Source organism: Eretmochelys imbricata, chromosome 8, assembly GCF_965152235.1.
Source record: "Eretmochelys imbricata isolate rEreImb1 chromosome 8, rEreImb1.hap1, whole genome shotgun sequence".
Taxonomy (NCBI): Eukaryota; Metazoa; Chordata; order Testudines; family Cheloniidae; genus Eretmochelys; species Eretmochelys imbricata.
The window spans coordinates 83,269,006-83,512,798 of record NC_135579.1 but is presented as its reverse complement, the minus strand read 5'-3'; the positions used below and the strand labels follow the sequence as shown (position 1 = coordinate 83,512,798).

Genomic DNA, 243,793 nt, shown 5'->3' with positions numbered 1-243,793 from the left:
TCACTTCCACCCTGGATTACTGCGGTGTATTCTATCTGGACAATGATCTTGGGGTCTAGATGGAAACTGTATCTAATTCAACAAGCAGTGTCCTACTTTCCAGGAAGGGCAAACTACAGAAAGCAAATCACAACAGTACTCCACGCTCTACCCTGGATCCTTGCCTTATATAATTCTGCATTTCACGGTCCTAGTGTTTATCTTTAAAACATTCTATTAGCCTTCGTTAAACTGTCTCCATCATATCTGCTTCTCTATTCTGCTGCAGCATCTGTAATAATGTGGGATCTTGTAGTTTAGGGCTGAGCCCATTGCTTTCTCTCTCTCTAGCACCAGAAATTAGGATGAGTCAAAGTCTTGCTATATAGGGTAAGTCTATTGGGGATCGATTTATCGTGTCTCGTCTAGACGTGATAAATCGATCCCCGAATCGATGCCTGTACACCACAAATAGCAAAGCTGAAGTTGCATATCTTAGTTCGAACCCCCCGCCCCTTCCAGTGTAGCCCAGGCCTTAGGCCCAGTGTAAAGTTACCCAAAGTAGGCCTTCTCCCAGTAACAGAGCAGATCCTCCCCCTCCCCCAGACATTTTTCCTGGAACATAGCCCTGAAGATTGTTCCCTACTGTCTTAAACCTGGTAGGAACAAGAAGGCCACTCTTTATCCTACAGAAAAGGTTATCTTCAGTTTGGACATAGAGCTGAGATGCTATGGTAATGGTGCTTATTACACTATAAGCAAAGCATTTACAATAATCTGTTTTACCATAATAATGTCTGCTAAGATTATTCTGCTATGATACTTTAGCTGTAACATAGAGTCATGCATCTAACTTTGAGCTGTAAACTGAGCAACTTCACTTTATAAAACTGGATTTTTAAAGTTTGGGAAAAGGAGAATGAATATCATCTCTGTTCAGTGGGAGCCTTGGTTTAGTTGCTGGTTGATATTCTAGACACGCATATCAATTTCATGTAATTTTGGGGGGAAATAGTTTCTCTTATATAAAATATGCAAAAATATGAGTTGGTTTTGTAGTGAATTAATGCAGAATAAGATTCTAGGGGGAAGATTCTAAACTGGTATAAAGTGTCAGCTCCATTTAAGTCAATGGAGCAATAGAAGATTACACCAGTTGAGGTATCTCATTTCAAACTAGGCCTTATCCGGCTATATTTTAAAAGATTGGTTTTAGAAAGTTATAATCAGGGTTTAAGCAGGGCTCACATGATGAACAATAAACAGGGAGAATGCTCCTTTCCTGTGTCCTCTTCCCAGCTTTATTAAACTCAGTGTTTATTAAATATGTTAACAAGTACAACTGTGCTTTCCTGTCCTTAAGAGCCTTGACCATAAGTAATACATTTCCAAGTCTCAAAAGATCGTTTCCTACTTATAAAACAATCTTCTCTGTGGGTAGGTCATTAAAAGGAGACAGATGGTAAACATAAGACTAATGAAAATACTTGTTTATAGAGTTGCCAGCAAGACAGTAAGTGAGCCTATCAGAAAGAGGAGTTATTGAGGAATTAGATATATTTTTTTCAACCTAGCTTTCAATTCCTGTATCTGCAAAAAGTAGCAATTTATTTAGGGGTAGAGTAGCAGTGGACTATCTCCCCAAGTAGGTCTTCTCCATCTGTATCATCTATATGAGAATGTTCATTAGTCTATTGCTAAACATAAGTTTTCACAGTTTCAAACTAATATAAGTAAATTGCTTCAAAATAGGAAATAAGAACAGTTTTTATGTGCCTTAGGTCTTCCGCTAATGATAGACAACATATTTTAAAACAAAATCTAGAATAACTTTATTTCATGAAGGCTATGCAACAGCTTTTGTTCAGTTAAAGGGTGGTGTAACTCTTACATAAGTGGGGATACATTAAGTTTAAACAGACTTTTTGGCTTAAGAGGTGATAAGGAAGAATAAATGTTTTGCTGTCTTGTAACATCTTTCTGTATTTATTTTAATTTTGTCTGAATAGCAGTGATGTGTGTGTGTGTGTGAGAGAGAGAGAGGTGACACAATTATACCAGCTAAAGACATATCATATAGTTGATCATTTCCTGTCTCCTCCCCCCCATCTTAGAACCAGTAAGATAAGTAAATTGTGTTTTTTAAACAATCCTGCGCAGATTCAGATATTTTCGCATAGCAGCTGAACCAATAACATTGCCTAACCTGTTTCCTAGTTTTACATCTGTTACCGTCTTTGTGATATTCATCAAGCACCATAGTTAAGATTTCATTTTAGCCTATTGAGTAACAATCTTCTACATTATATGCAGACAAGCCATTCTAATAATAGGTTTTCCTCTGCTCTGCAGCTCTGGGGCCAGATCAGACCTGTCAATCACAGGATGGAGGTTTGGCTTCCCCTCCTGGGAAAACCCCTGGGAAAAACAGCTAGACTGTTTATACAGACTAAACATAGTCTAAGAACTTTGATTAACAGTATTAAAACATTAGACTAATATTTCCTGAGATACACCTTCACCCAGCTGAACTGAAATTTTACTTTAGATGTATATCAGTTAGAGAGGCAATGAGATGACAAGACTGACTAGTCCAAGAAGCAAAATAATCAGGTAATAAATTTATTTCTCCATCGTATTCAGGTTTGTCATTCCAACTATGGGAGTACTACAGAAGGGAAACTGTATGGGAGGGCTCCAGTAACCAAAAATATGTACAGAAAAGTTGGAAAAGTATTGTGATATCAAGGAAGCAAACTTTCCCTGAAAAGCTGAGATATGATTGTTATGCACAACCAAGTATACGATGAAGACACAGCACCCATTGATGCGGTAAAAATACACAAGGCCTATATACAGTTGGCCTCTGCCTCCCCAGAGAGTAAGCCTCGCTTCTGTTACAAACACTTGCTTTCACTGGGACACACTTTCTTCCAAAACTGGGATATGTAACTGAGACTTTTAGAAGCAGTAATAGTTCCCCCTAACCAAGGGAATTAGTGAAGGCACTAATAGCAAAATGCCCTCTAATTTAGAAGCAGCATATTCCAGAGACCATACTGGTTGATTCTTTCCTAGTGATAAGGCCATTCTGAAGGATCCTTCACCTAATATTTTTGCTCATGAGGGGTAGATTACTTATGTGTAGGTCCAAGCAAAGACATATAAAGGGCTTGATTATATAAACAGCATGCAGCAAGTTGGGGTGTAAATCTACCTCTGATTAGACTGTCGCACATGGAGTGTCTGCATGGAGTCTGTTGCTGAGCATGAAAAGTTCCGTAGTGCGCTTTGATCTGCCCCACTTGGAAATGGTGAGGAAGTAGCTCTGTTTCTTTCTTTCTGAAAGATCTTAGAGGGTAGTATCAGACAAATGCTCTCTCAGGCATCAAACAGTATTAAGTTCCGTCACTGTTTCTGTTCAAGGTATATAGGATGTTATAAGGAGTGCAGCCATGGGCTGAAATGTAGTTAGCGTGCAACAAATGTACTGCTCTATATCTCCATTTCTTCTGACATAGATGGTGGAGTATAATGACTTACCCAGCATCAAAAAATAATTGCAGTAATTGGATTAGAGCCATCTAGCTATGTGTGAAATTTAGATTAAGAGTAAAGTGATACTTATAGGATGGGGAAGCAACTAGAAGAAATGTCACTAGAGTTGCAACCCATCCGTTTTTTACCCAGACAGTCTGGTTTTTAGCTTCTTTGTCTGGGTGCCATTTAGGATTGTCAGGTGCATAGTTTACTACTACTACTGCTTCAAGGCACTTACTACTTCAAGGGCACTTTACACTGCCTTCATAGACCGGGTCCTTGAGACAATCCAGAGAGGGAAGGGGGTGGGGCCTCAGGCAAAGAGGTGGAGCAGAGGCGGGATAGGGGATGGGGCCTCAGAGTTTGGTTACCAGGAGTTAGAAAGGTGGCAACCTGAAATGGTACTCATATCAGTGTTCCCACTTACAGAAATATGCCTGACATTTTTCAGACTCACAATGTGGAGTCTTGTTGAATCTGCATTTGGATGGTCAAGTAGTAGTAGTTGCCAAAAGTGTTTTGCCAACATGTTTTCTTAGTAAGAAGATTGCAGACTTTCTGAATGTGGACCTCACTGTAGTCAGCCATGCCTTTGTCAATGTGAAGTTGAGGTGTTCAGCTAATTGTAGCTTCCCCACAAAATAGTCTTGAACATATGCAATGCCCAAATTTAAAAGCATTTTTAAAAATTCAAAGTCCTTAAATGGTGCTGATGGTGGTACATAAACGTGATGTACTACCTATGCTGAAATCTACATAGTAAGCAATTGCATTCTGTACTAGCTACAATTTCCAGATTATCTTAAGGGGAAGTCACATACAGAGTATATAACCAGTCCCATGTATTAAGGTGGTGGGGAGTATGTCAGCTGACAGAGAAGTAGTGCCCTGTACAAGGTCATCTTTGGAACCCTCTTCTTCTAGAGCCTAGATTTGGTGGCTTTCAGGGTCCACTGAAAGGTCCATCTGATTTCCAAAGATTTTGTAGGGCAAAGGAGAACAAAAGTTGAATAGGTGTGCCAATTTGTGAATGTTAAAAATGATTGTTTTAAGTTTCTGTTAAACGCATGCAGTAAAACTGATTTAGCTGTATTTATTTATCTTTCAAACATAAGACATGAATCTGCTAGTTCTGAGGCTGCCAAAATCAGAAACAAGGGTTGGGGGGCAGGAGTGTGATGTTTCCTTTCCCGACTTTTCCAGGTGGATCTTGATAGCCAAGGTTCTGTTTAACCAAACAGAACAGGCCAATGTTATCACAACAGGGTTGCCACTTGAGGACACTAAGAAAACAGCATGAGATATACCCTAAAAAAAATGTTCAAAGGGTAAACTGACACCTGCTAATGTTTGCAGGAATCCAGATACCACAAAAATGCTTGCAAGAAGCATCTAGAGCATTTCTAGACACAACAGAATTAAACATGCTATCACCAATTTACAGACAGGCCAAACGGAAACTACAGCTGGTTTGAGTACTTTTTGTGTTTTTATTCAACAGTTCAAATAACTCTAACAAACTCACGCACCTGCTTTTTATCAGTTCATGAGTAGGGTATTTGGTATTATTAATGTATCCACTTTCTTTTTGGAAGGCTGATAAAAAATACTTGTTTTGAGATTGGTTACATTTGGGCTTGTTAGAAGTCCTGATCCTGTGAGAGGATATGTACCCAAAACTCCTAATGAACTGAAGTTGGTGGAAAGTTTTTGTTTTTTTATAAACCACAGCAGAATCAGGAGCCTAATTACTCTCACACACTGTTATTTCTTGCTGTTGTAACTACTGTGGTCTAAAGACCATCCGTTAGCATATCAGAATTCCATATTAAAGATTCAAGTGCCTGTGTTCCTAACACCTTCTTCATTATTAAAAAAAAAAATTAAACATTTAAGTCTAGATTATTGTGGGAATTGGTCTGCTTCTTCTTCGAGTGCTTGTTCACGTCCATTCCACATTAGGCGTGCGCACGCCGCGTGCACGAGCATTGGAAACTTTTTCCCTTAGCGGCTCCCGTCGGGCCCCCCAAGTGGCGCCACTGCCCGCTGCATATATGCCCCCGCCGGCCCCACCCCCTCCAGTTCCTTCTTGCCGTCCGTGGTGGCGTTGGAACAACCTCTCTCTCTTTCATAGAAGAGCAGTCCCTTAGCCTTTAGAGTAGCTGTTATCAGTTCGTTTACATATAGATTGTGAACACTTAAGTGATTAGGTGCTTGGAGGCCTCCAGCACCGGCCCTGGGCCGCGCAGGGCATGCCTCAGGCCCATGGCTTCAAGTCCGGCGGTCATGGCCCACTCGACCAGGGCGCAGGCGACCTCCACGGCATTCCTGGCACAGGTCCCGATCCAGGAGATCTGCAGAGCAGCCACCTGGTCCTCGGTGCACACCTTCACAACCCACTATGTGGTCAACAAGCAGGCCAGAGAGGACGCAGCAGTTGGCAGAGTGGTCCTCCGAGCAGTTGTTCCGTGACTCCTACCCTCCTCCAGAGGTAAGCTTGTAATTCACCTAATGTGGAATGGACTTGAACAAGCACTCGAAGAAGAAAAAACGGTTACTTGCTTTCTCGTAACTGTTGTTCTTCAAGATGCGTTGTTCACGTCCATTCCACACCCAGCCTCCTACCCCTCTGTCGGAGTCGCCGGCAAGAAGGAACTGGAGGGGGTTGGGCCGGCGGGGGTATATATGCGGGGCACAGTGGCGCCACTTGGGGGGCCTGCTGGCCCGATGGGAGCCGCTAAGGGAAAAAGTTTCCGACGCTTGTGCACACAACACCTGCACACCTAATGTGGAATGGATGTGAACAACACATCTCGAAGAACAACAGTTACGAGAAAGAAAGTAACCGTTTTTTCTTGCTTTTCAGTCATTTCAGGCGTGAAATAGATTAGTCAGGTTGTCATTCTGCTTCCTTTTAATAGTATTGCAGTGTTTTGTTGCTTACAAATAGTGCAGAGAAATATTTACATTTATAAAACTATTTCCATTCATTATTTTCAGGTATTTTAAGTTAAAAAGCTAAAATATAGAATAAGCGTTTTAAAAAAGGTATATAACAAATTATAGCAGTTTCATGAAGAGAGACTTCGGCACCAATCCAGCAATGAGCTAAGCATAGGCAGTCCCCTGTGCTCACATGGAATTCATTGCAGGACTGAGGCCTTATTTTATAAGTCATTACATTGAAAAACAAGAGAAGATGCCTTTCACATGATCTAAGAAAACAGCTAACGTGTAATGAAAAAATCAAACTGTACCATGCAATGTTGAGTATTATGTGGCTTTAATCAAATAAACTTGATTTTCACAGGTGCTAGCCATAAGACCTAATGCTGCTTCAGGAAATAAAGTTTTTTCTTGTGAATTCCTTCCTTCTGGTTATAGCCTCAACAGTCTATTTGGTCGAACATACAAAGTTTTAAAACTGTACTAACACATTCCTAGAGATATCTTTAAGTTTTTGCTGGAAAGGTGGTATTATTTGAGAACTCTGTAGATGAGGCCACTGATACAGAAAATGAATACGTATGGAAGGTAGTCCTCAGAAGTAGCCAAGCATGAACAAAGCACAGTTGGCACACGCATAGAGTAGTTTCATGGAATGTGACAACACAATTATAGATAGGAGCACTTAATGGTAAAACACCAGTTGAGATGCTTGATGCGGGTTTGAATAAAACTGAGCAAGGCTTATTGACTTTTAACCTTTAGGAATGAGCTAATTGTGATTACATGTGGTAGAATAAACTACTTGGTTTGACCTCTAGATTAGGGAATACCACCATTTTTGGTCATGCCTTTTACTAGCATTGCACGTACACTATCTTTAGCATTAGATTGTTTTGCTTGCTCCTGAGGTTTTTATCTCTGCTTACGTTAACTAGTGTGGCTTTTCATACTCGTAAAGAGTGCACAGATGTCAGTTTGCATTTCAACACCAAAGCTTCATATATGGTCTGTTGCAAAGAAAAAAAAAACCCCTCTCACTGAAGAGCCACAATGGAACAAATCTGTCTCTTTGTGTGTTTTTTCTCATGTTGACAAGTACAGTTGCTGTGGTCAGCAATTACAGGTCTCAGTTATGTGCACACTATATAAAAATGCTACAATTTGTTAGTGTGGTGGTAGGATATAGTCTTTTATATCTAGGTCATTGACTTATCCAGCCCAGATTGATAAGTACTTTTCTTCATTACCAAACAGATGTAAAGTGTGCTCTGTGGAATAAAGGTAGTTTAATGGGTACTTGTTCATGTCCCTGAAACCATTACTAGAGTTGGTTTCAGGGACATGGTTAGCACTATCTGAAGAGAAGTCAGTAATTGAAAGGACACGGAGACAACCTTTCCTCCAAATACTATCTATACTTTTTCAGTGCACCTGCCAGAGAAGTTAGGCACCTTCCACATAACATCACTGTACTCCTTTCATTTTTGTGTGTGCCTGAGCCTCGCTGACTAGTCCAGAAATAACCATTCGGACTGTTTCATCTTTCCCATTGCGGAAAGATTGTGTGAAAAGCTGATCTGGTATCAGTTCTGGAGGTTTCTAGGTCAAGGACTGTACTGCTCTCGAGGGGTAGCAAATTCTACAGATGAAAAATACAGATGAAGGTGTTAACTTGGCAAGTCTTGGTCCTGGCCCCTGCGTGTTTCACTTCAGGAACCTCATTATTTTCATAATATACACTACTTAGCTGTATGCTACCAATGATAATTAAATTGTCAGAATAAGGGAGGTTAAGCACATTTTGTAATGTATTATCCTTATTTTTCATTTTGTTCACTTGAGCTAATTCACAATTTGAATGGAGTAACATATGAATATAGCATATAGTTTTAAGATTTGAAATGCTGTCGTCTTTAAAGTGTGTTTAGAGGTCTTAGCTCACAGAGCATGTACCAGGTAACTGAGTATCTTCCTAAGGTACTATGTCCCATCCTCATCACTGTACTATCTGAGCACCTCACTGTCTTTATCTTCACAACAGCCCCGGGAGATAGGGAGGTACTAATGTCTCCCTTTTACAGATGGGGAACTCAGACGCAAACAGACTGAGGCCCAAATCCTCAAAGTTAGTTAAGCACCCAACTTCCATTGAAATCAATAGTAGTTTGGTACTTAGGAACCTTTGAAAGATCTAGGTTGAAGTGACTTGTCCAGTGTCAAACAGTCAGGAAATCTGTGCCAGAGCAGGAAATTAAACCTGGGTGTCTCGAGTCCCAGGCTAGTGCCCTAACCATTGAATCATCCTTCTGTCCCATTAGTGATGGTAATATATACAATATATTAGGGCTGTCAAGTGATTAAACCAATTAACTGCACAATTAAACAAATTAACCGCTCGATTAAACAATAATTGAATACCATTATTTAAATATGTTTCGATGTTTTCTACATTTTTAAATATATTGAGTTCAATTACAACTCAGAATACAAAGTGTACAGTGCTCATTTTATATTAATTTTTATTACAAATATTTGCATGGTAAAAAACAAAAGAAATAGTATTTTTAAATTCATCTCATACAAGTACTGTAGTGCAATCTCTTTTTCGTGAAAGTGCAACTTACAAATGTAGAATTTTTTTTGTTACATAACTGCACTCAAAAACAAAATGTAAAACTTCAGCGCCTACAAGTCCACTTAGTCCTACTTCTTGTTCAGCCAATCACTAAGACAGACAAGTTTGTTAATTGAAAAATACTATTTCTTTTGTTTATAATTTTACAGAGCAAATATAATCAAAAACAATTTACACTGATTTCAATTACAACACAGAATACAACATATATGAAAATGTAGAAACATCCCAAATATTTAATAAATTTCAATTGGTGCGATTAAAACTGCAGTTAATCATGATTAATTTTTTGAGTTAATTGCGTCAGTTAACTGCGATTAATCGACAGCCCTAACAATTATTAAAACAAATAAACTATGACATATAAGTTAAATATCATGATAATTTATGTAGGTGAATCCATAAAAAATAAAAGTTCAAATAGTGAATTGTAGCCACTGCATTTTAGTACCATTGCATGCTCAGTACATGTTCATATATCTTCACTCAGGGGGGCCAAATTAAGTTGTGGTGCACCAAGCTTAAATGAGGACTAACTTTTTTTCTACAAAGATAGTAGAAATTTCAATTGAAGAGTGCTCTTCCTAAGCTGGTAATAAATCTGCAGCAATTTCTTACAGGTAAAAATAGAAACCCACATATCAAACGGGTCAGGTGCCAGATCACAGAACAACAAACCATGAATGACATTGTACAGAAGACTGAGGTATGTATCAAGTTTAATATAATCAAAGTTCTGTAGTAACTTACAAGTGATGCTGACAAAAGACAAGTATTGATGCTTTATTTCTAATTGGTAAGCAGCAAATGGGTAAGAGCATAATAAGTTCAAGGAAAAGAATGTACCTTGTATCTTAAGGTAACAGAGAAGCCTTTGAAAAGAACAGTTTGATTAAGGAAAGTAAGGTTATTATATTTGCTGGAATATGTTAAAGGGGTTCTTGCTATTATGCATTACATATTAGCTTTTCCTGAAAGGCTGGAAGTGGATATCTGAAGTGAGATTCACAAAATAGGAAACATAACGTTGTTGAAAATTCAGAAAAAATGGGGAAAGGGAAAGAGGAAGAGAACATAAGAATGGTCTGACCCAGAATGGCCAATGCTCCATCTATTCTAGTATCCTGTCTTCTGACAGTGGCTGGTGCCATATGCTTCAGAGGGAGTGAACAGAACAGGGGAATTTATTGAGTGATCCATCTCCTGTCATTTTGTCCCAGGTTCTAACACTCACAGGTTTAGGGATACCTAGAATATAGGGTTGCACCCCTCACCATCTTGGCTAATAGCCATTGATGGACCTGTCCTCCAGGAACATATCTAATTCTTTTTTGAACCCAGTTATACTTCTGGCCTTCACAACATCCAATGGCAATGAGTTCTACAGGTTGATTCTGCATTGTGTGAAGTACTTCCTTATGCTTTTTTTAAACCTGCTGCCTATTAATTGGATGATCCTTGGTTCATGTGTTATGTGAAGGGGTATACAACACTTCCTTATTCACTTTCCTACACCATTCATGATTCAAGATGAAGATTAAAATATTAAAATATCTGTAGAAAGCGTTGGGATTAAGTTACTCAAAAGATTTGTTTTAGCATTCTAGCTAGATAATTTAGTGATAAGAGTTAAAACAAGCATAACTAACATTGTGTGATGTACTCAAATGGGAAGCATATAAAATATGAAACAATGTTTTCAGTCAGTTTTTCAGCTGATTCAACCATACTATGTTGGCAGTAAAGTGTAAAAGGAGACAGAACACTCAAATATTTGTAAGATGTTGGTATAATGTACTAACTGGAGCCCGCAGAAGCATACAGATGAGGAAAGTGTTAGCACAGAAACCCCCATTAAAAATTCTTCAGCCATATATACAATAGGTCTCTGTTGGCCCAGGGAGCTTGGCTCCTCAGCTGTCATGTGTAGCCTCTGGATTGCTGGGTCATCCCCAATATTTAAGGAATTATTTTGATGATGTGCTTAAGTTTTTAAATGGAAGAATTATATTTTTTTCTTTTAAAATGCCACCATGTGTAAAGATTCAACAGGTATGGTATAAAACATCTGTTACATAAGAAACCAAAGATATATTAGACACTGTGATGCTAATACCCATGTCTTCATGTATACCTGAAATCTAAGTCCCAGTCTTGCTTCTAGAGGCAGAATCAAGTATATATTTCTGTTCTCAGAGTGAGTATACGTATTCTAATGCAACAATATAGAGATGTATATATCTTTTTAAAATTTCATGCGTGTTATAAGAGTACATTCTCAAAATTCAGGGCTTAACTACGTAGCCCTCCATTAAAATCAGTGGGATTCATACAGCTAAAGTCCAATAAAACTCAGTTTATTCCGTCATATTTATTACTGATTCATTCCTTTAAAAAATGGTAAAGTATAGCTAAAATGCTTGGCCGACAGTAGCCAGTGGCACAAAAATCATGATCACATATGTATTTTGTTTTAATAAATCTTACATTCTGTCTAATCCAATCTATCAAACAATTTCTCTCCATCTGTTTCAACTTTCTTTTCCTTATCTTTACTTCTTCTTTATCTTCACAAAGATTCTGCTTTCTTCATCTAAACCTGTCCAAAAATCCTATGTGCCCAAACTTCACAAGGGTGATGTAAAGGATAAATTTGAAGCTATGCAGAAAGCAAGGGAAGAAAGAAATCAAAGGAGGTCTAGAGATGAAAAGCAAAGAAGAAAAGAACAGTATGTTAGAGAGAGAGAATGGAACAGGAGAAAGCAGGAGGTTATTTTCTTTGCAAATATTTTTCATATTTTTTTAATATTCACTTGATCATAAGAATTTTAAAAATATTTTTGGAACTTTTCATTGTAATTCAAATAAGTGGTCTCAACATCTAGTAGATAAACTATTTTTGAACCCTTTATATGATAATATTGAAATTTTGTCTTCTAATGCTTAAAGACAGTTCAGTTCTAGTTTCTCTTTTTAATCAACTAGATGAAAGAACTACTTGCTTCTGATGAAGAAGAAGAAACAAAGTCTTCTAAAATAGAAAAAGCTTATGTTCCAAAGCTGACAGGTAAGAGACTCAGTTTAAAAGTCCATGTAATTTGACAGTTGAAGATTAGATCAAATTACTGAGTTTTGTATTTCACATTCATAGGAACTGTTAAAGGCAAGTTTGCAGAAATGGAGAAGCAGAGACAAGAAGAAGAAAGAAAAAGAATGGAGGAGGAAAGAAAGCGCAGAATTGAACAAGATATGATTGAGAAAAAGAAAATTCAGAGAGAACTGGCAAAAAAAGCCCAGGAGGTATATTTATCTTGTTCTGAATACTAAGTACATATCAAATAGTCAACATTGTTTATTTTGTATGATTTTTTTCTAAAAGTTCAGCAGGAGGATTTGGTCTTAGTTTCTTGAAAGTAGGTGAATGGACTGTCGTCTACGAGGGAGATGAGTGTGGTGGAGGAGTTTTTGGGGTGTGTGGAGGGTTATCACTCTTGTCAAACACTGAGCTTGAGTTATAGCTGAAGCCAGGCATTGATGAAAACAGAAAGTGGGAGAGGGAATGAACCAAACACAGATTTTGGTATCATATGCTTGGAAGTGATTCAAGGCTAACTTGACTAAGTAAATTTTAAAACATTTGTTGTTACATACACACATTTTAGACAAGAGATGCTGATTTATATTCAAGTTTATTACTGAAAATAGGTGTTTGTAAGAAGCACAGTTGTAGACAAATTGTCCACTAAAGACTACTTAAAAGTGATGTTTCAATCAGTATTTTATTCTTTTGTCATTGTACAGATCACTTGTGTTAGATATATAAATGAGTAGCTTCAATTCTTGCCAATGCCTACAAGCCTAATTTTATCTTTTTGATAAACTCTGAATTGGAGTGCGTCCCCTCCTTCTGTAGTTCTTTCACGGAAGCAATTACCTGTGTGAGTAAGAGTCTAAATGTCATAGTCCAGGACCATGAACAAATGGTTTGCTTAACCAAAAATACGAGCACTTAATCTTTTCCCTCCACACAGAAGAGGAAAGAGAACTCTTATTAGGGATAAATATCCAACAAAGGTTTAGCTAGTCATGTCCTACTGGGAGTAACATTACTAAGTTTTGAGCATTCTGCTGAAAGTTTAGCTCATAATCTCTTTCAGCACCTGTTCTAGAGTTTATTTACTTCGAAAGGTAGGAGTACAGTATGTAAATTTGTACTCAGGAAGGAAGTTATACTCATTTCAAACAATAAAAATATATAGAAACTAATGTCAAGAATATGAATATAGGAAAGAGGGCTTTCTCACTAGGCTAAGTCTCAAGGGAAGGACAAGGTCACTTTGATATGAAATTAGATGACATTTTCTTTAGCTTCTCTTGCACAATTATGGAATGCATGTGGAAACAAATCTTTATCTATGTGTATTTACTAGTTTATCACTAAGAAGCTAAATAAGATTATTATGCTATACCTAGGGTTTCAATTCTGTTTCCAGGATTACATTGCTAGTAAAGTAAGCCTTTATCTAGTAAGCCACAAGAACTGTTCCAACATTAATACTGCTGTAGGTTAAAACATGACATACTACCTAGGCATTAAAATGTAATGTCAGGTAAAACTCATATAGCTATCAAAAAGTATTCAGAATGGTATCCCTCTTTTCCCTCCCACCCCAAAGATACATAAAAACTTAAATGCAACATACATTTGCACAAGTTAATTTTCCATTTTATATTTGAAAATCTAAGGCAAAGAACAAAAGTAACATAATTATGTGAAATTCTCATTTAATAGATTGATGACATAAACAATACAGGAACTGAATCAGCAGCAGAGGTAATTGGACTTTTTTTTTTTTTTTCAAAGAAACATTCACCTAATTTTTTATTCACTGCTTTATTATTTTAATAGGGATTGGGTAAATAAACAATACACTTAATTTTTCATGGAAATTCTGTAACAAGGCTAAAAAAGCCTGAGAAAATGTCTTAGCCACAAAATATATTGCCATCTATCTATATGAGGCCAATTTATTCTAGCTTTAAAACAGGTTTAAAGGTAAATGACTTACCAACCATTAAAGTCAGAATAAAAAAATAACTAAGGCTTACATTTTCAAAGGGATTGTGTTGCTCATAGGACATGGGCCTCTAAATGCACTAGTGGCTTTAAAAAAGGCAAAGAGCTTTTAAGGTTAGATTTTCAATCTTGAAATTAAAGAGGGATAGTGTCAAGGTTTTTTTTTAATGTTACAGTACATTCAAGATTTTTAGATTTGTTTAAAAGAAAGAATGTTTATAATCGCTTTAGCAATGTTTTGGTTTACTTTTTGCACTTCAGCTTGGAAACTGTAGCTAGACTGGTTTGTTTGGTCAGTTTAACACACTGATTTATATGTGCTAGCACAATGTTGTTGTCTATGAGGTTCCAGCATTGTAAGAGGACGTTTAATTTTTAAAAAAGCTGGACACCAAAACCCCATTTTTCACTAAGGTGTCAAAACAAAGTGTAATCATCACACTTCTACTGAAGTTTTCTTTTTTAAAATAAAATCTAAATTTTGGGTTTAATTTACTAGACAGTCTCTCTTTAATAAAAAGAAAAGGAGTACTTGTGGCACCTTAGAGATTAACACATTTATTTGAGTATAAGGTGCCACAAGTACTCCTTTTCTTTTTGCGAATACAGTCTAACATGGCTGCTACTCTGAAATCTCTCTTTAATGGTGATATTTTGTGTAAATCCACATCATGGAAGATATTTTCGCACATGAATTTGTATTGGACAATAGCTCAAATCCACTTGAGACAGCAATAGATTCTATAAACAAAAGAAGCCTGTAAATGTTTGAGTTGTCAGTGTTGATCTAATCAGACATTTTGAAATGCTGCACAACTTCTGTCACTTAAAAAAATTACTAAGGACTCAGTCCTAGATATCATGGAGATTGAACATACAAATACACGTAATAGATCCCAGACTTCTGCCGAAGTAAAACTGAAGGGACTGGCAGTTACTTCACATGCTGTTTTTTAAATCACATATTTGTTTCTGGAGAAAGAGAGAGTGTGGAAGCAAATTCCTTATTAGCTTGTTTCCAAATGGAGCATAGCACCTTAAAACTTAGGTGCATTTACAATTATGTCAGCAAAATTTCAGCAGCTTTTTTCCAATCAGCCATGAATAGTTGTGGATAAGTTCAACTGTCAATGAAGATACTGTACAAGTTCGATGAACGCTTGCCACCAGTCGCATTTCAATTTAAAATAGAATTCTCTTGATGCTCTTCTGTTGTCAGAAGAAAACTAATGGCTGTCAGTAGTACTGAAAATGAGTTTTGCTCTGGTCCCTACTTTTAGTCTCAGTATAACTATATTGGCAATTTTGAGAAGCACAGGTAACAGTGGCAGCTGCATGTGGAAAGACGACTCCAAAAAGTCAATATTTATGGAAACAAATTTGTTATTAACAACAGGAAGGTGATGATTCGCTGCTGGTGACAGTAGTGCCTGTCAAACCTAACAAAACACCTGGAAAGATTAAAATAAATTTTGAAGACCCAGGAGATGAGAGAGAACAACAAGAAAAAAGAAAGCAAGAAGAAGAAAAGAGGATAAGATATGCAGAACAAAAACGATCCCTCAAGGAAGCCAAGTGTCTTTCATTTGTCATGGTAAACAAATCATGAGAAATACTTGGGAAACACACGTTTGATATTTAAACTGTATTTAACTTTCATTTTTATTATCTAGGATGAAGATGAAGGCAGTGAAACAAATGAACCTCTTTCTCCTGGGAAACTGAAATTAACATTTGAAGAACTGGAAAAACAAAGACAAGAAAATCAAAGAAAGCAAGCAGAGGAGGAGGCAAGACAACGTTTGGAAGAGGAAAAACGTGCTTTTGAAGAAGCTAGACAACAAATGGTAAATAGATGCATTATTCATTTCTGGTTATGGATGCTTGTTTGTGTAGAAAATACACTACATTCCTTCATGTATCTGGTTTTTTTTTTTACATCTGAATTGTTTCAAACTGTTAACCTCATGATGATTCTCAATTTTTAACAGTTGAGATGGAGACCTGACAGCATCATCAGTTTCAAAAATACTTTCTGCCCTAGATATTGTTCTAGATCAGTAGTTTTCAGACTTTTTTTCTGGCAACCCGGCTGAAGAAACTTGTTGATGCCCGCGACCCAACGGATGGGGTGTGGGAGAGGGCTCAGGGCTGGGGCAGGGGCTTGGGGTACAGGCTTACATCCGGTGGCTCCTGGTCAGCAGTGCAGCTGGGATACAGAGGCAGGCTTCCCACCTGTCCTGGCACCGCGAACCACGTTGCTCCCCAGAAGTGTCTAGAAGGTCCGGCTCCTAGGCAAAGACGCGCAAGCAGCTCCGTGTGGCTCTTGCCCTCAGGCACCACACCCCCTTCCCCCAGCTTCCATTGGCTGGGAACCGGCCAATGGGAGTGCAGAGCTGGTGCTCGGGGCAGGGGCAGCGCACAGAGCCCCTTGGCTCCCCTGTCTATGAGCCGGACCTGCTGGCCACTTCCGGGGTGCAGCGCAGTGTCAGAACAGGTAGGGACTGCCAGTTTTTACTGGCTGAGCAAATTGACCCAGTGCTTTGCATTCCACGACCCAGTACTGGCTCGCGACCCGAACTTCGAAAATCACTGTCCTAGATAGGGTTCAGAGTAGCAGCCGTGTTAGTCTGTATTCGCAAAAAGAAAAGGAGTACTTGTGGCACCTTAGGGTTAGTCTCTAAGGTGCCACAAGTACTCCTTGTCTTTGTTCTAGATAGTGATTCATTTAAGTCTTGGCATAGTTATTTAAACAAGCCACTGGTATTAGTGAAGCTTCTTTTTCTTAAAAGCATGCTATCAGTCATATTCATTCTTACAAAATGTAGCAGCATCATAGGATACTCCAGTTCCATGTGTCAGTATGTTTTAATGTTTTTGGAACTGAAGCAATTGTATAAAAGTATGAACAGATTTTATTCTGTTCTTAAAGTGACTCCAGTTCTTAGTTTTCAATTAATTAAATATTGATTGAATTTCAACTACTCCAGATGAATTTACCACATTTGTGGGTATCAGTATCCTTCTAGTGGTTTTCAGTCACATGGCTAAACATTATTTAACAAACTGGAAGTTATCCAAGTTTTGTCTAACTTCAGTGGTACTTTGAGCATTGCAATAACCAGTATTTTCACACATGAAAGGATTCCATGGCAATTGTCTGGAGCTATTTCTTATTCATCTCTTTTGTTTATCTACCATGTTTATATTCATCACTGAGGATCTCTCTTTGAAGTAGGAGAGAGAGGAGGAGGGGAAGGTTGGATCAGTCCTTTTCTTTATAGAGGGTTTAAATACTACATTCTAGATTAAGAGATTTAGCCTAACATGTTGTCAGAAATAGAAAAAAACAATCCTGTTCTCCCTCCCTCCAACTCCAGCCTGATATGTCTCCATAATATAGCCTTTGCCCTAAAGAGTTTTGTAAGCTAGGATGATCTAAGATTCAGTAGACCTCTGTATAAATTAGGTACTCTGTTCTACAGCAATAACAATTGTTTAATTAGAGTATTTGCATCAGGTACATTGGATAGTTTAGCTACATTTACCATTTTCTTAATAACTTGCAACAAAATGAGACCACCTTTAGAGAATTCTGTATTTAAAAATAGATTTTACTTCTGTGCACTCAGATGACTATTTATGCCATTGTTCTCCCACATAGAAGGTATGCACCAGTATTTGCACTTGTGAATGGGAATTTTATTTCAGTGCACCATGCAAGATTTTATTTCTAGGAATTTAATAGACTACACACTGTTGGTAACTAAAAAAAAAATTGATTATCGAGACTGTTCCTGGGCAGATTGTAACCATCTTGCACTTGATGTGGTGTTTTTATAGTAACAGTTTTAAAGATCCTGATTCAGCACAAAATTGTGGAAACACAGGCGCTCAGAAAATTGAAACCCTGGAAATTTCCAAAACAAAATTTTTGTAGCCCAGCATCAGAATGCCTCCGATCTTGAGTGTGGGTCTGGGGTCAAAATCCATATCTGATCTTGAATCCAAATTCTGTAGTTTAGGTCCATATCTGTTTTCCTGGTGCTTAACCTTTCCTCTTACTAACAACCCTGAACACCACAGCTCTCCAACATTATAGTGTATTCTTCGTTTAGAAAGCCACAGTGGTCATCCTAAACAATACTTTGTTCCACCCCCCTCACCCACATTTTGAAATACATAGTTTCAGTATAAAGGTGACATTTGCATTTTTTTTTTTTTTAAAAAAGCTCTTATGGTGTTTCCCTTTTTACACACCCAACTTTGGTTGGTTATAAATTACCATTTTCCTCCCAATCACTTGCCTTTGTTGGTTGTACCTTTGCAGAGTTTTCTAAAGGGGATAATTCAATTATTTCCTTCCATTTTGTCTCTTTCCATAGATATTCAGTAATTTAATCATTCTGAAAAGCTGATGTCCTATAATTTTCTCAACTCTGTGAGCAACAGCTCGATGCCATAATGCTTAGAATGTGCAGCAAACTCGAGCAGCGATGCCATCATAGCTCATGGATTCACTCTCTCCGTAGACATACAGCAGTTGAAGGAATATCCATTCTTTGTTGCAGTTTGCAAATCCCAGCCTTCTCTTTGCTGACAGTATCTAATGGAGAAGGGCAACAATGAAGATATTGAAGCACCTCATTTCAGTTCTTCAGAGATGTTTCATTTTCTGGAGGAGGAACAGAAGCACCATTGTCAATCTGGGTCAAAAATAAAATGATAATATAGTAGTAGTTTATTTATAAAAATTCACAGTCCGCTACTATATTATTTTGTAAAAAATCAGCACTGAGGGAAAGCACCTCACATGCAAATAGAGAGTCCAATGCATTTACATAATATTTCTACTACAAATGAAAGGTCTATTAATTTCACATATCTGCAAAGGAACCTGACAGCATAATTCAAGATTCAGAGAGATGTTTTATTACTCAGATTTTCAGGATTGTTACCCCCTTTGAGGCCTGTTTAGGTATGTCAAAATGATCCAGCCCTTAAAAGTATAAATCAAAGATGATTTTGGCTATTTAGTTCACCCCCTGCTTGTGTAATATTATTCTTGATTTATAAGCATGTAGTGTTAAACTATTCCTCAGAGAGAATTTGAAAAGTTATCCAGATTGTGCTTAAGTATCTAAAACTTTAAAGTATTCGGTGTGTGGGCTTTGAGATAGACTGCAGTTTTTACATTTCCTAGAGGGATCTTTTCTTTCTTCCCACTGGCCCAAAAAGAGTAAAAACATTTAATTTTTTTTTTCTAAAGGTAAACGAAGAGGAAGAAGATAAAGAAAATGAAAATTCTATTAAAGAATTCCGTCCTGGTAAACTCAAGCTCAGCTTTGAGGAGTTAGAAAGACAGAGGAGAGAGGAAGAAAAGAGGAAAGCAGAAGAAGAAGCCAGAAGACGCATAGAAGAGGAGAAAAGGGCATTTGCTGAAGCAAGGAAGAGTATGGTAAGACATTTTGCTTAGCGTTTAAGAGATTTTTCAGATCTGAATTCTGCCAGTAGGGTGCACTTCTGGAAATGGCATGAGATCATATCCACCTATTCAGTAGCATACATTTCAGCTGCTTCTTTAACCCAAATAGTTATCAGAGAATGGACCATCTGGGTAGTTAAACTCAAGTTAGTAAAATAATAAACTCGTAGCTGCCCTAGGAAACATTCCTAATCATTTAAAATTACATCAGAAGTTACTGCTTGTAACCAGTAAACAGTATTACGCTGTACTTGAAAACTTAAAAGAAAAACAAAGAATCACAAAGAAAAATTATTTTTTTTCCTGGGGAATTTCTCTCTTACATCCTCAGTTTATATTGCCATCTTCAAGACCACACACCAGTCATGATCCAACTGGCTGAAACAAATATGCTCCCTTGAAATCCATCAACGTCTCTCTTTAACTAGGAAAATTCACCAAGTTCTGCCCTCATTTATATCTATGGCACCTCACTGAACAACTTGGGACAGAACTTGGCTTCCATAATCTTTTTAGTATGATGATTCACAAGCCAGGAAACAAAACAAAAAACAAAATTAACGAATCGGGTTGAGGTTGCAAAGCTTGGAAGTTAGTTTAAGTTAAAAATGGGGGAGAAAAATGATCCAACTTTGATCTGGACAACATTGAGCAATCATAGATCCCCTGATTATTATTTTATTTTTATTATTTTAAAGAAATTACTCTAATGTAGAATGACACTCAGAAATGTCAAGTGTATTTAGTTTTCACTCAGGAAGCTTTCTTTATGCTACTCCTCTGGGGAGGGCAGTACAGGATGCTTTAAGTCACTTAAAAAAAAATTTTTTTTTGCAAACTAGACCACATTGGACTTGTATGCAGATAAAAATATCCAGAGTTATTGTAAAAGATTACAAAAATTGTAACCCAGAGCTTCAGAAGGGATATAAGCCTTCGTACTTCTTGGTATAAGCAGGGCCGGCTCTAGGCACCAGCAAAACAAGCAGGTGCTTGGTGCTGCACATTTCTAGGGGCGGCATTCCGGCGCCGGCCATGCTGCCCCTAGAAATGTGTCCCCGCCACCCCAGCTTGTCTCCGCTCCACCTCCGCCCGCTCCCCTGAGCGCACTGCCGCCGCTCCGCTTCTCCCTCCCAGGCTTGCTGTGCGCGGAACAGCTGTTTCACGTGACAAGCCTGGGAGGGAGGGAGGAGAAGCCGAGCGGCAGCGCACTCGGGGGAGGCAGCGGTGGTGGAGCAGAGGTGAGCTGGGGCAGGGAGCAGTTCCTCTACCCCCCCATTACTTCCTGCACTCCCCCCAACCCTCGCTCACCTCCACTCCGCCTGCTCCCCTGAACATGCTGCCTCTCCCTCGCCTGAGAGGGAGTGGGGAGAAGTGGAGCAGCGGCGTGTAAAGGGGGCAGGTGGAGCGGAGGTGAGCTAGGGCGGGGAGTTGCGGGTGGGGGGGGGAGAGCTGCAGGAAGAAATGGCGGGGGGGAAATGCGGCACGCCCGGGGGAGGAGGCGGAGCCGGGAATTTGGGGAAGGGGTTGGGAAGGGGCGGAGTTGAGACGGAGCCGGGGGTGGGGGGCACAAAAAAAAAGCGGGGGCGGCCAAAAATTTTTTTGCTTGGGGTGGCAAAAATCCTAGAGCTGGCCCTGTGTATAAGCAACCTCTGACTGAGATTAGGAACAAAGTTCTGTGTTAGTAGCATATTCTATAATAGCTTCATGTGGAGCATCTTACACCTTCTTCTGAAGCAATTGCTATTGGGCCATTGTGGGGAACAAGATACTGAAAGAGATGTAACATTGTCTGGTCCAGCATGGGAATTTCATGTTCTCAAATACAGCCTCAATGAGACAACTGTCAGACATCAACAATGCAAATCGTTTAATTCAAAATTCAAAGCAACATCTCAGTGAATTAGGCCATGCACATTAGCATTAACAACTTTGGCAAGTACCATGTTTTGTTAGATAGACCAGGGCCCTACATCATCATAAGACAACCAGAGGAAATGTTAGGAAAATCCTAGTTTAGAAACTGTATGTGGTACTACTGCTTCCGCGGTAATGTAGACAGGGCCTGTAATCGGTCTACAGCTCTAGGAAGGGACAAAAATGAGACGTTAAACCAGCAGGTACAACAGATGAACTATGAATAGGGCAACAATGCTGTCATGATTTTTAAGAAAAGTCAGGAGGTGGTGAAGAGGGCGGTTGCAGCCACTGCTTTGTAAAATCTCTTCTCTGTTGTAATACGAGCTAGAACAGAGCGTGTTGCGTTGCGAAGAAAACAGGGTGTCCGCCTACACTTCCTGCTTTTTACTCGCTCCAGCAATAGCAATGAGGTCATCAAAACTTCCTTCCCATGGGACAAGCAGGTGTCCCTATTACAGTACTATCAATATTACATGTTTGGCAGTAGGAGGAAGGATCTGAAAATTGCAATCTCCCTCTCTCTCAGTACCTCTCCCCCAAATATTTTTCTGATAGTTTAAAATTACCTTGGAAACTAGATGTTCCTTAAGGGTTTTTTTTCAGTATGAGTCTGAACAATTACAAAATAACAAAACCCCCTCACCATTAGTAAATTAAGTTTAATTCCATAAGATATAACATAAATGACATGACTGCATAGCAATAACCAGAGACATTTAAGAAGTTTAGGATCCTAAATTAACAGAATACATAGAAAGGCAAAGTTCCTAAAAATTATCTTACAAGAGAGTTGGAAAGTTATTTCCTCTCATCTTCCTGGCGTGAATTCAAGATTCCCCAAGAAGAGGAGATGACATTAAACAAACCTAAAGCAGCAGTGCAGGAGGGACATTGACTCCTTCTAGTGTTTAAAGTATTTGTGTAGTCATCAACTCTTTAGGAGAAACAGAAACTAAAAGTTAGGTCTTGATAGGTTAATCTGTCTTTTCCTAATAGGTTTCATACATTCTTCTGCAGATCTGTTCCACATTCTACCCTAACAGCTGGCTCCCATTCGTTTGCTCAGATGGAATTTCTCCTCCACCCCATATTATTGAAGCAATATTTTAGTTTAAAAAAAAAAAGCAGCTTTATTTTAAAGCTTTTGTCACCATCAAGTTAGTCACCGTCAGCCTGAAACATTCATCTTGGATCACTATCATTTTCTTTCAACTAAATTAGACTAGTAGAGGGATGCTCTATACAGAGGGATCAAACCAGGTTCTCCCTCACATATCAGTCACATTACAGGCCCAGTGATATTTACCTCCACCATACTGCACAGTATGGAGATTGCAAAATATAAATATTCCCCAGTTCCGTATTCACAGAAGAGGTAAGGATGGCAGTGGGCTCATGTAGCTATACAAACAGGACAGCTGGTATACTAAACACATTGGGCTGAAGTCAGACCTAGTGCAGTTCCACTTTTCATGTGGCTTTCACCAGGGATACAGTTGGCCCATTGTCTTCTTGTGAGTATGTGTGTCTCCATTAAATTGGCAATCAGGGTGCTTCTTCAGAGCTGCCGTTAGCACACTTCTCACTTCTACACATGCACAGTCCATTGACTGAATTCTCATCTGTGCAACTTCTGTTCATTTAGCTTCCCCGAGTCTTTCTGAAGTGGTGAAGAGATGAACTAATGCATTGCCAGCAAAAGGCTCCCACATTTCTTCTCCGGTTTAGATGTGGTTACCTTCTTTCAACGTGTAGATGTGCCATACAGTCATGTTTCATATACATTATCAAGTGAAATGATAGATACTTTGAGATTGTTTGTTTATTGCTTGGTCTTTGCCTCCACCTTGTGCAGATGCAATTCATCTCAACTGACATAAGCTTGCCCAATGCAAGACAATTGAAGAGCTGGGAGTGGCAGGAGCAGCTGAGTTGCTCATAGGGCAGTACAGTAACTCCTCGCTTAACTTTGTACTTATGCTCCTGAAAAATGCAACTTTAAGCAAAATGATGTTAAGCGAATCCAATTTCCCCATAAGAGTTAATGTAAATAGAGGGGGTTAGGTTCCAGGGAAGTTTTTTTTGCCAGACAGAAGACATACACACACACACACACACACACACACACACATATATACAGTATAAGTTTTAAACAAACAATCCTGTACACAGCAATGATGATTGTGAAGCCTGGTTGAGGTGGTGGAGTCAGAGGGTGGAAGAGGGTGAGATATTTCCCAGGGAATGCCTTACTGCTAAATGATGAACTAGCACTCAGCTGAGCCCTCAAGGGTTAACAAATTGTTGTTAATGTAGCCTCACACACTACAAGGCAGCACAAATGGTTGGAGAGGAGACAGCATGGCAGAGATAGACACACACCCTGTGTGTGAGAGAGGCGCATTGCCCCTTTAAGTACGACAACACCACTCTAAGTACGTTGCCTTTTTAAGTAGATCAGCAAGTTGAGACAGCAGCTGCTGCCAGCAAGCTCCCTCCATCCTGAGCCCTGTCATGTTTCTCCCCACCCCCCCAAGGAAATGGGGTCAGCTGGGGGCAGGAGCAGGGGGAAAGGGAACACCATGACATTAGCCCCCCTCTTCCCCACCCCCACCCTGTACAGCAAGCAGGAGGCTCCGGGGAGCAGCTCCAAGGCAGAGGGCAGGAGCAGCACATGGCAATGGGGGGAGGGGTAGCTGAACTGCCGGCAATTGATAGCCTGCTGGGCAGCTGCCACACAGGGAACTTAGGGGAGTGGGGAGCTGATGGGGGGGGCTGCCGGTCCACCCTGGTTCCAAGCCCCCACTAGCTCACTGCAACAGGCTGCTCTTCCTGCAAGCAGTGGATAAAGCAGGCAGCTGCCAAACGTTATAATGGAGCATTGCACAACTTTAAACGAGCATGTTCCCTAATTGATCAGCAACGTAACAATGAAACAATGTTAACTGGGACGACTTTAAGTGAGGAGTTTCTGTATTAGAGGATGTCTTTAACAGACAGCAACAGCAGATAAGGGAGGGGCAAGAAAAGTCCTGAAAGAGTCGCGGGTAAAATGAGGAGGTAGGGACAAAGTAGTGCAACAAGACAAAATAGGTATGATTCCTGCAACAGTTAAAAGTACCAGATTCTATAGTGATGAGAACCATATGAATATAGGCATGGCTGGAAAGATGACATAACAAAATAAGCAAAGAATGCACAAATCCATTTTTTAGTTTATGACGAGGCTGAAAGTTTCATTTTATAAAACAAAGATTTATGTTTCTGCTTGCTTTTAAACTTTTGATTTTGGTGGAGCTGGGTCTAAGACATTATTTGTGCTTACACACCTTAAGGAAGGAAAGGTATTGGAATCTTTAACAAAGTCATACAACTTTACACTCTTGTCCATTAGGCTTTGGAAGCAAATAGTGTTAAAAGCCACACAGATGTTCAGCTTTGTCTCTTTGGATGTCAACTCTAATCCCACTAATTCTCTAATCACCAGTCTTCCAGGATAGACAAAATTTTAATTTATAGTGTCAAAATATCAAGCAAATTTTCTTTTTGAACAGAAACCTTAACCTTTCATGCCATCCTAACATATAAAAAAGCTTTTAAAAAGGCCATGAGGTATTTTTTTCCCCCTGTGTATGTCACTAAGGAATTTGGAAGGGGTGAGGAAAGGAGCTAGAGGGGAAGGCAGAAAAGAAAATAGAGGATGAAGAGGTGAATTATAAAAGACCACCTGCACTGTTCAAAGTTACATGGGACAGGCTACCATAGTGTATGACCATTTTTATAAAATTGTGTCTAAGTTGTGTGTCACATCCCAAAACAGCTTATGAAACTGAATTAAATGTTTTATTACTTATTCCTTCAGATTTCTGAAGTGTAAACTTTAGTTACCCAGATCACAGAATAGGTGCCTATCTCAAATTAAACACAAAAAATAAGCAAAGGACTGTCCATAAAACTCTGTCCACCTCATCTTCCTCCCTCCTCGAAACAGCTTTGCTGCATGCTTGAAAGGTTAGAGAAGGGGTCGGCAACCTGCAGCATGTGTGCCAAAAGCGGCACGCAAGCCAATTTTTACTGGCATGCGGCTGCCGGCTGGGGTCCTGGCTGCCGCTCCCGCTCAGCCCGCTGCCGGCCTGGGTGAACGGAACCCCAGGCCGGCAGCAGGCTGAGCGGCGCTGGCAGCCGGGACCCTGGCTGGCAAGAGCCGGCAGATGGAACCCAGACCGGCGGCGGGCTGACGCCGCCGGTCTGGTGTTCTGTCCACTGGTGTAGGGTATTAAATTTATCCCTGTAGGAACGTGCTACTTGTGGAGCACCAGGACTGCCAGCCGTAAGTAGTACACGGTAAGTACCACATTCCTAAGGGGAGAAATTTAATACACTACACCCCAAACAGCTGGCCCACTTCCCGCCCCCTGACTGCCCCCCTCAGAACCCCTGATCCATCCAACCCCCCACCCCACTCCTTGTCCCCTGACCATCCCCTCCTGGGGCCCCCTGACTGCCCCCCTCAGAACCCTCCACCGATACAACCCCACCTGCTCCTTGTCTCCTGACCACCTCCTCCCAGGGCCCTCCCCCCCATCCGACCCCCTGGGACCCGCTCCCCCATCTAAGCCCTCCTGCTCCCTGTCCCCTGACAGCCCTGACCCCTATCCTGACCCCTGACAGGCCCCCCGGGACTCCCACACCTATCCCTGTTCCCCATCCCCTTATCATGCCACTCAGAGCATCAGGACCGGGAGCCGTAAGTAGCACACCGTAAGTAGCATGTTCCTATGGGGAGCAATTTAATATACTACACGCGTCCCCACTCAGCCTGCTGATGGTCTGGAGTTCTTAAAATATGTTCTCTCACCCCTTATAAAAAATTACACTACAATTAGCTTAAAAACTTGAAAACTTAAAAATGTTGTTTGTATACTACAGTAATCGTTACAAAATGTATAATGTTAATAAATACATAGGTTCGATGAAACAAAGTAGTTGTACTTACATGCCTGTGCTTAATTTGTGTTTTCGATGATTTACCTTGTAAAAATATCTCGCATGTCTCGCACTCCCCAGAAAGGGCACCCCACGTTAAGAACCACTGCACTATACTGATAAGATCGGCATTTTAATTTAATTTTAAATGAAGCTTCTTAAACATTTTAAAAACCTTATTTACTTTACATACAATAATAGTTTAGTTACATAATATAGACTTATAGAGAAAGACCTTCTAAAAACATTAAAATGTATTACTGGCACGCGAAATCTTAAATTAGAGTGAACAAATGAAGACTCGGCACATCACTTCTGAAAGGTTGCTGACTTCTGGATTAGAGTATCAGAGGGAATATTAAAGAACATAACACAAAAACGGCCATACTGGGTCAGACCAAAGGTCCATCTAGCCCAGTATCCTGTCTTCCTACAGTAGCCAATGCCAGGTGCCCCAGAGGGAGTAAACAGAACAGGTAATCATCGCGTGATCCATTCCCTGTCGCCCATTCCCAATTTCTGGCTGCACATAGAAATGTTCTGAAAATGTGGAAAGCACTGGATTTAAAGTAAAAGTATAATTCAGTTTATATGCAAAAAACCCCACAAACTGTTGTTTAAGAATGTTCTCCGTTCTTTATACGTTATTTGTGTACATGCCAGTATGTTAACATAGATTAAAGAAAACTGAATACAAATACACAAAATGTGCTTAGAAATGGAGAATATATATGGTTTGTACAGCATTGTTTATCTAAGAATGTAACTTTACATGATTATCACAGTACAGTGAAGATTATGCATGATTTATTCACCCTATTTTAACTGGGAAAATGAATTAGATGTTAAGCAATCTGTCTGATCAGTTAGAACTGAAGCTTTCCTGGCTCCCATTCCTTTGCTCCGATGGAATTTCTCTTTCACCCCATATTATTGAAGCAATATTTTAGTTAAAAAAAAGCTTTATTTTAAAGCTTAGGATACACTTGTTTTGCTTCAATAAGCTAAAAATTTTACTTCTGTGTTAAATTGATTAAAAGTAAGTGGGAAAGATAGGACACTAATACAAAACACAAATAAATCAATGTTGTCTAGTCTTCTACATTAAAGCATGTGTCATCTTACTTCACTGTGAATTAGAGATAGCAAAAGGTCCAAATATCACATCCTCAAATTTTGTATTCTAAATTTAGCACCAGTACACAAATTGTATCAAAAGTGGCAACAGATAATTATTTTCAATAGGTACTGGATGATGAGACCCCAGAGATGTTTAAAACAGTTTCTCAAGAATCTCTTACACCAGGTAAACTGGAAATTAATTTTGAGGAGTTACTGAGACAAAAAATGGAAGAAGGAAAGAGACGCACTGAAGAAGAGCGCAGGCAAAAGTTGGAAATGGAGAAGCAAGAATTTGAACAGCTCAGACAAGAAATGGGAGAGGTTTGTATTCTCGAAAATAATTGAATGAAAGGTCATACAGGGTTACCTCCCTGATAGCATATAATGAATGGATCATTGCTTAAAATTCTAAAATTTGAAGATTTTAGGTGTAGTTAGATTGGTACTTTAAAAAAAAAAAAGTGTTGCCTAGAAAAAAGGGAATGGAAAAAGGAAAACTAATTATCTAACACTTTAAAAAAATTGTTTTCCATTCGAAAACTTGTGTTCCCTTTTTAATTGCTTTGAATACAGGTTAATACACTTTGCCGTCCCGAACTGAGAACTTTAGCAACTTTAGACTTGTAAAGCAGTCTACTTCTACAGTAGCTTCTACAAGTTTCGCTATATCCTTTGCTGAAAAGCTGTTTTGTAACTTCTTTCAGTTATACTTGGAGAATCATATCTATAATCCTCCTACAGCTAATGTACAAAAAGATAATTATTTCCTCTTTCTAATGTTGCTCTTATGATTTTGCCCTATTTGGTTTTTTTCTTAAAGCTCCAGATCGTTGAGTGATGCAATTACATAAAAAAATCTGTTTCAATTGAAAAAGTTTTAGGCCTTGTGCTTGCAGAAAATAGCTTGCAAATGCAAACTGCAAATGCTAAGAAACTAGAAGGTAAATTAAAACAACCCACATATTATTTTTTAAAATCTCAATTATAAAATGAATCAAATGATTTTTGAATGCTTAGGGAGAGCAATAATTGGAGTTGGAAATACTGTCAAAACCTTCCAAAGTTAGCAAACGAGGAATATGCAGCTCATGCCTGGAGGATCCCAGGTGAGTAATAAGGGTTTTAGGATTTGAGATTTCCAAACATGTTTGGGATTGCATCTTAAACTAATTAGAGTGTACTATCAACACTGAAATGAGAGAAAAGAGGTAACAAGAAAAAACAAAGTGAGGGCAATGATTTAGTTCAGTCCAAAATTGTTGTTAAGATGTTATTGCTTATGGGGTTTTTTCTATTTAAAATATCCTTCCAGCATTTTTAAACTAGTCAGAATATCCAGTTTGCTTTTTACTATTAAGTTGTATGCAGTTTAAATTCATATAGTGTAACTTACCTGCACTGTGGTATCATGATTTTCTAAGAAATATTTAAAGCATTACTTAAATTTTTCCTTTTTCAAAAGCAGCTTTTTTTATTTTTGGAGAGTAGGTTTTGTTATGGCATATTGCATTCAGTCAGCATTGATTCTGTTAAGAATAAATTGGACTATTGGTGAAGAATAGCATAGGGTATTGGGCAGCATGATACGTAAGATTCTTACTGTCTACGTGGTCACCAGTTACAAGATCACTAATTACTAAAACTTGTTACGAGGACTGTCGATTAATCACAGTTAACTCACGTGATTAACTCAAAAAAGTAATCACAGTTTTAATTGCACTGTTAAACAACTGAATACCAATTGAAATGTATTAAACATTTTGGAGGTTTTTCTACATTTTCATATATATTGTATTCTGTGTTGTAATTGAAATCAAAGTGTATATTTTTATAATATTTACACTGTAAAAATGATAATAGTACTTTTCAATTCACCTCATACAAGTACTGTAGTGCAATCTCTGTCATGAAAATGCAACGTACAAATGTAGATTTTTTTTTTGTTAATTACATAACTGCACTCAAAAACAAAACTATGTAAAACTTTAGAGCCTGCAAGTCCACTCAGTCCTACTTCTTGGTCAGCCAATCGCTAAGACAAACAAGCTTGTTTACATTTACAGGAGATAATGCTGCCCTCTTCTTATTTACAATGTCACCTGAAAGTGAGAACAGGCTGTCAGAAGTCTTAAAAGAGCAAGACTCCGATGCAGAAACTACAGAACCCGAACCACCAAAAATGAAAATCAACCTTCTGCTGGTGACATCTGACTCAGACGATGAAAATAAACATGTGTCGGTCTGCACTGCTTTGGATTGTTATCGAGCAGAACCCGTCACCAGCATGGACGCATGTCCCCTGGAATGGTGGTTGAAGCATGAATGGACATATGAATCTTTAGCACATCTGGCAAGTAAATATCTTGCGATGCTGGCTACAACACTGCCATGAGAATGCCTGTTCTCACTTTCAGGTGACATTGTCAACAAAAAGCGGGCAGCATTGGCTCCTGCAAATGTAAACAAACTTGTCTGTCTGAGCGATTGGCTGAACAAGAAGTAGGACCAAGTGGACTTGTAGGCTCTAAAATTTTACATTGTTCTATTTCTGAATGCGGTTTTTTTGTACATAAATCTACATTTGTAAGTTCAACTTTCATGATAAAGAGATTGCACTACAGTACTTGTATGAGGTGAATTGAAAAATACTAGCTTTTTTTACAGTGCTTGTAATCAAAAATAAAAATAAAGTGAGCTCTGTACACTTTGTATTCTGTGTTGCAATTGAAATCAATATATTTGAAAATGTAAAAAACACCCAAAATATTTAAATAAATGGTATTCTATTGTTAACAGTGCAATTAATTGTGATTTAATTTTTTTAATCGCGCGACAGCTCTAGTTGTTATCCATGTTAACAGTTCATTGACCTGTGTGAAATAAGTTGGTGGTCTCACATTCCCAGTGGGCAAAGGTCTATGCCAAAAAAATACTAGATGCCAGTCTCACCAGAAACACAGACATGGAGACTGAACTATAATTTTACTCTTCGAAGAGTAAAGTACACTGGCAGAGTAGCATGAAGCGTCTTGCAGTGCCACTAGTGTTTTGTGAGAGAAGACTCTGCCTCCAGGACTATCTAGTGTTTATGCAATGCCAGATCAATAAAGCACCCTTCACATGGACTGACTTCACAGAACAGTAACTTGAGGGGACTGTATGAAGAGGCAAGAGCCTTTCAAACTAATAAAATTGGTTTAGAAGCAAATATAATTGGAGTATTTTTACCTTTTAAAAAAATATGTACCTGTCTTGTATGCCTGGCACTTCAAAAGAAATTAAAAGTGAAGGTCCCTGCACTGGGGAACTAGATCTACCACCATTATCATGGTTTCATTAGATTTAAGGAAAATGTAGTTAGTTACACGTGGCATTTTTTTGCACAAAAACAGTTTTCAAAATCAGGCACACTTATACTTGTTTTGTTATGTTGTAATTTCTTAACAGGAGGAGGAAGAGGCTGAAACCTTTGAATTAAGCAGGGAATATGAAGAACTAATAAAGTTAAAAAGAAGTGGTTCTATTCAGGCAAAGAACTTAAAAAGCAAGTTTGAAAAAATTGGAAAATTGTCTGAAGAAGAAATACAGAAAAAAATTGAAGAGGAGCGAGCTAGAAGAAGAGCAGTAGACCAGGAAATAAAAGAGAGGGAAACAGAAAAATTTCATGAGGCAAGTTATTTTCAGCGTCAACAATTGCTAAAAATGTTGTTACATTAGTTTAGCTGTTAAGACACTAATGACCTGTTCCTTCATCCTCAGTAAGCTGCATTCGAGGTGCAAGAGTGAACTTCTCCAAAGCATCTCATGACCCTAAAGTAAACAATGCTGCCCTTCCAGCAGAGTTCCCTCCATCTCCATAGTGATCCCCCCTACTCCCTCCTATGGCCATCTGAGGAGGTCCCTCCTGGCCAAACCTTAGGGAACCAGCAGCCTTGCTCTTCCCACCAACTTATTTTCTCTTATTTGCAAAGGTTTTAGTATGCATTTGCTCTTGGCTCCACACCCATTAACTCCCCACACCATCTCTCACCATCCACTTATACTTCTCAATCTGCAAACCGGCCATTTCTCTGGCAAATGGCTGATATGTGGAACATACATGTATTTAAACATTGTGACAGATTTTAATCACTTCTCTCTATGAAAGCTGTTTAAGATGGTTCCCTATTGTTTTTATTAAATCAGGTTTTTAATGTTATGGCTTCGGGAGGAGGAGGTCCCTGCCCAGGTTGCTCAGGGACTTAAGGGTTCACGTAATGGGTCCCTGCCTAGGTTTCTCAAGGTTCCTATTTGAGGAGCAGAGAGAGGGAGGGAGCCCTGTTGCCCAGGAGCAATCTTTTCCTTGAGGGGAGGTCATAGGAAGCAGGCTAGGCAGCTACTTTTTCACAAGGGGGAAGGTGGAGGAGGAATTAGCACTTTCCAATTCGTAACTTCCAACAGTCCAGGACCTGCTCCATGTCCTATTCTCCCTTCCCAGTCTGTGAATAATACAGTGGCCCAACTTCCTGAACCCTTTCTCTGCTAGGAAAAACAAACTTTGGCACCTGAGCTCTCTCCCTGATATACACTCCCATCCCCTCTGAGGGGCAGCAAGGAGATAGGAGGGGCAAAGAAGAGCATAACCCCGTAGCTGCCCGGAGGGTCCCTTCTCTTCCCCTCACCCCCTTAGCAGCCATTGTGAAATGTTGCTTGAGAATGTAGTGAAGTCAGGAGGTCTGAGTCTCACTTTCAGTCCCTCCACGCACTCTCCAGTACTGTCTTTTTCACACAGTCTCAAAGTCCTTCGAGTGCCTTTATGCCTCCCCCGCCCACACTTACCTTGATTAAATAACTGAACCCCTATTCATTTAACATAATGGGTACTGGAACTAGGCCCCAAGCTGTGTAGTTTCATAGATATTAAGGTCAGAAGGGACCATCATGATCATCTAGTCCGACCTCCTGCACAACGCAAGCCACAGAATCTCACCCATCCACTCCTGCGATAAACCTCTCACCTATGTCTGAGCTATTGAAGTCCTCAAATCATGGTTTAAAGACTTCAAGGTGCAGAGAATCCTCCAGCAAGTGATCCATGCCCCATGCTACAGTGGAAGGCACCCTCCCCCCCCCGGGCATCTTCCAATCTGCCCTGGAGGAAAATTCCTTCCTGACCCCAAATATGGCGATCAGCTGAACACTGAGCATATGGGCAAGACTCACCAGCCAGACACCCAGGAAAGAATTCTCTGTAGTAACTCAGATCCCACCCCATCTAACATCCCTTCACAGGCCATTGGGCCTATTTACCATCAATATTTAAAGATCAGTTCATTGCCAAAATCATGTTATCCCATCATACCATCTCCTCCATAAACGTATCGAGTTTAATCTTAAAGCCAGATAGGTCTTTTGCCCCCACTGCTTCCCTTGGAAGGCTATTCCAGAACTTCACTCCTCTGATGGTTAGAAACCTTCGTCTAATTTCAAGTCTAAACTTCCCGATGGACAGTTTATATCCATTTGGTCTTGTGTCCACATTGGTACTGAGCTTAAATAATTCCTCTCCAGCCCTGATATTTATCCCTCTGATATATTTATAGAGAGAAATCGTATCTTCCCTCAGCCTTCTTTTGGTAAGGCTAAACAAGCCAAGCTCTTTGAGTCTCCTTTCATAAGACAGGTTTTCCATTCCTCGGATCATCCTAGTAGCCCTTCTCTGTACCTGTTCCAGTTTGAATTCATCCTTCTTAAACATGGGAGAACAGAACTGCCCACAGTATTCCAGGTGAGGTCTCACCAGTGCCTTGTATAACAGTACTAACACCTTATCTCGACTGGAAATACCTCGCCTGATGCATCCCAAGATCGCATTACCTTTTTTCATGGCCGTATCACATTGGCGGCTCATAGTCATCCTGCGATCAACCAATACTCCTAGGTCCTTCTCCTCCGTTACTTCTAATTGATGCGTCCCCAGCTTATAACTAAAATTCTTGTTATTAATCCCTAAATGCATGACCTTACACTTCTCATTATTGAATTTCATCCTATTACTTTTACTCCAGTTTACAAGGTCATACAGATCCTCCTGTATGATATCCTGGTCCTTCTCTAAATTGGCAATACCTCCCAGCTTTGTATCATCCGCAGACTTTATTAGCACACTCCCACTTTTTGTGCTGAGGTCAATAATAAAAAGATTAAATAAGATTGGTCCCAAAACCGATCCCTGAGGAACTCCACTGGTAACCTCCCTCCAGCCTGACAGTTTACCTTTCAGTATGACCCGCTGTAGTCTCCCTTTTAACCAATTCCTTATCCACCTCTCAATTTTCATATTGATCCCCATTTTTTCCAATTTAACTAACAATTCCCCATGTGGCACCGTATCAAACGCCTTACTGAAATCTAGGTAAATTAGATCCACTGCGTTTCCTTTGTCTAAAAAATCTGTTACTTTCTCAAAGGAGGAGATCAGGTTGATTTGGCACAATCTACCTTTTGTAAAACCATGTTGTATTTTGTCCCATTTACCATTGACCTCAATGTCCTTAACTGCTTTCTCCTTCAAAATTTTTTCGAAGACCTTGCATACTACAGATGTCAAACTAACAGGCCTGTAGTTACCCAGATCACTTTCCCCCCCCTTTTTTTAAAAATAGGAACTATGTTAGCAATTCTCCAGTCATATGGTACAACCCGAGTTTACAGATTCATTAAAAATTCTTGCTAATGGGCTTGCAATTTCATGTGCCAATTCCTTTAATTTTCTTGGATGAAGATTATCTGGGCTGCCCAATTTAGTCCCATTAAGCTGTTGGAGTTTCGCTTCTACCTCAGATATGGTAATATCTACCTCCATATCCTCATTCCCATTTGTCATGCTACCATTATCCCTAAGATCCTCATTAGCCCTATTAAAGACTAAGGCAAAGTATTTGTTTAGATATTGGGCCATGCCTAGGTTATCCTTAACCTCCACTCCATCCTCAGTCTTTAGCGGTCCCACTTCTTCTTTCTTGGTTTTCTTCTGTATATGGCTATAGAACCTTTTACTATTGGTTTTAATTCCCTTTGCAAGGTCCAACTCTACTTGACTTTTAGCCTGTCTCACTTTATCCCTACATGTTCTGACCTCAATCAGGTAGCTTTCCTTGCTGATCCCTCCCATCTTCCACTCTCTGTATGCTTTCTGCTTTTTCTTAATCACCTCTCTGAGATGCTCACTCATCCAGCTTGGTCTATAACTCCTGCCTATGAATTTTTTCCCCTTTCTTGGGATGCACTTCCGCTAGCTTCTGCAGCTTTGACTTAAAGTAATCCCAGGCTTCCTCCGCCTTTAGATCCGTAAGTTCTTCAGTCCAATCCACTTCCCTAACTAATTTCCTTAATTTTTGAAAGTCAGCTGCTGCTAAGTTGTGGCATAAAATCACTTCAGCAGACTGTGGCTTTGGACACTGTCCATATTATGGTTCGATACTGTTAAAATTAAAATGTCTTTTAAATAACAAATCTTAAGAAATTATTCTAATGGTTTTCCTTCTCACCACATTCTATTTTGCCGTATCCCTTATTTTATTTTCCTTTCCCTTCTGTCTTTTCTTCAGGTATTTTTCCTTTTTAACCCTTGCTAAACAAGCTAATTTCCAGGTAGATAAGAAAAAACAATCCCCGAAGTTAAGAGAGGAGCTGACTTCTGGCAGATGCATCCTTTTTGATAGTAGACCTCCCCTGGACCCCCCAGAAATCCTCTTTACTATCATGTCCTGTCTTCCTCACCAGTTCCCAATTGCTTCCTGTTTGGGAACAGAGGTGGCAGCAGGGGAAAGTCATATTGGAGAGGAGGCTAGGATTGAATGGTCAGTATTCAAAGTGAATTCTGAGAAGGCCACAGGTTAAAAAAAGGAGCTAACGAGTTTTCAGTGTGAAGGGAGAGGTTTAGAAAAAGGAAACACTGAAGTATGGCACCTTAGTAGTGAAGGGACAGTTGTGTTCTTCGTGTTAGTGGTACAGTACAATTTACCCTATTTTTGCTTCCCTTTTCCTTAAAGGCTTCTTGCAGAAGGGAGAATTCCCCCCCCCCCCCCTTTTGGCATAGGGACTGCTGTAACAAATCGCTTGAGAGGAAAAAGAAAATCCCCACCAGTTTTCTAAAACAAGCAGGGTGGGCTTTTATTTATTTTTTAAATAGAAAAAGATGGTCAAAAGAAGCACAGGAAGCTTGGGAATAGTCAAGAAGGGTTTGGGGAGGCTTTACAGTTAAGCTCCACCCAGTAAATTGTCTCCCCTGCCCTTACCGAAACAAGAAATGACAAGTGCTTAAAGGGTCGTTGTAACCCCTGTTTTTCTATTTTGTCTATTACTTTCTTGCACTACAATTTCTTTGAACAGAGTACCACATATCTCTATGTAGGCCCAGGATAGCAGGCTGATGTATAGGATTTTACACGTATACCACAATCCTGACCACCACCACACTAATTATTGAGGGGAAACAGCAGAGCAATTCTTTGTTCACTTAGCTTATTTATGCAAAGCTTTTGGGGGGGGAGGGAGTGTGAAAGCAACATTGTTCTCATAGTTGGTCATCTTCTTTCTCAGCCTCCCTTCCAGAAAATTTGACCTTCATACACAAGAGCTAGTGTAATATTATATGGGGGATAGTGCCCAGAAGTCTCTTAATGAAGATTGGAACTTGTGCTGAGTGCTATACAAGGTATCTTGAAACTGACCCTTGTAGGAATACTCAGCTACTGTCAAGACTTTGTCTTGAAATAGTTCTCAGTGTAACATCCTGTGGAGATAAAGCAGAGTAGTTGTTGTTTGATGTACCTAGCTAAGGTAAATCCCAGGTGTGGCAAAGTATAGGATTGTATATAGGTAACAACTAGTGCCCTATATCTAGTAGAAGTTTACATTAAAATAAGTAGCTCAGGATAGGCATCTCACCATAAAGTTTTTTTTGCTTTTTTTTTGGCAGTGAAGACAACCTAGCCTTTAATTGTGTTTATAATAGGGAGCCTGGGTTTTAAATTAATTTAGCATGTTTTTAAGCATTATTGCTTCATTTCAATTTAAGGTTCATAATGGTAAAGCTATCTAGTGAATATCTAACCCCTAAATCCCAGTCTAGACCAGCGTTCAGATGCTGTTATACTTAAGAGGTTTTAACTGCTACAGCATTCTGGCTGGGTCATGCTGCCCCCAGGAACAAGCATAACATGAACCCTTCCTTCAGCTTTAAGCTAGCCTATTTACTGTTTATTGGTACAGTCTATTGTCAGTATTATGATTAAAAGTGAAGTTCTGAACTTTATTATTTTACTGAATTTTTTTATTCCTTAAACTGAAAAGGATGATGACATAGATGTGAAGCCTGCCAAGAAATCTGAGGCTCCATTCACCCATAAAGTAAACATGAAGGCTAGATTTGAGCAAATGGCAAAGGCAAGGGAAGAGGAGGAACAGAGAAGAATTGAGGAACAAAAACTACTACGTATGCAGTTTGAACAGAAGGAAATTGATGCTGCATTACAGAAGGTATGGAGGATTAAAAATACCCTCTCCAGAGATGTTCAAGAACCAAGGATTTTCTATTAATTTAATATTAGTGAAATGCATGTTTTAAGTGTTGGATTGTTTCGTTAGTAGCAACATTACCACAATCACAATCGTCTTGATACTGCAAAAATTTACAGAAACAGTTGAAATAATGAAATAGCTAGTAAAATTGCTTTTGGAATTTGCAGATATTCCTGTTTGACGGAATTAATCACAGTTAACTCAAGCAATTAACACAAAACAAATTAACTTAATTTAAAAATAATTAATCAGTCTGTTTTAATTGCACTGTTAAATAATAGAATACCAATTTACATTTATTATAATTTTGGATGTTTTTCTACATTTTCAAATATATTGATTTCAATTACAACAGTGTACAGTGCTCACTTTATATTATAGATTACAAATATTTGCACTGTAAAAAATAAAATAAATAGTATTTTTCAATGTGAGGTTCTCTCTATTGTGGAAGTGCCACTTACAAATGCGTAATTTTTTTTTTTTTTTTTAAACATAGCTGCTCTCAGTCCTACTTGTTCAGCCAATCGCTAAGACAAACAAATTTGTTTACCTTTATGGGAGATAATGTTGCCCACTACTTATTTATAATGTCACTTGAAAGTGTGAACAGACATTCGGTATGGCACTGTTGTAGCCAGCACTGCAAGGTACTTACGTGTCAGATGTGCTAAACATTCGTATGCCTCTTCATGCTTCGACTTGTAGAAAAACATCCACAAATATTTATAATTTAAATTGGTATTCTATTAACAGTGCAATTAAAACCGTGACTAACTGCAATTAATATTTTTAATACTTTAACACTCTAATACATACATAATGCTGTAGAGAAAGTAGATATGTTTTCCTTTAAACATTTGGCCAGTTCTCAAATAAGAAGGAAGCAACATACATTCTTATATTGTTCCCCAGATTCCACCTTTGCACCCCACCCCCATATTAAGCCGTCTTCCTTAACTTTCCCATTATGCCTTTCTTGTTCAGTATATAGATTGTAATATTGATGCATAATCCATTATTATCCAGTGTGCCTGCGTTGGAGTTGCCATCTCCTTTCCTCAAAATTTAATTTTTTCTAACTTTCATATGGCCAAAGGTTTACGAGGCATTGTCATAACATGAACAGTTCGCAGTGTTTGAAATTCTCTAAATCAATTTATTTTTAACACAGAAAAGGGAAGAGGAGGAGGAGGAAGAGGGAAGTATTATAAATGGTTCTACTTATGAAGATGAAGAGAACCAAGCTCGGTCAGGAGCTCCATGGTTCAAGAAACCCCTAAAGAATGTATCAGTTGTAGATAGTGAGCCAGTAAGATTTACTGTTAAAATTACGGGAGAGCCAATACCTGAAGTCACATGGTGGTTTGAAGGGGAAATGTTGCAGGACTCCGAGGACTATCAGTACATTGAAAGAGGAGAAACTTACTGCCTTTACTTACCAGAAACTTTCCCAGAAGATGAAGGAGAATATATGTGTAAAGCGGTCAATAGCAGAGGTACAGCAGCTAGCACCTGTATTCTCACCATTGAAAGTAAGAGTTAATGTTTTATCTTGTTTTGTTCGAGTGCCGAATTACTTTACACCCCTTTCCTGTTACAAAGTCTATTCCATTTTTCTTGACTCTCCTTTTCTTTTCTAGCTGACGACTACTAATGCTCTACTTTTGCTGGAAACTTCCTCTCAACTTTCTTACTGCATCCATCTCTTTTTCTGTGGTGGGGCCAATAAAAGGAAACTAGAAAATGTCATTCCTATATCAGATAGGGATATCCTTTGTACTGCATGAGTGTTCAAGTTCTGTTACAATGTGAAATTTGGTATCAGAGGCGTGTTACACTAAAACAAGGACTGGTATGAAAAAGCCCAACTATAGAAAAAACTGAATTGTACTTGTGTTCCTACCTTTGAAGGCCAATTATTCTGTAGTATAACAGTTAAATACACAATCTGGAAGTTCGAGAGGTAGGAATACATTCTGCATGAGCACTAAGTTTTTAGCTGCTTTATTTTGTCTCAGACTTAACAGGCAAAAGTGAATGTTTCTGGAATAAAAGTAATGTACTATTTTTAAACAATAAAAGGTTATGTAATGGTTTAAACTTTGTTTTGTTTCATGAAACATTTTCCTTTCAATCAGCTTTCATAAATACTTACATTCAATGTAGTAATGGGATGTGTAATTATTAGTGATTACAGGCTAATGTAAATTCATCACTAAAGTTTTGATAACTCTAAGACTACCACGACTTACTTTTGAAGGTTGTTTCCCCCCCACTACTTTACCATTACCCCTGCATCAAAATAGCATTTGGCATATCAAACTAAAATTTGTTGAAAGTACATTTGGGGATATATTGGAGAAAGTAGCTGCTGTACAAACCCCATTTTCATCCTCACCTGGTTGCAATTTTTGTTACTGCATCTTAGTGTATATGTTTGGTTTTGAAGTGAAAAGACGACTAAGCATTAATTCTTTTATGGGAAATCCACAAAACAAATGGATGTACGTGCCAGTGTCTCAAAACGGATTTTTGTTCAGATCAGCCTGTCCAACTTTTCATAGGACTTTTTTTTTAATACAAAGTACACATGCTTCAACTTTTTCTGAGGTTCAGCACTTATATTGAGGAATAAAATACAATAAGCTAGAGGCTGTACCCAAATGAATTCTCATGCAACCCTTTTGAAAGATGTTCTTAAAGAAAATAAAACAATGACTGTTTGAGGTTTTATTATAAGTTCTATATTCTGGTTGTTGGTTCTATTTGTTTGTATCAGCTGCATATTTTTTAAACTTTTTTTTTCTGGTTCTCAGTGAACAATTACAATTAGATATATCCTGACGGAATTATTTTGCTGATCAGTTGCATGACAGTCTTCTGAATATTACAATTAGAAGATAAACTGTCAAATACATCTTGCTTCATTTCACGTAGGTAGTGTTTCTTCACAAAATTATTAAACTATTAGTTTGTAGGCACCTACAGGATAACAGGTGATAAGTAATACCCAACATGAATGTCAAGAACACATCATGCCAAACCAACCTACTTCCTTCTTTGACAGGGTTTCTGGCCCAATGGATAAAGGGAGAAGCAGTAAATGTAAATTTCAATTTCAGTAAGGCTTTTTGACAGTCCCACATGACCTCCTCATAACCAAACTAGGCAAATGTGGTCTAGATGAAATTACTATAAGATGGATACACAACTGGTTGAAAGACAACTAACTCTGAGTACAATCAATGGTTTGCTGTCAAATTAGATGGACATATCCACTGGGATCCAGCAGGGGCAGGTCTTGGGTCTGATCACTATTCAATATTTTCATTAGTGACTTGGATAATGGAGCGGAGAGTATACGTATAAAAAGCCAAGTGCAAAGTAATATACGTGGAAATAAAAATCCAAATCTATAAATACAAAATGGCAAATAACTGGGCTAGGCAGTTGTATTCAATTTCTGATCCATTATAGCCTCCATATCCTTTTTATCAATACAAGTCAACAGTGTGATGCAGTTTCAAAAAAGGCAAATATCTGAGGTGTTTTAACTGGAGTATTGTATGAAAGACAGGTTTTCCCACTCTACTCAGCGCTGGTAAGGCCGCACATGGAACAGTGGCCCCAGTTTTGGGCATCATGCTTATTCCAAAGGACAGCAACAAAAGTAATACCAAGGTTTAAAATCAGATGACTGATGAGGAAAGATTTAAAAAAATGGGTATGTTTAGTTTTGAGAGAAGACAGTGATTAGCTGTTCTCCTTGTCACTTATGTATGGACAAGCTTAATCTGCTGCAATGGAGGTATCAGGAAAAATTTCTAACGATAAGTTCCGGAGTAAATCAAGGGAGGCTGTGGAATCCCCATTACTGGAAGTTTAAGAACAGGTTAAACCAGGGGTGGGCAAACAACAGCCCATGGGCTGGATCAGGCCTGGGGGATAGCCACCCCTCTGGCGCCGCGGGCCCCACACCGCTGCTGGAAGTGGCTGGCACCACATCCCTGTGGCCTCTGGAGTGGGTGGGGGGCAGAGGGCTCAGGAACAGGGAACCGTGGCCAACGGAAGCTTCGGGGGAGGTACCGCAGGCGAGGGCAGCATGCGGAGCCCTCTGCCCTGTCGCCAAGGGGCCGCAGGGACATGCTGTCGGCCGCTTCCAGGAGTGGCATGGGAGCACCACTGCCACCTTGGAGCTGCTCCAGGTAAGCGGCGCTGGGCCAGAGTCTGCTCCCCAACCCTCTGCCCCCCAAACCTCACCTGCTCCCACACCCCAACTCCCTGCCCCGGCCCTGCATTCAATTTCCCCAGATGTGGCCCTCGGGTCAAAAAGTTTGCCCACCCCTGGGTTAAACCAAAACCTGTCAGCAATGGTCTAGGTATACTTGGTCTGATCCTAGTTCAGGAGATGACAAGGACTAGTTTCCAGCCTTACATTTCAGTGTTTCTTGCATTAATTTATATCGTACTGTGAAAATAATCACAAATGTATGTATTTTCCATCTGACGCAGACATGTGAAAGTCAATATGAAGCCAGAAGGAAAGAGGGGGAAAGAAGACAAACATTATTTTGTACTATCCATCATTTTACATTTATTGAGAAAATCATAAAACCATACAAAAATGTTATACAGTTAATGTGTACCCATATTACATACAATGTCAATAATGCAAGCTCAAAACCACATTTTGTAAAGCATTCAATTTACCTCAAGTCCAAGCTGCATCTCCCTAAGACACTTCCCATCACAGTAGCCTTATAAAGCCAATCTTCTTTTTACACACGGGTAGTTTCTGTAGAGAACACTTTTCTCAGGACGAAAATGCATCTCACATGCATAAGAGAAATATGTGCATATACATGAGAGTTTTATAGGGTATTACTAGGGATGAGGGAACCCTGTCAACTGTATGCTTACTGGAAGGCCCAAATTTTGCCAATTTACAACATGCAAAGGAAACATAGAAAAGCTATTTCATGAGGGGGGAAAATAGTTTCTAGCATCCAATAAAACTTTTATGGAAGAAGATGAAATATTTCACGTAAGATAGGCTGTGCAGTGAATAATAATACAACCTGCCTGGACACCAAAACACACTATAATACTTCTAAATGAAGGTTATTCTTCCAGCTGACATTGTATTTCATGCCATGTCCTACAGTATAAAGGCTGAAGAAAGTGATCTGTAAATGCTTTTACTATATTAAACATTACACTTCCCCTACTTCCCTTTTAAAACTGCGGTACTCTCAACTTCCTATTTCATTTGCGAGGTTCTATCAAATCAAGATATATTTATTTAACGTCCCATTTTGGAAAGTTCAATTACTTTTCTACCAAACACAAAACAATCTTCGCTCAGAAATAAGATTCTAGTAATTTAATGATCTTCTGTCCTCTAAAAAGAAATACTGTTTGGAGACTGATTTAAATAATAACACTACACTTAGCATAAAATATGCCTATAAGTCCAGCAATAAGTGAGCTGAAAATCAATATGCCACAAACACTAAACTGAAGCCATTATGACTTTCACATTCCCTCATTAATCCAAATAACTGGCCTGTCTTTTCTATTTCCTCCCACTTCCTAAATTTACTCAATTTAAGATTTTAATTATTAAAATATTCACGTAACGGTGAAATAAAAAGCAGCATGTTTAAGGAAGTGAAACTGAAATCCCGCCCCAGACAATAAATTCTTAGGATTTAAAACCCACTAGGGTACATACCTAGTTCTCATGTGAAAAATAAATGTGAGTTACATATCAAACTACAAGTAAACAAAAATGAAGTGGCTTGAGGGAATTAAGTGCAACTATTAATTTCAGAAGGTAAATATATCTAAGCTTGACTGCTCAGAAGAATATAAATTAAAATATATAGTTTAATATTATTAGCCACATAGTTTTTAAAACTAAACAGATTATTGAACATTTATGGTCAAGCAAATAGCACTTTAAAGAATGAGAAGTGATCAGACAGAAAAATTATACCCTACACCATTATGTATGGGATACATGTTTTGCCAATTTTACCTTCTACATGGACCCCTTCTATGGTCCGTGCTCATCGGCTCACCAATGGCATACACTCAAAGGATTCCTCTTTATTGGTAGTAACTATCTCAGGACCTGATTTTATGAGCTATGATTTGGTGCTTGCAGCATCTTCAGCACTGTGTGTGAAAATGAAGGCAGTATTTTTGAATATTTTTCTTTGATATAGATATAAGCAGGACTTTTGAAAAAGGATCAGCACATTTTATATATTGAATAAACAAAAACTGATGAGATGCTGCTTTAACTAAAAAACTGTACCAGACCATTGAATAAAACAAACATTTTAAACTGGCAAAAGTATACAGCAATTCAGTTAAAGTATCAAAGAACAGAAAATACTGATTGCTATATAGATACTGAAAAGATGATTTGCCATACAGTTAACATTTCACTTGTGCACATGCTTTCTAGTAAGACATACTATTCTGCAAAACTTGTGTCAATTTTCCTACTATATCAGATGGATAAGCAAACTAGTTTATCTAAAAAATTCACTAATATTATGTTGTATAACTTCTTTAAAAAGTCAAGTTATCAGTTCCAGTGACAAGAGAAACACACAGTATTCTATTTAGCTTTTAGGGGTGGGGTGGGAATAATGACCTGCCAATTATAAAAACATTTGTGAAGGCTGTTGAAGTTTCTAACCAAGTATTTCCTGCATCTTGGGGGGAAAAAAGTTTTGTTTTCCTTTGTTAAATTGTTACAATTCAGCTATTTGAGGAAAAAGTAACAAAAAATGACTTATTCAGATTAAGTTTAATTATTGCAGCAATCCACTCATCTTTTCTAAAAAATAAAGATACATTTACCCAGAAATGTGAACGGTTGTTTAAACAACTGAGAGACTTTCCACTGAAATGGAACCATGAGTAACAGAATGCATTTGGGGAAATCAGCAGATTGCTTTTGAATACACAACCACAAAAATCTCACAGGGACAACATTAATGTACTGAAATATGTATTTATATACTTCCTTAGGTTGTGCTTACCTGTTGCTTTTTGCAGCAGAACCTAAGGTGGAAGGTCTGGGAAGGCACTGTGAAGTATAAATAATTGCACTGTTTGCAATTAATAAAGATTTTATACCTTAAATGAATCAAAATCAACAGCCTCCATTTTGTGAATGATAAAGAATCTAGTGAATTTAATTTTGTTCAGTTTAATTAGTAATAAATGCACCATTCTACTATAAGGTCATCTACAAAAGTATCATGCAAAATATCTTAACTATTAAACTTCATATCCTACACTAAAGATTGCAATATCTTCCTAGCTGTTTGTTTCAAACTACTACTAAAATTCCTAATCTAAAAAGGGGTAAGGTAGTTCCCTCCAGGTTCTACAAACACAATAAAATACATTGCTAATTATCTGAATAATAAAACTACTTCAAATTTCAAGCCTTAAGTTTTACTTCTCTATGCAGCCACCTTAAAAAAGTATTCTCAATGCAACAAATGGTGCTCCAAAAAGATAAGGCTAATTAATACAGGCTTATAAAATAGTTTAACATATACCTGCATCACTACATGTCTGCAAACTAACTTAAGACAAAACAACTTCTGTCTATCAAGCAGTTTCCAATCACTTTCATATTAACAAGATATGCACATTTTCATAAGCTAAATAATACAACCTTTGTCTCAGGAGCACTAGTGAAAAACGTTGTATTACTTAGATAACACAAGATTTTCTTTAGCTATTGCTGAACATTTCAAGAATACTTACCCATAAAGCTCACATATATATATGCACACCTATGTTTCTGAATTAAGAAGCAGTTATGATTTCCTAAGATATTAGCACTGTATTCCAACATAATATTCACACAAGTATGGCATTTGCATTATGTGGAACATTGACAAACGATACTGTTGCAGTTCATCAATTTGTCATTCTGATGTACTTACAGTGCAATGCTCCTTGAAGGAACAATCAAGGATGATACACAGCACAGTCCTCCTCACCCCTATAGAGCTAGTTCTATACTGGCTGGATCAAACCTGCACTTCAACAGACAATGGCAAGACAGACTGTATTGCATGTAGTCTAATATATGCAAAGAGCCAATAAATATGCAAACAGCAAACAATGAATTTCAACAGAATATCAGATTTTGAGTACGAGCAGTAATGTAACAAAAAAGTATATCAAATAATTTGATTCAACAACTGGTCTTGAGCATTTACACAACAGAACTTATCTGTACTGAATGAAGTTCTCTGTCAACCACTCCCCCCACCCCAAACAAAATATAAAGTTTCAATGTCAGATGCAATTCTGGTAACCACGTTCACCTTTCTACACTGATTTTTGAAATGAACTACTGCAAACTGAATGCTTAGAACATTTAATTATAAAAGCAAAAACCTTTTATAACTAATCTGAAAAATGTTTAAAATAGTTATGCTGAAACAGTCAAGTAAGTATCAAATTAAAAACAGAAAGGTTAACTTATAGCAGCTGTACAGGTCTGAAACAGTGGTCATGTATAAAAAGGGAAATTTCACTGTTAATGCAATGGAAGTATGCCAAAAGATCACCTTTTTAAACACATGCAGTTTTTAATCAAATAGAAAGAAAATAAAGGTATCAAGATTACTGGTGCTAGACAGCAAAATACAATAAATGAAAGATCCTCCATCTACAACTATTCTGAAAAGGGGAAAAACATGCCAATGACAGGTTTTTTAACTCATTCTAAGATTTCATGGGGGGAAAAAAAATCTCATTTGGGTACATATACCTTAATTCAGCATTACTAGTAAGTCCTAGAATTCTTTAAATACCCACATATCCAACTTACCGACACAGGAGGTTTCATATTATTTATTGTAAAGCACAAAACAGGCATTTTAAAAGTGAAAGTATACATTGAAAAAGTACATTTATATCACAAAGCATTGACCACATAATAATTGCAAATACATTTGCTGGAATGTGTACATCTACACTAATATACTAAAAACAAACCAATTTTCATTTCTACACAGAAATATTACCTCCTATCAGTAGTGATAGATATTTTGTACATTTTCAAAAACACTATTTTTAAACCAAACAAAATTAAGATCTTCATCAAGGCGTCTGCATCCATACATTTAACAAAGGTTTTTTCCCCCACACAATGAAGCAAATACTGTATTGTCCACTTCTTATTATTGGCCCTGTGCAGAAGAGATACATAAGAGATACACAAAAAGTTAAAGAAAATCCTTTAAATTGAGCTAACTCAGGAGTGAAGCCTTTAAGAAAGAAAAATTGGTTAATGTAAATGGTGGTGGCTTCTTGCATGGTTTTCTAAACCCTGAGGGAGAAAAATTTTTAATCAAAAGCACTGAGCGTTCTGAAGAGATAGAGAACTCAAGTTACCAGATAAAAGTCATTTACTAATTATTCTGAGTTATTTTGCTACAAAAAAAGGATGCACACTCCAAAGGTAACAAAACAGGAGACATGCAAAAAAAATATTTATAAAAACACAAAATAATTCATAGAATTTTATACCTGTGGTGCTGGAGGATGCTGTGGCATTCCCTGTGGACTTGTCTGGGCATAATATGCTGCTTGCTGTCTGTAGTATTCAGCCCATGCTGCACTATAATCAGGCTGACCTGGGGGGGCCCCAGCTGGAGCTGGAACTGCTTGACCTAAAATAAATTAGGACTACATAACTTTTTTGCTGTAACAAAGACAAAGAAGCTAAAAATAATCTCATTTCTAGCAAACATTACCTTGCTTCTTGTAATATTCCTCCCAAGCCTTTGAATAATCTTGTGGCTGCCCTTGTTGACCTGAAAAACCCCCCACATTTTAATGTAAAGACTCCCGTGTACACCAAAATTATACATATATACAAAGACAGAGGTATTCTGCCTCTCAGTGGATTTCAGGTCCAAATAAAAAAGTTAAAAATAGCATTAATGTAAATATTAAGCAATTTACACAATGCTATTCTTCCTGTTGATATTATAGAGCCACTTAACTCTGGGACACTACCATTTCAAATATGCTTAAATATCAACAACACAGATTTTACTACTTCTATGTGACTGAATTTGAGGACATCCTTTATAGAAAGCAGCATGCAGGAGTCAGGAAGTTTGCACATGAACACTCACATTTTGTCATTTATACCTTGTATGTTAATACTTTTAAAAGCAAAAAATAAAAAGGATTTCTGCTGAAACGTGTTCCAGAGCACACTTGTGTGTGTGTGTTTGGGGGGTGAGGAGGGGGGAAGAACAACACTTTCTTTTCCAAGCATGCCCACTTGGATTTACTTGAATTAAACAACTGACAGTATTTTCAGTTAAAATGCAGATCAGCAAGGGAGAGGAATTAAATAGTCAGATTACAAAAAGTGATCTTGTTGCACAGGCTGCATTTATTAACACACCAGCTGTTAATTCATTAAATTTAAAGTTAATTGATTTTCCACCCAAGCAAATTGAAATAAATCTCAAGATTTGTTTAACACTATTAGAGCTAAGCACTTCCATCAAAGAGCACATATTTTTATTAATATATTGCACAAAAGACGACAATCCCCAAGCTCCTCTTCCTTCCCTCTGACCTCCAAATTTCAAGCTCTCTAATTTATTCTCAACACACACAATAATCGGAGAATTATAATTAAGAACTATTGCCTCATTCAACAGTGCTCAAAGCTGTAAGCAGAAGGCAATAAGGTACATGGAATATGCCAATAGAACAAGTTCACTTTTTCCATCCAACAGGCAACAGTTATTACTGAAAAATCAAACCAATAACATTACTATTTGAAAGGAAGGTCAAGGATGCCCCTGACATCTTCCTCCTTCCAAGTCCTCTGAATTCAGAAACCCCTAACTCCTCCTATTATTACCACCACCTTTTTGCATGACAATGGGACATCCCAACTGACATTCAAGGGCCACAACACTCCAAAGGTTTCAGAGTAACAGCCGTGTTAGTCTGTATTCGCAAAAAGAAGATGAGTACTTGTGGCACCTTAGAGACTAACCAATTTATCTGAGCATAAGCTTTCGTGAGCTACGGCTCACTGAGAGCCAGCAATGCCCCTCTGCCATGTACACTGGTCAAACTGGACAGTCTCTACGTAAACGAATAAATGGACACAAATCAGATGTCAAGAATTATAACATTCATAAACCAGTTGGAGAACACTTCAATCTCTCTGGTCACGCAATCACAGACATGAAGGTCGCTATCTTAAAACAAAAAAACTTCAAATCCAGACTCCAGCGAGAAACTGCTGAATTGGAATTCATTTGCAAATTGGATACTATTAATTTAGGCTTAAATAGAGACTGGGAGTGGCTAAGTCATTATGCAAGGTAGCCTATTGCCCCTTGTTTCCCCCCCACAGACGTTCTGGTTAAACTTGGATTTATGCTGGAAATGGCCCACCTTGATTATCATACACATTGTAAGGAGAGCGGTCAATTTGGATGAGCTATTACCAGCAGGAGGGTGAGTTTGTGTGTGTGTGGGGAAGGAGGGGTGGGGGTGGGGTGAGAAAACCTGGATTTGTGCTGGAATTGGCCCACCTTGATTTTCATACACATTGTAAGGAGAGTGATCACTTTAGATAAGCTATTATCAGCAGGAGAGTGGGGTGGGAGGAGGTATTGTTTCATGGTCTCTGTGTATACAATGTCTTCTGCAGTTTCCACAGTATGCATCCGATGAAGTGAGCTGTAGCTCACGAAAGCTTATGCTCAGATAAATTGGTTAGTCTCTAAGGTGCCACAAGTACTCCTTTTCTTTTTGCAAATACAGACTAACACGGCTGCTACTCCGATACATTAAGATATATCTTAATTTTTATAATCTTGGCTAACAAGGTGTGTAAGGTTCCTAGATTTTTTTATTTTGGGAGACATGAAGGGAGAATAGAAAACTGCAAAAATAAAAAGAAGAAAACACTTTAGTTCCTGCAACTCAAACTGATCCCTGCTCACTGAGTGAAAAATTTTAAACAAACCTGGATCTTCTGAGGAAACAAATCAGCTAGAAACATAGTAAAATAAGAAACAAAGGATTTACAGGAAGTACCAGAGTGAAAGACATCCCTTCTGTTTTTTCTTTTGTTTATTCCAAACTTCTTCTGCAAATGCATTGGTGTACGCCCCATGCGAAGATTTCCAGTTCCTACATTTTGTAAATATGAGGTAGCCTATTCTATTGCATGCAGTAACTTTTTTCCAACTCTTCCCTTCACATCTCCAGAAGCCCAGTCTTCTATTCCTAAACATGGCTCACTTTATAAGACTCCTTACAGCTCCCTAGCGAACCCTTTCCATCCCCGTAGCTTGATCTCCTGACACAGCCTCTCTCCTATTAATAGCTCCCAGGAGGAGGGATTCACACCTCCCGATAACCAAAATTTCTCCCTGGCACAGCACTGGAGCAAAATCAGCCAGTGTTCAGTTTACATACACTTGGATATTAAAAGTTTTCCTAAGGGTTAGTGATTTTTGTCATTATCATATTAGTGAGGTAAAACCAGCACAGTCGATACCACTTAATCCTGTAAGAAAATTTAAAATTCTACTTTCTCTTGATCAAATTGTGTAGACAGAAGAGACGCTTTACCTTCTGTTCCTGATCAAGAAAACTTAAGTTATGACCCAAATGCAAATTTAAGAGCTGAAGTTATATAGTTTGTAACATGCCATTTGCATTTACCCTCCTCCAATATTGTGGTCAAATAGATACTTCTGGTGACTTCAACAAGAAATTTGCTTTCACATACCTACTTTCAATTATAGCTAGAGATTTTGTATTAGATACGGGTCAAAGAAAAAAGAAAGTTAAAGTATGGTGCTGAAATGTACAGAATTGTGTATTGGTACCATGCAAAGGCTTCCAATTTCTGAATTGTATAAATACAAGATAGAGCTGGCTATTGTATATAGTTATATCCCAAAGCACTTTCCAACTTCTTCCCTTCACATCTCCAGAAGCCCAACTGGAAAAGGAAAAATTTATTTTTATGGAGTGCAAAAACTCACACCAAAACCAGTATCGAATTTATTATCTGCTGACTTACTTTGTGGAAGAGGTCCAGAAAGGATCTGGGTTAGACTACTTTTCTGGCAAATAGAGACAGCTCAAGCTTACTCCATGGAATTACTCCTGGGAGAATTCTGTGCCACTGCACAATTTTGCAGAAATTAATGGTGGGTGTGCAGAATTTCCATCTGTCCCCCCACAGAAATAGGCTGTAGAGATGTTGGCCACCAGTAGGAGCCGCTGGACCTGGCAAAACCCAGCTTGCTCGCAAATAGAAGACAAGGCTAGGGGGAGGGAGAGGGAACTGGAGGGTTTCCAGGGTTTCCCCGGGCTCTAGGAGGGTAGGGTCTGTGAGTGTCTTGGGGGTGGGGGGAGAGGAAGAGAGAGAAGAGGAGGAGATGTGCACCTGCAGCTGGCCTTGGGGGAGGGGGAGGGTATGGGGTGTGAGTGTCTGGGCGGAGGTGGTGTGAGAGTGTCTGGGCCAGGGAAGGCCCCACAGCAGGGCTTTGGGGGGGGAAGAGGTATGAATGTCTGGGCCCCGTGGCTGTGCTGGGGGGGAGCGAGGGGAGGAGAAGAGAAGACGATGACAAAGAAGCAGGAACTGGGTTGTCGTAGGGGTTTCTCTCTCTACTCCTGGGGGAAATTTTGTTTGCAGAATTTTAAATTATTGTGTGCAGAATTTAATTTTTTGGCACAGAATTCCCACAGGAATAATGGAATTCTGGGGCTTCGCCACGTCCCTTCACTCAGGATGAGTCCTTCCACCTTCCAAAGCTGTACTGAAACACTAAATTCTAATTAGCATACTGAAACTTTTTACCAGTAATGCTTTATTAGATCATATTAACTATACATACACATGCACCTTGAAGAGGCCATTGTAGAAGCATATGAAAGACTTCTCAAAGAAGCCAGACTAAGAGGAGGAGGCAAAGTCCCAGAGAAGCAGTCAATTTTGTTATTCTTAACAATTACTTACCCACCAGTTAAACATCATAAGAAGGACAATACTGGGTCAGACCAAAGGTCCATCCAGCCCAGTATCTTGTCTATCGACAGTGGCCAATGCCAGGTGCCTCAGAGGGAGTGAACCTAACAGGTAATGATCAGTGATCTCTCTCCTACCATCCATCTCCATCCTCTGACAGAGGCTAGGGACACCATTCCTTAAACATCCTGGCTAATAGCCATTAATGGATTTAGCCTCCATGAATTTATCCAGTTCTCTTTTAAACCCTGTTATAGTCCTAGCCTTCACAACCTCCTCAGGGAAGGAGTTCCACAGGTTGACTGTGCACTGTGTAAAGAAGAACTTCCTTTTGTTTTAATAAACAAGTTTATTGTTAATTAATGCTGCCCATTAATTTCATTTGGTGGCCCCTAGTTCTTATATTATGGGAACAATAACTTTTCCTTATTCGCTTTCTCCACACCACTCATGATTTTATATCCCTCTATTACATCCCCCCTTAGTCTCCTCTTTTCCAAGCTGAAAAGTCCTAGCCTCATTAATCTCTCCTCATATGGACCCGTTCCAAACCCCTAATCATTTTAGATGCCCTTTTCTGAACCTTCTCTAATGCCAGTATATCTTTTTTTGAGATGAGGAGACCACATCTGTACGCAGTATTCAAGATGTGGGCGTACCATGGATTTACGTAAGGGCAATAAGATATTTTATCTTATTCTCTATCCCTTTTTTAATGATTCCTAACATCCTGTTTGCTTTTTTGACTGCCGCTGCACACTGCATGGACGACTTCAGAGAACTATCCACAATGACTCCAAGATCATTCTCCTGATTACCTGTAGCTAAATTAGCCCCCATCATATTGTATGTATAGTTGGGGTTATTTTTTCCAATGTGCATTACTTTATATTTATCCACTTTAAATTTCATTTGCCATTTTGTTGCCCAAACACTTAGTTTTGTGAGATCTTTTTGAAGTTCTTCACAGTCTGCTTTGGTCTTAACTATCTTGAGCAGTTCAGTATCATCTGCAAACTTTGCCACCTCACTGTTTACCCCTTTCTCCAGCTCATTTATGAGTAAGTTGAATAGGATTGGTCCTAGGACTTGACCCTTGGAGAACACCACTAGTTACTCCTATCCATTCTGAAAATTTACCATTTATTCCTACCCTTTGTTCCCTGTCTTTGAACCAGTTCTCAACCCATGAAAGGATCTTCCCTCTTATCCCATGACAACTTAATTTACATAAGATCCTTTGGTGAGGGACCTTGTCAAAGGCTTTCTGGAAATCTAAGTACACTATGTCCCCTGGATCCCCCTTGTCCACATGTTTGTTGACAACTTCAAAGAACTCTTAGTAATCTATTAGACAGGATTTCCCTTTACAGAAACCATATTGACTTTTGCCCAATTTATGTTCTTCTCTGTGTCTGACAATTTTATTCTTTACTATTGTTTCAGGTAATTTGCACGGTACTGACGTTAGACTTACCGGTCTGTAATTGCCAGGATCACCTCTAGAGCCCTTTTTAAATACTGACGTTACATTAGCTATCTTCCAGTCAGTGGGTACAGAAGCTGATTTAAAGGACAGGTTACAAACCATAGTTAATAGTTCCGCAATTTCACATTTGAGTTCTTTCAGAACTCTTGGGTGAATGCCATCTGGTCCCGGTGACTTGTTACTGTTAGGTTTCTCAATTAATTCCAAAACCTCCTCTAGCGATACTTCAATCTGTGACAATTCCTCAGATTTGTCACCTACAAAAGATGGCTCAGGTTTGGGAATCTCCCTAACATCCCCAGCCGTAAAGACTGAAGCAAAGAATTCATAGCTCAGTGGTTTGAGCACTGGCCTGCTAAACCCAGGGTTGTGAGTTCAATCCTTGAGGGGGCCATTTAGAGATTTGGGGCAAAAATTTGGGATTGGTCCTGCTTTGAGCAGGGGGTTGGACTAGATGACCTTCTGAGGTCCCTTCCAACCCTGATATTCCATGATTTAGTTTCTCTGCAATGACTTTATCGTCTTTAAGTACTCCTTTTGTATCTCGATTGTCCAGGGGCCCCACTAGCTGTTTAGCAGGCTTCCAGCTTCTGATGTACTTAAACATTGTGTTTATTACCTTCTGAGGTTTTGGGCTAACTGTTCTTCAAACTCCTTTTTGGCTTTTCTAATTACATTTTTACACTTAATTTGGCAGTGTTTATGCTCCTTTCTATTTACCTCACTACGATCTGACTTCCACTTTTTAAAAGATGCCTTTTTCATCTCTCACTGCTTCTTCTACATGGTTGTTAAGCCATGGTGGCTCTTTTTTAGTTTTTTAATAGTTTAGTTCTAGGCTGTAGTAGGCAATACGGAAGGAGAGGAATTCCTTCCTTAAGTATTAGTATGATACTTGGGGACCTCTGAACAATGCTTCTGAACAGGAATTAAGGTCAAGCATTTTATAAACATGTTAATGGGTGATCAATTGGAAAATTTTCTGATTCTTCTGTGGTGGCTGATGCTTCATCATCTGCCAAGATGTTACTGCAGAGCATGCTGAATGGGCTTTGATCCACTCAGACGGTTTATCTTTGGAACTCGCTGATGCAGAGTTTGACTATGAAAACTCTAGACATTTTCAGACCCTGGTACGGAAGGTAAAGGAAAGCAATGATTACACCCTGAACTAGAAGATTCTACGATGATAAAATTTAAGAGTGCGTCTCATACTCCTAATGTGCAATGCTCTTTAGGGTAAAACTAAAGTAATGAACTCCCTCGATGTATGGAAAAAAGTTCCTTTGTAATTACTGATTCTGGGAATTATTCTGGAATAGTAAGTGACTGTCTTTGTGGAAAAAATAATAAAGCTTGTGCCTTCTAAGAGCAGACACTCTTCTTGCTGACATAATTGCAACCCGGAATCATGATTCTGTAAAGAAAATGTATGGAATTTACATCTTGTGTCTCAGTGAATAGGTTGTGAAGACTGCAGATCCGTAGATCTGCAGGAAGAGAGGATGGGTCTGACTGCTGGTTTGGACAGATGTACTACCCTATGGAATCTTGAAATACCTGCTTAATATTTCAATGATCTGAGCTTATAACACTATTTAATGCTGAGACAAAAACGAAACAAGTGGGAGATTTCAGACCAAAGAAATCCAGAACTACAGTTTCTGATTTCCTAGGATCTCTTTCCAAGCACCTGAAAGAATTTTGTCCAAATTTGTGTGTAGGCAGAGAAGATGAAAGGCTAGAAGAGTTTATTACTTAGGATGAACATCCCATCCTATTTAGGACTTGATGATCAATGACCAAGCTGTCAGTTTCAGGTAGTCAAGATTGGGATTCTGCAGCAGGATCTGCAACAGAGCATCCTAATTGGTGAGAAATTGAAATAAGACCATTAGGATAACCCCAGTAGGTCCAATCTGTGTTAACAATGATTATGCCTTCATCTTTTTAATTGCTTCTCCTTACAGTGGAAGGGATGGGGCCTTGGAAGCACACAAAGAAACCATTTAGGCCCTCTGTGAACCAGAACATATCCTCAGTTAACCTTGGTCTGTTTCCCTTAACTCTCCATTCCAACTGGATGGAAATATAACTATATGAGGGATAGCTTGGCTCTCTGGATATTTGCTGGAATACTTCTTCATTCAACCCATTCTGGGTTGTCTACCTGAAGAAAACTTAGTCCACTTTTTGGTTTTATAGTATCCTTTTATTTTGATCTTGATTGAAATAGGAGAATTCGTGCTTAAGCATTTAGACTTGAGATTCTTTCCACTCCCTCATTGATTTATATACGTAACGATCATTGTGTTGCCCAACTGCCAGAACAGCCAACCTGATTTCTCATCCCTAGGAAGCTGGTGGTATGGAAAAGGCTGGCCTCTTGACTGAAGAAAAGGTTCTATCATCACATGGACTTCCTGTTTCTACCAGCAGAGGGACGATCACAGTGGATGGCATCCTCATTTTCCTCTGCGTCTTGTTTGAATGGTCCTGGAACTCCTGAAACTCACATGCAGTCTTGTATTTATTCATGTGACCAGAAGACCTGGGAGCCGCAGGTAAGGATGGACCGGTGTTTCTCCACAACGTAATGCGTTAGATCAGTGCCTTAATCTAGTCAAGCTTTTCCTATGTCAGGAACACACTGGCCCTCCTTGTATTTATCAACTTCTAAGCAACTATGTTGCCTAACAAGGGGTATATATGAGTTCCTACAGTCCAGAGTCTTGCTATCACCACTATTATTTTTGACAAAAATCTGGAGGCAGAGGATAGACCTAATTGCAATACTCTGCACTGGCAGTTTGGTAGGTGAAACTGATAAACTGCTGATAGCAGTTAAGCTTCTGTCAGGGTCCAGCAATATCAGGTCATATGCAGGAGATTCTGCTGCTATACTGGAAGAGTGCCCTGTATTTTAATCTTCAGCTACCTGTTCAGTTTCTTGATGTCTAGGATGATCTGGACTTCACCTGATCTATTGCTTAATATGAAAATAGAGCAGACCCTGAGGTATCTTTGGTCTTAAAAAGACAAGCTCTATTGCCCCAACTTGCAATAAATGTATTATTCAGTATGGATTGATGTTTGTTACTCTTCAAGGTTTGAGACAGAAAGAAAGAAGAATGTGGAGGAGACAACCCAAAAGTATTCTTGCTATGCTCTCTAGTACCCACTGTCTGAGTCATGAGTCTGAAGAGCACGATATTTTGCCTCCTAGCCCTGGGCAGAGGCAGACTTGCTTACAGACACATTGATGGTTTGGACTGAAAGGAGGAAAAGTGCCCATTTCCTGATCTGGCTTTCTCCCTGGCATTTCATGCCCAGGCTTTATTCTTGAAATAAGATGGTATCTTTGTTGTTCATAGGAAAAAAATAACTTCTGCCATTTTGACTTTGCTGGAGTGGGTAGCAAGTAATTTGGTTTGTCCAAACTGTCACCCACCAGCTTTTCAAGCTTCTCCTCAAAAAGGATTCCACTTGAGAATTTTGAGATGGTGAATTTGCAAAGTGTAATTATCTGCAGTCTTGTGTTTAAGATGGAGTTGGTGGGTGTTTGGCCATGGAGTCTGCAGCCATGGCCCTTGCTGCTAACCTCATGGAAATCATGGACCCATCACTATTTACCCATCACTATGAATACAATAGCTAAGAATAACTTTCTTCATAACAAACTTAAAACTTATTGTGGCTCTGGGGGGCGGCAGCAAGCATTTGCTCTCATGAAATATGTAATTACCAGAGTAGCTCCCAGGCCCTATGAAAGATAGCTTCTATCTTCCTGCCAGGAATTACTATACTGTTTACAACGGATGGTACCACTGCAACTATCGAGGTGGGAGCATTTGGGGTTTTGAAAGCTTACAGAGCATAATGTGTTGCGGACAGTCTCTTCCCCATGTCAGAGATCTCCCATTCCTCCCTTACAACCTCTTTGAAGAAAGAGAAGGGGAACTGCAAATTCTGACTTAATACTGAATAATATTTGCCCTTGGATATCAATTGTTCATCCTCCATTTTGGATGGATCTCAATGGGGAAATCACCTTTCTTGCCCATTACCTTGAACATGTCTGTGGAGAAATGACCTCTTCTGGTTCTCTAGCTCAGGGTTACAAAGGTTTAAAGTCAAGAGTACTCCTTTTATGAGATTAACTACAGCTGGAGCTAGAAGAGAAGGATAAGGATCTGGAATGCTTCCCAACTATTGAATTCCTCTTTGTTCTGCCCTTTTGGAATTCTTTGCCTTATCTTTCTCCCCCATCTGAGAACTGGTCCCTTTTTCAGGACTTACCCATGCTCTGGGCCCCTGTGCCCTTCATCATCTGATATGCACTTAGTAAGGAAATGAAGGGAAAGGTCCTTGAAGGAGCCTAGATCCTCCTTTGGAGGGAAACCAAGTTAGAATAAATACCAGATTTCTTGACAAGGACTGCAATTATCACTTTAAGAATGTGAGAAGAGACTTTCGAGCTTGTTGCCTTAGTCGTGGACTGGACCAATGGGGAAGGAGTTAATGGGAAAAATCCATGATCAGCAAGCATTGACCTGACTGTAGATTCACAGGCACTAAACAGGATCTGAATAGGACTGATTCACCCTTGAAGAGAAGTCTGAGTGGTTAAGGTAAAGAATGGAAAAGCCCAACCAAACGTTAAGAATCTGAGCCCATTTTTGGCAAAGTGCTTTTAGGCTGGGAGAATTGCCACAGAACTCCCCCTCCGGAGATGGAAGACCTCTTAAATGGTTCACCTGCTCCATTTGGTCACAACTGCATCATGCTCAGGAAAAGAAGAAATAGAGGTAAAGAAGACTGATGGGTGCTTTAATTTGGTGCACCATACCCCTAAAAACTGCCCCTGGATGAAGACTGAAAAGAAGAGAAATACTGCTCACTGCTACTCCAAGTCTGCCTTTTTAAACACAAGTATGATAATGGAAAAAGTGAGAAATCAAAGCTGCTATTATTTGCATGGCCAGAAGCAGGAATTCTGCAGTATGCCTAAGGATATGGCTGAGCCTCATGAACGAGATTATGTTCAAAATGGGAGAAGAGGTCATGACCCAGAAAAGTGAATTAGCACCTATTGGCAGGTCTGACACATCGGTGCCAAATTTTCCTTCTTTACTGAAGAAAGGAGAAATAAAGAAATGACTGACAACTGAACAGCAAAGTGAAACATGTATCCCTTCAAAGAACCACAAGTTTCACTTTTATTTATTTTAAAAAACTAGTCAAAGCTAAGAACAAGCACTAGCTGTAGGATTTAGTTTATAGCACTTAGCTGTTGCACAACTAATAACAGATTTAAAAAATATGACATGCCATATAAAACCTATAGAAATGGCATTCATTTGTAGCAAGCTTTGTTATAAAAAACTAGACTAAACAAAAGACAATAATAAAAATAAAAAGACATAACAGTGGTCATCTAAGAGCAAATGTTAAACAGATGAACTTCCAAACCAGGAAGATATACAACAACTTTATAAAACACACTTCAAATTTCCAGATTCCCAAAGGCAACATAAAAGAAAGAATGAACTCCAAATATCGAAGATTTTTTAAAAATTTGTATTTAAGTTGAAAAAGATTAAAAAAATAATGCTACTTTGCCACTCAATAATTAAATATGGGATGTTTCATATGTTACACAGTGTAGTTTCTTTGGAAATCATGTTTGCTTAAAAAAAACAAACCAAAAAAACACTTCTACATCTGTTCCTCAACGCCAGCTAGGGAGTAAAGGAATTTTAAGAAGAAATATACACTTTCCCTCCCCGAATGTGGAACACTGCCCATTGCTGACTGATAGCACAATGAAAAGATAACATTTTAATTACAGTAAGATTTCCTGGCACAATGTGCTCAATTACTACAATAGAAGAACCTAAGCCAATTGACTGTGGCATTAAACAGTTATATTTTTATTGCTAAAACTCTGCCAAATCAAACGTGAACACCGTTTTCCCCTTACAAAGATCTACTTTTTTAACAAACCAAAAATGAATAACATACCCATTTTTTTGTAGTACTCTTCCCAAGCTTTGGTGTAATCAACCTGCCCTGCTGGTGCTGGATTTGGTTGTTCTCCTGATTTATAGGAAGTAAAAATAAAATAATGCATGAATTTAGTTATATACTTAAACAAAATGTTTGTATACTAACATTTCCAAGCATCCAGCTATTAATTAATTTGAAACAAAAATTGGCTTAAATATTTACATATAATTTACTTATGAATGCAATTAATCTGCTACAACACACTATAAAAATAAGCTTATTTACTAGCTAATGCTAAAATAACAAAACTGTACATAATCATTAGTTCAAAACTTAATACTTTAAATTTCAAGAATTCAAGAAATCTCTAACACTCACATACTGTGCAAATGCCACTTGCAGTCTAAAATGTTTTAGACCAGGTGCACACACAAAGTTGTACAGATATAAATCACGGTGTGATTTTATACTGATTTAGTTAAACTGGTATGACTTTGTGCTTGGACTCCCATATTGGTTTAAACGAGACATATCAGTTGAGTTTGCACCTGTAAATTTAAAAAACTACTTGCTTACAAAAATCCGACATAAAAATACAGACGTGTCACAGCACACTATTATGGAAAAATTGCTTACTGTCTCATTTTATCTGTATGAAATTTTAGTTTGTATTAACTTCACTAGTGCTTTTTATGTAGCCTGTTGTAAAACCAGGCAAATATCTAGATGAGTTAATGTATCCCCTAGAAGGCCTCTGCATACCCCCAGGATATGGGTACCCCTGGTTGAGAACCACTATTTTAAAGTATCAGAAGGTTAGCCGTGTTAGTCTGGATCTGTAAAAGCGGCAAAGAGTCCTGTGGCACCTTATAGACGAAGTGGGTATCACCCACGAAACCTTATGCTCCAATACGTCTGTTAGTCTATAAGGTGCCACAGGACTCTTTGCCACCATTTTAAAGGTTATCCCTAACACTCATGAACCTGAAGCAAAGCTGCAAGTTTAAAGTTTTGGCACTAGAAGTAAGGTTTTTCCAACACAACAGGCTAATTTGCAATAAATTAGCCCTTGTATGGGAGAACCCAATCAACATTTACAGGATAAAAGTCTAGGTGGTCCACTATTTTCCTTCAATAATGAGCAGTTTTTCCTTGTAACAGATTGATCTGTGTACCTTGTCCATTAGTTTGGGTCGTAGGTGGTCCACCAGGAGGGGCTGCAGGTGGCGGCTGTGCTTGCTGCTGATAGTAGTGAGCATAATAAGCTGCCCATGCTGCTGAATTGGGGTCTGTTCCTGGTTTACCTGAGAAATAAACCATCACTCTCATATAGTGTAAGCAGTAGGCTTTGTAAAAAAAAATTCTTACAGATCAAGAATTTTTCTGGCATTCCTAATTTGTCTTCTGAGAAATTTTAATGAAATACTTAATTTTTACCGTAGCTATGTGTATATTGTAATTCATTTTAACCCATTAAGATCAACTGAATTTGGTTACACTAAAACACAAATACATTAAAAATGGAAGTTATGAAAAAATTTCTGAGCTAAGGTTATCACATTAACCAAGTCAACTTCATTGTCAAGATTTCGTATTACAGCACACAATCTGTCATGGGGGATGGCTGGGTGTTTAGTGTAGTAAATTACATATGTGCTACGAAGTGTACTTTTGTACAATATTGCTGACCTATGGGTGTTTTAGTAGCCTAACTATACAATTTACATTGCTAGAGGCGTGGTTCAGGAATTCAAAGATTTTAATTTTTTTGTATTTAAAATGTCCATGGCACTGTAACATGGACATTTTTTGTTTTGATCAACGTAACTCTGCAGAATTTCAACAAAAGTTTTCCCAATGTAATCTCACACTAACAGCATCATTTTGGGGGTAAGTATGGATATAGTGAGATGGTTTTAGCAAAGGAGTTTCATTCTTTTAAATAAGTTTTCAATTAACCTGTTTTCTCTGTTAAAAATTAAAGACAGTGTTAATCACTTGGACTATGCAACAAGTGTCCCAAGATCCTGAATGCCCATCCTTGCATAGCTATGAATATCAGGCAATTTTCCAGTTTTAGCTGTTAAAAGGTGTAAACCATGTTACCACTGTTATACCTACCTTCTACATATCTGATCATCTCTTTCCCTTCCATCCATTATTTTTAATTATAGCTAGAGTCTCAAATGTCTTTGCTTCCAGTCCTCTTGGTTCTCCCATTTATCCACATTCACCTTTTAGGAACAATTTACTCTTTCTGCTGAACCACATGAAGATAATTACACCACCAGTTTGCAAAAGAAGCTTTCAGGTACATCAAGGATTGGAAAACTTCATGTGGCTCAGCAGCAAATGTGGGTGTGTGTTCTTGAAGCTTATGGATACCTGTTTATGAACATGGGTGGCTAATCAACAGAGTTGGAGGCAAAAAAAATTACAACTGGGATTCTCAAGACAGAACTAAGCATATGGGAAAAGGATGATTGAAACTGCACCCATGGACAAAATCAGTGAGGGAGCGCCACAAACTGAACAGATGGAAAAAATTACATAGGTGCTCTGGAGAGAACTAATGGGGTAGAGCAGAGGAGAAAACAATAAAACATTACTAAAAGAAAATGAAAGCCAAATACTGAAAATGCACACAGCACTAAAACAGCATGTTCTAAATATAAGAATTTTAAAGTTAAGTATTTTAAAATACTGGGCCAGATCTCAGGGAGGAGATTTAAGACCCCCCACCCCCCAAAAAAACAAACAAACAAGCATCTCTGACCTGGCTGGTCCCAAGGAACAACTTAGAGTTAACGTTTTTTTTTTTTGGAGGGTGTGGTGAAAGGGATGCTGAAAGGGGGTAGTGTAGGAGCTGCTATGCCAGCCCTACCATCGAGGCATTCCCCCAGTACCAGGGGAATTCTTGTGTAGCCAGTTAGTTTGCTTTGTGGCTGCAGAACAGTGCAAAGCAAGGGACAGGATCTGGTCCACTGATTCCTACTTATTCTAAAATGCTGATACTATTATAGTCCAGTTCATCAATTACAAAATTTCAGTTTGATCCTATGATCTCTACGCTAGTACCAACCTAACACTTGAACCATCCTAATACCACTCCTAACTATACACTGAGTCACTCCTTGACTGAACACTGAATGTTTACTGAGAGAATACAAACACCAAGATCAAGGCTTGTCATTCTTTTGCTTCTGCACTCCCATGCAGTTCACACATTAATTTATTGAAAGTTTGAAGAATTGGGCTACCCATAGATGTAAACTGATTACAGTGCTCTCTAGCCCCATCAAAGGGGACTGTCACAGAGAAATTACTTTGAATAGCTCTGCTTTAAAGAACTGAAGATGGGGATATTTTTATATGAATTACTACATCTGTGCATCTCCAGTGCTGTTACAGATGTCAGAAAACTAGAATTTGAAGAATGCTTGACAAAGACCAGTAAAATGAAGAAAAAGAACTCTGCTCACAGCAGAGATGGCCAAAAGTTCTCCATCATTACAATTACTGGGCCAGGACTAGCGTTGGTCAGAAATGGACTCCCACCGCCAAAAATGTTGACTTCTGGTGAATAACTGAAAGCCCCCCCGCTTTTTTTTTTTTTTTTTTTTTTTTGGTTTAAAACAAAATTTCGATTTGGAAATGCTGTAGTGTAGTTTTTCATGGAATTTAAGTTTTAAAGAACCTCATGCCTCTATTATCTACAGACCAGGCTCCTGGTTAGACTGCATCTCCCAAAACTGCACCACAGTCTCCTGTTGATCCACACATCATAGGTGTCCTCAGCTGTAGCGTAGCCCAGAATCTACAGTCCAGAAAGGGAACGAGATAAACTACGACCTTGTCTACACTAGAATTTACTTCGGTATAACTTACGTCACTCAGCCCAACCTTAGCACCAGTTTAGACAGCGCTATGTTGGCAGGCGAGCTTCTCTTGCCAACTGCCCTTCATGGGAGGTGGAGAAATTAGGCCAACGGGAGAGCTATCCCGTCAGCTAAGAGCATCATCACCAGAACCACTGCAGCATCAGTGCAGCTACAATGTTGCACTGCTTCTAGTGTAGATGTAGCTTGAAACTCCCATAAAACAGCAGCATTTCAAATTGCAGCCAAAATTGAAAAATATTCCCATTTACTCGTGTTTGGTTTTTCAATTGAAAGCTGGCATTTTTCCACAGAATCAATTTTCTTTTCTAAAAAAAAATCCAATTTTCATTCAAAAGTGGTTTTGAGAGAAAAATTTTCAACTAGCACTAGCTGGGATTATTGATGAATCTTTTGTACAGCAGGAACAGAGCCTCAAGATCATACTTGTGCTCTGCCAAAATGTAAATATTCTGCAAACAACATGTGCCCAAGGTTTTAAAAAAGGCAATGCAAAACTGAAAATACTGCATCACTATCCTAAAATTTAAGATGTTTGCACTTGGAAGAGCAACCCTACAAAAAAATCACCAATTTCTCAATACAACAATGATAAATAGAGACTGTGATTATTTTCAAAGTTTCTTCAGGTGAAGATTTCTAAAAGAGGATGGACTTCAGAATAGATTATGAAAAAAATAATTAAGTACTGAGAATGAAATCCCAGAACCTGATGATCTGGAACAACTTTAATTAAATTAGAATTAATAGGGACTGAAAGTTCTGAAGAATACCCACCCCTCAAAACAGGGAAGAGAAACATGGGAAGTTTGGAGCAATTTAAGGGGCTTAATTTCATCTGGATCAACACTACTTACTCAGAAAAGATTTTGTTACAGCAGAAATAGTAAGAAACCATGTTCACTAATAAATTAGAAGGGACAATCGTCAAATGTAAAACCCCAAATCTATTTGTTAGAGAGGATCACAGAAGCATAATGTGTCAGAGGAATGCATCTGACATAGTGGTCTCTCTGAACAAAATGGGCACAAAGACAAAAATGAAAGTGAATTTAATGGGAAAAGAAAACTTCACTTCAACACTGTAAATAATTCTGATATTCAATGGACTAGGAAAACGGAAGTGAAATTGGGATGCATGCCCCCAATGTTATGCTTTCCTTAACAAGAAGAAAGCATAGTCCTGCTTTTCTGGCAACTGATTTTCCACAATTCACCACCAACACATGGTATATGTGGAAGTGCACATTCAAAGTGGGTATCAATGAAGTAGATTCCAAGGAGAAACAGCTTTTCAGATTTACTTGTATAAATAAAAAGAAAAAACACACTTTTAAAAGCAGGCCACGTACAATCATGCATTGAATGTGTGCCTGAACAAAACCTTTTATAAAAAGACTGAATTTCTTACCTGGATCTGGTGGATTTGGTGGCTGCCAGTGTGGATAGGCATTTCCCCACCCTTGTGGAGCATATGGGGCTGGAGGGCCACTGTAAAAGACAAAGAGCCACTTACAATGAAATCCAATTTGAGAATCACCTTTTGAAAAAAAATAAGATAACTGAAGTGTTACTTACTGAGGTGCGGGACCAGGAGGCCCTGGATTATAAGGAGCAGGATTATACGGTCCCATAGGATTGCCAGGACCTGGTGGTCCAGGAGGTCCATGTGGGCCAGGAACAACACCATGGGGCCCATGAGGAACAGGTGGACCCAAAGGATTTACTGGACCCTATAACAGGAAAGAAGTGGGCGGGGGAAGAGTGACCCCCATGTTTTCACACACCGGAAACACAAGTCTGAATTCCAATAGAAGCTCATCTAAAAGGTTTCACCCAGGTGTTCTCTAAACTTTTCCTTCCAAGCGCTGATTCATTAGGAGTTCTTTCCTAGCTAGCACTCCAATGCCTTCCTCCCATTGATTTGGTTCTCACGGACCACGCCATTACAACACCCACACTGTTTATGGACAACCTCTCCTAATAACCAACAACAGCGGGTTTAATGTATCAAGATATTCAAAAAATCAAAATACTTCATTCTGTTGACCACCAGAAAAGTCTTTATGTTCATGTACAACTGATGATTGAGAGACAGTAATTAGACAACCACTGGCTTAAACTTTACTAGTAGGATTAAAAAAAAGACAGAGGATATGAATGTTCTGAACGAAGATATGAAGATATAAAACAAGTCATTCTTCATTTCAACCAGAGAATTCATTTAGAAAAATTAAATGTGACAAGTTTTACTTTTAATCAAAGGATATTGTTTCAGTTCAATTCTCTGCAAAAAAAGAACATTACCAAACTATGCATGAACTATTCTGAGCATTGTATAAAAATCAATACAGGTTTTTTAGTCCAATTGCTCACTGTTTGCATACTTAGATACTTAATTACAAATTCCAGATGCACAAAAACTGTGAAAATAAAGTCAAGAAGAAATTATAACTATGTGCAGGCAAACAAAAATGATTTAAATAGAAAAAGCAGCAAGACTACATTATGAACCATGACTGAAACAAATCTACCTGAAGAGAGTAAGAGGAGTTTGTAAAGAAATAAGTTAGTGTTTAATGTAGCTTTTTAAAAAACTTAATAGTTTAGTGGACCAAAATTGGTCTCCTAGGCTGTCAAATTCTTCATTATCCACAGAACAAGAACAGCAAAAACTGCATTCTGTCTTCTTCCCATTTAATCCTTCACCTCTCAGACTACCATCAAGAGTGCAAATTAGGCTGTGATTATGTTTACATGTCTCATTTTACAATCAGATGCTGATTAACAACAACTTTTAGTTATTATCAACCCGTTAATAACATTTGAACAAGCAACCCAAAAGAGGGAAGAAATAGAAAACAGCCTCAGCCATTCAGTTCAACTTCCTGTATTATCTCAATTGTCCCTTGAAGCAATAAGGGATGAGTGTACCGGGGGCCTTTACAGCAAGTAAAAATGCCTTTTCGAATACTCACTCCAATCTTTTCTTCTATAAGTTGCCGAGCATAATCAATTTGTTGTGGTGTCCCGCGGATAGTAAACAACTTCATGTTAGGATCTGCATTTGGTGGAGGATTTCTCTGAAGTTCTATTCTAGCCCCAGATTGCTGACTTATGCTTTTGATAGTTTCACCACCTGTAATCAAAACATCCACCTTTGATGGCAAGACATTTAACTTACATACTAAATAAGATATAAGCAAAAGCCATCTACAAGGAAGTAAGTAAACTACTAAATTACAGAGTTGATAACCTATTCTTTTCAGTTACACATGGTATACAAAAAAATAAAATATTTCCTTGGGTCTGACATATTGTAAACAGTAGAGACCCAGCCAAAAACACACAAACCAAAAAGCAAACAAAACACCAGCCCCAAGGGAAGAGACTGCAAGACAATATCAGTATCTGAAAACCAGTTCAGTAAGAAAGTCATAGAATAGTGCTTTTCTTGCACATGCAGACATGTCACTTATTTAAACTGTAACAAAGTATTAGACAGGAAGATTTCTAAAATTATAAACAGATATATACACTTCACAGAAGTGTTCAATAAGATAAATTATGCATATAGAAATCAGTAAATTTTGTTATTAAGTAAAAATAACCAGAGGAAGGGAGAAAAGATTTTGTTGCCAGTTATGTAATACTAAGAACAAGATAAAATACAGGGAAAACAGAATGAACAAAAAGAAGGAACCTCAACTTCAATTTAAAAGGACACTTAATTTTAACTGACTAACGAAAAACCCGCCTTCCAAATAATGTGCTTTAAAATAAACAAAAACCAAAAAAACCCCCCACAATATTTTTTCCCCCGTCTGTTGAAGAGCACATACCTGAGCTCCTCCAGAGCAGTGCATGAATGGTGTCATCACGTTAGTATGAATGACAGAAAATACAACTGACCAACAGTGAAGTTAATTTTTGAACAAGTGCTACCAACTGTGCACAAGTAAACTAACTGAAAAGATAAGAACATTTCCCTCTCTAGTCTCCTTTATTTGCAGTAATTTCAAATGTTACTTATAACACTAATAGCTACACAGTTTTCAGATGGGAGATGCAAGCTTGTATCCATTTAAACCATGCACTAGTATTCCAAGTCAAAAGATGAACTACAACAGATCAATAATTTGTATTGTCTGAAAGACTCATTACAAATGAGTAAAAAAAGACAAGGGTAACAATCAAAGAGAATCTCTCATTTGACAGTGTAGTACATCTTAAGTTTTAATTAAAATATTTCAAAGCCTAGTATCTTCTATAAATTGTGGTATTTTGTAAAGGTAAAAAAATCTTAGTAATGAGACTTCATTTTATTAGATCTTTGCTGAAAAGTGCAGAGATTTCTTTTGTGACATAATTACAGTATGTGTGATAAGGAAAGTCTAAATTAAGATCATACTAAAGAACAATTACACGCACTTGCACCAATCGGAAAAAGGTAAGAGATAAACATTTCAGCCTTTAGTTTTAAAAACTTCAGACTTATTGTTATATTTAAATAATCTTAGCAATGTGCACATTACTATGGCTACCAGAAAAAAAACATTCTTTCCTAAAGAAAAAGGAAATTAGTGCTGCATTAATCAACATGGATACAATGTGATTACATTGTTAAACTAAATTGAAAAAAATCAATGCACTTTTTGCCAAGATTTCTGGTATAACTAACTACACAAAAATGTTAAGTACTATGATTTCTAGTTAGAATATATTTTAGTTTAAAATATATTGCCTTTTCCAATGATTAATCCAGTTTTTCCAGTGGGTACAATAAAATTAAATTCCTGTAATCCACCAGGTGGCCCCATGTTCCAGTTGCCTTGGCCTCTACCCCTTCCTCGACCACCAGGTCCTGGACCACCAGGATTACCAGCCTAATGGAGGGGAAAAGTAACAAGTTAGCACACACTATTAAAACTTACTGCCTCATTTACCGCAATTAATTCATTAGTGACAACAGATGACTCTAGAACGAAGCCCACTGCCAACTAACAAGTGTCAGATTAATACATTTAGAGGCTTTATTATTTGTATATACACACACACAAACAGTAACTTATACAGTTAACATTTAGTTTGATAAGGATTTTTCATTGAAGTGCTTTCAGTCATTTTATGTTCCTGCTTAATTTCAAGATTACCCCAAGTACTGACATACCACAGGAGTCCAGTGGTCTTCCTCAAAATCACTCTGAGGTGCAAGAGGAGGGAAGGAAGACCACCTGGCATCCAGTAGGTGGAAGTGAAGAGATGGGAGGGAAGGCAGTAGTGGCTGGATAAAGGGGACAGGGTTCAGAATGGTGAGGGGAAGAAGCACATTCCAGTTTCGTGTGTGCGCACATGCACATAAAGAAGTGGGTCACTGTGCTAGCCTACAGTGCCCTGGTCAGAAAAGTCTGTATAGGAAGCTTTTATGCTCCTGCATCTGATTTAGCACATAGTTGAAGCATATGCACTAAACATAGCTCCCCCTGAAGAATTAAGCAGAAGGTAATGCAGTTAAACACACAATTGCTGCTGTATTTTTTAAAGGATAACCACATACAGTACCCTGCATTTCTGCAGCTGAGAGAGGTATTCACAGACAGAAAACATAAAAATGTTGAAACCACTCCTTTTGTCCCAACCACTTTTTTTAAAAAAAGTTAAAGCTTTAAAAAAATAGTGTGGGAGGGCAAAAAACAGGGATTTCACAGGGAAATGGAGAGTTCCTCACAATACAGCAACACACAATTGCCTGCCTACAGATATAAAGGTGGGACCATTAGCCAATGATTAGATAAAGGGATAGTAAGGTAGTGCACTTGACAACTGTCAACTGAATAAAAGTAGTTCTAGAATAGCCAGGACAAGACATTGCTAAGGGCTTTAAACTGAACTGAAAAAAAAAATAACCACCTCATTGACTGCAAACAAGAACTGCGAACAAGTATGTTTTATAGTCCATGGTCAGTTTTCCACACAGACCCAACCAAATACTACCATTAAGTAAGGTTATTAAAATGGACAGATGGCTAAAATGTGGGTTTTTCCTAACTCAAGCTGAAATTTTATTTTTTGCACAAATATAAATATTAGCTAACCTGGACACTTCGAAGAAGGTCTGTAATAATTTCTGCAGCATGTTGACATCTGTCCGGAGGTCCTGTAATTTGGGCTATTCTATCTGGAGTTGTTCCATCATCTGGAATAAGAATGTAATATTTAAATCAAGCCATGTTTTACTTAAAAATAAAGCTAAATTGATCAACATTTACACTCACACCACTCACCTGGCTTAAACTGGATTCTAACACCAGCATCATTCTGTATCTTTTTGATCATCTCTCCATTTCTTCCAATTACAATACCAACAGCAAATCGTGGTATTGGGACCTTAAGAGAATACATCATCAATATCTTGAAACAACAAATATTCCAACCAAAAGCCACAATAAAAAGGTATACTGGAAAACTGAACTGGTCACCAACCATACCACCTCAGCCTGCAATCCTGTCAAATCTAAGCAACTACAGAATCATGATCCTAGCTAGTAAATGGATAGGATGGCCAAAAAAAGGGGAAATAAATTCTAGACACCACAGGTTGTGATAGAGGCATCACTTCAGCAGATAGTGGTTTTCTCCCAGTCAGTGCCTGAACAAGGTGTTAGGGGGCCTAGGATACTGGTGTCATTGAACGATATCTCCAACAGGAACCCTCACCACTCACGGTCATTTACAATGCCATGACTTTTACAATAAAACCCCTCCAAAGCAACAGAAACTGCTGTACTTTATTGATGGCACAAGATGGCTGCTGCATTCCACAAAGAGGTGGTAGTATTTCAGTGGTGAGCAAGTGATACCTATGTGCCATAACCACTTTGGGATAGAGTTAAGAGCTTTTAACATTATTAAACACTCTCAAAGTACATAGTGAACAATAGATTTTCAACCATACGTACATCTATCCCTTCATTTCCTCCTATTCTTGACCCATATTCATTGCGCGCCTCTCTAAAGCCACCTTGATCACGAATCAGCTCCAACACCATTTCCTTGGCTTGCTAAAGAAGAAAAAAATGAATTTTAGATTCTATAATTTTAAAACTGTTTTGTATACATAAAAAAGATAAAGCTGGAAACAAACTCCTTACTTGAACTTTGTAAGGGTCTCCTGTAATCCTAAGAGGTTTGTCTGCACCAGTGTTCTGTGGCCCATCTTGAATCATGACCATTTTGACTCCTGCTCGTTCCTATTTGACAATATAAAATTGAATTTCCATGCAATTCCAAATTCTGACCTCTCTCTCTCTCTTTCACACATACACCCACGTTTAAAACTTACCTGAAGTTGCTTAATGGTCTCTCCACCTTTTCCAATAACTAATCCTGCCTTACTAGCTGGAATCATAATTTCTTGGACAGCATTTCCTGGTCCATCACCATGATGAAAGCCAGGTGTAGGTCTTCCCTTTTCAACTATCTGATCAAGCAGTCTCTTTGCAGACCTGTGAGGACAGACGGACACACACACTGTTACTGCTAAATGTATTACGAACTGCGCATTGTTCCAGTTGGAAAAAATCATTTCACGCAGCCATTTCAAAAAGTTTCTTCATTAAAATTTTGACAGACATTTATATATGTTGATATCCATAAGAGCTGTATTTATCAAATGCTACAGGATGCCTTCCCAGTCTAGCTTCTCTTAACATCTTTATGTGAGACTCCATGAAGATGAGCTCAGTGTGAACATGTGAATGTGATCGATTCACATCCTATTAAGAGTTCTAAAAAGAAGAGTAAACAACTGTACTGGTTTAGACACCCAATTATATAATGTGAAATAAGAATGTGAACTTGTGCCCAAATATCCAAGTCCCTGAAACTGTACTGACGAGACCTGTTACCAGTCACTTTCTTCAGCTTTATGGCACTGAGCAGATATTGTGGCCGATGCTTTTCTACTTTCCTCTTCTGTGTTGTCTGTCGGTAGAGTCTGCTAAAAAGTCTTTCATTATCTTGTATTTAGGCCCACCTGTTTTTCTTACTTGTTTACTAGTTGTCCTAGCAAAACTCTACATGATATTAAGCTTCTTCCTTTAATATCTCAATTTTTAATTTAATTTGGACTATTGCTGAAGATGTTTCCTCCTTCCTCAGCATTAAAACAAGTTCTCAAACTATCAGATATGGTGTGGCTGATAACCTTCTTTTAGCAAATTTCAAGAAGTTCCACCAGACTTCTACGTAGTTACCCTTTTTCCTTCTCCCCTGTAGCACTCTGATTTACCTTTTCTAGCACCAGAATTTTGCACACTTTTCAATACCAGACAGTAGGGTCTTCCACCACCACGCTACAATAATTCTAGTTGCAGTTAGGGGATAAGTTTTTAGTTCCTTATGGCTTTTATAAGATGCTGAGTTTTAAGGACAATTTAATAAAAGCACCCAGGGGTTATTGGACAACCTATCATCTTCCTTATGAAATCTCTAAGGGCTTTCCAAAAATGTCTTAATTTTTTGGCACATTCGTCATACACGGAGAAATCCTCCTACATTCTCATTTGCCGGTCCTTGTTCCATAAATTTGTTTCCAATTTAAAGTTTTCAATGTTTATCAATATCACTTCCATTTTTCTAGTACAAGAAGAAACATTCCAACAATACCAACAAATTACAAAGATAAACATTACTAAAAAACTGCCTTAAATATATACAGTAGACCCGCAGAGTTTTGAACACCAGAGTTACAAACTGACCAGTCAACCACACATCTCGTTTGGAACCAGAAGTACACAATCAGGCAACAGCAGAGGCCAAAAAAAAAAAGCAGCAAATATAGTACAGTACTGTGTTAAACGTAAATTACTAAAAAATAAAGGGAAAGCAGCATTTTTCTTCTGCATAGTGAAGTTTCCAAGCTATATTACGTTATTGTTCAGCTGGAAACTTTCAAACATTTCAAAGTTACAATCTCCATTTCTGAGGTGTTCGTAACTCCGAGGTTCCACTGTGTACCATGAACTAGCTAAATAGGAAACAAACAATGTAACAATCGAACATAAAAAATAAACTGAAAATTTCTACTTTTCCCTTTAGAAGTCATTTGGGAATCAGTTTATTTAGAAACTGAGGACAATTATTGCCTCACCACCTTACTATCGCCAAAGACAGTCACTAAAACTAAATTTCACAACAGAAGTCTGAAATTCTAAACTCCTACTTATTAAGATAACCTACAGGCAAGAGTCAAAGGCCTGACCAAACAAAGAGGTCCTGCACTGTGATCTGAAGCTCAGGCTTTTGTACCGTTGAAAAGATCAGGTTCCCTGCATCTTCCATTGAGAGTGGCCTACCGCCAGTCTTGTAATGTTTAACCTTAATAACAGACACCTAGAGTGACCTAGAACAGAAATTCTCAACCTTTTTCTTTCTGAATCCCACAAACAAGCGCTAAAAACTCCATGGCCTACATACACCACAACTGATTTTTGCATATAAAAGTGAGGGCCGTAGCTAGGGGGATAGTAAGCGAGGCAATTGCCTGGGGACCCATGCCACAGGATCCCTGCACAGCTACACTGCTCAGGCTTCAGCTTCAGCCATGAATGGCAGGGCTCAAGTAACCAGGCTTCAGACCATGCAGTGGAGCTTTGGCTGTCTGCCCTGGGCCCCAGTGAATCTTAACGCTGACCCTGCTTGGCACCCCTCCAAAATCTACTCGCGGCCCCTGGGGACCCCGGACCCCTGGTTGAGAACCACTATCCCAGAGGAACTCAACTACTGGGATGTAGGGAGAGGGGCATTCTTTCAGCTATCTTGGTTTCAAACTGTTTAGGGATTTACAGATTAATATTTACTATAAATTTACCATAAATCTACAGTTTTATTACATAGAAAAAAATGTATTCCCTGTCCCAAACTGCTTAAAATCCAAATTAAGATCACTACAAAACAGAAGGAGACTATTAGCAGACAGAGTAAGGAGTAGGAAGATTTTAGAAATGTTGCAGAGAGAAATACTGGCTTAAGGAGAGGAGGAAGGAGCTGAAATGGAAATAAAGAGAGGATGGTGTAACTGTTGACAATTAAAGAAAGAAGTAGTCAGGGACATCTAGGAACAGATATCCAGAGAAGCAGTTGGGAATAGTCTGAACCAGGGGTTCTCAAACTGGGGGTCGGGACCCCCTCAGGAGCTTGTGAGGTTATTACATACAGGGTCGCGAGCTGTCAACCTCCACCCCAAACCCCGCTTGCCTCCAGCATTTAAAATGGTGTTAAATATATTTAAAAAGTGTGTTTAGCTTATTAGGGGGTTTCAGAGTAACAGCCGTGTTAGTCTGTAATCGCAAAAAGAAAAGGAGTACTTGTGGCACCTTAGAGACTAACCAATTTATTTGAGCATGAGCTTTCGTGAGCTACAGCTCACTTCATCAGATGCATACCGTGGAAACTGCAGCAGACTTTATATATACACAGAGAATATGAAACAATACCTCCTCCCACCCCACTGTCCTGCTGGTAATAGCTTATCTAAAGTAATCATCAGGTTAGGCCATTTCCAGCACAAATCCAGGTTTTCTCACCCTCCACCCCCCCACACAAATTCACTCTCCTGCTGGTGATAGCCCATCCAAAGTGACAACTCTTTACACATTGTGCATGATAATCAAGTTAGGCCATTTCCTGCACAAATCCAGGTTCTCTCACTCCCTCACCCCCCTCCAAAAACCCACCCCCATACACACACAAACTCACTCTCCTGCTGGTAATAGCTCATCCAAACTGACCACTCTCCAAGTTTAAATCCAAGTTAAACCAGAACATCTGGGGGGGGGGGGGGGGGGGCGGGGTAGGAAAAAACAAGAGGAAATAGGCTACCTTGTATAATGACTTAGCCACTCCCAGTCTCTATTTAAGCCTAAATTAATAGTATCCAATTTGCAAATGAATTCCAATTCAGCAGTTTCTCGCTGGAGTCTGGATTTGAAGTTTTTTTGTTTTAAGATAGCGACCTTCATGTCTGTGATTGCGTGACCAGAGAGACTGAAGTGTTCTCCGACTGGTTTATGAATGTTATAATTCTTGACATCTGATTTGTGTCCATTTATTCTTTTACGTAGAGACTGTCCAGTTTGACATGTCCCTCTGCCATGTACATTGGTCAAACTGGACAGTCTCTACGTAAAAGAATAAATGGACACAAATCAGATGTCAAGAATTATAACATTCATAAACCAGTCGGAGAACACTTCAATCTCTCTGGTCACGCAATCACAGACATGAAGGTCGCTATCTTAAAACAAAAAAACTTCAAATCCAGACTCCAGCGAGAAACTGCTGAATTGGAATTCATTTGCAAATTGGATACTATTAATTTAGGCTTAAATAGAGACTGGGAGTGGCTAAGTCATTATGCAAGGTAGCCTATTTCCCCTTGTTTTTTCCTACCTCCCCCAGACGTTCTGGTTAAACTTGGATTTAAACTTGGAGAGTGGTCAGTTTGGATGAGCTATTGCCAGCAGGAGAGTGAGTTTGTGTGTGTATGGGGGTGGGTTTTTGGAGGGGGGTGAGGGAGTGAGAGAACCTGGATTTGTGCAGGAAATGGCCTAACTTGATTATCATGCACAATGTGTAAAGAGTTGTCACTTTGGATGGGCTATCACCAGCAGGAGAGTGAATTTGTGGGGGGGGGGGGTGGAGGGTGAGAAAACCTGGATTTGTGCTGGAAATGGCCTAACCTGATGATTACTTTAGATAAGCTATTACTAGCAGGACAGTGGGGTGGGAGGAGGTATTGTTTCATATTCTCTGTGTATATATAAAGTCTGCTGCAGTTTCCACGGTATGCATCTGATGAAGTGAGCTGTAGCTCACGAAAGCTCATGCTCAAATAAATTGGTTAGTCTCTAAGGTGCCACAAGTACTCCTTTTCTTATTAGTGGGTGCCGCACGCAGAGGCTTGCTGTGTCAAAGGGGTCACCTCTAAAAAAAAGTTTGAGACCCACTGGTCTGAACACAAGGGGAGAGAAATCAGATCAATCAATCAATGTTGAGATGCTCCGGGGCATGAGACGGGGGAAGGGCCCTTTCCCAGAAGGCTGGAAGGAGGAGACTCAAACAGAGCCTCCTATGAGCCCCAGCTCTGGGGCATTGTGCCATCACACACAGGGAGGGAAAGGTCTCATTGTCTGTGTCCAAACAGGAAATAAGGTTCCACCTCACCTCACCTCCTCCCACTTGGGTATGCTTCCCTCCCAGTCCTTCTGAACAGCAGCAGACAGGCAGCTGGGGATGGTGGAACAAGGGGAAGGGGTTCAAAAAATGTCCAAGCTGCAGCTCGTGGGCCATATGTCTAACATCTTCACAACAGGTACTTCCTCAGACATTTCAACATTACTTCTACTCTCTAATATTTTTAAATCAATTATTTTCCCAGCAAGGTCCTTATAATGTAAGGACTTTAGAAGAGCACAGACTGCATTATCTGGGTTTGATAAGGATGCCCAGATTTCACAATGGTTACACAGCAGGCTGCAACTCTTCTCCACAGGCCTAAGCATACTCTCCTGTTGAGTGTAACAAGAGGCAACTCTGCATAACTAAAGCCTACTGAGTCCTGTGGGAGGAAAAGGTAATTGTTCCTCTATTGCTGCAAGAAGCACTAATGAATACACCCAATAACAGGTCAAATAAATATTTTTATAATATTTTAGTTTACCAACAACCATCGTTTAAAGAGTCAGGTAATTCCGATTCAAATTTACATTAAAAAAACAAACAAAAAAAACCCCAAAGATCTGAAAATGGATATTTAGGAATATGCTTTCATCCCCAGGTTCTGTGCAAAAAAATCCAAAGAGGAAAACAAACCTGTCCCCAAACCTGGCTCTTTCTGATTCCCAGCACTCTTTCAGAAGCTGCAGGAACCAAAAATCAGCTCTTCAGTTCTCAACAACCCATGCTAATGTTAGGGAAAAAGAGTTTCCCTCCCGTCTAGGGTTGGGAGGGTAGCCTTCCCTGTATTAGCTAAACAAACACAGAGTTAGGACTCTAAGATAAAATGAGGCACTTTAATGCTAGCAAGTACAACAGCTGAAGGGCTCACCAATTCCTACACAGAGGAATATGGCAAAGCCCAGTCACTAACACTGCTATTTACAAAACTATTTTTTAAAAATCCATCACCTCATCTTAGGTTCTAGGTTCTGTGCATTATAGCTCAGCTTGATGAATCCAGTAAACCATAATTTAAAACTTCTCTCTCTCTTTAAATACTATAACTATCAAAAAAACATTTAAACTCTGGTGAAATTCTTTGCATGTCATAATTGACAAAACCTCTTATCCAATTAATTTCAAATTTCATAGACTGTGGCCAAGATAAACAGACTGTCAAACTTCAGGAAGGTATTTCCCTTTGTATGTTAAATTTTACACAAATACCAAAATAAAGCTTGTAAAAAATTCAGTTGTAATTCTAAATTTGGATAGGTAGCTGCTGCCCCATATTGATAACAACGGCTGCAGATGTCATTTAACAAGATCAGCATGGATCCTTTTTAGGTGGATGGACAACAGTAAGTCTGTTTTTAACCCCAGTCTAAACCACATTTGTCCAGATCAAAGATAAAGTTAGGACTGAAATTGCTACAATACCTCTCTGAAACATCTGCCCCCAAATTATGGTCACAGTAGATAACTGGCAAGAATATTCACATTAAGAGATAGCTTCCTGAAGAGCGAACCCGCCACAGTTACTGAAAAATGGATGGATTTCCAAAGAGCAATACCAACTGCCATCAACTGACCCCAGATCTCCCAGCAGGCCTTACCAAAAATGTAAGAGCACAGGGGGCTAGCACACAGGCACTGGGACAAAAATCCATTCCATCTAACATCTCCTCAAACAAAACCAGAGTAAATTAGACTCAGAGGCAACAGTCTCCCACATTGACACTGCCTTTACAGTGCTGGACAAATAAGCCTGGATACACATTGACTTTTCAATTAAATTGAAAGAAAACCGCTCAACACTAACAGCTAGGGCTGGCCACATCAACTAGACCAGTGGTTCTCACACTTTTTTTACTGCAGACCACTTGAAAATTGCTGAGGGTCTCGGTGAACCACTTAATGATCTTTCCAAATGTTGTTTGTACCGTTAGTTAACTATTATAAAGCTCTTTGGATAAAAGCGCTATATAAAAAAACCTTAACAGTAATTAACGTGTTTTTTTTCTTCTACAAATAAAAACACACAACTCATATTTTAGTACCAGCAGTCTTACCTTTCTAATGCGATGGAGGTGCCCTCTCTCCCCCGCTGCCACAGCCCCCAAGCTGGGAATTGGAAGGAGGGGGATCTCTCCCCGGCAGCTGCAGCCTGAGGCTAGGGAAAGTCGTCTCTTTCTCTGGCCGCCACAGTCCTGCACATCCCAAATCCCCTCCCACCACCACCTTCGTCTCACTCCACTTCCCCCTCCCACCTACTCCTCCAAAGGCCACCACCTCACCTTGTATGTGCATCTTCTCCAGGGTCCAGGCATCTAATTAGTGGAACTACACCTGCGCAGCTCCACTAATTAGGTGGGTGGCCCTTCATTCTCATGTGCAGCCAGCCAGGCGCACACTTTAGAGGGGAACTATCCGGGGACCACCTGAATGGAGTCTGTGGACCACAGTTCGAGAATCTCGGCACTAGACTTTCCAGCATTCAACTAGAATATACTCTGCTGCTGATATGCCAGACAAAGTGTAATTTCACAGCTTAACCCACCACAGCACAGGATGGTGAAAATTCTCTCTGCTGATGCAAGTCTTCTATCAATAGGTACAGGTCATCTAAACCAGTGGTTCTCAAAGCCGGTCCGCCGCTTGTTCAGGGAAAGCCCCTGGCGGGCCGGACCGGTTTGTTTACCTGCCGCGTCAGCAGGTTCGGCCGATCGCGGCTCCCACTGGCTGTGGTTCGCCGCTCCAGGCCAACAGGGGCTGTGGGAAGGGACGTACTGGCCATCCTTCCCACAGCCCCCATTGGCCTGGAATGGCGAACCGCAGCCAGTGGTAGCTGCGATTGGCCGAACCTGCCGACGCAGCGGGTAAATAAACCGGTCAGGCTGGCCAGGGGCTTTCCCTGAACAAGCAGTGGACTGGCTTTGAGAACCACTGATCTAAACCATAAAGACATGTAAGGATTCAGACTAGGCAGCATCTAAACATCTCTGTCTCAGCTAAAAGCTTACGTCTTGTGTACTGGAAAGCCTTGATTTACCAAGTACCACCATGATTACTCCCACGGCTACTATATAATAGAACCACGTTTATCTTCATGCCATTGGGCCTTCTTTTAAAATCCTAAATGTTTTGACTGTACAACAACATACCCATGACTGTGCCTTGAGTAACTTCAAAGAAGAGAAACTAGGGTTGTGAGCTGTCGCTCACGAAAGCTTATGCTCAAATAAATCTGTTAGTGTCTAAGGTGCCACAAGTTCTCCTTTTCTTTTTAGGGTTTCTACTATTACTCCTCAATGGAGAAATTTCCACACCCACCTGATTCCAGTTCCTTCTTTATCAATTTTGTCTTCTGACTAATAAGTGCTTATTCTATCCAGCCAGAGTGAATCTAATCTTGTAACATTTTGTTGTGATCAGCTGGTCTGCTAAGAAACTATTCCTGAGCAGGCCAATTTGAGGAAAGGCATAAGACCCTTTCAAAGTTAAAAAAAAAAAAAAAGCATATGTTCTAGGCTCCCTCCCCCCCCCTTTTTACGTATGTTCAATAAATGCTAATGTCTTTTTGCTTAGTGACATATAGTAAACTAAATTACTTTGCAACAGATCAAATTCAAATTACTGTTAACATTATGGCAGTAAGAAAAATAGTAAGGGAACTCAATTTATGACTGTCCTACTAATCAACCAAGCCCTACTAATCATCCAAAACACACTTCAATATTAATTTCATCCAGCAAATTACATACCAACATAAAATCAAATGAAATGGACACCACCACTCTGACCCCCCACTTTGTACCCATGCTGAAACTAATGTACAGTTTCATAATAGAATGATTTCATAGTAGAATAATTACTAGCCAAAATTGGTCCAGTTGCATTGTTCTGTCAGATCTTGATAATATAAAGATCACATGTTTCATCCTTGATTTAATAATATCCTTAGGGTCTGATCCATCAGCATAGATCTGATTGCAAGAAAAGGGAGTTACTTCATTTTAACAGTTGAATGGTTATATTTGGGCTCAGCAGAATTCAATTCTTATTTTTAAGCATTTCTCTAGATGATCTATTTAAATTTTCAGAGTTGTGGGAAATTATCCCATCCCCCCAAGACAACAGGGGGTCAGTATAGTTACTTAATGAGAGTAAACGCTCAGATTCAAAAAATTAAAGCTTTATAACTGTTCAAACACAAACTGTCAATAGCACATGACAGAGTATGCAAATGAAATATCCTTAAATTCTCTCAAGCATTTTTCTTTTTTTGCCTATCTGTAAATTTTAATCATCAATGGAAACACTGTCAGATTCTGTGTGCTGTACAATCAATGTTTACCAATAAAAACTGAATCCTTCCAAGCCTAGTTATTGTCACCTCACTGTATAGGAGTCATATGATATATTTCAAAATATTTTTAGATCTAAAAATATTAGACAATGTACTTACTGAACAGACTCGGGTGTTCCAGTTAACATGCAAGATCTATCAGGCAGGCCACCGCTATCTATAAAGTTTGTAAAATGAAACAGATTTAACAATTCTGTTTAACTTGCAAGGAATCAGTAGCTAAGTAAATAGAAAAGTGTGCTGTGAGAAGTTTTAACAGCTCACTAAACCCATAAAATCATGGTCTCAAGATTTAGGACTGTTTTGCACTTCAATGACTTGTACCTATTCCCAGTTGTTAAAGGTGAGAGTAAATTTAGTTGAAAAACCAGTGATCAGTGTTCCGTGTTCCAAACTTGTTACCACTAAATGTATATACCTCAAAAGGAAATAATTACCAGGAGCAATCTGTATTTTGCATCCAGATTCTTGCTGTATGCGTGAAATCTGTTCTCCTCCTCTGCCAATTACTTGAGGGATAAAAACAAAGGATGTTACTAGCAATAGCAACATTTGTTAAGCCCTCCATTATATTGCATATTATATTTATATTACTTACTGAATCCAACCATTCCATCTGGAACTTTGTACTCCTCTGTCATTACAGACCTAAAAAAAGACAAAATACAACAGAAGATAACGTATGTTGATACACTGGCTTAGAATTTAGAGAATATTTTTCATCTGTATAGAAAGACTGGCTACCTTCCCCCCCATCACACCAAGGAGGAGAAACATACTGTAACATTTTGGGGAAATGCCTTTCTTTGGGTGCATCTACTTAATCTACCATATCTAGTGACTTGAACGGGGGCCAAGCGAATGCATTTTTACTTCAGAAGTTTTGCCCATTTTAACCTGAAATCCTTCAGGTTAAACAGAAATTAAAAGCCAAAATGACAATCTGTAAACACAGAATACCAAACAGTAATATTAGAAGGCAAAAATGACATTCCTAACTAACATAGTATAAATTTAGATACTAGATTTAGGTACTTCATAATAGATCAATTATTTCTGCTAAAAATCTGTTTGGCATGAAAAAGACCAGTATATTCCATGATTATTAAAACATTGCTATTTATGTAGCATTCGAAGTATGTTACAGATATACGAAAATATAGGCCATTTCCAGATCAAAACAGAAAAATGTACATCAAGAATTAAAAGGGCATGTGGGCAGGTTGGTTAGTTTTGTGGTTTTGGTTTTTTTGAGGCAGCAGAGCGAATAAGCAAGATGAGAAGAATGCAGCATAAGTTATTGATCAGATATGTTTGACATAAATTTTGTTAACTCCAGTATTTTTCCCCTTAAGAAATCTTTCCCTTTTGCTTTTAAAATAATCTTTTCCTTCAGACCAGATGCCTGACCCTATGGACCACACCTCTCACATATGACATATCAAGTCCCCATACAGTTCTAGATATGGGATAGGACACTAATCCTATTACATACATTTCAAATATTTAGCTTATGCCTGTTGTGGCTAAATTCTAACAAGCATCACTTAACAATTGTGTTTCATTATTATGTTCAAACGTTGTCTTTTTGGAAGAAAAGTTTTGAAGTTGTTGCCTGGAAATGCATCAATACTAAAAAGCAACTGTAAACAAAATGTTAATTATGGCTCCTACCTTTGTTGCTGATGCATCGGGGGTAGCTGAGTTCCAAAAGCTACAAAAAAAAAAGTATTTTTAAAGTTAAATTCACAAATAAAGGCAAAATTCTCTCACAATTACGCCAAACATTTCCCACTAACAAACTATCTGTAGCTACTTCTGACAAAACTGGGTTTTTAAAAAAGTTGCCAAGAAGTAGTATAAAAGTATAGCTGAAAAAGACAAACTGATTCTCAGCTCTGTTGCTAGTACATAATATTCCACAACTATCAAGCTGCTCAAAAACAAGCCTATTTTACTTAAAGAAACTTGAGACATACAGCTCAAGTCACCGTGATCTCACTGGTCCAACATTACCTACCAGAATACTGCATCATACCCTTGCTCTGAAAATGTACACTTGTTTAGGTTTTATTCACAATGAAATAAAAATTACTTACAGTCATTCTGAGGAGCAACTTTCTTAGCATCTGGTTGATCTGCAAAATTAAGATTTTTTTTATTTTTTGCCAAGAAACAAGAATCTTTTAAACTAGTGGCTGTCCCATAGTGCGAATCGTAACTTTTCCAGTGTACTTTTTAGTCAATGAATTTGTTTTTGTTTTGGTAATTTCAGGGAATAGATCTGAATAAAAAAGAAACCTTATAAGCATTCAGCACTTGGTTAGTATACTTGAAAAGAAGTTAAGTATTTCCATTTGTCTATTCAGTGGTTTAAGAAAAGCACAGTTTTAGAAACATATTGTAGATTGGATATCCATAAACAGTCAATGAAACTTTGCTAAGACAAGCAACGACATTTAACTATGCTCCTAATAACTGGCTTCTCAAGCTAATGATGCTTCTACAGTAAGAACTGAAGAAAAAAGTCCACCAAAATCAGTATGAAAATAAACAATGGCTTAAAAAAAATCTGACAAGTGACCACAAATCTACACAGAATATCAAAATTGAAGAAGCAACAATAATCCCACTGCAATGCAATCTGAGTCTGAACTGTGGTATGAAATTCCTATCCAAATATCAAGCATTTCACAGCATAAAACTTCAAAAAAAAAAAAAAAAAAAGAAAAAAGAAAAAAGAAAAAAAAAAGATTCAAAGCAACTCTATCACTACCATCCAAAATCCTTTTTGTACAAGTAAGCGAAATGAAAGGTATAGACAACCTATATCTGAAAAGACTACTTCAGATGTTTCCTTCCCCACCCCAAATTCAAAGTTATGCGATGAACCATCATAATTTATGTGTAGCAAAAAGTCAGACACATAATCCAAGAAATATTTGTGTCATCCATTTCAAAAGATCCACTAGTTTATTTCACGTTTACATACTAAACACAGGTAATAAATAAAAATTCCTGCCTTTAAAAGGAGAGGGCATTCCCTCCCAGTGTGTTGTACTGCTCGGACTTGTCCAAGAGCCATCTACACATAAAATAAAAAGAATACATTACATACATCATCTGAAGCATCATTAGCTCATTTTTTGTATATTAAAAACCTCACTATTAATAGAAAAACACTTTAATAAAGAACACAAGAACTCCTGGTCTAAAGCCTTAGTTACATTCTGTAAACTGAGTCACAATCCTCTTAAAGGAAAAAAAAAGTCACAACTCATATAGACCTAACGAAGTATTTTCAACACCTCCAAGTTCAGAAGTTTCTCTCCATAATTTAGTCAGGATTAGGTGTGTATATTAAACATATCAAACCCTGTTAAGTTCACACTAGTTGTGTAGTAAAAATCAGAAGACACGCAACACAATTCAGTAGCAAACTTTTCTGCAACGTAAAGCAAGTCAAAAAGTGGAAACCGCAACAAAAGTAGAGGAAATATTACAGCATGATCTTATCAGGGTTCATGCGTGCTGTATGCTGAAGTTAGTAAAAGATTTAGCCAAGTCTAATAAGTAGAATTTTTATTTTCCTGTCTTTTTTTTTTTTTTTTTTTTAAAGTCCTATGCCTTTACAATGAAATGCATTAAAAGTAGTTTACCAGATGCTGTACCTTCAATAATAAATCAGATGTCAAACAAGCACAGGTTTGAAAGGTGACCACCTTCAACACCTTAACAGTGAATAAAAGATTTCAGCAATGTGCCTGAATAAAGGTATCTTCAAAATTATTTATATTTCACCTACCTTACACATGGGTTCTCCTCTTAAAATTTACAGCATCATGTCAGTACAAGAGGTTAGGTAATGGTCTAAGAACTGATTTACACAAACTTCAGATTTAAGACCGAAATAGCACCACTGATTCCTAAACAAAAATCCATATTAAAACCAAATTGGAAAAGCGTGTGGTGTTCTTTAAAGAGATCACATGTCGGTACAATATGGATCTATACTATTGTTTCTGTGGAAAATTTATGACGTTTTTAACACCGCTGCCATGAAAAAAAATGAATTAAGGTAGTATACACATTTACTGACATCATACCTCCATCCTCAAGAGGTCTTTTTTGTCCTCCATAACCATAATCATTTGAATTCATTGATGTCCCTCCATCACCTCCAATTTTCGCTGCAATCTAGATAAAAGAAAAAATAATGAAAACAAACATGAGATGTTTTTGATCTACAAGGTAAAAAGTATCAGTCCTGGTTTGCCCTAGTTTTGCTGGAGGACCTAGTGAAGCTTTAAAAAATATATTAAAAACAATATATATCTTAAAGACAAAAAAAGTCCCTCTCTTTGCATATCATCTTTGAGCACTCTTGATCAAATGATCATTTTGCTTTAAGAAGGGCATTTAAAAAGCATTTTGCATTGTTACAGATTTCTCTTTAATAAAAGGAAGCTGTTGTACTCATGAGGTTACACCCATGGAGGAAGTAGAAGAGACTGCTGCATGTAGAAATGGCAGCACCATGTATTTTCCCACAAAGTCTTTGAGATTTTACATCTCATTAAAACAGGTTGAGTTGCCTAACAGAGAACCCAACTCCTAGCAAGATCACCTTAAATCTCATTAAGTGCATTATCTGACTTTTCCTTTATAAATACTGTGTAAAGTTACATCTTGCTTGTTACCAAATGAAGTCTTATGTGCAGCCAACAACTGAAAAAACGACAAATGTGCAAATCAAGCTAAAAGTAAAACTAAAGGACGTAAGAGTACTCAACGGAAACTTGTAGTTTTAGCTCACGACCCACGAACCCAACACTTCCAAACTAGTTTGCGCAGGTTACCAGGATACTAGAGCGCCTCAGGCAACATAATAAATGGAACTGAAACTGAGCCTTTTAGAACACGAGGGGGGATCCTCGCCGAAAACCTGCGACGAGCAGCTCCTTCTCCCTCGCCTCCCCAACCACCGCAGGGCGGTGACCCAGGGCTGCGCGCTGCCTGGGATAAGGCGTTTTCAATAACTCGCTGTGATTTCACTATTTGCATCCCCGCAAACGGCTCAGGAGAAGGCCGGGAAAAGTCCTCTCCCTTCACGCAGCTTGCGGGAACAGGGGGAAGGTTATCGGGGATCGAGCAGGGGTAGGGGACCCGCCGCATCCCATTGTGTGGTGAAGGGGCAAGAGCGCTGCGGGAGCTCCCCACTGCGTGTGCTGGGGAGGCAGAGGAAACCCTCCTCACTGCATACATAGGACGGTGAATGAGGAACAAACAAATAACACCGCCATCAACGTGCGCGGAAAACGAGGCCCCTGAAAGGGAAGCGGACCCAGCCGTGCGCCAGCCCCCTCCCCAGAACAAACCCCTGAAGCCGCCCGATACGCTTCAAAGGATTTGCGTAGGACCCACCCTATTTGTCCCAGAATAGGTAGAGGGGAGATTCCGGCGCTGAGGATCAGAGGAGGCCCTATCGGGGGCCGCTTCCAGGCCCCCGAGCCTGAGGGTCGGAGCTACCGATGGGCTGGTGCCCACATTACACACCTGCCTAGCCCGCTGCAGTGCGTCTTTAAAGGCATCGTTGACTCCCCCACCTCCACCTCCTCCTCCTCCGGGCGCGCCCGAAGCAGGAGGGGGCACCGTGGAATAATCCGCCATAGCCGCTCCGCCGCCGCTTCCTGCCCTACTCGCTGCCTGCCAAGAAAGAAAGAAAATGGCGGCGGGCGGGAGCCTTTCACATTCCTGCGCGGCATCGTGCTCGGGGGAGGGGGGGGCATGGAAGGAGAGGAAACCTCGCGAGACCTCTAGAAGGGAGGGGTGGGATTTCGTGGAGGCTCATGTGGAAAAAGAGGAAATCTCGTGAGACTTCATTCTCACAGTATATGTGTGGGGTCGAGTTAGACCTCCAGAGATGTCCTTCAGGGCCATGGAGGGGGAAATCTTCAGAGGCGGGGATATAAGGCTCGCGATAGTTCCTTCCTGGAACGGGATTTAAGAGGCCCCATTGCGTTACGATGGGGGGGGGGGGGTTGATTTCACGCGATGACTTTTATCGGTTCGGGATTTGGGAGATAGCAGAAAGGACACAGGTGGATCTCGCGAGCTTTAAAGGTTAATTTTCAGCGCTTAGGGCTACAGCCTCCGCTGGAGCGCGGTGGCTGCTGGGAGCTCGGTTGGCTCGCGACCTGCTAACGCTGACCGAGACTTCTGCGGCTTCCAGTGAGTCGGGGAGGGTGAGCGGGGCGAGGCTGAGCGGTTACTGCCGTTCGCAGGCCGCTGGGGTCTGACCGCCGCCACCCCTTGGGCGCTTGCCCCATGCTGAGGGAGCTCGTTGCCTCCAGGGCACAGTCCGCCCCCCCACCCCGAGTTCCATCGGGGGGCGCAGAGCTCCTTGCGCGGCTCTGGGGCTGCCCCCGGGGCATGCTGGGGTGGTGCCCCTGGGGAGGAGAAGTTTCACTTGCCAGGTGACTGCCGCCGCAAGCGGATGCAGCGAAGCCGGTCAGCCCGCTGGGCGTGGGGCTTGCAGCGCTGCGGGGGGTGTTGTGGCGGGGGCGGCGGCTTGTAAACTGGCGTTGCTGTTGAGCGCGGTGACGGAGCAAATATCACCCCCGTGTAACGCGCTCAGGCTACCTCGAACGAGCGCTTCATTGCGACGGGAGGAGGGATGGGGCCGGAGGCCTGCGGGGCCGCGCCGCAGCGAGGGTTGAGGAAACTGGCAGCGCCTCAAGAGACAGCCGCGGTGGTGGTTGTTCGCTGCAGCCTGGGGAGGTGAGCCTGCAGGATATGCAGAGCTATTCTGACCAGCTCAGGACCTCAGACGTCTTTGCTTGGCATGCCAGCCAAGGTGGGGGTGGAGGGGAGCAAAAGCCTACGTTGTTCTTCTGGGGTTTATGACTCTTTCTCTAGCGTGGCTTCTCTTTTCAGCTAAATGCAACCTGGCTTTTTAAGATGTACCACCACTGAATTCTTTGTGCCCCTTGCCTTGGCATTTAACTACTCTCATTCAGTCAGAACTATTTTTGATTTCTTTTTAGGATATTCCTTTTTCAGGATGGTGTGCTCTGTTGATTCTAGCATCTTCCTACTAGGCTTCAGCTCCTGCAGGAGATGGATCGTGGCTCCCGCTTCTTCTATGCCCTGGAGTAGAAGACGGGAGGTTAAGAAGCATGTCATCTGCCTTTTGGCAGCTGATGGTACCCCTCTCAGGGATCCAGTGGAGATGTGCGAGAGGGCCCAGGCCTTCTATGCTGGCCTTTTCTCCCAAGATCCTGCCAATGCTTGCCGAGTGCTTTGGGACAAACTCCCAACGGTCAGCATGGGCGATTGGGACCGGCTGGCGCTGCCTCTCACTCTGGCCAAGTTCTTGGAAGCCCTCTATCTCATGCCCACTAATAAATTTCTGGGCATGGACGGGCTGACTGTGGAGTTCTACCGCATGTTCTGGGACGTCCTTGTCCACCGTCTGGGCCAAGTGATTGGAGAGCAGGATCCTCCCCCTGTCATGCAGGTGCACAGTGCTAGCCTTGCTGCCAATGAAGGGGGACCTCTGCAATCTCCGGAACTGGCATCCCATCTTCCTTCTCGGCACAGACTACAAGGTCATAGCAAAGGCCATCTCACTGCGGTTGCAGTCTGTGCTGGCGGACCTGGTCCATCCTGACCAGACCTACACTGCCCCGGGCTGTACCATCTTTGATAATCTTTACCTGGTCCGGGATCTCTTAGAGCTTGGGTGTAGGGATGGTCTGTCGTTCACCCTCTTGTCCTTGGATCAGGAGAAGGTGTTCGACTGGATGGACCAAAGGTGTGTCCTGGGCGCTCTTTGGGCATTCAGCTTCAGGCCTCAGTTTGTAGGGTTTCTCCAGGTGCTGTATGCTTCTGTACAGTGTTTAATCAGACTCAGCTGGCTCTTGACGGCACCTGTGAGCTTCGGGCAAGGAGTCAGCTGTATACTCTGGCCATTGAGCCCGTCCCCCGTCTCCTTCGTAAGAGGTTGACGGGGTTGGTGCTGCATGAGCCGGAGGTGAGGCTGGTCCTGGCAGTGTATGCCAATGATGTGCTTCTCGTGGTCCAGGACCTGGACGACCTGGTGCAGGTGGAGGCTTGACAAGCTATTTATTCAGCAGCCTCCTCCGCCCAGGTCAGCTGGGTCAAGAGCTCTGTCTGGGTGGCAGGTGAGCTCCCTCCCTCCCACCCACACTTCAGGTCATCCGGTGGAGCATGGGTCCGCTGCTCTATCTTGGTATTTACCTTTCTGCCACACATCCATCTCCGCAGGAGAACTGGCAAGGTTTAGAGGGCAGGGTGGCTGCGGGGCTGAATAGGACTGCTCCAGTACCTCTCCCTCCAGGGGAGCGTGCTGGTGCTTAACCAATTGGTCCTGTCCATGCACTGGCACCGGCTCAACAACCTGTGCCCGCCACTGGGGTTCCTGGCCAATCTCCAGAGGTTGGGTCTGGAGGATTTTTTTGGCCAGGACTGCACTGGATCTCTGCAGGGGTTCTCTATCTTCCCCTGAAGGAGGGAGGACAGGGCCTGATGTGCATGCGCATACAGGTCCATGTCTTCCGCCTCCAGGCTCTGCAGAGACTCCTTTATAGTGCAAGCGGCTTGGCATGGAGCATATTGGCACGGAGTGTATTGGCACATGTATTCCTCTGCCGCCTGTGAGAGCTCTGATATGACCGGCAGCTCTTTTTTCTCCATCCAAGAGGTCTTCTGTGAGACCTCTCTGAGCTGCTGGTCTTCTACCAGGACTTTCTCTGGACCTGGAGGCTGGTTTCAGCAACCAGGTCCATGGCGGCTACCAAGGAGGTAGATCTTCTTATGGAGCCCCTGCTACACAATCTTCAGCTCTGTGTGCAGGTTGTGGAGTCCCCCTTGGTGTGCTAGAGGTTGGTCCTGGCGGTCCCAGCTTTGTTTTGGCAGCTGAGTTCCCTGAAGTGATAAAGAACATCTACAGTCCAACCAGCAGAATACGGGTAACTGTTAGAAGATAATACATACTGTTCATTTTAAAACCTTTGCTTAGTTATTCCTTCAGTATTTTTAATGTACAAGTAAAGAGATGAGGAAAAAGATATAATGGTGAGAGTGAACATTTTTGTGTGTGTGACGGATGGATAGATAGATATGAGAATTTTAGCATTACAAGCTCGATTTGAAGGTTGACTTTTGGGTGAAAAAAAATGCTGCTAATGTTCAAGACCTTTCCAGCTCGTAATTTTAAAACATACCAAATTCTTTGCCGGGTAATCAGTTTCAAGTTGCTTTATAGGGCTTTGGCGGGAGTTGAGATATGCCATCTTCTGCTGCCATAAATAGGTTTTTAGGTTTAAATGACCTATAGTGATTACTTCAGTAGCGCAATTTACCTAGAAAGTCAGGAAGTACAGGGTTTTTAATAATTCTAATTCTGAACTGCACAGACATTTGTGAACTGCTTACTGCACTTGTGAAAGAGGAAAATTCATGTATATGATTTCAAAGATTCTTGATAAAGATAAACGGGAGGGGACGAGATAGCAGAGAGGGGAAAAATGGAAGAACAAAAAGGGTTCTATTGTAGTGATCCCTCTTACAATGTTATAGTAAAAGTTTTGTCAGCATTTCTCTTACAAACTCCTTATCCTGCTATAGGATTTGACTTTGGGCTAAAACATAACTGACTTAATACATTTGGGTCCAATGCTACAAAATTTACAGATGTTTACAAAACTTCAGTGGGACTGCTAAGTTGAGGAATATGGGATGGATTTCATCCTTACAGCTTTTCTTTTGAATATATGTAAAATTTTTATATCTGTGCTTGGAAGGTTTAGATTTTTTTTATCAGTGAATGTCAGTAAATGTTTTACCATAAACACACAAACTAATTACAAGTATTTCCATAAATGATCAAAATTTAGACAGTCAAAATAAGAAAAATGCTGCTTGACAACTTGTTAATTTGACTGAGGATGTTTACTTTGTGTATATTAATGTGATGCGGACAATTTGTATTTTAATGGTTATAAACCTTTAAATTTTTGAATCTCAACATCTACGTGTTTATTCCCCCCCCCTCCACCTCCCTCTGTTCCTCAGACGTTCTTGTCAACTGCTGGAAATGGCCCACCTTGATTATCACTACAAAAGGTCCCCCCACCCCCCCAGCTCTTCTGCTGGTAATAGCTTACCTTAAGTGATCACTCTCTTGTTATAGTGTGTATGGTAACACCCATTGTTTCATGTTCTCTATGGATATAAATCTCCCCACTGTATTTTCCACTGAATGCATCCAATGAAGTGAGCTGTAGCTCACGAAAGCTTATGCTCAAATAAATTTGTTCGTCTGTAAGGTGCCACAAGTACTCCTTTTCTTTCAAAATCTACAGTTATTAAATAATTATCTGCCCTCCCCATTGTGACCTCCCCTGTAATTTCCCACACCTGTGAAAATTTAAATAAAAAAACCCTTTAAAAATAAACACCTATCAAAATCATAAAAAATAAGTCTGACAAGCTTAAATATATCTGTCTAGCCACTTTTTAAAAAAAAATTTGAAAAGTTTTACAAATACCTCACGTCCTTCTAAAGCACTGTTCCTTATGGTAATACAAATAATGGAGACTAGTGCGTTGCAGTCCTAGTCATAGATAAGACCCTATTGTACTATGCTCTGTACTGACTCAAAAAGATGGTCTCTGCCCCAAACAGCTTATTATCTGAGTATGAGATGATACAGTAGATACAGCCACACAGGACTGTAGGAGTACAGTGAAACAATATGGGTCAGTATGGTAAGTAGTGGTCTTAGCACACCCACAGCCTAACAGTTGTCAAGTTTTTTGTAGGCATCAAGGAAAAGAAGAGTTCTCAGGGGGGTAATTAGTTAGGCTTTTTTGTGGATGTTTGCAGCATGCAAAAATGCATGGAAGTGGTTGCTTTAAGGTGTTACAAGTGGGCCAGGGGAACTTGCAGTATTGGTGGATAGGAGGCAGGAGTTGACCACTTGATAGTAAATCAGAGAAGATAGGGTAGGGGTAGAGTGTGAAGGCCTTAAAAATAAAGACAAATAAGTTATACATGATGAGAGAGAGGAGGGAACCCGTGGTCCTTTATGGTCCTGACTTAGAACATTAAATGCATGCTGAGTGATTTGCTGAATTGGCCTTAATACTGAGCCCCTTCATTTAAAACAAACAGATTTAGGTGTCAGTTTTTCTTAGCTCGGAAGGGAGACTAGGCAAATGTATTTTCCTACTACCACCATACAGACTTGGTCTGAGGTAATCCCCTTCCCTGATACACAGGTGCTGACTTTCCAGTGTGCTGGGGGGACAGAGGGTACTCAACCCCCAACTCTTCCCCCAGGCACTGCTCCCACTCCACTCCTTACTCCAAGGCCCCACCCCTGCCCTGCTTCTTCCCTCCCCATAGCGCACCGCATCCTTGCTCCTATCTATCCTTCCCAAAGCCTCCTGCACACCACAAAACAGCTGTTTGCAGCAGGCCGGCGGAAGGGGAGGGATGGGGAAGCACTGATCAGTGGGGCCCACCGGCAGATGGCAAACACTGGGAGGGGGGAGCTGATGGGGGACTGAGCACTCCCCATTTTTTCCCTAGGGATGCTCCAGCCCCGGAGCAGCCATGGAGTTGGCACCTATGCACTGATACATACATACGTACACCCCTCATTAAGACCAAACTGTTACCTTTTCTCATGTGACAAGTAAGAGGCAAGAAAGACTATAGGCTACCTGTGCACCAGCTCAGCCCATCCTGAGGACAGTTGGTCCAGGGATGGAAGGATTTGTACCTTCTCCTCTGATTATCTATTTAGGTGGGGCTCATAAATTAAAAATATATAAATATATTCTATAATTTCTTTTTATCCAGCCATTGCTTGCTGTTTGTCAGAGGTCAGTTAAAAAGAACTGGTATATAAGGGTAAACCTGTACTATGTATGTAACTTTGGCAGCAGTGGGAAAGGGAGCAATAGGAAGGAAAGGATATGAGATGAGTTGAGTTCTAAAAATCCCTAAATAAACATTGAAGCTAGTCAATATTCATAATAAAGGATTCAAAACTCAGTCACCAGCCTTTAAGAACATGATTATGGCAAGTTTAAACGAACTGGTAACTTGAAATATCGTATGGATTATGTGTGTTTATTGAGGAAATGTAATAAATAACATGACAAAACACTTGTGTATGTCTAAGAATATTTATTTTATCATGGTCCCTAGTTTTCGCCCTTCTCTATCCTCCTTTAGATTTTTTTATGATGCTATAAGTGGATAGCTCAATATTTACTGTAAGTGGCAACAAACATTTATTTATGGTAGCACCCAGAGCCTCCTTTTGTGATTGGGATTGTTGTGTTCGATAATGTAAAAACATAGGTAAAAGGCAATTCATGCCCTGAAGGGCTATGGTACAGGCTTAATATTTCAAAGTTCAATAAAGCTGGTAAATACAAAGGGGCAAAGAAAACAAACTCTATGTACTTAAGAACGAGGATGACATTAGATTTGGAGGGAAACTCTTTTTGACCAAAATAGTATAAGAAAGCTGCCTCTTCACTGCCGCCTAATTCACATCTCACTAAAATGTCAGATCTTCCATATGTTATATAATAAGGATTGCTGTCAAGAGGGAGAAAACCAAGTACAACTTTAAAAAGAACCATCCCCCTCATAGTTAAATGTAAAATTGGAAACCTATGGACTGTGAATTGGCAAAATTCGCTGATTTGATGGGGGATAAATCCCACTTGTTCTGCTGAGGGCAAATCCTGCTTTCTCCCTAGAGTTTGCTGTCTTGTGGGTTATTCCTTATGAGAGAAATAATCTGTGTTTAACATATGAATGTAAGAAACGTGTACAATTGTGGAAGTGTAGGACACACTCTTTACTCCTATTTTTTTGTTTGCTCCTCATCACCGCTCTCTGTCCTTGTCACTCCAGCAGAACTAAAATGAAAGGTTTGAAAAATCACATGGTATTTGCAAGCATGAAGCTTTCTAGCATATGGGTCCCATACAGAATTGAAGGTTTCATTGTGCAACTGGGGCAGGGAGAGCCTTACAGGCTTCATGGCAAAGAAAATCTCCCAACCTTGAACCAATGTAATGTTGTCTTCTGAAATCTACGGAGTGAGTTTCTGTACCTCTGCTGCTAATAGTTGAAGCTGCAGCAGACTGAAAGCTAATCAGAATTGTGTTTGGTTTTCACTGTAGCTTTTCAAAACCCTGTGGGCAGCAGTAAAACTGAGAAGAATCACATCTATTTACTCTGCTGTTTGAGAAGAGCTGAGCAGCAGCAGCAAGGGCAGGAATTGGAGCTGTTCAGTGAGACACGCTTTTGGATTTAGGTGTGGGGTTGAAGGGGAGAAGTAGAGAAGTGAAGAACCACCCACATCTCCCAACAACCAGAAGTCTGGGGGTGGGAAGAAGCAAGGGGGGATAGAGAGCAGGAGCATATTGCTTCTCTCTTCCAGTAACTGAAAAGGGAAGGTGTTCCCTTTAAATTTCTCATACTAGCCCAAGGTTGGTACATAAGACTGTCTCCAGGCAAGGTCCAGATACAGCACGCTGATAGGAACACCATCAAACTCTCACTTTTCCTCACAATTGCAAAGGTAAGAGTGGCTTCTCATTTGGATATTGGATGGTGGGGTCCCCATCCTTCATATCTCTAGGTAGTTGGGGCTTCAAAAATTTTACTAGATACCTATATGTGAGGGGATGGGTGGCTGTATGTAAGACAGTGAAGGCTTTTTCAACCCATGGATCATGACCCAAAATGGGGTTGCCAGAATGTGTCAAAGGGTTGCATCGGAGGTTGGGGGAAGGGGTGGACATTACAGAGCCTGTCCCACGCTCACCTGGTAGTGGTAGCTCCTGCAGCTCTGGTCCTGTGGGGCTGGCTGGGCTCAGTGCCCATAGCAGGGACCAGAGACCTGGAGCATGGGTTTGCAGTGCTGCAGCACTGCTCAGGTTCATCCTCTCTGTCATGACGGGGGTGGGGGGGCTAGCTGGGCCAAATTTGTCTGAGTGGACTGTGACCCCATGTACCACGTTGCAATGCCACTCAGACAAATTTGGCTTGGCCAGTCCCCTATTGTGGGACTGGGCCAAACCTCAGTGGCACTTTGACCTCAGGGGTCTCAAACCCCAGAGCAGGGAGCTGTGGGACAGAAGCCCCACTATGGTACTTGTAGCGTACTTATTTAGTACGCAATTATGTTAATGTGTATTGTATATCCTGTATAAGAAATATTTAGTAAGTCAGAATTTTTTGTGTGCTAAAGCTATTTATTGGGTTGAGACAGGCCATCAAGGTTTACAAATGGGTCCTGAATGCTGAGAGGCTGAGAACCACTAAGATAGTGAGTAGAAGAAATCCTATTTTTTTTTTTTAAGGGTGGGTTTTTAAGTTTTTATTTACACACACACACAGAAAAAGGAGGATTAATACAGTTCTCCCTAAGCAGTATGCATGGTTTTCTTTCTTTAAATTGCAGGGCGATGGCCTAAGAGGTTGTGGGGGAAAGGAGTGTAATAGAATAAGTAAATCTTTCAAACTCAGCTAATGTGGGTATTGGTGCTAGATCCATGGTATGTGGTGAAGGTAATAGGCATCTGAGCATCATTATACCAGTGTTCGGTGGCAGTATTTGCGCACGCACCAGGAATCCAGCATTATCACATTGTTTACAGGCTGTAGGCAATGAATGACTCTTGGTAAATTGTTCCAAAGGCTAATTATCCTCACTTAAAATGGTACACTTTATTTCCAGTCTGAGTTTGTCTACTTCAGCTTGCAGCCATTGGACCATGTTATGCCTTTGTCTGCTAGACTGAAGAGTTCATTATTATCAAATATTTGTTCCCCTCTATAGAGAACAAAGACGGTTCAGGGTGATTTGATTACTTTCTCTTTAAGCTAAATGGATTGATCTCCTTCAGTCTGTCACTATAACGAATGTTTTTTAATCCTTTAATCATTCTTGTGGCTCTTCTTTGAACCCTCTCCAATTTAATAAGATTTTTCTTGAATTGTGGACACCAGAATGGGACACAGTATTCCATCAGCAGTCACACTAGTGCCAAAAAGAGAGGTAAATAATCTCTGTACTCCTACTCAAGCTCCTGTTTATGCATCCGAGGATTGCATTCATCCTTTTGGCCACAGTGTCATATTGAGAGTCATGGTCTGCTGATTATCCACCATGACGACAAACCCCTTTTGGAGTCACTGAATCACAGAATGGAGTCAGTGACCTGTAAGCGTGACCTATGTTCTTGGAAGTAATAAGGCATCTTTGAGCCCTGGAATGCAATCAGAACATTCAAAAAGAGAGCAACAACTAATTACTTAGTCTTCTAAACTGGACTTTGCTGTAATGCAGCAAGGATGAGTGATACCTAGGGCTATGGGTGTAATATTTTTTTTTTTTTTTTGGTGAGCACATGTAACTCCCATTAGCGTGATTCAGAGGGAGAATGGATGGACTCCTTTGTTTTATCTTAAATCAGACAGACTTAAAGTAACAATTAGATCAAACTCTGACATGTCTTTGTTTTTTTAATGTAACTTGGTTCTTATTATATCTTACAGTGCATGGGGATCTGTCATTGCTGAGCTTTGTAAACATAAAAATCTATCTGCATGAGTCATGGAACAGCATGTGGGTGGGATTTGGGCAACGGCACTCTGGAAAAATATCTAGTATGGATATGTGGGAACACCTCCTTTTGCTTACATAAAAAATAGTGATCACGTGTCTAAGAACAGAAATTTGTGCTGTTCCTTATTTGGTAAAGTGTTAATAGCATTCATTTTGTTCAATGCAATAGTATAAATGAATAAAATAAACTATAGCACTGAAACTGTCATCCCAAACAGGTTTAGTTGTGGTTCTGAAAATATCCTTTTTCTTAGCAAAGAAAACTGAAGAATAAACTTATTTTTGCTGATTTTAATGCTGCTGAGAGCAAATGCAGAAAGCACTAGCACCAAATGGAATGTAGATGGGGAATGTGTAAGGATCTTCCCCCACTCCACATAGCACCATAACTCTGATCAGCAACACGTTGTGCTGTGCTTTTTTTTTTTTCCCTCCTCTCTGCAGACATTTTCTGTTTACTGATTGGTTTTTAATTAGGCCAAAAACAACTGCACAAATGCTATTACAAAAAGAAACTGTATTTCTGAGTATGGTATTTAAGGTAAGAAAATATGAAAAATAGCTTATGTAATAAAATGAAAAGACAGCTTGTATGCTGATCCTATGGAATTGTGCCATAATTTCACAGCTGTTTCACATCATATTGCTCAATAACATTTCTCAAGTTCATGCAGGCTTCCAGATTGAGAGCCAGTGGGAGTGAAGTCCTCTCTTTGTGCACAGAACTGGTATAGTATGAGCAGCAGCAGTGCAAGCTTCCCAATGCTGCCTTGTCAATGTGCTTAAACCCTCATCTGCAAAGTCAATCTCTAGCTTCCAGATATATCAAATTAATGACCTGCCTCTTTGTTGAGACTTACTGATTTATTGGCATCCTTGCCAAAAAAGGAAGAGGGTTAAAAAGTTTAAGAAATGCCCACCTTTATCACTAGGGCCCTACCAAATTCCTGACCATGAAAAACACGTCTCGGACTATGAAATCTGGTCTTCCCCCTGTGAAATCTAGTCTTGTGTGCTTTTACCTTATACTATATAGATTTCATGGAGAGTGACCAGCATTTCTCAAATTGAGGGAATCTCGGCCAGCAGCCACCACTGCTGAGCTCTGAAGGCAGCACAGCACCACCAGCAGCACAGAAGTAAGAATAAAAATACCGCAACCCCCCTCCTGCAATAACCTTGCGACCCCACTGTAACTGTGCCTCAGTGGGTCACAACTTAGAATACCAAATTCAGGACAAACTGCTGAAAAATAGGACAGACACCAAAACTAGAGGTTATTCTCCCATGAGATATACCAAACCAGCAACAAAAGTACATTTCTGTTTCACCATGCTGGGTAACAAGAAGTCATAAAAGCAGTTTCCTTAGGTCATTAGACTTAAAAATAAGTGGTTCTTTAAAACGAATCTAATCAAATAGAAGGTGGTTCTGGTACCAAAGGAGCAGCCACATACCCAGGTCAAGATGTAACTCAGATCTTACCCAAAAATCACGCCGTTGCCAATCCTTTAGTATCTAAATCTAAAGGTTTATTTATAAAAAAAGAAAGAAAGCTGAGAGTTAAATTTGGTTAAAGGAATCAAATGCATACAATAATTGCAAATTTCTTGTTTCAGGCTTGTAGCAGTGATGGAATAAACTGCTGGCTTAAGTAAAGTCTTTGGTTACTTTCAAATCATTGGAAGGACCTCAGTCCATAGGTTTGAACGGGGGGGGCAAACTATGGCCTGTGGGCCAGATCTGGCCTGTGTGATTGCCACCACTGTGGGCCCCAGGCCTCTCCCGGAAGCAGCCGGCACCAGGTCCCTGCGGCACCTGGGGGACGGGGAGGGCAGAGAGCTCCATGTGCTGCCCTCGCCTGCAGGCACTGCTCCCCGCAGCTCCCATTGGCTGGGAATGGGGAACTGCGGCCAATGGGAACTTCGGGGGAGGTATCCACAGGCGAGGGCAGTGTGTAGAGCCCTTTTTCCACCCCACCCCACCCCACCCAGGGGCCGCAGGGACATGGTGCTGGCTGCTTCCGGGAGTGGTGTGGGGCCAGGGCAGGCAGGCAGGGAACCTGCCCTGGCCCTGGTGCACACTGCTGCCACCTTGGAGCCGCTCCAGGTAAGTGGCACTGGGCTGGAGTCCGCAGATCACACTTCTCCCTGCACCCCAACTCCCTGCCCTGAGTCCCCTCCCACACTCCTCTCTGCACCCCTGCCCTGAGCTCCCTCCTGCACTCCAACCCCTTGCCCTGAGCCCCTTCCTGCTCACCACACCCTCTCCCACACCCTGCACTCCCTCCTGCTCCCCACCCCCCTGCCCCAGCCTTCCATTCATGGCCCTGCATGCAATTTCGCCACCCAGATGTGGCCCTCAGGCTAAAAAGTTTGTCTACCCCTGGGTTAGAATGCTCCCATTAGTATAAATTCATAGTCCAGAGGCTTGAGCAGGAAAGAGGCAAAATGGAGGTGTTTCAAGGGCCTTTCTATTATGTGGAGGGAAACCCATTGTTTCAAACAAAGCCCCCAGCACAGCTAGTAGAAAATTACAGGTAAAAGATGGGAGTTTGGAGTCACATGGGCAAGTCACCTGTCCATGCCTGATTTTGCTTAGTCATAGTAGGAAGCCATTACCTATACTTCAGATGGAACATCCACAGGAAAGTTCATTCAGTTTAGATAGGCATCTCCCATGGTCCTTTGTGAGTTGTGTCCTTTTGATGGGCCACTCAATTTGAATAAAGAAAAGGAGTACTTGTGGCACCTTAGAGACTAACAAATTTATTTGAGCATAAGCTTTTGTGAGCTACAGCTTGTGCTCAAATAAATTAGTCTCTAAGGTGCCACAAGTACTCCTTTTCTTTTTGCGAATAGAGACTAACACGGCTGCTACTCTGAAACCTGTCAATTTGAATAGTCCCTCCAAGATGTGCAGGCTGAATACCTTGTGGGCGTTACCCCAGGAGCAAACGTTTGAAAGCCAGATATGGAGCCAATACTCAAACTTCAAGTACAAAAATGATACATGCGTACAAATAGCATAATCCATAACGAGCAAATCATAACCTTTCCATAGGCATATTATATGCCACTTTTTATACAAGATTGGTTGCAAATATATAACAGTGGTTGCAACAATAATCTACATGGTCATATTTTAATCAGATAATGTCACACCTCCCACAGCTCCTTTTTGGGTCAGGACCCCTACTATTACAACACCATGAAATTTCAGATATAAATAGCTGAAAACATGAATTTTACCATTTTAAAAATCCTATCACTGAAATTGACCAAACTGGATTGTGAATTTGGTAGGGCCCTATTCATCACACTTACTACAGGACTTTTTGAAAAATCAGGAAACAAGGAGTCATGGATTCACAGGGTCTGGTCTATGCCCCAGTCTTTAACTAGTCTAATGGGAGTACCTCTTTAGTATGCTGGATCCCTGCTATTCTACAGAGGTTGCCCATGGCCTCCACGACTCCAAAACTGGGCCTTCAGGTTTCAGCAATTCTTGTCTCTCTCCATGGCTCTTAGCATATGCACAATGTGCCTCAGGTGGCATGTGACCAGGATTAATCACCGAATTTGGTCTGCTGCTTGGATCATTAGCTTTCCTGGCCCAGGCTGAGTACTGATGGGGAGTGTGACATGAATGCTGATCTATGACCCCCACCCAAACCTGCAGTGATTCCAACTGAGCCAGATTCCTGAAAGAGCATTTTTCCACCTATTCAATGCTTGCAGTAAGTAGTTGCAGTGGTACCAGACAGCCTTTTCAAAACAATGTAACAATTTTATTAACTACCTGACATGCATAATCTGAAAGTCTTTGAGTTTACAAGAGAGAGGCAGACTTGGGATATGGTTTCTGTTGGTGGTAGCCAGGACTTTGCTATATCCGTTCCCAAGCCCATCCTCTCCCTCTCTGTCCTCTTTTCCTCTGAGTTCCAGGAGAGCTCCTTAAGAGCTGTCAGACACACTCCCTTTCTCTTTGTTTCCAGCTGAGGTCCTTCTTTGGCTGTGAGCAGGTAGGTGTTAATGTGCTGGCCTCTGGGGTTTCCATTGTCCCTTCCAGAGTCTCCATTCACACGTGTGGATTCCAACCAGACATTGTTAAGCAGTCTGTTTCCAATGCAGCCTGGTAATGTGACATCCTGCCAGCCCGCATTCTCTTATACACTTGATATGTTGTCTGCAGTTAGGCCTTGTCTACGCTGCCACTTACAGCGCTGAAACTTTCTTCACGCAGGGGTGTGAAAAAACACCCCTTGGACGATGCAAGTGGCAGTGCTGTAAAGTGGCAGTGTAGATAGTGTTACAGCCCTAGGAGCTGTGCTCCCAGCACTGGTAACTATTCCCAGGGCCCTCTCTACCCATATGCACAGTACGCAGCTGTGTAGGGCCCCAGGAAATTTGAGGCACCAAACTTCCTGGTGTCCTGTGCAGCTGCGTGCTCCGCCCCAGCCCCACCTCTTCCCACCCCTGCTCTGCCCCAGCCCTGCCTCTTCCCCATGGCCCCGCCCCCACTTCCTACTGCTGATGAGTGCCGGCTGGGCCTGCACTCATCAGTGGTGGGAAGTGCGGTGACCCGGCCCCAGCCGTGCCGCCAGTGAGTGCTGGGGGGTAGTTTCCCCTTGCCCCCCAAGCCAGCCCGGACCCCCCCCCCCCATGGAGGCCTGCCCTCCCCCACAGGGGGGCTGTGTAGGGCCCCAGAATAGCTAGGGACAGTCCTGACTATTCCCTTTGCAGAGGTGGTTTTAGCGCTTTAACAGCAGCTGTGTAGACATACCCTTAGCCTCTACAATGAAATAGAATTTTATCTGCACTGGCAGGATCCCATTGTGTCAGCTTAGGTAATCCACCAACCTGGGAGGCAGTAGCTAGCTCAACGGAAGAATTCTTCTATCTACACAGGAGATTAGGGTGGTATAGCTTTTGTGGACTTTTCACACCCCTGAGAGAGATGGCTATACTGATGTAAGTTCCTAGGTAGACTAGCCCTCTGTGTATTGCAGTAACAAGTGCACAGGGAAACTAAGGCTATGTCTACACTATGCATACAGCCACCAAAATTATTAAATCACTTGTGTGTGTGCACACTTGGTTCCATGTGTCGGCGATGTGTGTCCTCACCAGGAGCACTTGTATGAACTTGTATTTTTCAGTGTGGGGCATTGTGGGATGGCTCCTGGAGACCAGTAACAGTGGACACAAAGCTCATAGCAATGTTCAAATTACTCCCAGTCCCAAAGGATCGGTCACTTAATCCAGGACAATTGTATTTTAGATCTCACACCAAAGACAATGCTTGTGGCCAATCCTACAATAAACTATTTCAAGATTCCTTAACTAGGAAAAGAAAATAGAGTTATTTACAAGGTTTAAAGTAAGTAAACCTATATACCCATAAATGGATTCCAGTCTTAAGTTTCAAGAAGTAATAGAAGCTTCTGTAATAAGCGAGCTCTGTATGTCCTTTAGGGCTAACCCACGGCAAGCACTGGAGATCTTTTGCTTATGCTTAGTCATGGGTAGTGGGTATTGAAGGCCAGGGGAGGCTAAACCTCCCCTAACCCACGCCGTGGCCCTGCCCACGCTCTTCCCCGAGGCCATGCCCTCTCTCCCCTTCTCCCCTGAAGCTGGCAGGTGCCCAACTCCAGCCCATGGCCTGGGGCTTGGGCTGGGCATTATCTTCCGGCAACCCTATCCCACCTCCAAAATACAGCAGAACGCTTGCCCTAATAATTGGGCTGACAAATTTTTACCCAAGTGTGAGAATTGAGGGAAAGTTCATAAGATTTCATAATAATCTATAATAATAAATGTTTGTTCATGGGAAGAGGTGCAAAAGGGAGACAGAAAAACTTAATTAGTCAAAATATAAAGGCCTATTGATATAACTTAAGGACTATGCTGAGGTCACACATGGTAAACAAGAAGTGTGGGACCAGAAACTAATAGACCAAAATTGGTGTGTCAAAAATTAGGCCTAATTGATGAACAAAATGATGAGGGCATGGGCTGTTCCATCCATCACTCCCTTTTGGAGTTCTTAAAGAAAAGACTTATGGACGGGAAATTAAGAAATTGTCTGACAACTACTGGTAGGGGATAGTGGGGTAGGTGACAGAGAAGGAGCAAGCTTTACTACTGTGACTGCCAGACCCACAGTCCCCCGGGACTCTAGGTTGTACTACAGCATCATTGGGCTTTCATCATCCTGATCCTTAAATAGAGAGGAACCCAGATATTTCCACCTCCACCAGCTTCAGCTAAATCCTGAATATCACCTGGGATGTGAGACTGTCATTCCCCTTCGTATGTCCTATTTCTTCTCTTTACTCTCTCCTTTCGCCTTCTCTCTATCAAGAGTCTGGCTTAGCTGGCCAAGACTATATTTTGCAATGTTGCTGTGAATATGTGACCAAATTGGCAGCAAAAAGCAATGCCCTAGATAATTTGATGCTGGTACAAGTTTGCTAGGTCTCAGAGTGTGCTATCCCTGTGTTTCTCCAGCAGTGTGGTAGCCAGTAAGGGTATGTTTACACTACGAAATTAATTGATTTTTAGAAATTGATTTTATACAGTTGATTGTGTATGTCACCACTAAGTGCATTAAGTTGGTGGAGTGTGTCCTCAATATCGTAGCTAGGATCGACTTACAGAGCGGTGCACCGTGGGTAGCTACCCACAGTTCCCACAGTCTCCACTGCCCATTGGAATTCTGGGTTAAGCTCCCAATGCCTGATGGGGCAAAAACATTGTCGCAGGTGGTTTTGGGTACATGTCGTCAGTCGCCCCTCCCTCCGTGAAAGCAACGGCAGACAATCGTTTCGCGCCTTTTTTCCTGGGTTACCTGTGCAGACGCCATATCACAGCAAGCATGGAGCCTGCTCAGCTCACCGCTGCTGTTGTGAGCATTGTAAACACCTCGCACGTTATCCTGGAGTATGTGCATAACAGGGCTAAGAGATGCCAGCACGAGGACGATTGTGATGAGGACATGGACACAGACGTTCCTGAAAGCACAGGCTGTGGCAAGTGGGACATCATGGTGGCAGTGGGGCTGGTTGATACAGTGGAATGCTGATTCTGGGCCCAGCAAACAAGCACAGGCTGGTGGGGCAGCATCGTGTTGCAGGTATGGGATGATTCACAGTGGCTGCGAAACTTTCGCATGCATAAGGCCACTTTCCTTGAACTTTGTGAGTTGCTTTTTCCCACCCTGAAGCATAGGAATACCAAGATGAGTGCTGCCCTGACAGTTGAGAAGCGAGTGGTGATAGCCCTATGGAAGTTTGCAACACCTGACTGCTACTGGTCAGTCGGGAATCAATTTGTAGTGGGCAAGTCTACTGTGGGGACTGCTGTGATCCAAGTAGCCAGTGCAATCACTGGCGTTCTGCTATCAAGGGTAGTGACACTGGGAAATGTGCAGGTCATACTAGATGGCTTTGCTGCAATGGGGTTCCCTAACTGTGGTGGGGCAATAGACGGAATGCATATCCCTATCTTGGCACCGGAGCACCTTGCCAACCAGTATGTAAACCGAAAGGGGTACTTCTCAATGGTGCTGCAAGCACTGGTGGATCACAAGGGACGTTTCACCGACACCAACATGGGATGGCCAGGAAAGGTGCATGATGCTCGCATCTTTAAGAACTCTGAGCTGTTCGAGCAGTTGCAAGAAGGGACTTACTTCCCAGACCAGAAAATTACCATTGGGGATGTTGAAATGCCAATAGTTATCTTTGGGGACCCAGCCTACCCCTTGCTTCCATGGCTTATGAAGCTGTACACAGGCAGCCTGGACAGTAGTAAGGAGTAGCTCAACTATAGGCTGAGCAAGTGCAGAATGGTGGAAGAATGTGCCTTTGGATGTTTAAAAGCTCGCTGGTGCTGTTTGCTGACCTAGGTTAGACCACTGTTATTGCTGCTTGCTGTGTGCTCCATTATATCTGTGAGAGTAAAGGGGAGACGTTTATGGCGGGGTGGGAGGTTGAGACAAATCACCTGGTGGCTGATTTTGAGCAGCCAGACACCAGAGCGATTAGAAGAGCACAGCTAGGCGCATCAGAGAGGCTTTGAAAACCAGTTTCATGACTGGCCAGGCTACGGTGTGACAGTTGTGTGTGTTTCTCCTTGCTGCAAACCTGCCCCCTTTGTTGATTTTAAAGCCTGTAAGCCAACCACCCTCCCCCCTTCGATCACAGCTGGCAAAGGAAATAAAGTAACTGTTGTTTTGAAACCATTCATTCTTTCTTTCTTTATTTAAAAAAAAAAGTGAGAACTGACAAGGTAGCCCAGGTGGGGAGGGGTGCAGGAGCAGGGAAGGACAAGTCCACATTGCTTATTGTAGCCACACTACAAATCAAAACTGTTTGAATGACCGCCTTCTGTTGCTTGGGCCGTCCTCTGGAGTGAAGTGGCTGGGTGCCCGGAGCCGCCCCGCTCCCCCCCCCCCATTCTTGGATGTCTGGGTGAGGAGGATATGGAACTTGGGGAGGAAGGCAGGCAGTTATACAATGGATGCAGCAGGGGGTCTGTGCTCTTGTTGGCTTTCCTGCAGCTCCAACAGATGCTTCATCATGTCCGTTTGCTCCCCCATTAGCCTCAGCATCGCCTCCTGCCTCTGCTCTTCTTGCTCGCTTAATGCTTTCCTGGCCTCTGCCACTGAATGCCTCCGTGCATTAAGCTGTGCCCTATCAGTGCAGGAGGACTGCATGAGCTAGGAAAACATGTCATCGCGAGTGTGGTTTTTTTGCCTTCTAATCTGCGATATAACCTCAGGGACGGAGATGATAGGGGGAGCATAGAAACATTTGCACGTGGGGGGAGAGAAAAAGGGAGAGTAAAATTTAAGATGATACATTTCTGAGAACAAAAGGGAGACTCTTTCACAGTTAATCAAGCAGCAGACAGCACATGTGCTTTAGGTACAAGGTCATATTTTGCCTTTTATAGTGAGCGCCTGCCAGTATGGTGACACATCACAAATGTCTGGGCAACAGAATTTGGTTTCCAGGCAGCCATGGTAAGCCTTTTGGTATGCAGGGTTGGCTTCTTACGCCTTCATAACATGTGGGAATGGTTTCAAACTGCAGTGCCATCCTATCCCACAGCAAGTAATGCTGGTTGGGTTTCACATTTAAAAGGAAGGGCTGTGGTTTTCAGGTGGATGTGGAGCACACACTTCCCCCCACCCCACCACGTGGCTATTCTCTGGGATGATCCCTTCACCCCTCCCCCCGCCACCTGGCTATTCTCTTTTAGCCAAGCGCAAACAGCCCAGCATGAACGGGGTCCTTTTACTGTTCCCTTACTAAAATTCCCTTATTTCAACCAGGTGACCATGAATGATATTACTCTCTTGAGGCTAACACAGAAGGATATAGACCGAATGTTGCTTGAATGCGACCAAAACCCAGGACCATTTGCTGCCATGCTTTGTGCTGCAGTGATTCCAGATTACTTGCTACTGGCTTGGCATGGTAAAGTGTCCTACTGTGGAGGACGAAATAAGGCAGCCCTCCCCAGAAACCTTCTGCAAAGGCTTTGAGTTCCTCCAGGAGAGCTTCATGGAGATGTCCCTGGAGGATTCCCGCTCCATCCCCAGACACGTTAACAGACTTTTCCAGTAGCTGTACTAGCTGCGAATGCATCCCAATTCTTCAGGGCATCTCAGACATTAAACACTATTGCTTTTAAACCCTGTACTGTAGTTACAAATGTGCACTCACCAGAGCTGGCTTCTCCGGCTTCAGAGTCGGGGACCCCGCCTTGGGAGGGTATGGGCTCCAGGGTGATGAAAAGGTCCTGGCTGCCAGGGAGAACGGATTCACCACTTGCCTGCTGTGCATCCTCCTCTTCCTCATCCACAAAATCCTCCTCCCTGTTGCGTGAGACTCCCCCCTTGCAGGTGTCCACGGACAGTGGTGGGGTAGTGGTAGGGTCCCCCCCTATAATGCCATGCAGCTGATCACAGAAGCGGCATGTATGGGGCTCTGACACGGAGCGACCGTTTGCTTCCTTTGTCTTTTGGTAGGCTTGCCTGAGCTCCTTAACTTTCACGCGGCACTGCTGTGTTTCCCTGTTGAAGCCTCTCTCCACCATGCCCTGCACGATTTTGCATACATATTAGCATTTCTTTTTGATCGGAGTTCGGCCTGCACAGATTCTTCTCCCCATACAGCAATCAGATCCAGTGTCTCCCTTTGGGTCCATGCTGGAGCTCGTGTGCAGTTCTGGGGGGACTGCATGGTCACCTGTGCTGCTGAGCTTGCCACACTGACCAAACAGGAAATGAAATTCAAAATTTCCCGGGCTTTTCCTGTGTACCTGGCTTGTGCATCGGAGTTCAAAGTGCTGTCCAGAGTGGTCACATTGGAGCACTCCAGGGTAGCTTCCCGGAGGCCAATATCATTGAATTGCGTCTGCACAACCCCAAATTGGACCCAGCAAGGTCGATTTTAGCACTACTAAAATTTTAGCACACTTTCCCCTCACCAGGAAGGAGTACAGAAGTCAATTTTAAGAGCCCTTTAGGTTGACGGAACGGGGTTGGTTGTGTAGATGCATTCATTTTAAAATCAACCTAACGTGGCTAAATTCGACCTAACCCCATAGTGTAGACCAGGGCTATGAGTCAGCACCAGAAGCTGCATTTTTTCCATTTGTTTTTCTTTTTTCTCTCCTTTTGTGTATGTTTGTCTTCTAGGAAACAGGATAAGATTTTAACAACTGCAGCCCATTTCAGCTGACTTCTTTTCTCCTAAAAAGACAGTTATTTATCATCTGAAAGAGTGACTAACAGGGGATTTCCTTCTAAAGCTATCTTGGTATCCCGTTAAAACGAAGGCATTACTTGATATTTTACATTTCAAATGCTTTAATTGTTTCTCCTCCTTTTCTATATCTTTGGTAAAGGTTAAGAATTTTTTAACAGCATGTTTGCCACTGACCAGGCAGAAGTCATTTTATTCCAAAAGCCTGAACCTTGTTTAAAACTCTTTAATGTTGAACAGTGACAGAGTCATGTTAACACCTCTGATTCTTTGGGCCCATTTATTCCATTGAAATTAATACAGTACCCTTCAACAATATGACTACTTTGCTTTCTTCCTCCTCCTCCTTTCTTGATTGCTCAAAAAAAGAGACACAATTTTACTATTTATTGAGGAACGGTATGCTTATCCCTTATTGTTGTAAAGATTAAACCAACTTGTCTTAGTAGTCGGAATCTATTGTCTTTGCTTTAAGCTATCTATATTTCTCCAGATTCCCATTTAATTTTGCTAATGAACATATTCAATAATTGAGGAATAAGGTGCTGTTGCATCTTAATGAGTTAGTCTAATTACATGTAAGGATGTCCTGACAGATGTAAATATTTTAGGGGTGCACTAGCTTTGTCACAAATCATTTTTTGCTTTATGAAAATCTTAGGGTATTTGTATTAGAGATCCATTGAATGACCAGAGGTGCATGTTTTTTGGACAGGGTACCATCTTCCTTCTTACCTGCTTCCAATATTGCATTTAGTTTCTAATTATACCAATAAAACCTTTCCCTTAATGGAAAAGTTTTTGCATGCATGACAGAGGATCGATATTGAGTTATAAAATTAAGGGCTTGCACAAAGGATTTTGCTGGTTAAGCAAAGTACACTTGTTGATCATAAAACTTTACAAGTTTATGTCTAGATGAAGCTGCTTGTTTATGGCAATTGATTATTTAGATCTTTAGATATCTGAAAGATGTAGTGTAGGTGCTGTACAGTCTAGATATGTAGATAGGAAAGCCAAAATACTTGCAACTGTTGCCAGATATATTTCTCTCCACTAGTCCAGATTCATTACTCTTGACCACGTTTTACTTGGCAGAAAATACAGCTATACAATATCCATCGGAAGTCGACCATATGTGGCAGCCTGTGTACCATGCAGAGTACACTGCAGCCTCTGTTTCCATGCATACCCTTCATCCTAGAGGGATGGTGTATAAAGGAATTGAAAATCCTAAAACAGACAGTCGTACAGTCACTGGATAAAATTCTGGCTACTAACTATCTAATAGTCACAAGATACATCAAAATCTGAGGACTTCAGTGAAGATACTTTCCACAGATTTACTCCTTGCTGTATTCAGTCAGAATCATAGAATATCAGGGTTGGAAGGGACCTCAGGAGGTCATCTAGTCCAATCCCCTCCTCAAAGCAGCACCAACCCCAACTAAATCATCCCAGCCAGGCCTGTGCCTATGTGATGAAGAAATTGGAAAGAATAGTGACTAATCAGTGGTGCTCTGTTGGATTATAATTATTACGCATCCTGTCATTATTGGGTTATGTCTACACAGCAATGTAAGCCTGGGCTCCAAACCCCCCTTGTGTCCATGCATCAGTTGTGCTAATCTCGGGCTCAGATCCAGGATCCTAGAACGCTGCAGGGCTGGAGTGTCCAAGCCAGCGTTAAGTTGGGACATAGGGTCTGAGCCCTGTTTCTTTCCTGTATGCATGCAGCCCCAGCTTGACTCAGCTTGACTGGGTCCCAGAAGTCCTCTGGATGAATCCCAGAGTTCCCAGTGGCAAAGGAGGAGCACAGCGACCAGAAGTGCCATTACTGTCTGGCCAAGCGTGCTCTGGTCCTCCTCGCTGCTGCACAGAACTTGCCCAGAGCAAGAAGCAAAGCTGACAGGTGGGAGGCAGCTCCTGGCTGCCGGGGTGGTACAGGTCATCCACCCCCAGCTGTGCTGAGCAGGGAGCTCTGCCACTCCCCCTCCCTGCAGGGCATCTGCTTGGTCCCACTCCACTCTGTGGCCCTTGCTCCCAGGCCCCCTGAACTTGCTGGGGCTGCGTGCATTGTGAGGGCAGTGATTGGGAACCAGCCCCAAAATTTCCTCATAGTCTCCTGGGGATCCTTTATCCCTACCTCGCAGGGTGCAGCAGGGATGGGGTAAGAGATCTCCGGGGCTGCGGAAGCACACTGCACCCCAAGCCTTGGGAGGATCATTTCACTGCTTTGTAGCCAGCAGCAGCCAGGCTGGGTATGTGACCTTCATTTTATGTCAAACTTCCAAACAAACCGACAAAAATAAATTTAAAAAACTCCACACCAAAACACCTTAATTGAACATCCTATTTTAAAAATTAAGATTTGCCACATTCCATTTTAATATGACCACCCTCGTGACTGATGTCCTAATTATTCTGAGAACAGGTGCACATGGACATTTTTGTGTCTGTGGAACTCAGCCTAGAGCTGGAGAGCCCAATTCTTGGATTGGATGGTAGTTTCAGTATAAAGCCTTCTCAAACTGCAGTCATGCTATTGATACAGCCACCAAATGAGCTAATTATGTGGTTTATGTACTTGTGCTCCTTATGGACACCTGAGTTCCATCAGTACTGCCACAGTGAGGGAACAGGGTGGGCAGTAGAGTTTTCCCCCAGTACACCATGTTCCTAGGGCTAGTGTGTGGACAGGGGGCACTAGGCACTTTGGAATACGTTTACTTTCACTCTGGTCTATGCACTTCAGTGTGGATGCCAGAGCCCTAGGTTCGAGCACAGATCAGAAAATCCTTAACCTAGGGTTAAAATGCAGTGTACAGGCTCAAGCCCATGATTCAGCTGACTTGAGTCCCACTAACACTAGCCTTACATTGCTGTGTAGACATAGTTTTGGAGACACCTGCCTGCCTGGCATCTGGGCTATGAGAGCCATGTGGTGCTGCTGTCAGCAAGCATCACTTGTGCATGTCTGGAAAATACTGCTACTTGAGGCTAGCGTCTTATGTAGGGCAACACTTGGATACAGATTTTCAGTCTTTGGGTATGTATGTATATTCTCCAGGAACGTGGCCTCCCTCTCTGCCCCTAAGGGGCTTGACTAAGTTTCAGTGATGCCACTGGCTGGTTGGCATATTGCATGCAGGAGCTATTGAAGCTGGCCTCTCTGCTGCATAATGGAAGGAGGATGTGACATATGGTTGCCTTTCCTTTCTGTGTAGTTAAAACTGCAAAGAGTAAGGGTATGTCTACACTACGGAATAAAGTCGAATTTATAGAAGTCATTTTTTTAGAAATCGGTTTTATATATTTGAGTGTGTGTGTCCCCACAGAAAATGCTCTAAGTGCATTAAGTGCATTAACTCGGCGGAGTGCTTCCACAGTACCGAGGCTAGAGTCGACTTCCGGAGCGTTGCACTGTGGATAGCTATCCTACAGTTCCCGCAGTCTCCGCTGCCCATTGGAATTCTGGGTTGAGATCCCAATGCCTGATGGGGCTAAAACATTGTCGCAGGTGGTTCTGGGTACATATCGTCAGGCCCCCCTTCCCTCCCTCCCTCTCTCCGTGAAAGGAAGGGCAGACAATCGTTTTGCGCCTTTTTTCCTGAATTACCTGTGCAGACGCCATACCATGGCAAGCATGGAGCCTGCTCAGGTAACCCGTCACCGTATGTCTCCTGGGTGCTGGCAGACGCGGTACGGCATTGCTACACAGTAGCAGCAACCCATTGCCTTCTGGCAGCAGATGGTGCAATACGACTGATAGTCGTCCTCGTCGTGTCCGAGGTGCTCCTGGCCACGTCGGCTGGGAGCGCCTGGGCAGACATGGGCGCAGGGACTAAATTTGGAGTGACTTGACCAGGTCATTCTCTTTAGTCCTGCAGTCAGTCCTATTGAACCGTCTTATGGTGAGCAGGCAGGCGATACGGATTGCTAGCAGTCGTACTGTACCATCTTCTGCCAGGCAGGCAAGAGATAAGGATGGCTAGCAGTCGTACTGTACCATCTTCTGCCGAGCAGCCATGAGATGTGGATGGCATGCAGTCCTTCTGCACCGTCTGCTGCCAGCCAAAGATGTAAAAGATAGATGGAGTGGATCAAAACAAGAAATAGACCAGACTTGTTTTGTACTCATTTGCTTCCCCCCCTCCCCTGTCTAGGGGACTCATTCCTCTAGGTCACACTGCAGTCACTCACAGAGAAGGTGCAGCGAGGTAAATCTAGCCATGTATCAATCAGAGGCCAGGCTAACCTCCTTGTTCCAATAAGAACAATAACTTAGGTGCACCATTTCTTATTGGAACCCTCCATGAAGTCCTGCCTGAAATACTCCTTGATGTAAAGCCACCCCCTTTGTTGATTTTAGCTCCCTGAAGCCAACCCTGTAAGCCGTGTCCTCAGTCGCCCCTCCCTGCGTCAGAGCAACGGCAAACAATCGTGCATCTGAGTTGAGAGTGCTGTCCAGAGCGGTCACAATAGAGCACTCTAGGATATCTCCCGGAGGCCAATACCGTCGAATTGTGTCCACAGTACCCCAAATTCGAGCCAGCAAGGCCGATTTAAGCGCTAATCCACTTGTCAGGGGTGGAGTAAGGAAATCGATTTTAAGAGCCCTTTAAGTCGAAATAAAGGGCTTCATCGTGTGGACAGGTGCAGGTTTACATCGATTTAATGCTGCTAAATTCGACCTAAAGTCCTAGTGTAGACCAGGGCTAAGTCATTAGCTCTCTGTGTGCAGCACAAGTTTTAGACCTGTATGACATTGAGTTTGGTAAGTGGTGTTGCCTTCAACAAAATGTTTAGATTTAATTCTATATCCATGATATCTTTCCCTCTCCCCCCAAGAGGGAGAGAGCTTAGGGGATTTAACAATTTTTTTTAAAAGGCTAGTATATAAAAGGTGTCTTGAACTTGCTCAGCATGAACTCCTTTTATGTACACTTAATGTTGGACTGTGTAACCTATTTGGTACAATATTGCCAAAGGACGATTTCATAGACTTTTTGGGGTTTTTTTGTTGGTTTTAGAATGATCATATGCAGCCCATTCCTATCACGTCCATCAACCAGGATGTTCCAAAAAATGTAGAATATCAGGGTTGGAAGGGACCTCAGGAGGTCATCTAATCCAACCCCCTGCTCAAAGCAGGACCAATCCCCAACTAAATCATCCCAGCCAGGGCTTTGTCAAGCCTGACCTTAGATATTTTTAAGGAAGGAGATTCCACCACCTCCCTAGGTAACGCATTCCAGTGTTTCACCACCCTCCTAGTGAAAAAGTTTTTCCTAATATCCACCTAAACCTCCCCCACTGCAACTTGAGACCATTACTCCTTGTTCTGTCATCAGCTACCACTGAGAACAGTCTAGATCCATCCTCTTTGGAACCCCCTTTCAGGTAGTTGAAAGCAGCTATCAAATCCCCTCTCGTTCTTCTCTTCCGCAGACTAAACAATCCCAGTTCCCTCAGCCTCTCCTCATAAGTCATGTGTTCCAGTCCCCTAATCATTTTAGACTGCTTAATTTTGAAGGGCTACTTTTCATTAAGTGTGAGGCCTCAGATTGTTAGTTTATCCTTATCCTTTTAGTGTAACTGTTTTTTGCCCTGACATGTGCCTTATATATGCAACAAAACTAAATTTCATAGGTCTCATTGATAGCATTTGTTGTCATTTGTTCAGTGTTTTCTAGACTAACTTTTGTTGCCGGTATAGTTAGGAATTAGAATAACGGAAAACAATCACCCTCTGAACCTAAATTATTGTAACACATTTCTGGATGTAATAAAAACATTACCTAATGTACTGCCCATGGAAACCTAAATGCAAAAAAAAAACTCTACCTTTCAGTATAGGAAAATTCTGTTCTGAACTAATCTTATAATGAAAATTCAGCATTAAAGCTTATAGTCTGGCCTTTGTTGTGCCTACCCTTTGCAGCACAGTGCTTTGTTATGAGACCCCAGCACTACAGAAATGCAAAATGTTTTAGTTTAGGACTGTATATTCGGCTTAGCATCAATTTGGGTTTTTTTTGTTAGCTTGGAATCCTAGAACATTTCTAAAGATAACTTGACTATAAATGGTGTGGGGGAGAGTATTTTTTTTATTAATTTAAAACAAACAAAAACCATGTAAGCCATGCTGTGCATCAGGCATTATAAAAATATTGTCAGCAAAATATAATGAAATGTAACCCCTCTCACCCATTGAAGGATCCTGGAACTGGATAGGAATGACACTAATAAAAAGGAGCTCTTGTTAAGGCCTGATGATGTCTTCCAAGTCTCACTTGGAGAAGGACATGGTGGGGAAACAGTGATGGACCATAACTAGTTCTCTGTCTCTTGGGAGGTTGATGGCAGTTCCTTCTCTTACAGCCACGAGGATGACTGATGCTGGCAGTAAAAAGGGTGGGTGGACCTGAACACTGTGACTGCTCAATCTAGACCAGTGGTTCTCAAAGCCGGTCTGCCACTTGTTCGGGGAAAGCCCCTGGCAGGCCGGGCCGATTTGTTTACCTGCCGCGTCTGCAGGTTCAGACAATTGCGGCTCCCACTGGCCGTGGTTCTCCACTCCAGGCCAATGGGGTCTGTGGAAAGGACGGCAAGCGCGTTCCTGGGCCCGCGCTGCTTCCCGCAGCCCCCATTGGCCTGGAGCGGCAAACCGCGGCCAGTGGGAGCCGCGATCGTCTGAACCTGCAGATGCGGCAGGTAAACAAACCGGCCCGGCCCGCCAGGGGCTTTCCCCGAACAAGCGGCGGACCGGCTTTGAGAACCACTGCTCTAGACTACTGCAGGTTCCAGTGATGCAAGCTAGTCCTGGGGGGCAAAGAGGCAGGTGGTTCTGATTCCCAGTATCCTCAGGCATTCTCAGAACCAGGATCATAAGCAGAGCTGGTCAAAACTTTTTTTGTTTTACATTTTTTTGTCAAAAATGGAGTTTTGTCATGATTTTTATGTTAAAAACTGTTCTAATTTTTTACATTTTCCCCTCTCCATGAAATTTGTTTCAATTCTAATTTTTTATTTCCCTCCCTCCCAACCCCCCACAAAAAGTGTGAGAATTTGCGTGCCACCGTAGGTTTTTCCCTTTTTCCCCAAGAAAAAAGGGGAGCAGACAAAACAAAATCAATGAGAAAGTAACACACAGTCACACTTTGACTTTCCCAATTTGGAAAACAGAATGTGAAGAGTGTGTGAGGGGAATATTTTTCATCTTTTCCTTCTGTTTTCCAGTGGTAAAAGTTGGAAAACTGTAAAGGTAAAGAAATGTAGAGTTTTCCATATTGTTAATTTTTTTGTATGTTCCCACAGAAAAATTATTTCCCAACTGGAAACTTTGAATAAGAGCTTTTTCCCCGATGGGGGGGGTGGGGAAATGTCCTTTTCTGGCCAGCTCTAACCATAACTGATAGGTCTGAGAAGATCTGTGGAGGAGATGCAGGTTCCGACATATACCATCTAAACCTCTGATGTATACCATCTCTAAGTTGAGCATTGGTGTGCAGAAGTTCCCCACAGGTATTGCTGAGTGCACTATAAAACAGTCTAGTATTGACATTTGTAGCAGAGAGACAGGACATCTGAACACAATAAAGTAGAAAGGGGAACGATTAATTAACACAATATATGGAAACAAGCTATTTGTCTCTCGTGTGTAATTTTTAGCTAGGACTAAAACTGGCCTTTCCTTTCACTAGAACAAATGTTAAAAGAAATATTTTTCCTAAAATTATAGTAATCACTCTTAAATATATAGCCTTTTTGACCAGATGGTTACAACTTCTTGACCTAATACGCAGCTAAGGGCCAAATGAGATCTTGAATATGCTGGCTTGCAGGCTGTAACTTGATACCCACCCTTCTGCAGGGTGTGAGACAGAGTTGAAAGTTAAAACTTTACATCAGTGATACTCAGACCTCAGTGATTCAGGAGCCAGATTAGTAATCAGCAATACCCAAACAAGCCACAGTAGGTGAATTTATTGTTTCCTTTACTATAGTACTATAAATTCATATTTAAACAGTATGATGGGAAATGTTTAGTTTATATAATTCTCACAGCAAAATGACTGACCAAATATTATTATTTTATCCACTACAATTGGTTAATAACATAGTAAAAGTATCCTGATTGGTTAATAACTTAGACTGATTAATAATTAAATCACACAGTGTTTTAATATCGTGAGCTGCAAAGAGCCACAGGAGACACGTTACAGAGCCACTTGCAGATCCAGAGCGTCAGTCTGAGTATCCCTGCTTTACGTAAATCATCGTATGAAGTGATTGGGTATCTATCCCAACTTTAACTTGTTTACTTATCAAAAATCAAATGGCTCTGTCTCAGAAGTCTCTATTAATTATTGTACTTAGACTTGTATCAGCATCTTGTTGAAACCAGTATTCTACTGCTTATATTGTACAGTGTAACATATAGAAAGGAATGTGGCCAGTTTCTGCATGTGATGTTTTAAACCAGTAATGCATCAAGTTGTATCATTGTTATACTTTGTTGTGCTTACTACCTAACTGGCAATAAAGTAGTACTTTATCAGATTGACTGGAATCCTGTGTATTGTATTTATCAGTCTGGAATCCTGTGTATTGGGTGGAAATCGATTAATTTGGGCTTGTAATGAAGTGAAATCAGGCTACTGAAAAGTTTGATTTTATCGTGAATTTTAAATGTGCTTTTAATCCGTACAAAAAAGGTGCCAGTTTATGTTGGTAGTTTGTCACCTTAGCAGCTGTGCATTCTTACATGGCATAAGAACCTAAATAGATTAGAGTGCACGTCAGGAATTGAAATTTCCAACTCATTTCCATAGGCAATTTTATAACTGTCAGACAGCTAGGTTTTCAGTGCCCACTGACGAGGTCTGGATTCAGACCAATGACCTACAGCAGTGGTCGCCAACCGGTCATTCGCGACTGATTGGTTGATCCTAGAGGATCTCCCAGGCGATCGCAATGTCCGGTGGAAGTGCAGTGTGGCTACCACTAAGGCAGACTCCCTGCCAACCCCGGCTCCACACCGCTCCCAGAAGTCGCCACTGCAGCCCTGGAGTTGGGGCGAGGCAGGGATCTCCTTCAGTGTGCCTGCCTACAAGCACCGCCCCCACAGCTCCCATTAGCCAGGAGAGCTGCGGGGGCGGTGCTTGCAGAGAGGGGCAGCACATGGAACCACGTGCCCTCCACCCCACCCCAGGGGTGTAGGGTGCGTTGGCCCCTTCCGGGAGCGATGTGGGGCCAGAGTAGGTAGGGAGCTTGCCTTAGCCTCGCTGCGCCCGCCACCAACCGGGAGCCACCGGAGGTAGAGGTAAGTGCTGCCTGGCGGGAGGCTGCACCTGAGCCCTGAGTCCCCTCCCGGAGGCAGCATCCCAAACCCCCTCCTGCACCCCAAACCCCAGCCCTGAGCTCCCTTCCGGAGCCAGCACCCCATACCCCCTCCTGCCCCCCAACCGTCTGCTCCAGCCCTGCCCCCCCTCCCAGAGCCAGCACCCTGTACCCTCTCCTGCGCCCAAACTCCCTCCTAAAGCTTGCACTCCAACCCCCTGCTCCAGGCTTAGCCCGGAGCCCCTTCTCACACTGCAAACCCCTCGGCCCCAGCCCAGAGTCCACACCCCCTCCCAAATCCCTGGTCCAGCCTAGTGAAAGTGAGTGAGGGTGGGGGAGAGTGAGTGACCCAGGGAGAGAAGGGGGAAGGAATGAGCAGGGCGGGGCCTCGGGGAAGGGGTGGGGAAATCCTGGGTTGCCCTTAGATTCAAAAAGTGATCTTGGGTATAAAAAGGTTGGAGACCACTGACCTACAGGTTCCGGGGTCTGATAGTAAGATACAGAGCTTATTTATCGCTCAAAAGAGAGAAATGGAAATTGAACAGTTAATTGGAAGGCAGAGGAAACAGCTGTGCAGAGAATGTTTTGGCTGTGAGCAGTCTGGGAAATGACGTTCTGTAGCATTTGCTGTTCTAGAAAGAGCGGAGACACGTAGTATAAATAGGAGGGCTCTGGAGAGGGCTGTCTCTCTACCACTGTGTATATTTATCTATAAATGAGCAACAGGGGAGGGAATCAAATAAGGGTAAGCAGTCTACCCACCGCTTAGAGTACCAACAGCTTTGCTGATTTGTGCTATTTTTTCCCCCCAGTATCACTGCATTACTCAGGCACAGGACACTGGTTTCTTCATATCAAGGGAAACTAAAATTCATCTAACAACACTCAGAATGGGAAAAGATTATTATTCAATTTTGGGAATTGAAAAAGGGGCTTCTGAAGAAGATATCAAAAAGGCTTACCGAAAACAAGCCCTTAAATGGCATCCGGATAAGAACAAATCCTCCCACGCAGAGGAAAAATTCAAAGAGGTTGCAGAAGCCTATGAAGTCCTGAGTGATCCCAAAAAGAGAGACATTTATGATCAGTTTGGGGAGGAAGGTAAGTATTTCTCTTACTCAGTATCTATCTGTGCTACACTCTTACAATGGACACTTAGTTGTGCTGAATGCCACAAGACAAGAAGAAAGTTTGTATTTATCCATGCATGTACTGATTTGGACAATGACTGTTTTCTTCTGGAGACTGATATATGGTAATTAGAGACTTATATGTTAATAAATATATATAATCATGTATAGTGTATCCTTCATAGTTTAGAACCATGCTTAAGTCAATTTTGTTTATTTAAAAAAAAATTAAAAAGATCCCAAATCCATCTTATAGAACTTTTTTAATGTAATAAAGATTTGTCTATGACCTATAAATAGCTGGATGCATTTTATTTATTTTTGCCCCTGCGCTTTTTGAGATAGCCATCAAAATGTTACATAGAGACAGAGCGCCTCATTGAATAATATATCTCTCAAACTTTTCATAAAGGATAATTTGCTTTTTTTGTACAAAACAAGACAGGATAATCCCTCTACTGAGCAGGAGTCCAGGTGTCCAGTCCTTAGTTGGCCTTGGCTTCTTGCCCATAGAGGAAAGTATTTGCCTGATGTCATGAAATACCAGAACAATTTTTTAGTTTAACTGTAAACAGTAATAACGTGCCAAAGGGATGAGGCCCCAGAAATATTATATAGCCTAAAATGGTTACTTAAACAGGAAGCTCTTTCTTTTTTAATCATCAATTGTGATGGTTCCCCACCATTTTTAGGATTCAGCAGTTCCTTTTTACACGCTATTTGAGACTCTAAACTGGTTAAGCACTGCCCACAGAAACTAGGTAGGCTCATTTAATCGTTAACATTCATTTGGGGCCAGATTCTGATAATTTTACTCAAGCTGAGTTGCACACTACTCCATCAGTAGTCTCACTGACAAGTAGCACTAATTGTGAAGTAAGTGCTATGCAAGATATCTGGCCCTTTATCAACATGTGTGGTGCTGTCACTGATCATTGCGTCTTTGCAAACTTTAACTTCTATAAATGAGGCAAATTCCATAGTCTCTTGTACCACTGTGAAATGAGAGAATTCTGGAACTACAAGTCTTTACTGATGTTTCCACAGGTTCTCATGTCATTCCTAAGACTCTGATACCTGACCCGATTCTATTATCTGGGATTACTAAGGGCTCATGCATCTCCTTTGGTATTAGGCCCAGATTTATAAAGTATTCCATCATTGCTGCACTCAGCATTGTAATGCCTAAGTCTCATTTTCAAAAGGGGTTTAAGCAGTTGACTGTTAATGGGATTTAGGCTCCTAAATTCCCAAGCCCCTTTTGGAAATGAGTCTTGGGCTCCTAAATCAATTAGGCATTGCAATGCTAAGTGCAGCAATGCCTAAATAGCTGTAAAAATCTTGCCCTTAATCTTTTTGCCTTATTGCTTTTTTCCCTTTAGCTCTGTTTGTTCTTCTTTCCTATATGCAAGGACTTAATTAATCTACAGCTTAGGTAATACTCATTCCATTCCAGTGCAGTAGCACTTCCTAACCCCCTCCTAAAAATATCATTAGTCAGATTCTCCTAAGGGTGGAGGGCAAGGCATATAAAGCAGTGTAGCCTTTGGCAGTGTGGCATTGCATACCTGAAGCAGAGGCTCAAAGCATGTACTTCTGTTTATTTTAGGCATAATATTAACAAAAGTATTGACAAGTTCCTGCAGCTATGTGTCTGGAAATATCCCTTGTCGCCTGAGTGGCTGCCTAAGCTCTGTCATTGTTGTCCAGAATGTAGTCAGTAGTTGTAAAGCTCTGTGATTGTTTTACAACCATGGAACCTGATGTACTTTCAGCAAAAACTATTCAGTATCTATTCTAGGAAGTATCATTCCACTAATCACATGACACAGTTTGTCATGCATTTGTTTGACAGTACCAGTACTTCATTTAAAAAAAAAAAAATTGAAAAACGTTTAGTGTAGCATTTGCCATAGCAAAACTAGAGTTATGATTGAGATGCCATTTCCATTCTAATGCCCCCTCTGCAGTTGTTCAGAACTTTATCAAAACATTCCTTTAGGGCTCAAACCTTTTGTGCTTGGGTTTAATCCAAATTTGTTTAACTTTTTAATTTGAGTAAAATCAGTTCAGTCATCCTGGAATTAAACAAATATTAAAAATCCATTCCTCATATCTGGATTAAATGTATTTGTTCAAGTTGGACACTTGTCTTGTTTTAGAGTCCTTTTTAGAGAAAGAAAAGCAATACATTTTTGAAGAAGATCAGTTTGGGGTTTTTGAATTTGGAAATAGTAAATGCTAAGGCCTATGGGTTGCTGCTTTGTGCTGTGCCACTGGTGGAAAGTGGCCCTAAAGTCAGCATTACATGGGAGGATCACCCCTGTGTAGCTGTAGCACCAACTGGGGAACTCCTACGCTGACTCTTTCCCTGATGCCAGTGTGGAGGGAGTGACTGGGCTCCTTTATACTTAGCTGATACTTGGCTGCCGTATTGATCTCTTGCCAACCGCCAATGGTCCAATAACATCCTTTCAGGATGGTCTGTGTTGTGCTAGGCAACTGACTTGGGCCCAGGATCAAGAGGATGCAAAGGCCACTTTTGCCCTCTGCCACAGTTTTAGGGTAACTCACCCTTCTTGGTCCTTAAAGGTTTCACTCTCAGCCATCAGTTCTCCTGGGCAGAGATCCATGCCTCAGTCAGAAGGGAGTGGGATTTTTAAGGATGCACATCTCCCTGATCTACACTGTGATATCCCCAGCCTAGAAGGCCATGGCCTGTGCTTTGCTTTTTCTCTGAGGGCTGTGACCAATATTTGGCCTGCAGTTACAAGTTACTACACAGCTTCTTCCAAGCAAGCACATTTATTCTGAAGGTAGAAGCATTACAGAGAAAGCATATAAAAACATTCCCATGTGCTAAAAATCTCACCAGAGGTCACCCACCCCCAACTCAGCACAGGTGTTAGGTCTTCAAACCCCACAACTGTTTTTTCCTCCTTGTTACAAGGTCATATCAGTCTTTAGAGCAGGAACCAGAACAATGGCCCTGCATCAATTTAAGCTCAGGTTATTTATCTACAAGTCCTTTCTTTGTCTCTTGATCACTGGAGAATCCAATTTGAACCAGAATATGTGAGCCTCCACGGGAGGTGGTACTTCTCTTGAGGTGTTAGAACCTGAGTGATTTGCCTTAATCATCCCCTACTTTTTTTACTTCCTGGAGGAATTGTGGTAATCCTCCCCACTGTGGAGTGCATACCGTCCCTGGCCCACAAAGATACATAAACCATTTATACACTTAATTCAATATGGTCTCCCAAAGATATGTTAGGAAGTTGCCTTATCTGACTCTCACTCCTCCATTTGAGCTGCACTATATGCTAATCAGCTGTAGCTGAGGACCTAGCATTAAAAATTTATGCATAGTTTATGAATACTTTGAATTCAGCTTTTCTTTTAAAAGATCTGTCACTAACATGGATTAGAAAGTAGCATGCATGCTGAACTGCTTTATCATAGAATATTAGGGTTGGAAGGGACCTCAAGAGGTCATCCTCAAGAGGTCATCCAATCCCCCTGCTCAAAGCAAGACCAATCCCCAATTTTTGCCCCAGATCTCTAAATGGCCCCCTCAAGGATTGAATTCACAGCCCTGGGTTTAGCAGGCCAATGCTCAAACCACTGAGCTATCCCTCCCTTATGCTTTAGCATAAGACTAAATCCATAACTGCTTAAGGGCCTTAGAAGGAAAATGGTTGCATATAGTGCAGAGCTACCTTAATCTTATGAGGCAGCTTAGTGGTTAAGTGTTGCTGAGATGCTTAAGTATTTAGAACTGAAGGCCTCCTTAAGGACTGAGTGCCTTTGGCCTTAAAACCTCTTAAGCAAGGTCTGAGGAGTCAGGGCGAGAGTGGGGGAGGGAATTAACCAGTAGGAAGAAGTATATGGAGGTCATTAGCAAGGGAAGGGAGGTAGAAAAGAACTGTTTGTTGCGTGAGGTATGGTCTGGAGCCACAGAGTAGAGGTAGAAAATAACTGGGTGGGTGCTGGGGACTATGGTAAATGAAAAGCTGGGCATGAGAAAACTGTCACCTGAAGGAAGTGGAAGGAAGATCTCACACTGGGAAGAATGGGGACAACCAATATGAAGAAGAGAAAGAAATAGTAGTCAATTAGTTGAGAAAGGAGATTGAACTATAAAGGACTCCTAGAGATGATGATGGGCTTTTTTGTTTTGTGTTTTTGTGGGGGAGTAAAATCTTGGATGGCCTGGGAAGAGGAGTGGAGAGTGGGAATTTTTACTAAGGAAGTGATAGGATGAGTTTGGTGGTTAGAGATAGCAAAGCTTCTTTACCTCTAAGGTCTCTTTTTAATCTCATAAAGTATCTAGAGCATAGGTTCTCAAACTGGGGGGGTCACAGTCTCCTCCCACAAAAAAGTTTCCAGGGGTCACAAGCACCTCCCTTTCTTCATCACTAGATGGGAGTGGGGGCTTTTTCTGTTTGTAACATGCAGGTGCAGTCCGGAAAAGGTCAAGAACCACTAGCTTAGAGTATTTGATAAACACAACTGAAAATTTCTAACTAATAAAGGAGCCTGCCTTTTTAACTTTTGTCTGTTTACTATTGTTTGACTTTGAAAACTTCAAGGAAATTAAATACAAAAACTAGTTAATGCAGCATTAAATTTGAGAAATCAAGCACCCAAAGAAGTCAGAAATTTTGAAAGTCAAAGTTTCTACAATATTAACTCTTCCACATAGTACAAATGTAAGATTTACTGTTTCTGGGAGGTTTTTAATGCTGGGTTGCTACTGATGGAAAATAGCTTTTAATAAACAAAAATGTGGCCTCACTTTTCTGGTTTGCTGCACTCCTTTCAACTTTCTCTTTCCTCTCCATTCCCAGATTATAACCCCCCAAGAAACAAAGCAAAACACAGTGTTTCCATTATCTCAGACTTGGTGAAGTCCTGTTTCCAAAACAATAGAAGGGGATTATGCTTTCCGTTATCCATTCATACCAATGTGCTTTATGGCTAGCTGTTGATTTATGGTAGTTTCCTAAAATAGCACAGAATTTGACCCACTCTGTCTGACTTACACCCTGTGCAATCCCATTGATCTCAAGAGCACAGAAATTGGCCTAGTCTGATTAGAAACGGAGCATATTTGAAGCTTTAAATATAATACAACTTTATATATTCCATACCGATAGTGGCCTTGAAGGGCTTAACCCTAGTCCCACTGAGCAGATCCTTAGTTAAAAAAATTACATGGGAATATGGTCTTTAAGATCATGCAGACAGAGAACACTCATCATTTTCAGCACACTATTAAAACATTATTTACAATCCAGTCATTTCAATGAGTGACCAATTATTAAATAGATTTGCTGCTGATGGGGCATATTTTTTTAGGAAACAATTCTAAATCTTCAGAATTACTCCAGGTTGTATGATGATGAGTAGTTGCTACTCTACAGTCCACTGGCAAGTAGGATGAGGTCTCTTTAAAGAGGAGCCCTTCAATCTCTGCTTACTATTCTATGTTTGTGCAGTTGTTAAACTACAAGTCCTTTCAGTATTTGTTTGTGACTCAAGACAAAACTGTATTTTACTCTTTATGTTGTTAATAAGTACCAGGATTGAAAACTAGTATGGACTTTCCTAACCTTGTCCATATGTCCCAATTAGGGTTGAAAGGAGGAGCTGGAGGACCCGATGGACAGGGTGGCACCTTTCGATACGCTTTCCATGGTGACCCACATGCCACATTTGCAGCATTTTTTGGTGGCACAAATCCTTTTGAGATCTTCTTTGGGAGAAGAATGCCTAGTGGCAGAGACACTGAAGACATGGAAGTGGATGGTGATCCTTTTGGATCTTTCACTAGTTTTAGCATGAATGGATTTCCAAGAGAGAGGAATACAGTTGGTAGCCAGCCTCGTCGTAAACAAGATCCCCCGATTATCCATGAACTTAAAGTATCATTGGAAGAGATATATCATGGCTGCACAAAAAGGATGAGAATTTCCCGAAAAAGGCTGAACCCAGATGGCAGAAGTGTGCGAACGGAGGACAAAATCCTCACCATTGAGATCAAGAGAGGGTGGAAAGAAGGCACTAAAATCACTTTCCCCAAAGAAGGAGATGAAACACCCAATACTATCCCAGCCGATATTGTTTTTGTCATTAAAGACAAAAGTCACTCGCTCTTCAAGAGAGATGGTTCAAATATTATCTATCCTGTTAAAATAAGTTTGAGGGAGGTAAGTTTTGTGAGTGTTGATGGCGCAAATGAAATATAAAAAGAAATTGTCTTAGCATGGTATTGTGGCTACACTGCAGAAAATAAATCTGTAGCAATTATCATAATTCAGCACTCCAGTTCTCTAGCTAATACAATTTAATCAGACTAAGTATAGTGCATAGTTAACAGTACCAGAATCATTGGCTTTTTTTACTGGGGTCTGCATCATATGTTGTTAAGTTTTGTCTATGGCAACATACAGAATGATCTGTGAGAAAGGAAAGTAGAGCATATTTGCCATTTTTCTAAGTTTTAGTACTACAGTAAGTACAATAGCTTTCTATATGTAAATGCAGATTGGGTTGAAGTAACAATGAATGCATCCAATGTAATGGACTCCTTTCTGCTATGATATACCGTCCTTATCATTTCTGGAGTAGAAAGTATCTAGAACGCACGTCTAGAATATTTTCACAGCTCACCAATGGAGCTTAATTTAGCAAACTTGCAAAATATCTTTCCTTTCATATCAACACATTTCAGTGTGCTTTTAGAATATATGGAGGTGGATTTCATGAGGATAAATTGTGAGCAGGTGTTGTTATGGGAGTTATATGTGATGATAAAAATAAGTTCATATCTTCTTTTTTAAATGCACTCCAAAGACCAAAGTAGTTTTGCTTTCAGAAACAAAAATAAGAGATTGGAGAGTGTTTTCTTTAGTGATTGAAGACAGTTAAAGGAATTGATTTTCCCCAAAATGAATCAAGTCTGTATTTTTAAAAATGTAGCATTAAGGAATAGTGAGAATAAACAAATCTCAAGCGATGTGCAGAGGACATGCAAACAAAGTCTGCCTGTATTCTGAACTTTAAAAAAATATATATTTTTTTAGATTTTTCATGAGATGAACCACATAATACAAGAGGAAAAGCAGTATGTAATGACAGGATGGGTAATGTGGTTTCTGCATAAATATCATAATTCTTTCACTGAGTCCAAATAACACTGAGTTTTGTCAGCACAGATTAAGTACATAGAGGGTAGGTGGAAAACAAAATCAATCCTTACAGGCCAGAAGTACAGTATTAAATGCATAAGTATTTAGATAAAAGAGGAGATTAGTGGGAATTATCTCTATTAAAAAACAAAGTGCTTAGTTTGTTTTTGTTTTTGCCAAGAAATTATATCTTGATACAGAGAAGGTAAATTCTTGGTTTGTATTTTAATATTTACTTTAATTTGAACATCACAAATGTGCATATAAAAGGACACTGTGAAGATTGATAGCAGAGTTGAGCAAATAATGGATTTTTTTTTTGGTTTGGAGATCAAACCAAAAAATCTAGAAGGGAAAAGAAAATCCCATTTGATTTAAAACCAAAACCTTTTTTTTTTTCAAAATGTTCATTTTGAATTGACCCAAACGTTTTGGTCTATTCAAAACAAAACGTTTTTGGGTCAGCCATTTCAGGTGGTTTTCCAACCCTCCTCCCTGCTTTTTTTTTTTTTTTTTTTAATTGGCCAAATTTGAATTCAAAATGCCATTTCAAAATGAAACATTTCAAATTGTTTGAGGTTGTTTTTTTTTTTTCTGGGCCAAAACTATTCATTGAATTCAATCAAAATTCGCAAACTGGTTTGGGACACCAGAAAATGCCTTTTTTTTTTTTTAACCAACAAAAAAATCTTAGTCACATGTTTTTTGCCCAGCTCTATCAAAAAGGCTCAATGTAAATGTCAGACACTAGCCCTAAAATAGTTTTAAAAAGCAAAGTATGAGCAAAACAAGTGTTGCAAGAGTCTTACAATGAATAAATACTCTATGTAACCCGAAGTGCAATGGAGCTAGGACTCTGAATTTCTAATGACAGCTGAGATGCTGCTTGTTTGGTAGAGATTCATGAGCGGAAGACAGTGGGAGTACTGAGCGTATTTGTTCTGTTTGTACTGATCACAGCGTTATCTGTTGATGCTTAGGATGCGGCACCAGGGAGTAAACCCTTTCCTGACTGCTTTAGATGTTATTCTGGGGCACTGACAATTGTTTTGATATTGGAGAGAACACTGGTAATAAAACAAGCATCCCCTTTTAAAGGGAGCTACATAAGTATTGTCTTTCAGTTTTGACAGTTCTCTTCAGTTATGCAAAATAATCCATGTATTCACAATATCATCTTTTTCTAATTCTGTAATCTGAAAATTCAGTTTTCAGTACAAATAAGCTTTTGATGGTTGCCTCTTTCTCATGATATGAACTATTTATTTTAGGCTTTATGTGGCACCTCGGTCACCGTGCCAACGATAGAAGGAAGAACCATACCTATGACAGTAAATGAGGTTGTAAAGCCTGGGATGAGGAGAAGAATTATAGGATATGGGTTGCCATTTCCCAAAAATCCCGACCAACGTGGCGACTTAATTATAGAATTTGAAGTAAATTTCCCAGACAATATTCCTCCAGCATCAAAAGAAGTACTTAGGAGAAATCTTCCTGTTTCATAAAGGAATGGACTGTGTTAACACTGTTTCAGCAGGACACTGAAAATGCAGAAGACTGGCAAGTTCATGCTGTAAAAGTGCAATCTATATCCATTTGTGGAATATTCATTTTCTTTTGTGGGGTGGAGGGAGGGAATACTGTAATGCTGCATGAGAAGAGAATGGTTAAATACAAGTCACGCGGGTGACTCTTGCAGTAAAACATACAGGGAAAACCACTCACTGTATCTTACTTTAGATCTTCCTAATCAGAGAGTTTATTCAGTATTTTGCTTACATGTAAAATGTAATCATTTTGCAAAAGCTCAGTGCACATATTTCTAATAAAGTACTTGAGCATCCAAGTACTTTATTTTATGTATCTCTAGATTATCTATGTGATGCTACCCACTAATATCAGAAGTCAGAATTCTTATTAGAAATACGCTCATGTAATATCCACAGATATTTAAAGAGACTAAAGCATTAACTGACTCCATTTAGATATGAAGGCCCACATGCTACCTTCCATTTCACAAAGCAAAGGCTAGCTAAATCTGTTTGTAGAGCTCCTGAACCCACAAAAGAGTGTGAGCCTTCTCCGAGCTGCCCCAGAAGCTGCCCCAGCTGCTCTGGGGAAAGGTGTAGCCACACTGTGGCATGCTCCCTTCAGAAATCCAGCTGGGGAATACTACTAATCGGTGCTAACACCCATTCCCTAGGGATGGATTTCAGTCCAACCATTGGCAGGACGACATGGTATCTTGGCTCTAGAAGGAGTCATGCTGTCCTTTTGTGGAAGGTTGCCCGTGGAACGGTGTAAATAAAGGCACTTGGCTTACACACACACACTTCAAGATCATGCAGATCTCAGGACATCTGTAGAATTCAAGGGCTGAACCGTCTACCACTTCCGTAAGAGAGAAGGGACAAAACCCAGCTCCCAGCTAAACGATTCTGAGGAAACTTTTTGGGCCTGACCCAAAGTTCATTTAAGCCAGTGGAAGTCTTTCCATCAATTTAGCGGGCTTGGATAAGTTCCTTTGTGAATAGAAACATGACTTTCCTAGCCCTTAAGGTGAAAACACATATATAGGGGAAGGAGAGAGCTCTCAGTAATTGAGTCTAGTATTATAACATGCTATAGGGCTGGTTCCCTTGGTTGCAGTATGATTTTGGTCATATAATTGCCTTGCAGACTTACTTTCATAACTTAGGTTTTAAAAACATGCCACAGTGCTTTAATAATGACATTCTTAAGGGAAGATTTATTTTTCTTTATAAGAAGAAAATATTACTCTTATTAGCAGTCATTCATTTACCTGTGGAAATCTTCTAGTTACCTGCTCTGGGTAATTTAGGTTATAACAGGGTGTTTAGCAACATCATATAAATGATTTTCTGTAGGAAGGTGGATTATGAGAGTTGGGGTTAATTTAGTTAGCCTTTTTTTAATGAGCCCTTGCACAGAAGAATCCCACTTCAATTTTTCAAAGGAACACATTCCTAAAAGATACTGTCAATTTTTTAACTACAGTTTCTCTTTCATACAGCTGACACATATGATAGTGTAAATCATATTCATTTGCAGTCCTAAACAAGCAGGGAACCTGAACAGTAGCTGGAGTGATACTACAAAGGGAAAAAAAGTTTTAAAATTAACTGCTACCTACTGCTTATGCCTATTGTTATCCTTATATATTGTGTTCATGCATTTAAAAGATTTCCAGTTTCAGTATGTTCTGTATGGCATTTCTCATGTGTTTTTTAATAAACTTGTTTTTAACTTTTTTTTTTATTTTTTGCCATAACCACATGCCATAAACTCTGCAAAGAGCAAATGAGGCTGAGCATTTGAAACCAAGTCTTGGGCACCCATAATCTAAGTAGCTACAATACTTAGAATAACTGCAGATATTTTTCAATGTCCAACTTCAGGTCAGAGCAGCAGAGCTGAATTGGCAGAATTCCATAGTAGTCCCTAATAGTGAATGTTTACACATATGGAAAACTAAGTTCTTTTATTTCACCATTTCTGAATATGGTGTAAAACTTAAAGTACAGAAAAAGCTGCCACATCATTCTGAAACATTTTACAGTTTTCTCTGTGGAAGGAATATTTTTTTTCACAGAATGCAGTCAGCCTGTGGAACGCATTGCCACTACTATTGGTGAGGAGATGAGTTTAGCAGGGTTCAAAAAGGAATTAGACACCTTGTATAGATAACAGATAAAACTTTCAAAAAGTGCCTAAGGACTAGATTTGTTAAGGGATTTTGGTGCCTAAACCAGCAGCCAGGTGCCTAATGGGATTTTCAAAAGCATCAAGATGCCTCACTCCCATTGAAATCAATAGGAGTCGGGCACCTGGGTACTCGTGAAAACCCTACTAGGAACTTTGCTGCTGGTTTAAGCACCCAAATCCTTTTTAGAAAATCTGGCCCTGAGTTCCTTTTTTTTTTTTTTTCCAGAAGGGACTAAGGCTACTCTAAACTAGAAAGTTAGTTAGGTTGGTTTAACTATGTCGGTCAGGGGTGTGAAAAGTTAAGCCAACCTAAGTCCCTGTGTAGACAGCACTAGGTTGACAGAAGAATTCTACCATCTCTTGGGAAGGTGGATTACCTACTAAACCAATGGGAGGATTCTCCCTTTGGCATAGGTAGTGTCTACGCTGAAGTGCTATAGTGGCACAGCTGTAGCATTTTACGTGGAGAGACGCCCTTAGGTGCTTATGGCTTATTGAAAGTCAATAGGACTTAGGGCCAGATTCCTAAAGGAATTTAGGCGCTTAAAGAGGCAGATAGGTGCCTAATTCAACCAGGTAGGTACCACTGAAATTTTCAAAGCCAAAGCTCAGGTGACTCCTCAAACACCCTCTCCCAACTGCTCAAGTCCTTTAGATACCTACATTTCTGCATAAGTGCTGCTGTGACCCTAAAGCTAACATGTTGCTTGGAGCCCTATCTCAAGCCAAAGCTCTGGAGACCCTAAAGCTGATTTTAAAACTAGGTACAGAAACGTCTATCTCAGCAGCAGGGCCTGATCCCATAAGTGTGCTTTGAGCACATCTAAGACCTGCTACCAGTCAGACCCTGCAGAAGGAGGGCCAGATGTAGGCTACCAATAGGTGGAGTGACAGCACCTACAGAAAGACAGCCAAGAGTTCAGGGTAATGTAGGGTGAGCGTGAGGGAGATACAGAGCATGAGCAGGAGGTAGGTAGTAGCCCATGCCTTCGAAGCCGAAAAAACGTCTAAGTGGCTGAGCTGGCTTAGGTGCTGCACTGTGGGAGAAGATTCATGGATGAAGATCCCTATCTCTAGCCCGTCAGCCACATGTACCAGGTGAGCAGCTTAGATGACTAAGCCCCTCTCCTAAGCTAGCCAGGAGTGAAATGGTTAAGTGGCTCCCCACTCCCAGCTGCCTAGCTTCTGACAATCCTTTTGTGGGGCTTATCTACATGTGGGTTTTAAGCCAGATCAAATCAAGTTAATCCAGTTTGACCACATGTCCACACAATACAACCCATCATTTGCACTAACTCCACATTTACTGGGAACTTTGGAATCCTCTTGCAAAGTGGACTAGATTTGCTTATCAGAGGGTAAGCAGGTGTGATTTAGGACCCTGATGACAGCCACCTGGAAAGCCAGCTACAGTTCTGCCCTGATGCAACAAACCCTGATTTCTGCCCTGCTTCAGCTGAGCCTGACTCCTAGCAAAAACCTGGGCCAAGGCCAAAGAGTCAAATCCCCTGTAGGGAACTATGGCATGTAAGTATCTATCTTTACAATTCATTATTGTTGCAGATGGGAGCTAGGAGTTCCCGTCTTTCCAGCCCGCCATATTACTTCAATATGGCACCATTGCAGTCTGTATCATTGCTCCCCTTCACCCTGTCCTGTGATAGATTTTAAAACCAAAAGCATTCATTTGTGCAAAATTCAACAGTTTATTGAGACGGTGCTTACAGGAAAATAAATTTGGTTAGTTTTCATGAGATATAACTGCCCGTTGTATGCCCAGTCAAGGCACAAACAATACTGCTCCGTGTTGAGGTACAAATGGCTGTAACTTTCATCGTATCTGACAATCACTGTAAGTTCCTGTCTATTTTTCTCTTCACTTTCCCTGTGTCTGCAGGGGATATATAGCAGAACGTAAGACTGAAAAATAGCTTAATTTTGTTTCTCATGTCATAGGGATGCTCAGGCAGGCCACCCATCCCCCCATATAGCTTGTAAGTCCCGTCCACTCCTGCAGCACTTCTGGGGGGACCATCCTGGTGAATAACATATCTCCCCGATCTACCCTTCGCCTTTTTGAATTTTCTGCCTCTTAGTGACCGGCCTCAGCTCAACTAAGAGAGTGAGGACAGCCTAAAGGGAATGTAGAGGGAATTGCTCCCCACCTTGCCCCTTATTATCACCCCCTGACACCTCTGACACCACAGCAGCACCTCCACCACACAAACAAAACTGAAAAAAGAAACCTGAAACATATAGCTCCAATCACCCCCATGACGAACAGCATGAATGCAGATACAGTAGACTGAAATCCAAATGCACCCAGCACTTTCCATACACACAGACCCCAACTGTCCCTGAAGTTCCTGCAGGAATGGGAAGAGTTTCAGGGAGGTAAGGTCACGTATACATAATACTGAAAGCTATCATGACTTGTCTGGGATGTGAACAACGAGCGACTTCTTTTTTTTCCCTTATTCTCGCCACAGCACCAGTAACAGCTGGACCATCAAGGACAGAGCCTCTATCTATGCCTGACAGGCTGGCCAACCTGAGGGGGAGATAAAGGAAGATTCAGGACAAACTGTTTTCAGAACCTATGGCATTCACAGCGAAAAACCTGGCTGGCTCAGAGGAAGACCCAGAGGGAGAAAGAAATGTAGCTTTCCCAGTAGATGATGGCAGTGACCAAGGACAGCATGGCTGTGGCCAAAGATAGCATCACCACAGTGAAGGAGAGCATGGAAAAAGGCAGATGTTGTGCGAGGGAACTCATGGGGATGGAGAAGTGAATGAGGTGCAGGAGACCAGAGATTGTGTTCTGGGGACTGGGAAAAATCTGCAGGTTGGTAGGGGTGTGGGGGGGAAGAAGCACTTAGTTTTCTATTTAAGTTTTTATTGCATGATATATTTTATCCAGGTATAATTCCCCACCCGCAACTCTTGCTAAAGTCTTGTAAGGCAGAGCTCTGCTTTCATAGGTCTCACAAGATTTGTCAGAGCAGGGCTCCTTTTTTGTTGACCTTTGATTTAAACTTTTGGTGCTCAGAAAGTACAAACAACTTCCTCCCTCACCTCAGTCAATAAGAGGTAAGGATAAAAGTGTGTTCCAATGGAGTCCAGCTAATACCCTAATATTTTGTAAATATTGCTTTACAAAAATTCCATGCCATTCAAAAAACCCAAACATCTGAAAATTAACTGTTAAAAGATCTAGATTATTCTCCACACCCATTTAATCCTTTTCCACTCCATCTCATCTGATTTACATCACACCTCCACTTTAACTTTGCCAACTTAATATTTGCAATAGTGTATGCAAAGGTGAAAATAAATCCCCAGGGGCCAGTTTCTGCTAGCTTTGCTCATGTGTTGAGTAGCACTTTATTTTTCCAGTAATCCCTTTAAAATCAATTATTTTTCTAATTTTTTATGTAGGCAACAAGTAGAAGTGTTTGACTTTGAGTTTCTCTAATTTGATAGAGCGTAGATTGGCTCTGTGCCAGCTGTGAGTGGGACCACCCATTCTACTTTTTTGTCTGCCATTTTATTTTTCTGCTTACAGAACTCCTTATTTTGTCATTTCCTGGATACTATTGATAAATTGTTCTTCTTGACACAACTGGATACGTTCCATGAATTATGAAACATAAACAGCTGACAGATTTCAGAGTAGCAGCTGTGTTAGTCTGTATTCGCAAAAAGAAAAGGAGTACTTGTAGCACCTTAAAGACTAACCAATTTATCTGAGCATAAGCTTTTGTGAACTACAGCTCACTTCATCGGATGCATGCTCAAATAAATAAGCTTATGCTCAAATAAATTGGTTAGTCTCTAAGGTGCCACAAGTATTCCTTTTCTTTTTGCATAAACAGCTGAATTGCTCACCTATCCACTTTTTAACATATTTTAATAAACAGAAGGCCCCTTTAACTCTACTTTCCATAAGCTTGAAACATTAGCATAATTCTAAAGTCATAATTTTGGCCTTCATGGTTTGAAACAAATCACTGTTGCTGTGTAGCTAATGCACCCCAGTAATGCAGCGAATCCTCTTTGTGCTGCTGGTAATTGGAATCTAGGACAATGATAATTCTTTTTGCATCAAAAGTGAATAATGAGTAATCCATAAAAATGGAGACCTACACTTAAATACTTTTATCTACATCGAAAACCCATCTAGAAAACTAAGTGTCTTTCTGCTTTCCCTTCTCTGTGGCTAGGCCACTTCACAGTGATATGTTCAAAACCCACTGGTTTCATAATCTTTGCTTGTACACAAATGGCTTATTTTTGTAATGTTACAAAAGAAGGCTGACAAAACTATCTGATAATGTCATCATTTAATAGTGAATCTGGGTGAGAAGGAACAGCCACTTGGATAGCTAAGAGCTTTGAAATACCTCAAAGATACTTCCTCTTAGGCCTTGTAGTGTATGTCTACACTGCAGTTAGACACCTGTGGCTGGCCTATGCCAGTTGACTTGGCTCGTGGTGGTGGGGCTGCAAGGTTGTTTAATTGCAGTGTAGAAGTTCCAGCTCGGACTTCAGCCCAAGCTCTAGGACCCTCCCACCTTGCAGAGTCCTAGAGCCCAGGTACCAGCGCAAGCCCAAATGTCTACACTACAGTTAAAGAGTCTTGCAGCCCCAACCCTGTGAGCCTGAATCAGCTGGCATGGGCTAGCCGTGTGGTTTTAATTGCAGCATAGACATACCCTTAGTGTTAGCCAGTTGTAACTATGTTCCAGAGCAGCTACCTGACATCCTTTTGTATGTGTAGAGCACTGTTCCTTTGATACTAGGTGCACTCATTCCCCTCGTATTGACATTCCTCCTTCTGCCTGTGACAAAGCTCTGATACAAGCACCTCTAGGTCATTGCTTTCTTGCTCCCCCGGTATTTTCAAGGTTTTCCAATAATTGCCTCTCTCTCACCTAACCACCATATCTCTCTGTGCAAACTCATCATGACTGTGATTCATTTCATTTACTTTTGTCTTCAGTGCATACCTCTTTCCAAACTCTTAAATTATAATTTGTTATAGAAAGCGTATTTTTATACAGAACAAGGAGGAGAATGTGAAATTATGGAGAGGGAAGGAGGATTAGTGTAATGGAAGGAGGAGAGCAGTGAAAGAGGATTTAGTTAATGTGCTACATTCTGTAGTAATACAGTGCTTAGACATTCCTTGTATAATGGCAGGATTCAGAGTAGCAGTCGTGTTAGTCTATATTTGCAAAAGAAAAAGGAGTACTTGTGGCACCTTAGAGACTGCAGGTCAGAACTCCTGTAAAGGGCTAATAAGCAGTCTAGTTAGATATGCGTTAGATTCTGTTTTGTTTAAATGGCTGATAAAATAAGTTGTGCTGAATGGAATGTATATTCCTGTTTTTGTGTCTTTTTGTAACTTAAGGTTTCGCCTAGAGGGATTCTCTGTTCTGAATCTGATTACCCTGTAAGAGATTTACCATCCTGATTTTACAGAGGTGATTCTTTTACTTTTTTCTTCTGTTAAAATTCTTCTTTTAAGAACCTGATTTTTCATTGTTCTTAAGATCCAAGGGTTTGGGTCTGTGTTCACCTATGCAAATTGGTGAGGATTTTTACAGCCTTCCCCAGGAAAGGAGGTGTTGGGTTTGGGAGGATTTTGGGGGGAAAGACGTTTCCAAACAGGCTCTTTCCCTGTTATATATTTGTTAGACGCTTGGTGGTGGCAGCAATAAAGTCCAGGGGCAAAAGGTAAAATAGTTTGTACCTTGGGGAAGTTTTAACCTAAGCTGGTAAAAATAAGCTTAGGGGGTTTTTCATGCAGGTCCCCACATCTGTACCCTAGAGTTCAGAGTGGGGAAGGAACCTGCTCACGAAAGCTTATGCTCAAATATATTTGTTAGTCTCTAAGGTGCCACAAGTACTCCATTCCTTGTATAGGATCTCAAGTATTAAAAAATGAACTAAAGAAAGGGATGTTTAATAATCAATGTAAGTTCAAGGTTCCCTAGCTTTAGACTGGTTTCAGAGTAACAGCCATGTTAGTCTGTATTCGCAAAAAGAAAAGGAGTACTTGTGGCACCTTAGAGACTAACAAATAAATTCGTTAGTCTCTAAGGTGCCACAAGTACTCCTTTTCTTTTAGCTTTAGACTGTCATAGTGGTTCAGATTAAAAAAAAAATCAAAAGGAATACAGACTATTTTTTTGTTTTTAAAAAATCAGCTTTAATTAGAAAGAAGAAAGGAAAAGAAGTGTCTGTCTCTGCACTTTCTGGTCTCAGTCAGGACTGGAAAGAGAAGTATCAAAATAGGGCTCTTGATTTATCTTGTGGTATTTTTGATTACTGGGAAGTACTAGAAAATTAATGAGAGCACTCAGTTTTGAAATAAAAAGTTTCAAGAATAGATAGTGTACAGGTTGTTAACTGCTTATTTGAACAGAATCTCCAGTGAAATGTATTATGTAAATTGCTCATGGACAAATTGGCCCGTACATAGGTTATTCCCCTGCAAGGGAGTGGAAACCCCATGAGTTATGAGTTGTAGAGTGTGATGTTGGCATACCAGGTGCCAGCTCATGCTAAGCCCATGCCTCAATTGAACACTGATAAATACATAGCTGAAATAAGTCTGGTTCACCTGTGTGTTAGTATTGTTAAAACTGGTACTAGAATTATGTGTTTTAACTTTATGGGATGGTTGTAAATTGCTACATGCATTAATCTCACAACATCTGTATGCAATATTATAAAGTAATATTTGAGTGTTTTCACTGTAAGCTTCTGTAACTGGAAATCATTAGACAGGAGAGAGACATTAACTAGTGTAAAGTGCTGATCTCCAGCATAAAGTGTTATGTCCTTGTTGACAGGGAAGGCCCATTGACACCAGACGGACTAGAGTGGAACATTAAAGAGGACAAAAGACTTTGTTGTTTACTCACCCCTGACCTGCCCATGAAGATGAGTCTTGCAAGTGATTTTCTCCCATCAGCAGAGTTTGCAGCTCAAAGCAGAATGGGAGAAGGGAATAAAAACCCCTACAAAGGAGGATGTTGCTTTGACTCTGGGAGTCAAGGATTACTTGGTATAAGAAAAACATCTCCAGTGCTTAGCCTGGGTTAGCCCTAAAGGACATATAGAGCTTGCTTATTATAGAAGCTTCTATTACTTTTAGAAACTTCAGACTGGAACTCATTATATGATTATATGTTTACCTGCTTTAAACCTTGTAAATAACTCTTATTTCCTTTTCCTAGTTAATAAATCTTTAGTTAGTTTATTATAGAATGGGCTACAAGTGTTAGATTTCACACAAAAGACAAATTACAAGTGACCAGTCATTTGGGACTAGGAGTAACCTGAACATTGTTGTGATCTTTAGTGTAAGGGACCATCTATCAAATGTAGGCTCACCTGGGTGGCAAGAAAGATCAGGGTACCCAAGGGGACTGATTGTGACTCCATGTTAAGGCTGTTAGTGCTTGAGGAGTTTACATTTAATTGGTTGGTGAAATCTAAGTATATAGAACTCTCAAGCAATTTGGGGTTTGTGCCCTGCTTCTTAACAGTCTGCCCTGAGGTTGGTACGCCCATTCTTGAGCCACTGCAGGACAGCCCAGCACAGAGTTCCTGGCTGAGCATGCCATCAGGGATTGTTTGTCCCCAAGGAATTGGCAAAGGATTTACCACCAACAATATGTATCTCTTCTAAGATCTGCTACATCTGGATGTCATCTGTATAGAGATCCTGTGTAACCACTTCCTTATGTGCACCTGGGTATGGGTGCTGCCACTTCCCAGACATCCGGTTTTCTCTCAGGGGTGGGGAGGCAGGTGGTTACTGAGTGCTGGGGGAATTGGTGTAAGTTAATGCTGCCTCTCAACGTTATCTTACACTGAGAATTCTTATGGAGTGTGCGATACTGTTGCACGTGTTCCACTGTCTTGCACCCTTGGTACCAGAGTCCCTTACACCAGTGTAAACTCCGTTGAAGTTCTAGTGTAAATGAAAGAAAAAACCCTTTTTATACTGGAGAAATGTATAAAAGCAATACTTTCTAGCACACTTATTGCACTCAACAAACCCATTGTATAAATAATGAAGGTTAACTGTTGGGCTTGGTAAAAATATTAGATAATGTATTCTTAAATTATGTATAATTTTAAGGTTATAATTCCATTGTTGGTGAGGAACAGGTGCCATTAAGAAGCCTCTAAAGCTTTGCTTAAGAAGTTAGGGTTAGTGACCTTTGAAGGAATTATAGCCACATTACATACAGTTGCAGGTGAATTACTTTATATATACAAGGGGTGGTAAGAATCCTTTTCTGTGCTATTTTTTGTCTTATAGTATCCTGGATACAGATCTATTTTGATCAATATTTAGTATCTTGCTTTTGAAATGGGAACCACAGACACTTGGCTAAATAGCTTGATGCACTGTACAGTTTAATTGTGGCTTCTTTTCAGAATGTAGGGATGGAAAAAACCTACATTATTACAAGCTATGGTCCATCTTTCAGTCACTGAAGAATTGTGATTATTTTCTTTTGTACATTGACTATGTTTTAATGATGCAGTCTCGTTTTAAATGTCCCAAGCAAAGAAGCTTTCCATTGCTTCCCTTTGGAAACTTTAATCGGATAACAGATCTTTGTCAGGAAGTCTTATTTATGAATGCTATCTAGTCTTCAATTTCTCTTTCCTGATTTCACCCCCTTATTCTGAGTCCTCCTCATATCAGCCACCCTCCAGTCTTCCTATTTGCATCTATGCTTTTCCTGCACATCAGTGCCCTCTCCTGCAACTGTTCTGTTGTAACTTACCCCTCAGTGAAGGGGATACAGCCAAGGAGGGGACAGGTATTCTGGCTCTGGCAATGAAGGATCACCATTGTCCTAAAGGTGGGGCAAATCACTGCGCTAGCCCTTGCTGCACCGACCCTTACAGCCCAGCCCTAACAACTTCATTCCCCCAACTGCAACGTCCTCTTCAACAGCTCCGGCTGCCCTTGGCAGAAGCAAGGCCCTGGCTGTGTAACCCGCACTCGGGGACGTGGTGCCGCACTGGGCCAGGCTGCTCCGGTCCCTGAGCAGGGGAGGGGCGCTGCCCGGGGCAGGGAGCAGCGCGCCTGCCATTGGCCGCCGGCTGCCATCACCTGGCGGCCGGGGATGGGCGTGTGCCAGCCGGCAGTCTCAGGGCGCGCCCGAGGCAGGGGCAGAGTCCAGCCCGGGGGGAGCCGCTGTGGGTGCGCGGGGAGGCCGCTGGGGTGCGCGCCATGCCTCTGCGGTTGCGGGGCAAGAAGAAGGGCAAGTCCAAGGAGACCTCCAAGCTGGTGGAGAGCGAGGAGGCGGCTGCGGCCCGCGGGGGAGGCGAGGCTGCGGCCGCGCCGCCCGCTCCTGCCCAGCCCGGGGCCCGGCTGCTCTTCCACACGCAGCTGGCGCACGGCAGCCCCACCGGCCGCGTGGGGGGCTTCGCCAGCGTGAGGGAGCTGTACGAGCAGATCGGCCAGGCGTACCGCATCCCCGCCGCCGAGGTGAGCGCAGGGCACAGCACCGGCCCGGGCTGGGGTGCGGGGCTGCCCCATCCCCTCCGCGCCTGGCCCGGGCAGCCCAGCCAGCCACAGCGCGGAAACTCCGGGGGAGCCGCTGCTGCTCCCCGTACGGCCTGGTGAGCGCACCTGCCCCGCGGGAAGCTGTCCTGGCAAGGCAGAGCCTGTTGGCGGCAGGCGGAAAGGTGCAGCTCCCCCGGGGAGGAGGGGGAGTTATGGGAGTTGGCTTTACAGAGGCTTGCTTTGCCCTGAGGTAAGGAGGCGCTTTCAGCGCCCCCGCTGCCGGGCACCGCCGCGTGCGCTGGGGAGAGGCCCAGGGAGGCAGGTTGTTCTAACCCCGGTTCCGGGGAGCCCTGGCGTTCACCGCGGCGGTGCCGCTTGCAGCAGAAGTTTCTGTTGCTCTCCCACGGGAACAACAGGCGCGCTGCGGGACGCTCCGTGCGACACGGGAGTGCAAACGGCTTGACACATTATATTGTCAAAACGTGACACACACAAAGCAGCCTTTGCACAATGGAACCAGTGGCCACCTTGTTTTTAATGTTCTGTTGTCTCTTGTTTAAATATATTTGAATGAAAGGACCATCAGGGACTAGATATCCAGGCAGTTTAAACATGAGTTTAGAGTAGCTTCAGGTAATACAGGTGCCCCCCCCCCCCGAAAATTGTTTTGGTTTTACAGTCATTTTTCTCAAAAAGAAAAGGTGCATCCGATGAAGTGAGCTGTAGCTCACGAAAGCTTATGCGCAAATAAATTTGTTAGTCTCTAGGGTGCCACAAGTACTCCTTTTCTTTTTGCGAATACAGACTAACACGGCTGCTACTGTGAAACCTGTCATTTTTCTATTTTTCAAAACGTTTTTCCTTCTCCTGTTGCTGTTTCAAAAGACTCACAGAAACAGAGGAGACAGTGGACTGAATACATGGTCAGTGCTGTCAAGTGCAAATACAATTTGTTTTCTAATCACTTTGGCTGTATCTGCATTGGGGGGAAATGTATCATCTTACAGACCTAACACATTTTAACTAGTATGGTGTTCAACACAATTTAACACTTATAAATTTAGGAAAACACATTTATTGGGCTCAGTTTTATTAACTTGCATAGTGGGGAAGAATAATTCCCTTCAGAGCAGGAATTACTGGGCTACATGATCATTGTGGTTCCCTCTGGCTTAAAAATCAATGGATATAAGTGACTACAAGAAGCAAGACCATGAAAAATCAGACTCATGATTTTTAACCTTAGCATTCCTTTAACTTCAAAATTATGGGGTAGTGAGGGTAAATTAAGGAAGCAGTGTAGGATGCTCCCTTCCCAGACAAATAAAGAATTAATTAAAAAGGCCAACTATTAAGGCACATGAATAAAAGCCGTGGTAGGAAGGTCCACCCTTTCCTTAATAGAAACCCTCTTTGATCCCTTTTTGAGTCAAGTTTTAAAACTGATTTGTTTGGATTATGGTTTACTTGTGTTTGTAAATGCATTGTTTTCATTTTAGCATGACAGTGAGCCTATGCAACTGTTCCTTGATGTAGCTGTGGACACTTTACAGCTTTAAATGTCAAACTAAAACAAAGTGTAAATATTTTGAAATACTTAAGTTTGATTTTTACATTTAAAAGTTTGGGGTTTTTTGGGTTTTATAAAGTATGATTGTGTCTTGTCAGTATTTTCTGGTTCCTTTATTTCAGGTATAGTGGAAAAAAGAGTAGATTTTGATCTAGGAGACAGACCTAGCAGTGTTTCCCTGTACTAACATTGTAGTAAATTATCCCAAAGACAAAGAGTGGCCATATTGTTGAAAACATACTCTACCTTGTCATTCAATTTCATTCAGTAATTAAGAACTAACTACATTTTTCATTTTCCCCATGCACCAGTCCTTGTCCTTTCCCATTTCTCTTTGATCCTCTGTCTCCCTTCCCCATTGATTCTCTATTCCCTTCAGTTTCCAGGTTCATAGAAATGCAGGCCTGGAAGGGAATGCTGGAGGTCATCTTGTCCATTTCCTTGCACTGAGGCAGGACTAAATATACCTAGTTAGACCTCTCCTGACAGGTGTTTGTTTAACTTGTTCTCCAATCCAGTGTAATCCAATGATGGGGATTCCACAGCCTCCCTTGGAAATCTATTCCAATATTTAACTATCCTTCTAGTTTGGTCTTTCTAACCTAAATCTCCCTTGCTGCAGATTATACCCATTATTCCTTGTCTTACCTGCAGTGGACATGGAGAACAATTGATAACCATCCTCTTTATAACAACTCTTAACATAAGACTGTTGTTAGGTCCTGTCAAGGTTCCTCCCCCACTCTGAACTCTAGGGTACAGATATGGGGACCTGCATGAAAAACCTCCTAAGCTTATCTTTACCAGCTTAGGTCAAAACTTCCCCAAGGTACAAAGTATTCCACTCGTGGTCCTTGGAATGGCCGCTACCACCACCAAACTAATACTGGTTACTGGGGAAGAGCTGTTTGGACGCGTCTTTCCCCCCAAAATACTTCCCAAAACCCTGCACCCCACTTCCTGGACAAGGTTTGGTAAAAAGCCTCACCAATTTGCTTAGGTGACTACAGACCCAGACCCTTGGATCTTAAGAACAATGAACAATCCTCCCAACACTTGCACCCCCCCCTTTCCTGGGAAATGTTGGATAAAAAGCCTCACCAATTTGCATAGGTGACCACAGACCCAAACCCTTGGATCTGAGAACAATGAAAAAACATTCAGTTTTTTACAAGAAAACTTTTAATAGAAAATAGAAGTAAATAGAAATAAAGAAATCCCCCCTGTAAAATCAGGATGGTAGATATCTTACAGGGTAATTAGATTAAAAACATAGAGAACCCCTCTAGGCAAAACCTTAAGTTACAAAAAAGATACACAGACAGAAATAGTTATTCTATTCAGCACAATTCTTTTCTCAGCCATTTAAAGAAATCATAATCTAACACATACCTAGCTAGATTACTTACTAAAAGTTCTAAGACTCCATTCCTGTTCTGTCCCTGGCAAAAGCAGCACACAGACAGACACAGACCCTTTGTTTCTCTCCCTCCTCCCAGCTTTTGAAAGTATCTTGTCTCCTCATTGGTCATTTTGGTCAGGTGCCAGCGAGGTTACCTTTAGCTTCTTAACCCTTTACAGGTGAGAGGAGCTTTCCCCTGGCCAGGAGGAATTTCAAAGGTGTTTACCCTTCCCCTTATATTTATGACACGCCCCCCAAATCTCAGCTAGGGTGAAACACTGGCTGGGATTTCTTCCTGGAGCTCTAGGAAAAACAGAGTTAATAAGACACATGCATCTCTAAATATACTACCAAGTACATAAAGACTAACAATATTTTCCACATCTTAAGGACGATTTTAACCAGTTGATTCTGGGAAACTTTCACGGGAGAGTGCATCAGCCACTTTGTTAGAAGCTCCTGAGATGTGTTGGATGTCGAAATCAAAATCTTGGAGAGCTAAACTCCACCGAAGAAGTTTTTTGTTAGTTTCTTTGACGGTGTGAAGCCACTTCAGTGCAGCATGGTCGGTTTGCAGGTGGAAACGCCGTCCCCAAACATATGGGCGTAGCTTTTCCAGAGCGTAGACAATGGCATAACATTCTTTTTCAGTGACTGACCAGTTGCTTTCCCTCTCAGACAGTTTTTTGCTGAGAAACACTACAGGGTGGAATTCTTGATCAGGTCCTTTCTGCATTAAAACTGCTCCCACACCACGCTCGGATGCATCTGTGGTTACTAGGAACGGTTTGTCAAAGTCTGGGGCCCTTAGTACAGGGTCAGACATGAGTGTCGCTTTAAGCTTGTTAAAGGCCTTCTGACACTTTCCGGTCCACTGAACAGCATTTGGCTGTTTCTTTTTGGTTAGGTCTGTCAGTGGGGCAGCGATTTGGCTGTAGTGCGGTACAAATCGTCTGTAATAACCGGCCAAGCCTAAGAAGGATTGAACCTGTTTCTTTGACTTTGGGACAGGCCACTTTTGGATAGCATCCACTTTGGCCTGTAGGGGGCTGATAGTTCCTTGACCCACCTGGTGTCCAAGGTAAGTCACTCTGTTTAGGCCTATTTGACACTTCTTAGCCTTAACAGTTAGTCCTGCCTCCCTTATGCGCTCAAGGACTTTTTGTAGATGTTCCAGGTGGTCTGCCCAGGAATCCGAAAATATGGCCACATCGTCAAGGTAGGCGACTGCATATTCTCCTAATCCCGCTAGGAGACCATCTACAAGTCTTTGGAAAGTGGCGGGTGCATTTCGCAGCCCGAAAGGGAGTACATTAAATTCATACAGCCCGAGATGTGTGATGAAGGCTGACCTTTCCTTGGCAGATTCATCTAGCGGTACCTGCCAGTACCCCTTTGTTAAGTCCAAGGTAGAGATGAACTGGGCCCGTCCCAGTTTCTCTAACAGTTCATCTGTGCGTGGCATTGGATAGTTGTCTGGGCGAGTTACAGCATTTAGCTTACGGTAGTCCACGCAAAAACGTATTTCCCCATCTGGTTTGGGAACTAGAACCACTGGAGATGCCCATGCACTTTCAGAGGGGCGGATTACACCCATCTGTAACATATCCTGGATCTCCCGTTCTATAGCAGTTTTAGCTTGAGGAGACACCCGGTAAGGTTGGACCCTAATTGGGTGAGCATTACCTGTGTCAATGGAGTGGTATGCCCGTTCAGTCAGTCCTGGGGTGGCTGAGAACGTTGGCGCGTAGCTAGTGCACAGCTCCTGGATCTGCTGTCGCTGCATACGCCCAAGGGTCATGGAGAGGTTCACCTCTTCCACACCACCAGCACATTTCCCTTCGTAGTAGACACCTTCAGGCCACTCAGCATCATCTTCTCCCTGGGCTGTAAACTGACAAACCTTTAATCCTCTGGAATAAAAGGGCTTTAGAGAATTAATATGGTACACCTTAGGCTTTCGGTTGGAGGTGGGGAATGCTATGAGATAATTAACAGCTCCCAGGCGCTCCTGGACCGTGAATGGCCCTTCCCACGATGCTTCCATTTTATGGGCCTGGAGCGCCCTTAAGACCATGACCTGGTCTCCTACTTTGAAGGAACGCTCTCTGGCATGTTTATCATACCAGGCTTTTTGCTCTTTTTGAGCATCCTGTAAGTTTTCTTTAGCAAGGGCTAAAGAGGTTCGGAGGGTGTTTTGTAGGTTGGTTACAAAGTCCAGAATGTTAGTTCCTGGAGAAGGTGTAAATCCCTCCCATTGCTGCTTCACCAACTGCAATGGCCCCTTAACCTCACGGCCATATACAAGTTCAAATGGGGAAAACCCTAAACTGGGATGTGGTACAGCTCTGTAGGCAAAGAGCAACTGCTGCAACACTAGGTCCCAATCATTGGAGTGCTCATTTACGAATTTACGTATCATGGCCCCCAAAGTTCCATTAAACTTCTCCACCATGCCATTTGTTTGATGGTGGTAAGGAGTGGCAACCAAGTGATTTACCCCATGAGCTTCCCAAAGGTTTTTCATAGTTCCTGCCAGGAAATTAGTCCCTGCATCTGTGAGGATGTCGGAGGGCCAACCTACCCTGGCAAAAATGTCTGCTAGTGCCTGGCATACACTTTTAGCCCTGGTGTTGCTTAGAGCTACTGCTTCCGGCCATCGGGTGGCAAAATCCATGAAAGTCAGTATGTACTGCTTTCCTCTGGCTGTCTTTTTCGGAAAAGGACCCAGAATATCCACAGCTACTCGCTGAAATGGAACTTCAATGATGGGGAGTGGCTGGAGAGGGGCTTTGACCTGGTCTTGGGGTTTTCCCACTCTTTGGCACACCTCACAAGACTGGACATAGGTAGAAACATCCTTGCCCATTCCCTCCCAGTGGAATGACCCCCCCAAACGGTCTTTGGTCCTGTTCACCCCAGCATGGCCACTAGGGTGATCGTGGGCTAAGCTCAAGAGCTTGGCCCGGTATTTAGTTGGAACTACCAACTGTCTCTGAGGATGCCAGTCTTCCTGGTGTCCACCAGAAAGAGTTTCCTTGTATAAAAGTCCTCTTTCTCCAACAAACCTGGATCGATTAGAAGAGCTGAGAGGCGGTGGGTTGCTCCGTGCCGCTGTCCAAGCTCTCTGGAGGCTTTCATCTGCTTCCTGTTCGGTCTGGAACTGTTCCCTTGATGCTGGAGACATCAGTCCCTCATTGGATTGTGGACCTAGGCTTGGTCCCTCTGGAAGCAATATAGGGGATGGAGCTGTTTCTGTTGACTGTGAACCGCTCTCCGCTGGTGCACTATGTTGGGATTCAGGCTCCGGCTGAGCCTCTTGTGTAGGGTTATCGGCTGCTGCCAGTTCAGGTTCAGTGGGGCCCTCTGGTGTTGAGGTTGCAAGTACTGGATTCAGTGCTGACACAGGGTCTGGTGTTGGTTGTTCGGCTGGTTCCGGTTCTGGGACTGGTTCCGTCTGGGTCTCTGGGACTGGATCCACTACTGCTGTTGCAGACATTGGCCTAAGGTCCAGGTCCATCACCTCTGACTGGGTCCTGATAGCAGTTTCCGGAACAGAGCTAGGCCTCACGGCTTGTTTAGCCTGGCTGCGGGTGACCGTTCCCACCCTCTTGGCCTGCTTCACATGATTGGCCAAGTCTTCCCCCAACAGCATGGGGATGGGATAATCATCATAGACTGCAAAAGTCCACATTCCTGACCAGCCCTTGTACTGGACAGGCAACTTGGCTGTAGGCAAATTGAAAGAGTTGGACTTGAAGGGTTGAATCGTCACTTGGATCTCTGGGTTGATTAAATTGGGGTCCACTAAGGAAGCATGGATAGCTGACACTTGTGCTCCGGTGTCCCTCCACGCGGTGACCTTCTTCCCGCCCACACTCACAGTTTCCCTCCGCTCTAAGGGTATCTGGGAAGTATCTGGGCCTGTGGACCTCTGGTGTGATTCCGGTGCAATGAACTGTAATCTGTTGGGGTTCTTGGGGCAGTTGGCCTTTACATGCCCCAGCTCGTTACATTTAAAACATCGTCCAGCTGACGGGTCACTGGGGCGAGGAGGGTTGCTGGAGAACGGGGTGGCAGGACGATAAGGGGTCTGGAGGGTTCTTTGGGAGGTAGGTGGGGCCTTGGGCGGCCCCCGGTAATAGGGTGTGGTCTGGGGTGGTCCCTTCTGGTCTCCGCTCCAACTGCGACCAGTTTTCTTCTTCTCTGCCACCTCCACCCATCTGGCTCCAATCTCTCCTGCCTCGATTACAGTTTTGGGTTTCCCATCTAGGATGTATCTTTCTATTTCCTCAGGAACACCCTCTAAGAACTGTTCCATTTGCATTAGGAAGGGCAAATTTACTGGAGATTCAACACTTGCTCCTGATATCCAGGCATCCCAATGTTTCACAATGTGGTAGGCATGTCGGGTAAATGACATGTCTGGTTTCCACCTTAGGGCTCTGAACCTCCGACGAGACTGCTCGGGTGTTATCCCCATTCTGACTCTCGCCTTGGATTTAAACAGTTCATACTTGTTCATGTGTTCTTTAGGCATTTCAGCTGCCACCTCAGCTAAGGGTCCACTGAGCTGCGGCCTCAGCTCTACCATGTACTGGTCAGTAGAGAGGTTGTATCCAAGGCAGGCCCTTTCGAAGTTTTCTAGGAAGGCCTCAGTATCATCGCCTGCCTTGTAGGTGGGGAACTTTCTGGGATGGGAAGTGGTACTTGGAGAAGGATTACTAGGGTTTGTTGGGATATTCTGCTGAGCCTTTATCTTCTCCATCTCCTCCACATACTTCCTCTCTTTTTCCTTCTCCTCCAGTTCTTTGTCCCTCGCTTCCATAGCTCTCCTGTGAGCAGCCGCTTGGTGTTGTTCTGCCTCCCTTTCTTGTTCCTTCTTCAGCCGCATGAGTTCTATCTGTCTTTCATGTTCCCTTTGTCTTTCCTCAGCCTGAAATTTGGCTAATTCCAGCTGTAGTCGAGCTGAGGATTTGGTCATTCTAACCTCTCTGTTTTTAACTAACTTTACACCCGAGGTTTAGAAATAAACAAACAAAACTTGGCTGTAAAATTTTGTTGTGCTGGAATAGAATACCTATTCTCTGATAGTGATTGTCAGCCTACAGAAAAAGACAATTCCCTTGTCTCTGTTCTGGGCCCAACTTAAAGCAAAAAACCTCCAAACTACTTGGAAACCTGCTTACCCAGCCCAAAGAAAAAGCAAATGGGTAGAACACACACCCCCTATTTACTTTTAGGAAGAAAAGAAAAAAAAAAACCTCTGGGTTGGAAGACTGTGAATTTCCCTGCAGGAGTTAAGTACCCTGCCTCCAGGCAAAGAAAACCTGCAATTCACAAGATAATCCCCTTTTGTCTCTGCTTGGCCACAAAGCAGGCAAAACAATCTGCTTTCAGTTTCAACTGCTTTCTGGACTTCCTTTCCAAAGGAAAAAATAATTTCTTTTTAAAATCTGTATTTCTAGTTCAAAAAATCTCAACTGGATCTCAAAATGATTTCAGGTTAATCCCACCACTATGCCACCATGTCAAGGTTCCTCCCCCACTCTGAACTCTAGGGTACAGATGTGGGGACCTGCATGAAAAACCTCCTAAGCTTATCTTTACCAGCTTAGGTCAAAACTTCCCCAAGGTACAAAGTATTCCACCCGTGGTCCTTGGAATGGCCGCTACCACCACCAAACTAATACTGGTTACTGGGGAAGAGCTGTTTGGACGCGTCTTTCCCCCCAAAATACTTCCCAAAACCCTGCACCCCACTTCCTGGACAAGGTTTGGTAAAAAGCCTCACCAATTTGCTTAGGTGACTACAGACCCAGACCCTTGGATCTTAAGAACAATGAACAATCCTCCCAACACTTGCACCCCCCCCTTTCCTGGGAAATGTTGGATAAAAAGCCTCACCAATTTGCATAGGTGACCACAGACCCAAACCCTTGGATCTGAGAACAATGAAAAAACATTCAGTTTTTTACAAGAAAACTTTTAATAGAAAATAGAAGTAAATAGAAATAAAGAAATCCCCCCTGTAAAATCAGGATGGTAGATATCTTACAGGGTAATTAGATTAAAAACATAGAGAACCCCTCTAGGCAAAACCTTAAGTTACAAAAAAGATACACAGACAGAAATAGTTATTCTATTCAGCACAATTCTTTTCTCAGCCATTTAAAGAAATCATAATCTAACACATACCTAGCTAGATTACTTACTAAAAGTTCTAAGACTCCATTCCTGTTCTGTCCCTGGCAAAAGCAGCACACAGACAGACACAGACCCTTTGTTTCTCTCCCTCCTCCCAGCTTTTGAAAGTATCTTGTCTCCTCATTGGTCATTTTGGTCAGGTGCCAGCGAGGTTACCTTTAGCTTCTTAACCCTTTACAGGTGAGAGGAGCTTTCCCCTGGCCAGGAGGAATTTCAAAGGTGTTTACCCTTCCCCTTATATTTATGACAGGTCCCCCCACTTGGTCATCTTTTCTCAAGACTAACCATGCCCAGTGTTTTTTTTTAACTTTTCCTCATAGGTCAGGTTTTCAAAACCTTTTATCATTTTTGTTGCTCTTCTCTGCACTGTCTCCAATTTATCCACATCTTTGCCAAAGTATGGTGCCCAGAAATGGACACAGTAGTCCAGCTGAGGCCTCACCAGTGCCAACTACAGTGGAGCAATTTACCTTCTGTCTCTTACATACAGTACAACACTCCTGTAAATACACCCCAGAAAGATATTAACCTTTTTCACAGCTGCATCGTGTTGTTGGCTCATTTTCAGTTTGTGATTTACTAAAGCCCCACATCCTTTTCAGCAGTACTACTCCCTATCAAGTTTTTCCCCATGTTGTATCTGTGCCTTTGATTTTTTTCCTTTCTAAGTGTAGTACAGTAGAACCTCAGAGTTATGAACACCAGAGTTATGAACTGACCAGTTCTATACAGCGGTGACCAAAATTGGACTCCAGTAGAGGCCTAGCCAGTGCTGAGTAGAAGTGGTACTATCACCTCCTGTGACTTGCATGCTATGCCTCTGTTAATACAACCCAAAATTGTATTTGCTTTTTTTGCAACAGCATTGCAATGTTGACTTGTGTTGAGGTTGTGATCCACCACAATTCCCAGATCCTTCTCAGCTGTGCTGCTGCCAAGCCAGTTATCCCCCATTCTGTATTTGTGCATCTGATTTTTCTTCCCTAAATGTAGCACCTTACATTTATCTTTGTGGAATTTCATTTTGTTATCTATAGCCCAGTTCTCCAATTTAGCAAGATCCCTTTTAATTTTAGCTCTATCCTCTAAAGTGTTTGCAATTCCCTCCCCTCCACCCTCCAGCATTGTGTCTCTGCAAATTTAATCAGTATGCTTTCTATTCCTACATCCAGATCATTAATAAAGATGTTAAATAACACTGGACCCAGAACACATCCCTGTGAAACCCCACTTGAGACCTCCTTCCAGCCTGACATAATTCCATTAGTAGTTTGTTTGCGGTTGTTTAACCAATTATGTATCCACTTAATTGTAGTTCTACCGAGCCTGAATTTCTCCAGCTTACTTATGAGAATGTCATGTGGGACTGTGTCAAAAGTCTTGCTAAAATCAAGTATATTATGTCCACTGCATTCCCCCATCCACCAAACCAGTTACCTTGTCAAAGAAGGAAATCAAGCTCGTTTGACATGATTTGTTCTTAGTAAATCCATGCTGGCTGCTAGTGATCACCCTTTCATCCTCCAACTCTTTGCAAATTGAATGTTTTAAGTATATACATTGCTCTAGTAGCTTCCTTGGTACCAAGGTCAGGCTGACTGGTCAATAGTTCCCTGGCTTCTCCTTTTACCTTTTTAAAAGATGGGCACTGTGTTAGCCCTTCTCCAGTCTTCTGGGACCAGTCCTGTCATCCATGAGTTTGCAAATATTATTGCCAGTGGCTCTGAGATTTCTTCAGCTAATTCCTTCATCACCCTTACATGAATAGCATCAGGCCCTGCTCCCTTGAATTCGTTCATATTAGTCAGAAGATCTCTGATGTGTTCTTTACTTATCCTGTTCTTCATTGCTTCCCCTTTATTGTTGATGATAACTTCGCTGGTCATCCAGTCACGTGTTATTTTTTGTTTGAAGACTGAAGCAAAGTAACAGGTTTCAGAGTAACAGCCGTGTTAGTCTGTATTCGCAAAAAGAAAAGGAGTACTTGTGGCACCTTAGAGACTAACCAATTTATCTGAGCATAAGCTTTCGTGAGCTACAGCTCACTTCATCGGATGCATACTGTGGAAAGTATGCATACGATGAAGTGAGCTGTAGCTCACGAAAGCTTATGCTCAGATAAATTGGTTAGTCTCTAAGGTGCCACAAGTACTCCTTTTCTTGAAGCACAGTAGGCACTGAGCAGCTCCAACTTCTTAGCATCTTGCTTACTTTCTCCATTGAGCAGCAGACCACACCATCCCTGATCTTTTTTTGTTGTCTGACGTATTTGTAGAACCCTTCTTGTTGTTTCTTGCCAGTTGTAACTCATTCTTTGCCTTGGCTTTCCTGATTTTGTCCCTACACACTTATGCTATTCCTATGTCATTTCTTTGGTCACATGCCCCAATTCCTGTATGTATCCTTTTTAGTTTTTAGATAGCTAAAAAGCTCCTTGTGTCACCACATTGGTCTCCTGGGGCTCTTCTTATCTTTCCTCTGCATCAGAATAGCTTGATGTTGAACCTCTAGTATTACATCTTTTAGGAACTGCCAGCCCCCTTGAACTCCTTTTCTTCCTAATTGGTCTCTTCATGGGTCCATGCCTACTATTTTTCTGAGATGGTTGAAATCTGCCTTTTTGAAGTCCAGTGTTTTGCTGTTCTCAAATCTTTCTTAGGATCTTGAATTCTATCAGATTATGATCACTTCCTCCCAAGTTTCTGACCACCTTTGCATTTGCAACTAATTCATCCCTTTTGATCAAAACAAGATACAAAATGGACGACACCCTAGTTGGTTCCTCAACTTTCTGAATCAGAATGTCCCCTACACATGCTAGAAACTTGCAGGACATATTATGTATTAGTCTTCCAACAAATATGAGGGAAGTTTAAAATCTCCCATTAATACTAGCTCATGTTACCTGCTTGACGAATGTCATCTACTTCCTCTTCTTGATTTGGTGATCTATAGTAAACGCCCACCATAATATCATTACTATTCCTTTCCCTTTTTATCCTCACCCAGAAACTCTCAGTAGGTCTTCCGCTCACTTCCTCTAGGACCTTAAAGCAAGTGTATACATTCTTGACAAACAGTGCAATGCCTTCTCCTTTATTCCCATGCCTATCCTTCTGGAACAAGCCATATCCCTCACTGTTGGTCCTCCAATCATGGGAATTGTCCTACCGAGTCTCTGTAACACCAGTTAAGTCATAATTTTCTTCATATATCATGACTTCCACTTCATCCCGCTTGTTCCCCATACTCCTTGCATAGGTATACAGGCATCAAAGATATTTTGCAGACTTCCCCTGTTGTTTTTCTTCTTGCGCCTTTACTGCAATTATGGTTTCTAGTCCCTTCTCCAGAATTTAGCCCTTTTCCCTTGTCTTCATTATTCAAGCCTAGATGCTCATGGGCCGGATTTTTGTCACCCCCCCCCAAGACCTTGTTTAAAACTCTCCTTATCAGATTAGCCAGACAATGTCCACAGTTGCTCTTACGGTATTCAATAGGTGGAGTCCATCCCAGCACAGTAATTCTCTTTCTTGGGAAACAATAATTGATAAATGATAGGTTATTGTACTGTAAACAATGAGTCAGTCCCTTATCTTGCTAAGTAACCAAAGTTTGCAGGTCTTAGCAAAAGTTGTGGTTAAACTCTGAAACACAGCTGTATAAAAATATATTGAGTTATATCCGCTTGTGCTAGTGACAAAAATAAGGGCTTGTCCATATAAGAAATTTGCACGAATTTAATGTAAATTGGTTTAAAACAGTCTTGGGCAAACTGCTCTAAAACTCTGTGTAGAATCTCTTATTTCAGTTTGAAAGTTGCTTATTTCAGTTTAGCTTAAGTTGATAAGGGATTCACCTATGTATTTGTCCAATTGCTTCAAGGAGATGTTCCTGACCAATTAATAGGATTTCAGGCCATGTTTAACATAAGAAAGTTTTGTACATCCTTTGTGATGGGTGGGCGGAAATACAGTTAGAATCTAAATAATTGTTTCATGAACATGATTAAATGCTGATGACGTTGTTTTTATTTCTTCTGCTTTGAATTTTTGGAAAATTGTTTACTTTCCTGCAGGGCTTTGAAAGTAGTTTTCAGAACTTGAAATTGCCATTTACATGCATATGATTGACTAATGCTGTATTAACTTAAAACATTGGTAATGAAGCCTTTAACTTCTGCATTGGCAGTCCTCCAAGATGTAACAAATATAAGTATACTTTTAACTTGTAGATGCTGTAATAGTATAATATGTCGTGTAGATGTATCTTTAATATGTTACTTTGTCTATTTAGTTGTCCTGAATAGAAGCATTTGTTCACTAAGAAAGGAGAGAGCATACAGGGTGATTCAGTTTTTATTTTTTGACTGGCTGATGCGCTTTCAGGCTAGTATAGAACTGACGCATTTGTAGAAAGTTCTGCAGTCTTGTAGGCTGCAGTGAGAATGCCACCCAGATGAAGGCTAAATAAAGAAACTCTGGATCATGTTTCTAAATATCACATTTCTGCTCTGTTGCCAATTTTATCTGTTCAGAGGTGTGAAACAAATTACTAGATGAGTGTTCATGTTTGACAAGGTCAAAGCAAGGGCACTATATTTTTCTTAGAAGCAAAAAATTGATGAAATAACATTTGTTCTGTTTCATAATGGAAGAGCATTAAATCACAATTAAACTGATTGAGTTATGATCTAAATCGTGATACAAAGCTTGGAACTTACCATAAATCATTGTAAAGGCATTTTGAATTCGGCTCCCTCAGGAAATAGCATATTTGATGCTGATGGCTTAAAAAGAATGACTGTGTGAAAGTAAAATGTTGGTGATGATGGTGGAGTGATAATTAACCAAAGAACATTTTAGTTACCTAATAGAATAAAACGGAAGTGGTTGGATGAATCTGTAACACTCAGTGGCCAGCTGATGTGCGATTTTCTGACTGGCTGCTAAAATAAGACATTAGAATGTAATGGTTGTTTGGACTATGTGAAATGAGTTGGTGGCTTTAAACCAGTTCCTTATGATATAAAAGTTTCTAGAGCTGTGGAGAGGTGCTTAGGTTATAAATAAAAAAATCAATGAATGATGTGCATAGGATAGAATAGACTGCAGTTTGTTTATTCTAAACTGTGAGGATTCTGCAGCACTTATGGGGTAAAAGCAGCCACTCCTCCCCCCTTTTTTTGCAAGCAGATCAGACTCTAGTACACAAAGACAACATGTCTGCTAGGTAGGATAGTGCCATTTTTATAAAGGCAGTTTTCAGAGTAAAACAGCATGTTAAGATCCAATTCATTTTTGTTCAAACTAAGGGCTGGTCTGCACTCAGAACTTATATTAGCATAGACACATCTCTCAGGAGTATGAAAAATCCACACCTCTGAGAGAGACAGCTAACTCCCTGTCTAGAAAGTGTTAGGTTGATGGAAGAATTCTTCTGTCAACCTAGCTAGCACCTCTTGGGGAGGTGGGTTACCTACACTGATGGGAGCCCCCTCAATCTACACTGAAGACACCACAGCAGCACAAATGCAGCGCTACAACCTTGCTGCTGTGTGTAGACATATCCTCAGACAAGCAGTGCACTAAGCTTTCTGGGTGCTTTCTTAATTTATAAATACATTAAAAATGCCTTCCTATGGGTGTGTTTTCGAGAATGCTTTCAAGGCTATTCTTGCTACCATTGCCAGCAAGGCAATTCTAAGACCGTCTTTTGTTTCTCCCACTCTTATAATGCCTGTTCAGTGGTTAACGAGCCTTATCTCTACCTCCTAAACTGATTTAAAATTAGGAAATACATTCTTAAGATGTGAAGACAGAGGACTCATACCAGATGTTGCACAGGCTTTTTTTAAGTCTGGGGCTCTCAGTAATTAAATTCTTTCTGCAGCCGGGCGGTATGTACCTTCCATTTTTTATGAGTTGATCTGAACTCATGCACAACCTCAGTGCTGAGTAACAGGTTAGGCACCTGCTTCTGTCCTCACAATTTAATTTGTCTGATTTCACTGGAGTTATTTCTGATTTACACTGGTATAAGTGAAATCAAAACCAGGCCAACCCAAAGGGCTGCTATCAGAATTTTTCCAGGCACTTCAAAGTTGATGGGAGTGTAATAAGGGTGCTGAGTCAGGAGCTGAGTCAGTACTCTACTGTTACTCAAATTCCCCACCACTATAGATTAATTGGGACTTAATTAGAGGATCAATTAACAAGTGGTGCTACAATTGAAGGGCTAATTAGAGGGGGAGGCAACCCCAGCAGCAGAGAGCAAATAAATGGAGAGGAAGGAAGCCCTGGAGGAGAAGGGAGCTGAGAGACTGAAGGAAGGCAGAACTGGCTGCTGCTAGCATTGCTCCCTTCCTCCAGAGGGGGTAGCCTGCTGGAACAGTATAAGGACACATGGTGGGGATGAAGGAGAACTAGAGTGGGTGTGGTCTACACTTAAGGTGAAAGAGGACTCTAGGGGACCACCCTGGGACAAGGAGATCAAAGGTTTTTCTTGAACAGGCTGTCAGTTAAAGAGTTACACTGGCAGTTAGCATTTAAAAAAAAATTAAATGTCCAAAGGGTTTAGCAGTTTCTTTGAACCACATCCTCTCATGCAAAGGCTGCTGTTCGCTGTAAACTGTGGCATATTTCAATAACAGGTTTCAGAGTAACAGCCGGGTTAGTCTGTATTTGCAAAAAGAAAAGGAGTACTTGTGGCACCTTAGAGACTAACCAATTTATTTGAGCATAAGCTTTTGTGAGCTACATCCGATGAAGTGAGCTGTAGCTCACAAAAGCTTGTGCTCAAATAAATTGGTTAGTCTCTAAGGTGCCACAAGTACTCCTTTTCTTTTTGCATGTTTCAATGACTGACTCTATTTAATCAATGCATGCTATGAATAAATGTGCATTCTTCTTTCCATGAAGAAACTTAGCTACATTATGTATACTATTTTGCAGGCTGCTTGTTGTTAACAGTCTACTGTTATGGATGTTTTGAAAATGTCTTGATGTTGTAATAGTACAAAATGAAACCTAATTCAAGGCCCTTAATGTTGCTTCTCACAGCAAAAAGATTGTCCCAGAAATGTTTTATTCAACAAGTATCTCTTTTTGTTTGAGAAGAAAGCTAAAGTTCAGCTTCTCTGCTGGACAAGTTTCTGGAGAAACAACAACCCTCCACACCACCCCAAAAAACCCTACCATAATTCTGACAAAAGACTTGTTTACGATTTAATGTAATGGTATTGCAGAAAAATCTTTCCTAGTTAGTTAGTGCTGTTCAGTTCATTCTCCCACTGAGGTGTGCAACCTCTGTTTGCCTCAGTGGGAGTGGGTCTGCAAATTCCCGCATGCTTATATCACTATGCAAACAAAAATATGTATTAATATCAGCAATTAGCAAAAGACAATGAATCATGATTTTCTATCCACTTTTCTACTTTGAAGTATGCTACTGGAAGCTGATATTCAGATTGCACTAGGGAATGAGAGGTAATGATTTTAAGCCAGTGGTTCCCTCTAGAGTTACCCTGATTGGACATGGAGTTTCTTCTGTCTACAGTTTCATTGGGGAGCACCATAAATACTCCCACCATTCGCACTACCCCCACAGACCACCGTGATATACAAAAAGACCTGTGGGAGGTGAAGTGGACAGGGAGGTATTGAGAGTTCTGCTGGCAAAAGCTGTATTCTGAAATTGTCTGAGTGGGGCATAGCACATTTTTTGAAATTTTGTGCTGTAGTTATGTAGAAGGATGCTAAATATAAAATATAGGGCGTGTAGGGAATTCACCAACACAGCATCCACAATGTCCTGAACAGAAAACTTCTTCTAGGAAGTGAACAGTTTGGGAATCTTACTGCTGCGGCCTGCAATTTGGACTCTTTTCTCTCCTGGTTGGTATAAGCTTTGACACGGGAGCTGGGTTGATTATTGGTGGAAACAGAGTGCGAAATGAGCAAGACACATGCTCAGGAAACCACTTCAAGGTGCTGATGATCTCCCCAGATTCATTCACCTCGGTCGTGCCTCTGGGCCACATGGAGGTTAGCTTCTTTACAGAGATTAGGGAGAGGAAAGGTAGGTTGTGATGTTTTACCTGCTGGGGATCAGCTGTTCAACTCCCCTGGCTATCTGCAACACAAGCGCTCCTCTCTAGGTCTTGCAGGCCCTGCTGCCTCTCGGCAGGTTAGAGATAGGCACGCTCCAACCATCGAGCCATCCACGCATCAACCTGGAACATCCAGCCCATGATCCATTAGATACCTGCAGTATTCACAGATTTGCTGCTTTCAAAGAAACAGCCCAGCCCAGTTTACCAGTCAGACCTTAGGTCACCTCTCTGCTCAACACACAGCACTTAGATATGTTTACACTGAAATCAAGCATAAGTTTATGTAACAGAGTGTAGAGATTCAAGTAATAGCAAGTTAGAAGTATTGCAAACATATGGTTATATATAAAATAAAATCATAACACACATTCAAGAACCTAGTCTTAATTAATTAGATACTCTTATGTCTTGTAGAGTATGGCTCAACCAAAGTCCTCATAGTATTTTACAGTGAGGCTTTGCTGTGATTCCCCCTTTCATGAAACAGGCATGCTGTCAGCTCATCTCCTAGGTGAAGGACCCAATGTGTTCTTTTGCCTCCCAAGATATACAAGTCCTATCCTTTGTCTTCATTCATAAACAGGATACCCCTCTGCTGCTTTGTTTCTTCCTTTAGATTTTCTGTTGTAGATTTTGCAACCTTTCAACTGGCACCTGGTTTAGTATGCAAATAGGCCTCCATTGTGAGGCAGATAATACACAAATGGATAGATAGGGCGATAAGTGTCTGTTACCTGCTCCCTGAAAGGGACCTGTCAGAGACATGTCATCTCCTGGTGACCTGCCTTAACTCCAAGACCTTAAGAAAGTAATTTTCAGTATAGATACATAACTTAAATATTCTCTGTACATAAATTTTTCAATGATTATGATGAAAAGTGAGCTACTGTGTCTTTGTAGAGACCTTACATGTCACTCTTTGATGAACTATTATGCGCATATCTGTCCCAGGAAATCCCTATAAGACCCTGTGCAACCCCCGTGCCCTCTACCAGTTGGTACCAACTCGTGTCTCGGTCTCACAGCTATGAGCTAAGGAACTGGATAACATGTACCCTCTCCCCTGCACCCTGATATCTCTTCTCTGCAGAATTTGGGCTATTTAGTACTCTTCTTGTCATATGAGTGGATGGGAATAAGTACTGACGGTTGGACAGAAAATGGGGGTCATCACTTATGACCACAAAGGATTTTTTGCTCCAAACTCATGGGTAATTCAAATTCAGGGAAACAGAATTCTTTCCACTATTTATTTTCCTATCATAATGGAGCTTGCCATGACTGATGAAATATTTTAAAACTCAAATGTAATTGATTTGTTTTGCCTTCTGTGTAGATCATATTTTGCACTTTGAATACGCACAAAATTGATATGGACAACCTCTTAGGAGGGCAGATTGGTCTTGAAGATTTCATATTTGCCCACATAAAGGGATCAAAAAAAGAAGTGGATGTTCTTAAATCTGAGGATTCTCTCGGGCTTACCATTACAGACAATGGAACGGGCTATGCCTTCATAAAGGTAAATTTTAACAGAATCTTTTATATCTAATGCTCTAAGTTTTATTGTTTTTAGTAATCCTCTAGAACTGGAGCCCTTTTATGGCTGAACATTCATCACAATTAAAGAAAAGCAGCAGTCAATCCTGTGTTGAGAGAGCCCTTAGTTTTTTGGATATTGCTCTATTTCTAACCTTTTCACTACTTTCTTAAGTTCTTGAGAAGGTGATGACAGGGCAACTGCTCACTCGTGACAATGAAGTTATCCTAAATTTCTGTCACTCTTGAAGCCTGTTCATTGCACATATAGTGCCCTTCCACTGAATGAAAATAGGCTTCATTGCACTGTCCCTCTTTATTCTGCCTCTGCATTTATTTTACATGCATTAGCAAAGTTAATTGGAGTGCAGCTGGGAAGGGTGAAGTGTGGAAGATTGTCTAGAGAGAGATTTTTTTGATCAGCTGTTTTGATCACTGGTTGTTCGGTTCAGAGCCTACAATGAATTTTGTAAAACGCCCTGAATTTAGGAATATGAACACTGAATTCTCAACAAAACTTTGAATTTCCTAGTACTGTATCAACACTTCGATGCTTAAAAGTCCTAACACCTCCAGTTCCCTTTTTTTGGATGTGCATTGATTAATTTTTTTTTTCTAAAAATGTCTTGAGGATGTTTTAAAGTTCCTCTCTTAAAGCACTCCTGGGAATGATTCTCCCATCTCTGCTTAGCTGGTAGCATGTGGAGAGAGAAGTGCCAATCACAGGGATTACTGCAGGCTGGGGGCAGATTGGGAAAAAAATAAGTGATAGTATTTTCCCATGCTCCACCAACTCTCTAAATCCTGCTTGCTCATGTCATAAAAATGAGCTGCCATTCACAGTAGATTGTGTAGATCTTCATAATACACCAACACCTTGTCTACACACAAAAGCTGTACCACTTTAACTGTACCAGTATAGTTAAAGCAGCACAACCCCCTTAGTTGAGTGCAGTTATGCTGGAATGAATGTGCTTATATCAGGGTGCGTTTATACTTCAAACACTGCATCGGTGCAGCTGCACTGCTGTAGTGCTTTAATGAAGATGCTCTACACTGACAGGAGAGAGCTGTCCTGTTGGTGTAGTTAATTCACATCCCGCAGAAGTGGTAGCTATGTCAGTGGGAGAAGCTCTTCTTTCGGCATAGCACTATCTACATGGGGAGGGGCGGGGTGGTGGTGTTAAATCGGTATAACTGTGTTGCTCAGCGGTGCGGATTTTTCACACCCCTGAGTGATGTAGTTATATCGATATAGGTCTGGAATATAGACCAGTCCTCAGTATAGCTTATTTCTGCATGCTAGGGATTGTACAGGTATAAGTATATCAGTAAAAATCACATCCCTGACTGACATAGTTATACTGGAACAAAAACTGTATATAGACCACACCTTACACCTCAGCTTTCTCTTGTTCCTTGAAAAGCACCAAAATGGCTAACAATCCTGACATTTAAAATGTCAAAAGCTGATTACACTTCAGAGTTCAACACCCTATTGAGCTGAATGGAAGCAATTTTCACTGGACAGAGCTATTGTTTCAGGCTGTCTGCAGACTCAGGCAGACACTACTGTATCATTTTCCTTCATCTCACATTTGGAAGGTTTCCTTTGCAGCCTTGACAGCTAGATACTTATATAAACAAAATCACAGTTTATATTCTGGAACTAAAGATAGCAGTCACCATAGAAAAGTGCAGTCTCACCAAACTGTTGTATACTGGCCTACTCTGGGACCTGGTTTTAGGTGGAGAGGATCCTCTGGTACTGGAAGAATATGAGCAGTGCTTGCAACACTATAAGCCCAAGGAAACTCTGTCCTGGGTTCAATACACTTCTGAAAAGTTTATTTTTAGGGCTGTTAAGCGAATAAAAAAATGAATCATGATTAATCTCACTATTAATAATAGAATACCATTTATTTAAATATTTTTGATATTTTCTATATTTTCAAATATATTGATTTCAATTACAACACAATACAAAGTGTACAGTGCTCACTTTATATTTATTTTTGATTACAAGTATTTGCACTGTAAAAAAACAAAAGAAATAGTATTTTTCAATTCACCTAATACAAGTGCTGTAGTACAATCTCTTTATCATGAAAGTTGAACTTATAAGTGTAGAATTATGAACATAAGAACAGCCATACTAGGTCAGAACAAAGGTCCATCTAGCCCAGTATCCTGTCTTCCAACAGTGACCAATGCCAGGTGCCCCAGAGGGAATGAACAGAACAGGTAATCATCAAGTGATCCATTCTCTGTCTTCTATTCCCAACTTTTGCCAAACAGAGGCTAGGGACACCATCCCTGTCCATCCTGGCTAATAGTCATTGATGGACCTATCCTCCATGAATTTATCTAGTTCTTTTTTAAACCCTGTTATAGTCTTGGCCTTCACAACAGCCTCTAGCAAAGAGTTCCACAGGTTGACTATGCGTTGTGTGAATAAATACTTCCTTTAGTTTGTTTTCAATCTGCAGCCTATTAATTTAATTTGTTGACCTCCAGTTCTTGTGTTATGAGAAGGAGTAAATAACACTTCCATATTTACTTTTTCCACACCAGTCATGATTTTATAGACCTCTATCATATCCCCCCTTAGTCGTCTCTTTTCTAAGCTGAAAAGGCCCAGTTTTATTAATCTGTCCTCATATGGAAGCTATTCCATACCCCTAATAATTTTTGTAAAATTTCAGAGTCTGCAAGTCCACTCAGTCCTACTTCTTGTTCAGCCAATTGCTCAGACAAACAAGTTTGTTTACATTTGCAGGAGATAATGCTTACCCGTTTCTTGTTTACAATGTCATCTGAAAGTGAGAACATGCATTCTCATGGCACTGTTGTAGCCAGTGTCACAAGATATTTATGAGCCAGAGGTGCTAAAGATTCGTATATCTCTTCATGATTCAACCACCATTCCAGGGGACCTGTGTCCATGCTGATGATGGGTTCTGCTCTATAACCATCCAAAGCAGTGTGGACCGATGCATGTTCTTTTTCATTATCTGAGTCGGATGCCATCAGTAAAAGGTTGATTTTCTTTTTTGGTGGTTCGGGTTCTGTAGTTTCCACATTGGAGTGTTGGTCCTTACTTCTGAAAGCATGCTCCACGCCTTATCCATCTCAGATTTTGGAAGGCATTTCAGATTCTTAAACCTTGGGCTGTATCTATCTTTAGAAATCTCGCATTGGTACCTTCTTTGCGTTTTGTGAAGTCTGCAGTGAAAGTGTTCTTAAAATGAATAACGTGCTGGGTCATCATCCGAGACTTCTATAACTTGAAATATATGGCAGAATGTGGATAAAATAGATCAGGGGACATACAATTCTCCCTCAAGGAGTTCAGTCACAAATTTAATTAACACATTTTTTTTAACAAGCATCATCAGCATTGAAGCATGTCCTCTGGAATGGTGGCCGAAGCATGAAGGGGCATACAAATGTTTAGCACATCTGTCACGTAAATACCTTGCAATGCCAACTACAAAAGTGCCATGCAAATGCCTGTTCTCATTTTCTGGTGACATTGTAAATAAGAAGAGGGCAGCATTATCTCCTGTAAATGTAAACAAGCTTGTTTGTCTTAATGATTGGCTGACCAAGAAGTAGGACTGAGTGGACTTTTAGGCTCTGAAGTTTTACGTTGTTTTGTTTTTGAGTGCAAAAAGAAAAGCAGTACTTGTGGCACCTTAGAGACTAACCAATTTATTTGAGCATAAGAGCTGTAGCTCACGAAAGCTTATGCTCAAATAAATTGGTTAGTCTCTAAGGTGCCACAAGTCCTCCTTTTCTTTTTGCGAATACAGACTAACACGGCTGTTACTCTGAAACCTGTCATTTTTGAGTGCAGTTATATAACAAAAACAAATCTACATGTGTAAGTTACACTTTCATAACAAAGAGATTGCACTACAGTACTTTTATGAGGTGAATTGAAAAATACTATTTTTTATCATTTTACAGTGCAAATATTTGTAATAAAAATAATATACACTTTGATTTCAATTGCAACACTGAATACAGGATATATGAAAATGTAGAAGAACATCCAAAATATTTAATAAATTTCAATTGGTATTCTATTGTTTAACAGCGCAATTAAAACTGCGATTAATCGTGATTAATTTTTTTGAGTTAATTGTGTGAGTTAACTGCGATTAACTGACAGCCCTAGTTATTTTTATTTATTAAGAGTGGTTGGCATGATAAGACAGGGACAGAGAGCCCAAGGGGAAGAGAGAAGTAATCTGAAAGCCACTTAGATTAGGGATAAATTTAGTGGTAGAAATAAAGGAAGCTTTTTCTAAAATAGCATGCTCAGCATCTGGCCTGTACATTCAAATACATTCGCTGTCTGGAACTGTCACACTGGAGGAACTGGGACATAAACAGAATTAATAGATTCATAAATATTAAGACTAGAATTGTCAGACTGGCTCCCAATCACCCACTAGGACCTCATGCTTAAATTTAACATCACCTTCAAAACCCCACTCCAGCCCAGAAAACTAATCTCATTTTGTATAGTATCGCCCTTTGTTCTTTCATAGGTCCTTCTGTCACTCTTATCGTCTTACCTTGTTACTCCATGCGTATGGAAGGCCCTCTCAATCTCCTATGCACCCATCCCCAATTCTCCTTATTTAAATCTTTTCTAAACATCCTCTTCCACTGTGAGGCCCACAAGCATAAGCAAAATAAATAGTAAAAACATTTAACTCATTTGAAAATAGTAATAAAACTATTTTGGGCCTCAGCTGTATCTCATCTTTCTTTTAGACTGTCTCTGTCCTTGGAGTTTTTGACAAATATTTTCCACTGTTGCTAGCACCTCTTCAGCTCTACCTGTGGCAACAGCAGTGGGGCGCCTAGTGTAGATAAAACTCCTGTGGCTGCCAGTGTTTTTAATACCATGTCATCTAATCAGTACAATAATAACAATCCCTGTTGTATTAGATAATCTGTTGATAGTTATAATCACTTCCTGCTTGTAACTACTTACTGTTCTGTGTTTAAAAGGGTAAGTTTCTAAAGCAGTTGACACCATGGTCAGATTTTATGGACGAAGTTGAAAACAGTGGTGCTTTTGTTTTAAGATCTAATGTTCTGCTTTATAATAAAAGCATTCATTTAAATTCAGTATTATCATGTCACTTTTGCAAAGCTGTATTCAACAGTCTGTCACCAATTCTATTATAAAATCCTATTTTTAGGGATTTATAGCTAAATGGGAAGATATATTTTGGAGTGAAACTAATCATCCATGAGTTATTATTTGGGGAAAAGGACATTTTTGTAGATGCTTAAGAGCACATCATTATAGTATGATGTACCAAGTTATAGGTGTGCAAATCTGATTATTTAAAACTGGAACAGTGTAATTAATTCTCTGTGCACTGCATTGAAAATGCACGACTTACCCTTTAAAATGGACTGTAAACCATTTGAAAATTAAACATTGAATCTCAGTGGCAGTGTCTAGCATGGCCCTGCTTTCTTTTAACAGTCCACCCAAAAGTTATTATAATTAGCCTGGAATACAAAAGGTAGTCTGAAGTACCACATACATGTTTCCAGTCAACACCACTTAATTTGGACCCTGATAATAAGAACATCTGCTTAAGTAAAGAAACTAAGTGGGGATTGAATGTAATGAGATTTCACTGCTTTTGCTAGATACACCTTGCACTTTATAACAGGAATGTGTTGCAGCATTTTGGGCCTGATTCCTTGTGTGTATAACATGCCTTCCTCTTCCCCCCTGCCCTCCCAAGTGAGTCTTCTCAGAGGCTTTAATCTAGACTTTAAAATGATTTGTGCTATCAGAGTTAAACTCTGTTGGACGTTTAAAATTGCCACATGTCTAACAGAACACCATATACTACCAGGCTTCCCTTTGTCTTGCTCAGACACAGGCACACACACTGGAAGCAGGCTTTTGAGACAGTTATGCTCCTAGCAGTTGCTCCAGTTCAGATATTTTTGTGGGGAGAAATTTCAGTCCCTGTCCTCCCTGGCAGGGACCCCATTCTGGTTCCTGTTTGTCCCCCTTCCTTCCCACACTAGCAGGGACCTCGAGTCTGCCTCGGCTGGGGAGTCTCCCCTCTCCACCCACACAATGCATGAGCTGAGTTCTCGGCAAATCCTCCTGTACTTCACTGGGACAGACTCCTTGTGCACCGGGTCTCAACACCCTTTGGCCCAGTCACCCTTTTGTCTGGATGGAGGGGCAGCTGGGCTAAATTGGAGCGGTGTTGCGACCCTGTGTGCCAGGTCACAATGCCACTTGTTGAAATTTGTCCCAGCTGACGCTCCATCTGTATGGTCAAGCGTCCGGGTCAAATTTCAGTGGCATTTCAACCACACAGCCCAAGTGATTCTTGGGACTGCTCCGACAGCAGCCGTACTGATTTAGTATGGGACCACTGCTTATAAGTGACCCCCAGTTCCATGGAAACCTTGTAGGAGGAGAATTGCCCCCCATTGGGACCACGGGCTGCTAGGATAGGTGTTAAAATATTAGACAACAATATTTTATTTCCTATGTCATTTTGTAAGCTGGATGAATGGATTTACTTGAAAATAAACTCAGTTCTCACTGAAATAGTATGTATTTCAGGAGAAGATTGGAATAAAAGTCCTATCTCACCCTAACTACTCAGGATAATAAGTTGGATTATTATGTTATAGTTTCTCCACTGAAGTAAGGGAATTAAAGATGGGACTCATGCGTAGAAAAACTAATACTACAACATATTTTTAATTCATATAAAAATTGAAATTTGAATTATAAGTCCTATATTTATAAATTCTGCCCCTAAAATGCTCTGATGATGCAAATGCTAGACATCTTTACATGTTTTGGGATTTTCTATCCTCTATAATTCATTCACCATAAGATTAAAAAAAATACTAACTTCTGTTATAAAAGACATTTTTATAAATTTTAGATGATTTGTTTTCTGTGAGATGTCCAATTAAGAACACTGATTTCATAACTTCATTGTTATCTCAGTGGAAATACTATAATGTGTGTCTGTGGGGTGCACGGGAAGTGTGGGAACATATGGTGTTCTGAGAGATGTTTGGTAATTTTAAACATACTAAACTATAAACATGTTTATAGTAAAAAATCTTTTAATAATCCAACATCTACTTAAGTTCAGCTTCATTTCTAAAGCAGATTTCAAAATGCATTTTGTGCCACATCTAAATGCAATTTTATATTAAATGCAGATTAACTATTTTTGAATGATTATCAAGGCATGGTACATGAGAACCTCCGGTTCAGTTTTGTTTCTAACTAATATAAATGCTTTTTTATCTGACAGCATATTAAAGAAGACAGCCTTGTCGACCAAATCAAAGTGATATGCGTGGGTGATCATATAGAATCTATAAATGGAAAAAATATGGTGGGTTGTCGTCATTATGAAGTTGCCAACCTATTAAAAGGACTGGAGAAGGGTCAGACATTTAAACTAACATTGATAGAGCCTATGAAAGCATTTGGTGAGTGACGTGCATATTGTCCACCCCGTGTAACTGGAAAGTGAAATACCATGCCTGCATTGTTTTGTTGTTTGTTTTTCAAACACAGTGAAATTTATCCTAGGTAACCTAGTTGCCTAGAGGAGTTGAGGTGTTTTGTTTTTAATCTATAGGAGAACATAGTTGAACTGGAACCCTTGAGGGTACTTTAAGATGTTAAGACGCTACCTATGGGAGGTGGTCTTTTGCTCAAGTTTCACTATAATTATAGTTCAGTTTTATTTGGCTTGTGAGCTATATTCCTGTTTCAGTTTTTATTTTCTTGCAAATTTCCTGGGAATTTATCAGTGTTTATTACAAAAATTTAAAAATGGGTGAAAATCAGTGCAAAAAATTGACTTGACAGTTTTCTAGGTAAATATCAGGGTTACTATTAGGGGAAAGGAGAAGTAAGAGTATTGGAAAGTAAAGGCAGTTTAATGCTGTGGTTTATTTAATGAACTGTACCTTAACACATGCATACGTATGCGTGTGCATATCTTCCTTTGCAGTGCCTAACTTTAACTGACAGCCTCATATTCACACTTACGCTAATTTATTATTAACATGAACACATCTACCTAATGTATTGGATTTTCTTAACATAACCAGTATTTTCACGTATTTGAGTGGTCTAAAATTCAGGTGAAAATTGTTTTTGTAAAATAATAGCTTTTGAAAACCCAGGGGATTTTTTTGGTAAAAATTAGTAAAAATCCAAAAACAAAGCATCTTTTCTGTGTTTCATGTACAGTAATGGGTTTGAACAAGATGCAGCTGCAGTCTAGTGCTCTGTGTACATGTAGCAACTGATTTTGTCTTGTGCCCCAGAGCATGACCCTAAACTTTATCAAGTCAATGTGCGGGTGTCTGGGGCTATTTTTATTAAAAGTAGATTGCTTTCTTGATCTTCCTGAAAATGGAAACCATAGACTCATAGGACTGGAAGCATAGGCGCGGGGGTGGGGGGTGGGAGTGGGTGTCGGTTGAGCACCCACCGGGCAGAGAGGAAGTTGGCGCCTATGGTCTAACCTGCTCTTAAAAATCTCCAATGATTCGACAGCCTCCCTAGTAGGGTTGCCAACTTTCTAATCACACAAAACCAAACATCCCTGCCTGCCCCCTACCCCTCCTGGTCCCCAGGGCCCTGCTCCTGCTCACTTCATTCCCCCTCCCTCTGCTGCTTGCTCTCCCCCACCCTCACTCACTTTCACCAGGCTGGGGCAGGGAGTTGGAGTGTGGGGGGTGTGTGTGTGAGGGCTTAGCTGGGGGTGTGGGCTCTATGGTCGGGCCAGGGATGAGGGGCTTGGAGTGTGGGAGAGGGACCAGGTTGGGACAGAGGGTTGGCGTGTGTGTATGCGGGGGGAATATGGGCTGGGGGTGCGAGCTCTGGGTGGGGTCAGAAATGAGGGGTTCAGGGTGCGGGAAAGGGTTCCAGGCTGGCGCAGGGCATTGGGGTATGGAGCAGGTGAGGACTCTGTCTGGCTCTGGGGTGAGGCTGGGGATGAGGGGTTTGGGTTGCAGGAGGAGGCTCTGGCTTTTGGAGTGCAGGAAGGGGTCTGGACTCTGGCTGGGGGTGTAGGCTCTGCGGTGGGCCCATGGATAAGGGGTTTAGGGTGCGGGGGGGGACTCAGGGCTGGAAAGGTGTGGGGTGCAGGATCTGGGAGGGAGTTAGGGTGCGGGAGGGGACTCTGGACTGGGGCAGGGGGCTGGGGTGTGGAAGGGGGTTCGGAGTGTGGGGTCCCAGCGGCACTTACTGGGGCTTCCAGGATGCGGCCGCCAGGTCACTGCAGTGCAACTCCAGGTGCATGTGCAGCCAGGAAGGCTCTGCATGCTGCCCTCGTGACCTCAGGCACCGCCCCCGCAGCTCCCATTGGTTGTGGTTCCTGGAGCCAGCACTAGGGGTCGGGGCAGCATGTGGAGCCTCCCTGGCCGCCCATGTGCCTAGGGGCCGCAAGGGCCTGGTGGCTGCTTCCAGGAACTGTGCAGAGCTAGGGCAGGCAGGGAGCCTGCCTTAGCCCCGGGCCCTCACTGTGCCACTGACCGGACTTTTAACGGCCCAACTAGAGCCGCCAGGGTCCCTTTTAGACTGGGTGTTCAGGTCAAAAACTGGATGCCTGGCAACCCTACTCCCTAGGCAATTTATTCCAGTGCTTAACCACCTTGACAGGAAGTTTTTCCTAATGTCCGACCTAAACCTCCCTTGTTGCAATTTAAGCCCATTGCTGCTTGTCGTGTCCTCAGCGGTTAAGAAGAACAATTTTTCTCCCTCCTCCTTGTAACAATCTTTTATGCTCTTGAAAACGGTTATCATGTCCCCTCTGTCTTCTCTTCTCCAGACTAAACAAACCCAATTTTTTCAATCTTCCCTTATAGGTCATGTTTTCTAGACCTTTAATCATTTTTGTTGCTCTTCTCTGAACTCTCTCCAATTTATCCACATCTTTCCTGAAATGTAGCACCCAGGACTGGACACAATACTATAACTCCTCACTTAAAGTCGTCCCGGTTAATGTTGTTTCGTTGTTACATTGCTGATCAATTAGGCAACATGCTCATTTAAAGTTGCGCAATGCTCCCTTATAACGTTGTTTGGAAGCTGCCTGCTTTGTCCACTGCTTGCAGGAAGAGCAGCCCGTTGGAGCTAGCGGGTAGGGGCTTGGGACCAGGGTGGACCGGCAGCCCCCCATCAGCTCCCCGCTCCCCTAAGTTCCCTGTGTGGTAGCTGCCCAGTAGGCTATCAATTGCCTGCAGTTCAGCTGTCCCTCTGCCCTCTGCCTTGGAGCTGCTCCCCGAGCCTCCTGCTTGCTGCGGGGGCAGGGGGTGAGGGTGGGAAGAGAAGAGGAGGGCTAATGTCAGGGTGTCCCCCTCCTCCTTACTCCTGCACCCTGCTTACCCCATCTCCATAGAGCAGGGGGACACATGACAGGGCTCAGGATGGAGGGAGCTTCCTGGCAGCAGCTGTGGTCTCAGCTTGCTGATTAACTTAACAAGGCAACTTAAGAGTGGGTCAGCGTACTTAAAGGGGAAATGCACACTCTCTCTCACACACACACGGTGTGTGTCTCTGTCTCTGTCTGCCATGCTGTCTCCCCTCCTTCCATTCCTGCTGCCTTGTAGAGTGTGAGGCTACATTAATAACCTCAAGAGTTAACCCCTTGAGGGCTCAGCCAATTGCTAATTCATCATTTAGCAGTAAGGCATTCCCTGGGAAATATCCCACCCTCTGACTTCACCACCTCAACCAAGCTTCACAATCATCATTGCTGTGTACAGTATTAAATTGTTTGTTTAAAACTTATACTCTGTGTCTGTGTGTGTGTGTGTGTATATATATATATATATATAGTCTTTTGTCTGGCAAAAAAAAAATTCCCTGGAACCTAACTCCCCCATTTACATTAATTCTTCTGGGGAAATTGGATTCGCTTAACATAGTTTCGCTTAAAGTCGCATTTTTCAGGAACATCACTACAATGTTAAGTGAGGAGTTACTGTACTCCAGATGAGGCCTAATCAGCACAGAGTAGAGCGGAAGAATTATTTCTCATGTCTTGCTTACAATACTCCTGCTAATACATCCCAGAATGATGGTTGCTTTTTTTGCAACAGTTTTACACTGTTGACTCATATTTAGCTTGTGATCCACTATGACCCCCAGATCCTTTTCCACACTACTCCTTCCTACGCAGTCATTTCTCATTTTGTATGTGTGCAACTGATTGTTCCTTCCTAAGTAGAGTACTTTGCATTTGTCCTTACTGAATTTCATCCTGTTTACTTCAGACCATTTCTCCAGTTTGTCCAGATCATTTTGAATTGTAATCCTATCCTTCAAAGCACTTGCAACCCCTCCCAGCTTGGTATCATTCGCAAACTTTATAAGTGTACTCTCTAAGCCATTATCTAAATAATTGATAAATATATTGAACAGAACCGGACCCAGAACTGATCCTTGTGGGACCCCATTCATTATGCCCTTCCAGCATGCCTGTGAACCACTAATAATTACTCTCTGGGAATGGTTTTCCAACCAGTTATGGACCCACCTTATAGTAGCTCCGTCTAGGTTGCATTTCCCTAGTTTATTTATGAGAAGGTCATGTGAGACAGTATCAGAAGTTTTACTACAGTCAAGATATACCGCATCTACTGCTTCCCCCCCATCCACAAGGCTTATTACCCTGTCAAAGAAAGCTAGGTTGATTTGACACAATTTGTTCTTGGCAAATCCATGCTGATTGTTACTTATCACCTTATTATCGTCTAGATGTTTGCAAATTGATTGCTTAATTATTTGCTCCATTATCTTTCCGAGTACAGAACTTAAGCTGACTGGTCTGTAATTCCCCGGGTTGTCCTTATTTCCCTTTTTATAGATGGGCACTATATTCGCCCTTTTCCAGTCTTCTGGAATCTCTTCGTCTTCCATGACTTTTCAAAGATAATCGTTAATGGCTCAGATATCTCCTCAGTCAGCTCCTTGAGTATTCTAGGATGCATTTCATCAGGCCCTGGTGACTTGAAGACATCTAACTTGTCTAAGTAATTTTTAACTTGTTCTTTCCCTATTTTAGCCTCTGATCCTACCTCATTTTCACGGGTATTCACTATATTAGACGTCCAATCACCACCAACCTTCTTGGTGAGAACCGAAACAAATAAGTCATTAAGCACCTCTGCCATTTCCACATTTTCTGTTATTGTTTTTTCCTCCTCATTGAGTAACGGGCCTACCCTGACCTTGGTCTTCCTTTTTCTTCTAATGTATTTGTAGAATGTTTTCTTGTTATCCTTTATGTCTCTAGCTAGTTTGATCTCGTTTTATGCCTTCGCCTTTCTAATTTTTTCCCTACATACTTGTGTTATATGTTTATATCCATCCTTTGTAATCCTTTGACCTACTTTCCACTTTTGTAGGACTTTTTTTTAAATTTTCAGATCGTTGAACATCTCTTGGTTACTCCAGAGTGGTCTCTTGCCATACTTCTTATCTTTCCTAGGCAATGGGATAGTTTGCTTTTTGCCCTTAGTTATGTCTCTTTGAAAAACTGCCAACTGTCTTCAGTTGTTTTTCCTCTTAGGCTTGCTTCCCATGGGATCTTACCTATGAATTCCCTAACATCTGCCTTCTTAAAATTCATTGTCTTTATTTTGCTGTTCTCCCTCCTACCATTCCTTAGAATCACGAACTCTACCATTTCAAGATCAGTTTCACCCAAGTGGCCTTCCACTTTCAAATTCTCATCCAGTTCCTCCCTATTTGTCAGAATCAAATCTAGAATAGCCTCTCCCCTAGTAGTTTTCTCCACCTTCTGAAATAAAAAATTGTCTCCAATACATTCCAAGAACTTGTTAGATAATCAGTGCCCTGCTGCGTTATTTTCCCAACAGATATCTGAATAGTTGAAGTCCCCCAACACCACCAAGTCCTGTGCTTTGGATGATTTTGTTAGTTGCTTAAAAAGAGCCTCATCCACTTCTTCCTGGTTTGGTGGTCTGTAGTAGACCCTACCATGACATCACCCTTGTTTTTTACCCCTTTTATCCTTACCTAGAGACTTTGAACAAGTCTGTCTCAAATTTCCATCTCCACCTCAGTCCAAGTGTATACATTTTTAATACATAAGGAAACACCTCCTCCCTTTTTTTCCCTGCCTGTCCTTCCTGAGCAAGCTGTACCCTTCTATACCATAATGAATGAATGCCTCTTGCATTCAGCTCCTCTGAGCATTGTATCTGGAATGGTGAGTGCTTTCTGAAGTTTGTCAGCAGTGCAGACCACTATGGGCTAGATCACGTCGGTCCCATTAGGTGCTTGCCTCCAAACGCATCCTCATCCCATAAACTTTTCTATACAATATTTTTCCACATAGTAAATCATTCAAAATAAAATATTGATAAATCATTGATAACCATTGGCATATACACCCCAAATTCTGGGTTCTCCATCACTGAAATTCTCCTCCACTCCAATTTCAGCAGCAAGTTGAAATATTTGTTTTCCAAGTCATTGTAATCTGTGACTAATCTAGGAAGACTGTAATGCACCAGTGTGGACACTTGGTGTCAGAATAACTGCACTAATTAGACAGAATGAAAGAAACTGGTAGTCTGTGTTTTATGCTTGGTGCTACAGAATGGTAAGAGAGGTGCGGGTGTTACCTCTAAACATAAATATATATTTGTTAAATATATACATGTTTATATTGCACATATGTACTTAATAGTGATGCTAAGAATATAGAACATGTTGCAAATGGCAACATGGAGACAATCGATTTTGATATCATTTAATATTCAAAATAAATAGTTCAATAGGGATGAGAAAAATCTTCTAGGATACTTCTTACTCTAGACATGGGGATACTAGCAGATGTTGGTACTTGGAGAGGGAACACTTTCCCCTCCTCCTCTCAAAACGTAAAAATGTTGTGTGTCCTATATAGATAATGTCTTTCTTTGAATTATTGTATTAGGAAATTGGTTTATGCAGGATTTTGAGGAGATATAAACCGCAAATGGAATTATATTCACCATAGCCCATTTGTTACCGTTTAAAAAAAAACCAAAAAAACAAAAAACATATAGTTCCAGTATGTAGAAGAAATTGTGTCAACATAGCCTGAGTTCTTACCATGTGGGGCTAGCCTGGAACTTTAGGCATATTCCTGAGCAAGGGGCAGTGTTTAAGCTGCATCACTCCAAGAATAGCTGCAGAAGGCATGGTGCCTGGGAGTCACACCTCTGTGTCATGCCTGCTCACTCCTTGCTCCCAGAGGAGGAGGGAAGAATAGTAATTTACCAGCTGCACCTCCTCTTCCCCCGCAAACATACACACCTTGGCTCAGTTATTCTGGCCAGTGAGTAGGGGTATGATGGACCCAAAAGGTTTGCTCATTTTCCCACCACTGTGCCCCCATTCCCCATCCAGGAGTGCTGCTCGGGAGAAGCAGTAAGCTAGGCAAATGGGTAGCCTGAGTAAGAAAGGGTTCTTGCTTTCCCTTGGGTAGGCATGTGGTCAGCCCTCTATGAAATGTTTTGGCATCAACAGAAGCTAATTGGAGGAACTATAGCACAATTTTTTAAAATGTGAATAGTGATAGAATTAATAAAAAGGTCCTGTTCTCTCCAGTATAACTTTACAGGCAGATTGGCCAAAATGTTGGGCGCCTGTTGCAAATCTACAATAGCAACTATAGATGTCAAATCATGAGTAAAGATACTACTGGTGGTAGAGCTAATGTAGGTGTATCCTTCATCAGGAATGAGAATTTGAAATGTTTCTTGTTAAAGAGAATTTAACTTCCTCCTTGTTACTGCACCATGAGCACAAAAACTATACAGAGGGTTAAACAAATGTGAGTAATAGAGACTGTACAGCATCAGTTTATTAAAATGAAATAAAGTAAAATTAGTGTTTTGAAAAGTGAATTTTAAATTTGAAAAGAAGTAGAAATTCTCCTCACATAATCTGACTCTATAGACTAATAAAGCAACCAACTGGAACCCATCTGAATAAAATGAATGTAAAATACTATAGATTCATCTTTTTAAAAGCAAGATTATTAAGAAAATGTCATGGACAGGGAATTCTTCTGAGGGGTAATTCTGGAAGGATAATGAACAATTTTAAAGGCTTTAGACTACTAAATTCCTGGGCACTCTGACTCTACTTTTGCATTTGGAATTATATTTTAATTATATTACAACTTCTTACAGCCCCCCACTCTGTATTTTTCCACTCTAATTCCTCATATAATACATGAGTAATAGTGCTAAAGTGAATAATGCATCTCTTTAGGAACACTAGTCACTAATTTTATGAAGCAGTTTTCAAGAGAATATGCAAATAGGTTGTTTTTCTTAAAATTGATAACCAAGTTGTTTTTTTTTCCCTATGCATGAGCATATAATAGCATGGATGAAAAGTCAGGCATAAAGTGACAGTGTAAAGCTCCCAATGGAAAGAATTAAAGTAATGCAGTTTATTAAAGTAATACGAGACTTTTTTAAAAATTCTGTAAAAAAGAGTAAAATATATTTTGTATCACTTTCTAGATAGAGACCAATGCTTTTTTTTTTTAGCTCAGTCATATGCTGAAATAATGTATGTTGAAACAGAGAGACAGATTTTTAGTAACTTTAGAAAGGATTTCTTAGTAATAAGTGTGTGACCAGGGCACTAGTGGGGACGAGTTATGGTCACTCAATAAGGGTGAACTGCAAAGAGTGGGGCAGACAATCCCCATAAAGCTGGTGGATATTCCAATAGCTAGATTTACCAAGCCAGCATACAACACCTTCTTTATTACCTTACTGGTTACTCAGAAGTCCAAACAACACAGTTCCCTTAAAGTGATCCAGCCTCAGGCCTCCATCCAGGTACCCACATCAAATATGATGAAAATTTTTGTAAATTTTATATCATATAAAAGAAAAGATTCTACCAATTCCAAAGGATTGGACACATTACCTCCCACGTTAATGAATGTTTCAGATCTTGCCCAAATACACGCTACAGCCGATTTTTATTAACTGAAATCTAAAGGTTTATAAAAAGAAAGGTGAAAGTTAAAATTTGGTTAAAGGAATCAATTACATACAGTAATGGCAAAGTTCTTGGCTCAGGCTTATAGCAGTGATGGAATAAACTGCTGGCTTAAGTCAAGTCTCTGGAGTACATCCACAGCTTGGATGGGTCATTCAGTCCATTGTTCAGAGCTTCAGTTTGTAGCAAAGTTCCTCCAGAGGTAAGAAGCAGGATTGAAGACCAAATGGAGAAGATGCAGCTGCTTTTTATAGTCTTTTGCCATACAGCCTCAGTTTCAAACACAAGCCGCTCAGCACATGGCTTGGAAGCCTTAGAGTTCTGTCCATGGGCATGTCCCTGCATGCCTTGCTGAGTCATAAGGTTTATCTGTCTTCTCTCAATGGGTCAGTTGTATAGCTGATGGGCCGTCAAGCAGGCTAGGCAGTGCTAATGCCAAACTGTGTGGGGGTGTCACCCAGAAGCATAACACAAGTTTGAAATACAGACATACATATCTATAACTTATAATACAAAGGTGATACAAATGTATAAACAAGATTATCGTATTTGGCAAATTATAACATTTTTGCAGATACCTTACATGACATATCTGGCTGATTACTTCGTGGGTGTTACCCCAGGAGCAAACATTTGAAATCCAGGTTTAATGCCAATATTTATAACTTTAAATACAAAAATGTTACATGCATACAGATTATGCATACAGCATAATCATAACCTTTTCATAGACATCTTACTTGACAACCTTTGCACAATATTTGCTGCAAATATATAACAGTGGTTGCAACAATTATCTATATGGTCATATTTTAATCAGATAACGTCACAAAGTGTTATCTGGAAATTGTGTAGTCTGATGCATCAACATTTATTCAGAATGTTTGTAAAATTATTTCTACAGTACTTAAAAAAATTAAAATTCACTGTTCTGGATAGTTCAATCTCATTTGAAACAGTCATTTAATATTTTACAATGTGTAAAAGTTAGTGAATGGATTTGGTGCTTATGAAAGGTTCACTGTGACAATTCTGTATGCAGTTCAGACCTGTAAAACCCCTGCTATTCATTTCTGAGACTTTCTTAAATAGATTATGAGTGGTGGAAAAGTTTGTAGTATGCATGTAGTACCATTTTTACTTGTGACCTGAATGCTGTACTTAAGTTTCCAGAAGCAAAAGGCTGGTGCAGGGGTAGGCAACCTATGGCACGCGTGCCGAAGGCGGCACGCGAGCTGATTTTCAGTGGCACTCACACTGCCCGGTTCCTGGCCACCGGTCTGGGTGGCTCTGCATTTTAATTTAATTTTAAATGAAGCTTCTTAAACATTTTAAAAACCTTATTTACTTTACATACAACAATAGTTTAGTTATATATTAAAGACTTATAGAGAGAGACCTTCTAAAAACATTAAAATGTATCACTGGCTCGCGAAACCTTAAATTAGAGTGAATAAATGAAGACTCGGCACACCACTTCTGAAAGGTTGCCGACCCCTGGGCTAGTGTAAGCCCACACTGCCACCTATTCTCAATGTACAGTATTTATCTTGAGATTATATAGCTACTCAATCTTCTCCTAACTTGGATTTCTAGCTAGTTCATAAACAGTGGTTTTCTATTTTATTTTGTCATAAATATAGTATATGTGCAGCATTGAACTAAGTACTGTACCTGTAATGAACTAATTTAACACATACAGAACTAATGCTGTGTATATATACTGTATCATAGTTTATATATATATTTGTGTATATATCTGTGTGTATGTATAGATATTCCCAAACAAAGAATCTTCATTAACTCAGAGTTAAGATTTGTCAAGTACATTTTCTTATAATGTAAACGTTAAAAAACAAAGCTAAGGTGACATTCACACCTTAAACAGTACCAGTCTATAAAGCATTAGTCCGCTACAATCAGTGCACAACTGCTCCAGTCTTGCAGCTGATAGCACATGGACAGACTGCAAATGACTCCTAATTAATGGCTTAAAACAGACTCCACATGAATCAGGAATAAAGCAGAAGAAGAACAAAACAGTGATAATGGGCCACAGTTTGACAGTTCTGAATTTTAAGCTTTTGGGATACTTTTTCAGCATATTCTCCCAGCTCCCACCAGCACAAAGGAATGAAATGGTGGAGAGAGTATTACCAGATTAAGAAGATAGGAAGTCCATTTTTGTACAATCAGCTCTGCAGCACCCACATCAGTCAACAGATTAAGGCCAGTTCAGCTGCTTATGGGTTGACAGATCAGAACAATGCTGCCAACCTTACAGATAAAATTCTATCCTAAGTGGCACTGCTGCTGTGAGGCTGAGACATGCCATGTCTAAGAGGTCTCAGGCTTTCTTCTATAACTACCAAAATGCAGCTCAAGTCTTACCCAAAATTAAACCAGGAGGCCCAGGGATAGATGAGCACTAGGTATGAAATCCTGGACCCATTGAAGTAAATGGCAAAACTCAGTAGGACCAGAATTTCACCCCAAGAATCCCATCCTACATGGTTGAAACTGATCCAGGTGCTTGGCACAGAAGAAGCAGACAGAACCTTCTTCTAGTTCCAAACCTAGTTAAATTGCCGCTTTGACCCAAGTAGCGATGGTGCTCACAGCACAGCCTTAATGAAAGGGTGTTGTTATAAGCTCAGTGCAGCTTTATAAAGGGTTGAGATTGATAGTAATGAACTCACCCTTCAATTAACATAATTGTAAGGATAAGATGCCACCTAAGACGAAAGGAGCATGTAAACCCATCCAGGGGCTTTTTGCTAAATATTGTTTTGGGTAGATGTGTGGTGAGGGAAGGCAGAGCCCAGGGAAACTGACAACAGAATAGAGAAGGAGGTAGAAGCAAAACATCAAGAAAGCAAAGCAGTAGCTGGGGAGCACAGTGTGACTTTGCAAAAAGTTAGAGAGAGAGCTTTGAGGTCTGTTCATTGAATAGGCTTGGAGCTGTAAGCTAAGGTCTGATCTACGCTTAAAATGTAGGCTGACACAGCTGTGACACTTGGGGTGTGAAAAATCCACACCTTTGTGTGTGGTAGCTATGCCAACCTAAGCCCAGCAAGGACTTAAGGAGCTGAACATTCAGCTCTGGAAGGAAATAAGAGCGTCACCGATCACAGTGGAAGACAACCCCCTGGATGATGAATTCAGCCAGCCAGAGGCCTTGAATAAGACCGGATATTTACAATCATTTTCTACTCCATTTGTAACCTACAGAGGTTCAGATGGGAGAGGTCTGGCTGTTCCAGCTCAAATGATGCAAAAGCCCACAATCTTTGAGGGAAAAACTCCGTGGTAGGCTTATCTGAATTCAGCATTATAGCTCAAATGAATGGCTGGGAAGAGGGACAGAAAAGGGTGTTTCTAGCAGCCAACTTGGGTGGCCCAGCTCTGATGATGCTACAGAACTTACCCCCAAAAAAGAGAGAGCTTTATCCAGGCCTGGTACAAGCCCTTGACAGGCGGTTTGAAGCTAGCCATCAACTGGATCTGGTGCATGCATAGCCAAGAGGGAGAAGGAGAGGGAAAGAAGAAACCCCCTCTGGACTGGCAATATGACTTGTTCCTGGCATACCCAGGTACCACCAAGACCTTCCAGGATAGATTGGCAATAGATCAGTTTATAGATGGTCTGCTGGACTTGGATTTGCAGATTAAGATGAATGAAAGGAGGCCAAAGACACTCCAAGAGGCTGTGGTGTTTGCCACAGAACTTGCCTCTTTTCTTGCAATAATGCACCAGAAAAGGAAGCAGAAGACTGTACTAGTGAGGAAGATGGAAGCTGGTCACCATGAGTAGGGTCCTACCATATTCACGGCCCATTTTGGTCAATTTCACAGTCAGAGGATTTTAAAAATTGTAAATTTTAGGATTTCAGACATTTAAATCTGAAATTTCAGTGTTGTATTTGTAGGGGTCCTGACCCAAAAAGGAGTTGGTGTGGGGGTTTGTAAGGTTATTGTAAGGGGGGTTGCGGTACTGCCACCCTTACTTCTGTGCTGCTGCCTGCAGAGCTGGGCCCGCAGTTAGCAGCCTCAGTCAGCAGAGCCGCCCAGCTCTGAAGGAAGCAGCGCAGAAGTACGGGTGACATGGTATGGTATTACAACCCTTACTTCTGCTCTGCTGCTGGTGGGGTGCTGCCTTCAGAGCTGGGAGCCCGGCGAACAGCCGCCACTCTCCAGCCACCCAGCTCTGAAAGCAGTGCAGAAGAAAGGGTGGCAATGCTGAGACCCCCAACCCCCCCCACCTGCAACTCCCTTTTGGGTCAGGACCACCAATTTGAGAAACGTTGGTCTCCCCTGTGAAGTCTGTATAGTATAGGGTAAAAGCACAGAAAAGACCAGATTTCACAGTCTGTGATGCATTTATTGATGACCGCGAATTTGATAGGACCCTAACCGTGAGTCCTGTAAGTACAGCTCTGTGTCTAATATGTATGATGAAAGAGGGGATTCTAATCTGGCTCAAGACTATTGAATGATTAGAACAGATGATAAATTTGGTTGGTAGAACAAGGGAAATTGGCAATAATGCAAAAATTAAAGGAAACAATTCAGTTAAATGCTTGTACTATGACAAATCTGGCCACAAAAAGAAGGACTTCTATAAATTTAAGGCTGGCCAGGACAGACTGTTGAAGATGTCTAGTGAAAGCTTCTCTCTGAGTTTGGGAGATGGGGGAAGCACTAAACTGAATGTGGCCAATTTGAAACTGAACTCCCAGAAATGTGAATTATTTAAAAAAAAGGTAATCTACCTTGGGCACACAATTGGTTAGGAGGGAATTTCCACTGTCCCTCCTTCACCACACCCCCCAAAAGAGACTGTACAGAGCTTGCCAACTTCCCAGACACTCATAGATATGTAAAGTTTTATAGGGCTCTGCTCCTATCACAGAAGGATCATTTATAGGCTTGCCAATATTGCAAAACCACTGCATAGGATGGGTGAGAAAGGGAAGTCACTTCAGTGGCCAGCAGAGCGTGATGTAGCATTTTCAGAGTTGAAACAGGCTCTTAGCATATACATGTTTCAAAACCCCTTTCATATACTAGTGCTTTGGGTTCGGGGCAGTATTGACACAAGAACTCCAGAGACTTGAGAGGGTGATAACTTCTTGCTGCAGAAGTCTGAATTTTGAGAGACATTATTGCAACACCCAGTATGAACTCCTAGGAACTCCAGCCTCATTCTGTACATGTTGTAAATTTGGAGATGCTTCTTCCTCACTATCAGCCTCAGTCAGTGCTTAATTTGTAATGAAGGAGGTGCCGGGGCTCAAGCAATTTTTTTACATTCATAACTGATGCGGCAAACCCAGAGGTGCCGGGGCTCTGAACTGCCAAGCCTGGAGGTGCTGGGGCTCAGCCTTGGCACAAATTAACCACTGGCCTCAGTTGTATAATTTTTTTCAGTTGTATACTGTTTGCTTGCTTGGATATAACCTATAATCAGCAGAACTGCGTCAGTTAAAAAGAGAGTAGGATTAAGGAAGAATACTGATGATATGCTAAACCTTTAAAACAAATTGCATCATAGCTGACTGGAAGCATTCCTGGGTTACATTCCACTGGTTAAATCTATAGAATGTCTTCATCACTATTTGTATGGGAGGAGGGTTATGGTCAGGATGGAGCATGCTTCCCTGCAATAGCTTTTTAGATTCAGGAACCTGAGGGACAGCTTGCTTGGTAGTTGGAGAACTTCAGTGCTATGATTTCACAAACACACACAGGCCTGGCCATAAGCATGTTAATGCTGATGTCTTGTCCAGCTGACCTTGTTGGGAGGCTAATTGCAAACACTGCCCCAAGCAGAAGAGCAGGAGTTAGTTGCTCAGGAGGATGGGTGTGCTGCTCTACCTCTGATTTGCAGAAGTGTCCATGTTCCTGGCTCATCTGCTAGAACAATGGGGATGGCTACCCCAGAATGGATCCCAGACCAACTAAAATCTTCCCAAAGAGATGACCCTGTTATCAGGATAGTGTGTGATTGGAAAAATCAACTGGAAAGTTAATTCCAGCCACCCTGGACTGTAGTGTCAACCAGACGTGCAAAACCCGTGGAAAAAAACTCAGAAATTGGGCTTGTTTTTGGCTTAATTGGCTTGTGATTTGCTTTTTGGCTTGTTGCTTGTTTTGTAGTTCGTTGCTTGTTGCTTTTTTTTTTTTTGATCGGCTCCTGACAAGCAGGGGTAAGTGAAGGCGGGGGGGAAGAGTCAGGGGTGCACAGCAGGCCCATCACAGTCCCAGACTGCACGTGTGGGGATCTAGTCACATAGAGGGTTGGGGTTCTTAGGGATTGGCTTGTTTTGGCCTTGTTTTGAAATAGGATTCGCTTGATTTTTGGCTTATTGTGAAAGTCAGGATGCTTATTTACCATGTGAAAGTTGGCAATTGTGATGTCAATTCATAATATCACAGTAAAACCTTTCTGGACACAGTAGGAAAGCTTGGAATTTAAAGATGAAATACTGTATAGGAGATGACATAGGTGCTGGAACTAGGGAGGCTGGGTTGCTCCCACACCCCCTGGCTTGAAGTGGTTTCCATCATATACAGGGTTTACAGTTTGGTTCTATGGCTCTCATTACCCCTGGGAGATGAGATAAACCAGTGGGTGGTGGATACAGGTACCAGCTAATTGCACCAGATACATTAGAAAAGGTGGTTCTGTAGTTGTGTCATGATTTTAAAACTGCTGGACATTTGGGGTTTGCAGAAACCTTAACTAAGCTAAGGGAGAATTTCTGCTGGGTTGAATGCAGGCTGGATTTATAAAATTGGTGCAGGAAATACAATGCTTGCATTATAAAGAAGGGCCCCCTAAAACTGGGAGAGCTGCTTTGCAGCAGTATCTTGTGGGGTATCTGGTAATCAGTAGTGGCTGGTAGCTATGGACTGCTTCACAGAATGGCCTGAGGCTTATCCAATAAGAAATCAAGAAGTTGTAACAGTATTAGGGGTCCTAGTGAATGAATTTTTCACCAGATTTGGAGTCCTGAGTGAGTTACACGCAGATCAAGGGAGAACCTTTGAATCCAGTGTTTAAACAGATTTGTAAGATTCTAAGGATCCACAAAATTCTTACCACCACAGCACACCCAGGATCTAATGGGATGGTGGAAAGATGGAATAGGACTCTGGGGGGGTTTTAGCTGGCTACTTTTGTAGAACAGTACCAAACAGAGTGGAACTAGCAAAAATCCCATTCCTTTTGATAGTTTATAGGATAGCAGTCATTCAGAGTACACAGTGTACCCTAAGATTTCTCATGTTTGGGCATAAGCTAAGGACGGCAGAAAAATTCTTGTATGGAGTTCCTGAAGAAGAACAAATGGATTCGAACCATTTGGACCATGTAAAAACCCTACAATCCAAAACTGAAAAAGTTCAAACCTTTGCTAGGGAAAAGTTGATAGCCTCTGATAAGATAAAACGTTTGTATTATATAAGTTCATATGGGGAAACTTTTAAAAAGAGGGGACGTGGTCTGGGTACACAATCCTAGAAGAAAGTAGGGTAGGAGCCCTAAATTGGATAAACCTTGGGAGGCACCCTGTACAATACTAACCCAAATAAATAAAGTGGTGTACAGGGACCAGTTGGGTCCCAGGACTGAACACAGTTACCTATAAGGACCATTTGAGAAGATATCAGGGGAACAAAATTTCAGCTTGGCTGCTTCCTGAATCTGAGGTTGTAGCTGTGGAAGGTAAGTCTGGAAAAGTTGTTACGGAGGTGAATGCCCCATCAAAACAAAATGTGCAGGGTCAGTTGCAGCTTACAAATTCCACAAAAACAATAGATGTTCCTCAGGGGCTGACTGAAAAGAAACCCGGGAAGAGAAAAACCCCAAAGAGATTTGGGTGGGAATAAAATTCTTTTGGGGCTGATGTGAAAACATCTTGATAGACAACACTGTACATATGTAAATAGTCAACCTTGTATAATTTTTTATTTCTTTCTTTTCTTTCTGTTTGGGATGGGTTATTGGATATTGCCATTTTAGGCTTCATTGGGATGATAACCAAAGCTGAGTTGGGGGTGGGGGTGTTCCAAGCTGGGGAAGTCTTGTTATGGGTTGAGTTAAAACCTCCTTGAGATTGATAGGTGTGAACTCGCCCTTCGATTAACATAATTGTAAACACAAGCCCCCACCTAAGAAAAAGAAGTGTGTGAACCCGCGCAAGTGCTTTTTTCGGTAAGTGTGGGGGAGGGGGTAGGAAGGCAGAGCACAGAGAAATCAGAACAGAGAGTGAGGTACTAAAACAGTGGTTCTCAAACTTTTGTACTGGTGACCACTTTCACATAGCAAGCCTCTGAGTGCGACCGCCCTTCCCTTGTAAATTAAAAACACTTTTTTATATATTTAACACCATTATAAATGCTGGAGGCAAAGCGGGGTTTGGGGTGGAGGCTGACAGCTCATGACCCTGCCACGTAATAACCTTGCGACCCCAAGATGGGTCCCAACCCCCAGTTTGAGAACCTCTGTACTAGAACCTGGTGACCACAGTGTGGCCCTGGAAGAAACTAGAAAGAGATCCCTTGGGTCTGTTGGCTACAGAGGCTTGGAGCTGTATCCGAAGAAACTGCTCCTTTTGTTCTTGATTCTGAGTTTGGAGAATTAGGACTTTGAACATTCTTTGTAAATAAACAAGATTGCATCAAAGAAAATACCAGATACCATCAATTTGTACTTGCAACTGCAACATCCCCAGGCCCTGCACTTTGACTAGCCTCTTGGGTCAAAAAGGGATAACAATGTAATCCTGGAAGAAAGCTAAACCTATTGAGCAGGAATCTACCTCTTAGTGTGGACCACAATGCAGGACTGAAGTCTGAGAATTCTGCCCGAGTAAAAACTGCATGATTTTTACCAATTCCCAACACTATTTAATGAATAAAGATTTGCTCTAGAACAGAGAACTAAATTTATTCAAATATGCACAAATATAGTAGAATGAATTATGCCTACATAGATGCATTTTTCAAAGGAGAGTCTTAATTTTATTGCAGAGTAATTTCTTTGTGCTTGTAAAGCATCTGAGTAGGATTCCACAAGGGCTGAGCAGTCCAGTGTAGTGACTCTTAATGCACAATTGGGGCCCAAATTATATCTAAAATATTGTAAATTATAAATTCAAGTTGCTCTAGATTTTAAGTAGATCTAAAAGTTGAAGCTACTGAGTCAGCTAAAGCGTACTTATTTAATTCTAATTAAATGGTACATTTAACGGTTGTACTTTTGTTTTTAGAAATGATTGAACCAAGGTTAAAAAGTGGAACTCTATCAGAGGCTAAAATCTCCAAGGGAAGAGAAACACTTCGATTGAGATTCAAAGGTCCTGCCACTGTGGAGGAAGTGGTATGTTTATACTGGGGTAGTAATGAGAGCATTTGAAACTTTTAGCATCTGTTAAATTTATGTAAAACATCAGATTTATCCTTCAGCAAAGTTTATGTGGCAAAATGGGATTTTCCTGAAAAATTCCAGCACAGCAAAATCTCAGTGTTTCTTACTTTGTTAAATGTCACTAAAAGTTTGCTTAAAGCTACATTCAGTACTGATGTCAGAAATAAAAATAGTGGGTAATGGAACAAGGTGGCTCATTAGGAAATGTGGAATATTTATAGAAATAAATTTAAAACCATATTTCTTGTGGCATACATATCGATGCTGTGAACTCTCGTGATTCTATTACAGGTCTCACAATATTTATTTCTCCCTTCCTCCCCCACCGCCCTTTTAAAGCCCCAGTTCCTAGAGCCATACGATTATGTGAGAATTTCAACTTGCATTTTAACAAAACAGTTTCTAAACCTGGTGGCTATGGAGAAAATCTAGAAAATATGAACCCCGAACAGCTCAAAGCCCGTAAGGCAAATAAAAAGTTTCCAAAATGTATTCCTTTTAATAAACATTTTTTTTTAAGATAATCGTGATTTTTTTTAGAGAGTCTAACTCATGATTTTTGAATGCTTGGAGTCTGCAATACAGATACTTATGTATACTGTGCAAATATCTGACCCTTTAAATCATTCAGAGATTAGATTGTTCTGTGTTTGTTCAGCACCTAGCACAATGAATAGGTCCATGAATAGGACTCCTCTGTGCTAAAGGTGGTAGTAATAATAATAATAAGTTTCAGTAATAAATTTATCAGCATCCTTTATCTGGAGTTTATAGGAATATTAAATTATCTTTGACCAAGGAAACATCTTTCAGCATTACCCTTCGTTGCTTCCAGTTATTATATCTCATTACTGATAACTCGAAACATGAAAGATGACTGAATCTTTTGGCATTTGTCAGGGAAGCGAAAGGCATGTCACATCTGTTTTCCAGCCATATAGTAAGCTAGCAATGGCATATCTTAGCCAAAAAGTAGGTAAGTGTCACAGGGCTGGCCCTTTAAGAGGTGTCAGATGCCCTGCCTACCTGCAACAGGCTCTGCTGAAGGGAAGGAGCCAGCCCAGCTTTGCCTGGGGCTAGCTAACTGCCTAAGTAGCTGACTCCCCTTAAAGGGCCAGCTCTGTGACAGTGAATCACATGCTTCTCACTTCATTGATGTGCATGCCCAAAATGCTGAATCCACCTGTCAGATGGAGGGATTTGAAATGTATATCTTCTGTTCTACTCGTGCAGAGTCACCGGAAAGTCAGATGTTTCTCACTAACTGTATTGTATTGTATTACTATTTCACCCTTGACTTTTTTGAGTTGGGGGTGGAGGGTAAATCTTAACCAAAACCCAAAACATTAAGATAGAAGATTTGCTTGCAATTTATTCATAATAAAAAGGGAATAAATCAGATCCTAAATGCAAAATCTGGATTAATTTGGGTATCTTGTAATTTTTGAAATTTGTAACCAAGATGTAGCATTTTAAACTCTTAAGTGTTTTGTTTCAATAAAGCACTCTGAAATTGAAGAAAAAGCAATAAAAAAAGTAGATGACCTTCTTGAAACATACATGGGAATAAGAGATACTGAACTAGGTGAGTATTTAATTAATGTATTTAGAACTGCTATTTGATTAAATTATATTCCTCTGCTTTGTTGTTGTAATTAATCCCTATCAAATCCTTCCTCTTCTATGCAATATGTATATGTAGTTGTGTGGATTATTGGATAGTGTGTGTTATTGCTCTGGTTTATACCACGAAGATATCTCCTTCAGTGGTCAAACAGAAGTATCAAGGGCCAGTGGTAAAAACGAGGCAGCAAAAACAGAATTTGATCTTAGTTACACTATTACACAACGCTAAGCACCTAAGATTCCTTACCAGTGGAAAGATTATCAGCTGTCGCAGATCTTTTCAATCAATATGTAATTTCATTTTCATACACTACTATAAATGTGATTAGTTGCCCATGGAAATGAAATATGAGGAAAGGATTCATTCAGAGAATGCCAGTAACTGTTCATCTAGGAATTTTGCTCATTACTTATCCCAGATTAGCCAAAAATACAAATCACCACAAGCGTGATAGTTATTCAACAGACAAACGATTAAAAGCTTTATCATTGACCCCTGCCCCCATTCTGTTCTGTTCTCCAGGGGCTTTTGATGTCAGATAATATTGCTATTCAATCTCCATTAAACTGACATCTTTCATAGTGTGATTGTGTTTAGAATACAATGCTCCTAATTTTAATTCAGAGGTTTAAAAAAGAAATGAGAAAGTAGCATCCATTATAACACATAATGGAGTCAAATAAGATCAAGCCATAATATTTGTCCAGTTAAGGATCTTGTAAAGTTTCAGGAATGACTAAGTGCACATAAATACCTAAATAGGTACAATGCTTTAAACTCAGTGGCAATGCAATTTGGCAGGTAGTGTTAGGGGAACATTTTCAAAGACACAAAGGGCCATTAGACTCCCAATTGCTTTCAATGGCAATTATGCATGTAACTCATTTGTGCCTTTAAAAATCTGTCCCATATACCATTTTACTAGAGTTCCATTCAGGTCTATGCAGAATGTGTCCCCGAGTTTGGAAATGCATTGTTCTTAACAATTTTAAGGGTACAATGGAAACTGAGCCAATAGACTCTGCTTCTTATTTAAAAATGAATGAGCCAGTGAAGGCCTCCACAAATGATTCTAACACTGGTGTGTGGTGTCTGGTGAGTGAATGGAAACTGTTCTTTGATTGGTGGGGCAAGAGAGACTCCTCCCTGAATGATGACAGTGAAGGCCACTTATAGAATTGCTCCTCTAAAGCTGAAGTCTCAGACACATGGGGCTACCTGGGACTCTTTCTTCTATCCTGGTAATGGTTTGATCATGGAAGACTGCTTCTACTACCAAATTGGACAGAAGAGGATGGGAAGCTTATGTCAATAGAACCCAATCCCAGAAGAGCTCTTCTGCTATTGATGGAAAGTTCATGACAAAGATGACTTCCTTTCCAACTTGGGATCTCTTCTCCAGTGCTTACGGAAAATCACCCTGTCCTTCCATGTTGCTTATCTATTAGTATGTCTCAGGATGCTGTATTTGGTCCCTTCTTCTGCTCCTTTAGTACCCTCTCTAACACTCTAGGCAACCTCATCAGTCCTCTCTGCCTCTATTCAGATTATTCCTAAATCTACTTTTCAACCCTTTACCTCCACCCCTCTCTCCAGTCTCATATCTCTAAACATCTCTGACATGTCTATTGGGATGTCTTACCACTATCTCAACTCTGCCCAAAACTTCCATCCAATTCTTCTTATCCGTCCACCACCTCTATTCTTCATCGCAATTGACAGTTCTACTCTTCTTACTTTCTCTGAGGCTTTCAACCCTGATGTCATAGAATCACAGAAATGTGGAAGGAACCTCAAGAAGTCATCTAGTCCATCCCAGCCACGCTGAAGCAGAATTAAGTACAACCTAGACTGTCCCTGATAAGTATTTTTTTAACCTGTTCTTAAAAACCTCTAATGGGATTTCACAACTTCTGTAGGTAACCTGTATCAGTACTTAACTATCCTTATTAATAGAAAGTTTTTCTTATATCTAACCTAAATCTTCCTTACTGCAAACTAACCTGATTACTTCTTGTCCCACCTTCAGTGGACATGGAGAACAATTGATCTTTATAACAACCTTTTACATATTTGAAGACTGTTATCATGTTCCCCCTCAGCCTTCTCTTCTCGAGACTGAACTTCCCCATTTCTTTCAACATGTCCTCATAGGACATGTTTCTAAATCTCATATAATTTTTGTTGCTGTCCCCTGGACTTTTTACAGTTTGTTCACATCTTTTTTAATATGTGGGGCCCAAAACAGTACTCCAGCTGAGGTTTCAGCGGTGCCAAGCAGACTGTAACAACTACCTCCTGTGTGTTACATATGCCACTCCTATTAATAAATTGCAGGGTGACATTTGCCTTTTTTACAATGGCATCATGCTGTTGACTCATTCTGTTTGTGATCCACTATAACCCACAATTTTTTTCTGCAGTATTATTGCCTTGCTGATTATTCCCCATTTTGTACTTGGGCATATGATTTTTTCCCCTCCTAAGTATAGTACTTTGTGTCTCTATCTCCTTCTCACATAATAGTATCTCATTAACATCTTATCAGCAAAATCTCTACCATCTTCAGTATCCTCCTGTTGCTAAAACGCTTCTCTGTACCTGGTCATCTCTCTCTTTGACTTTTGTATCTTTCTTTTCAGCCTCCCTGATTCTCACCTGCTCTCCCACCAATCTATCCAACATGACTCTGTGAAAGCTCTTTTCCTTTCCAACTGCTCTGAGTATCATCACTCTCCTTTATTGACTTCACTTGCTTCCTGTCTCTCCCCCAATTAAATGGCCTTTCCCCAAGAATCTTTGTTGTCCTCTTGTGTTCTTGTGTTTTTTGTCTTGTATATTCTATGCTGTAAGTTATTTGGAGTAGGGGGGTGTCTTTTCTGAGTACTGCAAACCCAGTGTATGTTTATGATGCAATATGACTGTTAGTTAATTATGAGGGAGAATAACAGGCATTTTGTGGGAAAGAAAAGAGCAAGTGTGTCTAAAAACAGAATCTATGTGGTTTCTGTTCCTGTCTTTGGTAGGTTGTGGCCTAGTTAAAATTGGCACCTGATTAAAATGAAACAATAAAGAAACTGGTTTCTAGGGATTCTTTTAAATATTTTGGATGGTTGTGTTAGACATGTAGTCAAAACCAAAGGATTCTCACCACCTGCTAAAGGCAGTGATGCACTTGAAATATATTGTCTGGAATGTCTCATTGGTATTAGGAAAGGGAATTATTTCTCTCTTTTTTTATTAAAGGCACAGGCCAGAACCACATATTGCTTGGATATTTTTGATGTGGGCAAATCATAGGGCGCATTATTCATTGCTAAATAAAAATTGTTGATTCAGTTCAGACTTCCAAAGTCATTTTATTAAGCTGGACTTAAGCTCGTTTATGGGGTAGGACTTAGGTGGCAATGAAGCCTCCAAACAGTTAAGTGTGCAGTAAGTGTTAGCAGGTTGCTGTCTAGGAGTGAAAGTGCATAAAAAGTTGAATGAGAATGGCAGGCAGATCGGACGACTCATAGATTCATAGATACTAAGGTCAGAAGGGACCATTATGATCATCTAGTCTGACCTCCTGCACAATGCAGGCCACAGAATCTTACTCTCCCACTCCTGCGAAAAACCTCGCACCTATGTCTGAGCTATTGAAGTCCTCAAATCGTGGTTTAAAGACTTCAAGGAGCAGAGAATCCTCCAGCAAGTGACCCATGCCCCATGCTACAGAGGAAGGTGACAGACCTCCAGGGCCTCTTCCAATCTGCCCTGGAGGAAAATTCCTTCCCACCCCAAATATGGCGGTCAGCTAAACCCTGAGCATATGGGCAAGATTCACCAGCCAGATACTACAGAAAATTCTTTCCTGGGTAACTATGATCCCACCCCATCTAACATCCCATCACAGGCCATTAGGCCTTTTTACCATAGCACATCAGAAGTATTATATGGTGTCAAAAGTGAAACTCAAAGGAAACTTCACCTCTGATGTTAAGTGTGAATGGGACTATATCAGAAAATAGGAAAAAGTGGGTAAAACATCAGAGTAGCTATGCGTCTATATATTCTAGCAGAGGTCACTATAGTTGACTTTTCAATAGACTTCTGTTCTAACACCCCATTTTCAATCACTTCTTATAACTTATTGAAATTCATGGTTTGGGGTGATATTTCCCAGGCTTGGCTTTTGCCTCAAGGTGGATTGTTTAGCAAAGTTTGAGGAAAAATGCCTTGGCCTTTTGAGTGTGAGGAGAATAGGGAATAAATATACTTTCCCCCTTAGAATAAAATCCTTCCAACCTTGTACTGTGCAGCTATTATAAGAAGCAGTTGGGGTAAAAAAGGGGAAAACTGACACTGTCTGTGAACCAATAAGATTTACTTAAAAAAATTATATGGAAATAGCTCTCCCTGACAAGTGCCTTTTTAATGTTTTAACGAACACTTGTCTGATTTGCTGTTGCAATTATCCATGGAAAATTGGACTCTGTAAAGATCAGTACATACTTCATGGAGTTTTCTCACTAGGCCATAAAGGACTTATTGAAAGGAAACCATATACTGTGAATGCACACATGGCTAAATTAGTCTCACAGTGAAAAATGAAATGAAAGTACTCAGTGTATGAGGAGTCCTTGTTTTATTTACTGCTAAGGTGTGCAGGGAATGAGGCAGGACTCAGCCTCACGCATGCAAGAACCTTAGTGGGACTTGAGAAAATCAAGAAGGATTTGGTTCTACATCTTGCACTACCATTTAACATATCGTAGTAAGGTAATTCCGCTCTACAGACACTATAGGTCAGCCTCAAGCTATTGTGAAAGTAACACACCTACTACTAAAGTTATGATAATTCCTCTCAGAAATTTCAGATTTCATAATATCACATGTATCTGAGCAGAAGAAGTTGCTTTAATGAGAATAATATATATAATGGGGCACGGGGGCACTGACATTATGATTACCATTGAGGAAGCACTTTTATTACAAGGTCTTGTTCTGAAAAATCTCACTGACTGGGCTGAAATTTCTCATGGGTGTTTCAGCTCTATGGTCACTTTTTAAAAAAAATTTAGTTAAACCTCTAATTAGATATTTTTGAGATGCTATTTCTGCTCTTTGAATAACTCATTTTTTAAAATTTCACTTAGCAGCAACGTTTTGGTTTATTCCCTCCTCCCCATGGAACCGTTTAGTTTAAACAGGGTTAATAACCTCTGGGAGTCAGGGGGGAATCTCAACAAGCGCTGTGAAAATCTCAGGAATTTCAGTTAGCCAGGAGTTTGACTGCACATTCAAACTCAAAGTAAAATTCAGTCAAAACTACTGATTCAATTATTTTCACCCAGAGCGATCCAAGTTTACTCATAACTTGTCACATCTTCACATAAGTCAGCTCTGGTTTGCCAAAAGTTCAGTGAACTTGGGAGGAGTTTCATGTTAAGAAAACTTGAAACCAGGAGAAGCTCACATGGTTTTGATCAGACAGATTTACAGGCTCCAGACCTGACTCACAGGTAGAGATCCTCTGCTAGTGGTTTTATGCTTCTGTTACCTTGGTCAGGCACTGTTGCATATGTTGTTTTACATCCCTCTAAGTGGAAAGTTTATAGGGGTTTTCGAATCCTTCCAAATGTGACAATAGTATTTTCTCTGTGGTGCTTGGGAAAACAGTGACTTAAGTATTGGATGGATCACAAAGTTTCAGTTAATATCAGCTCGCAATTTAAGAAAAAGACATGAGCCAATAAAGCAGAAGTGTTTTTGAATTGATTTGATTCTAGGCTGTAATATTCTCCATTGTTGTGAATATGCCCTGAGGCTGTGACATCTAAACAAATATCTCAGTGAGCAAGCTGTATTCAAAGGCCCAGTTCTTGGTTGTGCTGAGACTGCTTTGCATAGCTTTGCAAGCACCCAGCATCCCTAATATTATCTCAGCCATCCACTGAAGGATTCTCCCTGACTAAGGGGTCCTTGTCTGCATAGAGCTGCTCTTGTGGCTCCTGTGCTGACACCCCTTCATTATCCTTGCAGCTGGTGCAGGCAGCATGGCCAAGGCATCCCTGGGCCTTGGCAATCTCCAACTGCTGTAACAGGCCCCTGGGGATATTGGTAGCAGGCATAAAGTTAGAGCAGCCTTCTCTAATTGATCCTGGGTTCTAGACCAGTGCCCCGATGGTCCAGGGTTGGGAGGGTACAAAGGACACCCCTGTGTTTCCCCCCATCCTGAACGCCACCGATTACTCCTTGGCAGAAGCTGAAGATTGGGCCCAACATAATTAACATAAGTGTATCCGTTTCCAATCTGAAACCTGTATCTCGATCACATTTTCTCCTACTCTGCTGTTTTGTGAAAGTAAATGCTGGCTCACATCCACATACAGGGTTAATGTTGCTCTATTAGCAGAGCTTCAGCAGTCAGCTCTGTGCCCTAACAACCTTGTGTACTAGATGTGCTAGTTGTCTTAGATTACAATACAGTGGCTTTAAAGGGATGCATCATCCTATCCTTCTTCTAAGGCTTTACAAATACACTAGGGCCTAATGCACATTTTTCTATAGTTTTGTTCTCATATCTGCCTTAATGGCACTATTGCTGTTTCAGTACAGCAAATCTTCCTAACTGATCTTGCCACAGCGTAATTCCAAAGGCTGTTTGTGTTCCCTTACTCTGAAACGATGTTAAAGAGACCTGCTTTTCAAAATTCCTAACGACAAATCAGATATTTTTCCCCCCGCTGGATCTTCATTTGCACCTAAAATCTCTCCATGTTTAGTATCTTTTTACTAACTTTTTGTAAACTGTTTAAGTTTATCCTATACATTCTTGAGGGTTTTTTCCCAAGCACCTTGTAGCTATTTTGAAAGTGTTTATTCTGCTTTGTGTGGCAGAAGCCCTCTGGCATCTTCTCTTTGCCTTGCAATTTTCTTATAATCAATTTTTGTGTATTCATCTTTCGAATGAGAATATTTCAGATAATGCTGATAATTTCAGATAATGCAGAGAGCTTTTTCTTTTCATCTGTAGATCTCAAAGCACTTTACAGACAAGGTAAGTATCATTATCCCCATTTTATGTATGGGGAAACTGAGGTACAGATAGGTGACATGACTTACCCAACATCACCCAGAAGGCTGTTGGCCCAGTAGGGAAAGAACTTAGGTTTCTTGAGCCCCAGTCTATTCACTGGGCCATACTACATCTCTGTCTCCTTCTGTATCCATTGCTTGGCCAACCTGGAGTGCTCTGCCCTCTGTTTTCTGCCTTTTACATAGCAGAGAGATTTACTTTTTCCTGTCCAGGGTTTGAATTCTTTCATCCTAGAAAAGATGTAGTGTTTTCAGTGTTTTTTCTTGTCGTATTTACAATGTTCCTTTCCAAATGCTGGGCAAGCTGAGTATGCTCCTGATTAGGGTGACCAGATAGCAAGTGTGAAAAATCGGGACGGGGGTGGGGGGTAATAGGTGTCTATATAAGAAAAAGCCCCAAAAATCAGGATATCTGGTCACCCTACTCCTGATTGGGATCTGATTCACCCTGACTTCTGCAAGTGTTTGGAAACCAGTCTGCATGCCTTTTGTGTACAGGTTGTATGTTGCTCTCCATGCTCAGGTCCTGTGAATTCTCCACTTCCACAGATCATCCAGTGTCCAACAGTGTGGTTATTTTAACCTCTGGCTTGCTAAAAGCTGTTCTGTGAAGCCCAGTTGATTAAATGTGTTGCACTTTTGCATCTTGATCTCACAATTAAAATAACTGAATTTATGATAAGTAGTTGGTGTCACAATCTGGCATAAAAATTCTGACATCCTGGAATAGACATTGTGTTATGAAGGGTTGTGTCACGTTTTTCTGGTTCTTTAGCCCCAGACCTGGATTTACTTTCACAAGACACAAAACTACACATTTTAGTAGTAAGGATACTGAATCTGTGCTGAGCAAAGGAGAAATGAATCAGAACTAAACAGAACATGAACAAGATCAGGAAGAATTTGTCCCTAGGAATTCAACCACGCTGTCCCACAAAGCAGAGCACTTGTGATTAAGGGGGAGATTTAGGAGCATGAATCCTGTTGACTCTCTTTTGGGACTTGTGCTCCTAAATCTTGTTAGATGCATTTTAAAATCTCCTCTAAGCAGACCTTTCTCAGTGTTTAAAATATATTATTTTGAAATGTTACAATGAGCATGTAATTTAACTATCAATTTCTTTATGTTTTTATATATATATATATATATATCTTTCTATATATCTGTGTTTGTGGGCTGGTTATTTTTGTTTTTGTTTGTTTGTTTTTAAGCTGCAACAATGGTAGAAGCAGGAAGAGACAAGAACAATCCAGATGAATTTGCTGTTGCACTTGATGAAGCTCTTGGAGACTTCGCATTTCCTGATGAGTTTGTATTTGATGTATGGGGAGCCATGGGTGATGCTAAACAAGGACGATTTTAATGAGAAATGTACAATTTATTAATTGCTGTTTGAAGATAAAATTGTTTTTAAACAATTATGGGATCAGAATTTCAGTTTATTAATATAAACTATAGGCTGATGCTGTATATATTTGAAATATTCTCCTTTAAAACCTTTTGCAAAGTAGTATTTTCTGGGTACGAGTTTTGAAAAACCTTGTATAGCATCCAGTTATGCTCAAAACTAAAAAACAAATATTTAATCTACTTTTATGATTTAATATATGGAACAGTTCCATGGTTTCTGTTTAGTATTCCATTGATCCAGTATTTTTTTTCACATGTGCAGTATATTAAAAGTATTTTGCAGTTCTCTGAAGAGATATTAGACATATATAATAAAGAGCTAGGGCTATTTCATCTTTTTTAAAGAGACGCTTATAAAACTTGATAATATAAAAAAGTACTCAGATGTGCTATAACTCAATAATCCTCTGTTCCCTCATGTACACTTTGCTATACATCTAACCCCTTCTTACTGCTGTGTATGAAGGAGTGCTTTTCCTTACAGAAAGTTGGGAAGAGGCTACCCTTTGTATGCGGTGAGGTTCAAAAAAAGCTTCCCCCCAACCCTGAGGCTTCATTTGAGGTCTGAGACACTTTGGATGGAAATGATTTGTTTTAATTTGGTGTGTAATATAAGATGCCTAAGTACTACTGTGGTGGGTCTATTAGAAATGAATAGGACAGATTATAGATCAGTCTCTGTCTGCCATATTGCTGCATCAAAGTCTTCTGGACAACAAAAGAACACCCAAAAGCCAGCTGCACCTATTTATTTGCACACGTACGTAATGGCAGGGATGTGGCACTGAATGCTGTGGCATATGACGACTCATGTGCTTATTGGAGTTAAACGTGCGTGAGCGCTTTGCTGAATCAGGATCTTAGTTTCTCCTGTTGTTTGTGTGGCTTTCTCTTGAAACATGGGAGAGAGAGAAAAATTTAAAAATACATTAAAAACAGGAAAATGTGATTTGTAAAATCACAAAAAAAAGTGGCAGCAGGGACACAAAGGCCAGGCTTAAACTTGAAACTACTTTTAACTCATTTTTTCAAACAGGTTGGATTTCAAGTTGTCAGTGTCCTTTTAGAAAATCATGTTGTACATAAGCACATTTCTTTCTCTCTTCTATATATCAGTAATAAGACCTATGATTATTAAAGGGGAAAGAACTTTTTAAAAAAATCCAATTTATCTATATTTACTCCCGTGTTTACTGTTTGTGTTCAATCCATTTCAGTTTCCTTTTTAATCAGTTTCATATTGAGGTTTTCAGTGTTGCAATGTTTGGATTTTAAACAAGGCAGAAGGATACTTCCAACTGTTTTTTCAATAGGTTTTGTTTTGTTTTCTGTTTGTTTTAAATTGTGGAAATATATTGATCTTGGAATTTATAAAAGCTTGTTTTACATAATTTAAACATGGGCCAAATGATGGGTGACAAGATCCCTTTACAACAAAGCTGAAGAAAAAAGCGGGACCTAATCTGTGCAAGTACTGTAGCTTTTCAATGTTCTTTTATATTAGAACAAGCATATAAAATAAATACTATTCCAAAAATAAAGTTTTCTAAATTTCTGTCTAGTTGTTGCTTTTTCCCCTGTGAACCGTCAATAGAAAAAGTTTTTCATTATCTTCCTGTGGCTGATTGAAATGGATGTAACAAGTGCCCACACATTACATGCTAATTAAATGTTTCTAAAAATATGACACTCACAAAATGGCACAGCCTGTACTAGAACCTGAAAGGTGCCGTTTTGGGACCTGACTCATAACTCTTGGTTACTAAAGAGGTTGCTGAACTAATGAAAATGGTAACTTGGTGTCCACGGAAATGGACACAGCGGCTTAGACAGCTAAGACAACACACTTATTGGCTACCCTTTTTTATCCTGCATTTTATAAAAATGGTATCTTGTGTTCAGTATCTCAATAACATATACGACATAGGTAGCATGGATATCTGACTTAGTAGTTCATTTCCATTTTTCATCTATACATAAATGTGACATCAAATGGAAATCAAGATGCCTTATTATCTTTCAAAACATCTAAAAAAAGGGGTAGGTAATTATTTTTCATGATTCTTTGTAATGATGGAGTTAGTAAAATAATGTGCTCTGACCAGTGAGATATACTTGCTGTGCTGTACTAAATGAGAGGATTTCTTTAATTTCCTTTGAGAATAAGTGCATCAGAGCAATAAGTCTCAGTTCTTTTCAGAGGATGGACAATATAAGAATGTTCTAAGTTCATTTATACAGATACTGAATTGAGCGGAACTTGGGGCATCTACTCGGGGTAGGGGCCTGAAGCGTGTTTGCATGCATGTGTGTTGAAGTGGCACTTGCTGGTAATCTGCAGAGAGCTGCCAGGTTACATATTGCAGGGTCTTCCTCCTCCTCGCTTTCCAGCTTTTTATTGCATCGAAAATGGTGTAAAATGCATATTTCTTCATATAAACAATTGTTTGAGTTGCTATGATTGGATGTTAAATGGAACATGAGTTGTCCGTAATATCTCTCCTTTAAGATGTGGTTCACATTATGGAACAAAGTGAGAACCCCTGATTTAACTGTGAGCAAGCCAAGGGTAATTTAAGTTCAAAAAATGAAAAGCTAGAATTGCTCAAGATAGTTAAGGTCCAGGCAGACTGCGAAGAGCTACAAAAGGATCTCTCAAAACTGGGTGACTGGGCAACAAAATGTCAGATGAAATTCAATGTTGATAAATACAAAGTAATACACATTGGCATAGACACTGACTCCATGGGTGCTCTGGGGCTGGAGCACCCACAGGGAAAAATTAGTGGGTGCTCTGCACCCACCGGCAGCCAAGCTCCCCTCCCTACCCCCCCGCCTCACCTCCGCCTCTGCCTCCTCCCCCTCGTGGGTCGCGTCCCCGCTCCTCTGCTACCTCCCAGGGCTTGCCGCTGCCAAACAGCTGTTTGGAGGCATAGCAAGCTTCTGGAGGGATGTGAGAGGAGCAGGAACGTATCACGCTCAGGGGAGGAGGCGGGACCAGGGCAGGGATTTGGGGAAGGAGTTGGAATAGGGGCAGGGAGGGGGTGGAGTTGGGGCAGGGACTTTGGGGAAAGGGTTGGAATGGGGGCGGGGTGGGGCTGGAGTCAGAGGCGGGTTGAGCACCCACCGGTGCAAGCAGAAGTCGGCACCTATGCACATTGGAAAACATAATCCCATACAAAATGATGGGGTCTAAATTGGCCGTTACCACTCAAGAAAGAGATCTTGGAGTCACTGTGGATAGTTCTCTGAAAACCTCCACTCAATGTACAGCGGCAGTCAAAAAAGCAAACGGAATGTTGAGAATCGTTAAGAAAGGGATAGATCATAAGACTGAAAATATTATATTGCCTCTATATCAATACTGAATACTGTGTACAGATGTGGTTGCCCCATCTCAGAAAAGATATACTGGAATTGGAAAAAGTTCAGAAAAGGGCAACAAAAATTATTGGGTCAGAGGTGGGCAAACTATGGCCCCTCGGCCACATCTGGCCCGTAGGACCCTCCTGCCTGGCTCCTGAGCTCCTGGCCCGGGATGCTAGCCCCCAGCCCCTCCCCTGCTGTTCCCCTCTCCCGCAGCCTCAGCTCACTACGCCACCGGCACAATGCTCTGGGCGGCGGGGCTGCAAGCTCTTGTCAGGCCGGGCTCTGCAGCTGCGCTGCCTGACCCGGTGCTCTGTGCTGCGCGGTGCCGTGGCTGGCTCCAGCCGGGCGGCACGGCTGCCTGTCCTGGTGCTCTGGGCAGCACGGCTGTAGCTCCACCAGCCACCAGTGCTCCAGGCAGTGCGGTAAGGGGGCAGGGAGTAGGGGGGTATGGATAGAGGACAGGGGAGTTTGGGGTGGTGGTCAGGGGACAGAGGTGCGGATAAGGGCCGGGGTGGTCAGAGGGCGGGGAACGGGGGTTGAATAGGGGCAAGAGTCCCAGGGAGGACAGTCAGGAAGGAGAGGGGGGATTAGATGGGGCAGCGGGGGGCAGTCAGGGGCAGGGGTTCGGGGGGGTGGTCAGGAAGAAGGGGTGGTTGGATGGGGCAGGGGTCCCCGGGGGGGGGGAATGAGAGGAGGGGTTGGATGGGGCGGCAGGGGGCAGTCAGGGGTGGGGGGTCCAGAGGCGGTCAGGGGACAGGGAGGGAGGGAGGGAGGGATGGGGCAGGGGTCCCAGGTGGGATTGTCAGGGACAGGGAACGGGGGTTGGATGGGGCAGGAGTCCCAGGGGGGCTGTCAGGGGGCGAGAAGCAGGGGGGGTTAGATAGGGGGCAACAACCTCCCATAACCAGCCCTCCGTACAATCTCAGAAACTCGATGTGGCCTTCAGGCCAAAAAGTTTGCCCCCCCCGGATTAGGGGTATGGAATGGCTGCCATATGAGGAGAAATTAATAAGACTGGGACTTTTCAGTTTAGAAAAGAGACAATTAAGGGGGGATATCATAGAGGTCTATACAATCATGACTGATGTGGAGAAAATAAATAAGGAAGTGATATTTATTCCTTCTCATAACACAAGAACTAGGGGTCACCAAATGAAATTAATAGGCAGCAGGTTGAAAACAAACAAAAGGAAGTATTTTTTCACACAATGCACAGTCAATCTATGGAACTCCTTGCCAGAGGATGTTGTGAAGGCCAAATCTATAACAGGGTTCAAAAAAGAACTAGATAAATTCATCTACGATAGGTCCATCAATGGCTATTAGTCAGGATGGACAGGGATCATGTCCCTAGCCTCTGTTTGCCAGAAGCTAAAAGTGAGTGATGGGGTGGATCACTTGGTGATTTCCTGTTCTGTTCATTCCCTCTGGGGCACTTGGCATTGGCACTGTTGGAAGACAGGATACTGGGCTAGATGGACCTTCACTCTGACCCAGTATGGCCATTCTTATGTTCTCTTACACGTGTAATTTTAAAAGAAGAATTGCGAGACAACTCATTAACTGCTATGGGGTTCCAACCTGCTCCCACTGAAGTTGATGGACTGAGCTTACAGTGTGCAAAACGCAGCAGGCAAGGAATATCTTACACTTTTAAGGGAATGAATATTGTGATTACAGCTGGACTTACTGAGGTATCTTTAGTACTCCAGATGTCATTTCAATAACAGAGCTGGTGATTTTATAGGATTCATTATAGTGTAATTATGCAGAAGTTTGAAGATTTATAATTGGAGTCGTGGACAAAATCTTGAGAGAGTAGGCTATGCCATCTGAAAAATATGAAATAAGATACACAGCTGTCTTAGGAACTGAAAGTAAATAAAAAGAATAATGAATAATCCCACCCACCACTTAAAATCTACACATGTAAGAGCTATCCTCTCTGACTCAAACCATCAAGGATGAATGAATTGTGACAGAATACTAGAAATTTGATTACATCCATGATCCCACATTCAGCATCACATAGAACCTGCAAGTTGGTGGACTGATGTGTCCTTTATAGCACAAATAATAATAATTAATAATTTCATCATCAACAAAGTGAGAACCCCTGATTTAACTGTGAGCGAGCCAAGGGTAATTTAAGTTCAAAAAATGAAAAGCTAGAATTGCTCAAGATAGTGGAGGCCCAGGAAGACTGCAAAGAGCTACAAAAGGATTTCTCAAAACTGGGTGACTGGGCAACAAAATGTCAGATGAAATTCAGTGTTGATAAATGCAAAGTAATACACATTGGCATAGGCACGGACTCCGTGGGTGCTCTAGGGCTGGAGCACTCACGGGGAAAAGGTGCTCAAGCAGCTATCTGTATAGTCAGTACTTCTAAGGCAGATGTAAAACGAACAAATAAAATCTGAAAGTTGCACCTAGATTTGCTTCCTGGTCTGAATATTGCATACACATCTAATTCAATGCATCACCTTCTACATCATATTGCATGCTCACTTGTTTTAGATATGCATATATTACAAAGGCTTTGAAATACTAGTCCCTCATGCCTTAAATGAAATATTGAACTTAAAGTCAACTCATGAGAGCAATTTCATAAAGGTGAAGCGGATAGACAAGACTATAAAAACAAAGGGGAAAAATAACAGCAATGAAAGTAAACATTGTAAACAAATTAAAATCCTAGAACATTTAATTATTTAAAATATGTCTATAATAAAAAATAGAATTTTTTTACTGTAAAATTCTTGCTCTAATTATTTTAGGCTTTTGCTTGATTTCAAATTACATGCTATTTTGAATGGTAACAGCCCTAAATTTGAATTTTTATTCCAAGAAGCTCTGAATAATGTAGCAAAGAGTTTGGCCTTTGACTCCAATGGCACCAGACTTTCACCCCAAATGTCAGCAATAATGACAGATATTTTTGTCCTAAATCTTTGATCAGTTAGCATACATCCTGCAATTCTAAACTGTCCTTGGAGTAGAATGAGAGAGACTAGGTGGGTGAGATAATATCTTTTATTGGACTAAAGACAGTTGATGAAAGAGACAAGCTTTCAAGCTCCACAGAGAAGAGCTCTGTGGAGCTTGAACGCTTGTCTCTTGTCCAACAGAAGTTTGTCCAATAAACAATATTTCCTCACCCATTTTGGAACCAGGATATGAGAGATATAACATTGCTATTCCACCATCACAAACAACTTGGCGTGGGATGTTTAAAGATGGGCTAATGTAGTGCCCATCTTTAAAAAAGGGAAGAAGGATGATCCTGGGAACTACAGGCCGGTCAGCCTCACCTCAGTCCCCGGAAAAATCATGGAGCATGTCCTCAAGGAATCAATTCTGAAGCACTTAGACGAGAGGAAAGTGATCAGGAACAGTCAGCATGGATTCACCAAGGGAAAGTCATGCCTGACTAATCTAATTGCCTTCTATGATGAGATAACTGGTTCTGTGGATGAAGGGAAAGCAGTGGACGTGTTATTCCTCGACTTTAGCAAAGCTTTTGACACGGTCTCCCACAGTATTCTTGTCAGCAAGTTAAAGTATGGGCTGGATGGATGCACTACAAGGTGGGTAGAAAGTTGGCTAGATTGTCGGGCTCAATGGGTAGTGCTCAATGACTCCATGTCTAGTTGGCAGCCGGTATCTAGCGGAGTGCCCCAAGGGTCGGTCCTGGGGCCGGTTTTGTTCAATATCTTCGTTAATGATCTGGAGGATGGTGTGGATTGCATCCTCAGCAAGTTTGCGGATGACACTAAACTGGGAGGAGTGGTAGATACGCTGGAGGGTAGGGATAGGATACAGAGGGACCTAGACAAATTGGAGGATTGGGCCAAAAGAAATCTGATGAGGTTCAACAAGGACAAGTGCAGAGTCCTGCACTTAGGACGGAAGAATCCAATGCACCACTACAGACTAGGGACCGAATGGCTAGGCAGCAGTTCTGCAGAGAAGGACCTAGGGGTGACAGTGGACGAGAAGCTGGATATGAGTCAACAGTGTGCCCTTGTTGCCAAGAAGGCCAATGGCATTTTGGGATGTATAAGTTGGGGCATAGGGAGCAGATCGAGGGACGTGATCGTTCCCCTCTATTTGACACTGGTGAGGCCTCATCTGGAGTACTGTGTCCAGTTTTGGGCCCCACACTACGAGAAGGATGTGGAGAAATTGGAGAGAGTCCAGCAAAGGGCAACAAAAATGATTAGGGGACTGGAACACATGAGTTATGAGGAGAGGCTGAGGGAACTGGGATTGTTTAGTCTATGGAAGAGAAGAATGAGGGGGGATTTGATAGCTGCTTTTAACTACCTGAAAGGTGGATCCAAAGAGGATGGATCTAGACTATTCTCAGTGATAGCAGATGACAGGACAAGGAGGAATGGTCTCAAGTTGCAGTAGGGGAGGTTTAGGTTGGATATTAGGAAAAACTTTTTCACTAGGAGGGTGGTGAAACACTGGAATGGGTTACCTAGGGAGGTGGTGGAATCCCCTTCCTTAGAAGTTTTTAAGGTCAGGCTTGACAAACCCCTGGCTGGGATGATTTAGTTGGGATTGGTCCTGCTCTGGGCAGGGGGTTGGACTAGATGGCCTCCAGAGGTCCCTTCCAACTCTGTTATTCTATGATTCTATGTTGGAAGAGCTGGATTCCACTGTGTGTCTGTCCGATGTGCAGTAAACTCAGTTAAAGGGAAGAATAGATTAAGACAACATAACTGTAGAAAAGGCAGCTCAATTTAACAGACACACTCTCAGCTTGGGTTTAAATTAAACAACCCAGAAATGGACCCATGTAATGAACTGGAGCAACCTCCTCAAGTGCTTTTCAGCTGCTTTCTGTCCTCCTTTTGTTCGGAAGTGGGTTTTGCAACATTGCCTTAAGGTTAGATTACTTGCTTCACTTGAATCCTTAACTGTGCTAGTAGTACTGGGCCAGTACTATTCCAAGAAGAATGCCCCAGCAATTTTTGTAGCTGATGCATGAATTTGGCTTTTCAAATGATTTTTTTCCAAGAACGAATTCAGATCTGGAGTCATTGTAAACTTAATGTTACTGCCTATTATTATTAGGAGGAAGAAAAGTGGGAAGAAGAGGATGAAATAGCTTCTACGTTTTTCTAGTTGGCGTATCTTTGTTCGCTGACAGCTATGCTATATGTGCTGTTTCTGCCACACTGTATTAATTAATTCAGCATTAGTTGATATACAAACAGCAGTATAAAATCTAGACATGTCAGGTATAATGCAGACCTTCACAAAGTGCATAGATTTAATTTTCTAAATTGTGTTGTGAGAGAGTTTGCCATCTGCTATAGCCATGGGTTTGCACAATATTTTGGGTTGATGCTAGCTATGCTTTGGTATACATATTTGCATACCAATACTACAATGTTTTTCCAGCTCACACAGATGCATTATGGCTCATTAATATTGAATTTGAGGGACTGCAATAAATATAGGAATAAAGACTTTTAGTGCACAAATCTGTGCATTAAAACGGTAAGTAATCGAACTAAGGGAAATCTTTCCCCTTTGTTTTCAGTCAGCACATCTAATTTGCCAGTTAAAACAATATGGCCAAGATTTTAAAAACTGAATACCTAAAGTTAGGCATCTAACATCATATTTAGGTGTGTAAAAATAAAGTGGTCTAATTTTCAGTCAGTGCTGGCCCTAGAAACTACCAATGATGTCTGACTTTACAGATACATTTTTCAAAAATTTGGCTTAAGATTTCAGAACTTGTTGTCAACAATGTAATTAAATAGTACGGCTGGTAGAGGACAGAAATTCTGTTTCACGAAGGATTTTGAAATTTGGCTTAATTCCAAGTCAGAACAAACCCTAAAATTTTCAATATTGTCTACAAATGAAAATTTAAAAGAAAAAGCATTTTGGATCAAAGAGTTTTGTTTCAACAAAAACGTGTTTCATCACTGTGTGCTGGAGGCAAAGGTGTGAAAATTCTGGGCTTGACCCATACCAAGGAGCTACTTTGGCAATGAATGCAAGGTGATACAAGAAATAGGGCTGGAAGACAGAAGAGAGCCTGGGGATGGGGAGAAGCAGGTATGGGAACCCTAGGTGAGACATCCGCCAGAAACTCCAGAGAGAAGAAATGTGTGATTCAGAGAAGTGGGAGGAGTCTGGGAGTGGAAGATCACTGAGCATATGGGGGGTGGGCAGGAGGAACTGGGGCAGGAATAGGCAAGGGAGTTGGCGGAACAGGGTAGGAAAGGGCGGGGGCGGCAGCTTGGGGGAAGGGGTGGAGTGGGGGCAGGATCTGGGGTGGAGTGGGGGTCGAGCACCTGCCAGGAACTCAGAAAGTTGGCGCCTCTGCTTCCAACACACCAATTTTGTTCCTGTCTCACACGTTTCCTGTTTACTAGGCATGATCTTAATGCAGCCCTTGTGTTCTATCTGTAAGCCTTTTTGTTTGGACTAATTCAGGCTTTTTGTCTCACTTTTGCACCTTTTCCTATCAGCATTTGTTGTTAAAGATTACTGTGACTTCTTATGAACCTATACTCACTTTTTAGAGTTGAGCTCACAATTAGGGTAAATTTGTAGGTCCAATATTCGCAACAGCGTCAAACAAAGAGATGTCTCCAAGAACCGAGTCTGGTTTAAAGCCCAAAATAGGTTAGTAATTACACTCTTCCCTTTTAGATTCGCTCATATTTTTCTACTAGCTGCTGCTACTTAGCTTTTTCTGTAGTCCTTACCCTATTTGATAGACTGGTTGAAGATAGATTGATCTAAGATCATGCGTCTGTTTCTATCCTTCTAAACAGTGCTTAATTTCTAATGGAAGAGATTCAGGGGCTCATGCAATTAGGTGCCGGGGCTCAAGCAATTTTTTTACTTTCATAACTGATGCAACAAGCCCAGAGGTGCCAGGGCTATGAACTGCCAAGTGTTGAGATGCTGAGGCTAAGCCCTGGCAAGCCGTGGCACAAATTAAGCACTGCCTCTAAAGATGAACTACCAGGCCTTGAGGGCCTCTCCTTGGTGATGAAATATGGTTCTTACTTCATTACAGTAGAGATAAGGAGCCATATTGTTCTCTTCTGTGACAAATCATGGGAGGGGACATTGTGTGAAGATCTTCACAAGGATTTCTTTGTGGAGATTCCCCTTAGTTATTCTGTCAGGAGTGACTTTCCACTATGGAAAAGTAAACTTTGCAGAGCCATCTGTGAGGCCAGGCCTATTGATGTGGGTGCCTTAGCATGCCAAAGAGGCGGTCACCAGTGGTCCCAGCTCCTCCCTACTTTCTAGTAGTGCAGCTCCTATACAGCCATGCTGGGAGGACTCCCCTAACTGCAGCTCCCTGGGACCCTACAAGGGTACACAGGAGAGGGAATACATTCTGGGGCTGTATTCGTTTTTCAGCTAACACGATCTCTCTTCTCCCCACACATTTTGCATGGGACAGGAGTTAAAGTTCAGGGTGACTTATGGCACCTTAGAGACTAACAAATTTATTTATTTAATAAATATTTATTTAGTCTCTAAGGTGCCACAAGTCCTCCTTTTCTTTTTGCGGATACAGACTAACACGGCTGCTACTCTGAAAAAAGTTCAGGGTGTATCCCAACGAATTATCTTGCTAACCCCTCCCCCAAATTTTTTGTCTGGCCTTGTCTATAGTGATGAGGTGATGGCTTTCAGGGGCACAGGGCAGCAAATATTGCTTCATGGTCCTTTGTGAACATTTACACTGGCCCTGCTAGGTAAAGTGTTTAGCTGTTTCTGAGGCTTGGGACTGAGCTGGCAGGTGCTCACTGTGGCAGCCACTGAAGCATAGAGCAACCCCTCACCATTGCTGTGCAGCTGGTGCAAAGGTGAACTTGCATCCTCTTCCATCTCCCCTTCTCCCCCCCCCCCCGCTCCTTTAGGTGTGCATGAGGAACGCACCAGGTAGTTCCCCTGCCCCACACACCTGGCTGGCAAGTCCAGCAGTGCACCATGAGGAGAAGAGGGAGTAGAACTCATCCCCTCTGTAGTCAATTGATGGTGCCTGCTCTAAGGTGGGCAAGGTAGTCCACAGCCCTGCTGTTCACCAGGATACTTCACTGCTTCTGGAGACCCAAACTGTCGTGAGGGTGAAAAATTCCAGTTGTGCCTGCAAGAAAATTGGGTTCCTTGTTATCAGACAGAGCCTTCGCCATATCACCTATGCATCTGTAAGCTCCAGGCTTGGGCATCTAAATTCTCTGTACCTGGGTAGGAAACTAACAACTCTTTTTTTTTTAAGTTACACTAAGTTTAGAAACCACACCCACAGCCTATCTGTGGGGAAGATTATTTCACCAAGGGATTGCCAGATATATCAGTGACTTACTGAGGTGCAATATTTTAGAGAGAGACCTGGATTAAAGTTTGGCAGAATATTTATGTGCATATTTTATTTGGCAGCATATTTATACTTATATACATTAATGTTTAAACTTTCCTAAAACTGAATGCTTGACTTTACTCTAAGGCTTGATCCTGCAAATGCTTGTACATGTGAGTAACTTTAATCACATAAGTAAACCTATTGAACTCCACATAAGAGACTGATAGATGGATTGAGGCTTAATCTGTTATTAAAGTTGATTTATAAATTTAAATAAAAAATTCTAACATATACTGTGTGCAGGAAGTTTCAACATTCATAACTTTAAAAATACGTAAGTTCCTTTAAATATCACTTGTTTTTCTTTCTTCAATTTCTATGTGCGACAGTGTCAGGTCCCCCCTCATTTTTGTTTACAGAGCAGTTTCCCTTTGGAAAATGCTGTTGAAACTGAAATGTCTTGTGGGAATGAATTGATTTTGACATTTTTATGGAAAAGTATCAGTGAATCAATTTGACTTTCTCATTTTGTATCAATAATGTTGAAACATGAACAGTTTGTTATTCATTTAACCATATTTATATTTTAATATATATTTAATAGTTTAAAATATTTTATATTGCTTTGACATAATTAAAATGAAAAGTTTTTACTTATTGAAACAAAATGTTTAAATCTGATTTAAACAAAATGTTTTAAAATTGAAATTTTTCAGAATTTCCATTCGAAGAAAACTTTCAAACTTTTACTATTTGAAATAAAAACAAATGTTGAATGTCACAACTTTCCATTTTTCAACCATCTGTTTTACATGTAAATCTTAAATCTTCTGCTACTTTGGAAAAAAATAAAATAAATTGTGAACCCTTGGAAATAATGTGTATGCTTTTGACCAGATGGCTTAGCAATTAACTAGTAAACATTATTTCCAGGTCTTTCTAGACAATCCATAATGGTAGATTTAAAAATATTATTAAAGTTAAAGTTAAAAAAATAATATAATATGTAGGTTGAGAAAAGAGTGTTTGTACATCTGGATATAGTGCTTAGATTATCCACAAATACGAAGTTTGTTTTTAAAAGTCATATGACATACAGAGTACATAATCAGCAATAACCCAAATTTAGGTGAACAGATTAAACAATACAGTTCAGATATTAGAATCTGAATAGTAAACAAGGAAATAGACCAAGAAAGTCATGTCAGTGTTAGTTCTAATGACAAGAGGAAACATCCCACACCCCCGATGAATGTTTTCCAGCTGGCAAGAACAAAATCAGTAAGGAACAAAATCTATTTGTAAAGTTATGACACTAAATTATGATGCGGATTAAAAGGTTGACCATATCCTTTCAATATTAACAAAGTCAAGATATCGGGGGTATCCATGTTAGTCTGTATCCACAAAAACAAGGAGTCCGGTGGCACCTTAAAGACTAAAAGATTTAGGCTTTCGTGAGTAAAAAAACCACTTCTTTGCCACCGGACACCTTGTTAAAGTCATGAAAGTACTTCATTACAGAGTTGGCGTCGTCTTCTTCTGTCTATAAAGTAAACCAGGGGAGAAATGAGGTGACCATTTAAAAACTCAATAAAACAAAACATAGAGACACCAAATGTGAGTAAGTTTGGGAATCAAGGTGGGGTTAAGTTAGCTCTAGATAATATGACTCCACTGGGGATGGTTTCTCAGTTCTTTCTTTTGGTAGATAGCCTATCCCTACAGTGCTAGCTTTCTCTCTTGGAAGATTTAACAGGTTAAATGTTTTGATCACACATTTCCTTATTGTTTGAAAAAAGTATGGGTGACAATGTATTCATCTATGTCACACTGAAAGGAAAACAGATTAACAGCAGAATTGTAATGAGATCATAACATAATGTGAACATATTGCTTTATGGGCCAGATATTCAATTTGAGTAAATGAACATCCAATAAATTCAGTGTAGCTATGTTCATTTACACCAGCTAAGACTTTGGATCAGTATAATCAAAACAACTATCTCAGGCTATGATCCTGCATAGGCTAATGACCTGGTACTAGTCATGTACTTAAAATTAAATCTGTGCATATGTCTTTACAGGATCAGGACATTAGCTACTAGCTTATGCTGAGTTCTGGGCCCACAAGATGAGACAATTTCAAATTAACCACCAGAGATTGCCCACATATTTCAGTGAATATGAACACTTGGAAAGAAATGTGAATTACAAACTGTGGTCCAAAATTTTAAAGAGCTGTCTTGTACAATTTCATTTGTCCACATTTTTGGGGGTGCAATCTTTGATGCTTATTTTTTTTCCAACTTAAAAAAATTCTTTCTCTGGAGAAGGATTGATTGAATCATCATTGAATCAGACTATTTGGGACATTACTGAAGAACTGGGGAGCAGACTGGTTTTACTAGTAATATAAATTTATGCTAAAGTCTCAGGGAACTGTTATAGCTAAAGCCGTGAAAGGCTGCAGGCTACGAGCAAGTGGTAAACACACTATTTTATTGGGAAGAGGTTGCAAATGTACTCAGCTGGGAAAATGATATTAAGGAGTTTATTTTTTCCCCCATCTTAATTTATGGAATTAATCTGCTGAGAAGAAAAAGACATCAGGAATTTGGAACCTGCTGTATTTAGAAGGAATTTTTTCAATTATGCTTAGTTACCAGTGTTAATGTTCAGAGCTTGTGTATGGTGGATGGAACTTCCCTACATCCAACATAGTATAACACAATGACTGCCATCCACGCACCTACTTGCAGCCAGGGGAGCCTCTGCCATACCCCATCCCTATTTTCCCCTTCAGGGCTCCTTAAACAACACCACCCTGCCTCCCCTCCCTTCATTAAGCCACAGCCCTGCAGAGGGTCTAGTTTCTTTATTTACAAAGCTCCAGAAAGAAGCAAACACAAAATAAATCTTGCAGCCAGCTTTAAACCAGGCACAGCTTCTCCTCCCAGGAGTTCTGTCTTAGCTGGGCCTTCTCCCCAGGCCTCAACACCCTTCTTTAGGGGCTGCTATAGAAGACCATCTTGTTGTATGGCTTCACTCTACAGTTCCCCTTCCAGCTCTACCCTCTATAGCCCAGGTGCAGCCCCTTTATCTGTCTCAACTGGGAGCACCTGCTCTGGCACAGAGGCGCTGCACCTGTTGTTAACCACAGAGTCCAGCCACACTGTGACATGTAGATACCAAAACTTCAGGTGAGATTACTATGTTTCTCCTCTATTGGCTCATTTATATCACTTAAGCACAGTCTACTACACATGATGGTGCAGGCAGTATTGGAGCTTTGAGGTAAATAAAGCTGGTTACCTACTATTGCACCTCAATGTAGAATGTAACTGTATCCCTATGCACAGCTGGGAGCAATTTTGTTCTTCCCAGAATTCAGAGGCTGGAATCCATTCTGCCCTGGGCCACACAGACGGGAGGCTATTAGAGCTGGCAGCATGTGGCCTTTTTGTTTTGTGTATGTATCAAGTATATAAGATAAAGGGCCAAAAAATGCAAAGAATGCAGTGTATATCTGTTAAACAAGAGAAGCAAATACTCACCAGCAACCACATACCACACAACAGAACTACTAACCCAGTAACCTATCCTTGCAACAAAGCCCGTTGCCAACTGTGCCCACATATCTATTCAGGGGACACCATCACAGGGCCTAATAACATCAGCCACACTATCAGAGGCTCGTTCACCTGCACATCCACCAATGTGATATATGCCATCATGTGCCAGCAATGCCCCTCTGCCATTTACATTAGTCAAACTGGACAGTCTCTACGTAAAAGAATAAATGGACACAAATCAGATGTCAAGAATTATAACATTCATAAACCAGTTGGAGAACACTTCAATCTCTCTGGTCACGCAATCACAGACATGAAGGTCGCTATCTTAAAACAAAAAAACTTCAAATCCAGACTCCAGCGAGAAACTGTTGAATTGGAATTCATTTGCAAATTGGATACAATTAACTTAGGCTTGAATAGAGACTGGGAGTGGCTAAGTCATTATGCAAGGTAACCTATTTCCCCTTGTTTTTTCCTACCCCCCCACCCCTCAGACGTTCTTCTTAAACTCTGGATTTGTGCTGGAAATGGCCCACCTTGATTATCATACACATTGTAAGGAGAGTGGTCACTTTAGATAAGCTATTACCAGCAGGAGAGTGGGTTTGTGTGTGTGTGGGGGGGTGTGTGTGAGAAAACCTGGATTTGTGCTGGAAATGGCCCAACTTGATTATCATACACTTTGTAAGGAGAGTGATCACTTTAGATAAGCTATTACCAGCAGGAGAGTGGGGTGGGAGGAGGTATTTTTTCATGCTTTGTGTGTATATAAAAAGATCTTCTACACTTTCCACAGTATGCATCCGATGAAGTGAGCTGTAGCTCATGAAAGCTTATGCTCAAATAAATTGGTTAGTCTCTAAGGTGCCACAAGTACTCCTTTTCTTTTTGCGAATACAGACTAACACGGCTGTTACTCTGAAACCTGTTAAGCAACAGACACTGCTGTGAACCCATTACATGTTTTCTCCACTCTCTGCATGTTGATGGGTTTTTATTGAGCACAGAGTCCAGCTGAAGATCTCTGTCCTGATATGGAAAGCTCTTCATGGGATTGGCCTTACCTAAGAGATCCTTTACACCTGTATTTTAATTCTTACAGGTGTGTGTCTAGTCACCACAGTGATAGGTACAAGAGAAATTGGTAAATAAATAAATTGGGTAGAATCAGTACAGGCCAAGTCTATATATTTTTTTTATATTACCACAAAAAGATGAATATCAGTATAATAGCTATGCTGGAATCTCATTAGAATGCATAAATACAATGCACAGTAAAATGATCCGTCTTTATAATATAAAAGAATAATTGTATAGAGTTGCTGCAAATTATCAATTTTTATTTTTTTTTATTATATAGTAGGTCTGAAATGTGATAGAACAATCTGCAGGCTTCCCCATTTTATGACTGCCAGGTGGCATGTGTAATAGCCTGACAGCTCTGCCTTATGTCTAGATGATTGCATTTTTATTTTGTAAAATATTAGCCTGATGAGCGAAATTGTGAAAAGTGCTGTTTTTGCTAAGAGACAAGCTAATGTGTCTAGAAAGGTTCTTATTGTTGTCCCTTTGGCCTGGGTGGTTTGCCAGTATTTGGGGCCTTCCAAGTTTGTTTCCCTTAGGAGAAATTGATGTGATGTCAGGTATATTGGTGCAATCCTGTTTATTTACAAAGAATGTTAACAGAGGCTTGTACCCCTGAATGCTGCAGGAGCAAACAGCTGCTCACAGCTTTCAAGCCTGCCTGGCCAGGGAGTGCTGTGCCCCAAGAAGCACTATCTCTCTGTTCCCTTTCAGGAGATGTCTACACTGCAGTTAAAACCCCGGCTCTGGTCCATGACTTGGGCTCTCAGGGCTCAGGCTAAGGGGCTGTTTAACTGTGCTGTAGATATTTGGGCTCGGGCTGGAACCCAGGATCTAGACCCTGTGAGATAGGAGGGTCCCAGAGCTCGGACTGCAGCCCAATCCCAAATGTCTACACAGCAATTTTTCAGCCCTAGAGTCTGAGCCCAGTCATCTGACCTGGGCTGGTGTGGGTATCTTTATCTCTGTGTACATGTACCCTATGGGTATGTCTGTGCTGCAATAAAAGACCTGCAGCATAGCTGTAGCTCATCCAACTCAACTGACATGGGCTCTAAGATTCGCACTGCAGACTATTTTTTTATTGCAGTGTAGACATATCCCATGTTTGCAATCAGGGAACCCCTCAGCCCACACAGGTTAGCTTCTGATCAGGCTATCTCACTACTTGAAGCTCTTTCCATTCAGCCTGAAAGAAGGGTGCTTTGCACACCCATCAGCTTTAGCCAGAATCTGTGATCAGCTCTAGATCGAAGACTGACTTGATGGCCGCCATTAACACCTTCCATCATAACACCATCAACTGCAAACATCACAGTCACCTCAGCATATGAAAGCATTCTTGAGCCAAATGGAAACTCTCAGGTAAGCAGGGTGCCTGGAAAGGGTCCTATTGAATCTTCCCTCTCATGGTCACTTCAGATAAACAATGCTGAGGCCATGTGTTCACTACTATAGCAGCACAGCTATGGTGCCATAGCTATGCCAGCATAACCCTGTAGTGTAGATGCAGCCTACAGTAAAGGAAGGGATTTTCCATTGCAGTAGGAAAACCACCTCCCTGAGGAAGGGTAACTAGGTTGACGGATTTCAGAGTGAATGGTAGCTGTGTTCATCGGTATCAGCAAAAACAATGAGGAGTCCTTGTGGCACCTTAGAGACTAACAAATTTATTTGGGCATAAGCTTTTGTGGGCTAGAATCCACTTCATCAGATGCATGGAGTGGAAAATATAGAGGCAGGTATAAATACACAGCACATGAAAAGATGGGAGTTGCCTTACCAAGTGGAAGTGGGGGGGAGGGCGCGGTCAGTGCTAATGAGCCAATTCAATTACTTGGAAGTGGGATATTCTCAACAGTTGACAAGAAGGGGTGAATACTAAGGGAGGGGGGGAATCATTTTTTGTAGTGCTAATGAGGCCAATGTAATCAAGGTGGCCCATTTCAAATAGTGGACAAGAAGGTGCGAGTATCAGCAGGGGGAAATTAGTTTTTGTAGTGACCCATCCACTCCCAGTCTTTATTCAGGCCTAATTTGATGGTGTCCAGTTTGCAAATTAATTCCAGTTCCTGCAGTTTCTCGTTGGAGTCTGTTTTTGAAGTTTTTGTTGTTGTTGTTGTTGTTGAATTGCCACTTTTAGGTCTGTTATTGAGTGTCCAGGGAGATAGAAGTGTTCTCCTACTGGTTTTTGAATGTTATAATTCTTGATGTCTGATTTGTGTCCATTTATTCTTTTGTGAAGAGACTGTCCGGTTTGGCCAATGTACATGGCAGAGGGGCATTGCTGGCACATCATGGTACTCTGCCATGTACATTGGCCAAACTTATGCCCAAATAAATTCGTTAGTCTCTAAGGTGCCACAAGGACTCCTCATTTTTTCAGGTTGATAGAAGCATTCAAGCTCTGGGGATTAGGTTGGCATAGCGATGATACTCAGGGGTGTATACTTTTCACACTCCTGAGTGTTGTAACTTTGTTGACCTAAATTTTAAGTAGTAGTGTACACAAACCGGCTAGAGCCTAGGGAGGAACCAAGAGACATTTTATGGGAAAGTGAGACTAGTATGGGATTGACTGTATTAAATTTGGAACTTTACTCATTTAAATCAGAGCAACACCAACTAAGGGTCAACAACAAACTCTTTGTGCTGAATTGCTTTACTGTAGAAAGACTTGAAGTTGCTCTATTTACACAATAGACTCCCAATATCAGCCATGTGGAACATTTAGATTAAAGGAGCTGATTACACCATCTCAATTTTCTCCATTTCTCTGCTGGGTCCTAGCACTGCTCTAGACCTCTGACCTGGATCCTCTGCTTTAACAATTTAAGATAGTCTAGGTTCCATTTGGCATTTGGTTAGGAGATCAGCTAGTCTGGGAGTGGAGATGGAATAATAAAATTTGGTTTTACTAAAATGATTTAAGACACAATTCCTACAAATTTTCAAATTATTCAGTTAGAAACTCCCCAGATCCTATCATGGGAAAAAAACTGTAGCAGAGCCAAACAAATGGAGCCGAATCAGAGGGAGTGTTGTTCTAGGAAGGACTTTATGGTAACTGGACCATCAAAAACAAACAAACACACAAAACCCCCAAATAACTCAAATAAAAACCACAGCCTTCTTTACATTTCAAAATAAATAACTCTCAGAATACCAGACACATCTATTTTTAAAAATCAATTGGAACCTCTTGGTGCCCTTCTGTAGAGAAAGGGGCAGTAAAACATACAGAATACAGCTTTTACAACACCCTCAAGTGGGAGCAAAATGGACAATTCTCTAGTGCATTAAGTGAGTCAATTAAAACAATATTTTTCTTTTATTATGGCCATTCATCATGATTTAGTTACGGGAAACAAAAGCAAAACAAAAAGCAATTCATGGCGTTAAGTTAGCATAAAAGTGCAATAAGAATCAATTTTCCCCCTCTCTCACAGCACTTCACTTTATAGAACAGAAGCATGTTGTCTTTTCTTGGCACAAAAATGATTCTTTTTTATTGTATGTAAAGCATTAGTACCTACAAACCACAACTGGTATTGGGACCCCATTGGCCAAGGCACTGGATAAACCTACATTGAGTCTCTGTCCTGAAGAATTTATAGTCTAAATAGACAAGATAGGCATAGTATGGACAAAGGGGATGCAAAATAAAAGCAGTAGATTGAGAACTGAGGCACAGAGATTAAGGATGGAGACGGATTCCCAACTCCCATTCACTTGCTCAGGGTCACACAGGTAATCTGGAGTAGAGTTGGGTATTGAGAGTCCCAGGAATCCGTCTAGTGCCTTAACCACAAGGCTATCCTTCCTCCACAGTCTGCATGTTCATGTCCTGTTAGTCTCTGTGAATTATTAGAAACATAATATTGCATTTGCTTACAAATATATAAGTACTAGAAAATGAGCTCTGTTCTGTCAGATTACAGAGATACAAGTAAAATAATTTCCCTTTGAGAACCCGAAACTATCTCTCTCTCTTTGTCAAATTTTTCTCAGGTCTATTTTACAGAAAATTACTTCCAGACAGTTTCACTGAGTAATTATCTCTCCATTATAGTTATGTGATACCTGATTTGAAAAGATGACCTCGCTCAGTCACATATTGTAATACGTATGGCTAATGAGTAGTTAACACAGTAACAGGTAATTCCTGTTTGTGTCTTAATTTGCAACTTAAAATATTCCTCTGAATCATATGGAAACTCAAACCCGTAGGCATTAATGCCATCTCATTAGAACTGATCCTGTAGCTCTTGCTCAGAGAGCTCCCATAGACATCATTTGGCCTCATTTTTTCTTAACCCACCTCTCAGCCTTCATTCTCTAACTCCCCACCCCTTTTCTTGGGTTCCTTTTTCCATCAGAGAAATGCTCAGCAGCCACTCGGATTTGTTCAAAAAGAAGGAGACAAATAATATGACTAAAAGTTATTGAAAAATAAAACCTCAGGTTGTTGAAGAAACAAACTCCAAAATGGCCTTCATAAACTGTACCAGTGTATCTGCTTCCTCTCTTTGCACATGTAAAGTGAGCAGTGTCCAGTCCAGGGCTTAAGGGTCCTCCCTATAGCTTGTCATTCTTCTTATTGTTTTATGTTCTTCCTTGATGAGTCCTGTATGATCTGTTAGTGTCCATGCTCATGGAAGTGGAATTTGTGCACCTCTTGGTGTCCTACTTCAGGGTCTACTTCAACAGAAGCAGATGAAAATGTAAATGTCTAATACTTCATTTTAAAAAAAATCACCTTGGGCCTTCTACACCAGTCAGGGCTGTGTATCCGAGTCCTGTTTGATTGTTTTGTCCCCCGCCCCCTTCTGCTGCATTTGGAAATTCCAAAATGGATGTGGCTCCAGACCTGATGTGAGCAAGTAACAATTTCAACAGCGAATAGCAAGGAGATTGCATGACTTCTATACTTACACTGACTGGAGCAGGGAGAAAGTGGGTCTGAGGGAGGTGGGGATAAGGTGGTGTTAGATATGCATGAATCAAAATGATGTGTACAGTGGCCACATTTAGGATTTTCAGTTACTCCTGGATCCAGCCAGGATTACTGTGTACTCAGGTGTGCTTAAGAGCTACATTTAATTGGGACTGAGAGCATGGGCAGCCATGAGGACCAGCCATTGATAGAAAGCCATATCTCTCACAGCCAGCTTTTAAGCCTTATAATCTCTGCTGGTCACATAGATCTAGCAAACAGTGCCAGCTCCCTTCATCTGATTGTGTTCTGAGTAACAAAACACCCTGGACTTCTACAGGAGTGTTCAGTGCTGCTCTTCTCATAAGTCACACCCATTCCCTTGCAGGATCAAAGACTTACTGAGCTCTGTAAGCCAATAAGGGAGTGACCTCTCTAACAACCATTTGGTGTTTTTCTTTTTAAAATTAAAATCTTTATTGGCCCAGTTCCTGTACATAAACGAAAGTGGAGGAAAATCTGGCAAAATTGTCATATAGTAGAGAAGTGCAGATTCATGCTGTTTGGAAAATAAGCAATTTGAGATAAACATGATTTCTCCATAATTACCAATTAGGAATGTGTTTTAAACAGAACAAAGCTGTTTATCTCAAATTACCCTATCTTGCGCATTATCATTGATTTATTACAAGCCTGACTACCCAACCCCTCTGGGCTCCTACAATAATGCATCCTTTCAATGAATTAGCAAAACATTTAAAAATGTAACCAATTTATGCACAGAAGGGCTTGTGTTTAGGATAATGTCAGCAGCGACTGCCCCTCTGAATATTCACTAATCTTTCAAAATCTTGTTTTAAAAAGGACAAATGAAGAATATTGCTTATTTTCCAAACAGCATTTTCCTCAGTGACTGCATCTTCTAAGTAAGCAATAACTGATAAGCAACCCTTCCTATTGGCTTCACCTGCCTGTTGTCCTTGCCCCAGTTAGTTACCTCCTCACTTTCAGCTGCAGATCATCTGGTAAAATGAGCACATGGGGGAAAAAAAAAAAGAAAAGATTTTTTTAACCCGGGGATTATGCTCTGAGAGGAAGCAATCTATCCCAGCAGCGGCAGACAGATGATAAGTTTTTCACAGATGATATGGCTCTCACAGGGTGAGTTCCCTGTTATATTGTTCTTTAGCTTGTAGATTTGGTTCTCTGGTAAGAAAATAAATGTCTGGTAAATTTTTCAAGTGACTTTTGCACCCACAAGGGTAATTTTTACTGGTCAGCAGATGGTTAGATTGTCTTGGAGCTGACTTTGGATCCTAGACTAACTAGAATCACCCATATGTTCTCCCCTACCCCCTCTACCCCACAGGACAATTTCTTGGTTTTTTTTTTTTCCATCTATCTTTCCTTCTTGAAAAATAACCTGAAAGTCTAAGAGCTTTATTATTATTGAAATGCTGTAGAATAATGAGCTCACGGCTGTGGAATTTTAAATCACCAGGATTCTAAATTTCATTAGTTAATGATGGATGGATCTGATACGGGCCCATGTACAATTACCTGGTTCTACCACAGTAGTTTCCCTGCAGGTGTCACTGGAGAGAATGGCTTCTCACAGCCAGTCCAGGTTATGCTATGGGGGTTTGGAGTGTGGAGTCGCACTTCGGGAGGGCCAGGGTTGACCTCCTTTGTGAATCGTTCATGCCAATGACTGATTCCCAGCCACAGAGTCCCTGGATTAATTTATATATCTTTTTTGCAGTTCTTTTAATAAAAGACAGGAATGAATTGTTTAGAAAATGCTCTGGACTGGTACTTTCAGAACATCTATATGAGGGAAGATTAAAAAGACTGGGGACTGTTGATCTCAGAAAAGAGACAACTAAGGGGGTAGGGTATATGATAGAAGTCTATACAATCATGAAAGGTGTGGAGAAAGTGAATAAGGAAGTGCTATTTACCCCTTCACATAACACAAGAATGAGGGGTCACCCAATGAAATTAACAGGTTTGAAACAAATCAAAGTACTCCTTCACACAATACACAGTCAGCCTGTGGAACTCATAGTCGGGGGATGTTGTGAAGGCCAAAAGTATAACTGGGTTCAAAAAAGAATTAGATAAGTTCATGGAGAACAGGTCTGTCCATGACTATTAGCCAAGATGGTCTGGGACCAGCCCCATGCTCTAGGTGTCCCTAAGCCTCCAACTGCCGGAAGCTGGGACTGGATGACCGGGATCACTCGATACTTGCCTGTTCTGTTCATTCCCTCTGAAGCATCTGGCACCAGCCACTGTCTTAAGATAGGATACTGGGCTAGATGGATCATTGGTCTGATCCAGCGTGGCTGTTATGCTCTGAAGAACTATGCTGTAGAGAGGTAGGAAGAAAATTCAGATTAATTGCTATGATTTTGGGTAATTTGGATTTACCATTCAGTAAATTCCTGAATAATCTGTCTCTTACTTCATCCAGTGAATCTATATTTGGACATAAATTACATTATATGATTAAAAAATTAAATTAATTAACATTCATGATTTCTCCTGATTTCTTTTACAATGTATGGATTGTTCTGAATCATCTTCCTCGCAAGTTTGGAGATTTTGAATCTAATAACTATTGCATTAGAAGAGGTCACTGCAGTCACTAAATATGATCTGAATGTTGATCCATCCCAGATTATCTTAACTGTCCATTGTTATCTCCAGAAGCTTTTTGTCCGAGTTTAATTTTAGTTGCCAAATTTTCAAAGATTACAAAATTAGACAATCTCTAAACAAGTCTGAGACTTTTAACATTCCCTTTTATACCTACGTGGGCCAATAGAGTAATTCTATTCAATTTTCAAGGAAGTGTTTCAAATGTTTGTTCTTTTGCGTCCATGTTTTTGATTTGGACGTACAGTATAGAAGGGTAAATTCCATTATTTTCTCTAGTGTTATATAAATGAATGAATACTTTTCAGATCTTTGGGTGAATATAAAAAATTTCTACCATATGTAGGAGAATATATATTTGTAATTTGCTGCTCCATTTTTTACCTGGGAAAAACTCTGTCCTTTGGAGAGACATAATTTCATGGGCTAATTCTCTGAAATAGCTTCAGTTCTCTTTCAGCTTGAGCCCAGAAGGTTACCTATGGACTTCCATCCTTCTTGCCCAGCCTTATTTCATATCTCTGGGCATCCACAAGGGCAGGCTGTAAAACTGCATGAATTCCAATATGAACAATATGCAGATGACACCCAGGCCTACACCTTCTTGCCAGCACATGTACACAACATAATTTCCCAGCTAGGAGACATCCTAGATGTCTTCCTAGGAGACATAAGCACCTGGATTAAAAGCAGTTGGATGAAACTAAATTTGGGCAAGGGATCAATGATGCTGGTGGGGAGAAAGAAGCTCTTCAAAGAATTTGTCCTCACAGTAACATGACCTTTTTATACTGAGGTCGTTCTGCAGTCTTTGGGCCCTCTCTTCTCCCTGATAATAGTCACAGAAATAGCTATGACTGTAAAAAATGTTCTCTTCTGAGTTCCTCTGGAGATTCTGTGACTGTCTTCTTGTGTCAGACACAGATTTCAGCAATATTTAGCAATGCAGATCACCAAAAGCTTATTTCATTACTCTGGTCTCTTCAGGGCCTATCCATGGCTTCAGCTGTGAAACCTTCATGGGAGTGCCTGATGCTAGCTGTTGGACTGCCTCAGTCTCCAATATTATGTGTCTACTCATGGCAGCTATGTTCCACTGGAACAGGGAATTGTCCACCAAAAACATGAAGCTAGCATGTGCTGGAGATGGGCTAGATTCTGAGAAAGCTCCATAGTTGTGAAAATCACACCAGAAGGACAATGGCTCTAACCACTTTCCAAATAAAATATAAATGCACCTCACTGACCTAGTGCTCCTATAATAACTTTGTTTCCTTTTGAGTGTAAAGATACAGTGTGGTCCAGGGAATAGGTACTGACTGGGACTCTGGAGACTTTGCTTCTCTTCCTTGTAGTGCCATTGAGCTGCTGTGTGATCTTGGGCAAGTCACTTCACCTTTATGTGCCTGTTTGCCCTTCCCACTTTGTTCAGTTGAAATGTAAGATCTCTGTGATAGGGAGTGTCACGGTGTATGTATAGTGACTAGAAATGAGGCACTGATCTCAGCTGGGAACCCTACATGCTACTGTAATAGAAATAGGAAAAAAGTCCCTGAACCTGGGGATGAAGAGAGAAATATTAGATCCTCCATGTGTTTCTGTTAAAAATTTGCTCAGGTATTATGGTGTTGCACATGTATAAGAACATAAGCAGATAAATAATGAGATAAATGTGTAAGCAATAGTGTAATTTGATATGTTTTCAAGTTTTCTATGTGGTTGGCCTTGTAATTTGCTGTATTACCATTTTAAACATTTACTATGTAAAGTACAATTTTGGGGTACTTAGTGGAAGCATCTGTTCACAATAATTAAACTGCAATGTTTACATCATTTTAACTGCCCTTATTCTTCCCCAGAGGATAAGATGCTAATTCTGTTCCTAGGTCTTCCTTAATCTGCCTTTCAGGTTCCAATTATCCCTTACTGTTTTGTCTACTTCTTTGCTGAATTTAATTCCCAAGTAGACTGTGTGCTTTTAACACCTGTTTCCATTTTGTAAATAAGACAGAGGAGTGTGAGCTGGAAAATGCAATTACACTTATTTCTGATACCAGTTTCAGCATTATTGTAGCTGGTAAATGCCCAAATCTTGAGATGCTCCAAAGAAGAATTATTGACCCCTTCACTCCCAAGTGCAGCTGCTTTAGTTTCTGTGCCAAACCAAATGTGGGAGAGTATGTCTCTGAATGTCAGTGCTTAGAGTTTCAGAGTAACAGCCGTGTTAGTCTGTATTCGCAAAAAGAAAAGGAGGACTTGTGGCACCTTAGAGACTAACCAATTTATTTGAGCATAAGCTTTCGTGAGCTACAGCTCACTTCCAAGAATGAATCTATGTACCCTCTCTAGCAAGCATATGCAGCAGCATTCAGCTAGCTAGTATTATCTGACCTATCAGTGACTGAATACCATGTAAATTGGATCCTTTACATTGCAGATTAGGAAATGCAGCATTTGTTGAGGGAAGACTTTAATTTTGATGGATGATGTTAATTTATAATCCTTACAATTGACTGCATAAAGTATTTTTTCTTTAGTAGATCTCAAAGTACTTTATGAAGGTAGATAAGCTGTATTATTCCCCATTCTACAGGAGGTGTAACCGAGGCACAACAGAGAGGTTAAATGTCCTGTCTGAGTGCACATAGGAAACCAGGGGCACAGTTAGAAGACCTGAGTTCCACTCCTATCTCCCAGCTTTATTGTTAATTTGGTAGACCACAACAGTGATTTCACTCCAAATTCCTGTGTCTGTTGCCACAAACAGGAAACCAAGGCAAGAGACGTAATATATTTAAATTATTGATCTAGCGATATTGATCTAGCAACTTCCACACATTTTATATATATAAAACAACAACAGTGTGGATGTTGCTAGGTCAATAGGGAATCAAATGACCAATCTGTTGTCTTTGAGGACACCTATGTATGTAGGATATATTGGTGACATCAATTTAGAAAGGTAACAATCATGTCTTGCATTTTAATGTATTATTTTTTTTATCTGAAATGCAAAGATGGAGCTGCTTATAGAGTAGTAAGGATTTGCAGTATGATAGGCTCTGTGGACCAGATGCAACTAAGAACTATATCAGAAGTTCTCTTGCAATAAGCAGTTGTGAGAATGTGCTGCAGCCAGAGTCTGAGATTAAAAAATCACTGACAGATCTCCCCGACACCCTTCAAAGGCAGCATTCTAAAGATGTTAAAAAATCAAATACACAAAGAACAATTAGAAAAATATGGTGTGGAAAAAGAACAATTCTGCCACGTGTGTGTGTGGGGGAAAAAACACTTACAAATTAGAAGCAGAACCAGATAAGATGAACAAAGGAAACTGCTGGACAGGAATGAGCTATTTTAGCACGGTAGAGAGAAATATTCAGGAGAAAGTGGTGTGTGGTGGATTTTTTTGATTTTAAGATATGCATTGAGAGAACTAAACATCTAAAGAAGCAAAATATAAGATACAAGTAGAAGAAAAGGTAGATTCTTCAGTTAATGGATGAACTAGAATAATACAGGAATACCATTGAGGAGCCAGTAAGTGGGGGGGTGGGAGGGAAATGCATTTAATAGATTTTTAATATCAGAAAATTCTGGCCTCTTGCATACACATACCATACCTTCTAATCCAATAATTCCTGCATCTATCTCATAGCTTGAGCTTTTAGAAAGATACCCGTTTTGATTTAAAAACTTCAGGCAATGAAGAATCCATCATGTCCTCAGGTAAGTTGTTCCAATAGTTAAGTCCCCTCACTGTTAAAAAAGCAAACCTTATTGCTAGTCTGACTCTGTGTACATTCAGGTTCCAACCACTGGAAATTGTTATACTTTTTTTTCCTGCAAGATTGAAGAGCCATTGACTATCAGAAATCTCTTCTCCATCTAGTTACTTATAAGCAGCAGGTGAAAACGAAGAGGCATAAGCCAACTCATATTTTATGTAAGAAGAAAAAAAGATTAAAGATCAGGTTGAGTGACAAGAAAAGGGAGAGATGAAGAAGCAAAAATTGGAATGTTAACTCTCACTCTCTCTCTGCATGGCTTATTGTTATCAAACAAACCTTGTGACAAAGGTTTGGAAAAGGTGACTGCAGCCATCAACGTATTTGGTGGAATATGGAGCTAATTTAAAGGCAGAAATCTGGAAAAAGAGCATTTAATTGCAGCAGACTGAAAAGAGCTAGTACTTAGAGCAGCTGCAAAAACTAGATGATTCTTCACCTGAAAGAACTTAAGAGTGCTGAGAAACTGCAGCAAATGCTATACAGAATAAGCTGGAAGGAGAGAGGCTTCTTCGAAGAGAAATGGAGCACAGAGAGAATTCCCTGTAGTAGTTATAGATATGTTGGGAAAGTCTTCTATTAGCTCAAATGTAAGTATCTAATTGTTCTTAAATATTTATGGACAAGCTTGTAAATATGTAAATGAGTGCAATCCATTATTCAAGATTTCAAGCTTTGACTTTTAATACAACATAAAAATGTTAATAGTTAAGAATTGTACATTAAAATGGTCTCAGTTGAAGAGTATTTAGTGTGGTAGTCATGCCAGGAGCACTTTGGAATCATTACCTTTTTAGAGTGGTGCTTAATAAATCGAGGAAGTAAGGCATAATAGTTCCTAAAGCAAGATGAAGGCCACTCCTGGGCAAAGTGTGAATGAATCACATCAGCTGTGTCTTAAAAGGCTTGGAGAGTTCTCTGGAGGGCAGGCTGTCTGGGAGACAGCACCCTGCACCTTCCCTTTCAGGAGCCCAGGGAATACCTCAGGATTTCTTAAGTGGGGAAAAATTGAAAGGCTCAGTAATTGTGGGATAGTGTATGTGTTTAAGAAAGGATTCTTTAAATTATTTGCAGTGTTGCTGTAGCTTGGTTGGTCACAGGATATGAGAGACAAGGTAGGAAAGACCTGTAGAAGAGCTCTGTGGAGCTCAAAAGTTTGTTTCTTTCAACAACAGAAAATGGTCCAATAAAAGATATTCTTACACCCATCTTGTCTCTTTAAATTGTTACTGAGCTGCTGGTGTGATTCCAGCATGGGCAGAGTAAACCATCAGAAAAAAACAATGGTAGTTAGCAAGGTCTTCTGGAAAAGTAGAAGAAAAGAAGTTGACAAATGGGGAAATCCTGACCTGCTGCTTACATAAGACAGCAGAAGAAGAAAACAAAATTTAAAAATAAGTATATACATTCATAATGTATAAAGAGAGAGTTCCTTATAGCTTGGCATGGAAGAGCAGGAAGTGGTATATAACTGTATAGATGGTTTCAGGGAAATATTACCTGTTATTTCAGATGTGATTCAATATTAATATAACCATGGGCAGTGAGTATCGTAGGCAAGGAAGGCAATGCCTCCACAAACAGCATAGTGTGGCCCCACCTGCACTTCACAAGGTCCGCCTTCCTGCCTGCTGCTCCCTTCTGTGGCTGAGAGGTTGGGGCAGGCAGGCTGGGGGCCCTGGTGCCCAAGACCATGCCACAGGCCAAGTCCTCCTGGCACTGGGACCATGCTAGGGCCAGGGGCGCTCCAGCGGTGCCACCCGCCTGCCCAGCTCTGAAACCACGCTGGGGCTGGGGGCACTCTGCCTGCCCTCCCAATGCTTGGACTGGGGTCGGGGTGGGGATAGTGGCGGCGGTGGTGGTGGTGGGGGAAGTGGTGTGCTCCGGGCTCCAGTGGGGGAGCAGAAGGGGCAGGTACTTGGGCAGAGGGGGAGGGGCCAAGGGCTAGCCTCCCTCAAGGGCGCATTCACCCGCCACCCATGAGTATAACAATCCAGCTATGTATTCATCACTTAGTTTGGAATGCATCTCTCAAGGTGCTTAAGGTATGATGGAAACCCAAGATAATTATATTTACAATGAGGTAGAAGCCATAAATTCAAAGGATGACTTGGAAAGAGCTCTTTCTGTGGCCAGATTTAACTTGTATGGACTATCTGCATTCTTTATATTTGATAGAGATGTATCAGTGTTGTTCCTTGTGTAATGCCAGCAACAAATTTTGCCCAGTGTGGTTTAGTAATACTTGTTTAACCAATATAATATAATTGTGCTAGGGTTACTGGAGGTGAATAACTGAATTATCTGTAAATGGAAATTGCATGTTATGGTACTCAGTTTTAAATTGTTGACTGGGAAATATGTTGACAAATATCTCACATGTGAAATATCTAAATGATCATTAGAATAATTTAAGAACAGTTTACTAGATGTCCCAAAAGCGACAGTCCTGCAATTGTGGAAGAAGGCTATGATTAAAAAAACAACATGGTTTAGAGGGGAACCAAAGGCATCTATAAAAAATAAACAAATGGAAGAAAGGAGAAGTTGATAGTAATGAATATAAATCAGAAGCTAGGAACTGTAGAAAACTGATAAGGGAAGCAAAGGGACACAAGAAGAAATCTATGTCCAGCAGGGTTAAACACAATAGGAAGGAATTTTTAAAATATATTAGGAGCAAAAAGGTAGTGGTCCATTATTAGATGGAAATGGTAAATTTATCAGTAATAATGAAGAAAAGGTAGAAACTTTTAATAAAAATTTCTGTTCTTTATTTGGGGAAGAACACATGTAGTGTTATCATATAGTGATGACACTCCATTCTACCTGTATCTCTGGAGGATGTTTAACAGCAGCTACTGAAGTTAAACATTTTTAAATCAGCAGATATAAATAACTTTCATCCAAGTGTTTTAAAAGATCTGGCAGAGGAGCTTGATGGACTATTAATGCTGATTTTCAATAAGTCTTGGAGTAGGAAGTTAAAGAAGACTGGAAGCAAGCTAATGTAATTCTGATATTTAGAAATGGTAAATGGAATGGCCCCGTTAATTCTAGGCCTGTCAGCCTGACGTCAATCCTGGGCAAAACAATGAAGCAGTTGATATGGGACTCAATTAATAGCGAACTAAAGGAGGGAATGTAATTAATGCAAATCAACATGGGTTTATGGAAAATTAACTGAATCCTGTCAATCTAACTTAATATATATTTTGATGAGATTACAAGTTTGGTTGATAAAGGTAGTACTAGTCACATAATATACTTAGATTTCTATATGCGGGGTGCTGGAACTAGGGGTGCTGGAGGTGCTGCTGCTCCCTTTGGCTTAAAGTAGTAATTAAAAACACCAAATACATACTTTCCATTATCAGCACCTCCACTATTAAAATTGGTCCAGCACCCCTGTCTGGAAGGTGTTTGATTTGCTACTGCATGGCATTTTGATTAGAAAACTAGAACAATATAAAATTAACATGGCATAAATTAACTGGATGAAAACCTGACTAACCCATAGGTCTCAAAATGTGATTGTAAATTGGGAATCATCATCAAGCGGGTGTGTTTTCAGTGGGGTCTTGCAGGGTCTGGCTCTTGGTCCTAAGCTATTTAACATTTTTATCAATGACCTGGAAGAATACATAAAATCATCACCACCGATAAAGTTTGCAGACACACAAAATGGGGGAGTGGTAAATAATGAAGACTGATCACTGATACAGAATGATCCCGATTGGTAAATCGGGTGCAAGCAAACAATATGCATTTTAATATGACTAAATATAAATGTATACATCTAGGAACAAAGAATATAGGCCATACCTATAGGATGGGGAACTCTTTCTGAGGCAGCAATGACTGAAAAAGATTGAGGGCTGTGATGGGTAATGAGCTGAACATGAGCTTCCAATGTGATGCTGTGGCCAAAAGAACCACTGCAATCCTGGGATGCATGAAAGGGGAATCTTAAGATGGTTCTTTTACCTCTATATTTGGCACTTGTGGAAGTACTTCTGGAATATTGTGTCCAGTTCTGGTGCTCACAATTCTAGAAGGATGTTGATAAATTGGAGAGGGTTCAAAGTAGAGCCATGAGAATGATTAAAGGATTAGAAAACACGCCTTACATTGATAGACACAAGGAGATCAATCTATTTAGTTTAATAAAGAGAGAGTTCAGGAGGGGACATGATTACAGTCTATAAAAACCTACATGGGGAACAAATATTTAATAATGGGTTCTTTAATCTAGCAGATAAAGGTATAACATGATCCAATGGCTGGAAGTTGAAGCTAGACAAATTCAGATTGGAAATAAGGTGGAAATTTTTAACAAATCAGAGTAATTCACCACTGGATTAATTAACAAGAGTAATTAGCCAAGGATCATGGTGGATTCTCCATCAGTGACTATTTTAAAATCAAAATTGGAGGCTTTTCTAAGAGATGTTCTAGGAATTATTTTGGAGAAGTTCTATGACTTGTGTTTGGTGATCAGAGTAGATGCTCAGAATGGTCTCTTCTGCCCTTGGACTCTAGTAATCTTCAGTTTTCAAACATTGATTCATAAACTTATTTTGAAAAACATCTCCATAAATTGGACAATTGTTAAAAAGACTTTTGATATGGGATGTTAGAGTGGCTAGGTGTTGCATTTTTTTAACTAGTGCTTAGTATCCTTAAGGCAACATCACAGATTACCCATAGATTTCAGTCTTGTGTACATAGAATACTAAGTAGTATTTTTCTTTCTAACTTCTCACATCATTACGGTCACTTAGAAAGAATGTTGCTGCTCTAAAAACTATCTCTCTCCATATATATTTAAAAAAATTAAAATACCATTAGTTTTGAAGATTGGTATCACTCTATTTGTTTATAAGAAACAGAAATCATTATGCCCACTAAACAAACAAACAAAGATCTTTCTCTATCCATAATGCTGTTATTGTAATCTTTTGTAAATGTCATTTTTCAATGTTGTAGTAACTTCTGTAATCAGCCCAAATATACAATTTTTCAGTGTAGTGTTTTAAATAACAGATTTGAATGTGATATTGAATATAAAACAACTTCTCTGTCTAATTTTGATCAGGCATCCTGTTATATAAGCTTTACAAAAGCACATTTTTATTTGCATTACAATTCAACTCTTATAAATGTTAAATGACCCTTCCTCATTCAAAATGAAACCCAGGCGGCCTATTTCCATGTAATAAATGTTAATACAAAGACACTTCTCATCAGCCTGACCTTTTTCTAGAACTTCTTGCCAAATAATTCATTACTGTTTAGTATTTAGTATTACTTTTTATTTCTCCATAACTGTTACTGCTTTCACCTTTGTTGACCACTTTTGCCATGTATTAATCCAATTCCTCTCGAGGCATTGCGTATCTCTCCATAGTATGCCTGTTCAGTTGTCGTCCCATCTTTATTTTTTGCTCTTGGATACAGTAGCTCTTCAGCATATTATTATTTGTTGTTTTCATTCATAGAGGGCCCAGCTGAGATGGGGGTCCCGTTGTACTAGGTGAAGTACATACACATAGTTAGAATGAGTCTCTGCTGCAAAGAGCTTGTAATTTAACTACAGCAGACAGAAGATGGGAGGAAATATTAACTCATTTTACAGAGGTGGAAGTGAGTTACATAGAGATTAAGTGCTTTGCACAATGCACACAGGGAGCCTGTCAGAGATGTCCTGAGTCCCAATTATTTTTCCTTTCTATCAGAAACTTTCAATATATATTTAACGGGGGGAGGAATTTATGCTATCTTGCTGTTTTAGGGCAATCTTCATTTACAAATCAGCTGCCTGGAAACATATTTTAGATTGCTTCTCCTCCTTCAAACAAGCAGTTATCCCACAGACATGAATGTATAAGAAATTGAAAATGAATGTAGTAATTGCTTTTCCTTGCTATTGCCCCATAACTGTCTGAGATGTATGTACAATATTAGATATATTATAAGATGTTAGGGTCATTAACTAATACAAATGAACAAAAATCAAAGTAAAAAATAAGTGTAATGTACTCATAAAAATTGAGGGATTAAGGTCAGAATTTTTTCATTGTAAAAACTGGGGTCACAGCTTGAGAAAGTTTCAGAAGCTCTGCATTAAATTGACATATTTATGTCTGCTAAGAAATGGACAATATAATCATTGAAAGTACCAAAGACCAACCACTGAATAATTTTAAGTTTATCAATAATAAAGAACTGTGCACTGGAGAATTGGTGAGGGAGATTAGGCTTTGGAAGGTAGACAGAAGAAATGAAAAAGAGCCATAAAACTAACCAGAAAAGAAGAAAATTAATGAGAGACTCAAAAGTATGTTGAAAAGCAAGTCTTCTAACTGCTTATCACTTCCATTTTAGTTTATACCTGTAACTTCACAAATGATGAATCTGATTCAGATCTAAATTACACTGGTGTAAATCAGGAGTAACTCCGCTGTAGCCAATGGAGTTACACAAGTTTAAAATGGGTGTGTAGTCAGAATCAGACCCAACAGATTTTATTTAACCAATTTTTTGTATTCCCGCACAGAAAATTTGGTTAAATAAAAGAGACTGTTGCAAAAATGCATATCCAACACTGCCATTTGATGATGTTTTTCCATAGATATGTATTTACTTTTTTTCACCTGTTGTACTATGCACCTTTGCATCATGTAATTACAAGTTACATTTATAAAGTCAATTTTCTGTGGTCAGATGCTGCCTGTGCAATAGTGAAGAACATAGTGATTCCTCTATCTGAAGAATTAGATGGTCATCAGTTGATGAGAGCTTGAGAGCTTGCATTGAAAATCTCTCTCAAAAGTTTGAGTCCTGAAATATGTGATGTTAAATTCTTTCACTACTAGTTAACCACCTCAAATGAGAATATTGCTATTTTTAATATGAAAAGCGTGATTATAAGCAAAAAATATTGTGCCTTTTGACTAGGCATTTATCTGTCCTCATCACCATACTTTGAGCATGCAACACCAATGTGAGGTAGGGAAGTAAAATAATCTTTTTACACTGTGGCAACTGGGATCCAGAAGGGCAGGTCTTTAGCTGCTAATAGGAGGGATTAATATAGCTCTGCTTAAAACTCTGGTATCAATGTTATACACCAACATAGTATGTCAGCTTTTGATGTGGTATATAAAAGGTAAAATAGTAGTAATATTAACAGCCCAGAAAATGAGTTACTAAAATCTACAAAAATATTTCCTAACATCCCATATGCTTGCTAAGCAGAAGTCTTTACCTGGCCACATTATGATGTTACAAAATGATTTTGTAACCCATACAAAGTGTTCATCTGCAGATAAATCCAAAGACCTAAACACCTAGATCCAACTACTATAAACATTTATGTTTACATGTGGAAACTTGAACTATTATCTAAGTAGGTTTCAGAGTAGCAGCCATGTTACTCTGTATTCGCAAAAAGAAAAGGAGTACTAGTGGCACCTTAGAGACTAACTAACTTATTTGAGCATAAGCTTTTGTGAGCTACAGCTCACTTCATCGGATGCATCGAAAGCTTGTGCTCAAATAAACTGGTTAGTCTCTAAGGTGCCACTAGTACTCCTTTTCTTATTATCTAAGTAAACTGCCAGAGAAGATGCCATTCCAAACAAGCACTGAAGATCACCAGAATTTGTTTTACTAGATTTCTTCTCTATCTGCCACCTTCCTCATGTGATCATCACACTAAGAATTAGTTAACACTGTTATAGTACTAACTAGAATCATAGAATATCAGGGTTGGAAGGGGCCTCAGGAGGTCATCTAGTCCAACCCCCTGCTCAAAGCAGGACCAATCCCCAATTTTTGCCCTAGATCCCTAAATGGCCCCCTCAAGAATTGAGCTCACAACTCTGGGTTTAGCAGGCCAATGCTCAAACCATTGAGCTATCCCTCCCCGCAGCTGAAGTGTTAACTCTGCATTATCATCAGCGTAACAGTGAAACCATAATAATGAATTGTAGCAATCATGCAGATGCATACAATAGTCATAGTCTCAAACCTTTCAAGACTCATGATCACAAATAAATGAATTGAAACTAAATTTACTCCAAAAGAATTAACAAAGGCTGTTCTAAAAAATATGATTTGAAATCAGTCCAAATCTATTTTAGACAGGCTCACCCCAGGCTGCAAAGAAAATCTAAAGGAAATCAAGGAGAGCTGAGAAGTGTGAAGAAAAACAGGAAGGTAGCCTGAAATGTTTCAGACAAGATCAATTGCGTTAGGAGGGCACATAAATGAATCTGAACCATCTTCAAACACTGGATATAAAGAGTAAATTAGAAGTTTGGGAGTTAAATTAATCACCTGAGAGTGAAGAAGCTTTAAATTAAAGAGGGTTACAGCCTGTTAAAATTGTTCAGAATAATTCCAAACTGAGGAGAGTCTTAATAGTACCATAATAGGTTTAAAAAATAGGCAAATATTCTTTCAATTACTATTTTGGAATAAAATAAAGGGAACATGTTATGGGTTTAAAACACTGCACTCAGTGACAGCTAATAAAGATACTTGTGACAACATATGGAATTCTCATTTGAGCTACTCAGTAAGATCTTTGCAATGAAACTTCAGAAGGCTTTGCTGATAGAGTTCACTCTAACTTTCTATGAAAGTTACAGAGAAATCATTGCCCATCATTTTAGGCGGGATTAAAGTCTGTAAATGGTCACTGTGGATTAAAGATTCAAAGTCCATTAATATTATGCAAAAGCACAGCAGGACAGAACATTAGCTAAAGCTGTACAAAGTTCAAGTACCTCTATATTCCAGTTCTCAAAAAGCCCTTAGCTTAGTTATTCTTCATTTGGATTCAAAACACCGGTTTTGAACTTTAATCTTCCTCAGCTTTAAAAGGTTCCGAGGGGAATAACAGGGAACATTCTGCACCAAGGTTTTCAAATGGCTCTTTTCATTCATGATGATAAACATTTGCATTTCCCATGTGTAACCTTGTGTGCTACCTTCTAACTGTTCACAAATGGAATGTCTGATTGGCTAGCTTTGCTCTATGAGAAAAGCAAAACCTTCATCCAACAAGAGCAGATACAGCAGAAGCGTTGACTAGCTGTCCCTAATAAAAAACACACACACAAACCATTATGATAAATGGCTGCTTAATAGCTGTGAATGCATCAGATAAGAGTTTAGTCTAAGAACCACTTTACTGTTCTTTTTAATTTAAATTTTGATTGTCGTGACAAATAGACCTAAAAATGGAGGAATGGAAAGATAAGAATGTAATGCGAGAAAAGTCATATATAATTAATATACTATGCTGAAAACATTTGTAACAATATTTTCTGGATACAGGGAAAGAACATGCATGAAACTAACACATAAACAAAGGACTATTAACTTTAGTGGAATTTTACCTGATCCACACCAGTGTGAGAGGCGAATCAGGCCCATTAAACCTAATTGCATTCTGTTATACTGTCGAACTCTGTTCATGAGACATTCTAATCATCTCTTTTAATTTCTAAAATACTGCCAGTCATTACCAGGTCATCTTCATCAGATGCTTCTTTTTGAAAATTCCAAAGCTCCTTGTTTTTCCTTAACTTGCTTTAATTCTCATCTATTGTTTTTCATTTTTAGAATTTATTTTTGAGTTTGTTTCACTAGCCACAATGCAAGTCGACAACAAAAGAAGCAATTTCAAATACAGTACTCAGATTATTGGTATTGTTTCAGGTAATTTATAGAGACACCCTCCGGGTTCTGTATTTCAGGTTGTAGTGAGTTTTCCACTAAAAGTGGAATGCAATTCAGCAGGATACAGAGATCATTACACATGTGGAATATTTCAAGAAGGTAAAACTTTCTTTTTCTAGATTATTTTTTTTAATATGCTTTACAGCCTTATTGATAACACTAGAAACTGTGGGTGAAGCTCAACTTTTTAAATATAATGTTTTTTCCAGGTTTCTGTAGCATAACAATTTTAAAAAATCATATACTTGAAAAGCTCCCAAAAGAGCAATTTTTTTTTAGTTGCTGGGCTTCTTCACAATAGCTGTTTTATTCTTCATCATGAAGATGGAAAGAACACTGTATCTTTGTGAGACCAAGAGGTTGCCAGAGGGCAAGGCTGCCTCTGTAGTGGAGCCACACACTTCACTCCTTGGACAACTGTTTGGACCACACCGCTAAACTGGAAATGAGGACACCACAGAGTCAGGAGAAAAATCTGGCCTTGCTTAGACAGACAAAAACAGCTACAAGGTGCAGTGTTACTGACTGGGATAGAAAAGTGAAAGGACAGATTCATAAGAGCAGGGTGTGTGTGTGTGGGTGTGTGTGTGGGGAATGTGGAAAACTGATCTTGATTCTGATTGTGTTTTGTAAGTTTTTTTGTTTGTTTGTTTTGTTTTTTGCTGAAGCTGCTTCTCTTGATAAGGAGCATAATTAATTGTTATTGGCCACTGTTAGGGAAATTTGTTACCCTGTTAGGGATTATTACGAGTTATGTGCTTTGTCTCAGCAAAATCTGTAAAGAGTTTAGTTAGAAAGTGTGCTTTGGAGCAGTCTGAGGAAGCTTTTCTGTGGGCAAACTGTGGCTCCTTTACTGTTTAAAGTGTGGCTTGCAAGCCCCTCATGCCACCCCGCTTCTCTGCCTACCAGACTGGGAGAGGGGAGCTCAGGATTACTGCCTTGTCGTAGGGAGGTGGGGTAGGGGCTTCTGTCCAGCAGGGAGGGGAAGTCTGGGGCTTCAGCCCTGCAGGGCGCACCTGTCAGGGCTTCTGTCCAGCAGGGAGGGGGAGTCTAGGGGCTTCAGCCCTGCAGGGCGCACCTGTCGGGGCTTCAGCAGGAGTGAGGCTGATGCCCTGAGCCCTGGCTCCTGGCAGCAGGTGTGCCCCAACTCTCAAACTTCTGAAGATTTTTTATGTGGCTCAGAGCTCAGTAAGTCTGGCCACCCCGCCTTATAGAAATAGGTAAAACCATTCTTGTTTGTACCAAAAACTGTCTCCATTGATTTATTCCTGACACCGCCTGGAAAAAAACAGTTAAGTTACCACTGCTTTGGGTTCTGAAAACCCTGGGTAACACTCCCACTTTTGAAAAAATTACTTGCCAAATGGCAAAGCTCTTCTGATGATCTCTAGTTATTGCAAAACAATCTTAATTTTTCTAATATGTACTGACTGGAGGAATGAGTTATGCTAAAATATCCAAAGTCCAGTCCAGTCTTACACTGAAACTGTTTAGAGTTTGGTACAATATTTAGTTCTCTTTTGGTAGTCTCCAATATGGACAGAGAAGTCATCTTTAGTTGAGTTTTTGCCTGTCCTAACTAGGCATCAGATATACCTGCTGTGCACACCAGCTCCAACCATGTAAAATATAAGGGCTATTGATCCAGTTTTCTGTACCTTAACTGATGTAATACAGACACCAAATCTATAGCAACGTGGCTTTTCTCAGGCCTCTTATTCCATTAATTGGCATGTTTCACTGACTTATAAAGACTACCAGTTGAGTTAAAATTGTTCAAAAAGAAAGTTCTTACAATAATTTAGTTTGCTGCTGCCTGTCTGTACTATTTCAGCTGGACAATTTGTTATAAAATAGCTGGAGAGTTTCCTATATGCACAAATATGCACTATTTGCAGTTTCTGGCAATGAAGAACTTTATCACATTATTATTTCTATACGTACAGAGCATTTCATTCCTTCTGAAAATAAACATTAAACAAGTAATGGCCTGCCACTGAAAATCTCAGCCATGTTTGTTTTTTCCTTCCCCCACAGTTCCTACTTACCTTTGAGAATGCCAAATATTGGAGGGGGCCTTCATTTCACTATGCTATTCCTAGAAGTACTACTTTTAGCAGGTGATGAAATACAGTGTAGCACAGAATCAGTAAATCGGCAATGTTGAGGCCATTACTTCAACAGCAACAATAAAGATGCTGGATGGCTCAAAGAATGATAGACCTCCATTCTACTTAAACCCTCCTCTTTTTTTCACCCCCTCCTCTCCCTATTCCGGTATGTCTTCTTATTACTGTTACCCCCTTCCCCCATGTTATATCTATGCAGTATTATTTGGTCTTGCAGCTTTGACAAGTTGTTGTATAGTTGCATAATTCCATTGTAGAGCCTGTGAAGCATGAAGTATTTGGAAACATATAAGCTGTAAGTCATTTGCCTTTTTGCACTTTTCCTTGTCTGTTTCTTTATGAAAATCAATAAAAAATTTAATTACAAAATGGTGGAGTCTGCTGGCTTGGCAACTAGTTTGGCAGGCATGACCACCATCCATGCATTTAGAAGTACCTGAAGTTTGCTGGGTTTGTCTGACCCAACTCTAAGTAGAAACAAACGACTGTCATGGAAACAAAACCAGCAAAGAAGGTGAACTAAAGAAAAGTTGTCGGGCATTAGAAACAAACATGGAATACAGGATGATTTAAAATCATATTAAAATGGTTAATTTGTTCACAAATCGAGCAGATTTGTTGGGTTTCAGTTATGAGCTCCCCTCATTGGAGATTTAGCTTTTATTTTAACTAGTTTATGGCCTGCTATGTTTCCATTACCATGATGAAAGTCTGACATTTTGCAAATTGATCCTTGTTTCAAACTTCATGCCTTTCTGGGCAAGATTTTTGAAGACCAGTGGAACCTGAAGTCCTAAATGGATAAAACAGAAACTGGACACTGTTCAGAGCATCTGTATAATACTGAGCAAGAGCTTCAACTGCTTTCATACAAAGTCCAAAATGCCAAGATTAGAATGATCAGATTGGAGAACACACATGCTCTGGGTATATGCCTTGTTTGGGGGCCCAGGAAAGATCAGGATTCTCTACCAAATAGAAATGATGATTTTGAGAACAAAGTGACATTTAGGAATACAAATCAGCAGGAGATCCTGGAAAAAATAGTTTGGAAATTGATACCTTTTTGTGTGGGCTGAATGTGACACCTCTGCCAGTTGCTAAATCTCTTCCCTGAGCTTCAACTGCTGTTCCCTAACAAATTTCTCTTAATATTTCTTGTCTTCCGATCTGGTGGGAATTGCTACAAGAATAATCTTTCTCACTGTACTTTTGTAGATCTGTTTCTAGATGGACCCAGGAAATAGAGGTGCACTGAAAAACTTCAGCAACAAAAGTTAGTTGAGTTTTTTCAAACCTAAAAAAAACCTTTTAATTTTTAATTTGGGTGGAAAATCTTATTTTATCCACTGAACCGAATCAGTCATCCTTAATTACAAAACATGCCATGCTGGGTCAGAGAAGTGGTCTATCTAGCCCAGTATCCTGTCTCCAATACTTGCCAGAACCAGATGCTTCAGTGAAAAATGCAAGAAACTTCCCATACTGGGCAATTATGGAATAACTTGACCTGAGAAGTTTCTGTCTAGTCCGTATCAGTCAGTGGTCACATACCTTGAGGGTCTGATCCAAATAAAACTGAAATCAGAGAAAATCTTTCATTGGATTTGATGTGCTTTGGATCAGGAAGGAGTGTGTTTATCCCTTCTAAATTGTTCTTTTGTTTTGTCTGATGTTACGGTGGATGTTCTCCTTACCCAGATAAATGTCTTCTCTTTTTTTTGAATCCTTCTGAGCTCCTGGTCTCAATGGGTATGTCTACACTGCAATAAAAAATACGGCAGCACCAAGCCTCAGAGCCTGGATCAATTCACTCAGGCTTGTGGGGCTTGGGTTGCAGGGCTAAAATTTTCAGTGTAAATGTTTGGGCTCAGGTTGGAGTCCAGGCTCTGAGACCCACCCCCTTTCACAAGGTTTCAGAACCCAGGCTCCAGCCTAAACCTGAATGCCTACACTTCAATTTTTAGCCCTGCAGACCAAGCCCTGTGAGACAGAGTATGTTGACCTACGTTTGCTGCAGCCGTACTGCGGGTCTTTTATTGCAGTGTAGGTGTACCCAATGAATTCACTTGTGTCAATTAATCACGCAGGCTAATTATGCAGTACATAAAAAAGATCTCCTTTTTATCAGTTTTTAATATGTTGACCTTCAGTTTAATTGAATGACTCCTTTTTTTATTCTTGTATTATGAGAGGATAAATGAGTACCTGATTTACTTTCTCTGTCTTATGCATTACTTTATGTACTTCCATCATGATCGGTCTTAACTAGTTTCTCAGTTAAATCTTCTCAGTCTTTTCAGATTCTCCTGACATGGATAGCCTTCCATGCCTTTGCTCATTTTCAATGCTCTATTTGTTTCTGAGGAATTCTTTTGAGATAGGTGGATCAGAATGGAACAAAATATTTCAGGTGATGGCCTACCGTTGATTTTCACTTAATGACATTAGAATATTTTGATTATCATTCTTTATGTGTCCTAACTTTTTTTTTTAAAAAAATCATTGCTGCACACTAAGCAAAGTTTTTAATTAAGTGGGCTCTGTTGTCTACCAGATCTTTTCCTCTAAGCAGTTATAGCTAATTTAGAATCGCATAGTAGCTCAAATTATTCTTGCCAAAATGTGCATTTCCTTGCATTTACCTGCACTCAATTTCATCTGCATTTTACGATGCTTACTCACTTAGCTGTTTTTAGATTTCCATGTGCTTAACCTGTTTTTATTTTGATCTGACAAATGTTTTGTCAACTTATTTTCTGCAATTGGGTGTGTGTTTTTTATAACATGCTGTTGTCACTTTAAGAGAGAAGGGCCTGACTCTGAGTACATTTCCACTGTAATAGGGGATATGATTGAGCCCAGGTAGCTATAGGTGTGCTATCTTTAATCTAGCTCATGCAGTGGAAAATAGCTGTGAAGATGCAGCAGCGCTGGCTTTATAGAGGGCTGTGGAAGCAAGCCTGGGACCCTGGGTATGTACTCGTCTTCCTAGCCTGCACTGTGGCCCAGGCATGGCTTCACTGCTATTTTTAGTCCTGATAACTAGATTAAGCTAGTACAGGTATGTCTACCCAAGCTGCAATCACACCTCCAAGTGCAGTGTAGATATACCTCATTTACAGTACACCATTCTGACAGTAGGGGTAAAACTGGGTGTAAAAGTAATTGAAAATCAAGGCCACGTCTGCTGTGACCTCATCCTCGGGAAAACCTAATAAAATAACAAAACCTACAGTACTGTCTCAAAAAGGTAGAGAAGTATTGTCTCAAATAATAAAGTAGCTACTTAATAAAGTACCTCTCAAAGCTACTGTCTGCTTGTTTTTCAACCAGCATCCTCAGTTACCCTTTTGTGAAGAAGGGATTGTTGAATTATTTGTTTCAGCTTTTAAGCAACTGTTTGTTTTGTGGTTTTCAGGTTATTGTCAGAGTTCTATGAATAATTCATTTAAACGAACACCCTGCCTCTCTCCTTCTTTTGGGAGCAGACCTTTGGATTTGTGCTTTTGTGCTCTTCATTTTTACAAGTTGAGTATTGCTTTTATTTTGTGGAAGAAAATTTCCATTCTAGATAGTCAGCCACCTGGCGCTCACCACTGGGTGCAATTTTTGAGCTATTTATTGATATTTGACTGAACAGCATTCTGCCTAAGGGCTCTACTGAGCTACAATATAAAAGAATCTCAGGGTAAGTCTCAGGATTCCTCCAACCCCTGCAGCGGCACTATCCTATAGTTAATCTTCAAGAGACATCCTAGACCAGTAATCCTAGCCTATTTGTTAGGTAACGTGAGGTTAAACAAGATGCCCCACGCTGCCTGGGTAATGCTCTGTTAATGAGAGGCTATCACATTTTCTCATAACTTTGGCTGAATCCACCCCACCAGGCAGTATGATGCTTCCAGTATTTGCAACAATGCCCCTTTGGGTACCAGAAAATGACTTTGCTGTGTTCTACAGAAAGGCAATAATGACTGACATTGGACTGAATATTTTAAACTGACATAAAATAATGCAGTTCCTTAATTGTTTGAATTTTAGTTCTCTTTGAGAGGGCTGTAAATTCTATGGCTCTGTGCCTGCTCATCTCAGGATCCTATGTGTGTCCAAATGAATTACATGCTATGGACAAAATATACATTTAATCTCCCTCTTGTTTAGTTTTTCCATTATGTTTTCAATCCCAAGGTAAGTAGGAATTTTTTGTTTTGAAATGACTGATTCACAGACTTCATTCTTTCAATTTCCTGTAAGAGACTTTTGTTGTGTAGCAATGGTAGAGAATCATGGAAAGCATCACTTTTAACAAACACCGACCAGAAAGTTTTATTAAAATAGGGAAAACAGCACTACTTTTAACTCTCCTTCCCTGTCTACTTTACTCTAGATCTTCTTCTAGAACCTTCCCCAATCCCCTTCCCTTTAGCAGTATATACCTCTAGCTACAGAGTCATAGGGCCAGACCTAGCTATTTAAGCAGGTGTGCAAATATTTTGTACCTAAAAACTTCTGATGAGCAGAGGGGGAAAATTTGTAAGGAGCTGTGAGTTGTCACAGTAAAGGCAGTGAGACAAACTTGCCACAAGGAACAGTGGGGAGTGTTGTAGGAGGATATCTACTGCTCTCTCTGAAGGAGCGCCTTCATTTCAGTGGTATTTCAGCTAGTCAGGTTTATTATTTTTTAGCTAGGACTTGGAAAAAAAAATAAAAATCTTGAAACCATGGCAAGTTTATTTTTGTTCATTACTCTAACATCTTGAAATTATTTTTGGTATAAAAAATTGCTTTCGGAATTAGTGCTTTTAACCAAGTTTCAGACTGATGGGGTTTGAAATGCTTCCACTATTAGCCCATGCAAATGTAAGTTATAAAAGAACGTTAATGCAACCTAAGCAAGATTATTGGGCTAATTAGGCAATTAAACATAAATGAGTGATCAGCAAGGGCATGTTCTTGCTGACTGGGCATTTTTGGTGATGCCAGATTTTTGTGTTTGTCTATCTCTATAGATATAAATAAGAAATCACCAGCCGTGTCATGAAATCAGCTCATTTACATAGTAAGGGCCACAGCTTCCACTACTCCCTTCCTGCATTCCGTTACATCTACGCTTCTTTTGTGTTTTCTGTATTCTGATCCCTGTGTGTCTTAGAGCAGACTCAGGGCTGCTCCAAGTTGCATTGGCTTGTAATGGGCCATGAGCAGCTAGTATGCCAATGGAAGATAGTTGGAGAGCCAGGAGCATTCTCTCTTCCTCAATGTACTCCCAACCAGCATGTTCCCCTACAGCTCTAGAGTGCCCAGGGAACACCAGATTGGCATAAAGAGGCTGGGGTCTACTGCAGAATTTGGCCCTAAATATAAATATACATAATATGTAAATAGACTTGAAAATGCTCCTGCTGGTGGTGGTAGTGGGGCATGCGGAAGGAAAAGTGGGGTAGCTAAATCAATAGTGGTAAATAAGTAATTAGTCTCTTTCCTCTGCCATTGTAATCAGTGGGTTAAACTAACATTTGGATAGAAAAAAACTCTCCTTAGTTTCCTGTGCAGCCATTAATTAAGCCTGACTGCCATAGAACTAGGTTTTCCTCCCCCACAGCCCCTACAGTGGTTGCCAGCAGGACTCGGAGTGAACTCAGAGAAGTGCCATGTTTGCTACTCCCAGACCTGAAGAAGAGCTTTGTGTCCCTTGAAAGCTTCTCTTTTACCAACAGAAGGTGGTCCAATAAAAGATGTTACCTCTCCCACCAAGTCTCTCTAATTGCCCAACCACTTTGGATGCTGGGCTGCTGGAACTAATTGCAGGTACTCCACTCTGCTGCTTTGTAGCCCCTTCAGGAGTGTGCATTACACACTTTGGGGCACTTGACCTGCTGCCTTATATGGCTCTTTTGGGCCTGATTCTGCTCTCATTTACAGGGTGTAACTCCACCAGCAGAAGTGGATTGGTGTGAATGTAAAACCTGTGTAAGACTAGACACGGACCCTTTATCTGAAAGAGCCACTGGCTGATCTGAATGGTGCATAATATTTTTCTTTTTCCCCATATTGTCAGTACTCCACCAGCAGACCTACCACTGATTATAATCAGATATTCAATAACTATTGTGTGTAGTGGAGTGTATAGAACACTGAAGCTTAGAGTGTTGGAGCGTTATTTGCTAGGGAAGGAAAGTTAGGTTTTCTTCTTTTTTCCCATACCCTTGATTTACTGACTGATCTGACATGTCCGAGCTCAGCTTCTAGAAGTGAAAGCAAAACTTCAGAGGCTTCATTACCCATGCAGTTCTACTGAGCCAGGCAGCTGAGCAGTTATATTTCACAGGAGCACTAACTTTTTTGATTGCCTTTTCTTGCTTGGCCCCCTAGTGGACTAGAACCTGGCAGTTGGCAGACCCTCGTTGAAGTTTAATTTTTCACCTGTAAATCTTAAATATAACAGCATTTAACTGCTCCTATTTCACCTTTTTATAAGTGAAAAATTGGTCTCAGAATGATAGATGGGAGTAGGTGCATTAATGTGCTTCTCTGAGACTGTCCTGGCTTCTGATTTGTGCAGCACTTTCTGGTCAGTGGGGCCATCCTCCTTTGTAAATCCTAATGCACCAGCTATTTAATACTCTCCCACCTTTTTCTCATCTTGTTTTATCCTCTGGCTTATAGAATGTGGAAGATACTTTCTGTCTGTCTGGGATACTACCATTGTTCGAAAAACAACTGGATTCAAGGGTGTGTAGGGGAAGGAATGGAAATCCAAAATCTAAACTAAAAAATGGAATACAGATTTATTTAGGAAGGGCTACTGAATTATTAGAAAACCCATTTAGTCTGAGTGAAAAGTACTTATTAAAACTGCTTGTCATCTGATTCCTCAAACCTGTCACTCTTCTGACAAAAGGGAAGAGAATTACTGTAAGCCAATTATGCTGTTCTGTGTCTGCTCTGAACCATGCTGGGATGGCAGCTGATTCTCTTAAAAGCAGGAAAATAGTAGTTCTTTCAAAAGTGAACTAGAAAAAGGTCCTCATAATAGCCATCTAAGATCATGCTCACACAATCCTTATAATAGATCACTAGGGATGTGTGAACCTAGAAGGTCATTTAAAACTCTGTTCTTCTTCCCAGAATACTGTTGTTCATCAACTACCACAGCAAATACAACCATATTTGTATAAGGAAACAGCATCATAGTGCAGTACTGAAATGGAAAGCATGATTTAGTTGTTAAACTAGCATAAACCAGACTTGCTGCATAACATTGGACCAGTCATTTGTCTCTATTCTTGATGTGTCCACAATTATGAAATAGGCATATCTATCTCATAGAGGTGGTGGGAGGGTTAATTCATTACCGTTTGTAAGGCAATTTGAGATATTCACATGTAAGGAATTATATAAGTGCAATATATATCACAATTACAGTATTATAATTCTAGACAGGGCTGGTAGCATAATTTATTATTAAGGTTGCCTAACTCTTCCCATTATAAGTTTCTGTTTTCAGCTGCTTATAACGTTACGTAAGAATGGCCATACTGGGTCAGACCAAAGGTCCATCTAGCCCAGTATCCTGTCTTCCGACAGTGGACAATGCCAGGTGCCCCAAAAAGAATGAACAGAACAAGTAAACATCAAGTGATCCATCCCCTGTTGCCCATTCTTAGCTTCTGGCAAACACAGGCTATGGACACCATACCTGCCCATCCTGGCTAATAGCCATCGATGGACCCTATCCTCCATGAACTTATCTAGTTCTTTTTTGAACCCTGTTATAGTCTTGGTCTTCACAACATCTTCTGGCAAGGAGTTCCACAGACTAACTGTGCGTTGTGTGGAAAAAATACTTCCTTTTGTTTGTTTCAACCTGCTGCCTATTAATTTCATTTGGTGACCCCTAGTTCTTGTGTATTGAGAAGAAGTAAACAACACTTTCTTATTTTCTCCACACCAGTCATGATTGTATAGACCTCTATCATATTCCCCCCTTAGTCGTCTCTTTCTGAGCTGAAAAGTCCCAGTCTTATTAATCTTTCCTCAAACAGAAGCCGTTCCATACCCCTAATCATTTTTGTTGTCCTTTTCTGAACCTTTTCCAATTCCAATATATCTTTTTTGAGATGGGGCAACCACATCTGCACGCACTATTCAAGATGTGGGCATACCATGTATTTATATAGAGGCAATATGATATTTTCTGTCTTATTTTCTATATCTTTCTTAATGATTCCCAACTTTCTGTTCACTTTTTTGACTGCCGCTGTACATCGAGTGGATGTTTTCAGAGAACTATCCACAATGACTCCAAGATCTCTTTCTTGAGTGGTAACAGCTAATTTAGACCCCATCATTTTATATGTATAATTGGGATTATGTTTCCAATGTGCATTACTTTATCAACATTGAATTTCATCTGCCATTTTATTGCCCAATCACCCAGAGTTTTGTGAGATCCTTTTGTAGCTCTTCACAGTCTGCCTGGGACTTAACTATCCTGAGTAGTTTTGTATCATCTGCAAATTTTGCCACCTTACTGTTTACTCCTTTTTCTAGATCAGCTATGTTGAATAGGACTGGTCCCAGTATAGAGCCCTGGAGGACACCACTATTTACCTCTCTCCATTCTGAAAACTGACCATTTATTCCTACCCTTTGTTTCCTATATTTTACCCAGTTACCAATCCATGAGAGGAACTTCCCTTTGCCAAGCCATTTGAGCTGAAATATTCTATGCTCGATGTCTGCCTCAAGCTGAATTGTCTTGGAAAACAACAAGAGAATGAGGCTGGGGAACATGCATTGTTTTACCCATGTTCAAAAATGTTGGTAGCGTTTGAATAGCTCTAGCACCCTCATGCTTTGAAGCAGGTAGTTGAAATTTGGCAGAGCCTTTGTCAGGGATGTGCCTTTTGCCATTCCCATGAAAATTTTCCCAAATTTGTCCAATTTATAAGCGTTTGAAAAATTGTTGTTGTCACGTACACAGAGACTTCAGAGATTTTTAGCTGCTAAAACTGAGGAAGAGTCCACCCTTACTGAACATGGCTCCGCCTCTCTCAGATTCTAGTTCCAACCAGACTGCACATGCATCATCCTGACAGCATGCCTCATCTCCTCACAGCTCCTGTGTGTGAACAGACTGTACATACCCCCTCCTCACAGAGCAAATGACCCCCTCCTCACAGAGCAAATGACCATGCCACAAACCCAGGACAACAGGACTAAAGTCAGACTTTTCCTGTAGTAGCTGGAACTGAGAGCAGAGGGCCTGTCTCTGCTGTATTCTCAGTGAGCCCCCTGCTTGCTGCAGGCTGTGCAGAGTAGGAACTTGCTGTCTGATTCAAATGCAGAGAGGACAAAAGCCACATTGGGAGAGGGAAAGGAGCAACTTGGGACAAAAAATCAAGTAAGACTGAATCTGAGGGCAGGAGAATGGACTGGGACAACTGGACAAAGGAGACTGGGGATGGCAGTGGGAGAGGGGAGGCTTGTATTGGTTGGACAAGGAGACTGGGCAGTGTTTTCCCCAGGAATTGAAATTAGGGGGTGTGTTCGAATATACGGGGTGTGTGTGTGTGTGTGTCTGTGCGTCTGTGATGGCTGACGAGGGATGAGACCCTGAAGGCAAAGGCAGGCTGCATGGCATGACAGTAAAAACTGAAAAATATTTCATGACCATTCTATTAGATTTAACTCATGTTTTAAAATCATCATATAAATTAAAGTTGGCTACTCAATCCTACTATGAAGCACTACATCTATATCCTTCTTGGTTCCTTGTAATTTTGCACAACTCTGTTAATGAATTTCTCAAATGCAGTGCATTCATCTTTGGCTTCTCATGTGTCCGGTACTTCCAGTCCTTCATGATATGCTTATGATCAGGCAGAAGGCAACAGAAGGAGTTTGCCTGGGATCTGTCTGAGAGGAGGTCCGCTAAGTGCTGCATTAGGGGGGCTATGTTGGTGAGTATCTGAGAGTCTGTTGTGGGAACAGTTTGTCAGTTTGACCGTGTACTTGATTGTTTGAAAAGTGTGAATTGGGAGTGCTTTGCTCCAGGTGAGCCTTGAGTGGGCCTGACTGTTATAAAAAGCCAGTCAGCTGCGAACCAGCTGAGGGGCGAACAGAGGGAGTTTGCCTGGGAGTTCACCTGGGGAGAGCCCATTGGGGCTTACATCTTGCAGGCTTCTCTGAGTAGTTACTACAACTCCTGAGGAAGCTCGTAGAAGGAAGGTGAGCATTCAGCTGTTACCTGCACAGGATGTGCCATGTTTGTCTTTCTTCCACAGGACAGAAGTGACTTTGTCTGTACAAAGTGCAAGCTGGTCTCCATATTGGAAGAGAAGGTTCAAGGTCTGGAGAAACAAGTATCGACCCTGCGTTGCATAAGAGAAACTGAAGATTTCCTGGACAGATGTCAGGATATGCTTCTATGGACACAATATTCTGAAGATTCAGAGCAGGCTGAACAGCGGGGACAGAAGGACGGTGAAGAAATTTGGCAGCATGTGACCTCTAGAAGAAAGGGGAGCGTCCATGTACCAGCAATGCAGATACAGGTAAGCAACCGTTTTCATGTTCTCTCCACGGGTACTATGCAGAGAGTGGACTAGATGATACATCTGAGGGAAGAGAACAGAAGGAGACTCCGCCTATTGGAAGGCATGAGATGCATTGTCCTAGGCATGGGGGTTCCATGACCACCGCTCCCAAGAAAAAGAGGTGGGTGCTGGTGGTCGGGGACTCCTTCCTCAGGGGGACTGAGTCATCTACCTGCTGCCCCGACCGGGAAAACCGAGAAATCTGCTGCTTGCCCGGAGCTAGGATTCACGATGTGATGGAGAGATTGCTGAGACTCATCAAGCCCTCGGATCGCTACCCCTTCCTGCTTCTCCATGTGGGCACCAATGATACTGCCAAGAATGACCTTGAGTGGATCACTGCAGACTACGTGGCTCTGGGAGGAAGGATAAAGGAATTTAAGACACAAGTGGTCTTCTCATCCATCCTCCCTGTGGAAGGAAAAGGCCCGGGTAGAGACTGTCGAATGGTGGAAGTCAACGAATGGCTACACAGGTGGTGTCGGAGAGAAGGCTTTGGATTCTTTGACCATGGGATGGTGCTCCAAGAAGGAGGAGTGCGAGGCAGAGATGCGGGTCCACCTAACAAAGAGAGGGAAGAGCATCTTTGCAAGCAGGCTGGCTAACCTAGTAAGGAGGGCTTTACACTAGGTTCACCAGGGGAAGGAGAGCAAAGCCCTGAGGTAAGTGGGAAGGTGGGATACCGGGAGGAAGCAGAAGGAGTGCGACAGGGGAGGACTTCTGCCTCATACTGAGAAGGAGGGAGGATCAGCGAGTTATCTAAGTGCCTATACACAAATGCAAGAAGCCTGGAAAACAAGCAGGGAGAACTGGAGGTCCTGGCACAGTCAAGGAATTATGATGTGATTGGAATAACAGAGACTTGGTGGGATAACTCACATGACTGGAGTACTGTCATGGATGGATATAAACTGTTCAGGAAGGACAGGCAGGGCAGAAAAGGGGGAGTTACATTGTATGTAAGGGAGCAGTATGATTGCTCAGAGCTCTGGTATGAAACTGCAGAAAAACCGGAGAGTTTCTGGATTAAGTTTAGAAGCGTGAGCAACAAGGGTGATGTCATGGTAGGAGTCTGCTATAGACCACTGGACCAGGGGGATGAGGTGGACAAGGCTTTCTTCCGGCAACTCATGGAAGTTACTAGATTGCAGGCCCTGGTTCTCATAGGAGACATGGGGCAGGGGAAGGGAGAAGGCACCTTACTCATTCCTCCAGCCACTCGCTCTGCCCAATTGCTCTGGCCATTGTTCGCCATGCCATTGTTCACTCCATCGCTCCATCACCCTGCACAGTCACCTTCTGCTGCCACCTGCCATTGTGACCTTTGTGCTCTGTTGAGGTTCCACCAGCTCTCGGTGACTTCAGCTTTCAGTGGGGGAACCTCACTGCTAGTGCAGCCTGGGCAGGATCTTCCACAGAAATGCTGTCCTGCAGCAGGTCTAAGCACTTAGACCTGATTATCAGTGATTTTAGCTCTGGTGGTCACTTAACAAAACAAAAAATTCTCAATGGAGCCTAATCAGCTCTATCTTTAAACAGCAGAGGAGGACAGGTCAAATAGTGCCTGTGACTCTTAGGCAAAGCCCACACCACCTAGCAAAACACCTGTCCCCACCCTCTCTGTCTCTCCACTGGCATCTGCTTTCCAAACCCCTTGCTTAGTGATGCAGTTCAGTGGAGGGGGACCAGTGCTTGCTTTGTAATGAAAGAAGTCCTGGGACTCAAGCAAGTTTTTTTTTTTTTTTTTTTTTACTTTCATGATTGATGTGTCAAGTTCAGAGGTCCCAGGACTATGAACTGCCAAGCCTAGATGTGCTGGGGCTCAGACTTGGCAAAAATTAAGCACTGAGGGTGACCCCCTCAATCAGGACAGGCTAAGTACAGTCCTGCTGCCCTTTACTCATACAATGAGAATAACAACATTTCATTACCTCTGCATTCAATACTAATGTGATTTGTAACCCAACATCAGCCAAAATCGATCACTAGTGCTTCGCAACTCTGTCTGCTGGATACCTAGGCAGAATAGGTGTGTTCATGTAAACACAGTCTTGTCCTGAAGCCTTTCCCTCCCACCCCCAGTTCATAGTTAGTTGTCATGGGAGAGCTCATTCAGACTTTGCATGCAAATCATAACTTGAAATTATTAGGTTGGCTAACACTGCCAAAACAAATATGACAAAACTACAGCTGTGTGAGGAAATGCATCTTTGTTCATGCTTTTCAAACCTATTATGCTTTTTCAAATACAAGTATTTTGTCACATACTGTATATGCTTTTAAAGTGTGCATTAATGTTTCAATTTCAATTCAAATTTCCAAC

At 40.9% G+C, this 243,793-nt stretch overlaps 4 protein-coding genes across 21 annotated transcripts; 3 read left to right on the top strand and 1 right to left on the bottom strand.

The window, feature by feature from the left end:
• The first annotated feature begins 9,718 nt into the window (after positions 1-9,718).
• NEXN (nexilin F-actin binding protein) lies at positions 9,719-38,891 on the top strand. Of its 2 annotated transcripts, XM_077824863.1 has the most exons (12): positions 9,719-9,809; positions 11,681-11,872; positions 12,089-12,170; positions 12,255-12,403; positions 13,896-13,937; positions 15,577-15,774; positions 15,854-16,027; positions 19,450-19,638; positions 27,817-28,014; positions 31,141-31,362; positions 37,030-37,215; positions 38,432-38,891. In XM_077824863.1, exons 1-12 carry the CDS (start codon positions 9,783-9,785, stop codon positions 38,801-38,803), a joined length of 2,031 nt encoding a protein of 676 aa, XP_077680989.1. In that variant the 5' UTR covers positions 9,719-9,782; the 3' UTR covers positions 38,804-38,891. The 2 variants fall into 2 exon arrangements, with proteins under 2 accessions (XP_077680989.1, XP_077680990.1); XM_077824864.1 differs by lacking the exon at positions 11,681-11,872.
• Positions 17,658-85,093, bottom strand: FUBP1 (far upstream element binding protein 1). Of its 14 annotated transcripts, none has more exons than XR_013346900.1 (23): positions 84,747-85,093; positions 83,429-83,519; positions 82,345-82,407; positions 81,422-81,460; positions 80,997-81,036; positions 79,921-79,970; positions 79,760-79,831; positions 79,422-79,479; positions 70,077-70,239; positions 69,886-69,984; positions 69,694-69,795; positions 69,019-69,121; positions 68,830-68,930; positions 67,479-67,620; positions 65,713-65,873; positions 64,313-64,467; positions 64,146-64,225; positions 60,011-60,139; positions 58,851-58,925; positions 46,837-46,979; positions 45,240-45,337; positions 44,319-44,365; positions 41,827-43,440 (listed from the first exon to the last, which is right to left on the bottom strand). XR_013346900.1 is itself a non-coding variant. In XM_077824858.1 (23 exons), exons 1-23 carry the CDS (start codon positions 84,990-84,992, stop codon positions 43,410-43,412), a joined length of 2,118 nt encoding a protein of 705 aa, XP_077680984.1. In that variant the 5' UTR covers positions 84,993-85,091; the 3' UTR covers positions 41,827-43,409. The 14 variants fall into 14 exon arrangements, 10 of the variants coding, with proteins under 10 accessions (XP_077680980.1, XP_077680984.1, XP_077680978.1 ...); XR_013346898.1 differs by lacking the exon at positions 45,240-45,337 and having other exon boundaries at positions 41,827-42,055; positions 43,301-43,440; XM_077824858.1 differs by lacking the exon at positions 45,240-45,337 and adding an exon at positions 47,064-47,123 and having other exon boundaries at positions 84,879-85,091.
• A 293-nt stretch (positions 85,094-85,386) lies between these two features.
• On the top strand, positions 85,387-126,687 carry DNAJB4 (DnaJ heat shock protein family (Hsp40) member B4). 4 transcript variants are annotated; one of them, XM_077824333.1, is made up of 4 exons: positions 85,387-85,553; positions 115,949-116,237; positions 121,904-122,478; positions 124,731-126,687. In XM_077824333.1, the coding sequence occupies exons 2-4, from the start codon at positions 116,027-116,029 to the stop codon at positions 124,962-124,964; spliced, it is 1,020 nt and encodes a 339-aa protein (XP_077680459.1). In that variant the 5' UTR covers positions 85,387-85,553; positions 115,949-116,026; the 3' UTR covers positions 124,965-126,687. The 4 variants fall into 4 exon arrangements, with proteins under 4 accessions (XP_077680459.1, XP_077680460.1, XP_077680461.1 ...); XM_077824334.1 differs by having other exon boundaries at positions 85,387-86,102; XM_077824335.1 differs by having other exon boundaries at positions 85,388-85,445.
• Positions 126,688-136,453: 9,766 nt separating this feature from the next.
• Positions 136,454-191,157, top strand: GIPC2 (GIPC PDZ domain containing family member 2). Its single transcript, XM_077824790.1, has 6 exons — positions 136,454-136,711; positions 155,358-155,543; positions 162,901-163,081; positions 180,926-181,035; positions 182,587-182,668; positions 191,006-191,157. The coding sequence occupies exons 1-6, from the start codon at positions 136,454-136,456 to the stop codon at positions 191,155-191,157; spliced, it is 969 nt and encodes a 322-aa protein (XP_077680916.1).
• The last annotated feature ends 52,636 nt before the right edge of the window (positions 191,158-243,793 follow it).

What these genes read in the sequence shown, in the direction of transcription:
- DNAJB4 (XM_077824333.1), top strand. Translation starts at nt 116,027, where the DNA reads ATGGGAAAAGATTATTATTCAATTTTGGGAATTGAAAAAGGGGCTTCT. An exon ending in TGATCAGTTTGGGGAGGAAG is followed by an intron (nt 116,238 to 121,903) that starts GTAAGTATTTCT and finishes TGTCCCAATTAG; the next exon opens with GGTTGAAAGGAGGAGCTGGA. An exon ending in TTAAAATAAGTTTGAGGGAG is followed by an intron (nt 122,479 to 124,730) that starts GTAAGTTTTGTG and finishes TATTTATTTTAG; the next exon opens with GCTTTATGTGGCACCTCGGT.
- FUBP1 (XM_077824852.1), bottom strand. Translation starts at nt 84,992, where the DNA reads ATGGCGGATTATTCCACGGTGCCCCCTCCTGCTTCGGGCGCGCCCGGA. An exon ending in AATGCCCTCTCCTTTTAAAG is followed by an intron (nt 81,461 to 82,344) that starts GCAGGAATTTTT and finishes TTAATTTTGCAG; the next exon opens with ATCAACCAGATGCTAAGAAA. An exon ending in GACCCAAACTAATGGACAAG is followed by an intron (nt 58,926 to 60,010) that starts GTACACAGATCA and finishes CCTATAAATCAG; the next exon opens with GAGAACAACCAAATCCAGCA.
- NEXN (XM_077824863.1), top strand. Translation starts at nt 9,783, where the DNA reads ATGAATGACATTGTACAGAAGACTGAG. An exon ending in AAGAAGCTAGACAACAAATG is followed by an intron (nt 16,028 to 19,449) that starts GTAAATAGATGC and finishes TTTTTTCTAAAG; the next exon opens with GTAAACGAAGAGGAAGAAGA. An exon ending in TTGATGCTGCATTACAGAAG is followed by an intron (nt 37,216 to 38,431) that starts GTATGGAGGATT and finishes TTTTTAACACAG; the next exon opens with AAAAGGGAAGAGGAGGAGGA.
- GIPC2 (XM_077824790.1), top strand. Translation starts at nt 136,454, where the DNA reads ATGCCTCTGCGGTTGCGGGGCAAGAAGAAGGGCAAGTCCAAGGAGACC. An exon ending in AGAGCCTATGAAAGCATTTG is followed by an intron (nt 163,082 to 180,925) that starts GTGAGTGACGTG and finishes TTTTGTTTTTAG; the next exon opens with AAATGATTGAACCAAGGTTA. An exon ending in CTGCCACTGTGGAGGAAGTG is followed by an intron (nt 181,036 to 182,586) that starts GTATGTTTATAC and finishes GTTTCAATAAAG; the next exon opens with CACTCTGAAATTGAAGAAAA.